At 55.9% G+C, this 288,358-nt stretch overlaps 2 protein-coding genes and 1 long non-coding RNA gene across 7 annotated transcripts; 2 read left to right on the top strand and 1 right to left on the bottom strand.

Moving 5' to 3' along the window:
* Window positions 1-68,105: 68,105 nt before the first annotated feature.
* On the top strand, window positions 68,106-194,862 carry LOC122365469 (serine/arginine repetitive matrix protein 2-like). Of its 5 annotated transcripts, XM_043336707.1 has the most exons (12): window positions 68,106-68,240; window positions 81,901-82,504; window positions 129,254-130,075; window positions 157,767-160,245; window positions 171,578-171,654; window positions 176,678-177,082; window positions 183,367-183,635; window positions 186,411-187,130; window positions 189,245-189,392; window positions 192,286-192,436; window positions 193,212-193,481; window positions 193,942-194,862. In XM_043336707.1, exons 2-12 carry the CDS (start codon window positions 82,452-82,454, stop codon window positions 194,185-194,187), a joined length of 5,640 nt encoding a protein of 1,879 aa, XP_043192642.1. In that variant the 5' UTR covers window positions 68,106-68,240; window positions 81,901-82,451; the 3' UTR covers window positions 194,188-194,862. The 5 variants fall into 5 exon arrangements, with proteins under 5 accessions (XP_043192642.1, XP_043192641.1, XP_043192643.1 ...); XM_043336706.1 differs by lacking the exons at window positions 68,106-68,240; window positions 81,901-82,504 and adding an exon at window positions 93,055-93,236; XM_043336708.1 differs by lacking the exons at window positions 68,106-68,240; window positions 81,901-82,504 and adding an exon at window positions 123,806-123,942.
* Window positions 194,863-224,318: 29,456 nt separating this feature from the next.
* LOC122365471 (translation initiation factor IF-2-like) lies at window positions 224,319-237,873 on the top strand. The gene is made up of 3 exons (XM_043336711.1): window positions 224,319-224,556; window positions 232,371-233,612; window positions 236,718-237,873. The coding sequence occupies exons 2-3, from the start codon at window positions 232,565-232,567 to the stop codon at window positions 237,296-237,298; spliced, it is 1,629 nt and encodes a 542-aa protein (XP_043192646.1). The 5' UTR covers window positions 224,319-224,556; window positions 232,371-232,564; the 3' UTR covers window positions 237,299-237,873.
* A 12,766-nt stretch (window positions 237,874-250,639) lies between these two features.
* On the bottom strand, window positions 250,640-252,115 carry LOC122365470. Its single transcript, XR_006253759.1, has 3 exons — window positions 252,062-252,115; window positions 251,744-251,840; window positions 250,640-250,678 (listed from the first exon to the last, which is right to left on the bottom strand). It is a non-coding gene; the product is annotated as an uncharacterized LOC122365470 (long non-coding RNA).
* Between the last annotated feature and the right edge of the window lie 36,243 nt (window positions 252,116-288,358).

The raw sequence follows: 288,358 nt of genomic DNA, 5'->3' as shown, positions 1-288,358 counted from the left end.
ACATTTCAGATGCTTTTTTAACTCCTCACCATGGCCATGTTTTTCAACCAATTTTGACGCGACTACTGCCGATCGATGCAGGATGAATCAGAATTTGACATGTATTACAAAAATAAGCATTTCGAAAATTAATAGCCGGATTCCTACAGGTTATGAAATTTGGAGGCACATGAAATACATAATCAATCGGATGTTTTGTTGGTGCTGTCACCAAAACGGGCTGGCAAATTAATAATCTCATTATGATACAAAAACGTGTGATAAAATGCCTAAATTAGATTGAATATTCATAGGCGGCATCAGGGCACCGAAGGTGGAAGGTAACATATATGTACCTTTTCTCCTTTTCCCTGGAACCGCCTACGATCCGTTTCTTGTTCACTTCTAAAGCTGTTATACCTACAAATAATGTTGATATACCTACATAATGAATAATTACAGTTATAATGCATCAGCATCGTGATCTTTAACTAAACGACTCGCTTCACGAATAGGACCTCCCGATTCCCCATGCCCTGGAACCGCCCCTGATAAAGATATCAACTTAAAATTTTCAGGAAAAGTGCCCAGCTTAGTTTTAAGAAAAGTCAGAAAATTTCGGCATCCTATAGCTCCAGTCGTTTTGAAGATATTTCCGAAAGCCTCAGGGATGGATGTTAACAGCCCCCCTTGCCACTAATATGGTCAGCGGAACATCCGCTCTTTACCAATCGTGCGGCAATCGGCGATAGGTCTTGAACAGATCTTCAGTCGTCAGCGGCCAGTCGTTACCTATCGCATGACGTACTCATGGCTGTCACCGAGTTTCGCACGTCATTCGTGCGACTCATGCCCCAATTTTTTCTTGGTTCGGCAAACTTCGTACGATGGTCTGCCACCGCTTGTGCGATTAGTCGTACGATGATTGACGACCCTTTATATATGTGACCGTAATTGCGATGGATCTGCAGCATTCGGTGATGGTCGGCGGTGGTCGGCAATGATTTGGGTCGTAGGCGGTCGTAAGTGGTCGCAACGCCTAGTGGGACCGGGGCTTTAGGGAATGATCGTAGTAGGTACCTAAAACCTGATGTTTTCGCTGCATCAAAAGTAGATGAACGAACAGGCTGTGTCATGAAATTATGTAATGTGCTCAGTGCTTAAACGTTAATGTTTGGGTGGACCATTTTACCTTGCACCGAAAAATGAAATAATAGGATTTCTGTGTCGAATTTTATAAAACAGTGTTTACGTTTTGAGCCAGCGAAACCTCTCTTTAGATCTATCGCCCTACTAAATCATTGTTCACCTGCTTGTCGTGGCGAGTGAAGGGGAGATTCGCACACGATTTTCCTTTTTGTCGGGATCCTCCCTGTTCTATGGCGTATCTCGTTTGACCCCAATAGGAGCTGCCACGGTCACTGCCGTCCACAGAGGTTGGGGCGACAGGGGACTGTGTTGGCTGGCGACGGGACCGGCGCGGCGCCCCGTCAAACCAGCGGTCCCGATAACACACGATTGATGAGGCCTGCACGCGCCGGTTATGTCACACTGGCGCCAGTTATGTCAGCCGTGCGCAGGGACACGTCCGGGTGTGTTGTGGATGTCTGACGGTCGCCTGTTTCTGTGTCTCTGTGTGGGGTTGTCAGGTCAGGCGTGCAGCTGACGTAGACTAGCATTTGTTTCCACTCTGTATGAGTGGGTGATCTTGTCGCGGGTGTTCTAATAGGGTGACCCCGGCCGGCGGTCGGGCTGGAAGATCGGCTAATCCGGACAATGTCGCAGCTAACCCCAAGAGATGGCTGTGGTTGTGTGTGACTTGTAGCGGTCACAGCCGGCTCCTTCTCTCGGGCTCCTGAAACAACCGAAGGTCAGGTAAATTAACTTTACAACCACCAGCAACCAAATGCAGATGCAGTTTGGCACTCTGAAGTACCATAAAACAGCTAACCGCTCCTGGAACTCAGACACATCCGTGAGTCCAGTCACCAGTGGCAGGGGGAGGGTGTTGCTGTCATATAAACGACCCCGCAATGCACCTATGAATGCGGAATCAGCCGACAGCGTCCGTCGCCCCTGTCGCCCGCCACCACTGGTCTCCCTTTCCCTTCTTCCTGTATGTACCGGGACCGGACCGTCCCCACACTCATCCGCGGTCAAACACATTACCAATTACCATTTAAACGCGTCAGGTCTGTAGGGAGAACGGGGCAAAGCGGCCACCATTCGTTTTAGCCCACCATTCGTTTTAGCCCAGCACAACTGGCGTCAGCTCCAGTTTGTGGTTGCGAATACTTCGCTTCAGCCCCTTCACGGTCGTTCGAATGAACATCAGTCCTGGAACCTGATTTTCGTGGGTCGCCGGCAATCATTTAGGATCATTAGCGATCAATTTGTACGTGAAAGGGTTAATCACATGTGATTGTCCCTCGCGTGCTTCTAACGGTCAGTGGGGAGACCCGATAGGAGGATATAACAAGATAGCGCGTGGAATTTCTCAGAAACCTCTCGTATAAATGTACCTATGTCAGAGGATCGAGGAAAAAAACGGAGCGTGGTTAATCAGAGCCATTTGTACGGCGGGCCAGCGCGTCTGCGGCTGCCCGCGTCAGTGGCGGCTAAATCGACCACGACGGCCGCCGTTTGGAAGTGGATGCCCGCGACGGCCGTCCTCCGACTGAGCTAAAGACGCGCTCCACCGGCGCCTCCGTCCTCGCCTGTCCCGGTAGTGGCCCTTAGGGACCGGCCTTTTCTTCTGTCTGACAGAGTGGGGCATGGTGGTGGACTGAGCCCGATGTTCGCTGGCAGAAGGGCGTCCAAATGCGTCCAACCGTGACCGAATGACCACACTCATCCGAGTCTAAAGTTTGAGCGTTGTACTAGCTGAAGAAAGCTTCCCACGACTCACGTGCACTGCCTGCTGCAAAGACGCTATTTCTACCCTGTGACCCCAGCCACGAAAAATCAAAACATTTATCTGCGACTGCCACATCCAGCTCGCCAGCTGCCGGAATTCGCAGAAATGACGAAATGCAAAAAGCCGGGCCCGTTGCTAATCACTCACGATTCCGGTGAATGTTGCTGCGCCGCCGCCAATCACTAGCTGACAGCATGTGACAGAGCCGCTGTGGCCTCGGCCATCACCGAATCGTGCATCCCTGAGACGGCGACGGCCATAGGATGTCGCCGGACGACAGCAGGCGTCATCAGCGTCAGCAGACGTCAGCGAACGACAGCAGACGTCATCCAGCGTCATCTGTCCGCTGGTACCGCAGAATGCGGAGATCTGTCTACAATGAATGGGAATTGTGAGGTAGAATTTGCATGGGCGAAATTGCAGAGCCAGAGTTAGGTTTTTGTAAAGGAGCGAAATGTGTGCTTTATCATAGTATGGACGAACTGGGGCGAACATTCAAAAGTTCCCGATTTCTGACTTTACCTTTTCAATGTTTTGCCGACATAGGCAATGTTTTAACTTTTCGGCCGGCACCCGGCGTTTTAGCTGTGTTATTTGGATATATATATATATTTCTACGGTGACAGCACATCGCATCACGCATAGATCTCCAAAACGTCTTTTTGCGTCGCTGTTTGTTTCGGCTGTCATTACGTCACTCAGGCTACCGACATGCGGCTTTGGAATGAGCAGACGTTGGCCTTTTGCATCATTGGCGTTGTAGGTACACTCAACGCTCAGGAATGTGGCGAACTCTACTCAACGAATAGAGCACAAAACGACCATAAACGAGACTCGAATGTTGCTGCTAGTCGACCTATAGCTCTTATGAATCTAGTCAATCTCGCGGATATAAGGTAGCATTGCTCATAGCAATAGCATGCTCATAATTGAGCATGCTATTGTAAATTTAATCAATCAAATCGGCCGTAAATTCAGTCAATCAATGGTCAGTGCTGCTTCAATTCAATGGTCCAATCATTGGCCTATGCGTAGTACTAAGTAGTACGTATGTACCTTTATAGGTCGATGAGTCCACCCATGACATTCTTGTTCATCTTTTTGCTATGGCCAGTTTGATTATCCAAGAGGTACGGGCACTTGGTATCATTGCCGTATTCGATTGGGCTAAAGCAGTTCCTTGTAGTAACTGAAACACCAGCTGAATATGTTGGATTGGATGGAATTGTCTTTGCGAATGCCTTGATGGTGTCGATAAGGACCATACCATTTATGAGATGGGAGAATTAAAATGTGACGTTTCCCCCAGGTACTAGTAGGCATGTCTCAATTTTGCATGGCTTTTGGGAAGGATTATCACTCAGGAACGCCATATTGCATTGTGATAAAAACTAACCGCTTCATTAACTTGAGGAAACAGTTTGACCTTGAGGGGATCAATTAAGCGCAGCATCGCCGGTGAAGATTTGTTCCCGTCCAAATCCAGCGAGACAGTATCAGCTAGTCAGAACTGGCCTTGGTTTCTGTCAATGAAGTCTGGGTATTTATCGGTCGTTAGTGCGATTCTAGTGCTCCACTCAAATTAAATATATTGCCTTGCAGATAATTACCAGCTGATAATTGACTGTCGCTGGCAGACGGGTGGGTTTCCCTGGCTAATGACGGAGCCGTCACGAACGGAATGGACCGCAGCGGTCCGGTCGGCGGTCGAGTGCAGCTCCCGTTTACAGCTCAGCTGTGATCCTCCTCGTTAAAGTATATCAGTCATGCGGGCCAGAGAATGCCGCTCCCACATCTGGCCGGCCATAGGTCATCAGTGCAATGTCAGCTGACCGCCCATGAGGGGCCTTAGGGCTGTGTACGCACAACAGCAGGCTCCTCACAGATACTTAGGACTCACTCGAGTGCCGCTTGTCACATGATGTCAGTAATGTGACACTGCTCTTCTAAGCTCTATATCAGTGAACCGTCAAGTTTTTTTTTTCTAGCAATGTATCTATCGGTGCTCGCCTTTATTTTTCGTGTAGATGAGGCCGAAATTAGCACGTCCTGAAGCAAGTATTGCCACTAAGCTCAGGTTCAAATGCCTAACAATGAAAGATATTGAGATAGATTATAATCAGTTGAGCATCATCGCCTATTCGGAATTTTGATTAGTTAGAATGACTATCATATGATGATAAAAAATAATCGAACCATCTTGTACTTGTCACCTGATTATCATCAAACTATCAAACAATGGGAGCGTAGCCATGCTCGTGATCTACGTATGCCATCTTTTGGGTTTGTTTGTTTGTTTGTTTGTTTGTTTTGTTGGGTTAAGCCCTTTCGGTCGACAAGACCATTGCAGAGCCGGAAGGATGATAGGAATTAGGGGGAGACATTGGTCTGGGCAGGCACCCTAGTGAGTCGCCGGGGCTGAGCCCGTCCAGAGGACAGGCCACCCAGCCCCAAGGCACTCACTGCACCCGGCTACGGGGTGCGCTCCCTCAGGAGCAGCGGTGCCGCTCCAAGGGAGCAGCCCGCATGAGATAAAGTTACCTGTCCAGCCCGGAGGGGGGTTGCGGCGTGGAGGAGAAGGATTTCAGTATCCTGAGGATAGAAGCACGGAACGGTGTTTTGGGTTTTAGTATCAGGAACTTCTATAATAAAGCGCTCAGTGTCTCTCATCAGTTATCATACCATGTTCCTCCGTCGATTGTTGTAGTTTGACCAGTCTCGACAAGCCTATGCATTCATGGGTAGCTCAAGGTAGTGGCCGGACTGCGCGCCAGTGACAGATAAGACGCGCCGCGGCGGAAGTGGCGCGGCGCGGCGCCGGTCCTCTGCGGCGCAATGCACAGTGGGGATTTTTCCGATCTAGCACGTATTTATTCGTAGAGGGCACACCATAGGTAGAATTGTAGCCAGATTGTGCACAGATGTTGGCTGGTGTGTCCTGGTGATAATTTTACCTGTAAATGTGCATAATCAGCATAGTAGGGGAAGGTGGGGTAAGACGGACCAGCTAAGGTTTGAGGCCGCATATCTTGCTACACTGCTCTCGTAATTCATATTATTAATAGTCTTCGGAATGCTCAATCCTTCCTCTGTTGATATGTGTAAAGACTAAATTTCAAATTAAAGACATCTAGGTGGTGGATGCTCTTAAAGAGGGACATGTCAAAAACTCAGACAAGAAAAAACGTGGGGTAAGACGGACCACCCAGCAGTGCCTGCTATCCGTTCATGTGTGTTACACTTCTGCTCTGTACTCTTGTAAGAAAAAGTAACCAGAATGGTAAAATAACAAAATGAGCCTTTATTCTTTACTCATGTGTGATGGAAGTGCAGCTAAAAGCTGGGAACATGTGTGTTGATTGTCGTTTGGCATGAATGCATGCTAACTGAGCACTTTCATGCATGGCTCACATCCAACAAAGACTCCTTCCTGAAAAATTAGCTTACTTAAATTTGCGTCAATGTTTTGGAAAAAAAAACTTTCCATATGCAGGGTACAATGGACCACCACAGGGTAAGATGGATCACAGTGGTCCGTCTTGCCCCAAATCTAAATTATGTCATTTTCATAACGTATATGTCAAATAGCCCAGCATTGCAAAACCTTGCCTTTCCTAAAGTTTGATTATAACTATGTTTATAACTTTGTTCTTCACAGTAAAGTGCAAAATAGAAACTAACCATGCAAGAAAGGCGCCGTAATTAAATCACCCGTAGACCTCTTATATTAGATCGGTTTGACGAAAAACAACATTTTTCTCAATAACTCAAAAGCTATGCGTCCTAGCAGCATGAGCTCAAGGTGGCCATTGTTACGAAGGAAAACAAACATAGTGAGTGCATAAAGCAGTAGATACCAGCAGCGGTTCAGCCGGGAGGGCTGGTGGTCCGTCTTGCCCCGCTGGGCCGTCTTACCCCACCTTCCCCTATAGGGGGTTCAATTGGACCCCCCGCTCAGCCGTTTGGCCCCTGATCAAGCTAGAGCTTCGCGGAAAAGTCAAGCGTGCTGCCTATGACGAAATTAGGCCGAATATATCCAATTTCAAAGTCCAAGGTCATAAGCTGACTTTCCAAGTCAGTTTAAGACCCAACTAAAGTTGGGAAATCGAGACCTCTTGAAACTTCGCAAAGTTAGGGTGTTACGGGGTATTTTGGGGTGCTGATCACGAAATTCATGTTAGTTTTGATCACAGACGATGTCTTTATGCATTTAGGCCAGGTCGGGTCAGGTCAGGTTAGAGCAATTAGTAGGCGTCCTGCCGGCCATCCATAGAAGTGTCACCTACTACTGATAGCTTCGTAACATGGAACGAAGGCACTAGAACTACTTCGTAAATATTCAAATGGCTGCTAAAATCGAAATCAGCACCAAAAACTACCCTAGAAACAAGTAAAACTCGAAAAAGTGAACCAAGGTCATCAAAAGGTCAATGACCTTGACTTGACCTTCACGTGACCTTGACACCCACCATTATGCATGGCACCAACATCATTTCACATATTTGAACGTTTAAAACCACAAAAAGACTGGAAACCGCGGATAATGTGAGCTGGCATACGCCGAATCGCAATTCCGGCCAAACATGGTCTCGAGAAATATGCCACAGGTCAAAGGTCAGTTGGGTCAGAGTCATGAAATTTTTAGGTTAGATGTAAAATTGATGATCTCGAGGGTACCGAAAGTTTCAGCGCGATCGGCCGCTTTTTGCGCGAGTAATTTGCGGAAAACCATGGGGTTTTATCCGACCCCTTCCCCCTCCCCCTCCCCACAAGTGCGATGGTTAATAAGGTTACGGTATGTATAATTTACGCTTGTCATCCTATTCCTAATGAATGTGTCTCAGAAAATATGCATCATATAAATCACGAAGTAAAATTATTCGCCTATGTCCGGAACATACCTATATCGTGCTGTTTGCCCTAGCGCTCCTCGAGTGGGGTGTTAAGATACTCTAATGTGAATATTCCGTGTTCAGGCAAGTTTCGGCAGCCAAACTAGGCGTTGTCTTGTGCAGAAGAAAGTGGCGAATTCGATAGGATATATTTCGGAGTGGAAAAGTGTGGAGAACATTGTTGATTTCCTACATTTATTTAGAATACCATTCCTTCAATATGGTGTCTGTAAGGGTTTTTTGTAAAGGCATTTTTGTGACCTTAGTAAGGTTGTGGCATACTTTCTGTTTGCAATTCCATTCCTAATAAAGGTGCCTTTCAGACGATATGCAACTTTAAGACCTCGCAAGATTAAAACCAACAGGACAGGACAATGAAATTGAGCTATACTTTCGGGCCTTGCTGAGCCCATTGAGTAATCACGCATGAGTGTGAACTTTGGGCGCATTTTTCCTAGTTTTGCTGTGGACATACAGATAAAACAATGCCATATATGAAAAATTCAGACATTTCTTAGCCCTACTGACACAAAAAATAAACAAAAATCCAAAAAATATTTTTTGAATTAATAGGCGCTAGATCGGAAAAATCCCCACTGTGCAATGGGGCGGAACTGGCGGACTGGAGAGGCCTGGAAGGAATCCGGCAGTGGAAGTGGTACAGGGGGCTGCAGACTTTGGACTATGCTGCAAAATTACTTGCATTCTATATCCTTATCAGCTGTTTAACGACGGGCTATCTGGCGAATGGACCTAAAATCTGCACCAAATCTCTCTTACAACAAATGTCTCATATCATAGCATGAACTTATTTCAGTGTTCTGATAAAAAATAACATCTGATATTTTGAAAAATGATGTCTATGAGCATCTTTGCAACCCAAGCAGACAGCTTTTAAGAAGCAAAATTAACCTAATTGAACCAAATATGCACCAAATATGCACCCAATCTGCACCAAATGTGTACCATGTGGCCGTCGGGAAAATGGCTATCATACATACTTTCCCGAGTATCTTTATATTGTAAATGACTAAGCTACATAGTACTTAAAGATAAGCTTTCTTAGTTAAATAATCATCTTTTTGTTTCTTTAATATCATGCCCGAAGGCTCACTTTTCTTTTTATAGCGAAGCCCGGCTCATGCGTCATTAATTATCCACTATCCAGTTTCGGTGCCGGAATCTCACATCTCAATCTCCGCACAACCTCAGTCCAACAGAGATCTCGAGAAGCGATCCACGACATCGTATGACACCCACGATGGCCTCTGGTGGTCTCAACTGCGCCTCACTCGTGCGTCGTGGCCGGCTTCCTGCCCCTTTTGTCTGCGCCCCGCGCACCTCGCACCCTTCCGTCCGTCGCCGCGCCGCCGCGGACGGTCACGGCTTGTCAGGCCGTCACGCTCTGTGACGCTCTGTGACGCCGATTTGTCAGGTGGACAGCCCCCGGATGTCGTCGCTCGTACCGTGGGATTGTCGCCTCCGCTCGCCCGAACCCCGGCTGTCGGCACATTCCGACAGCGAGCTGCCGTGCGCTGACGGCAGACGCGCCGAGCGGAGGTGGAAACAGTACTGAAGGAGGACGATTTCAATTATCCGTGCAGCTGCTTTCATAATGATCGACTTTGGTGCATTTGAAGGAGAACTCAATTGCAGAAAGGAATTGGCTTAGTGGATCAGTGGGGATGTCTCACCAGGATAAACATACGAGGAAGACATTGTGAAGTCCCTAGTGCTCTTCTGCATGCGTGTATACCGTGCATCGTCATCTTTGTGTACTTGTGGAGGAAGTCCGGTCCGCCCGGCCACGTGGAAGCCGTGCCACCACCAAAGTGGCCTCCTCTTCCTGCCATCGGCCGCTGCTCCAGTCGCGGGTCAATGCGGCTCAATAAGCCGCACAGCTCTGCCTCGGCCGCTGCTCCAGGCCTCACGCCAGCCCGTCGTCCGGGCCGTTTCTTTGGGCGTCTGTTGTGACGCTCCACCCCGTGACACGGCAGGTGGGGCGGCGGCGGGAACAAAAACGCAGACTGACAGGACGCGGGATGGTCCCAGATAGTGGCCAGTCGGCAGCCCCGTCCGTCACCGGCCGCAGGACGGGGCGAGTGGACACAGCACAGCGCCCGCGGCAGCGGGCGTGACTGCCCGACTGCGCACCGGCAGGCGCCCGCGACGGTATTGCTCATGGCTGTAGGATCATGGTGTAAAGGTTTAAAGGTAGTGTGCCACCTTCCAATTGTTTCATGCTTATAATTCTTTCACTAACTCATTATTCCTAAGTATGTATTCTGTAACTCTCTCGTTTCTGTCCCCCCAATCATGCACTCATAATTTTCTATTCAATGCACGTGACAAGTATGTAACGTGTTACACTACACTCGCTTCCAATAATAAGTCAGCCAACGTCACATCCTCCTTCCTCCGAGGACATTGAGGAGGATCTGACCTCCCCTTCGGTAGGTACAGAAACGATTCGGAAGAATAGTCCCTCTCTTAGGAGCTGGGTGGTTGTCTGCTGCTTTTTCTTAATAACTGCGTCAATGAGCTTAGCCACGTCACATGAGCCCTGCCTAGACAAGCCACATCTTCCCTCCTCTGGCATTACGGTAGCCTTGACCTGCTCCTCAGCTGATATGGAGACCGGCTCAGAGGAGGTGGCTTGGTCGACCGCTCCTCCCGAGTGCCCATGTGGGGCACTGGTATGTACAGGTAATCATCGTCAGATGATCCAGCTGCCGGGTGACTACAGGTCTCTCCAGGTGAGAAGAGGCGAAGGTGCCGCCTGTTGCGGCGATACGTCCCGGCACTATCCGTCCTCACCAGGTACGACCGGTTCCCGAGACAGCTTGTGATCACTCCGGGAATCCACTTGTGTTTCCCTGGCGCAGGCGCCATGTACACGTTGTCACCCACACTCAGCTGTTTCAGATCCTGAGCGGTCCTGTTGTAGTACGTCGCCTGTTTCTGTTGCCGGTCGACTAGCTTACTCGGGACCTGTCGAACAGTTTCCGGCACCAGCAGTCGTGATGACGTTGGAAGTAGGGTCTTCGTCCGACGACCGAAGAGTCGCTGTGCAGGTGAGCTCCCGATTCTCTCTGTCGGGGTGTTGCGCCAGTCCAGAAGTGCGAGATATGGATCGCGGCTATCTTCCTGAGCCTTGATCATCAGACTTTTTAGTATTTTGACAGCACTCTCTGCTTTTCCATTCGACTGTGGATAGCCTGGCGAGCTGGTGACGTGTTTAAACTCATACAGCTGAGAAAAGGATTTGAACTCTGCAGAGTTGAACGGAGGACCATTGTCACTCATCACCTTGTCAGGAATTCCGTGCCTTGCCATTTGAATCTTGAGTAGTCTCACGATATCACTTGCCCTCTTGCTGATGAGGCGATCAACTTCGATGAAGTCAGAGTAAACATCTACTGTTACTAGGTATGAGTGTCCTTGAAAATCCATTAAGTCACATGCTATGTTCTGCCACGGCCGTTCCGGTACTTCATGTGACTTCAACGTTTCTTTTCTTTGTTTGCTCCCGTGGGCCATGCATGTTGTGCACTTTGATATGTAGTTTTCGAGGTCTTGGTTCATCCCTGGCCAGAAAATGGCTTCTCGTGCTCTCCTGAGGCAGCCTTGAAGTTCTATATGAGAGGAGTGCACGCGTTCTTTGAGTTTCTGCTTCGCTGCCTCTGGAATGCAAAGCCTATCTCCTTTGAGAACGAGTCCGTCTCTCATCGTCAGTTCATCCTTGACATTATAATACTGCCTTAGATGTCCAGGCACTCTGTTCTTGTCAGCAGGCCATCCCTGTTTGATCATCAGCTGGACGTCTTGCAACGTCTTATCCTTCGAAGTGGCTTCTACAATCAGCTCTTTCGTCATCTTTGAGACAGGAAGCCACTCGATGATGTCCACGTCTCTCACTTCAAATTCATCAGCCGAAGCAGTCTCTCTGACGTGACACACATGTTCAGTGGGTGCGTCAGACTCGGTTGACTCTTCATGCGCGCGACTCAATGTATCCGCGAGATACATTTCTTGGCCTTTCTTGTACACCACTTGGAACTGAAATTTCTGTAATCCCAGCATCATTCTCTGTAGTCTCTTTGGTGCTTTTATCAGCTCTTTCTTGAGTATAGCTTCTAACGGCTTGTGATCCGATTCCACCGTGACTTCTTTCCCTTGAGTGTACCGCTCGAACTTGTTGAGACCGTATACTATCGCCAGCATCTCGTTCTCTATCTGTGCATAGTTTTTCTCTGTCTCAGTCAACGATCTCGACGCATACGCCACAGGCTGCTCGTTTTGCATGAGGCACGCGCCTAATCCATGGTGTGACGCGTCTACCTGTACTACAACATCTTCGTTTACATTGTAGTACTTGAGGACAGGGTCACGCGTGATGATCTGTTTGATTTCTGCCAGGGCACGTCCATGGACATTTTCTTCGTAGATGAAGAGATTTTCCTTCTTTAGAAGGGCTCTCAACGGGGCAGATACTTCAGCTAAGCGCGGTGAGAACCTTTGCAGATAGTTGACCAGACCAAGAATGCGCTGAACACCTTTTCGGTCCACTGGTGGAGGCATGTTGGTCACTGCACTGATCTTTTCCGGATCCGCTTTTAGGCCGTCTGCTGTGAACATGTGGCCCATGTATTTGACCTCGCTCTGTCTCAGTTTCAGTTTTTCGAAGTTCAGCTTTATTCCGACTTTTCTGCAGCGTTCCAGGAGGCAGATCAGCTTCTGATCGTGGTCTTTTGTCGCTTCATCACTGGTTGGTCCGACTCCATACACTAATATGTCGTCTGCGATGGGACGGACGCCATCAAGTCCCTCCAGAGCAAGATTCAACCTCCTCTGGAACTCTTCAGATGCTAGGCAGATGCCAAATGGCAGACGTTTCCAGCGGAACCGGCCCCACGGTGTCCCAAAGGTGGTCAGATAGCTGCTCTCCTCGTCGAGTTCCACGTGCCAATAACCGCTCTTGGCATCACATACCGTGAATACTTTGGCCTTTGTCAGCTCCGGTAAGATGTCTTCGATAGTTGGCAGAGGAAAGTGGTTGCGTTTTATCACTCGATTGAGTGGCTTCGGGTCTATGCAGATTCGTATTCCCTTGTTTGGCTTCTGCACCGCCACCATGCTCGAGATCCACTCTGTGGGCTCCGAGACGGGCTCAATAATCCCATCGCGTTCCATCCGTTCTAGCTCGGCTTTAACTTCTTCTTTCAGTGGTTCAGGGACAGGCCTCGTTGGTAACTGCTCTGACGGTTTAGTTTCGTCCGTTTGGATGTGCAGTTTTCCAGGCAGTCTGCCGATGCCTGTGAAGACGTCCTGGTATCTAGCATGTAGATCTTCTTTTGACTTTGGAATTCCATCTTCTTTTGATTGTGGAGCCTTATTCTCTTCCTGTGATTCCAGCGTTAAGATATTTTCTGTCCTCACGCTGATGAGGTGCATTTCCTGCAGCGTTTTTGATCCAATCAAGGGACTGAAGTCTTCACGCACGACGATGAACTCCACATTGTAGTTCAAGCCGTTCCTGGGGTTCATGACGTCCATCTTCACCTTTCCCACGGGCTTGGTGATGCTCTTGTTGAACATCACCAGTTCAGTGGTGCACGGTCTCAGTTTGCTCATCTTTTGATCACGACATGCCTTTTTGTACACATGTTGAGGTATGATGTTGGCTGTTGCACCGGTGTCCAGTTGGAACTTTTGTAGATGGTCGTTTTCCAGCAGCAGATGAGCGAAGATCTTGCCAGACACAGATCTATCTGAGATAGCCCCTACATCTAGGGACAGCACGCTTTCTGTTCCGCGACTCGTTTGGTTTTCAGTTTCGGCGAGTTCGACTGGTGCGGTCATATGCACTTCAGCCTGGTGACATCTGGAGGAGAAATGATTTTTCCGGCCGCAAGCTTGGCATGTTTGGCCCCATGCAGGACACAGCTCTTTTTTGAACATGTGTTCGCGGCCACAGAATTTGCATCTCCCATGGCGAGTACTTTGTGCTCGCTGAGACCGTCTTGGATCCGGCACCGTTGTTCGCTCCTCCTTGTATCGGAAGTCCCTCCTTTGTGTCTGAAGCTTGTGCACCTCCACACCCTCTCGATTTGTCATACTGTTCATTTGCTTTTGGGTAGCTTCATGTGCCTTCACAACCGCGGTAGCTTTGGCCAATGTCAGATCTGGTTCTTGGAGCAGGCGTCGCCGAACCGACTCATCTGGGATCCCCAATACTATCCTGTCTCGGATCAGGCTTTCTTCCAGATCTCTATAGTTGCACGACTTCGCTAGTTTTCTCAGCTCGGCCACATATAAATCGATACTCTCACTGCTTTCCTGATTACGCAGGTTGAACTTGTATCGTTCGAATGTCTCATTTGTTTTCCCGATGCAGAATTCTTCGAACTTTTGCAGAACCACGTCGACCTTCTTCTGTTCTCCCTCATCTGGACACAGTCCATCGAGAACGTTCAACGCTTCTGATCCCAGACATGTGAGCAAGGTAGCTGCTTGAACCTCCGCCGTTTTCTCATTCAGTCCTGTTGCGATGCTATAATTATTCCATTGGCGTCGCCATGTCTTCCATGTTGCAGTCAGCGCGTCTGTATCTGTCAGTGACAACGGCGGCGGAATGGGGAATCCGACAAACCCGTTACTTGCCATTCTTGCACAGTGAATAGGTAGTAAGATACTCAAAGCTCACAGCACCCTATTGTCTGAACATTACGTTAATATTATTCTTAGCGTGAGAGCTGGGTTACGTTCACTTCTGACACCATGTTTCATGCTTATAATTCTTTCACTAACTCATTATTCCAAAGTATGTATTCTGTAACTCTCTCGTTTCTGTCCCCCCAATCATGCACTCATAATTTTCTATTCAATGCACGTGACAAGTATGTAACGTGTTACACTACACTCGCTTCCAATAATAAGTCAGCCAACGTCACACCAATGATTTCCCATTTTATTTTTCCTAGGATAAGAAGCTTCTGTTTTTACCTAATATCGCAAAAATAAATCAAAAATGGGCCTAAAATAGTGCTTTTTTCGCCTAAAAGTTTATCGGTTTTTCGATATGCATAACAACTGTAGTGGGCTGACCTGCAAACAGGCGTCGGCAACAATCGCGAATGCGGCGCACATGTGACAATAAGCAAAGGTCATTATAGAGTTACGACGTACGGGAATGAGTTATCAGCTGTCTAATCGTAGACAACACAATGTCGAATTTAAACTGTAAGCCTGTATTGGTATTGTTTCTTTAATTTGGCTGTCGAACATTAACCCTCGCCGGCACAGGCCATTTTGCGTCCTTCGACGGCACAAGGGGGGGGGGGGTTGGTACGACCCCCCCTCGCGTTTGGCCCCTGATCGAGCTAGAGCTTCGCGGAAAAAACGAGCGTGTTGCCCGTCACGAGACGAAGCCGATGATACCCAATTTTAAGGTCCTAGGTCATCGGGTGACCTTCCAGGTCAGGTCAATGACCCGAAAACCGGGAAAATCGGGACCTGTTAGAAAGTCGTAAATTGTGGCTGCTATGTGGTTTTCCGGGGTGCTGATCACGAATATCGTGTTAGTTTTGATCAGAGATGATGTCTTTAAGCATTTAGACCAGGTCGGGTCAGGTCAGGTCAGGTCAACCGGTAGGGGTTGTGACGGGTACTCGTAATACGTGTCAACCGCCTCTGACAGCTTCGTAACATGTTACGGAAGCACCAAAACTACTTCGTAAATGTTCAAATGGTTGCCAAATTCGAATTCAGCTCCAAAAACTAGCCTAGAAACATGTAAAACTCGAAAAAGTGAACCGAGGTCACCCGAGGTCACCAAAGGTCAATGACCTGACCTGACCTTCAGGTGACCTTGACACCCACCCTAATGTATGGGAGCGACATCAAATCACATGTTTGAACGTTTGAAACCACAAAAAGCTTGCAAACGCGCGGCTAATGTTAGCCGACATACGCCGAATCGCGATTCCGGCCAAACATGGTCTCGGAAAAGAGGTCACAGGTCAAAGGTCATTGGGGTCAGGGTCATGAAATTTTCAGGGTAGGTGTAAAATTGATCAATGCGAGGGTACTGAAAGTTTCGTTGCGATCGGCCGCTTTTTACGTGAGTTATTCGCGAAAAACCTTAGGGGGGGTTGCATCAACCCCCCCCCCCCCCCTGTGCTGGCGAGGGTTAATTTATGGTTTGAAATATTATTTTATGTAACATAGTTGATATGAAACAGCCGTCTCTAAAGTTATGACCCCATCTCACCTCATGAAAGTGGCAGAAATGACAATGATCAGCTGACGCATTTTTCTTGGCCGAAGTCAGAGCGCGCGGCCCGAAGCACCACCACCGCACCACAAAGTATGAGCAAAAGCCGCGCCCAAAGCCAGGGCCCCGGTAACGTGAGGTAGCCGAGTCGGGGCAGCGTGCGCTGACCCAAGCCGGGGCCGCGGCTTTGGGCGCGGTCTACCGCATCCCCGCGGGCAGCCCCGGGCTATCACATGACACCGGGAGGACGCGCGGCCCCGGCTTGGGTCAGCGCACGCTGCCCCGACTCGGCTACCTCACGTTACCGGGGCCCTGACTTTGGGCGCGGTCTACCGCACCACCTAACAGGCGTGTTCGAAACCGCAGAAGATGATGATGAACGGGTTTATCGAAACTTGATTGGATGAGCCTATATCGGTAATAGCGATTTCAGTGTTATTGTTCACAGTGGTGTGAAATGTGGTTGGGGTACGACCGACTACCCGTCGGGGCGAATTTCGCACTGGGGTACTCAAAATTTGAAGAATTTAAGACGTTTCCATGAGTTTTGAGGGTATGGATAAGTTCTAAAAATCCGGTTCTCCTTATCTGGGCCATTAACTCCATACGGTCCAGGAAAGCTGGCACACTACCCTTAACGTTTATGATAGAGTCTTTGATAGCATATAGCTGAATAAAGACTCACCGGATTTAAATAAAATGTTCACTCGAGCGCTTTTGCTCAATATCAGATACTGTTAAAAACGCTCAATGGTCATAATTGTGCAGAAAATCAGTTATAATTCAAGCTTCCACAATCATATAAATTGCGGATATTTGATTAAAAAAACTGCTGATTTCCAGTTACCTAATTTCAAGTCGTATTTTGTACAACTCATAACATAAATGTGTACTGCCCCGTATGCAACACAGCACTAATTTAAGGCTTCTTTTCGCTGCTTAATTACAGGTCATCTTCAATGCTCCAACGGAGCTTTGTTGCCTGACACAATGCATGCTTGTTTCTGCACTCGTTCACCATTGTTCGGCGCTGGGATGTTGCGAAACCAGAGCGTTAATGTTGTTGACTACGAACGGACAGACTCTCACTGGGGTCTCGAGAAAGGTCGGCAGCGAGTGCTCTGTTAGGCGATGACCTGGATACGTCTGGTGGGTGCATTAAATCGATCCGGCCTGCGAGAGCTGTTACTCTCCGAGCCAGCTGATTGGCGCACGGGAGCCATCTCCTATCATCAGATGAGCCACTGAGCAGCGCTATAGGCGCGCTCCCGTTCGCTACTCCCCCGATATGGAACGCACTTAGTGGACACTGGTCGCGCATAATTTCGCAGCTCCCGTCTCCAATATAGCTACGAGTAGCAGCACTGCCTACACGACTCGGCTTTCCAGTTTCCATCAGTGTGGTCCAAACGTGGCTGCATTTCCACCACGGTTGTTAAGCATCAGGCGGAGTTTTCTGGGGCAATACGGCCAACCCGAGACACACGAGGGCATACATCAGCTGAGGATCCATTTGTTCGGAGAGCGTTGAAGGCTTATTTAGGCCAAATTCAACGCCCTCCTCTGGCGAGAACCGGGGCACACGACTGGCGTGGAGAGGCGGGTGCGTCGGGTCACTTTGGGCCGGCGCACTGCACGTAATGAGGCCACACGGCGGGCCGGCCAGAGACGGCCAGAGACGGCCGACGTCTCCATCGGCGGCGGCGCTCCATTCATTAGCGGCCGGTTTTTAGTCGGCGTGCCGCGGCGGCCGGCCGTGTCCAGCGCCCGGCGGCCCGGGGTGTGGACGGCCGCCGAGCAGCACCCCGGTACCGTACGGTGATCCCGCTGGGGTCAGGGGTCAGCCGCGCGGGCCGGCAGAGAGAGCGCCGCCGGCCGGCCGCCGCGCCGCCCGCGCCCACCCAGCACTGGCTTCAGGGACGCACCGCGCTTCCGCGTTCACTGCTCACAAATGACCATCCTAGCTGCCTACGCAACAGCCCCCGTGGACTCATGTTTCAAATGCGGCCCGGAGTTGATATGAGTCATCTCATCACTCGTCTCTAAATACTGCACATACCTATTTGTAGGACTTGGAACATTTGGCATCGTGTAGATCTACTCGTGCCAATATTATGTTGTCAAGTGCAATTCAGTAACTTTTTTCAAAGAAGATGCCGATATAATTGGCTAGTAACCTGATGTATAAAAGGAATGTTCACACACCTACATATCTCCCTGTGCGCTAAGATATGGGGAGGATATGCGAACATCTTTACTTTACTCCCCTTGGAATGTGACGTCTCACAGTGCTATTCTCACCTCTCAAAATGGATCCGAACTGCAGGGGACACTGCCCGAGTTCATTGGATGAACTCTGGGTCCCAGCTCCGAGTCCCGGGCACCCAAGCAGAACTCGTCTGACAGCTATGGGCGCCGTGAAAAGCGTCCGGCGGTGTCCAAGGTCCCCAGAAGGCCGCTCCAGAGGCGTTTGTCACTGGTGCCATTGTGGCCACGGCGCGGATAGAGCCGACTGCGGCGCGGATAGAGCCGACTCCGACCTGGGAATGTCACAGAGCGGCGCCGCGCTCTGCGCCGGGCGACAACCGCCGGTGACAGGGCCCGGCCGCCGTGGATCGGAGCCATTGACTCGCCCACAGAGCAGCGCGGCCACGGAGTTGTCCCGGGCTTCTCCACGGCCCCCGATATTGGTACTGAAGAGGAGGGCATGTGGTTTCGTGGTGATAAATGAGTGGACGTTGGGAAGAAGGTAAGAGGCATTCACTGCACAACGCTGTCAAAAAGACTAAGAAACTTGGTTCCATAGCCATAACGAGCTTCAGCAGCTTCACGTTATGGATAGATCCTACGAAAATTTTAGGGAAAAACAACTGAAATGAAGAAAGCGCTGACGGAACGCTAGGGATGATGTCATACGAAGCAAAGATATAGTAGAGTTGTCATAAGCGTTGAACGCAGAGCTGAAGGCAAGCACAAAATGAAAAGCATGCGTGGTGTGCATGGCTAGACATACCTTTCTAATGGTCCCGCAGATGTAATCATTTTGTCACACACTGAAAACAATTCAACCCGCGGATTGCGAGTTGGCCCGGGTATCGCGGGTATTTTGAAGAAATTACCCGCTCTGCGCGAGTTTTTGCTGCCGGGTAGGCTGACTACCCGTTTAGCTTCCCGCGTTTCGCAGAGCATCCCGTTATCATCGTAGCTTTCACCCGCTTCACGGGTGTCAACGCCCGCTATACTCGGGTAAAACAGCAACCCGTCATGCGCGGATACATGAAACCTCCTCTGGCGGGGTCAATCACTCGTCCGCAGCGGGTTGTGGCCGCAGGCGTTACTCGCGCCCACGGAGTAAGCGCATCACGCAGGTTTTGCATCGTGTAACTCGCTGCGCCAAGGTAGGTGACATGCTATACGCAGGTTGCCTTGATCACGCATGTGTCATGGCAGATATCCCACTGATGCACGGCATTGGTTTTGAAATTAATACTTTTGACTTCGACGCTCAAACGAGTGTTGAAATGTGACGCGCCACAATAGTCGCTTTTCGGCTCGGCTGCGTGCTTGTGCAGGCCTTGTGCAGGGGTAGAGATGTGCAAGGCAATTGTAATCGTAACTGTAGTCTGTAACAGCTGTGGGGCTGCGTTCTGTGAGTTAGGAGGGTACTTAACGGGCTTGGGACATTTGAATCATTGTTTGGATGACGTCACGTCTTGGCCGGCAGAATATTTCGCTGGAACGCTCAGCAGAATATTCTGCAGTCCGCGAATCTGGCGCATTGTGGTGAAGTTTGCAGACCGTTCTTAGCACATTTTATTGGTAAAAATAAGCCTGGATAAATAAATCTTTCCCGATGCAAATGAAATATTTGTCCAAACTATTCCTTAATATTTAAAACACTATAGGCGGATTCATGTCAATTGTCTAAGATAAGCCTTTTTACTTTCTGTATTGAGTCTGCCGTCAGTTCTTCATTTTAATCTGATATACACCGACATTTCAATCACTTTGCGTCAGGTCGCCTGTGGCGCAGTTGGTAGCGCATCGGTTTGTAATGTCAAAGATATCGGGTTCGAATCCCGGCGATGGCGGCGTTTTCCTCCTTGAACGCCGCCACTGGAGGGTACTTTACCCTCCAGCTGATTTGGACACCCTACCAGCGGATATTTGTACTCGCAGAAAGCGAGTTCCCAACCCACGCAGCGCAGGTAATACGCCATGTGCGGATTGTGTACCCGCTGCGAACGGGTAGGTTGCCTTCTGTGTGTGGGTTGAGTCCCCATCCTATGCGGGTTAGGTACACAATATACTCGGGTTCACAGCCTGCGATATGCGGGTAAACGCACCCGCTGGTAGAGTGTCAAATTAGGTGGTGGGTAGGTGTACCCGCCAGCAGCGGGTTTTACTCGCTGTACGCGGGTTGAATTGTTTTCAGTGCAGCACTTATTACGGAAGGGCTGAAATGTACGAGTCAGGCATTGCAAATATGGTTTTGATTGCATTTGAATGGCCGTCAAAACCTAATGAAAAGCCTCGATACAATGGAGTGAAGACTTTCTGATCTGCGGAACCTCCTATTCATTTGCTGCAGTCACTGGCGACTGCGCAGGGGCTTTGTCCACTGCTAATGAGCCTATTTAAGTGCGCACGCGCCGCACGGTCGGTGGGTCGCCGCATTGCCGCCATATTGATGTGACGGTCACCCGTCGAGGGAGAAGCTGATGGTGACGTTGAACCCCAACGACTGACGGCAAGCCGCCAGAGACTAACGGTATAGCAGCAGAGACTAACCTATGTAGGTATATCAGTAGACAGTAGAGTGTAATGCGTTCGTCCTTCATAAACATCCGATGCCGATTGCCTTACCAACGGAGCCATACGAGAGTACCTACCCCAACACAAACTTAATAAACCCACTCGTATTGCGGTAATTGCGTTTCAATGGCGCTTTCTCCCATCGCCACCCTATCGACTGTTCACAGACGACTGGAAATTACCGGCCATCGGGGCCGCCCCGCCTGCCGACCGTGCGCCGCTGCTGGCCTTTCGATGATCACCCCGAGAGAAAGTCCTAATGCGCGGCCCTGTTCAATGTGGCAGACCGGTGCCCAGTGCCGGTGACGCCACAAGACCTCTGCGTGGCCAGAGGGGCAGTCGTCGAGCCAGCGCCGTGGCTTATTGCTGGGGCAAGTCAGCAGCACTTCACAGAGGTTGAGGAGGTCTAGGCAGCGTTGGTAGCCTGAGAAACCAGCGACATTTCTTGGCATATTTAACGAAAGTCTTATGAAATAATGAAGACTTTTGGATGGGCATTTGCATCCATCTAAGAAAGAAGACATTCTTAATTTGAATTTTATTCCGAGGAAATTTCAATCCTCATCCAAGCTCTGTCGGATGTGAATCTCAATGCTCAAGATGCTTTCGAACGTAATCTGCACCGTAATTGCAATCGATTGCGTCGTGTGGTGATGCAGCAAGACACGTTCGCTGTTCGTTTATCTCTCCTTGGCATCATCCGTCTAAATACATCTGGACAGCTTCCGTCAGGGCCACGAGCCTGATCCCTATCTCCTCCCTTCTGACCCAGGCAAACATCAACATCTGTTGCGCGATGCTGGTCAGCCCATCAGTTGCTCAACATGTTGTAGCGAGGCGTAACTCGCAGCGGTCAGTAATTAAAGCCACGCCTGGCTGAGTATTTTATGCTAATCCGGAGCCGGTTGACTGATTGCTGAGGCCCGCTATTAGCACCTGGGCCTTGGCGAGGCTCATAACCGCCACTCACGCCAGGGGACGTGGTCGGCATTTTGTCGGGATAGCTGAGCAGTCCGACGCCGCGCTGACAGCACTGGAGCGGTGCCCTCAGCGGGAGGCGCTGTCACCCGACTCCCGGAGTGACGGAGGTGTCTCTCCCGATACCCGAGCTCCCGGAAGTGGGGGGACTCCGGCTCGGTCGCTGCCGCACTAAAAGCCCCGGCCGTGCCCGGACCAGGCGCTCCGGATCGTTGCAGCCCTTTCCGGGTGAGTGAGGCGTGGCTGGCCACCGGCCAAATCGGCTCAATAAAGCACCCGTGACGGGGCCGCTCGACGAGGTTGGACCTCTGGTCATTCCTGCCGCCCCCTGCCGCCGCCGGCACTGCTGCCCGTCTTTGCCATCCCTGCCGCTTCTGTCATTCCTGCCGCCCCCGCTGCTCCTGCCGAACCTGCCGCCCCGCCGACTCTGCTGACCCCGCTGCACCTGCCGAATCTGCCGCCCCGCCGACTCTTCCGGCTCCTGCTCCTGCCGAATCTGCCGCCCCGCCGACTCGGCCGGCTACTGCTCCTGCCGACTCTGCCGGCTACTGCACCTGCCGAATCTGCCGCCCCTGCACCCCTGCTGGCCCTGTCCCCACCAGCGTCAGTGGTCACCCCTAAACCGGTACCCCGTGGCCGTCGGCCTCCGATCAGGAGCAGCACACACCGCTCAGAAAGGACCGATTCGGCCGGTGGGCTGCGACGGAGCCCCCTCCGTCCATAGGAAGTGCCGGCGCGCCGCCATGAAAATATGACTCAGGGCCGTGTTGTGGGCCGTGACTTACCGATTATGGTCCCGGTCTTCCCTGTCGGTCGGTATATCACTGCACAGCCGGGCGGCGTCGAATTACCGGCCGCCAGTGTGACGTCCGACGGCTCTGATTTACGGTCGCGGCCGGTAAAAGTCTGTGCAGCGGCGATAAAAACCATCCTACACTGCCACCCAGTGTCTAAAGGGATAATCCGAGGCGTCAATGGCGCATTAAAAACCGGGGAAGTCACGGAAGGTGAACGAAGTGGGCGAAGTTGTCACACTGAAACCGCAGGAGCCTGCAGTGCATCGGTTCGACTGATAAACTAATGGAACCAGCGTCTCGCCTCTAACATTTTTTCAAATGAGACTTTGTTGCTGCATTTTGTTCAACAGCTCGATGGCGCACCATGTCAGTGTATGTTGTCTTTATATACTCACAATATTACAACGATCCATAGGATGGTCTATGGTTTGGCATCGGTCTCACTGCATCGTGTTCCGTCCCGCTCCGTCCGATTTCGTTCGACCCTTCTCGATCTGTCCTTTGTGTCGTCAAGTTGAACCCTGCAGCATCATTTCTTCTTGCCTGGTATCGTCTATTCTGATTTCGTCTGATCTCGTGTCATCTCATCTGATCCGTCTTGTCCCGCTTACTCTCGTCTCGTCTCATCCCGTCTGACTCGTCTCGTTTACTCTCGTCTCGCTCCATCCGCCCCTCGGCGTGCCGAGGGGCGCGTCCGGACCCGGTCCGTCCCTGACACCTCTCACGACGAGCGGCGCAGCAGGTCGGGGCCGACCATCCCACTCCGCACCACCCTGCCAAATCACCCGCTGCTGGCACCCAGCGCCCCGCGCTCCGACCAGCCACACAGAGTGCTGGTACGGGGCGGCACCGTACCGGGCCCTCCGCGCCGCTCCGGCTCCTGAGGCAGGGTCACTCTGGCCCTCCCAGATCAGGGCTGTATCAGACACGTTTCCATTCGGACCTCAGTCGGAGATATGTCGCACCGTCAGCACTGCGCCGGACCGGTGTCACCCCCTGACCCCTCCGCTGACCAGGTCACGACGGCAGGTCACGACCGGTGGAACTGACCCAGATCAATTGACATCCAGTGGCCAGATCATGGTTTTAGTAGTGACCAATGGGTGATAATTGGTGAAACAATTCTCCTGACTGTTGAGTGCAAACTAATGGGGCGAAAAACAAAAATAGCAGCAAATCGTCAGCTGATATATTTATTCCAAAGCATAAGCCACCGATGCCATTAGTCACGTTTTTACATTGCTATTGGTTTGCTAATGGTACTATTACTCGTTGTCATGTCCGTTGTGTAAGGTGTCAGACTAAAACACCGATCCATCCCGATGATCTCGAAAAAATATTCCTTAATTTCCAGATGCCGAATACAAGCAGTGTTTACGATCATCCAGGGAGCATACTGGGTGTCAGGGTCACATCACAGCCGGGGTACACGGAGGGAGGGGCTCATACTCTGGTTTTTGGACAGTCGTGGCCGGGAGAGAGTAGGCCTTTACACAGACCACCCAAGCTAACCAGCGCTGTACCAATGTATTGGCTGTCGAAAATGGAACGGTCACACTGGAGCAGACTGTGCGGCTGCTGGGACGGGACGTGAGGGTGGCGTTTCGGCAGCAAGAAAGAGAAAGAGCAAGAGAGGAGAGAGAAGTGATAGTGAGAGAAAGACGAGAAAGAACTAAAGGGAGAAAGAGAGAGGGAGAGAGATAGAGAGAGGGGGATAAAGGAATGGAGAGATAAAGGGGAGAGAGGCGAGAGAGAGGGAGAGAAAAAGAGAGAGAGAGAGAGAGAGAGAGAGAGAGAGAGAGAGAGAGAGAGAGAGAGAGAGAGAGAGAGAGAGAGAGAGAGAGTTGAGATCGTTAACCAGTTCACCCCCTGCTCCTGTGTCAGCCGCAGGAACGTCCAGGTGCACTCGCTGGTACTCTCCAAGGTTCCTTTTTAGGTGTGCTCCTTGCTCATTTTATTAGTCACGACAGTCATGAGCTTTCTGACGTGTTTCAGCCGAGCCAATAAACAGTCGGGACCAGCGCAGCAGTCTGCCATGATGCATGTGATGACGTCAATCTCAGGCAGGGTTTTTTTAGTGTGGATACCTACTGGGCTGAATTCCAGGTAGTGGGTATATTAAGACTATTTTTTGGTGTGATAAACTCGTAAGTCAGCAAGTCAATTAAGTTTAATTTAAGTGCACGATAAAAATACAATTTCGTGCTTATGATGTGTTTCTCCTTACTCTGTGGAATGTTGACTGATAGCGTGCTAGAACTCAAGTCGATGAGTAATTCGTTAAGTTAGAGTACGTTCTAAATTGTAGGTTTTTTTTTGACGTCCAGGCTCAGTGAAGGCCAAAGTATGGGACGGCGAAGCTTATAGTCCGCGCCTATGTTTTGAAGGAAAATATTGCGTGATATCACGTCAACAATGGATTAAATACATATCGTTCCTTATCGCCCCAGATTGTCCTACATACTTCTCATAGTTTGCTGCTCAAAGAATGCCTGAATTGTCGCATGCCATGCAAACATTGTCAGTATCGTGCAACAATGTCAGAATCAAATGGAAGCCATACACTCACAAATCTCTCAGTCCAATTATGCCGCAGTAAAACTGTCATCTGCGTACCTCGACGTGATAAAAAGAGAACCGTATTGGTTGCAAATGTCACAACAAAGATTCTCGGGGTTCAGCATGGTTCGCGGTCATTTTGACCTGTGTTCGTGTTACCCATGGTGAGGACCGGGGTGAGGACCTGATGGGGTGAGGACCTGACATGCTCTCTCGCCCTCTGGAGAGTGGAGATGTGCCCGGCGGTCGGCCCACGGCAGACAGTAGCCCACGCTGCCTCAGCAGAACAGCCGCGCACCCGCGCGGCGAATGATTTATGTTCCGTGGCACTGACTCCTCCAACCGTACCGACGCCACATAGACGGTGATTTTTCTTCATTTGCTGGACCCCAAAAGTGCTAGCTGCTGCACGCCCTTGACAGGACATGGTTTGTTGATCAGAAGTCAATGATGGAAATTTTATTAAATAGTAAAAGCAAAGATAGATAAGATACATTTATATTTGTATGCTCCATGGGCATAAGATTTAAGAGGCACATACGTTGAGCTATCCTAACGCAGCCAAATTGTCTACTGTTTCTACAGAGACTATAATTCTATGAAGTATTTCAATCCTTCTTGGCGTGTGCAGGGTCACGACGATAAACAGCATTCGCTTATCACGCCAAATGATTAACAACTTTGTCGTCGGTTTAGATTCTTACCCCGTCCTTGGGTCAAGGCGGGCCCGGTCCGGCGGCATGACCTGAATGCACGGTTTGGCACGCGTCGGGCACGTTCCCCGATATAAATCCTGTCCACGTGACTGACCTTCACCGCCGCACCTCTGTGTAGTGTGGACGGACAGACAGACCGTGCAATTATCACAAATGCCACGCCTCATTTGTGCCGGCTAAGGCAGCTGATTAGGTCAAGAGTCCAATGCGTCATGAAGCGTGCCATGCAATCAGAGGCACCACCCCCATCTGTTTCACTCGGCTGGCTCTCTGTCAACATTTGTAGCCTGTGATGCTCACCCTCGGCTTAGATTACACCTCGGCTCCCGATTGTGCATGCACTGAGCTCCAGCCGTGAGGCAGGGTAAATTAATGGTCTTGTGACTAAGGGGCACCGTAATGAAATGCTACGACACCATTTGTACGCCGGTAAACTGACCGCTGCGCCAAGCGCACCTGAGGGCGTTGGCGTGACTTACCGGCATTGCGCCGTAAAGATATTGCCTTCATTACTGATTAAATCGGCCCTGCCATAAAGTTTGATTTGGACCGGCCAATTACAGCTAGCGTGAGCTGTAATTACGTGGGCTGACGCAGCGATTGATATACACTATCTATCCAGCGATTGACATGCGATTGATGCCAGGCTCGGCACACTTACCTACTTGAGCTCTGAATATTTCGCTTTCATGCAGAAGAGAGTTGTACTCTGTTTGTAACTGTTTGTAACTGTGTTTGTGTAACTGCGTAACTGTTGTAACTGTTTGCATCTTACTAATGAGTGAGGATTGTAATAATTCCAAGAGATGACTGATAGTGATTGGCATGATCTTAGAAAGGTTATTTACATTATTTTCCTTCCTCCGCATGCATGTCTGGCTAAGAGCTAAGACGCCAATCCATCACACTATGTAAGCTTAAATCCTGTTGGATTAAAATTTAAAAAGTGTGTAACATTGAGGAAGGCCTGACACAAAATCGGCGCGATGAACCAGAATAGCGGGATGTCGGACTTGCATTTGACTCTTATCCCACAATAAAGTCTACTCTTACATATGTCTGTAATAGCCTATCTGAACCCATATGTTAGGTGCCTAGCGATTAGTTTGTGTTCACTCGGGTATGACTAACTAAATTGACGTTAGAGTAAAACTAGTTTGGTGCCCTTTCCTTTTCCGCTGGATTTTAAGTTGACGCCACCCTGAGGCCGTTAGATGCAGCGGTCACGAGAGGTGGCGTCTAAGCCGGCATTCCGCTGTCTAAAATACGACCGAAGAAAGATGGCGTCCGTTCATCTTGTAACCGTGTTTCCCAAAAACACGATGCATAGCTCTGTTTGGTCGACATGCGAAGCCGCTAACGGAAGGCCCCCGCCCGGGGCCGCGGTCATGAATGCTGAGTGTGTGGGTGCTGGGGCGGAGGGAGGCTGGAGGCTGGTGCCGCAGACGCCGCTGCTGTCGGCTGTAGGAGACGCATTTCTGGAGCAGGGGAATGCAGCCCCGGCCCTCCCGTAGACCACCGCCGGGCGCCCGCTTCAGAGCTCGTAAGCTGAACTTGTTTAGCAAAACAGTTGCGTTTCGAGCGTTCTGACCAAAATGTCATTGCTATAGGTAACCCTTGCACTTTTGCATATGCTTGAACGCCCCCTTGCACTCCTTATCAGAAACAAAAATGCAAACAAAATGACAAGCAAATGCAAAACAAAACAGTTACGCTTGGAGCGTTCTGACCAAAATGGCATTGCTATAGGTAACCCTTGCACTTTTGCATATGTTTGAACGCCCTCTTGCACTCTTTATCAAAAACAAAAATGCAAAAGCTTCAAAAGAAAAGTTTTGTCAACCTCCATATGGAAATACCGTTGTTATCTTTTCCAGGTAATAATTTGACACGATGGCATTTGTTTAGCGTGAATAACGCATAGTCTGCCCAGGTCTTCCTACAAGATTGAGCTTGCCTTTCTCATGCTTACGGGTCGCAGGGTCGCACCACTAGCTTCGAACTGAGCCCCAAAAGTAATACTGCACCGGTTACCAATTACCATGCACGAAGCAGGGAGTCGCCCTTTAGCAGGTCAGTCCGTACAGAAAATCCGACACCGTTTGACTCTTAGCCGTAAATCTGTACCTGTTCAGCTGAGATCGGCGGCTCAGCGTCCGTCTGCCCAGGTCAGCACTGATTTCCACATGAATCTAACGGCGAGTGGGGCAGACACTAACACTAACGCAGACACTAACCAAAACGCAAAATCCCCAGTCGAGCTGATATCCCCGAACCGATGGAAAACAGCTCTCACCGTGCCTGCCACAAAGACGGTGACTTTAGACGATGGTGAAGCTCTGGTCTGGACTGTTGGCCAGTCGCTCAGAGTCCGAAATACTGGGTATCAATAAGGATCATCACATGGAGGAAGTATGGCCTCACTTTCGGTCGTTGGGGCACTAATCCGCGGCTAACGACAGAGAAAGCACATTACTCTGACGGGCTGAGACGGATTGCGTATGGTCGAAGTCTCTGGTTTAAAACCAGGGCGCCATTCTGATTACTTTTAAAAGCAATACCGCATACGACCTTTTCGTCACGAGACGACGAGAGGAATGCTGCTAAATATAAATTGGCAACATACTTCTAGAGCTAACACAGGACTATCATCTTTTTAATATAGACACTCAGTGAAATTCCGCAATTGTACTAAACTGGCACAATAGCTATAGCCAGTGCTGCTCGTCTACTGCACGGACACCGCCCCCGGCCTCGGCGCCGCGGCTCACAATCGGGCTCCGTCTGAGGCGCGCCCGGAGCGTTCTCGAAACGTGAAATCTGTGCAATTTTTGTGACATGTCAAGAGTGCTCAGTGGACTAAACCGGTGTCGTATAATTGCCCTCTAGAGATCAAGCATAATTACCTATGGGGTTATGATGCCAACTGAGAAACTTTATTATAAAAAAGAGACACAGTAAGTGAGAGGCATCCAGGGGACGAGAGATGTCCAGCATGGTCATATAACAGGGTTACACTGAAAACAATTTAACCCAAGGCCGGCGAGTAAACCGGTGTTTCACGGGTACCCCTATCCGCAACCATTTTTAACCACCCTCCCAGGAGTAGGGCTAGGTCCCATTGCGGTGTAGTCGTACTTGCTCTGAGCGGATATAACCGCTGTCAGCGAACAAGTCCGCTGAGAACAGGGACGACTACACTGCAATCGGACCTTACTGTACTCTTGAGAGGGTGGTTAAAAATGGTTGCGGATAGGGGTACCCGCGAAACACTGGTTTACTCGCCGGCATTGGGTTAAATTGTTTTCAGTGTATCTCAGGGCATGGCGGCACAGAGCCCATCATCCTGTCGTCTCAGCTAAAACAGCGGGTGGGAGGACAGGAGAACAGCCACCACCGCTGACCAAACTTAGACCGAGCATCCAACCTATATGACACCACCGCAGCCAAAACACACACTCACAAACACACAAACACCAGCGCTCGGGAATTCGGCTCCGTTCGCTCACGTTTCCTTGCGTCGTTGCGGCCCCATGTTTTCTCATGATTAAACAGGAGATAATTACTGTGAGGGTCGATTAGCCATGGCAATGTGTAATTAGGAGCCGAGAAGTGGCCCTGCCGACCGGCCCCGCTGCCCTCCGGCTACTCGGCGGTGACAGGATCGGCGTGTTGGGAGACATGGACAACATGCAGCTCTGATGGATCGCAGTCGGTCCGCGGGACATCTGCGCCGGGCAGAAACCGCCGCCTGGGTGATACACTGGGCCTGGACACTGGGAAATGTGGCTGTGCTTTATTGCATTGAACCACACGCACTTTGGTCTCCGTTTTTACTGGACAGGTGAAATGATACTGCATATTGCGCCAGCATCCTGTCATGTCGGGATTATGTGGCTTAGTCAGGATTACACATTTTTGCAGGTTAATTAAGCGCGTTTATATTTGACATGAGTGACATCTGCTCTGATGGGGGTATCATGTCATGCGTCTGTCGCCCGTCTGCAGAGTGTTAACTGCATCAAGTGTTACCCCCTTACCCTCCCCCCCCCAACCAGTGAACCAGATTTAACATCACCAGGGCCAACCGGCATTCGTGATTGTTGTAATCGTTGTAATACATTATTATACCGTGATAAGTGTTCCGTGAGGTCTGTTTACAAGGGTTTGTGGTAGGCGGTGTCATATCGTCTGTCGTTATTATGGCGGTTACCACTACCAGCCCTGGCAAGATGAAAGCCAGGAATAAATCTGCTTCACATAATACCGAATTCATCAAGAGCGCTGAAGTGTTGAAGGGGTAACAGATAGAGAAAGGCAAATGATTTTGCGATAGCGAAGCGAAACCGAAAAATAATTTCACTGCAGACTACATCCTATTCGCTGCCAGATTATCCAAGTTTCACATATTGAGTTACGAGCTGTCACTTTAACCGTTCGATACACAGTAGATAAGGTTGAATCAACACAGCTGAAGCAGCTAATTTATTCTTAACCCGCGCCCCACTGGGGGGGGGCTATTTATAGCCCCCCTCCCGTTTTTCTGCAATAACTTCCAAACCGCTTGACGTATCGACGCCAAACTTTCAGTACCTTCGGCTGCATCAATTTGACACCTTGTGTCAAAATTTGAACTTCGTACCTACCATAGGTCGGCCGGAAATGACGTCAGAGTGACGTCATGTTCGGCCGATTTCGACGCAAAACATTGAACCACGGCAATCGCTCCCAAGAGCTCAGTTTTTAAGCTAGATCCAATTTCTTTGCATGACAGGACTCAGAATAGACTGCGCTATCAAACTGCTATCTCGGATTTTCAAAATTTTGAAAATGTCGAAAATTTTATATAATAAAATTCAAAATTTATATTTTTACATTTTTTTCAAAAACTTTTTGACTTTTCGAAAAAACCGGAATATATGTGATAGAACGCATTATTATGACTAACTCTAGCAAGTTTTAGCTAAATATCTTCAAAAATGGCCAAGTTATACGCATTATTGCAAAAAAGTATCAATTATTAATTTTTCAAATCAATTTTTCAGCACGAATTTGACATCGTACGCCAATATAAATAGCACCATCGTGCTCCTGAGCTCAAACTGCATCCAATAGACACCTTTTTTGTTGAAAAATTTTAACTTCAAAATTTGACCTTTTTTGACCTGAAAGTGACCTGACCTGAGCTAAATTTGACTCAAAATGACCTCGAATGACAAAGACGACATCAAATGCGAAATGTTTGGCCTAAATGGACCATAAAACATGTGTTACGTGACCGACGGATGATATACTATTTTCGTGACCTGTGATGACCTGACCTTGACCTGAAAATCAAAGTACAAGTTTGGTACCCTTAGAGTATCTAGAGCATCTGTTCACGAGTGTGTGAACCAAAAATGAGCCTGATCTGACTGGTAAGACGGCGGCCAGAGCCCAAAACGTGAAGAAGCCAAAATGCTAATAATTTTTACTTTGACCTGACCTGTGACGTCATCAGTGACCTCGAGGTCAATGAAATTAGGTTTCGCTCGACAGTTTTTCCGGGGCTATCAGACGCCGTTTGAATTTTGACGATCGGCCCAGTAGTTTCGGAGTTAGGAGGGGGGGCTATGAATAGCCCCCCCCCCCCCCCAGTAGGGCGTGTTATACGCAGACCCCAGTGGGGCGCGGGTTAATAGAATGACGCTGTGAAAAAAGCCATACTTTTCTACAGCGGTACTTTTCACTGTCTATTCAGATGACAGCATTCCTGGCCAATCCTGTGTTTTTACGGAGCAAAGATGCATCTTATCAGTGAGGCACATCGGACAATTTCCTTGAACAGGACGAAATTAATTATGGACTTGGTGTTTCCAAGCACCCAGGGCTCTGCGACGCGGAACGTAGACTTGGGTTATGGTGTTTTTATATCAGCAGAGGTATTAAAATATGAAGTAACGTATCCGGGGATAAAACTTAAACGGCGAAAAACGTCCTACAGCTGGACTTATTAAGCCTAGCCATTAAAATGGCAAGTAACCGATATGCTGTATCGATGGAATCGATGGAAGGTAATCCATCGATGGCAAGTAATCGATGGCTGGTATCGATGGAAGGCTATGTCTTACATTATTTATCGCTAGAAGTGGATACTTTAGACCCTGGCCTTCTTTCTGCAGTCTAATGCCCGTTACGCCATATACATGCCTCCTTTGGATCGTGACTCCTTCGGGTCCTGTGTATTGTATATCGTCAATACAGGATGTATGTGCGCAATGCGCATGTATGCAAATGGTGCCAATAGAACGGGTACACTGTTAGCACTTTGTCAAACGAACATTAGATCCTGAAATGTTTAATGACGCTATCTGCGGCTGCATCGCTAAGTTGCGTTTTGTACGGCCCGTTCAGTTTTCATCCAGGGGCGTGAACGTTTTCCATTCGACTAATAAATCTGCTTTCAGATGCCGCCGCCTATTAGCATGAAAAGGTGCTTGGCTTATGCATGTACTGGCCCATATTTCAAATTCATGCTTACATCGATCAACAGGTTACGGGAGACGCGGCGAAGAGCGTTTAGGACCGACGCTGCAGATCACGGGCCAATACTGTTGAAATATGCATTGGGCAATGAGCATGGCACCTGCGTGACAGGACATTTACAGCTTTTCAGCGGCGCACGACAGTGAATAGAGCCGTCTGGAACCGGGCACCTGGGAACGCTATCTGTGTTTTTCACGTTTCATTAGCTCGCCCCGAACCGCAGAGGCCTGCGCAGCGCTGTGGGCCACGCGCATGTAAAAGGCTACCGCGCTTACGCAACTCGGAGCCGAGTCTCATATTCACCGGTGACCCTATAGGTGAGCTACAGGCTCGTTTCTCAAATATACCGGGCGTTGCGGGCATGAACGCGATGTCGTGCGCACGAGGACGCTTATGCAGTGGCTATACCCCTCTCCCCTACTTTCCTCCATAACCCCTCATGTTATCTGGCTCTAACGAGGGCCACCATGGGTAGCACTATAGTACTACATAGTAACACTATGGTAGTTCTATAGTACGAGAGTACTGTTGTACTACTGCTTTTAATGTAGGTACCGGTACGTACACTCAACAACGCTGATTCAGTTTATTTTGCCGAACATCAAGAGGCAATACATTGGGAGTGAGTGTGTCGAATACCAGTTCTATGTCCGTAGCGCGAATTGGCATCTCTTGACCGAGGATATTGGTACTGGATGACATTATTATTATTATTATTATGTCAAACATCCACCAACCACAGAACAGTGGGCATTACGGTGGCATAGCACAAGCAGACGCACACATGCATACAATTACACACATATTCATATATGAACACTTAATGACTAACACAATATTCGGCGCAGTGTGAAGCAATCCATACGCGAAGATATAAATAACCATGTGTCCCATGTATGACATCACGGATCCCGTCTGCGGACGAGACGTTGCATGTCCCTGATGAGGGAGCCCGGGACGGAGCCGACGCGCCACTTTAATTAACCAGGCTAGATGGAGTATCTTGGCCCTTCGGAGCAACAATGACAGTGTTCCAGAGAATGATGATTGGAATTATAAGGACTGTTTAGAATGCCTAAGTCAGTTTGCAAAGTCGTTAGTGATTAAGTGGCCTCCAAGTCATGCATTTGTGTCGGCATTCCCTTGTAGGCCGGCCCATGTCTCAAGATAAAGCTTTTCATGTAAGACAAATAAAAACAGTAATCAGCGGCTTAACTGGAGGATATATCGATACAAACTGGCGGTTGTGTGGCACCACACGTGTCGGACACATGATCTACGGAGAACATCGCGTGCAAGACAACGAGATTAAATGCACGAGCTCAGAAGGCACATGCCAGCGACGCACGCCGTTCTCAAAAGACAAACGTTCTCATGTTGCAAGAGCTGTATGGCTAAACTGTGTCGTGTCTTGTGCGCATGTTATGCAAGGGCAAATATGAGAAGTTGTATTGTTATTCAGTATTCACTAACGCAATTGAACATCAATGAATCTCAAAATAACTATTGTCTGCCTTGATTAAGTGAATTGACCTCAAAAGTAAAAAAGGACAGCTTATCAATGCGTTGCCTATTACTTATTTTCACGCACCGCAATCCCCCTATTAACCATTCATGTCATTCTCGTAACTGTAATATTGTTTCCATTTTGCAGGTGCGAATAAACTTCTAGACATCTTTTGCAATTCTACGTTCTGTTTCCATTTTTGTTTTTCATAAAAGGATCCGTGAATTACACATCGAGTTATCTGGGACGCGCGGCGCAGTAACGTCCCCTCCCATGCGTTGTTGTTTGTGTTTGCGGGCGGGGGCGCGCGCTGCGTCGGCGCGCGCGCTGCGTCAGCTGATGGTTCCGGCGGCGGCGCGCCACGCCGGCAGTGGCGCGCCGACGCGGCTGGACGCAGTCGGCCGCCGCGTGTCCATGGTGCGTGTGTTGGCCGCGTATCTCGTCCACGTGCATCGTCCACGTCACACGGGTATATCGTCCACCGCCATCCGGAAGCGCAGCTGCCTGGCCGGCTGCCCTGCATCAGCGACAGGAGGCCCAACCACCCCACGGCTGCACACGGGAGCTGCAAAGAGGTGGGTGGACAGGTGTACTATTTATAGGCGAATGTATTTTATCCCGGGCTGATACGCATGTATGGCTTATACGGTGCGCAAGCAGCTTCAAGTGCAAAGTCTGGGTCCTGTCCTGCGACCTTGTCATGCAGAAAATGCATTAGATATGCAGATGTCCTTCAGCCTCCGTTGATTCTGTATGGTACGACATTTCGATCCGCGATAATGTCACAATTGCCGAATATCGATCTTCGTTCGGCTATCAACCGTCAACTATCAGGTATTTTTAACAAACAGTAGAATGCTTCAGATACTTATTGGACGATTTGGTATGTTTAAGTATCTAATATTTGAATTGGTATGTAGAAATCGAGAGTGGATCCATAAAGCCCCGGCCATCTCCAGGTTTTATGAGCGCGATTCACGACCAATAATGTTTTATTGCATTTTTTAGCTTTATGTAATGCCATACAAAAAGACCAGTTAATCAATGCCATGAAAGCATCTAAGTGTCTACTCTGCATTGCCTGCTCATTTTTGTGTCTATGCCTTTACGACACTTCTATCTAGTTGTCAGTTCGCTACTTGTCAGTTCAGTTCGCACACGAATGCTTTCCGGTCCATGAATGCATATTGTATCGCACCATCTATTCTCAAACGTCAAATCACCTGGGGTCGGATTTCGTGTTTGAGATGTTTGTGTCCCGAGCAGCAGAAGTTCTCCATGACATCACGTCGTCAATTGTCCGGTCCTTGCCCAGACAGACCGCTGGCTATTTCGGCCATAAGGTCCAGTGGCGCGATAGTGATCAGCTGGGCGGGCCAGGCTTTGGAACGGTATGCTCCCACCATCGGCTCATTGACGTCCTCTGAGAAACCGAGCCGCGCCGCAGACCAGGGGCAGGGAGCGCCCGTGCAGTGGCTCCGACAGACCACCGGGCTGCATCCTGCAGACCGGTAGCGGGGCCGTATCACCGCGCCCGTGTATCTCTGACAGACAAATAGGAGCGCGGTATCACAGCGCGCCCCGTACGTCTCCCGGCGGGCGGCTGTCGGCCAGGCTGCGAGTTATTCGCGGTCGGTGGCGTATATAACCGCTACCGACCGATGTGCTACGTGTGTCGCGTGCCGATGTTCACACCGAGGGGAACGCTACGACCGGGAGAGTGAAATGGTCTATCAGCTGACTGCTGCGCTCAGTGATCTTACGTGACCATGCAGCATTCATTACTATGTTTACTTTTGTGGCAAATGTGTGATTCGGTCGAACTGGGCTTCCAATATCAACAACAAATCGCAATGAAACAAAGCGTCCATTGCTTTCCTCGTCACTTTCCTGTGGGATTTCTTCCCCTTTCTTATCCCTCGACTTGCACCACCCACGCGTACCGCCGTCTCCAAAGACGTCGATCGGCCGGTTGGCGGGTGCAGTGTCACGCCGTTGCCTCCTTTCCAGATAGGCGTCCGAATTTCCTCAAGCCTGGAGTGGGTTATCTTCTTAGGCTCGGTCGGAATGATTTTATTTCATCATGCCTGGACTTTCCGCTCGTGAGAGACGCCCATGCTCCCAGGGCTGTCTGCTCCTCAGAGGCGTCCATGCTCCCCCCGACTGTGCGCCGCTTAGCCGACCCTCCCGGGGCGCGGGGCACAGAGCGCTGCTCCAGTTTCCAGTCGCATTCTGCCGCATCGCTTAGGTAGTGTGGTCCGGGCCGGACTCTGATGGTCAATCACAGGTGGGCTTCGACAGGTCGATGGAAACGACTCTTCCTGAACTCTGAGCTGAAAAAGTTTTTCTTTTTAGCGCGGTCGGAGGGATGCGCTGTGGGCGGCGATTGCTGTTCCTCACTATAGGGGGGAAGACTTGTCCCACCTGCTGCTCATAGCGCAGTGCAGACTGTTGTTCAAAATATAGTGAGGGACAGCCATCCTTCAGCACAACCGGGAAGGGCTCTTCCAAACCTGTTAGAGCGGAAGCAGATGAGACGGTCCGGTACGTTCAGAAATCAGAATGGTAGCCGACTGGGTCGGTCCATGGTAGGTAGCCGGCAGGGTTGGTCTTCGGTAGCCGGCTGGGGCGGTCAGCGGTTCCGGATGGGTCGGTCCGTGGTCCGTGGTTCCAGCTGCAGGCTGGTCCGTGGTGGCCGACTTGGTCGGTCCATGGTAGCCGGCTGGATTGTTCCGCGGTGGCCGGCTGGGTTGGTGCATGGTCCGCTGCTGGATCGGTCCGTGGTTCCAGCTGGGTCGGTCCGTGGTTCCAGCTGCTATAGGTCGGTTCGTTAGGGTAATGTGATGGCCAGCTCCCGTAGTGTGTTCACGCCCATGGTGCCGCCGATGTCGGTCGTCGTTCTCGGTCGGTAGCGCACGCGCCACGAGCTTCACGCCACGCCGCTGCACGCCACGCCGCTGCACGCCGCCGCCGCGCCGATCGCCGCCCGGTTATCGGTACACACATCTGCGGCGGGCGCGGCGTGTTTGTGTGAACGGGTGCCCAGCTCATCACGCATTCGGACGCGGGCGGGAGGCGGCGGCGGCGGCGCCCCGTCAGTGGGTCAGTGGCCTTTCAGCCGCGCCGGGACGCATTCTTCCGCCTGATCACCGCCGCCGCCGCCGTGGCCGCCGTTCAGAGGAGGAGGTGCGCGGTGTGGAGTCGCCATGCTCGACACTGCGGTCCACTGCCTGTTCTCCTGTCGGTTTGCGCGGGTGAGCAGCACACACCCTGGATCATCCATCAGCGGAGTTGTTTTTTCTCACTATCGGCGCATATCGGCGCGGTGAATACGGTTACCGAGGTCTGCTCTCATTGTATCGCGGTCCGCTCTCATTGTCATGCGCCGGCCCGTCTGCCGGCGAGCCAAGAAACTACATCATACCCGATCGGCTTTTGTTCGCAGGAATGTCATGAACTTTGCGGCTGGCGTGGCCCTTTATCCTCGAAAACACGTAATGTCTGAGTGGAGATCAGTGAACTGCTGGGTGTGTTCTTGTGTGTACGAAAGTTACACGCCTCTTTTGTTAAACCTTAACCCTCGCCCTGGCAGGGGGGGGGTCGATGCGACCCCCCCCCTAAGGTTTTTCGAAGATAGCGTAAAAACGGCGGCGCGCAGCGCCGCCAAATTTGGCACAGCCTATGGGGCAACCTTTTTACATATGACCTGAAAATTTCAGGTCCGGGTGACCTTGGGTCAGGTCACCAGGTCAGAAAAACCGGTACAAGGTCATGGTCAAATTTCAATTTTCTTCTTGCACCTGTCCAACTCACAGTTTTCGACTGATTTCCTTCAAACTTTCAGGATGTGCTAAGTTCACCGAGTTGTGTAACATATATTCCGGCTTTTTTGAGGTCACTGACCTGAGGTCAGTTAGAGGTCATTACGTCGTAATGTTAAGCCTATGGGAAAATACTAAATTCGGAAAATACTGGAGATATCCGCTTCGTTCTATCACTTTTGTGCTTTGAAACCACGGTACTTAACAACAGGTCACTTGGTGCTTCTTTGTTTGGTGTACTTATCCATGGGTCAGGTCAAATGAGGTCAACTGAGGTCAAATGACGATTTTGCCAATAACTTGGCACATAATGACGCTAGAGCTTAAAAAATGGTATCATTGTGTTCCTGGTGATCAGCCGAATCGAATGATATGCGATATGATGCAATTTGGTTAACTTGAACTTAATTTATTAATTTAAGTTTACTTAAAATTTAAGAAAAACTTTAAGTACACTTAAGCAAGCTAAAAAGTATATCATTCGACGCGCCTTGACGCGCTGAGTTCACTGGTGCTTTTCTTTTTGCTCTATCTTAATTAGATCAAAAGTTATAAGCGAAAAACTTTTGACCTGTTTTTAGCGAAATTTTTACATTTATACCCCCCAAAACCCCCCTAAATATTGACCCAGAGCAACCAAATTTGCACAGGGGTGAGAACTCCAGGGGGCCCACCTACCTACCAAATTTGGTGTTTCTAGGTGCCATAGGAGCCAGTCGCGAGGGGGGGGGTCGCATCGACCCCCCCCCCTGCCAGGCCGTGTTATGAAAAATGCCCTGCCAGGGCGAGGGTTAATGATCATCTCTTCAAAACGTTTCCCAAATCCATTGACGAACACCGATGTATGTACCTAATGTTTACTCTTAGATGCTGAATTCACTTGACTTGATAATGATATCGCATCATAAAATTAATGTCACAGAATTGGCTGGTGCGTTTGAATTTCCACCGCTAATACCTGCTATCACGATCCAGGAATCATTATGCCAGTTGTTTTCAATAGGGGGGCCGAGACGCTGGCTGTGTTGTGATACACAATGACCTGGCAGATACAATTCGCACGGTAAGTCGTCTACGGTGCATCGTCATTCAACTGTCATCAGATCCACTCATCCAACGCATTTTCATTTCACAGTTGTATCTTCATTGCTCGTAACAATTGCCAAATATAAGGCCTGTATGTTCTCCTTTCAAGCTGTTTACCCTTTAAATTTCCTGGTTAACGTCAGGACAAGACACGGTTACGGCTTTTATCCTTGTAGGAATCTGATCCAGTGATCATTTTACTGCAATATCATCTCGTGTGTCGCTGACATATGAGCTTGCATTGCAGTTTAGCCCTTCCGCCTTATTTACATCCAGCTCAAGTGTGAATGGGTCCGCCCACAAATTAGGCTCCAAGGCCGACTATCTCAGGCGGACCGATAAAGGCTGGCCTGCGCCCCGGCCGCGGAGGCCCCCCGCCGCGGTCCGACGCCCGAATTCGTCGCGCCAATTTGTTCTCGCACATTTGCAGCCGCTGGGATGGCCGGTCCCGCCAGGTACGGCTGAAGATGGAAGGGCAAAAACTCGCGACCGAGCTTTGGCATTGTTTAAACTCCACGTCTTGGTAGATTGTAAACTGCTAAAGGCTAGGTACTTAAAGTGACCGATGAGCGTCATTTACTTGTTCTACTAATTACATAGAAGATAAATAATTTGAGACATTCCCATCCTCATATTCCATTACATCATTATTTAGCCACTCCTATCTCCCCTTTTGTATCCTTGAATTCTGGCGCTTCCCTTGACGTATAGCCTCCATTCCGATCACTTCCGCTATGCTCCTCGGCTGCAGACGGGGTCAACGACACCCTAAATCAAAATGCAGCGATGCCGGCGTGGGCTATAGGATTCTCTGTCTTCCTCCCTTCCGTGTCTCTCGGTTCCACCCCTGGTCAACGTAGCCACTCATTGAAGAACAGAGACCCTCTCTCCTGTGCCACCCACACGGTCTGACCACGGGTCTCGGTCGGCGCTGTTTAGTTTCTGCCCTCTGTTTGGTCACGCTGAATGGTGCATCTGTACCCTCCTTTGTGACATTTCGAACTCGTAATTCACACATGGTAGACTTCGTGGTTCGGACAACTCGGACCCTCAACACGCGAAGACCCGCGGTACTGCGTGCTGTCGGCTCATTTCTGACAGTGCGCCAAGCCTGCTCCGCGTGCCGCCGTGCGCCACACATGCCGCGGTACCGTGCCGAGGGTCCCGTGCCGCGGCGGCTCACTCTCGGCAGCTGCTCGTCGATGGAAGCGTATGGGCTCGCTGGTGGCGGCGTTTTTGTGTGATAATAGTATAAGAGGCTAGGGGAGAGGCTTTCCGTTTCGTAAGCTGATCGTTCCATACAGCCCGTACACGGGACGCCAGCAAACGGGGCCGGAGGCTCGGGATAGCCGCCGACGGTGATCTGAGGGGGAGACTGTCTTACATTTGAGCGGTGAAAACCCACTGGGCTCGGTGGTCGTCGTCATCTACCCCATCTCTTTCCCTCGAGTTATGTGTCTCACGTCAAACACAAGGATAACAATGGGTCATTAGGCACAGTGTAAATGTCCTAACAGCCGATGTCACAAGCATGGTATTGAAATTTGTAAACATGCACTTATCATGCATCATGCACATTTAGAACTACCTGAATTGACTGCGTAGTGACTGAAATTTGCTCTTATGCATAGTTCGTATATGAATGGCCTACCCAGTAGTACTCACCGGTTTTATAGTCGAATGGATTGCATCTCATCCATCCGGCTTAGCCATGATGACGTCACACCCTGAGTACCGAGACAGTTGGCCATTTCTCTGCTCTTCTTTGTCAAAAGATACGTCAGATCTGGGGTGTGCAGTCACATTCGCTGCAGCACCGAACACCGCCGAGAAGACAGCGCGTGCATGACGGATCACGACCGTCGTTTCACCGTCACTTTCATTACTGCTCATTGCACGACCGGCGACATTCCTGGAAAAGTAGCTGCACACGCTGGAAAGAGAACACCTTCGCCCGACACCCAGTGTCACCTTGCAGGCCGATAATCGATGTAATGTCGGTTCATACCGATATTTTATCTAATCTTATCATCACGTTATTGCACGCGACACACCTAGTGCCTGCTCCTGACGACAAGCATTCTGGTCACTTTTTTTGGCCACGCGAGTCCCTGGAACTCCTGACATCATGTAGCTGCAGCCGTCTGTCCCCAACCAACTGCAGCCGGAGAATCGCCGACAGGGAAAGTTCCCGGCGGCGGGCGCAGGTGTGCCCGGACAAACATTGCCCCGTGCAGTGACGGGGACGGTCCTGACGTGCTCTCTTTGTCCCCGCGGGTGACCGAGCTGGCCACCCCGCCCTGGGATGGTCCGAACGGGACCGGTCCAGGTCCGTCCCACTCTCGGGCCATCATCATCACTGAGGGCGGGGCGGCGCTGCCGAGGAGGGTCGGCGCTGGCCGGACCCGCGCCAGAGCCGGCGACAATGCGACCTCACCTTTCACCTCTGACTGGCGACTCCGGCTCGGACTCAGCCATTGGACCGCCGAGACGTCCGCCGAGGTCAGCTCCGTGACCGATTGGTGGCCAGGAAAAGTGAACTGCCGCTGTCGCCGACGGCGACGTATGCGGCGCGACGCAGACGGTCGCAGCGCGTCACAATAGGTGACGGCCCGGTGTGTGATGATGTTTACAATCTCCGATCGTCACGGCGGAGCGTCACGGATGGGGCCTTTGTGGTGCCAACGGCCAATGAAACTGCCGTTCCGGGCCGTGTGTGCCGAGGCATTCGGCGACACATGCCGCGACAATCTCCCACAGATCTCTACGGCCTGCCACTATTGTCCTCATGACTGTTGAATGTAGTGTAACGCTGTAACTGCAGAGAACAGCTGTGAGCCGGTTCCGGCTTCACTCTGCGCATATATAGACGGCCCCGGCCTCTTACCGCGTTTGGCTGCAGCAACGAAATTGCTCTTTGCAGGTACACAAAGACTTGCAGTATCTTACGCAGAAAAGCGACAATGAACCGCTCAAAGCATGACGTCGTCAATGTTCGCTGGCGCAGAGATACGGCGCTGTCGGCGTCCGTGGCACGCCGGGTGTCCATTGTGGCCATTTAAGTGTTCCTTATGCGGACTAGCGGAGCCTTGGCCGCTGGTCGTTCACGGTCGCGGGAGGGTCGTGTTTCCTGCTGCATATACGGCCGGATAACAGCTCAAAGCTGATTCTTGCAGCGAGGATAGAGTAGGTAACTAGGGATCTATGCTGAGGAAGATATGGAGGAAGACCATCCCACGCGCCGTGTTGCCGCTTGCTACCAAACTTCTTGTTTCACGTCAATCTTACCCCATTCATTTCTGCATGCCATTCTGTGATATACGTATGTTGTATAATTATACCTACTTGACATCTTAAGAAAAGGCGCTACGTAATACCATAGTGTAATAAATAACAAGTGAAGACACTTCACCAATGTATAATGCAAACTCATGTAACAACTTTTCTTCAGCTGGGAGTGGGCTATCTAGCTACTCACGCTGCAGTATGACGTAATAAAACGTCATAAAACGTCACTCCCAAAATCATTGAACGTTATCCTCAGCCTACATCATCGTCTTCCATGCCCCGTCATGATGGATTTTTTAATTGACTTAGACATGAAAACCCACGTTTTTTATTCCACTAAATGAAGGTAAATAATCCCAGTCTCTTACAGAATGCCTTGGTACACAGTACACACCAAATCAGAGGACATCGATGTGTCACAGCCCGATGAAAGTCCCACTTATAGGGCCTTCGTCCTACTCGATCTAACTGCGCTCCAACATGCTGAACATCGTATCAGCATTCACTCTATTCCGTAACGTTACTCTCGAGAACCCACTGTTTTTATTGCATGTATGGTCGCTTACTGAATGCAATTTGACAGAACCGGTATGAAAATATTCAAAAACAGAGGACATCATAACACCACCGGCTCCTAAAAAGTGTAGGGTATTTTGACGACGTCTCTAAAACATAACCCATTTTGATCGGTCCTTTGATTGACATAGACTCGAGAACCCATGTTTTTTATTGCATTTAATGAAAGAAAATAATCGCATTTTATTATAAAATGCGTGAAAATATTCAAAATCAGAGGACATCGATGTGCCACAGCCCGATGAAAGTCCTACTCGATCTAACTGCGCTCCAACATGTTGAACATCGTATCAGCATTCACTCTATTCCGTAACGTTACTCTCGAGAACCCACTGTTTTTATTGCATGTATCGTCACTTACTGAATGCAATTTGACAGAATCGGTATGAAAATATTCAAAAACAGAGGACATCATAACACCACCGGCTCCTAGAAAGTGTAGGGTATTTTGACAACGTCTCTAAAACATAACCCATTTTGATCGGTCCTATGAATGACATAGACGCGAGAACCCATGTTTTTTATTGCATTTAATGAAAGAAAATAATCGCATTTTCTTATAAAATGCGTGAAAATATTCAAAATCAGAGGACATCGATGTGCCACAGCCCGATGAAAGTCCTACTCGATCTAACTGCGCTCCAACATGCTGAACATCGTATCAGCATTCACTCTATTCCGTAACGTTACTCTCGAGAACCCATTGTTTTTATTGCATGTATGGTCGCTTACTGAATGCAATTTGACAGAACCGGTATGAAAATATTCAAAAACAGAAGACATCATAAGACCACCGGCTCCTAAAAAGTGTAGGGTATTTTGACAACGTCTCTAAAACATGACCCATTTTGATCGGTCCTATGAATGACTTAGACTCGAGAACCCATGTTTTTTATTGCATTTAATGAAAGAAAATAGTCGCATTTTCTTATAAAATGCGTGAAAATATTCAAAATCAGAGGACATCGATGTGCCACAGCCCGATGAAAGTCCTACTCGATCTATCTGCGCTCCAATCATGCTGAACATCGTATCAGCATTCACTTTATTCCGTAACGTTACTCTCGAGAACCCACTGTTTTTATTGCATGTATGGTCGCTTACTGAATGCAATTTGACAGAACCGGTAAGAAAATATTCAAAAACAGAGGACATCATAAGACCACCAGCTCCTAAAAAGTGTAGGGTATTTTGACAACGTCTCTAAAACATGACCCATTTTGATCGGTCCTTTGATTGACATAGACTCGAGAACCCATGTTTCTTATTGCATTTAATGAAAGAAAATAATCGCATTTTATTATAAAATGCGTGAAAATATTCAAAATCAGAGGACATCGATGTGCCACAGCCCGATGAAAGTCCTACTCGATCTATCTGCGCTCCAATCATACTGAACATCGTATCAGCATTCACTCTATTCCGTAACGTTACTCTCGAGAACCCACTGTTTTTATTGCATGTATGGTCGCTTACTGAATGCAATTTGACAGAACCGGTATGAAAATATTCAAAAACAGAGGACATCATAAGACCACCAGCTCCTAAAAAGTGTAGGGTATTTTGACAAGGTCTCTAAAACATAACCCATTTTGATTGGTCCTATGAATGAGATAGACTGGAGAACCCATGTTTTTTATTGCATTTAATGAAAGAAAATAGTCGCATTTTCTTATAAAATGCGTGAAAATATTCAAAATCAGAGGACATCGATGTGCCACAGCCCGATGAAAGTCCTACTCGATCTATCTGCGCTCCAATCATGCTGAACATCGTATCAGCATTCACTCTATTCCGTAACGTTACTCTCGAGAACCCACTGTTTTTATTGCATGTATGGTCGCTTACTGAATGCAATTTGACAGAACCGGTAAGAAAATATTCAAAAACAGAGGACATCATAAGACCACCAGCTCCTAAAAAGTGTAGGGTATTTTGACAACGTCTCTAAAACATGACCCATTTTGATCGGTCCTTTGATTGACATAGACTCGAGAACCCATGTTTCTTATTGCATTTAACCCGCGACCTGGTGGGGGGGGGGGGGCTATTTTTTGCCCCCCCTTCAGACTTTTCGATATATCTCCAGAACCACTGCGCCGATCGTCACCAAACTTTCAGTACCCTCCCGGACATCAATTTTACACATTGTGACCAACAATTTTTCCAAAGGCTATGATAGGTTGGCCGGAAATGACGTCAGAGTGACGTCATGTTCTGCCGTTTTCGACCCAAAAAAGGGTTTCGCGGGAAGAGCTGTCAGGCCTATAGCTTTGCAAATACAGAAAAATGATACGGACATAAAAGCTGTAGAATGAACAGGGCTACAAAACTGCTATCTCGGATTTTTGAAACTTTTGGATTTTGACCCCCAAAAATCAAAAAATAGATTTTTTGAATATAATAGCCAAAAAATCCAAAAAGTTTTTTGAATTTCGAAAAAAAACCGGAATATATGTGATAGTCATTACCGCCTTCTATCTACATACCAAATTTGAGATCGATACCTCTTTTTTTGGCCAAGTTATAGCGAAAAAACTGTTCAAAATTGATGACGTCAAATTTTCAAACTCAATTTTCAGCAATTCTAGACCTCGTAGCGCAAAACAAAGACCACCATTAGACTCCCCGTGACAAGCTGCATCGAATCAATACCCATTTTATGCAAAAATATCAACTTTGAAATTTGACCTTTTTTGACCTGACCTTGACCTGACCTCCACCAGAAAGTGACCTAAACCGTACCTGATGGTCTTATACCCAACACCATTGAGTTGGAAATGAAAAACTGGCCATAAAACATGCATCGCATAACCTTAGTAAAGTTGGGTTCATGTGGTGACCCTTGGTGACCTTTGGTGACCTGACCTGTGACCTGACCTGGTATGACCAGTGACCTCTAACAGCAACATATCTACTAGGCAACTGACGCCCTATCGCTGATTCCCGACAAAATGCGTTTTTCTCGGTGTTATAGCGCATTCCCTAGAAGACCCGTGAACGGTGAAACATTTCATCTTTGACCTGACCTGTGACGTCGTCGGTGACCCCGAGGTCAATAAAATTTGGTTTCCCTCGACAAATTTGACAGGCCTTTCGAACGCCGTTTGAATTTTTCGGATCCGTCCAGTAGTTTCGGAGATACGAGGGGGGGCAAAAAATAGCCCCCCCCCCACCAGGTCGCGTTATAAACAGACCCCACCAGGGCGCGGGTTAATGAAAGAAAATAATCGCATTTTATTATAAAATGCGTGAAAATATTCAAAATCAGAGGACATCGATGTGCCACAGCCCGATGAAAGTCCTACTCGATCTAACTGCGCTCCAACATGCTGAACATCGTATCAGCATTCACTCTATTCCGTAACGTTACTCTCGAGAACCCACTGTTTTTATTGCATGTATGGTCGCTTACTGAATGCAATTTGACAGAACCGGTATGAAAATATTCAAAAACAGAGGACATCATAAGACCACCAGCTCCTAAAAAGTGTAGGGTATTTTGACAACGTCTCTAAAACATGACCCATTTTGATCGGTCCTTTGATTGACATAGACTCGAGAACCCATGTTTCTTATTGCATTTAATGAAGGAAAATAATCGCATTTTATTATAAAATGCGTGAAAATATTCAAAATCAGAGGACATCGATGTGCCACAGCCCGATGAAAGTCCTACTCGATCTATCTGCGCTCCAATCATACTGAACATCGTATCAGCATTCACTCTATTCCGTAACGTTACTCTCGAGAACCCACTGTTTTTATTGCATGTATGGTCGCTTACTGAATGCAATTTGACAGAACCGGTATGAAAATATTCAAAAACAGAGGACATCATAAGACCACCAGCTCCTAAAAAGTGTAGGGTATTTTGACAAGGTCTCTAAAACATAACCCATTTTGATTGGTCCTATGAATGAGATAGACTGGAGAACCCATGTTTTTTATTGCATTTAATGAAAGAAAATAATCGCATTTTCTTATAAAATGCGTGAAAATATTCAAAATCAGAGGACATCGATGTGCCACAGCCCGATGAAAGTCCTACTCGATCTATCTGCGCTCCAATCATGCTGAACATCGTATCAACATTCACTCTATTCCGTAACGTTACTCTCGAGAACCCACTGTTTTTCTTGCATGTATGGTCGCTTACTGAATGCAATTTGACAGAACCGGTATGAAAATATTCAAAAACAGAGGACATCATAAGACCACCAGCTCCTAAAAAGTGTAGGGTATTTTGACAACGTCTCTAAAACATGACCCATTTTGATCGGTCCTTTGATTGACATAGACTCGAGAACCCATGTTTCTTATTGCATTTAATGAAAGAAAATAAACGCATTTTCTTATAAAATGCGTGAAAATATTCAAAATCAGAGGACATCGATGTGTCACAGCCCGATGAAAGTCCTACTCGATCTATCTGCGCTCCAACATGTTGAACATCGTATCAGCATTCACTCTATTCTGTAACTTTACTCTCGAGAACCCACTGTTTTTTTTTGCATGTATGATCGCTAACTGAATGCAATGTGACAGAACCGGTATGAAAATATTCAAAAGTAGAGGACATCATAACAGTACCAGCCCCTAAAAGTGTAGAGTATTTAAACAAAGTCTGTATTATACGAGTCATTTTGATCGGTCTTTTCTTTCACTTTGACTTGAGAACCTATGCTTTTTATTGCGCGAAATGAATGAGAGTCATCGCATGTTCATTGTTCCTATTGAATGCATTATTATATGCAAAATCAGGGGACATCGATGCGTTTCAGCCCGGTGAAATGCCCAGTTGATGAATTGCTGTTTGGCTCATTTTAACACTGCGTCGGCATTTACACAGCTTCCGAACGATATGCCTGATAAGAGAACATGAATTCTTAGGTATTGCGAGCTGTGGGGCCTGTCCCTGTGTTCATACGCTATACCCATTCTGGCATAAAGAAGACATTCTTACTTTGTAAAGATGTGTAGTAAGAATAGGTTTTTGGTCTTCTCATTATGTTTAAGTGATATTTCATTTCAAGTTGCGTGTAGAGGGATTTATTTTCAGTGTTTTGTAGAAAATAAGGGTGAATTAGCTGTTAAAACCAACACTTATATAACTACAAGCTTGGATAGTAGTTTCTTGGGTTAGAAGTTTTCACTACAGGGATGAAACTTTTGCACTACAATGACGAAAACGTCATCAATCGTCATCAGATATCGTTGATTTTCTGAGAGAGCACTTCCGGCAGAAGAAAACGCATTACACAAAATAATCGAAGTGTCTTCACTTGTTATTTATTACACTATGGTAATACGTTGGACGGAGCAAAAGTAATGCCACCTTTCCGTGATATTTTTTTCATGCCATATGTAGGAGAGCTGACCCTTTCAGCGTTCTCTCAGCGTCTCGTCCGACTCTCCTGGTCTGACCCCGTTGTACGGCCTCGGAACTGGCCTCGGGCGCTGCCTCGGAACTGGCCTCGGATGCTGCCCCAGAACTGGCCGCGGGCGCTGTTCCCGGCCAGGTCGACCCACCCAGCCGCGCCCCGAAGCTCACCAAGTGTTCACTAATAATCGATGGGGAGCGGTGCAGCTGCCTTCTGACGCGGGATACTCGCCGTCCCTCAGAGTCGACTGAACAAAAAGCCGAGGCATCAGTGAAAACCACGTCCGGTGCCGTAGCTCAGACGAAAATGGCTCAGCGGAAGTTACGCGGCGACCGAGGCTCAATTTAGCGATTATTGTGGTGTGAGCGCAGCGATTTACGCAGCTGCTGGCGTGGCTTTGTGCTGGTCATTCATTGTGCTGGTGTTTGGAGATGAATAGTGAGAGTAAGTTATCGTCTCCCGACTAATTGGTGTGAAGAAATGGTTTCATTCTTGTTTCCTTTCTGGAAACGTTGAAAAGTGAATGGAGCTTTAGATGAGCGGATCGAGTTACAGTTACAGCACCTAATTGAGCAGTGAAACTGAGTAACGACCTGTGGGACATGTTCACGACACCTGCCACCGCTGACACGGCTCATTTCCCGCGTGCAATGCGAGTTTCACATTCCTCCCGCCGTGTATCTCCGCTGCTGCTCTCTCTTACCGGCACCGACACGTGCAGAGGTAACACGACAGTTGAACTCTATTCAAATGTGACACGGGTCGTCCCCATTACAGTTGTTAATACCCTGTCAAAGTGCCACTGGAATTCGCGCGGCCGTATATCTGCCACTGCTGCTGCTTACAGAAGCTGACACTCGAACATCATCGTTCACTTCACCTTCAGGTCAACATGACGCCAGGTACCTCAACTGAATTTTAAAAACATTTGTTTGTAAGTACAGGTTTGTTAGTTGCCAATAGCTTGATCATTAGCTTTCCCTTGCAGTCACTCTGTATCCAGTAATGGAAAAATAAATCTTTCAGAATCGTCGAATCATCGATCTCGGGTCGTTATCTATGTATGGGTGACAGGGCGCCAGCCGCCGTCGAGTTTTCGGCCCAGAGACACGGATCACGACCGTATCGCACCCACGGCGCCGGCTAATCTGTGGACGGTCACGTTTCCATCGGCCATTTTTGGCTACCGTTACAGTTACGACACGTATATCGATCGAACTCGACCAGCATCATCCGAGAAAAAGAACAATAAGCCAAGTCGCGACAATCTGCCGGCGCCCAGCCGAAAGTCGTGCTACTGGACGGTACAAATCTGGGACAAATATGCTGAAAAATCGCTGCAGACTGGCCCTGTGTCGCCGCGTCTCGGCTGGGCCCTCTGCATCGGCTGACCGTGTCGCTCGTATACATACGTCCGGCCGGGACTGGCCGTCACGGGCCAGCGCCGGCCGGCCGTAGCACGCGCTCGGCCGACGTCACTCGGCCGTGACGCGTCACGGGCGGGCCGCGTCACGGCGTGACTCATCCGTCACTGTCGGCAGGCGGCCGGTAACAGGTGACGGCTCGCCGTGACAGATGTCGGTGGCGTTTGGTTAGGTATTTGACACGGTCGGTTAGTCGGGTGGGAACAGGGCCTCGCGTGTCGGGGAACGGTAGTGTCATTACTGAATACTGACGCCACGAATGTGGGCAACCGATTTAAACTGTTTACTGAATGCTCTAGCGAGGGAAGACAGTTATGTTAGTGAAAATATATCGATTACCTAGTATCGATGCAAAGAAATAAATGCGCGTCCCATATCAATTGCTGCTTTATTAGGCTCCGGCTTAGCTCACAAGCGGCTGAATCATTAATCTTCCCATTTTATTTTGAGCTTAAGGTGTATCACTTTTAAAAGACCGCTCAAATGTCAGACCGCACAATATAAATTACAAACACATCATCTAAATGGTGCGGCTGCTTATCAGCAGCAACGATCTCAGAACATCACTCAATCCTTCTCCATTTCTTGCCCTCTTGTATCAGAGAGCCGCATGTAAGTGCGAGTATTTTTGAGTGTCTTTACTATCCTTGCAGTCTTTATCACTGCATGTTCCCTGCGCCATCCACCAAATATCATTCGTATAATTGGACCAATATTATACTGACAGATACAGAACGTGACATTGGAGACCGCGATGCGGCATGTTTCCGAAAACCGTTCTCCAATTTTCAAAACGTAAGCCAGAATTCGCATCACTATGGGTTGTTGTGCAATTCAAAGAAAACTTTTCCAATAAAACTTGTTCAGTGTTGTTGCTACGTGAAGAAAATGCCAAAAGTTCGTCAATTTTGACCACTGCACTGCGGGAAGAGCGAATGCTCCGAATACCCTATTAGATCGGCCAGTGGCATCGATGTGGCTGAGCTGATTATGTACGAGTATTTTCCGTCGTGACGGTGAGCATGTTCTGGCTTCTGGTGCCTATCGTGGCAAGAATTTGTCAATCCTAACAGTCCGGTCATCACCCCTATAACTGAGCGGGGTCACCTTTCACGTGCGGGGGGAGTGACTTTTCACACGCGCTCCTTTCCAGGGCTCACCCTATTAGACCTCCGCCTTTCCCCGCTTCATATACAGCACCCAGTGATGGCTCCGATCGCACCGGGCACTCAGTGGTTTTCACTTCTCGATTTCGGTTATCATATCCCTTTGTTCAGACATTACCGCGGTGGGGATAGAAGAAATAGGGCAATGGGATCACACGTGTGCTGTGAACATTGCACTGACACGCTGAAATGGATCCCGATGCAGAGCTAAGTGCCGACTCATGCATCCATCATGCATGCTCATTGTATCAGCTGCAATAAAAACATGCGATATGATTCGCCGAATGGCTGCTGTGCCGCTGCGTCCACTAAGTGTGTTACTGCGCTGGATGTTACCGCGTCAGCCCCGAGTGGTGCATTGTTCCGCCTCTGCCGCCGCACTGATAAGTGTAGTGTCCAATCATACTGTGGTGGAACATCTCACAGCCAGCACGGTATATCTCCACATAGACGGGCCACAGTCTACGAAGGCGGTATTGGCCAACTGCCGGCCCCATATCCCGAACTGCATTATAGGCCAACTACCGGTCCCATCCCGGGAGCAGTACTTTTGGATAGCAGGCTGGTCTTGGTGTATGCTCTTGACCTCTATAAATCCAGTCGATGTGACATTTATCTTGTCGCTTCTTGGTCGCTGAGAACAGCGTGTGGGCGCCGGTCAATACTGACATCGCTGGGTCGCCGGACACTGGACGGACAGCTCCCGGTCGCGTCCGTCGCGACTCTGCCCCCGTGTCCGGCGTCCCTGCACGGCGCGCCGCTGTCCCCGGCGAGCGGGTCCCTCCGCGGACACGACAGGCCGGTGGGGCGGCCACTTTTTGTCCGCCTTGTTTGTCCGCTTCGTGCCGGAGGATTCATCTTGGCCGCTCGGCGTTGTGACATTAATTGTTAGATACGGCCGAACAAACGGGCAGAACTCATGACGCACTGATCATTAGTTTGCCGTTTAATCGCCTTAGTTCCATTTGAAACAATTATGTTTCGTGATGTCTGCTTTATGCTGATGATTCTGCTTTTTACTCGTGCATAGGCTGGGACATGAATCATTGCTATATTTGCTACGTGACAGCAGGGAAGTTATTGGTGATATTATGCACATTACAATCGTCAGATCTACGTTCCACGATCATCAGGCAAGTATTTATAAAACTACATTACAGTGTTTGTCCACTTCATTATGCAGCTGCATGCATCGCGTGACAACGAATCTCGTGATCACATTTGCTAAATGTCCGATGTTCTTGCTTGAAGAAGTCATGCGATGATTACCTACTTCCCTGATAATTGCATCTTGTTTACTAACAATAGCAATTTGCTGCTGCTACTAGACACGGGGATTGCATGAATAAACAACCCTGCAATGGACAAAAACCACCAGGCATGAACGCAAATATGCTGAGACTTTATAATAGCATAGCATAGTCACCAAAACGTTTTCAATTGTAACTCAATGGCGAGTATTGTGTCCTGCAACTCATAGATTTAATCATTTTTTCGTCAATAGCTTTGCAATTGCTTCGTCATTTATGTACTTTTTGGATTGAACTAGTGGTGCAGTGTTTTGCTGTAAGTAATGTTCGGCTTTGACCACGAATGTTAGGTACTGTCTCCCCAATCCATAACCCGCGTGCCCTTTGTTCGTGTAACTTCACGGCAGGGATGCGGAGTCGTGGAAATTTCAGACGGCTCCGGCTCCGGCTCCGGCTCCGGAGAAAAAAAATCGGCTCCGGCTCCGGCTCCGGATGAAATGTCATGGCGGCTCCGGCTCCGGCTCCGAGTTAAATGATCCGGCTCCGGCGGCTCCGGCTCCGGCTTCTACTCAGTACATCCCCTATGCGATCACTTAAAGGGACTCTCCCACCTTCAAAAAAGTTAATGAATTGGCATGAAAGTGATGTCGCTCGGTTCAGAAAGAGCAAAAACGAATATCAACCAAATTTCATCGGAAAATATTCACCGGTTTTCAAGATATTAGACTTTTACTTTTGTTTACTTTTTGGGATCTCCGCTGTTCCTATAGCGACTTTATTTGAAAGTGCGGCATTTGTTGCGCGCAAAGCAGCATATACCACCGCGTGCTACAAAACGTTTTAGTCAAACATTTAAAAATCGTTAGATATCTGCGCTGACGTCACACATTCAGAGGGGTATTCCTATGCATTAGCCCCTCTGAATCAAAATGCTGCAATTTTGAAATTCAATATTTCAGATTTAAGGCATTTCTCGATGTTGTGAGTGCCGAAACCGGTAATTGTGAGCCAGGGACCCCATTTTGGCTATCTCAACTCAAATCTAATGATAAGGTGGGAGGGTCCCTTTAAATACGGGTGGAAGAAAAAAGGCAATAGGATTGGTACACGTTGCTTCTGTATTTGTATAACAAGGCTATTTTGAATACCACATTGTTTTACGCCTTGTACTGTCAAGCCGAACTAGGTAAATAATTGTTTCCTCTTAAGAAAAGGAGCCGGAGTTGCCCCCTTTTTTGACGGCTCCGGCTCCGGCTCCGGCTCCGGGCTATATTGTTTCACGGCTCCGGCTCCGGCTCCGGCTCCGGGCAAAATATGCCGGCTCCGGCGGCTCCGGCTCCGGCTCCGGCTCCGCATCCCTGCTTCACGGCCTATGGTCGGTTGGAATTTGTTCTGATTCTATCTCCTGACGCCATCTGTGGAGATCTGTCGACTTCCCGTCCGCCTTCCTTTTGTTGTTGGCCAGCCGATAATCAGTGCTGAATGCAGCGTTCCGTGTTGACTGCTTAGTGGGTCAGTGTGGCATCGATTTGAGTCGCGCGACCGACCGGACAGAATCCGCGGCAAAATCAACAGCTCGCGACCCCGCCATTGACATGGGACGCGCTCATTTGACCCCATTTAGGCGGAAGATGGATGGCACATTGATCCTCTGTCGTGGTGAGGTGATGGGTGAGAAGTGCTGCAGCGTCAGCGTTATGTGGCCCCGTGGGTGATCGGGGACGGGCGCACGCGCTCGTAACCACAGCATTATTATTGCTTATACGCAAGGGAAAGAGAGAGCGAGAGAGAGAGAGAGAGAGAGAGAGGGAGAAAGAGAGAGAGAGAGAGAGAGAGAGAGAGAGAGAGAGAGAGAGAGAGAGAGAGAGAGAGAGAGAGAGAGAGAGAGAGAGAGAGAGAGAGAGAGAGAGAGAGAGAGAGAGAGAGAGAGAGAGAGAGAGAGAGAGAGACGTAAGAAAATCAAGTTGAACAGAGGTTTCTTCTAACAACGTTAAAAAATTGTTCGATGAAATGAAGCTTTGATACCCATATAGCTAAAGTGCCATTAAAAATAGTACATTATATATTATATAAATGTTTCCTAGCACTGACTTCGCCACATCACTATATATGCCTCAACAATCGAACATGCGGACGTCAGGTCCGGATGTTCTCTACTGCTATAGGAAAATCTAGGACGGTAGAAGCAAGCTCGTGGCACTCGTGGCAGCTCCAGCTTCTAAGAAGTCCTGACGATCACATTATACAATGATTCAAGGTAAAGGTTCTTAAGCTTATTATCGTTATGAATGAACACATTTCCTTGTCCAGTCAATCAGCACTTAGTCCTCGATTGATCGATTGGTGCCTTTAAGTTTGATCGGTATCAGCTGCGTACTTCTGCGGTAAAACCGTTTGAAAAGTGAGGCTGTCACTGCCGCTGCACGAATCTCACTTCCGTCCGGCGGAACTGCGTCGGCCTTTGTCAAGAGTTCGGCGCTTTTGGCCGTGAAGCCGCTATGCCGAGATCACGCCGACCGTATACACATGCCGCCATATGTCCCTGTCATTTGCGTTGCACGAATATTGCACGTGCCCTGCGTATCCGCGTGATCCTTTGAGCACGCACAGTTCCCCGTGAAATCCGCAGGTCGTGCGCGGCTCATGCTTATCGGGCCATCATCGTCGCTACGGATTTCAGCTCTGTCTGTTGCACAATACGCGGCCCAGGACCGCGACATGGGGGCCCTGGTGGCTGATGACTCGCAGACCGCAGCGTCTAGCTGTTCTAGCGGGGCTCAGCCCCAACCACCTGTGGCTCATTTTCGGGACCGCTGCTGGCTGCATGGACGCTCAACCGGGCCACCCACAGCGGTTACTAGCCGGCCCGGTCTGACCGAGCCGCGGACAGTACTCCAGGACAACACCCGGCCAGCAGCCGAGCCGCGTGCAGCGCTGGACTCGGTGCGGGGTATCACCGCGGCGCCGTGCACTGCCGGAGGTGCACCGACCCGGCCCACGACCCGTCCGGCGACTTCATTAGACATTTATTGAGGGCCCCACGAGCCGGCCGCCGCACTTCCCACGCTCTGGTCAGCGCGCGCTGGCGGCCGTAATCGCGTCTGGCGCCTTCCTGTGCAGCTCGACTGACCTTGGGCGGGTGGTGTAATTGTTGTTTGGCGCACCCTGAGCTAATCAGAGCCGGCCGCGAGGTGTTGGCCGGTCGGGTGGGCCGGGGTCACGAGCGGTCCAACACGGTCCCACGGCACGGAGGCGGAGGCACGAGCGGCGTCAAACGGCGCTCCAAGTTCGACGAACGTGGCGTCTAACAATGTCGACCGTTTAGACGAACCCACGTTAGTTAGCGGTGAACATCTGTTTACACCTTCATGAGATAAGGATTCGTGTTTTGTGCTCCGGTAACTCCGCTACGTTACAACTTACAGGTGTACTATTAGTTGTTACCATCGTGAGACAAAACGCTCGCCAGCTATCAAATCAAAGCTGTTGACATCACTTCATGTTCCTCTGGTCCGTGCTCGATTCTATGTTTTAACAACTTGTCTTACCTTGGAAACTTGTTGATCACAAGGACCCAGACATAACAAGAAAATCAACTTTCTGTCGTCATTTTCGTCGAAATGTTGCAAAGCGCCAATAAACACCAATAAACCCCTCGAGCGGCTTCTTTCATTTGAAGTTGATCAGTGTGATCGAATCCCGAACGTTGTGCAAGGTGCAATCCACCGCGCCGTCAAACTGACGCGACCTTGAGTCTTTTGGTATAGGGTGACAAGCTTGCCCATCTGATCTCACCGGGGCAGTGACTGCAGGATACCATCTTAACCCGGCCGGGCCCGGGGGGTAATCCCAACCACCGCAGCCCGGGGGGGGGGGGGGCGTTTTTCGCCCCCCACTGTCTAACTCCGTAAATAAGGGAGCTACGGAAACAAAAGCGATACCAAACGAAAGGTCCTTACGAGACGATTCTAATGCACCTAAAATTTTTGACCTCAGGTCAATTTTCAAGGTCAGAGGTCAAGGTCAAAGGCAAAAACCGCCACATGTGTAGTGATCTCAAAGTAAGCCTTCTAGAGGACGGCAGGCTGCATCAAACCGGCAAAATTGGCTGTCAAACGAAAGAAGAGAATCTGAGGATTCTGAAAATGTGCTCAAAGTGAAAGGTCAAGGTCAAGGTCATGCTCAAAATTGACCTCAAACTTGGCACTTTTTCGCATATCTTGCGTGCTAACTTCCAAGATGTTTTGAAATGTTTTGAGGCTTATCAGTTCCCTATTTATGGTTCATCTTACGATACAAGGCTGCTCAAAGGTCAAGGTCACAGAAGAGTATCCCTGCTAGAGGCTATTTCACTGATTCAAGTTAGTAATAATAAATAAGACAATTTTGCACACCGGAAGCTCTAAATGAAGGCTTAGAGGAAAATAGATGCCAGATTCATGATCAGCGGGTACAAATCCATCATAAATGACCTTTCATGTGTCAAGGTCAACCAGAGGTCATTCGAGGTCACATGAGGTCAACATAAAATTTGACCTTTTCCGAACAAAATATATATCATTCGACGCGGCTTGACAAGGCGAATGCGATGGTACCACTGCCGTAGCTCTAGGACCATTTTTGTCGAAGTTATTTGCGAAAAACTAAAAGCACATTTCGGGGTCGTTGACCTGACCTCTGACCTCAGGTCACCAAAACTATTTTTCTATTTTTCTCTAGGTCAAACGCTACACAACCGTGCTCGTAATTTGTCTTTATCTCTAAAACTCTATTTTTAGCAGCTATTTGAAGTTTGCGTCTGTGACGCCGAAGTTTGCCGTGCAGGGGTCTAGAAAAATGGACCTTGTGACGTCATCAAGGGGGCTAGGTCCAAATTTTTTACTTCAGAAGATGTCAAATTGATGGGAGAAAAGGTACTGAAAGTTTCGCCTTCCTATCCCTAAGCGTTCGGGAGCTATCGCAAATATTCGCCAGGGGGGGGGGGGCGAAAAACGCCCCCCCGGGCCCGCGAGGGTTAAATCACCGATTTCTGGAAGAAACCGCGGTTAATTTTCAATCGCTCATTTGACCATCTCACTGGTATAGACGACTGGAAATTCTGGCCGTAATTTTACATTAGCAAGGCGGCATCTTTGCCTTAATAATGAACTGTACGCGTTCCATAACTTATAGATAATGGGCTTAAGCAACGGACATCTTGACCCAGAGCTTAAACTGCTCCAAAGTCTGTGCTTTGCGTGAGCGTTTGACAATGGTAATTGCTCCGGTATCTTAACAAACTATGTGCGACTTGCGGTGCTGTCCTCGTTTCAGATAAGGTGATTTTGAAACAAAATCATTCCAAAGTCATTTCAAATCGAGTGTCAGAGGCTTGAGTAACCCATTAATCATGTGTTATAGGTACATACCTACTGCCTATATGTGTCCCGCCGGTGTGGTGCCCGTCTGGGCGCCAGGCCAGCTCAGCGGCGGGTGACGGGTCACGTTGCGCTCGTGCCAGCCCTTTAGCCCCGTCTGGCCGCCCTGACCCGGCGCCCCGCTGACCCGGCCGACCTCGGCGCCCCTCGGCCGGCCCTCTGTGACTGACCGGCCACGACAGGGACCGACACGTGCCAGTGACAGCGCGCGGCGACTCCCCGCCTCGGCGGTGGTCCGCGCTCAGCCCCTGTCGACCGGCCGACCCCCCGAGCGGCCGGTCACGACCCAGCGTCTGACCCAGATCGACGGCCGGTGGGCGCGCCGCCGCGCCGCCCGCTGCCGGGGTGAGCTGACACAGGACGGAGATGACCGCGCCCGCCGGTACCGGGCAGGGCCGCCGCGGCCGTCATGCATTGCACCATGTGCACGACACGGAGGGCGGCGCGACTGGACGCGGCACAATGGCGGCCGTGATTGGCGTCAGGGCGGCGCTCGTTAGTGATGACGGCGGTATGCACGCCGCCCGGTGTCCAGTGTCCCGCCATGCGCTGGTCGAGCGGGGCGGCGAACTGGAGCACGGCGGGGCAGGCGGGACGGGGCAGGGCGGACCACGACTGCCACGCCGAGTGCATGCAGTGACGCGGGGATTGTTACGTTTCTCTTGCATCCCACTCTCGGCTCTGCGGAGGCCCCAGTCGCTTTGTCAGGGTGTGTTTGATTGGGCGCCTGTCAGACGGAGCGTTCGCTGTGTAAGCTGCGGCGGCCCGGTGCACATGTTGATGATGTGCGAAATGACCAGAGACGGTGAGCGCCGAATACCGCCCGCACCAAACAACCGGCCCTAACAATGGCCGACCGATGAAGTGCAGATGATTTCGGGCCACGGTCTCTGCATTAGTTGCTAATGGGCACAATCTGCAGCCTTTCAGCGGCTGTTATTTACGAACATTGACCGCTTCTCTCTGCCTTTGTTTTCAGTACGTATTTCTTATTCAGTGACTGACGTGACTAATTTTAACATATGGGCTCACGCGTGAGTTGCGTCAGTGGTGACCTGATTACCTGCGTCCCTCCAAAGCCCAGTTTCATACTCGATGCGCCCACACCGGTCCCCATGAGCGGCCGTGCAGCTCTGACGCGGTGACGATCCATTTATCAGGAGTTACTCAATCGTCGCCGCCGAGATGGTTTCCCAGCGGGACACGTCCGCGGGTCCGCGGGTCCGGCGGGGTCCGGTGGGGACGCCAGTGTTCGAGAGTGGCAGCCGAGGTGTCCGGCCCAGGCCACAGAGTGTCATTCATCATCGGTTTCCTAATCGATTAGCGCCGGTTGGATTATCTCGGTATAATGACCATGGACTGACAGAGGTCAACGGGAGGGCCGGACCGGAGGAGGGCTGCTCTGGAACCGAACTGGAGGTGCTGCCGGCTGTCTGCTCATGCTGAAACCCACAATCATCTCAAATAATTTCTGTATTCAGAGAAAGGAGATGTAGGATGCTGCAGAGACGTATTGCATGGAATACATTATACAATTATGTAATCCACCATTATTCATTATAGGTATACGCAACTTAGCGATAGAAGTGAGTCTGTTTCTGCCAATGTGTGGTCAAGATGGTCGGAGAATTCCAGCGTCAGGTGGATGCTTATGCGGTATTGATAATCCTTTTAAGGTCATTCGGCATGAATTCGGCTTTGATTGTTTTACCCAAGACGTAGAAAAGCGCCAAATCTGTACAATATGTATTCAATAATTCGTAATTCAACTCAGTTGAGTGATAACTGGCTGAGCGCAATCTGCCATTGCCAGCCCCCATTACCTGGCCCCATGCCAAGATGGAGCGGCACGCTTGATGTGGTCGGCTTCTGGTTTAGGTCATCCATGCAAAGCCTGTCATCAACAAACAAATGGAAAAAATTTTCCTCGTATAGCTGAAATGTATGCGAAATTCGCGGACCTTTACAGCGGTCGGCTGGACTGACGACGATGGCTCATTCGGAGGCCGTATATCCGCACTGCGGCGTCGCTATGATCCGTGTGGTGGTCCGACAATGCGCAACCCTTCAGTTCTCTGGCTGTGGTATGCTACGGTCTGGCTACAAAAAGAATGCGCTGCCCAATTAGGGGGTTATGTCTTTCGATTATCGAATAATATGAATTCTTTAGGCTGTTATGCTCTATAATTGATGGTTGGTCGGGCTATCAAATTGAATTTATAGTTGGACTGAATACAAAGTGCCTTATAAAATGTGTCGTCAAATCGTACCCACATCGAAAGATAGCATTTCTCGCGCCTTTTTATAACCACAGTCCCGTCAATTTCCTTTCGTTTCAGACTCAGGGTAAAATAACACTATATTGATAGACGCAATTTCCTAGCGCAAATGTGGATTTAGCAAAACACAAAAATGTGCCTTTGCATGTGTTCGAAGCACATTAAGATACTTAAAAGCAAAGTCACCTTTTCTTCAGAAACTTGATGGCTCGGTATCCCTAAGCCCTAAAGTGTTGAGTCTATCGCGACTGCCAGCTAATCACCCCCACTCCGCCTCTGATCGGCGACAACTGACCGGTCTGATCGGCTCTGATTGGACCATGCCGACCCCTGCTAACGGTCCCCTTAACCTCTGTTCCGGCGGCCTCTGACCGCCTCCGACCCCCGTCGACTGTCGCCGCGTGGGAGCCGGGCAGATGTCAGCCACAGGTCAGCCAGAAGTCCGCGGAGCAGCGACAAAAACGCACGGGCGGCAGCATGTCCGAGCGCCGCTCTCAGGGTCTGTCTGCCGACTGTGGCATTAGTTCTCACGTGCTGTTCACTGACTTTGGAGCCTTCATACACTGAAAACAATTTAACCCAAGGCTGGCGAGTAAACCGGTGTTTTACGGGTACCCCTATCCGCAACCATTTTTAACCACCCTCCCAGGAGTAGTGCTAGGTCCCATTGCGGTGTAGTCGTAGTTGCTCTGAGCGGATATATCCGCTGTCAGCGAACAAGTCCGCTGAGAGCAGGGACGACTACACTGCAATGGGACCTTACTGTACTCATGGGAGGGTGGTTAAAAATGGTTGCGGATAGGGGTACCCGCAAAACACCGGTTTACTCGCGGGCCTTGGGTTAAATTGTTTTCAGTGTACTGTTTTTGGTCTGCCCTCAGACTGCGGTGCCGACTCGCATGGATGGTTTTCCGTCTCTGGCGCCGCCGTCGCCGCGTAACTGGGGTGTATTACACGATGGCGGCATGTTCCGGCTCCCTCACACCGCGTCTCAAAGGCGCTTCGGCAGCCGCTATCTGATGATAAATGCTAATCAATGGCTCCTCGCCAGTCGGCGCGGGTCCGATGCCCTGCCTGAGAGGTGCGCGGTCGGTAAACCGCCTCAAGGCTGCCGGCGGCGCCTTGGTGCAGGTCTGTGGAGTGGCGCCGGCGGCCTCCGCCGTCCGCCCCCGAGTGCACGCACCGGCGCGCGGCGTGGCGTGTTGTTGGCACAGTCACAGGGCGTGACTACACTCAGAGTGACACGGCGAGGGCAATCCTGTCTGGAGGGCGAGAACCAGACAACATAATCACCCCGCCGCCCAGCGTGCAGCTCAACAGCGGCAGCATTAGCGTGAGTAGCAGCAGCAGCAGCGGCGGCAGTATCTCTTTTAACCACAACTGTCCGCCACCGCTGTCCGAGTTGATTGGCGTGGTTTGGCCGGTGTGATTTGGCCAGGTTCAGTGCACCACTCTCCTCTGGCGGCCCCTGTTCAGCGCCCTCCCCAGCTCAGTCACGACCAGGGAGAGCCCTGTGACCGACCGAGGGCGCCAAGTGACCGGCCCTGATGACCGGCCGAGGGCTCTCCGGTGCCGGACGCTGGGGACGGCAGGCGGGCAATCCCGACCGAGAGGCTCTCAGAGTGGCGGCACCTCGCAGCCCGGCAGACGGGCCCGCAGAGAGAGCGACTGCATGGGTGATAACTCAGCCGTGACCAAGTGGCTACCGTCGACTTCCGGGCGCGGGAGCCGCCGTTTATCGTCTGGTGGCGGCGCCTGACGCTGCTGTTTCGGCCGGCTCTGCTCGGTCAGCTCAGTCTCAGTCGGCTCGCTCGTCTCGTTTGTAATCACTCCGGGTTTGCGCAGTAAACGTCCCTGCCAGCCGGCGCGGGCCGTTTGATTGGTGACCTGACATGGAGGCGGCGCGTGCCGGCGCGGGACGCCGCACCTCGCCTTGACACGCGGCGACCCGGCCTGACCCGGACCGGTTACGCCATGAGCGCGGCGCCGCTGCATGGCGAACCTTTCTCCTCTCGAGCGGCGCCGCGCGGCCGACACTTCCCGGGAACCATCTGCACAGACGCGGCTGAAAGGGAGCGGGCTCGGGCAGGCCCGCTGAAGTGGTGGTTAGGGAACGGGCACAACTCCACGCGAGTGCCTAATACGGAGCTACGAGCAGTTGAAAGGAACGGGCTAAACTGGAGGGCTTGACCCGGGTGAGCTGAGCTCAGCCAGCTCCGGGGGCTGAGCGCCAGGCTAAGGCGATCTCGGCAACTGCTGGTAACTGTCGACAGATTAGAGAGCATCCAAGGAAGTGGAGTAAGCAGACAAACTAATCTCAGATACAGTTGTTAGGCCTTGTTATTGGTCAGTGGGCGTTGACGCCTTGTTTGGATTGGATCTCTCGTGTAGCTATGCGCCGAGCCATTGTATATTGGGGTGGAACCCCTGACATCCACTAATAACCCGTTAATCTTCCAGCTTGTTCAGCTGCCCACGCCCTCCTGCTCCCTCCTCTGCCTGTTCAGCAGGCTCTCCCTCCTCCGAGACTACAGGTCGGCGCCACCCACCCCTCTCCACCCCTCGGACTCACGCTGACCTGACGACAGCCTGCCTTCCGCCCACTCACAATCTCTGCCTGGATCTGCAGTCCCGCGGGCACAGAGAGCCATCCACCTAATATAGGTACTAACGATCTAACGATCTACGTGCACACGGCCCGAGTGGAGCGCGGATCAAATGTCCGTCCCGGGGCGCTCTGGGAGCGGTGATGGGATTTACGGTACCATGTCCAGTCGGCGGATCCCTATCTCGATGGAGCTCTCGTGGTACCGACGTGCTGACCCTGAGGCGCGTCTGGCCTCGCTGTGACGCGCCGGGCGGGTGGAACGCCCTCGGTGTAAGGCGGTACGCCGCCGTCGGTCCCCGCCCGCGCCGTCCCCGGGTCGGTGGAGGGTTGCGGCAGGGAGCGGGCGGAGAGCCGCTCGGTGACGCCGCACCTCCCGCTCTGATGACGCCGCCGCCGCGCTGATGACGCTGATGACGCCGGTACGTTATGCGACCGTCACGCTGGCGGCGCCGCTCTAATCACGTCACATGTTACCACAGAGGCGATTAAAGCCCGCGGAGTGGTCGAGTTGACCCCACGCCCCCGTCAGGACGGCTCCTGAAATCGCTACTCCTTTCACCACCCCTCTTCAGCGTCGCCGTCACTCAGCCGCCTGCGGTCGACCCCGGGCCAACCCAGGTCAACTGAGGGTCACAGCGGATCGCAGCGGGTCGCAGGGGGTCGCAGGGGGTCGCAGGGGTCGCAGACATGAGCCGTGACCTCGGGCTGGTGCCACCGCGGCCCTGACCGCTCGCCGGACCACCGCAGTGGTCTCCCTGACACACTGGGTTGATACCGGCTTATCGCTGATAACGTCTGACAAGGGCGACACCCCGGATCAGTCTCATAAAGCAGATTAGAACGGGGCATGAACAGGCCGAGTTCTTAGCGCCGAGATATAAACAAACAGAGAGCACAGTCGTACTGTCGTGGGACATTGGTGGGCTGTTGCGGCTTCTCCATAAATTCAGCTATCGATCGGTGGTATGCCTTATCCCTCGCCCGCACATGCCATTTTCCCATCCTAGAACGCACATGGGGGGGGGGGGGTGGTTGCCACCCCCCCCCCCCGCGCCATTTCGTTCCTGTTGGAGATAGAGCTTAGCAGTAAAGACCAAAAAAATTATTTGGGAAGAGACGAATCCAATGATACCCAGTTTTACCTTCTCAGGTCAGTCATTGACCTTCCAGGTCAGGTCAAACTAAAAAATGTTGCTGTTTTGGGTCACCGTTGGATATCAAGTGCGCTGCTTATCAAATACCGATGACGATGCTGTTTTCTGGTGCCAAGCAAGCTAGAACCTCTTTGTCACACTATCCGACCAGAATTTTGCTGCTGAGGTCATTTCAGGTCAAGTTAGGTCAAGGTCAATTACATGTGTTTGTATGTCTGTGTGTGTCTGTGTGTATACTGATGTGTGCACCGATTGTTTTTGGGTCCATATCACATGAAATCATGATCTGAGAAGCTTTTACCAAAAATGCAGTCAAAAAACTTCACAAAAAGTAAATTCAGCTTGCCTAAAACGCAATTATCTTAGATGACCTAGGTTGACCTTGACCCTGACCTTGACCCCTGTACATCGTCGAACAACATGTTCCATGATAGGTGGGAGGTAAGACTGGCAAAAAAGGCCGAAATCAGGGTGTCAAAAGCTTACAAGGCCCATGGCAAACGCAAGATGTTGAGAATTGGCCATTTGGGTCATGACATGACCTGAAAAACAAGGTCATATCTCCGAAACCAAAAATCACAGAAACTCGAAATTTTCAGTGGACATCAAGAAAGGATAGACAAGCAGCTATACGAAAAATAAGCCTTCTAGCTCTAAAAATGTTGAGTGCAGAGCAGAAAGACTGCCTGGGGGGGTGGCAACCACCCCCCCCCCCCCCATGTGCGGGCGAGGGTTATGATATGACAGGGGTTTGCTCTGTATTTGGTGCGTGCTCATATTCAATTGACACATGGCTGGAGCGGCGGCTGCCGAGGACACCGCCCCAACCACTCAGCTCCGGCCATAACCGGGCTGTCATGTCGCTGTCATATGACATCACGCAGGGGTGGAGTGGCCACCGAGTCCGGTCGGGGCGCCGAACGACGCCCGTCTGGCCAAGGACCGCGGGAGCAGGGCTCGTCTGCGGGCAGAGCGGGGTGGACGACGCTTATTTAGCCACCCGGGCGCAGCGGTAGGGGCCCTAGTGGCCAGTGGAACGCCATCGCGCTCAGTCTCAGTTGTGGAACCGGCTGGTTGCAGCTGTCATGCATACCTTGCTGCGTTTGTTATCGTTGTTATCGACGAGCCCTGCCCATACCCTTCCTTACTCACCCACCCAAATCTTCTGATTGGGGATCTATAGTTACCAGTAACCGGTGGAGGTAAGTCCAATAGTATAAGCTGCCATTGGGTTCACCGTTAGCACGACTCGGTGTCCTGCCTCTCGGGACGGGCTGACCTGCGGCGGTGCGCCAACTGCCAGGTAATGTGCGGCAGGCTGGCTCTATTCTGACAGCAGACGAAATTTCGGACACCTTTCCACAGCCATTCCCATTCACGCACACACTGCCGTCAGCCCTCCCTGCTGTCCCTCCGATCAGCCTCGGTGTCACACCGGGCACCGCCCATTCCGGCCGCTCAGCGGCCGGCTCAGCGGCCTCCTTCCTCCTTCAGATTCGGCTGGACGCGCGCCGGCCGCACATTACCATAATCCACCGGGCCGACCTGGAGGCGCGTCCAATCGCGCGTGCACTCCTTCTGGAAGGCGACGAATAAAGTGCGCCGGCCGCTTTTCACCGGCCGGCTTTCGTCTCAGTCGCCGGTGCCTTTGAGCCGCGCCGGCCGGCCGTCCGGACACAAAGGGCGCTGGGGCCACGGGGTCAGCTGTCCCGTGCCGGTGCCGTCCCGGCGGACACTGGCCCCAGCCATGGTTACGACGGCTGCCTTCCTGTCCAGTGACGTTCACGCTTTCTAGCCGCGGCGCTACGAGCGGCCGACAAACATACCCGGGACTCGGTAAAGGGAGATTCTTTTGGTAATCATAGCGGATGAACCTATAGAGTATAGAGTGCACCCATGCCTCTAAGAAGCTGCTCAAGCTAAATTATCTCGTAGCCATTAGATGCATGCGCTCGATGAAAAAAGTGAAAATGCACTATAGCTTATCCTCCGTGAAGAAAATCGTAACTTCATCTACCCAGCACTATGAGACTGACCACGAGGCCGTCGGAGGCGGCGCAGCAGATCAGCATAGGGTGCTTTGTCAGACTCACGTCCTGCACATGGTAATGCGACCCCAGTGGCCGCCGGCGGCCGGCCGGCCGCTCGCGCTGCGTCATTTGTCCCGGGGAGGTATTCGCCCGTCTGACTGGCCGACTGGTCGGTGGCCCTGCAGCAGCACAGCTCTCCCTGGAAAGCCTCCTCCGGCTTCAGGAACCGGCAGAACTCGATGCACGACCAGAGAGCGGCTACATTGTAGAGAGGCCGTCGGGCCAGGACAGGGCTAGTATTGGTGCAAGAGGGCGTCCTCTGTTCCTTTCGAAGGTCCCATCGCCTGGATGATACGAGCTGTCTCGATGAGCGCCATTCCGTGCCATCTCCTCTCTCAGATTGTAAAGTGCTTTGTTCAGTCTCTCCGCTATGTTATGTGACAACTCCTGTCTCTCGACTGTGTTATGTGGCTATGCGCCCTCTCCAGTCTCTCCGCTGTTATTTTCCCCCTCCTGTCCTTCCGCTGTGTGATGCACCCTCTCTAATCTCTTCGCTGTGTTATGTGCCCTCTCCGGTGCCCCACAACCTGCATACTGCATATGTGATCTCCAGGGACTGACCTTGCTGTCGCCTCCCGTGCTCCGTGCTGCCGGTGGTCCTGCGTCACTGCATCCATCTCGATCCTCCCAGCCGTGCAGGAGGTGGGTGGGCCGACTGAGTCCGCCGACGGCGTTTTTATACCACCCCGGAACAACTGCCGCTCGGTGACGGCTACCTGCCCGGGCAGTCCCGGATAGTTACAGGGCAGCACACCCTCAGCAGAGGGACCTGGAGGCTGGCCGGTGACCAGTGGACCCGGCGGACCCCCGGCTGACCCTCGGCGACAGGGGCGTGGGCGCTGCGGAGGGGACAGGTGTCCTCGGGCCGGGGCGGGGGCGGGGCGGCGGATGACTGGCGCCGTGCACCTCTGCAGCGTCGCGCCGCCGAAGGCCGCCACACGGCGCAGTGCAGAGCCGGTCCGCCGCCTCGGCTGTCGGCCTCCCTGGGCGGGCCTCCGGAGCGAGGAGCGGCGCCCTCAGGGTCTCCGGGGAGCGCCGGCTGTATGTACAGGGGTCTCCGGGGAGCGCCGACCGGGCGGCACCGCGCGGCGGAAGGGACCGGTAACCCGACCTTCCCCACGGGTTTCCGGCGGGGGCAGCTGCCGGTGCCGCATACGGACGGATGTGAGGCCGACTTTCCGAACCCGACACCGTGCAGGTGAGGTGTCTGTGGCGGCGGCCTTTCGCTGGCGGACCGCCGGCTCAGGTCAGTCTGCTGACCCGGCCGGCTCCCACCTGGTGCAGGTCCGGCTGATGATGGTTCGATATCCGCTCCCGCACTGGGCCGTCTGGAAAAGGCGGCTGGTGGTCTGCTTTCGGTTCTTCATGGCATGCCGCTTACGATACCCCAAAAGAGCACATGTTTCGAACGAGCACCTGTCTGACATACATATTGTGATTATCACAAATGGTCCTGCAGTGGAACAACAAAACATCAGTTTTGTGCATGCAGCGCATGAAAATGTGGCATTCTATGACCAGCTCGTCGCTCATGCACCCACATTTATTCAGTAGCCCGTCTCCGAATGTGCCATACATGCAGAGTCGGCCCACTGAAGCCGCTCACTCACTGTACCCGGATTGCCGAGTAAATAAACTCAATCTCCTCCGCTGATAGGGAGCGACTGCCTCACATTTCCCTCCACGACGTGACGGCGCCGGCGACAAAAAGTCTCTATTGAATTTATAGGACACTTCTGTGCCGGTCGGAGCGGCGCTTCTTATGGCTTGCCATTGGCCGTTAGTTTTCCCGGAGATGAAATCTGGGATGATCCGCCCAGCCCATCGTCAGATATGCAATTTATATTGACGTTAGGGTCGATTAGTGCTTACAATCGGCGATAGTATCGCAGTATTGGCAGCGTGCATCGTAATTGCGCGGCCGAATTGCATCGATAATCAGGTAAATGTGCATTGTAGTAGCGGCGCATATGACACACGGTTGTCTGAGGGTCTGCGATACCTTTACCAGGAATCGCTAACACACCCCTTCCATTAATCAATTGCATAAATCACCACTGAGCCCGTCCCAGCTGACAAAGCCGCGTCTCGTGACGGGAGGATTTCGTCATGATCGGGTAATGTGAACGGTTTGCCGGGCGGAGGGGGCTTCTGTTGGGAGCTGACGTGTTGATCAGCGATAGAGGACGCGGCCAGCCGAGTGCCGATACACCGTCATTGGACAAATATTTTCCTTACATCATCTCACAACCTATCCAGTTGACACACCACCACCAAACTGGTCGGTAACAAGTCGCGCCGGTCGTCGCTGTATTCTAAACACGCTTTGACCCGATCACGGCTCGATTTCGACGCGGGGCTGGCGCACCGGGTGCCCAGCTCGCGTGATTCGGCGCCGCCCGAGCCGTCCCAGACCGGCGGACCACCCTGCTCCCGTCAGTGACGCTCCGCACGGCGGTCGACCTCTGACCTTTGCGCCGGCGGCGCCGCCCCGCCGGTGACCTGGCGCGGCGCGGCCGACGAGAGCAGCGCTCCGGCGACACCTGGCGGCGCGGCGGCGGCGGCCGCGGCGCGGCCCACTGCAGCCTTCCGGCGGCGCTGGCACCGGACGCACGTGGCCAGACGAGGTGCGCGGTGCGTGACGCTGGTGCGGGCGGTGCGTGCGAGCGCGGCCGGCCGCCGCTGATCGAGAGACGCTGAGAGAGCGGCACAGACCCACTGGAGTTCCCGCTGAAAGGTGAGGTGGCCACCGACCAACGGGGCGACAGGAAAACACCAGCGACCTGCAGTTTCCCCCTCTTGGGCTGATTAACGATGTGGTGTTCCTGGTTCAGTTTGTCTTCCGTTATTTCCAAGGGAAACTAGGGCTCGGGGTTGAACTGAAGTGTGTTGTGTAGCGTGGTAATGGTTTTAATGATGGTCGTTTGTGCGAAGTGCAGAATGCAGCGTTCGATTTCTCGTTGGAGGTTTTCCTTCGCCGACAAAAACTTGTGGAGAACACCTGAGTCCAGCTCCATCTCAGTGACCATTGTAGTGCGGCAATGTGCGTGCAGCGAAGAATGTTAATCAGACAAGAAGGGCTCCATCAAACCCGCGCACGGAAAATACGAGAGAGGGGGAACCGGTGCAGACGGATGCCGTTTGAAATACACCCTGTGGAGACGGACCTCGGTGGGCCTGCAGATGAGGTCAGTGGGCGGACTGTCTCCTATGTCACCCCTTCCTCTTCGTGGCTCCGTCTCACTGGCGTATTACATACACAAGTGAAAGTCTTATCCAGCAGGCCGCCGCATCCGACTCGGCGGGGCGCTCTGTAACGACCCACCGAATACTGTTACACCGGCCAGCCGGAATGCGCGGAATGTGTGCGTGTGCGATGGCCCAGAAACTGTCGGTGGTGTGCAGGCGCCGTCCCTGGGGCGCGGCACTGCGCTCCGGTGCTGTATGGTCGGCCACCGGTACGGCAGAGTAGTTAGTATTCCGGCCAGGCGGCGCTCCCATAGTGGTCTTACGGCCGCGCCCGGCCGTCCGTCCGACGGGCGTGGGTGGACCTTCGACCGGCGCCCGCGGCAGACCGGTCCGGGGAGCCTCCGCGGCGTCAGCCACCTCCGGGCAGCACCTGCCGACAGTGCAATAAACTGCCCTGCACACCAGCCGCCGCCTGTCCACCGGTTTGGCGAGCCGTCCCCGCCGCACCTGTGTCGGGGCGCGTCCCACACCGGTACGGCGCCCGCCGGCTCAGATCAGCGACCGATCTGACAGCGCTCCAACGGCTCCGGCGTCTCCACATCCACAGATACAGCCTACATGACATAATGCCCTGTACGACGGTCAAAACGCTAACCCATCTCAAATCGTAGTCCATCTCAGAACATGCCGGAACCAGCGCGGGCTAAGCGTGTGATCTGTCCATCTCCTCGGGTACTGGCCGTCACCCAGTCACGTTTTGTCGTATCTCTCTCGTGCTGCGTTCCGCTGACTATCAGGGACACTCGGCGTGCTCTCGCAGCACTCCCCGTGCCCCGGACACTCCGCGCGCGGCAGCACTCCCGGGCGCTCCGCGCGGCCCTCTCGCTGGCCGATGCCGCTGTCGCGCGCGCTGCACTCGATCGTGATGGGCGGATTTGCGGCTGCTGCTTACGAAATGCGCCGCAGCTCTGCGATCGATCGCCATCTGTCTTCTTCTGATACGGTCGACCGGCCACTCTGCAGACGGACTCTGGAGTGGACAATGATTATTGTTTTAGAGGCTGATTCCTGCGGCACGAGGCACCGTCCACTCGTTATCTCGGGCGGCGGCTGTTGTTAGCCCATCTAGCGGCTGCTGTTTGTGTGTGCAGTGTCAGCGGTGCTTCTAACCAGACTCTGAGAGCTCAGTGTGGGTGTATAGTCGCGTCACGGAGACATGTGGCCGGGGTCGCCACTCTGCCACTGAGGGGAGACGGACCAGTCCGGTCACCATCCACCAGTCCCCACCCCGCCATCCGAGCTGTGAGCCGCCGAGCTGGCGCCGCCTGCTGCCGGCGTCCTTTCACTGTCACCCATCACGGGAGGGAGTGCTCTCCGTCGGTGCCGGGACACGCCCGCCCTGACCGGCCGCTCACAGCTACCCTCGGCCCTCCCCGCCCCCGTTCATCGCTCAGCTGTCACCCCAGTGTCCCTTCACTGCACCGGTTGCACCATCCACTCGATGTTATTCCCCTCTGCTCTGCTTCTCTCCGCTTCTCTGCTCTACTCTGATCTGATCTCTCTGCACCTCAACCTCCTCTCCCTTCCTCTCCTCTCCTTTCCTTTCCTCTCCTCTCCTTTCCTCTCCACTCCTCTGCTTTGCTCCGTTCTGCTCTCCGCTCGCTCTGCTCTCCTCTGCTCTCCTCTCCTCTCCTCTCCTCTCCTCTCCTCTCCTCTCCTCTCCTCTCCTCTCCTCTCCTCTCCTCTCCTCTCCTCTCCTCTCCTCTCCTCTCCTCTCCTCTCCTCTCCTCTCCTCTCCTCTCCACTCTTCTCCCCGGTTGCATGACTCGCGGCGTTTGGTCCGGCAGACCTTGAGAGCTGAGTTGCCAAACGTGGTACTTGAGTGGTGGACCGGTCGTCTCGGAGAGTTGGGTCCGTCGGAGCGAGGGGCTGAGAGTGCGCCACGTCACAGCTCTCAGAGAAGCTCACGAGATTACTCACTACAGACCTGGCACCCGGAAGATGTTTGGGCAGCGTCATCTAGAGTTGATGCCGAGTGATGCCGGTCCAGCTTTTTTTTGTCGAACTCCAAACATCCGTTTTATGCTGTAAAAAGTTATTACTTGCTAAGCTCTTGATTTCAAGTACCGTTTATTACTCGTAGATCGAACATTCCGTTTTATTTTAATCTTCAGGAGTACCTACAAACAGCCTTGCGCAGTAACCCTCTACCGGCCACACCGGCTACAATGGCTCCTCTACATTCTTTTGAACTGGGAAGGCGGCCGCGGTGATGGGAACGGGTGGGCCTCTCCGACCTCCGGACGACGCGGCCCGCTCCAACGGCCTCCGGTCCGGGACGGCGCGCCGAGACCGTATTTATTGGAGCCGCCGAAAGGGACCGGCTTTTTGTTTGCAGTGCCGCGACGGCTGCGGCCGGCGACGTATTTATGAGTGGACCGCGCCCGTCGCGGCTGGGGTTACATGCCGTGGCGCCGTGCCTCTGCGCCTATACGCACAACGCGGCCCGTAAAAACCCGGCGCACCGCCGGACCACGGCGACACGAGGAATCCTAGCCGTGCGCACACAAAGCGCTCGCCGATGGAGCGGCACGTCGGCGCCGCGCTCCAGAGCCGTTCCTGGCGGCTCCTGGCGACTCCCGTCCCAGCGGGCCGGCACGGAGCCGGGAGCACCAGCCGCTGGGCCGGCCCAACGAGCCCACGGAGCGGACCCGGGCCTGATGGACCCCGAGTCGAGCGGACCCCGATCCTGACGGACCCCGAATCGAACGGACCCCGAGCCGAGCCGGGCCGGCGCCGGAACCGTGCGCGTGTGTGCCGCGGCACGGCCTCATGAGAATTCAACGTTACCGCTGCCGTTAGCATGTTCAGCCCTTTGGGATTACCATATGGATTCACGGCACCCATTAGGCGGGCCTGGCACGGAAACCTACAAAGGCGAGGCCGGGCGGAATGCGCCCGGCGTGCGAGCTGGTCGGGTTGGGAGGTATGCTGAGTTCTGTGAGGTGACGAGATGACACGGACTGAGGCGCTCAGAGACTCGGCTCAGATGTCTCGGGGACGGATCTTGGGAGTGGCGGGATTCGTCCCGCTATGCCCTAATCGCAAAGTGCCGGGATTTCCTACAATTCGTTAACAGCACATGCGAGGCGAGATGCGCTCCGTTAGCGCGGATAGATGCACCGGTCAGCTCATTCGGTCGGAGAATAACCTGACCTAAATCGGATGAACCAGATCGACAAACAAAGCCGGGCGACTATTCTGTTCGCTCACTATCCATCGTGCGTTTCTCTATTCTCCGCGGCACAATGCTACGGTCCGCCGTTTCGCTCGCCACCCACACAATTTAGTGTCTCGACCGACTAAGCCAGCTTCGACAGTTCTTCACTACTTTAGCGGTACCTGTCAGCTGAGGTGAATCGGCGACCGCATTGCGGACAAAAAGCAATATTTTCTCAGTTGCCTGCAAAACCACTCAAGACGTGACGGAGGCTACCCAGGGATGCTTGAAAGTTTATGACGACATAAATTTTTGCTGCCGTTTCTTTACATGCATTAGCTGATGGTTTGTTCGTGGCCGGTCAGTTGCGTCAGGGTTTCCCGCTGCTGACCCCGGTCACTGTCATATGGTCTCTCTGGCAGTTCTGTCAGCATATTAGTGTCTGACCGGGCCACTGACCCGCTGGTGCGGATGGACTGTCCTCGGCGCTGTCTGCTACTGGCACCGGACTGACCCGCTACTGTCCGCCAGCGATCCGGACTGACCCGCTACTGTCTGTCTGCTACTGGCACCGGACTGACCCGCTACTGTCTGCTACTGGCACCGGACTGACCCGCTACTGTCTGTCAGCGACCCGGACTGACCCGCTACTGTTCTGCTACTGGCACCGGACTGACCCGCTACTGTCTGCTACTGGCACCGGACTGACCCGCTACTGTCTGTCAGCGCCCCGGACTGACCCGCTACTGACTGTCAGCGACCCGGACTGACCCGCTACTGTCTGTCAGAGACCCGGACTGACCCGCTACTGTCTGTCAGCGACCCGGACTGACCCGCTACTGTCTGTCAGAGACCCGGACTGACCCGCTGCTGTCTGTCAGCGACCCGGACTGACCCGCTACTGGCTGCTACTGGCACCGGACTGACCCGCTACTGTCTGTCAGAGACCCGCACTGACCCGCTACTGTCTGTCAGCGACCCGGACTGACCCGCTACTGTCTGTCAGCGACCCGCACTGACCGCCTCTGTCTCTGTATGGTCCGGCTGCCAGATCTGGGCAGCGCCGACTGTCAGACTCGGGAGCAGCGCCGGCTGTCTGTCTGCCCGACCTGTCCGTCTCCGTCCCCGGAGTCATCAGTCGACTCTGGCCGCCGCAGAGCTCCCGTTCGGCCCGCGCGGGACATCTGCCGCGCCGCCGATGGTCGTTCACCCTGCGGCGTCGATCGGAAGCCGCCGTCTGCCGACCAGGGATTCGCGCCGCCGCCGCCGCACCTGACACACAGGGACCGCACGCTGGGCCGGCGGACCGGAAAAGCGCTAGAAATACCCCCAAGAGTGACTTTCCACAATATGAACAAAATATGTATCATTCGATCCCAAATTGATCAAAGCATACGATTCTGATGCCATTTTTGCCCTAAGGTCGAAATTGAGGTGGTCACTTGTCACCAAACACAAGACTATTTAGACCCGCTAGTGGCCACCACATTCGCCGATTTTAATGCCAATCTTTAGTTGATATTTATTAGTTGACCAGTTGTCGTTTTGAACGCAATTTTCTGTCAGACTAGTTCAGGGCACTGTTGTTCACTGTACCAACAACATTCTTACATATTGCATCGCTTTTCTGCAAGATAAGCTAGCTTTTTGCAAGCAGCTGCAAGATCTAAATAAAAATCATATCTAAATTTTTAAATAGACTTTTATAAAAACGTTATTTCGAGCGGCTAAAAATGAACATCTTATACTAGCCTCTGATTACTCATCTTTCGTTCCATATAGGTGCTTTGCTGCTTTTCCCTGCTACTTTTCGAGATATGCGCCAGTCAACCACATGATGTAGGGGCAATTGTCACTTCGCCGCTCTACTGACGGCCCGGCGCTCTTTAAAGCGCTGAAATTTATGAAAAACGAATGGTTATAATCTGAATAAAATATATGTCCCTGAGCTCAGAATTGATCAACGCACACAATGCTGTCAAAATTTTTGGGCCAAAGTCAATAATTAAGTCATTATGAACCCCCAAACACAAGTCAGTGATAATCAACAACAACTTGCTCTTTAGTTAGACTTTTTGAGAAATGTTATTTCGAGCCGCTATAGATGAGCATGTCATGCAAACAACTAGTCAATTGTCTGCCATGCCCTATTGACGATTATTGCCTATAACTGCTACTTTTCGAGATATTGTCTGCTTAGTCACCTGAAATAGCTGCTATGCCGCGGTAGGGTGGCATAGCAGCTATTTCAGGTGACTAAGCAGACGATATCTCGAAAAGTAGCAGTAATAGGCAATAATCGTCAATAGGGCATGGCAGACAATTGACTAGTTGTTTGCATGACATGCTCATCTATAGCGGCTCGAAATAACATTTCTCAAAAAGTCTAACTAAAGAGCAAGTTGTTGTTGATTATCACTGACTTGTGTTTGGGGGTTCATAATGACTTAATTATTGACTTTGGCCCAAAAATTTTGACAGCATTGTGTGCGTTGATCAATTCTGAGCTCAGGGACATATATTTTATTCAGATTATAACCATTCGTTTTTCATAAATTTCAGCGCTTTAAAGAGCGCCGGGCCGTCAGTAGAGCGGCGAAGTGACAATTGCCCCTACATCATGTGGTTGACTAGCGCATATCTCGAAAAGTAGCAGGGAAAAGCAGCAAAGCACCTATATGGAACGAAAGATGAGTAATCAGAGGCTAGTATAAGATGTTCATTTTTAGCCGCTCGAAATAACGTTTTTATAAAAGTCTATTTAAAAATTTAGATATGATATTTATTTAGATCTTGCAGCTGCTTGCAAAAAGCTAGCTTATCTTGCAGAAAAGCGATGCAATATGTAAGAATGTTGTTGGTACAGTGAACAACAGTGCCCTGAACTAGTCTGACAGAAAATTGCGTTCAAAACGACAACTGGTCAACTAATAAATATCAACTAAAGATTGGCATTAAAATCGGCGAATGTGGTGGCCACTAGCGGGTCTAAATAGTCTTGTGTTTGGTGACAAGTGACCACCTCAATTTCGACCTTAGGGCAAAAATGGCATCAGAATCGTATGCTTTGATCAATTTGGGATCGAATGATACATATTTTGTTCATAATGTGGAAAGTCACTCTTGGGGGTATTTCTAGCGCTTTTCCGGTCCGCCGGCCCAGCGTGGACCGGCCGCAGCGTCCGCACCTGACAGACAGGCACAGGGCCGCAGCGTCCGGTCGGCGAGACGAGACCGACACCGCACGGCGGCGGGAGGAGGCTAACGTGCAGAGTGAGGCAGATCATCGCCCGACACAGGATGAGAGAGAGAGAGAGAGAGAGAGAGAGAGAGAGAGAGAGACGACAGGATGAGAGAGAGAGAGAGAGAGAGAGAGAGAGAGAGAGAGAGAGAGAGAGAGAGAGAGAGAGAGAGAGAGAGAGAGAGAGAGAGAGAGAGAGAGAGAGAGAGAGAGAGAGAGAGAGAGAGAGAGAGAGAGAGAGAGAGAGGCACAACTGATTTTGCAATCTGATGAAGCATCTCTCCTGCGATCATAAAGTTGGAAGTAATGTGGCAGGAATGTTGTGCATGACCTCAGCGCAAACATTTATCTCATGGCTATTTTCACTATGCATCAGCACATTGGATTGATGCTGGATGGTCGACACTTCAAGAATGAATAATGGCTTCTTTACATGTTGATGCCTACTGCTTCAAGTAGAAGTGCATTATATGCTGAGAAACGGTCGCCGCTTGTCTCAGCAGCAGACTGTGGCTATTGTTCCTGTTGGTAATGTTTACCCACAATGGTTCATTCGGTGATTTACTGCGTGGTTACGAGGTAGCGAGCAGCATTGTGCTCTCTTCAGCAGGCTTGTTGAGTCCTGGCGCTTAGCGCATCAGACATTCCTCGAGAACAGCCCTGGGAACTGGGGCGTTGGGTGCAGGGGTCTCCCTGGATGAGGAATAGCGTGTCGCCCTTCCAGCGTGGCCGGTGGTGGCGAAGACACGCTCGGGTCCTTCACACCCCTTCCGCTAACGGCCCGCTCGCAACCCGACCGCGGAGACAACAATACTGCGCCGCTGCTGCCGCCGCCGCGCCATTGTTCGCCACACGGGAGACGGTCCCCGCGCCTCCGTCTCAGTAGTGCACCTGCTGGGTCATCCACAGTTCTCTTACGCTACGGCTAACCCGGTGAAGCGGGCCAAGCCCTAGTTCCTTCCGTGGACGTCAGTTTTCTTTCTGAGAGACCACGGCCTGCACTCTGTCCCTCCCCGGTCCACCGAACACGGCCGGTCAGTGTAGCAGTGGCTGTCGTACTGCTGCACCTCCTGACCGGTCGACCAGTCGACGTCCAGGGGTCACGCTCTACTGGGTGACATTCCACCCGTGCCACCGCCGTGCCACTGACAATGGCCGCCACTGTCACACGGTCCGGGTCACACTGACCGGACGGTGGGGCACGGACGGTAGAGTTACAGTGACCGGACGGCGGGGCACGGACGGCCGAGTCACAGTTACCGAACGGAAGAGTCACAATTATCGGACGGCAGATTCAGTGACCGGACGGCAGACTCACAGTGACCGGACGGCTGAGTCACAGTGGCCGGACGGCAGAGTCACAGTGACCTGACGGCAGAGTCACAGTGCGGGAGGACGGGGCACGCGGACGGCAGAGCACGGCCCAGCACAGAGACCACGACCTCTAACGGCTCTATAAGTCTATAGGCTCCAACGGCTGTGCTGTGCTTTGGCAGAGGCCCATTCGAGCCAGGCTGATCTGCGAAAGGGTGTCGATTAGCTAGCTTCCCGCAGCTCTGGAGCGGGAAATAAGCTCACACAGCGCGGTGAGCTTGGAACCTGCCCAGCGCGGTCAGCTCGCACAACTTAGCCCAGTCAGTTAGCCCTGTGCGGGGAGCTGGCTCGACGCGGTGAACTGATCCGGCGCGCGTGCTGAGTCCGTGGGTCGCCGGTCGGCTCCGTGCGAGCTCCTGCGGCGCTGTCGAGGTCACGGTGCCGCCGCAGCCCGCAGGTCGGCTGTCATGGAGCCCGCCACGGCGGCACGGCGGCGGGGATTGAGACGGCTCGTGGCGGAGCCTTTCTGCCACCCGGCACCCGCTACCCACCGGTGCCCGGCGCACGGACTGGGTCAGGGGCGGTTTTTGCGCTGGCGGACGCGCCGCTGGAGGTTTGCCGGGCGCCGGCAGCTACCCGACTGCTCAAAGGCGGGCTCCCGCTAACCGCCAGTTCAGGAGTACAAGATGGCGGGCGATGGTTCGGAATCACCTGTTACCGGCCTACCGATGCATTATTCATGTAATTACTCAATTGGCGGCGAATTACAATGCGACACATGCTGATGGCGACTGCTGCAGCTCATTTATATGAGCAAATGGATAATGTTTGGGAAACTCATAAAAACGGTGTAAGCGATTACTCACAACCGACGCAAATGGGATCCCCGGTTATGGATCACCTTTCCGACTGGGATCTGCGTTTCTGATGACAATCAGGTAACGGATGTTCTGCTTCTGGGCACACCGACGGCGGAAGAGTAGGTTGTGACGAGCATTAGTTTTTTTTTTTGTCTACAGAACAGGTTGTGAAACGTAAACGGTTAGCAGTATTTTCTCTTGTGAATAACAACAGTATGAGGCAAGTACTTGGTATATAGGTTTTATATCAAACGAATCGACGCCATGTCGCTGGCTGCACCCACGAAAGAACATTTGTTTGTTAAATTTATCCAAAAGCAAGTAGCTTTTTAAAGAAAAACAAATGTTAATCATGGTATTTGTAAAAAAAAGCAGCAAGTAGGCATTGTCCGACTTTCAGCTTCTGTAACATTTTGGGATACTGCAGGAGATTCGAAGCGGCGATATTGGCCTGGAAGTCCATCTTTATTCAGCGTCTGAGCTCGCTCCGGGGCCTGAGAGTGAACCTGCGGGTTTCCGTGTGTCAGAAACGGACGCTGGCCCATCTTTTTAGCGGTACTTGTCGGGTAATTAACTCTGGTTGGTATGTAAATGCTCGCCACCGCCGGTCTGACAAATATCCGACCGTGTCCCAGATTAAACAAAATCACCGGCGCTCCCATAACCCTCCAGGCATCAGCAGTCTGTGCAGGAGATAAATAGAACGAAACTGGCAATAGCGACTGCTGACAATGCCTAGACAGGGGTTTTGTCAAAAATCACTTTACTTGCCTACATATAAGTGCTGATTTTTTCCAAATGAGCCATCATCCCCGAAGAGCTGTTCCTTTCACACCCCGCCAGTCCCGCGGACTGTATGCTCGTCTGCTGCGGGTGGACGGCCGGCCGGGTCGTGACCTGCAGCTGTCGGTGGCGCCGCCGGCCCCGGTCGGGGTCGTTAGCCAGTCGACCGGTCAGACGGAGCTCGTCAGGCGGAGCGCCGGCGGCCAGTCTGGCTGTCCGGTCGGGATGCAGTCTGCAGCCGGCGGCGTCATCTGCAGCCCACCAGCGCCGCCGGATTATTCAGCGGGCTTCAGCGGCGGCTGGGCCACGTGGCCAGAGCCCATGGCAACGGTGGCCGGTGACGGCTGCTGCTGGTGTGGCCGGCAGACGGCGACGTCCCGCCGACAATGGACTCGGTCTGACGGGAGACAGCCGGCCGTCGAGATGTCGCCGGAGCGGCCGGTGCGCCGGCGGTCGGCCGTCAGATCTGATCGTCTCGCCGGTCCGGTCCGCTGCAGAGCGTCCGCTGTCGGACGCCCATGACCCGTGCCGGCCGCCCTCCCGGCAGCGGGGGAGGGCGGGATCCGCCGCCTCCCCGGCCGCCAGTCGTGAGCGCTGGGAATCGTTGGCAGCTTATCGGGGCTCCCTGCAGCGGCGGCAATCACGGGCGGCGTGCGGTCCGCTCGGCTCCCTCCCCCGGCCGACCTCGGCGCGCCCCTGGCCATTGAGATCGATCGCTGCGAGCGCGATTATTGCAGAAGATAGGACGCCCGCCGAGCCGCGGTTATTAATTACACCTGCTCCCACTATGTAGCTCAGCGCCATGGATGTGAAACGAGTAGTGTCGGGTATACCTGAGACGAGCCTGTAATGGACGAGGGTGAGGCGCCATATGAAATCATGGGCTTCAGCAGTTGTATATTTTGCTGTATAATATAACAATGCAACTTCAATTCCTTTTAGGTATAATTTTTTGCTTTTATCCCAATGTTCTCACAACGCATGCGATCTGGATCTGGCTTCTGAGAGAACCATGAAACCCATTAACCCATCCTCAAGCCGGGATTCCCTTATCACAGAAAAATGCGGATTACCCTTCAGACTATAGATTATCGGCTAGTTCAAAGGAGCAAGGCAAAACCACCGAACATTTTTCCGCCTATGAAACCTTTACGTGACTGGATCCTTCATTATACGGAGGGGCAGCGAAAGAAAGAAGGAGACGGATTTGTTTCGCGGCGATCCATCACCGATACAATACTGACGCTCATTCCACACCCCGGGATGGGAATGGAGCACCAAAATATTCGCCGCTTAGCGTTTCGTTGGAAGTGATCCGTTACAAAATGGAGGCCAAAATGCTCCCATTTCTACTGCTAATGTGCTAGACGGTGATGGTCTATATGAATTGCAGTGGTATATACAGTCGCGATTCGATGTGTATCCAATAAACTGCCGGTGGCTGTAGCGAAGCAGATCGCATAGAAAACGGGCAGGTTTACGGCGACCGTCGCCTTGAATCGCCTCTTCATTCACCTGAACGCCACTTCTTTTTCGGCCGGGAGATGAGGATCAAATTTATGCGGCAAATCCCGCCGCCAGTCCATTGTTAAGTGGAGCTCGACGTTCTTTGTTGTGACATAGATTGTGCGCCGACGGCCGGCTGTCGGCCGGACCGCGTGTCTCGGCGAGTGCACTGTCCGGTTAGTTCGAGCTGCCGGTGTGCAGTCTATCATCAATCCGGGGTTTATCTGGGGCTGGGCGCGCTTTGCGGCCTTGCGGGGAGCCGTCCCAGTCACTGCTGCACCGCCACCACTGCTCACTGGAGAGACTTCCGGACAAACACTCACGTGACGCCTTCCGCGGCCGGCTTTTTCTGCGCTGTTGTGAGCATACCGACAGCTTAATGCCGACGATGAATACAACAAAGCGATGCCGATGGACCGGCGAGATAGCCATCATCTGTGCGGCCATTGATGACTGCGTTCCCAGGCAGTGACTGGTGCGCACGCCAAAACGACCCACCGCATTTGCGTTAAACGGGCCCACGCCAGATTCTGTCCGATCTGGGCTAGCACCCACGAGCGTCTGTGGTGATTTATTGAGCCGTTGGACGCGTGAAATGTTCATTGCTTGCCACCATTAACTCCGAAGGCCCGGGCGGTAATGGAAACGTCCTGCCGTGTTTGGATGCAGATTTTCATCGACCGTAGAACTCTGTTGACTTTCCTGAAGTGTGCAGAATTTGATGACATGCAATTCTTTTTCTCACCAATGTTTACTAGCCCATTCATCAACAGAGTCGCACCGGTCGGGGGCCCGGAAACGAACCGGGCTCGTTTTACGAGCACCATTTTTCTTACGTGAAAGGTATGGCTCAGGAAACCATTAAGCCGAGTCTGACGCGGAAAAGATCATGGAATACCATCCAGGTCAGCATCAGCATACCACATTTCATGTTGATAGATGCGCTTAAAAGTATTTGGGCTCACGCACGTGCCGGTATTTCATTTAGCGGCACTGATCCGGGCGCGCCCGACGGCACGGTTTTCCTGCTGACACGGGCGGCGCCGGCCGGTCCGGACGAGCTGACGAGCTGCTGCGGGCGGCCCAGCCCGGCCCCGGCTCCCGATCGGCCCGGCTCGGCCCCTGATCGGCCCGGCGTGGCTCCCCGATCGGCCCGGCTCGGCCCCCGATCGGCCCGCTCCTTCCGTGTCCGGACCGATACCGCCCCCGTCTCCGCCGAGCGTCGCGTGCTGAGTGCTGACCCGTCGGCAGCTGAGGCGCGGCCGGCCCAGGTGACAGGGTGGCATGCGATCGGCCGGCGCGGTTCAAGGTGAAGCGGCTGGATCCGCCGCGGGCCGGGCTGCAGCCATGCGACTGGAATGCAGTCGGGCTGCTGCAGCGCCGCCGCCGGCGTATCACCGCCTCTGCCGGCCCGGCCCTCTAAGGGCCCTCAGCGCCCTCCACGGACCGGCGCTGACCACGGACCAGGGCAGGTGCAGATGAACCCGAGTGCTGAGGTGCTGTGGAATGCACTGTGCACTTTGCCAGTTGTCAAGTGACATGCAACTCTCAACAACAGGGTTATAACTAGTGCGGAGAGGTCATTTGGCAGATGCTCCACTCAGACCACTAAGAGCCGCTGAGCACTTTGCCCGGGTAGCTGCGGTTCCATCGCACCCGGCACCTGTCGCGTCTAATATAGACGGACTTCTCGGGTTTGCGCCCGGTGCGGTGTACAGTTATTTTGTCCGATCCGGCCGCCCGCGGCTGCGATCGGTCGTTTTAGAGCGTTCCGGTTGTGAACTGATCCAGCTCCGCCTAAATGTGCGTGCACTCTGTTACCTGAGAACTTTTCGTGGCGCCGCTGGCTGAGTTACTCAAGAGCGGTTTCAGGGCCACATTTTACCGATGGACAAAAACAAATGACCCGGGCATTGCTCAAGTGAGCCGCGCCTGAGAATATCGATGCATTATGTGACCTACGCTGCATAATGAGTCACGCAAAGCGCTTGCCTGTTGCCTTTGTTTTTCACATATTAATGCGCGGCTCGCTCCTAAAAAGTCGTCTGAAATATTTCTACTGTTCTGATATCACCAGTACCGCCCCTACATTTCTCATTTGTGCAGAGCGTTCTCGGTAATTCCAGCCCCGGGGTGGCCATCCTGCACGTGCAGCCCGTCCGAATAGCTGGCCGGTGAAGTGTCCCCCTGCGGTGACGGTGCCGCAGGGCCGGCGGAATGCCGCTCTCGCGTGACTGGCCGCGTTAGAGGGTCTAATCTGGCCCCTCTCCCTCTCTGTCCACAGCCAGCGGTGCCCGGAGACCCGGAGAGACCCGGAGAGACCCGGAGAGCGGCGCGCCGGGAGCAGCGAGCGGACCTGACGGCCGGACCGGCAGCGACAGGTGACAGCTGACACTGCTCTGGCAGGTGACAGCTGACAGCGCCACCGAGCGGCAACGGACGGACGCCGGTCGGCGACAGGCGGCCTGCAGTGCGGTCGGCACGTCACCCTCTGCGAGCCAGAGTTTCCGCTCAGAGCCGAGGCTCTCCACCGCGGTGAAAAACTCAGTGTGTGAGCCGCACACTCAGCTGTGGCGAACTCAAACTGAGCACGGGACTCCGAGCCACCCGGTGGACTCGGTGAAACTGTGCGGTCCAAGGGACGCAAATTGTGGTGAGCGGCTGATCTGTCGTGATCACGGATCAGACTCAGTGAACACAGTGACTCAACGGACCAGACTCAGCGACCGCAGTGACTGTGGATAAGGACCCAGTGACCTCACTCGGTCCGCGAACAGTGAGCTGGGCCGGTGACGTCATGTCGAAACGGTCCTAAGGTCTCCCTACTCAAGAAACATGCGAGGATTTCTGCACGAGGCGGCGCGGATCCTGCGGAAGCCCTCCAAAAGGTGAGTCGCCTGTGGTCCGCGACCCCTGCGTCATAGGGTGATCTTATTATCGCGGGACCCAATTGACATACATAATATTCATTTTGATTGAGCAACGATGCCTAACTTATACATCAGTGTAGAGTTAGACTGTAGGTTTTGAGTGCACCTACAATTATAACGGTTGAGGATTACATCCTGTCACGCCCACATACAAAAGCCCGGCCACTCTGAAAATTGTGCGAGCGCGCGCTTCCTGTCATTGTTTGGAATTAGTCCTCACCACAAGGACACGGAGAGTCGCCGAAGGGTTCGGCGACTTCTGTAATAACCCGTTTTTATTTGGAGCTCATGGCTGCGGAGCAACTCAGACGGGCTTAATTACCTAGTTTATTCCTGACGTGATCCGAATCGCGTCAGTCATATGTCCTTCAGCTATTCTTAGTAGCGTACTTTTTATAAAACAGTTAACAGGGGAGTATAATTCATCATTCGTTCATGTAGCAATTTCGCCTATCTTTTATCACTATAACATAACCACATCAAGGCTGTCGCAGTAAAACCAAGCGTGAGTGCTTGCGTGGAATTTCGGTCGAACAATGCTGGCACTGAGCAACAAAACGTTATGACCTTGTCATCGTTAACTCGACAACATTTATGTAATGCCTGCCGGAGTCTTTTCGCTGTCCACTGCATATGTGAGCATCCACCCCGCGGCCGAACCGCCTTTGAAGTCGCGTGCTCGGCGCGGACCCCGTCCGTGGTGCCGGGCCCGCGCAGCCCTGCCTCGCTTCGACAGCGGGGACTCCCTGGCATGAGGTGGCGCTTTTTATCCGCTTCTTTCATGTTCATCGTTCACGCAGATGCTCTGCCCGATTCCTCAGTAATGGCCACAAATTCCAGAGCTCAACGCAGCCACTCTTAAACCATAGAAAAGAGTTCGACCACTGTTTTTCCTTTCTCCAGAAATGTTTGTTTGTCCTTGATGTAACCAAAACATTTTGTTGTAATGTGTCCGTGTACCACGAACGCGATTGCATTCAATGAACGTAGATCGATGCGACCGAATACGGGCCCGATGAGGATTTAGCCGTCTTCCATTCAGCATTAGCGTTTGGGCAGAAGCAGGTGTGGTGTCTGCGGTGGCGCCAGTCGCCTTCGGTTCCCCTTCCTGTGCACGGACCGCTCACAGAAATACGGAGACCCAGACCGGCTGAAGGGAGAGACGGCCGAGTGTCTCAGCGGGCAGCCGCGGAACTAGTTCATTCCCGCTGGGTGGGCGCGGGCGGCGGCCGGCCGGCGGCGCTCTCTGCCGGCCCGCGCGGCTGACCCCTGACCCCAGCGGGATCACCGTACGGTACCGGGGTGCTGCTCGGCGGCCGTCCACACCCCGGGCCGCCGGGCGCCGGACGCGGCCGGTCGCCACGGCACGCCGACTAAAAACCGGCCGCTAATGAATGGAGCGCCGCCGCCGATGGAGACGTCGGCCGTCTCCGGCCGTCTCTGGCCGTCTCTGGCCGTCTCTGGCTGTCTGTCTCTCTGTACCCGCCCGGTCCGCAGCGGCTCCATTTGTGCCCCGCGCCGCCTTCACACGCCGGGTCACGCCCACGTAACTCATGAGCAGCAAACAATGGCGGGGATGCCACGACCCGGCCGCCTAGCCACGACCGAGAAGGCCGCAACGTGCACGGCCTGGGAGCGGCGCGCCGGCGAATTTGCATTCTACTCCACTCGCAATGGGTATTTTCACCTGTATCATGCAGCTGATGGATTCAGGCATGCCACACCACGAGGATCACTCGCGTCGGTAATGGAAATTCCACGAGTACTCATCGCAATTGCTGTCTTTGGTTCGTTCCGAAATGGGCAGAAATACCGCTACTGATCCCTATACCCGCGCGGCGGGCGCTCTATTGTGCCCGATGCCATTGTTAACCGCCGACCGAATCTGGACGGGACGGCCGCGCGGACCAGGTCACGTGGCCCGGCCGACGGGAACGGCCCCGGGTCACGTGACCTGGCCGACGTGACCCGGCGTGGTGTCGGCGGATTGGGCTCTCGGAGACGGCGCGCCGCCGAGCGGGCCATAATTTAACGCTAACGACGCGCCGCCGGGATAGGCGATGATGTCACCGTATGGGGTTCGCCACGGCGCGCTGCCTGGTAGGACTGCCGGCGACTGAGTCTGCTCGCTCAGTCATCCCTGTGTCTGTGCGGCTCTAAAGGTGGACTGCACTTGCCCCCTCAGTCACCGATGTGTGCACTGCGCGCCACACTGGGCCGGGGGCCCGGAAAAGTGCTAGAAATTATTTGTGATTGAGTTGTTGATCTCAGCGACAAGCAAACATGCTAAAAACGAAGTGAGGCTGCTTAACCCTCACCGGACCTGTTGTCGGACCCCCCACCCCCTCGGCCGGCCGAGGGGGGAGGGTTGGTACGACCCCTTTTCGCCGTTTCGCCCCTAATGGAGCTAGAGCCTCGCGGAAAAAACAAGCGTGTGCGCCGTTTCAAGACGGAACGATTGATACCCGATTTTAAGGTCCCATGTCAACCGGTAACCTCTGAGGTGAGGTCAAAAAGCCCAAAGTAGGGTTTGGTTTTTGGTAAATAATTTCGCATAAAATGGTCGCAGAGCAGCGATTTTGGCACCATCGTGTTTGCCTGGCTCAGGCGCGTCGAATGGTATACTTTTTGTTCGGGTGAGGTCAACTTAAGGTGTTGACCTCAGGTCAAGGTCAGGTCAGCACCCCCAGGTCACGAAGTTGGTCGAAAGAGGTCATGTCGCATATCATTCGATTCGGGAGGTCTTCCCGAGTCCATTGGTGGCTTTCCCGAGTCGCTGGCTCAATTTGATCATGAGTTATTGACAAGAAACTCCTATAACCGTAGTGACGTCATAAATGACGTCAGGGAGGGTCAAAAATGCAAAAGTAAAGCATCGGATCTTGCAAGGAGTGCATGAAATCACGATTCCGTGTGCTTGAGATAGTTTGAGATCATTCCATGCGCAAAAACAACAGTTTCCTTATCTCCCCATTTACTTTTAATGGTGATGTCACGTGACCCCGAAGAGTAGCAGGCATTAGCAAAAATTGCGAGTAGGGCATGACAGAAAGATGATTAGTGGTTTGTATGGCACGGTCATTTTTAGCGGCTCGAAATAACATTTCTCAAAAAGTCTAACTTAAGAGCAAGTTGTTGTTGATTATCACTTACTTGTGTTTGGGGGTTAATAATGATTGAATTTTTTAGTTTGGCCCAAAAATTTTGACAGCATTGTGTGCGTTGATCAATTCTGAGCTCAGGGACATATATTTTATTCAGATTATAAGCCTTAGTTTTTCACAACTTCCAGCGCTATACATAAAGAGCGCCGGGCATTCAGTAGAGCGGCGAGGTGACAATTGCCCCTACATCATGTGGTTTACTGGCGCATATCTCGAAAAGTAGCAGGGAAAAGCAGCAAAGTACCTATATGGAACGAAAGATGAGTAATCAACGGCTAGTATAAGATGTTTATTTTTAGCCGCTCGAAATAACGTTTTTTTAAAAGTCTATTTAAAAATTTAGATATGATTTTTATTTAGGTCTTGCAGCTGCTTGCAAAAAGCTAGCTCATCTTGCAGAAAAGCGATGCAATATGTAAGAATGTTGTTGGTACAGTGAACAACAGTGCCCTGAACTAGTCTGACAGAAAATTGCGTTCAAAACGACAACTGGTCAACTAATAAATATCAACTAAAGATTAGCATTAAAATCGGCAAATGTGGTGGCCACTAGCGAGTCTAAATAGTCTTGTGTTTGGTGACAACTGACCACCTCAATTTCGACCTTAGGGCAAAAATGGCATCGGAATCGTATTCTTCGATCAATTTGGGATTAAATGATATCTATTTTGTTCATATTGCGGACAGTCAGTTTGGGGGAATTTCTAGCGCTTTTTCGGGCTGCCGGCCTACAGTGCGCGCTGCTGTGAGGTCTGGTGGTGCCCAAGCATGGCTTCCTCGCCAACCCTACATGTTTGTGGTGCCTCCGGTCACTGCAGTGACTTGCAGGCGAGATTCGGGTGGTTCCTGATCATGTCTCTAATGGCAGTGTGGGCTGGGTCTCTCACACCATGAAGTTTTTACACGAAATATTTCGGATGGCGCCGGGTCTTGTTATCACTGATTAGCGCATATTTGTCGGCAGGTATAAATTCCTCTTTCCCTCCAAACCAAAAGACTGGGACGTGATCTGACTCATTGGCCCAATCTTATAAACGCCGTGAAATGGATATGGCAGCACTCTAAGGCTGGATATATAGTACGCAATCTTATAAAGCTCTGTGAAATCGAAAACACGGCACGCTCTTTACGGTTTTGGTAACCGCCAGTTTTGGATGTGCCGTAGAATGATTTCAGCCGTGAGCAGCTGTGCACATCTCAAAACACAAACAATAATCAGCTGATTGCGGCATCGTCGGCACCTATTTCACGCCAGAATTTGTGGCGTACTTTGACGAGCTTCTCAGACAGTTTAATTCATTTAAGATAAATTCAATGTTTTTATGATATAAGTATACAATATTTTACGTTATGATATTTTTAAGATTAAAACATCCTCCACATATTAACTCAGGTTCATTATAATGATGCTTATTATACAGACAACGATCAATTTCAAAATACGTATTTTCAGGAACTAAATGCACACTAAAACACATAAAAACGAGTGTTCATCGTTATATGGATTTATTTTTCAAATTAAAAGGGGATTTTTAAGAGGATTTTAGCACCAGTAACCATCATAGATTTTCGGCAGCCACTGCATTATAGAATCGGTATGGGTCTTTAGCCTATTTTCACGTCTCACGTATGACACAAATAAACGGGCACTTCATGGCTTCTGATTAGATATTTAAATTAATGATGATATACCTTAGTTTGTCAAAAAATTGTTAATTCCTATCCTACTCACTATTCGTATCTCCTCACTTTCTGTCTGGCACAGTTACAGATCAATGTGTTGTTTCTCTTCCTGCATCTCGATCTGACTTCTGAGCCGAGTATTTTTCTTGATATGCTTTGATATGTAGACTGGGTTCTTCAATCTTTTGAGGAATTGCTTTTAGCTTTAGGTTAGGTAACAGGTAGGTACCTATGCTTGAATAAGAAGGAAAATAAGCTGTAACTTGACCTAATTCAGTTCATGTACGTAGTCTTCGAATTTTAGTAGTTTATCTTCAAGAAGGAAAATGTCAAGACTGCTTATGACAAGAAGGAAAATAAGCTATATCTTGAATTGATCCAGTTAATGTACGTATCCTGATGCTCAAATTGTAGGAGCTTCATTGTCAACGGCATTACTTAAATTACTGAAACAGTAGCCGAGCTATAATTAAATGACTATTTAAATAATTCTTTAACAAATTTATTGCAATGCCTTAACAGCAAATAAATGCAAATGATAAGTAGAAGAAACACTTTATTCACTCGAATTTCTGAGCGCGAGAATGTCCTCGCTGAAATTTATTTGGCCGGCAATCCACTTTTCAGGAGAATTCTTCAAGCATGTTTGTGTTTTCCATAGTTTGCTATTACGTTTTCCATAAATAACTTATTCATTACACATATGTGTGTCTCTAAAAGAAATAAATGCCCCATAAAAATTAAAACACATAACTTTTGCTGTTCGCAAACAGTACGCATAATTTCCAATAGCGACGGCGACAAGACATTGACCAATCACGTTGCGTGTTTCCTGCTGGCGTTGATTTGTACTGTGGGCAAAATGGCGTGAATAGAAATACCATACTATTCTCTTTATAAGATTGCGTGAATAGGGTGCCGTAAATAGAGTGGGGTGGAATGATAGTACGCCATTTGGTAGCACAACCTTTATAAGATTGGGCCATTAAGTGGCTACTAGCTGCGGAGACTCATAGCATGCAAGGTTGCCTGTCAATTTCTCAGCGATATGAGTGAAACAGAAAATAAATTAATCCTACTTTGGGTTATGTGCATCAGTTATCGGTTGCATGTATCATGCTTTGAACTGTTCTTTAATTATATGTTTTGAATGGCTCAAGTATTACGTATAAAAGTTGTGCAGTGCTGCAACAATGGACATTCATATATAAACCACAAAGATGACGATAATATCCGTGAAAGTATCCCAAAGAAGCATGAAACTGGCCGCATTAGACTGGATCGTGATTCACAGAGGCTTCAAAAACTGGAAACTGAAGGATCGCCCCTGCTTCCCAACCAACACAAAAAATGTTGACATTTGAAAAGCTCTAGCCACAGTGACTCACCTTCCTTCGGGCCCTATTCAGGAAAGTTTGCGATAGTGGCTATTTTTATCCTACTGACCACTTTCCCTCATTCTTACTTATCTAGATGCAGATAGCGCGAGGTACGGCCTTGTGTCATCTCCCCCATATCGTTATCTTTCGGCCGCGGTGGTTTAATTCTGTGTACAGAGACCCTCTGGCCGTCTGTGGCCGGTCAGATACGGTCTGTGGCCGGTCAGATACTGGCCGTCTGTGGCTGGTCAGATACTGGCCGAGCGGTCGGCAGGGTCCGGCCCGATAACCGGGCCACCTCACACCTCAGCCGGCCGGCGCGTAAACAGATCCCTTATCCGTGCGCGCGCGGCACTGCTCGGCGCGCCGCGCTGACCCCATTCGGCGGCGTCGATGAATGATGCGTGCGCCCGGCACCGTCGCTCGTGACCCGCTGCCGCCGCGCGCAGAGGAGCGGCCCACGGACGACACTGCGCGCGACGGTAAAACGACGGCACGACGGGGCCATGACGACCGCGCCAGGCGGACACGACTTTCCCCGCCCCACAGCCAGCGAGCTACAACTTCCGCTAGACGCCGGGTCGGCGGACTGTGTTTGTGATGGAGGTGATGTATGTGGGGTGCCAGTGGTGAGCTGATGTCTGGGGCATTGAATGAGGGCAACACAATGCATCGGTATGTAAGTCAATCATGAACCCCTCGTGAGCCCCTCGTATCTCGCCCGTATAGTGTGGCTTATAAGTACTATACCTACCTAATCAATTGCAAGTCAAACTCGCCAATTAATGGTCAATATCATATGCGAGTAATAAAGCAAACGGCAAAGGGACATTATTATTAGAATTCATATTTCAGCTGACTGTAGACTGATAGAACCAGTAGGCGGGCATGTAGACTGATACAATCAGTCTATACCTACATGCCCGCCGAACGGAAGAGCATCTTGCCGTTTCTGTTCCATGTGATCCGATGACGGCCGGCACTAGTTAGTGTGCTGCTCTTCAATGCAGTCTCCGAGAAGCCGGCATTTAGCTTACAGCGGATACCTTCTTGTTGCTACGATGCAGTCTCTGAGATATCTTGTGTGCGTTGAAGTCTCCCCTGTTTCAGCCTCACCCTTGGTTAGCTTCTTGTTCATTTAATGCAGTTCTCAAGATGCTTCACACTACATACCTATGCTTTGCTTTGCGTTACCCGTTGATACATTTTTCCCGACTCCGGCCTCCAAAAATTAGCTTCGACTCCGACCCCGAGCCCGCCCAGCACCGCCGACTCCGCGACCGACTCCGATTCCAACTCCGCAACCCTGGCAGTTCCGTGCAGTCGATGAAGTTTGGTGATTCCGATTCCAACTCCGACTCCGGATTCCAAAATTGACTCTGACTCTGATTTCGACTCCGGTCAGAGCTGTCGACTCCGACTCCAAGTTTCGGCCAGTTTCCGATGGCGGCTTGTTTATATCCTCTCAATTTTTTTTTTTTCGCCGGATGACTGACGCCCGGTCTCATTCCTACATCATTGCCCGAACCAGCATTTCTGTAGGTTCACGGCACCCTGCGGCACCGGCCGCGGCTCGTCTCCCCGATCGGCTCCTCTCTGTCCCCGCCGGTCCCGATGTAGGTTTATCCGCGCCGCTCTCACGCACTCTGCGCCATAATAGCCTCGTTAGGGAGACGACCACCTCTCGAAACCGACCGCCGACATACGATTTGGTGTTTTACGGCGTCGTCCGATGCCGGGGTTTATTTCCATCGCTATCGGTAATGACAGCGGCGGAGCGCCGGTCGCCAGCCTCGTCTTCCGCCTCCCGTGCGCCGCGGTCGTCAAAGAATCCGGCCAAAGCGAGCGCGGCGTTTATAGGGCCGACCCGCCGCCCTGTGTGCCGACTCAATGGCGGCCTCTGAGCGCCTCGTGAGCGCTGCTCGGTCCCCAGCGACCCGCCGAGCTCACGGGTCGTCGGCCGAGAGAGACGCGGCAGCGCGGTCAGCCCAGAGCCTAATCCGCCATCGACCGCAATGGCATGAGGTGTTTGAGGCCGGCCGGCTCGGACTGGAGCCGGGGACCGCCACTGGTCAGTTCGTGGACACCACACGCCGGTGCTGTATACCGGCTGGAGACAGTGGCCAGTGGATGACGCTCTCGAGTTGTGACGATGATTCATTGGAGATTACGGATCAGCATGCATGTTCAGCCTGCGACTGAGTTTTTAGCTGAACTCGAACACAGAAACTATACTGAAGCAGGCTCACACGATCAGGCACAAATGTGGTTCGCCGTTGTTTGGTGCTGTGTCTTCCTGCGCCTCTTGTCTTCGCTGTGCTCTCGTCGCTCCCACGACCCACCGGGTGGCAGGTCCGTCAGCCCGCCTGACCTGTCCCATCCTCCCCCTGCTTCCATCCCCCCTCCTCCTCTCCCGCCCTGTTTACTCACGGCGCCGAAACTCGGGTCGAGCGGCGCCGCCCGGCCACAATGCGGCGAGCGTGGTGTGCTAGTAAAAACACGCCGACGATTCAGCCGCCGCCGCCGCCTTGCCGCGGGCGCCGCCGGCGGCGGCCGCTGAGAGCGCGGGGTAACGGTCGGCCGGCACGGAGGGACGCCGCGCCCGTACACAGGTGTCGGCCGCGTGTTTTCCACTGAGAGGTGCCCGCACTTCATTCCGCAGGCATTCTTTCCTCGCCGCCTTCGCGGAAGATCAACTGCTAATCACCGTTCTTTCTTCTGCCTGTCATAGACGGGTGGACATCATCAATCTTCTGATTAGCCTATTATGCTGGTAGTTTTTCACATTTTAGACACATGTTCACGTTCATCCTCGTTTCAGTTTCAAGGGAATCAAGGAAGAGGTAGATAGGTTGCCTGGATCGGATTTGAGGAATCGACCCCGGTCCATCTATGCGCCGGTCGGTCAGCTGCGCTGCTCTCCCGCTAACGTATCCTCATTCGTCACAGATCGATCTGATGATGACGCACCTTATCGTCAACAATCACCCTCTTCCGCCCCCCAGGACGGGGGGGGGGCACGTGACCTGACCAGTCTGCCGCATACAAGGCCCGTCAGACCGGTCCGTGCAGGTATTGCTTCACTTTTGCGGTGAGATAATGCTTTATTTGAGATCTTCGAACGATAGGGCTTCAGGGCACTTCCTTGAACTTGAAAGTCGTGCATTTGGGAGTCCGGTTTTCTCTTGTGGTGCTGTGCTATAGGCACTTTTGATAAGTTTGTGTCTCGCATGATTCATACACTACTTGCCTCTTTGTTGGATTGAGACGTTGAGCGCGAGGCTATCATGATCAAGCTAGCCATATTTTTGTTGGATTAACTTTCCCTGAGTGTGCGTCATGCTTACGCTCGCTGTTGCGTGGTAACATGAACTATGAACGAAAGAGAGTTGCCCAGCCGAGCCAGTAATCCATGCTATTTGAAAGTTTTAATTGTAACCTATATGTAAAGATGTGCAAAATGTTTTCATTGATAGCGAATTGTCCGCATGAGCGGTGTGTTTTTATTATTTTGATAGCGCTCGCTCTGCAACAGTGCGTCACGAATGTTCTAAAACCAATTTGGCCTGCCGTGGAGTTTTTAGTGTCGGGTCACCGACCACATAGCTCTAATTCATTGATGCGTTATTCAGATCGCAAGGGCAGATAATCGTTTCATACAGCATTCACTGCACCTTCGTTAAAATGGCCAGCGCAGTTAGCCATGAACTTGCTGTGTTTACGACCCCTGGCGGTGGACCTGTATCACCCACTGTAGCGTGCACGGCTGCTGAGCAGAGCCAGCGCGGCGCACCCCTCCTCTCAGCCGAGCACAAACAGCGACCCATCTCAGCTTATACCACACAATCACAGTTTATGTCCACTTATGTTTGCATAACGTAGTGTCCTAAAGCCACTGAGTACGCAGGCGAGCCAGTGGAGTGGTCGCGAAAATAAGACGCCGCCAATCGTGCGCTGGGCGCTGGGCAGCCGCCTGCCAAGAACTCTGAACCTCCGGGCGCTGCTGGCAAGGCTGCCGCTCCCAGGCGCCAGCCTTGTGCACCGCGACAACGTCCACCAGTGTTTTATGTTGCCAAATGTCGGCAAATGTTTTCCAAAATACCTCGACACGTCGTTCGAGCATGTATATGAGGCTCATGCTGTTTGAAGCATTTCCCAAAGCCGGTGCAGCCGGTGCTCCGGGGTCATGGTCTCGGTGCACAATGCCGGCGCAGCTGATCGTAAGGGTCCGCGGCCCGTGTTGTTGGGGAGGAGCGCGCTCGGCGCATGTCGGTGTCGGCGGCCGGCGCAGTCCAGCCGGCGCGCGGCCGCCACTGCCGGCGTTTTTGCACGCGGCTCCTCCCGCGGCAGTGACACAACAGAGGCGGTTTTTGTGGGGTCATGTCGACCGCCGACGACCAGGTGTGACATGGCCGGCCGCGATAGCACGTTTCTCACCCGACTCAGAGGACACGTGGCGAAACGGTGAGTGGCCGTGCGCGCCCGCGCCGCCTCTTTATCTATGTTTACGGCTCTGTAACTCTGTTCACAGGGCCTGTTAAAAGCCTCTTAAATCTGACGTTAGCTGCTACATTCAGTGCCATTTAGCTTGTTGAAACGGCTGAACGTTTTGGCAGGTGTTCGTCTGTGTGTTTGTCTATTCTGTGGGTGGTCTAGAGCACCGTATTGCGATGCGCTTAATGGCTGTGATTTAGGATCGCACGGTTTTTGAAATGCGCTTATCAGCGACTAAACTTCAATTTACCGCTTTTCAAAATATTTCTTCCTGTTTAAAAGATAAGAAATTATGTTCAAATTGCTGATCAATATCCTACAAATATAAGCAGCGAGATTGAAATCGACCTTATGCTCCTAGCATAAGATCAATTTAAATCTTACTGTTTACTTCTTGCTCGTGTATACAACTTATTCCATCGGTCGTCATTTATCGAAGCAAACGCTCCAATCAGCTTCCAGCTCTGCTCTGCTATCCGGGCGGTCGCTAGAGACCCCAAACACCCTCTTGTAATTCTGTCCGTCCGCGCTGTGTCTCGCTGTTCTGCTGCACCACTTTGTTGGCGTTTCGCCGCGCCGCTCGCCCGCCTGTCGCCACAACAGCGCATATGCGACAGTTGCGCAACGCGCCCGCGCAGCCGGTGGCCTGTTTGTTTCGACATCGGCCCTGTTAACACCGAGAACTGCTTAATTAAAGGCGATGACTTTGGATGGAGACAGCGCATAAATCACAGGACGCTGTGCGCGGCTCACTATCCGGAAACCGGCCGGTCGGTCGGGGTGGTGGTAGGTCGTCGTCCTTACGAAACAACTCCCCAATCGGCAACAGCTCATTAGCTTCCGTAGTAATGTTTCTCGGCCGATTGATAGCTTGCATTCAGAGTACTGCCACCCACTCGTTTTCAGGCCGCGATACTGCGGCTCTGTTGTGTCCTGTTCAGCTCGCGGCGGCGGTCGATCGTTGACCACTGATCAGCCAATCAGCGTTCTCGGTTCGGACGATCCATCTACCTCTCCGTGTGTGCGCGACTCGGTGGGAGTTGCGAAACGGCCGTGCGTCGCTGTGAGGTCCGATAGATACCGATCACCGGTAGACGGTCGGTCGGTCCCGCCGGGCGGTCACAGCAGGACCGGCCGGTCGGAGCAGTGTGTCCGGCGTCTCCCTGCCGTCCTCCCGACAGTCCCCTCCCGTGACTCAGGGCTGAGACAGGGACCGGCCGCAGCCAAGGCAGTCCGGTGGCCGCGCGGCACGTCCGCCCTCCGTCTCCCTCCCAGCGTCCGTCTCGTCTCCCAGAGACGGCGCCGTCCGTCCGTCCGAGCCGTAATGCGTCATCGTCACCGTCTCGACGGGCGGCTGACCTTGGGCCGCTCGCTGGGTCAACGGTCACGACTGACTGAGCGAGACATTCCTCTCCGGTGTCGGCCGTTCCGCCCCGACTGACACCGGGCGGCGGCGGCGCTGACACTGACACAGCGGACAGCGACGGCGCTGACACTGACACTGCGGCGGCGGCGACACCCGCCGGGATAAGTGCCGCATCCACCGCACATTGTCCGGGCGACCTCCTCGGCGACCGGTGTGTGGAGAGGCCCTCAGGAGCCGGCGGAGGAGCGGGGGCGGTGTTCTGACCTCCGCTCGAGCGCCGGCCGCGCTGCAGAGGCCGTGTGCCCCCGGGCACGGCCACTCCGGCCAGGGCGAGACTGCCGCGCTGCACCAACCGGTTCCATTCCGCCAGTTCCGGCTCGGACTGAGATAACCGAGCCCCGTCCGTCCGTCTGTCTGCCTGTTCGTCCGCCCGTCCGTCCGTCCGTCTATCCGTCCGTCCGTCCGTCCGTCCGTCCGTCTGTCTGTACCTGCCGACTGCCGTCCGTCCGTCCGTCCATCCGTCTTTCCGTCCATCCATCCGTCCATCCGTCCGTCCGTCTGTCCGTCTGTCCGTCTGTCCGTCCGTCCGTCTGTCCGTCTGTCCGTCTGTCCGTCTTTCCGTCTGTCCGTCTGTCCGTCTGTCCGTCCGTCCGTCTGCCTTCTATCCGTCCGTCCGTCCGCCTTTCCGTCCGTTCGCGTCTGTTCGTCTATCCGTCCGCGTCCTTCCGTCCTACCGTCCGTCCGTCCATCCGTCTGTCCGTCTGTTCCCGTCTTTCCGTCGGTCCGTCCGTCCATCCGTCATTCCGTCCGTCCGTCCGTCCACCCTCATCCATCCATCCACCTGTTCACCCGCTCACCCGTCCTTCCGTTCGCTTATTCGTCCGAAATAATGCATGGGCATCTGATGTATGTGGGTTTTATCCCAATTCAGGTGCAGCGCCTTGGGATAAAACCCATCACCTAATTGTTACACGGAAAGTGTTACACTAAGTACAGTACACTGAATGTATCTCAGCAATGGGGAAGAGTATGCTGCGGCCACCAGTCTTCTTGCTAATTAACAGTTTCCCTACAATTTTCCTCCTCTATGACCCAGAATACGGCAGCATGTGACAAACAGCATAAATGGGTCCACGTCCCACGCTACAAGAGATCATAACATAGTGATAACATACACACGTTCCACATTTTTTATTTAGCCCTCTGCTTATGCTAGTTCGGATGCTAAAACACTTAACATGGACATTTTTTTTTTTTAGATGAATTCAGCGCACAAATCGGGTGGATTCTACGTGCGACCCTCCAAATCGTCCCCACCACGCTCGGGAGACTCTCCGGGCTCACGGCTGACATTGGCATTAACCAAACGGATTAGAGTTTCAACAGTAATTAGTGGAACGAGAGACTGGGTGGAGAGCCAGTGTCCTAAAAATATCCAGCCATCTCTAGGCTCATAGAAATTACGTGAATGTTTGTTTCTCTGCAAAAGCCCGGTAGTCCATGCTGGCGCCGTGAGCCGGGAACCCACTAGCGGGTGAACTTCAATGAATCCAAACACAAACCAATAAAAATGCGAGGGACTGTTCGAAGGCAGTAAAACCCCCTTTCCTGTGTTCGATGCAGGCTTGAATGCACTTCACATGTTTCATGGTTGGCTGCAGTTCCGCCTCATGCGGATGCCATGTAAATGTATCGACGCGGCAGCGGTTAGAGCTCGCCAGTCATTTTTGGTGTGCCTGTATATCTAACCACGCTATCACGATTAGTTGCTTTTGTGACGTTGTTTTTATTATTGCGGAGTGATAGGTAGTTATTATTTCCTGAATGGTGAAACCCTCTTGCGGTAGTTAAGGTTTGACGCATATAGACAATCGGTTTAAAATCTATTCATTCACACAAACAGCAACAAGCTTAGCTTTTCTATAGGTACTCAGTTTTATTGGGAGAAAGTTTAAAGCTGTTGTTTAGGTTAGGTACGGTTGTGGAGTGCGGTACCCAGGGTTGTCTATCCCCGATGTATGCAGGCGATACAAACGAATCCTGCGCGCCCAGACGTGTGATACACGTGATACACCGGCGGGCGTGTGATACATGTTCCGCGGACCACTTATGCATGTCCCCAATGTCACTGAACACGCCGATAGCCATCTATTCAATTATTCATGCAAGTAGTCTTTGTCATGAGACCGAGCAGCGCCGGGAGGTTTGGTGACGCCGAGGTGTCTAAAGTCGATAACAATGCAATGTTTGTTACCCCTGAATCATCTTCGTGTCTGTACAACTGGCGCAGAGTAGTGACATTTTCGTTTTTAATGATGTACAGGGGAATTATGAACAAAGTCCTCTTTCTTGATTTTGGGAAACAAGATATTCTTGAAGTATTTGCAATGCATTGTAGGTAAACTTATGAGGCTGATGTCTATTGCCATGCCATACACCAATCCCACAATAGTTTTTGTTGCTTAGCGGCTGTTCTTGCATGTATCTCTTTGCAATACATTAAATATATCACGCTAAGTCCGCATGACTTATCCTCATGGATAACGAAGAGATGTTCTTTACGAAATGTATGTGAAGGCCAACAGTCCATTTTTGCGCTGCGCTATGTGGAAACAAGACAACAGAACTCCTTCTCACACGGTATCGAGCTATTTCTCAACATAACAACACTGTAGCAGGGCTGGCTAAAAACGCCCGAAATCCTGCCGCTCCTGTTCCCCGCTATCTGGGACCGGTCGCCACTCGCCGGCTGGGGTGGCGTGGGAGTCCGTTCGATCGTCAAACGGAGACCGGCGTACCGTGCCTGCCGCCCGTGTAAACCTCACTGTCCGTGCGCCAACGGGAGCCACTCGGAGCGGCGCCGGCGGCGTCTCCCCCCCCCCCCCGCGAGCCGGCGGCCGATGCGGCGTAGACACGGTTGCAGCTCCCGAGACGAACCCCTACCCACCCCCCAACCCCACCCCCACCCGCAGCGCCGCAGAAGCCAGGTGCGCCGCCCAGCAGAAACAATCGACGATAGATAGCCCGTCGGACCGAACTTGGGCATTTTTGCAGGCGTAGTAGAAACAACAACATATCGTTGGCGTATATTTGCTTATCATTGCTTCTTAAGCCCTGGCAATCCGCCGAAGGTTTCGATATCCAAATGCGCCCAAAGCTGCTGATTTTCTTGGCACGAATGCTGACTTTCCGCGCTCGTGTGGCAAGTTCGAATCATTTTTATCGATGCTGCGGCGCCCGGTTGGCGCCCACCCAGCAGTATTTAGGGTGACCTTCGAGTATAGGATGACCTTGGGACCGTGTTGGGATGACCACCCACGATCGGTCGGCGCGGCGGCCCGGTCTGGTCCGGCGGTGGTCCGGTGGTGGTCCTGTGGTGGTCTCGAGCCGCGGGCGCTTTTTACGAGGTCCGGCGCCCGGCAGACGCCCGCGGCCGCCGCTGTGGTTCAGCCGCCCTATCCTGTCAGGACGGCGCCGGATAATCAGCGAGTCATTAGCGGCCGTCACTGGTCCGGCTGTCTGCTCGGTGTTCACCGTCTGCTCAACAGTACACCACTGGCATTTCAGCTCCGCCTCGCACCCTCAGCCGAGCGCACTGTCTTATCCTCCGCTCCTCCCGGTTCCAGCCGAACCCTTCCGGTTCTCTTACACCGTGGCCGGCGGCGTTTTCAGATTAGACGGGCGAGGCGTCGGGCACGGTATGAAAGAACTCCGGAGCTCGAGAAGGGCTGGAGGCGTTATCGAAATCGCAAGAATAGTTTAATATCAAAGCATCACGGATTCGCCAGACCGTGCGGAATAAAGACATTTATGGGGGATTTGGGTGTCTGAGGAATACGAAGGACACTGTTTGAAGAAAAGGATCAGGCCAGGAAATGTAATACGACGAAGGATGAAGGCACAAACAGCAGGTGATCAAATCCAGCCGTTTCTCGGAAGGGCGGCTATGGGGGGATTTAGACTGTTATCGGGGCTTTCAGTATTCATTGGCCGGTGCCGGTATATTGTGTGCAGTGCCGATAGCCGGCTGATAAGGAACACGTGTCGGCCGCGAGCCGATCGGCGGCGGCGTTCGTGCACATGCCGGGCGCGTTCGGCATCTGCCGGTGCATCGGCCCCTCAGTATGCAGGGCTGGCCGTGACCGCCGGCCGCCGCTCGGTACCTATACCGGGGGCGCCGACTGGGGCGGCCCGAGGAGCAGTGGTGCAGTCTCCACCCCTGTCGCCTCCTCTATCCGGGCTGACATCTCCCCGACTCTCCCTCCCACTCACCCGTGTGTGCCTCTGCCGGCGGCCGAGCGGCGCTGCCGACGGGTCACCGTGCTCTCTCTCTCTCTCTCTCTCCCTCTCTCTCTCTCTCTCTCTCTCTCTCTCTCTCTCTCTCCTCTCCTCTCCTCTCTCTCTCTCTCGGAGCAGCTCCGGTGGTCAGCCGGCCGGCCAGGACGACTGGCAAGGTCACGGCAATGACTGGCCGGCCGGGGGCGCCGCTCCGAATTACACCGGCGGCCATTGGCCACGCCGCGGCCACCACTGAAGACGCCGCCGGGCGGAAGCAAGACAGCGGCGGCCCGGCGCGTCATCCAGCCCTGCCGAGTTGTTATGTGATCTCCCCGGCGCCGCCTGGACGGCGCGGGAGGCTGCGCCAGGTGCCCCGACTGCACGGGAAGAAACAATTACCTGCCAGATGCATGGCCTGCTTAGCTGAAACAATTATCCTGCTATAAATCTCTGTAAGTGCCGAGCAATTTAAAATCCGCGAATGCAAATGCGTGTGCATGATATTACACTTCCTTGATCATGCATCATAGCTGGAACTGGTACATTTCGACGAGATAGCGGACCCTATCAAGGAGGAAATTGAACATTGACAAACGGCCACGACGACCGTCTCGATCCTTTGTCGGGGAGGGAAATGCCTACCCCGTCTCAGAACGACGAACGGAAGCCATTTCTCTTCTCCCATTACCGCGTCTATGGATAATTTGGAGGGCACGTTTTTCCAATCAGCACACCTAGCGTCGCTCCTGTGGCACGGCAGTCACGAGGTCCATTTGTGGTTCGCGGCGCGAGGGTCGCCGGTGCCGAGGTCCGCTGGCCGGCTGTCGCCAGTCCGTGCCGTCCCACCCTCGGTTCCCTGTCCCCGGCCCACATCCCCGAGTCACATAAAGTGTGCTCGGCTTTAGTGCTGGTGTCCGGGCGCTGTCGGGGGTCGGTCCGAACGTGCCCCCGAACAGAAGTCCGCGAGCGGGCGGCCCGGGAGGCGGCCCGGCGCCGAATTTACGGCAGGGAGGCCCGCCCGTCGCCGGGCCGGGCGCAACCCTTCCCCAGCGCCGACGCCTCCCTGAATCGGACAGAAAGCTGAGGTGCTGAGCCGCTCCAGATTACGGCCATAAACGACTGTAATGCTGCGCGATGTGCGCCCTCCGCAGGCCGAGGGACGGCCAGTCCGACTGTTTGACATCTATAGTGTCACCGTGTCGGTCAATGGAATAAAGGAATTCCTCGGAGGGAGCCAGCGGAACGGGACACCGGGAGGGCCGCCTGCTCATGGTCCTGGTGGCGTGGACTGGTTGCCAGGTAGAGGTGTTTTTACTGCGGCCCGCTGGGTAGGGCTGAATGGCTCTCAGTGGAGGATGGCGGGCCCGGTCCATCCGGCTTTGGTATACAGACATTGCATGTGAACTAGAAACCATGTCGAGGTCACTCATGGACGCCGAATAGGTAAGCTGGAGGATTTATTCGAGCTTAGGTTTGGACGTGATTGACGTAGGAACTTCGAACTTTGGCCAAAACTGCATGGGATGCATTAAACGATATGTTATTATGAGAAGCATCCGAGCACCGGAATGTGGAAACATCGAATTATTAATTCTTGCTATGCTAAAGCATCGTGTTGGGACAGTTTTATGGCTGTATGGAACAATACGCCCGTCCCAAGACTCTAAGCTCTCCAGAGGACTGGCCGTCGAGGGACGGGGAGGTCAAACAAGACCTCTGTGTCGCCAGCACCGGCCGCTAGAACCGGCCGGCGCGCCGTCTGCAGGACAGGTGTTGGCGCAGCGCGCTGGTCGACGGCGCCTGTCGGCCGCTATCCGCCGCAATCTACACCCAGGAGTTTGCATGCAGCCGGCTCTGTACGCTATGGCGTTATGACAGGCCTCGTGTTTTCCACTAAGCCCAGTTGTTAAGCATTGCATTCTGTCAGTGAGTTCTTATCACGAATGCTTTCGTCCATAATTCACTCATTGTTGGTTTAACGACTCACTGGCGACCGCATATCTTCTCATAGTCATTGTATGATGCCACGCCAACCTCACCGGTTGTTAAGACGTCTTTTCTCGCTGACATTTTTCAGCACTAAAATCCTGAATTGGTCAAATGCATGACTACCGTTTGAACCGTTAGCGAATATTTCAGTTTCGGAAGTTCCATAAACATGAAAGTACCTACACGAATCACGCTAGATTGCCGTCTGTAAAACACGGCGGTCAGCGGCGCGCCGCGGAAGTCAAGGTTATCTGATAATTTGTCACTCTGACCGCGCTACTCGGCGCCAGTGATGTATTTGTTGCTCTATTCGCGCACCGGTAACCGCATGCTAATTCATTCATCATCACCGTGCTGCATAGATGTCGGGATGTACATATAGCGCCGCTGTGGTGCTTCGCATCACGCTACGGTCATTTTTCTTGTGTCCAGAGCTGTCATATTTTCCTTACGGACGAAATATTTGCTCTATCTATCCCGGTGTTGACATTGGTAAATGATGACGCGGGAAAAGAACGGTACACGTTGGTCGTCGTTACTGATGATGTTTCAATAACACGTGATCCCACGCTGTAATGGCTTCCATGAAAGGTTCGATCTGTTCCGGAAGGTGGATGTCACGCGGGCTGGTTTGCTACACCAACGTAGTACCTACACGACAGCTCACAGCCTCGCTATGACCGTCCATCTTCCCAGTAAATAAACGACAGTTTGATGCTGCTCCAAGCGACTGTTCCACCACTGCTGATCTCCGCCAGACGTCGTTCCTAAAACACTTCCTCGTGCCGTGGGGCTGCGTCCGCACTCATACCTCCCCTCTCCTGCACGGCGTCTTGCACGGAGTACTGTCCGCCGCCGCCGCCCCTGCTGACCTCTGCTGACCCCTATTGACCCAACTGACCTCCGGTGGCCGGCGATCGGAGATAAATCGGACGCCAGCCGGCCGCCTAATCCCACAGCTCCGCCACAATTAGTCCGCCGAGCGGCCGGCGACGGCCATTTGAATAATATCGGCCGACAGCGCGCGGCTGCGGCGGCGTGACCCATCGCTTATCGAGCTGCCTGGGACCGCCGGTGGCCGGCCCAGTGTGCAACTGACCGGCAGACGTTGATTGGAGAGCCTTTCGTTTCTCCGATTAGTCCGATGATGATCCTGAGAGTTTCTCCGATGGCTGGGACGGTCGCCGGGCCCGGCCGCGCATCTGTTCCTGTCAATGCGAGACGCCGACGGTTTGAGGATGCCTGTCGGCTCGCCTCGATAGAGACGCTGGCGAAGTCGAGGGCGGAATGTCTACCGTCGCTGACTGAGGAAGTTGTAGAGGTCTTTAGCCGACAGGTCCGCTCAAAATATCTGCTCACAAGCCGGCCGGCCTGTCCGTCGGCTTGGCTTGGCCCCGGGACCTTGGGATGACCTCATCGGATTATATTCAGACAGTGGAATGTCTGGTTCGGGCGGCTCAGTACATTTATCCCTCGGTATTTTTGCAGTACTTGACAGTAAATAATCAACACGTGATTATCGTGTATAATGTCTCTCATCACATTTCTTATATACTCTGGAGGAAGCGCTTCTTAATAAAGTCAATAGTGTGGCGCTAGGCGCCCAAAGACTCGGTTCATGTAGACGTAGATGCACGTAGTTCGTCATGTTTTATTTATGCATGACGGTCTACGTTTAGCCATGTCTTCCAGCGTCCACCCGCTTCATCCGCCTATTTCGTCCACTTCCCCATCTGTCTCATCCACCTCCCACCCACCTCCCGTCCACCTTCCACCCACCTCACGTCCACCACTTAGGGCTCTCCCGTCCACCTCTCCAGCCTCTCCCGTCCAGCTCTCCCGCCTCTACCGTCCAGCTCTCCCGCCTCTCCCGTCCACCACTCTGGCCTCTCCCGTCCACCTCTCCCGCATCTACCGTCTCGGCCGCGGTGTGACAGGGAGAGTGATGGCGCGGCCGGCGGCACAGCGTCCACCCCATGGCCGGCAGATTGCATCGGCCCGTGAGAAGGACGGCGGCCGTTGACCCACCCCTCCTCCCTCGCCACCGAGCAGAGCCCAACGCCTACCAGCGACCGTCGCAAATGGTGCATGGCGAATCAGGCGGCGCGCCGGGCCGACCGTGTGGCGCGTTTGGGAGGGCGGGATCAGCCTAATGTCCCGTCGGGATATGGGAGGAGGGGGCAGCGAAAATACGATCGTTTCACTCACAATGGTGGAGTGTAGGGTGCGGAGTAACGTCATCTTTGAGGGTTTTCCGCGGGACTGTCCGTGATTAGCGCCTGGATTGATTCACAGCGGTCGTTTAGGAAAAGTTGTCCTTTTAAATGTCCTCAGTCGACCGGATGTTGGGGCTGACCGCGAAAAATCCTGTCGTCGCCACTGGGTGTGCCTCCGCCTGGATGGCGCGTGATGCAAGGCTGAAATATCGGCCGGCGTGGAATGTTTCCTCTGTTCAAGGTTAGATACGCTGGCTGACATGACGATTGAACAGCTATGATATGTAATTCTTTGTAGTCCATGTTGCATGTCGATGTTCGTTTTTATTGGTGCGCCGGACAGGGGCGCTTCGAGACCGAAAACTGAGAACGCCTGTAACACGGTGGATATCCGTGTTTTTAATCATACGGCTGGCTGCCCCAACGGGTATTTACGGACATTCTTCGGACCATATAGGACGGCCGCTTGGCTCGAAGGCTCGCCAGAGCTTAGCGCCGCGGCACGGCGACAAGGCATGGCTGTTATCCAGGCGTCACATTCCGGTACGGCTCTGGCGTCACTAGCACGCCCGTCACAGAGCTGACAGGTCCGTCAACGGGGTGACACGTCCGTCCGTATACCGTCAGGTCACGTTCGACCCTCCGGGTCCCGCCAGTGCCGCCAGGCCACTCTGCATCCCGGTGTGTTACAAAAGTTCACGGTGCCCGAATCTCAGGAACTCCGCCGCAGAGTTTCGACCGGCCCGTTGTTCCTGGCCAACTTTCATCGAGTCCCACGCGAACGTGCGTGAACAGTCTGGGCCTGATGCAGGTCACCGCGCGCCAAACGGCTGCCAGACAGCTGTGTGACGGGAAAAAGGCGGAAATCGGCCACTGGAGATCGGCACTGAGCGCACGCGGCCCGTGCCGCCGCGCTCTGCGCTGCACGCGAAACGCCGCGTTCGGGTCTACTGGGTGCAGCGACCTGACCATGTCACCGCGCCGAGTAGAGCCTCTCGGGGGCTCGTATCTCCGAATCTCCACCTGAGCGGTCCGTGACCTGCCGGGAGGGAGACTCTGCCCAGCCGGCGCTAATTAAACCGAGCCGCGTCGTGACGCGCTCCTCTGCAGGACCGCGGGTAAAAACAGCACGGAGCGGCCGGCAGAGTGGCCACCCGCGGGACCTCCGGCCGGGAACCGAGCCGGGCCGGGCCGGGCTGCGGGCAGATTCCGCAGATAGGGGTGTCCCGCGGCGGACCTCCCTCCACGCCGCGGCGTAGAGGTAACTCCCCTACCCGGCAGAGTCGGAATGGAGCGAGCCCGCGCCTCCCTGCAGTGTGGCCGACCCTCCCAGCGCTCCCAGACCACATGAACACCCGCCGGCCGCCTCTCCTCAGTCTGCTCTCCAGTCCAGTTGGCCGGTCCTCGGCGGCCTTGCGGTCGGAGGCCGGCCCCGGGGCGGTGCCGCCGGCCGTGCGTGCCGCCGTCGGAGCGCGCCTCGCTGGCTCACCGTTACACGGGTTCGGCCGCGCGAGGGGACGTGGTCCGCCGGGTCGGGAGGCCGCACTACGGGCAGTCAGATGGGAGGGCCCGGAGGACCTCAGCACACACTGCCGGCTGTCGCTGGGCAGGAGCGATCCGGTGATCAGTCGTCTGACGTGGGTGTCAGGTCACTGCCACCAGCCCACGGTTATGTCCGAAACATCACACAGCTGCCTAATTTAGATTGTTTCCCGATGTCGGACGCGGCGTCAGGGCATTGTCTACATCTCATCCATCCGTAATCGGCCGTCTTTGGCGCCGCTCCCTTTCATCCCGGGCGCAGTCGGCTCTTTTTCACGGCCAATAGCTTAGTCATCGTTTCGCGGGCCGCATACATGACACGAGTCCGGCAGACTACTGATCAGGAGCAGCGTTACTCAACAGCTCTGTGGCGCGCGGCATGCCCGGATGATATATTTCCTCCCGGAGTCGAGCTCACGGGCTGCCCGTGACGTCCATTGGCCCCGGTTTTGCGGCCGCATCGTGCGGTTTTTGCACCGGTAGAATTCAAATGATTATGGCTGCAGCCAACCAAACAAGCTATGGCCATTAGTGGAGCATTATCTCAAATTACATGCGGCGTTCGGATTCGCCAGTGGCTCGTAACGAAAGACCGTCTCTCTCCGGTCCGATGATGCGGCCGGCGGAACTGCCATCTAGGGAGCGATCCGAGAATCTGAGGTTCGCTGTCCAACCGCCACGCGTAGCGCTGCTTGTGGACGGAAGGAGAAGAGGGTATATAGGGCCTTGGAGAAGAGCTAAATGCTGCCAAAATGCTGCTGTGTGCTACCCAGTATGTGTGACACATAGTCATAGACATAAACGATCATAGGCGGCGGAACGGGGAGGGCACCGGGGCACCGTGCCCCCCTTTGATTTTGGTATTTTAACTTTAGCTCTATGGGTGTTGCATGGAAAGAATGGGACCAAAAGTCGGCAGTGCCCCCCCCCCCCTTAATTGAAGGTGTTCCGCCGCTACTGTAAACGATAAACATCACTTGCGGCAAACTACTGAGACCAGGCTGAAAGAGAACCATAGGACATTGGCATAGGCGTAGGAACAGGGGGGGCCGGGGGGGCCATGGCCCCCCCACTTTCGGAGGTGGGGGGGCCAGCAATGTTAACTGGCCCCCCCACTTTTTGCTGGCTTAAGTGTCTATCTGTACCTACCAACCGGTACCCTAAACACCAGAACTTGACAACTATTCAGCTTGCCCTTTAGTAAAGATTCCCTTTTGTTTCTACAGCGTTATTGACCGCAATTTCCTTCACTCAATGAAGAAAACCATATCAGAGACAAGACTGTGAGTCCTGGTGCCGCAGCATTTTGTTGATTACGATGCACGGGACAGCGAGCACTGAAAAGGTATAGGTAAGACAATACTAGCACGGTGCAGGAGAATGCGTATACAAACGACCAACGTTTGACCAGATCTGCTTCATGGGGTCGGCATAGTTCGTCAAAGGCGTACTAGCTGGGGGCCAGGGTGACCGTGCCCCCGCCTCGGTTCAAACAGGCTGGGGGCTAGCAATGTCTGTATCTGCCCCTCCATTTGCCCCCCCCCCCCCAAACAAACAATGGACCCCCATGGGCGTATGGGGCTCTGGCACTTATTCGATTGTCACGAGGCTCAAGAATCCCACGCCAGCTATTAACAGCTTCCAAACCAGTCTTTGAGGGTCCTACACTGATCTCGGAGGGCCCTTCAATGGCGGTCAAGCGCCCACATTGACCACTGAGAACCCACATTGACCTCTGAGGGTCCTCCACTGGCATTTGAGTGCCCCTAAACCGGCCTCAAGGGCCCAGCCGACGTCTGAGGGCCTCACACCGGCCTCTGGTGGCCTCATTTCTGTCTCTGGGGTCCCAAGACTAGCCTTTAGGTGCCTCTGAGGGCCCCGCACTGAATTCTGGAGACCCGATGCCGGCCTCTAAGGGTCTGCATCGGCCTCTGAGGGTCCATCTTGGCCTTAGGGGTCCAACGCCGGCCCATGCCGGTCTGTTACGGTCCCACACTGACCTCTAAGGGCCCATGCTGGCCTGTAAGGACCCACATTAGCCTGTGAGGGCCTTGCACTGGATTCTGAAGACCGATGCTGGCCTCAGAGGCCCATCTTGGTTTTTGAGGGCCTTCTGCTGGCCTCTGGGGTCCAACGCCGGCCCATGCCGGCATTTTAGGGTCCCACACTGACCTCTGAGGGCCCATGCTGGCCTGTAAGGACCCACATTAGCCTCTGATGGCCCAAGTCGGCATCTTAAGGTCTCAAACTGCTCTTTGCAGGCCCTGTACTGGTCTCTGAGGGCCTTAACCCTCGCCGGCCGAGGGGGGAGCCGCCCCTCCATATAGTTTTTTTTTTCGCGATAGCTCCGAACACGCCGGTGATAGAGAGCTGAAGCTTGATATACCTGACCTTTGAATCAAGCCGGATCTTTTGACACCAACCGCATTTTCGGGTCAGATCAGATCACTGACCTATGAGGTCATAAGTGAACCTCTGCACGGTGTTCAGATGTCGCAACTTCGCCCTCACTGCCAGAGGAGATTTCACAGGGAAATGAACCTTGCAGGACCTAGTATCCATTAGGAGTCTCACAACTTGTACATCTCGGATTTTCTTAAGGTCATATGAGGTCAGGTCATTTTCGTGACCTCACCATTAGGTATAAGTCAATGGGGATAAACTGAAAACTTTTTCTGGTGCCGGGAACGATCTTCAACTATCTCAAGCACACCGAATCGTGATTTCATGCACTCCTTGCAAGGTTCGATGCGTCACTTTTGCAATGTTGACCTTGCGCGACGTCATTTATGACGTTATGAGGGTCATTTTAGTTTTTCGTCAATAACTACCGATCAAATTGAGCTAGCGAGTCGGGAAAGCCACCAATGGACTCAGGAAGACCTTCCGAATCGAAGGATATGAGACATGACCTCATTCGACCAATTTCGTGACCTGGGGGCGCTGACCTGACCGTGACCCGAGGTCAACACTCTAAGTTTATCTCACCCAAACAAAAAGTATATCATTCGACACGCCTGAGAGAGGCTAACACGATGCTGGCAAAATCGCGGCTCTGTGGCCGTTTTTTGCGAAGTAATTCACCAAAAATGGAACTGTGCCTTGAGGCACTTGACTTGACCTCAGGTCAACGGTTGACCTAGGACCTTAAAATCGGGTATCGCCTGAGCCTCGGGTATCTCTGCGTCTCTTAACGGCGCACACGCTCGTTTTTTTCCGCGACGCGCTAGCTCCACCTGGGGCGAAACGGCGAGGGGGGTCGTACTTGCTCCCCGCCCCCTCGGCCGTCGCGTATGTAGAAAACTTATAGGTCCGGGCCGGCGAGTGTTAAACGGCCTCAGAGGGCCCAGACCGGCCTCTAAAAGTCCCACACCGGCCTCTGACAGTCAATCAGCCCAGTTGCAGTGGTCGCTAATATAAAACCTCTTAAAAACGTTACAGGCCTGGCTGAGCCTAACTGGGTCGTTCATGCTGATTTTTATAGGTATATTGAAAAGACTCGCTTTGCACATTTCACGCTTGCTCTTAATGAAAAAGCTGCTGGATGCCTCTGGAATTTACATGGGTGCCAACGGCTGCGGAGGACAGGTATGGACGGGACTCTCCCTGAAATTTAACTACTTTTATTTTTGGTTTTGTCTCGATTTTTTTTTTTACCTCTGAGCATGTTTGCGAAAACAAAGTGGCCGAAATCCGAGGAGAAATTGGATTTTGGGGGTAGGTTAGGTTTTAGACCTCTGGGAGCCTGGCCCCCCCACTTTCGAAAACGTTCCTACGCCTATGGACATTGGTGAGTGAACTGACCACGTAAATCAAGCCTAAATCTGTACTTAAGACGCTTTCAGGGATGCTGCATGTGTGTATTTTAGGTGGGATTAACCTTCGCCCCAGTGCAGTGGGGGGGGGGCATATGCTACCACCCTGTCGCGTTTTTTGCGTGTGAATAAAAAACCGCGGCGCGCAGCGCCGCGCCACTTGGGATAGCTTTTGGGTAGGTACATCAATTTTGAACAATGTGTGAAATTTTTGACCCCAGGTCATGTCAGGTCAGGTCACCAGGTCAAGTTAACTGACCAAGCCTAAAAAAGTTTGCAATCATGTCCAGCCTGCAGTGTTTGTCAGAAAGGTTTTAAACTTGGTGGATTGCATTTGAGACGCATCGACTGATATGCCACATGACCTTTTCCGGTCAGGTCATGACCTTGACCTGAGGTGAAATTTTCAAGTTGACCTTTCAAGGTCAAATTATAGTTCATTTGACGCGTCTCGGCGAGAGCAACACGATTCTGGCAATAGCAATGTCGTGGCTTTTTCATTTTGTAGTCGAAAGTTATTGTCGAAAAAACACTTTTCGTAAAAACAGCTATTTTTGGAGTTTTTGGCCTCTGGAGGCTAAACCGTTGACCTGAGGTCAATTTTGATAATGATTTTATCAAAAGAAGAGTTCAAAAGCTATCGATTGCTTTTCCATGCGTTTTTCTAGCTACCATAGTTCCTAAGATAACGGCATGTTTTCTGAAAAATATAATGACCATTGGCAAATCTTGACCTTTGATGACCTCTGGGGACCCCAATATTGCTCTAAGGTGAAAAATGACTGAAATACTTTCTAACGTACGCACTGAGAGCTATCGACTGCTTTTTACCGCGTCTTTCTAGCCCTCTTAGTTTTTGAGTTAGAGGTGGGTGGTAACATATGCCCCCCCCCCCCCCCCCCACTAGGGCGAAGTTGGCTGGGACCGCCACTGGGGCGCGGGTTTAAGACGATCATTTCATTTTTTAGCAAGTTATTTACGAGTGATACGAGGACAAGAGGACAATGATTTGAGCCATGCAATACCAATTATTATTGGAAAAAGTGAGGAAATTCCGGATTAAGAAAAAAAAAACAATGGTTGATGAGACACATTGCGAGGCGAGAGAAATAAACGGTGAAATAGAAATAAAAGTCGAATCATTCGGTCTCAAACTCTGTTCGAAACTGCAACATTTGTAATGATAACGAGAGAAGATGGTATCTACCTACTTGGTAGAAACCATTTTTAGCACATTGTTTCTAAATCACAACAAAACATGTAAATTATTGATTAAACACTGATATGTTAAACGCTCTTTGAGTTTGCTTGTTTGTGTAGGAATTTATATTAAATAAATACCCATTCACCTAATTAGTGATTATTAATCATAGGTACCCACAGAATTAGGTTTACCTACATGTGATGTAACAGGAACGTTCAAGACGTTTAAAATGTTAGGCACAATTAGATTTAGGTAGGTACCTACTGTGTGAAACGTTAATTACAATGATTAACCCGCGCCCCGCTGGGCTATTCAGCCATACGCGCCCTGCTGGGGGGGCAGATTCTGCCCCCCCCCTGTCTAACTTCCGAACCGATGGTCGTAGAAAGACGGGGAAAACGGCAATCGAAAGCTCTCAACAAGGCGGATCTTAAGAGCCCAATTTTTTTTGCTTAAAAAGGTCAGAGGTCAGGTCAAGGTCAGGTCAAGGGTACAAAATGCAAGTTTCTACAGTATCGGCCTTGCACCGTAGTTGCCGAAGAATGGACTGAGACTGATTGCCCAAAACGTGTTCTTAGACTACCAAAACAATATTTGTTGCACACAATGTCATTCAAAGGTCAAGGTCAAGGTCAGGTCAGGTCACCAAAAACAAAATATAGAAAAGGGCATGTGCGACACATGTTTTATGGGTCATTTTGCTCATGGAATTCAATAGGCACACTCAATAAGTGATATGGAACACCTCTGGATGAATTTCAGGTCGAGGTCAGGTCAACGTCAGGTCAAGTGAGGTCAAATTTTGAAGTTGGTTGTTAAGGCCTAAAAAGGTGTCTATCCGATGCAGTTTTTCACGGCGAATCGAATGGTGCTATTTTGGTTTCTGTACGAGGTCTAGAACTTCCAAAAAAAATCATTTTTCAAAATTTTTGTGTGTCGTGACGTCATAAAATTTTGAATAACTCCCACATTTTTGAACCGATTCTTCTAAAAATTGGTATGTAGGTGCACATAGACCACTTCTTTGACATATATTCCGGTTTTTTCGATAAACTCAAAATTTTGGATTTTATAAATGTTTTCCCAAAAAAGTCAGTTTTTTGGAAAAATTTTGGCTAAAATCCAAAATTTTCAAAAAACCGAGATAGCCATTTGATAGACAAAGTAAAATCACGTATAACATTTTTTGTTACGTCTTGATTCCTTTAAAAATGAAGATGTTAGCGGCGTTTGAAATTTTGCCGTTTTTGAGGCGAAAATGGCGAACATGACGTCACTAAAACGTCAATTTCTCAAAAAATTTCCGACGGATTTCGCTCAAATTTTCAGGGAACGTGTCAAATTGATGTATGATAAGGTACTTAAAGTTTGACGTCGCTGGCGTAACGCGTTTAGAAGTTATTGGCGAAAAACGGGAGGGGGCAGATTCTGCCCCCCCCCCCCCCCAGCGGGGCGCGGGTTAATGAAACTTCTCGTACGCCGATGGAACTATGAGCGCCTCTAGTGAATGCGCCATGCGGTCTGGCGGGACGGATCCTTCCATGACAGAGTACTGACGCCTGCGAGACCGGTGACCCCGGCCGGTGCACGCACTGCCGCTGCGTGCGCCGTGTGAGCCCGCAGAATTAATGCTGAACCAGATAACACGACGGCCGGACAGCGTCCATACGTGCACCGGGGGCGGATGAGGCACGGCCGGTGGCCGGGACACCATGAATGCCCGGCGTGGGACGCGACTCAGGGTGGGGACGATGGATGGCACGCACAGCAGCATTGCTCGGGTGTGCGTGTAACTGGACAGCTGTACTTAAAGGGTAAGACTGCGTGAGAGTGGCAGTCAGCGCTCGATCAAACCGGGCGGCGCCTTGTCGCACGCATGACGGCGATGCACGCTCACCGCCGTAATGTTCAGCATTAGGTTACGTCATGTTTTTACAATTTCTTCTAATTATTAAAGCATATGAATGACAATAACTATAGTTCATTTCATACCCCACATAAAGCAGCAGCGCTGTGCGTGGAGAACAAAAGGCTTTGAACGCTGAATATTCCTCTAAATGATTAACTTGTTGACATTCCAGTTTGACGGGTATGGTGTGCACTGGGTCCAGTTTATTTTAATTGGGCTGCGACCGCGTGTCGCCCGGCATGCAAGTCAAACGAGCAAACAGGACTGGAATCTCTTCATCAATTCCCAAGCCAGTCATGAATTGCACAGTTCCCAGAAGGCCGAACGGAACGGCTCCTACTCAACTTGTTCTTGTGTATTGCATTAATGAACATCGCCGACATATATGTGACAGCTGCAAAATGCTCAGCATGGTCCAAGTAGCACATGATAAATGAGCTACATGGCTCGTAAATGCCCGATTTTTTACCGGCCCGGACGTGGGCCTTATTTCGATGCTAATGTGGCGCCGTTCCGATGTCTCGTGCTCGATGAAGGCGCTATTGAAGTGCATGTAGTAGAGCAGCGCGCCACACTTACGAGCGGGCACGCGCGCAGCTTTGGACGGGTTATACGCACGGACGGGGGCCCGGGAATGTTGGACAGGTGGACACCCAGTCAGCAGGGCAGCAGTGATAACGCCCGACTGGTGCATTCGTTATCCGAATCGAGCAATGTTTGACGGCCCGGCCGGCCCGGCAGCCAACATTACACCTACCCGACGTGTCGGGTTGGCAGTGCAGGGACCGCCCCGACCCCTCCTCGGCCCTCACCTGGCCAGCTGCACCCTCCCTCGCGTCCCACGACAGCTCCCCGACGTCCACGTCAGCAGTGCGCCATTTCCGCCGCCGTTTTTCGCGTCCGGAGTTTTTGTGCTCAGGGTCGCAATCGGAAACCGTGTTAGTGGGCGGTGAAATGAGCCCGTATGGTCGCGGCGCGAACTAACGAGCCGGCGAGTGGGCAAATAAACACCCGCGCGCATGTGTACACAAACACACACACTTCTTGTGGCCGAGCGGCGGCACCTCGGCGCTGCAGCGCGCCCACTGCCGCGTCGGCGACCCGAAGGACACGGAGAGTCGCCAAGGCCGCGATAGTCTCGGCAGAACAGCTGTCGATGGAGGGGAGGGGTGCTGCCGGCTCCGGGCTCCGGACGGCCGTTGGCGGACACCCTGGGTGGTCCGGCCGTGTGACCGGCCCGCCCGCGGACAGGACCGGCGGCCGACCTGGGACGGAGGCGCCCACCGGCCGGTAGCCGCCGGCGCTGCAATCACGCCTGTATCTCCGCGCCGTCAGCGGAGGGCGGCGCTCGCGTGGGAGCGGCGATTTGGGAGCGTGATCGGCGGCCGCCGCGGGCCGCGGGCCTTCCGCCGCTGCTCCTGCCCTGCACGGACCGCGCGGGGCATGAACCCTGGCCGCCGCGCGGCTGCAGCGCAATTGCAGGCCGTCTGTAGCGCGGCGCGGCGCGGCGCGGTGCCTCTCGCGGGAGGAGGAGGAGGAGGGTCCAGCAGCCGGTCCGGCCGGCCGGGGGAACGGCCGCGCGCCCCGCGCCGCTCCGCCGCGACCTTGGCGGAGCGGACGGCCGGGCAAGGTCGTGGACTGCGCTCACATCCCGGGCCGCATCATTACAAAAAGTGACTGGCTGTCGTGGCGCGCCGGTCGCGGTGACGGTCGGCCGGCCGGCCGGAGGGGTAAGACGCCCGGTGACCAGCTGGCACCAGCCGAGCGGAGGTCTCTCCAGGTCAGCGGCGACCCACCGCGGCGCCAGTCTCCCCGGGAAAACCGGAGAACTGCCAACTGCGGACGCTTTACGGTACACGGCGGAAAAACGGCGGAGGTCGACATTTTTGCGGGAAAGGAGAATACGATCAGCTGCGACGATCTGTAGGAGGGAAAGTGAAAACGATGCCGAGCGGGACAACAGCGTCAACTGTCCGCCGGCCCTGGGACGCTCACCCGTGACAGCCTGTCTCGTCCCGTCACGTCACAATCAGCCCTCCCCCTCGTCACATTCGGCCCTCCCCTCGGTGCCAGTCCAGCTGTGACGGTTCGGGCCGGACCGGGGCAGGGACGCCGCGTGATTACTCCACCTCGTCCCGCTCAGACACAGGTGTACGCACACGGACCGACCGGTCGATACTCCCCCGAGTGGAGTCATGACTCGACCGTGACGTCACCGGTGACGTGACGGCGACCAGGAACGTCCGACCAGTCCGCCGCGGAGTGTCCGTGTCGCCGCCGCGCTGTGTGCGGTGGTGTGCCGGTGCGGTGCCGAGTTTCCTCTGTGGCCGCGGACCCGGAGAGGGCGGCCGGTCGGCAGTGTGGCGCTGGACGGCCGGTGGTTGCAGGTGTGCGCGGGGCTCAGGGGCCGCTGCGGCCGCCGCTCAGTGCCGCGAGGGCGGCGGAGGGGCGAGTGCCGTGTGTCAGAGCCATGGTGCGCCGCATCGGCTCCGTGTCGCGCACGGACAGCGGTGTCGGGGAGCACGTGCGACGACTGGTATTTGACGGAGCCAGCCGGCCGGCCGAGCCGCCGCGGACGCCCGAGACACACCGCCGTGGCGCCACGTGAGTCCGCAGCCCCGAGGTCGTGGGACGGGGGGGGGGGGGAGACGCTCTACTGCAGAGGTCTCACGGTATGGTTGTAAAATTCCGCTATAACTTCCGTCTGTTTGTTTTGTGGGTTAAACCGAGCGAATAAAACAATGATATTATATTGGAGAAACCGGACATTGTCACACGGATGCATGGATCTGTGCATGAATATACGAGTGGGCACGGGACCATTGTATGCTTATGATGTGCTTTCCGTTTCACTATCGGCTCATGCTGGCCGTGTGCCGCCGCCTGTGATCAGACCGCATGTAACCGTGTCGCGATGATCCCCGGCCTGTGTCCGATCCAAACACGGTGACAGCCGCCGCGTGCATTGCCACTGGTTCTGTGGAAATGTCGCCAGACAATCCCGCCGCGCTAACATCGCGTTATCACACGGCGGCCGACACGGCGAACCAAACGCTACTCACCGCCTGTCTGGGGGCCGCCGGCTGGGGTCGGCTCGTCATCACCTGTGTGCCGACTGCTGTGTTCAGCGTGCATCGTGGCGTGCATCGCGCATCGCTGGACATCGCCGGAGCGCCGCGATTATTCAGACGGCCGTGTAAGGAAAGCCCTCGCCGTGTCCCGTCCGCCTCCCTCGCGCGGCGGTCCCGGCTGGTCCAGCGGTGTGGTCCAGCGGTGTGGTCCAGCGGCCGGTCCAGTGGCGTGGTCAGCGGACACCGGTCCTGTCCCAGACGGCCTGTTTCGCCTCCACAGAAAGTAACGGCTCGGCGGCTGAAACGCTGCATTCCGGCGAAACGTGGCATTGTGTGCATATCGCGCCTCCATCTGCGTCCACATAACGCACGGCAGACTGGGTCTCAGCCTCGTGTCTTCCCTGGGAATCGAGCGCCTGTCTGTTGCAGACGGTCCCCAGAATCACCATCCCCTCCTCCGCGGGTGACTCAGTGCCAGCGCGGCGGTCCGATGGCACAATGGCTCGGGTGCGGCAAGGACGCGGCCCACCGGGAATAACTTCGGAACAGAGCGGCGGTGCAGCGCGCAGCAGAAGCCGCAGAGACATACCTGCGACAGTGGCCACCGCCACCAAGGTGACCCCGCCGCCGACGGAATTCGGTATGGAACGCTCATCATTGTCTGACAGAATCGGTGGCATTTACGGTTTTGACATCTTCGCGAGCTGTCGCTCTCCGCCGCAATTGCACTGAATGCTGGGGGTCAAGGTTGCAATAATTGCCGTGCATTGAATTCATACCTGTCATTCAGGATGGGCGGCGTACAAGGGAGAACAATGCTTTTGGAAGGTCATCAGGAAGATTGCAAGATCGCCACTTTCGATCGCAGGTGAAACCGATTCAGGGACTCGGAACTTTTAGGAGTTCGTGCCGCTGGGGTTTGTCATATGGGCTGTTCCAGCCGCATCGAGCGGGCTGTCAACAGATTTCATGAAGGTCAGCAGCGATCCGGCTTGTCTGGCAGATTCTTATCTCCCCGTGCCGTCACGAATATCTCATAAAATCCGACTGGCCGTCCAGGATGCCCTGTCGCCGGCATGCAACACCCACCGACGACTCCTGGACGCTGCATGACCCCCTCCCCCGAGCTGAGGGCCGTCGCCTTGCGGGACCCGTAGGCCTCGGGTTATGTCGATTCGCCTCCAGTTTCTCCACATCCCTCACAGCCATGGTCCACCCAGCCCTCTGCCCTCGGGTCTCGGAGTCCGGACCTGTCGGGCCGCCCCTCTGCCGCTGACTCGGCAGGCCTCGGGCACACACGCTAACCGCAGTTCGGATCGGCAAATGACTCTCCGGATAAGCAGCCTTCCGGTACGTGACCGGTGCCTGTCGGAGGCGCGGGCACGTTCTGCTATTCCTTCTGTGCCTCCCCCACTCCTTCTCTGTCGCTCTGCTCCCTCCCACTCTCCCATTCCTCCGCATCCGTCTCTGTCGGGCTGCGGCTGACTCTCAAATGCCTTCCTTTATTGTTGCTGTCCTTTTGCTCTATAAGTCTCATGAATCTTTGGCGGCTGTCTGTGCCTGTTTTCTTATGCAGTTTCGCCGCCAGGACTGCCCGTTCTGATACCCCGAAAGGTGTGATTTATTTTACCATGAGGTGTTGGTATAAGATGAAGAGGACTGTGCAGCTTGCCGAAAGGCGCCCCGAGTGTTTATACACTGATGAACGGAGGGGCATGGACAGGGGCATAATCCTCTCGTAAACCCCACCGGCCTTTTCAGCGGCCGAACGATGGCATTTAAAACAGTTTCGCTTTCATCGCCGAGCCTTTGAAGATGGCTCGGATTTATCGAAAGCGTTCATGCGCGCCGAACGTCATAAAACTGCGGCTCTGGCCGGCGCTGAATGGCAGGGCTGTCGGCATCGGAGCGTCGGCACAGCGGCATCCCGAGCCACAAAAACGGCGGCACTGCGCCGCCTCTGGCGCCGCCGGGCCGGCGGGCTCACCGGCGGCGGCGGCGGAGGAATCTGGACGGACGGCGCGGCGGCGGCCACTCCGGGCCCCGCTCCTCGCCGCCGCCTCCAGTCGAAGTGGTACCGTGCTGCTCACTGTCCCGGCGTCCTCAGGCGCCCGCTGCTCGCAGTAGAGCCGAAAAAGTCACGGAAACTGAATACCAGGCTGCAGAAACTTGGCAGCTCCTCCTGAGAAAGTTATTTGTGACAGGTAAATGCATGGGAAGTTTGCGAAAATGACACTGAACAACAGAACTTTCGATGGATGATAATTTATCAGCATTAGTTCAAACGCTGCCGCGAATCCAGGAATGAGTTTGATTATTTTTCCCTGACGAGGTCTGATCTAAGACCCGTGAGTTCACCATCACAACTATTTCAAGGTCGCATCACAATGCTTTCCCGGTACGGTCCGCTGGCGGCGGCCTCCGGGGACCGGCCGATCACTGGCAAACTGGTCGGGGGAGGTGTCCAAACATCCCCGCCGTCGCCTTTTATGGGCGCCGTGATACCATCTCCGCCTCGGAGGACGGATTAGAGGTCTGCCGATTGGCGTTTCGACCGGCCGTGGACTCTGCAGCGGCTTACCCCGGCGGGAGACCCGGCAGCGGCGGCGGACGGCGCGCTCTGCGGTTACCGCCGGTGTCTGCTGGTCAGCTCGGACGTCCCTCATTCCGTCACCGGGAGCTGGCCGCCGGCCGGACGGACCGTCACCGGCCGCGTCTGACGCCGACGTCACCGGAAGCGCCGCAGTTCCCACGGTCCGGAGGGCGGCTCGGCCGTCTCCGCCGGCCGCTATCGGAGCATCACTGACGGCAGGACTTACCTCAGCGCGCCGCGGGGGCGCGACCGCCGACCCAGGACAAACCGCTCTTCCTGGCGCCGTACTGCAAGTCAGCCGGCCGTGCCAGCGCCGGCTCCCAGATCACCGGGAGATGTCGGTACAATGGGAGACGGCCGGACGTCGCTGCGGCTTATGCAGATCTGCCGGCCATGGGCTGGTCATCATGGTCACTGGTCAGACGGCACCACGCCGTCGGAGCTATAGGGCCTTGTCGAGCTTTACTGCAGTGACCGGGAGGGGTTGCAGCGGACTGAGTACCGAGCTCTCATGGTGAGTGTCTGTGTCGGTAGACGTGGGGGTGCTCTTTGAGTGCCCAGGTGAGGTCACCAGACTGGTATGTTTTCAAAGCGACAAGGCGAGGAGCGCTCTGCACATTATGATGCAGATCCCCGCACTGACGCAATGCACAGCGACGGCCTGAAGTGCTCCAGAAAAGGGCGGGCATGATTCACATCCGTCCAGGTCACGTATTTGTGACGTCATCGGACGCGATATCGCGGGGTGAGTCGGAGCCCTCCAGGTCAGTTCCGTTACCTTGCATCCGAAGAGCCTGCGGTACCTTCAGGACATACCACCCGGCCTCCCATGGGGCAACCGTACGACCTTAAGCCGCATCTCAGCGCCATTGGTCACCGACATTGGGCAAGAGAGTGGCCCGGCCGGGCGTTGGTCACGCGGCGATATCTGGGCCGTCCATCGGCTGACCCCCGCCCCTGCACCTGAACCAGGTCACCGAGGAGAGCTGGGCGCGGTGCGGCGTGCCACCGCTCGGCGGCCACAAAGACGGCCGTGCTTTACTGGCCAAATGAACCGCAACTCACCGGCGCCGACCTCGACACGCTAAATCGATGCAAGGCCGGCCCGTTGTGGATCAGATGGCTATCGGAGCATTAGCGTTTATCAGACTCATCGCTCCAGGATGGACACATGGCAAGGCGTTGCTGATGTTATCAAATACGTGAAGCAATGCGCGCAATATTCCTTATCACAGGTCCTGTTACTTGAGGTGCATCAGCAATCCACACTGACCTTCAGTGGCGCCCGCCGCTGCATCGCTGTTACTCCTTCTCATGGCTGTGTTTATTGTCGAGCTGCACTGCGGCCGAGGCTCGTTGAACCCGCCGGGGCCGTCCGCCCCGGTCAGGCCGTAATGAGGTGTGTGCCGTGACGGCTGGGCACGATCCGCCGCCCAGAGGTCGGCCGCCGCTCTCCGCACCGCTCAGTGAGCCCGCTCGGCCGTGATGCGGTCACTCGGCACGTACCGGGCAGCCGAAATGGATCGGGACGCTGCCTGCTCGGAAAACCCGGGCCACTGACCGGCCGGCCGGCGGTCCGCGACCGCGCCCCGCCCGGCAAGGGGTGCACAACGGGTGCAGAGATCACGGCACCAGCGGTACCGGAACGGTGGAACGGCAAGGAGGCTGCCGAGGTCTTCATATTCATGAGAAGCTTCGGAGGTCCATGCAGTTTTACTTGCTTGTTTGTATGTTTCGGGCGAGCTGCAAGCGATATGGTGGTTGCCAAAATGGTGGTTTGAGGACAAAAGGGTGTTTGAAAAGGTCACTGTTGTGTTAGTCGATGCTATTTTGATTAAAATGCTACAAAAGGGCATGAGTAAAATCAATATTTATCGACGTGACGTGCCCCATCAAGGACACGGATGAGCTGATGTCATTTTCCGCTGATCGATGCCGGGCGCGCCTCTGGAACTAGGCACACCGATCGTACGGCGCAGTATTGATTCCGTCATGATGTCTTAATCTCGACTTATGCAGCAGTGCATGACTTACTCAGGAGCCGGGTACGCGGCCGCCCTACACAACTAACGAGAAGCAGCGGCCTTACCGCTTCGTGATTGATAGCCAAATCGTGGGGTTTTAGGTCCCCTCCATGACCGGTGGCATTTTATCTCGGCAAGAAATCACACAATAATGGATTTTTAATAAGACACGGGCTTTCCAGCTAGACTCTACCCTGGCATAAATAATATGTCTTTCCGGACGGTTGCTCATACTTCTTCTGTGTTCCGTAATGACTTCTGGCATCATTTTTGTGGGTTAATTGCACACGGTCAAAAATTGACCGCGGACATGATGAGAGTCTGGTCAGCTCGTTTCCTATTTCCCCGTTCCACGGCGGCTGCGGTGCCTACCACGCGACTGCAGGCTCAGTGAGCTCAGTGAGCACACATCCTCCGAGCGCGCTGTTAGCCGCTGTTTTCCGGGAGCATCAGCCTGCGGTCGACCGCAGCACACCCGTCTCCGTGACTCTGAGGTCGAGCTTCCGTCATCGCACAGGTCGGGACCTGCGCCCTGCCCCATGGCAAGGGCCGGAGTAGAACACCGTGCGGTGGATGTATGCCTGGATGGCGATGAGTATGGACGGCTGTCGCCCAGAGCGTAGTGTCGCCAGCGACAGAGATGCAGTCCGTTCGACCGCCACTACCACACGCCGTGCCCCGAGGCGGACCGGACCCGATTAACGCGGCGTCATGCCCGCTTCCGTGCGCTCGGGGCCGGGTCACGGTCACGTGCCGCCGTCCCCCCACTCTGCCGTGGTCTCCCCTCCCCCCTGCCGGCGCCGCCCGGTCGCCGCCGGGGCCTCTGCAGTGACCGTCGGAGGTCACCCGGCCCGCCCTGACGGCCCACAGAGGTCACTGGGGTGTGTCCCAGCCTGTGACAGCCGAGGCCCGAGCTGTCCGGTCGGCCGGGAGGGACGGCAAAAACTGGCCCGAGAACTGACACTTTCCGTGACTGGTGGGGGGGGGGGGGGGGGGACTGATCGGTACAGGCACCGGGGCGGGGAGTTGCACTCTTGTCAGAAGGGTTTGGTGTCTCATCAGCTGGTGTACTCCGACGTACGACAACGACAAACGTCACGTGCCCAGCGGCAATCACGAGGGATTTAACTCGACCGTTGCCGGCGGCTATGATTCCGTAGTGTCACTCTGTGTAGTGAGAGCGAACGGCGACTGCGCGCTCGGTGAATGGCCTCACCGGGCGTCCCTACTCACGCCAGTCCGCACGCCGGTCGGACGCTCACGCCACGCCACCGCAGGCAACGCCGGCTGAGAATCTGCAACGTAACAGACGCTGCTCGGGGCTGACCGTCGCGTCGCCTCCGCTGCTGCTTCTGTCGCCGCCGCCGCCGTGCCGTGGAGCCGGGATCTGTGCTGTGGCAGTTTGTGGAACCGACTCGCACTCGCCGCCACCTCCGTGGCGGTCTTCTGTCACCGCGAGCCCTCCGTGGCCGTCTTTGGCCGCCGCTAATGAGGCCGTTGCATGCGCCCGGTGTTTCTGGTATGTGATGCCGTGCTGTGGACAGACGCGGACACAGGACAGTACACGTAGCCGGGCCGGTCGGCTGGTGAGGTGGTACACGGGTGAACTGAGGCCGGGCGCCCGGTGCGCTCTTTGTTCGTCGCGGCTCGGGTGCGGTGCGGTGTGCGGTTATTGGTTGGAGGGAAGGGTAGCGGGGGCAGGGGCGGGGGCGGGCGGCCGTCGTGACGACCTCCGCCGCCGGCCGACGGCGCCCTGACAGCGGGGCGGACACCCCGGCGCACAGCTGGCCAGCCCAGCAGGACAGGAGCAGGTGCCGCCGCCGCCGCCCGGGCAGGTCACCATCCATTGGCGCGGGGCGGGCCCTGTCCCCATGTCGGCCCATAGCCGGGCAGCCGAGCGACGGCCAGATCTCAGCCTGCATCAGCAATCTGCCCCTGGTGGGACCGCGCCTTCTAGTCGATTCTTTGTCTGTCGCATTTGAATTCCAGAAAGCCAGCATCTAAATATGTAGCCAGCCTTACCTGGGCACGGACTGAGGGATTACGGTGCCCCGCTACTGTCTATTTCACTATATCCAAACCGTAGGGCCTCCGAGCTCTGAGCTGTCACGGCGCGATCTGAGTCATAAACACCACTTCTTTCTCGGTACATACGAACGGTGAGAACCAGATAAGGTCTGTGCAGCGCCGTTCTGGTAGCGGCGACAGTCCGGTCGAGGTCGGGGCGCAGCTACCGGACACCCTATCCGCTCAGCCGAGCGGCCGGTCGGGAACGTTCCGAAAAAACTCCGCTCACGAGACAACGATCTGAATTCCAAGGTATGGATCGGATTACACTGCACCATAAAAACGGTCCTTATCAATTGAGGCCCTTTTCGGCCGGCCTGTGTCGCGCTGTCGGACATTTTTCCGAGCAACGCTACATGGGAGATTTGGGAAGAAACATGGCACGTGACATTTTCTGGCGGATTCCCGGCAAACTGCCATCGCTGGCCAATGGCCATATACACGGGCCGCTGCAGCCGGGGTCTGATGAGCCTGCATAGCAGCGGTCACGGCCGCTCGCGGCTGCACGGGCGGACGGGGCGATAGCGGCCGATTCGGTCCGCGTTCCCGGCGCGCCAGAGCCAGCGGCCCCGCGGGGGACTGAGAGACTGGGGGTGGGTGGAGACTGCCACTGGACTGCAGACTGCAGCTTTAGTCCGGTGCCGGACCTCTGCCGCACCGCCGTCACCGGCGTGCAGAAATATACCGACTGTCGAAAAGCATAAGTGCCTCCAGTCTATCATACCCATACACCAAAACGATGATCCACTGTTGACCCCGCTCTCTCTCTCCCATCACTGAGCCGACGTTGACCCAGAGTTGACCGAGGATGGCATGCCCTTCAACTCACTCGGCTCCGGCCAGGCGCGTCAGCCACGGCTTTATATGCTCGTGCGATGTCCCGGTCCGGCCAGCCGCCAGCGCTCAAACGCCAATCTGTGTATGCACGCTTCCATTGGGAACAACGTGCCATCTCAGGACCGGCAGCATCGGTGGAAGAACATGTCCGCGGTCACAGCCGGCCTACTCGGCGGCCGTGTAGGTCTCGGAAAGTGACGTGCCGTGGTGTCTGGGAATTGAGTGACGTCCCGGAGAGTGACGGCCGGCCTCACTCTCGGCGTCAGACTCTGGCCGCAGACACGAACCACACAGCCGGCGCAGACACGGACCACACCGGCCGCTTTGCAGCACAGGACGGCAGTTTTTCCCAGCGGCGGGTGGCCTGGCGCTCGAGCCGAGCTAGAAGGATAGCCGTGGGGATTTTATAGCGTGTATTTGGGACTGCGTTAGCTGAGCGGCTTAGGACGATATGATTGATTCGTGGCTCAAACGGTCGTGGTTGACGCTCGGCACGTCCAGTATGACCACAACTATGACCACTTCATCAAACTTCCGTCTTTTGTTCTGGCTTCCGATCATCTATCTATTCCTGATTACTCCAGGCTCCACCCCGATCACTTCTGACCAGCCCCCTACACCGGTCACTCTCGGTCACGTGACCGCCCTGCCCGCGGCCGCCAGAGCTGTTGTGGCCGTCTCCGGTTACGCAACTGACGCGCGTGAGTCACTCACGGCGCGGTACACGGGTGTGGACTGTGTAGACGGAGGCTGCACCCCGCGCCACTGAGTCATACGGCGCCGGAAGAACAGGAACCTCGGAACACCGCCGACCTCGGCTGGCGACGCACATCTGTTCACCGAGAGGGCAGGGGGGGGGGGGCGGCGACCTTGACCGGCTGTTTGTCGCGCCGGCCTGGAAACCGGAGCCGGCCGCTCCGGACAGAGTGGATGACCACCGGCCGACGGGAGGCCGCCGTCATCCGTCACCGCGCCGGCGTGTTTGGGTGGCCGAGAGGGGCCGTGACGTCACTCACAGGTGGCTTGCGTCACTGAAGGACGCTGACCGATCGCCGCCGTCACTGGACATTGTGGAGACATCGGCAGAGATCGCCGGCTGATCGCAGAGATCGCGGGGATGATTGGGCCCGCTGCGAGACACGCGAGCTCGGACGTGCCGCCGGTCGCACACGGGGGAAGGGGCGGCTGTGCGCGGCCGGTGTCAGCGAACCGGCGCGGCGGTTACCCCGGCCGGTGACCCGCCGGCCGTGCGCTGTGGTAACCGAGTCATGGGCGCGATAGGCGCGCTACCGACCGCCGGATGACGGCAGCGGGATTTCTGTGACGAAAACGGATCCATTGTGTGTCGCACGCAGCGAGGTCGACTCTGTAGACCTTCTGTGGCCTCCGATCTGATTCAGACCGTTCGGATAGGAGGACGTATACGAACATTCCCGCCCGGCCGTTGCGCGTACCTTCGCGCGGACGGTCCGGCTCGCCTCTAATGCCGGTGTTCACAGGGGCGCGATTCGCGTGCGCTGCCGCCGGCTGACGCTGGCCGGTGAGCCGTACGGCCGGCGCGGCGGCGGCGCCGAGGTGCGCCGGCTGCCGCTGCCGCCGCGCGCCGCTCCAGTCGAAGTCGCGTGAGCGCAGCGTGCTGACCGGGCGCCGCGCGCGTGTAGAAATTGGTGACAGCAAGGAGAGCGCAGTGACCGCCGTGGTAACCTCAGGGGTCATGCGAGACCATGCAGCGTCTGTGGAAGTCTGAGGTGACGCTCTGGATTGGGTACGTATGTTCGACTGAGGCCGGCAGCGCGTGGCGTGTCTGTGGCCGCACCCTCGCCGGTTCGCGGCTCCGTCCCGGGGTCAGCCCATTGTCTGGGAGCGTTACCCAGGGATTTCGGGGATCTCAGGTGGAATGTGGCGCCTGTTGAGAGCGTTATTATGCGAGTAACCTCACCTGCCGTGGTCGTGTATACATTGTGGTCTACCAGACGAGTATCCGAATAACTCGCGGGATTAGCACATGTAATGCCATGCTATATAACTTTTAGCAAGTACAATTTCAGTGTTAGTACGATGGCTTGCATGCTCTGACGCCCCCGTAATCTCGCTTGTCCCCTTCACTTTCTGATGCTTTCTCCTTCGTTTGCCGCCGCCATATTTGCGATGGGTCTCCGATTCGTTCGCGCTGTACCTACCGGCGGTGGCCGCCATATCGATGACAATAATCTGTTTTTAATTGAATCGCGCAGCGGCCCGTGAAACATATTGTCCGATAGGCCCTCGGGTCGGCGCCAATCGCGCGCTGATCTCGTTTCACAATGCGGTAATCGATTTGAAATCGGCTCGGGCGGCACTGTGTCGGGTATATGTCGGACAGGGATCAGAGGGCTTAGAGGGGCGGCTGTTAGGATTCGTTGGGTTGGCCGGTGGGGGTTGGCCAAGGGTTCGGGTCGGGCCGGCCTGCTATCCCCCGCCGGTCTGTTTCATCCCAATACCCCGTCCGTCCCAGCCGCTCGACTCAGCTCCCGTTGGTCCAGTGCGGTCCACCCCGTTCGGTCCAGCCCTCCCTGGTCCGGCGTGGTCCACTGCTCTGGTCCGGTCCGTGGCGTGTGTGCCGGCTGTGCCGCTCCCACCCTGCTCGGAGTTCACACTCGGCCGCCGCCTGCCGAGGTCGGATTTCCCTCGCCGCTCGGTAGGATAATGCACTGGAAGGACACGGCGTGGCCGGCGGTCGGCCTTCCATTCGGTGTGAACTGTGAACGGCACGGCGGCTGTTTTGTCCTCGCCCGTCGGCCGCTGGAAAAGTGCACCGATGCACCGATAGCGGCCCAGGACGGCACAGCAGTTGCGTGCTGCCCCATCTACATGGTTCTGTGGAAGCCTCGGCGTCGGCTAAACCGGTCGGCCGTTCGCCGGCCCTGCCATGAACGGAGCCCGGTTACCATGTGTGTTCGTCCTCGGCTGCTTTCTACTGGCTGCAGTTTAGACTTTAGTTATGATGCAGCCTTCCGGTAGACCACCCAGGTAGCTGAGCTTTCATGGGCCATGGCATGCTCGGCATGACCCACACCTTGATACGTCCATATAGCCGGCCATTTCGGCCGCGGCATTCCGGCACGGCAATTGAGTGGACCACAACAGTGCCCTCAGCTGTCAGGGTCCTCATGACCGGCCGGCCACCCAGGCGGCGACGGACCGACACCGGCTGGCCGGCACAGGGCGTGATATCAGCTTCCACCGTGCGTCAGCGCGCCTGTGCCGCCTGCACGGCACGGCACGGCACTGCACGGCGCCCTTGAGCGCCGGTCATCCGACCTCCGGCGGCCCGCGGCGACCGGGCGAGGAATGCGTGCCCCCCCCCCCCCTCCCCCGACCGGCGGCGGCCGGTGGGTCCCGGCGGCGCCGGATGTGCGCCAGCGGCGTCATCCGGCCGTCATCCGGCCGTCATCCGGCCGTCATCCGGCCGCCATCGGCCGCCTCCGCCGGCGAAACCCCGCCCGTGCACTCGGAAGTACGCCATGGCACCCACCGACCGGGGGCCATCGGAAGGGGCCGTAATTAAATGGCGTCTCCATAACCAACTCCGCTCCCACAGGGTCAGCGAAAGGATTGCCCTCTAATTCCATCGCGGAAAAACAGGAACTCCAGCCAGGATATACGGGCGTATTTGGTAATGGAATCCAACTCCATGTAACAAGTTGTGCCAAACCTTGGGCTGGGCGAATAGCTCTGTTATCGTCTCATCCAAACCGGGCGCAACCGACCGTAGGCCTGGAAAAATCCAAACGATTGGCTGCTTGTCGGCCGGTTAAGGCAGCTTTCATCAGTGATACGATGACGTGATGCGGTGGCTGGCCTTGGCTGGCGCGTCCGAACAGACGGGCGACTTTTACCCGGGCCGGCGGCGCTGTCGCACCCGTCAGTGTGTGTTCCGTGTCGGCGATCGGAGGGGCGTCTCCCGCGGATTACGGCCGTTACGGCTGTCTGACCTGCACGCCGTCCGAGAGAGTTGTGAACTCTGAAGGCCATACCCCGCTGGGGTCGAACGGGGCACATCTGGAGCGAGGAACGCTACTTATCGGCCCAAGGATGACCTTAGAATAGTGACCTGACCCAAGCCAGGCTTAAAATGGTGAAACGTTGCGCATTTGGTTTGATTTAAAAGTTTCGCTTTCATATGGTTGCTGCAGTTTTCTCCCGCTGTCGGCTGTGCCGTTTCAGCTCACCATTTCCTCGGACGCGTCAGTTTGGCTGTGTATGTAGATGTCGGGACCGGTGGGCGTTGGCCGGCGGAGCCGCGGTACGTCAGACGGTACAGGCCCCCGGGGACGCCGCCGGTCGGTCCGGTACACCTCCCCGGAGACGCCGCCGGTCCGGTGCACTTCTCTAGGGACTCCGCTGGTCGGTCGGGCCAGGCAGTTATACCCGGAAGGTGCACCGGGCCGGCGCCAGTGCCGACCGCGGCCGCCGCTGGGCCGGGTCATAAACGGCCGTGCACGGGAGGTGCGCCCCGGGAGAGTCTGGCCGGCCGGTCGGCCTCCTCTCCGCCCGCCGTAAACCAGCCGAGAGGTGCAGCGCCGCTCGCTGCCGCCGCGCCATGACCGTCTACATCTGCGGCTCAGCCGTCATTAGCGAACCTCCCCGCTAAGTCTCCGTGATGCTGGATTTGGCGCCCCTATGATCCAATCTTCTATTATTAGATGTTGACGGCAAGCGGCGCGGATCTGAGCTACAGAATCTGTCCCGATATTGTTGATATTTGCCGCGTCCAAACGGGTTTCGTTGAGACCAGTGCCGGTGCCGCCGTTTGGGGGAGGCTGGTGCCGTCTGCAACTGACCTTCAGAGGTCGGCACTGCCGTCAGCAGCGGCGCAGACTCAGCAGTCAGCAGCCAGTGGTCAGCGGCCAGGAGCGGTCGGTCGGGGGCGTCCCGTCACGACCGACCACGGCCGCTCGTCACGGACCGCCTCCATCCCGGAGCGGTCTCACGAGCCGCGCGGCCGCTGTCGAAGGAGGTGACAGCCGCGAGAGACCCAGTCGCCCGTCTTATTGTCCTATTGTTGCTGAGAAGCGGAGGTGCGGCGGTGGCAGACGGGCCGCTGTGAGTTGGCTCCGGTCGGCCACGGCCGGCTGGGTGGGTGTGATGTTCTCCAGCAGCCTCCATCGGCCGGTTAGCAGCTGCCGCGGGCTGCGTCTGAGGTCACGAGCCGCGTCAGATCCGAGGACCCGCCCACCCTCCCCCCCCGGGCCGAGGGCCGCGCCTAAGGTCCGAGGACCGGCGGGAGACCATCGCGCCGCGACGAACCGGGCGGCTTCCTCGCGACGAACCGGGCGGCTTCCTCGCGACGCGGCCAAATGAAGCCGCTCTGCTTCTCAAATGGCAAGCGGCGATCATTTTTCAGCCTTTGTCAGATTTTGTGCGAAATAAGAAAGGGGGCCAGGTTAGTTCGAATGCGGATTCCGCTCGGTCGGAATCTGTGCCGCCATGGACCGACAGCCTTAATTGTACGGTGACTGCACGAACGCTCTGTCCCAAACACGAGAACCGCCGGACAGGCCGGCACGATAGGCGCATTGCAAAGCCGGCCACTTTCCAGCGCTCCTTGTAAAATGGAATGTTGACATCGCGTCTCGGGAATGTCGGCGCTGATCCGGCCGCGCTGCTGCACGGTAGTGTATGGTAATCGCGCTTTGTTCGGCGGGCGCCGGGAGGCGGGCTCAGTGTGCACCGGGCCTGCGGCTCTTTACAGCTTGTTTGCCTTGCTGTTCCAAACGAGCATGACCGTCGGAGCAAGGCCACCGCGATTGTCATCTTTATCGCCGCGATGGGCCGGCGATAGGGCGGCGACACGCCGGTCCACCTGCAGCGGATCGATCATGGCCACCGGCCGGCCGATCGGCACTGGTCGCTGCTGACGTCACCGCGCGCCTCCCCCGGAGCTCCGGACGGACGGGGAGCTGAACCGGACCGGCTCCGGACGGACGGGGAGCTGAACCGGACCGGCTCCGTACGGACGGGGAGCTGCTCCGGACCGGCTCCGGACGGACTGAACCGGACCGGCTCCGTACGGACGGGGAGCTGCTCCGGACCGGCTCCGGACGGACTGAACCGGACCGGCTCCGTACGGACGGGGAGCTGCTCCGGACCGGCTCCGGACGGAGCTGAACCGGACCGGCTCCGGACGGACGGGGAGCTGAACCGGACCGGCTCCGGACGGACTGAACCGGACCGGCTCCGTACGGACGGGGAGCTGAACCGGACCGGCTCCGTACGGACGGGGAGCTGAACCGGACCGGCTCCGGACGGACTGAACCGGACCGGCTCCGTACGGACGGGGAGCTGAACCGGACCGGCTCCGTACGGACGGGGAGCTGCTCCGGACCGGCTCCGGACGGACGGGGAGCTGAACCGGACCGGCTCCGGATGGACGGGGAGCTGAACCGGCCGCAGGACATGCTGACTGCTGCATGTGATGTGCCTGCCCCACGGAGGTATTGTTTAGTGCTCACCCGGGGTCACTGCAGCCTCTGCCGGGGTACACCGACCCACCTGGGCGGTTGGAACCTCTATCGGGGCTGTCCAGCACACCTGGGCGGCTGCAGCCTCTGCCGGGTTGTCCTGCCCACCTGGGCGGCTGCAGCCTCAGCTGGGGTGTCGGTGGACCCCGCGTCTGACCGTGGGCGGAACAGGCGGCATGTGCTGACCTTGCCGGCCCGATTTCCCGTGTCGGCGCTAATGGCCATATCCCATTCGGCGCCGGCGTGTGTTCGCTGACCGTGGGTGGCGCCGGCGGCGTCAGCACTCGCTCCCGAGAACCGCACCCCGGCACACCGTGACTTATCGCCTCCTCCGTGACGGAGGGCCGGCGGCACAGCGGCGTGCTCTCCCGGGCTCCCTCCGTGGGAGGACCTCTGACCGTCCTTCGTGAACCCTAAACCACCCCTCCTCGTGACTGCACAGCCGACACGGCCTACACAGCAGATACAGCAGATACAGCCACTGGCCCTGACGCAACACGAACATTTCACGGAACGTGTCCGCGCCGAGTGACCCGTCCGCCGTCTCTGACCGCTTATCTTCTCTCTCCACAGGGGCTCGCAGGACCTGCAGCAGCCGTGTGAGGTGGTGGACGACGAGGTGGCCGAGCCTGTGACCGAGGTCAGTCCCAGCCGCCGGCGGCCGCCGCAGCGGCGCGAGTCCACCAAACTGCAGTCGGCCACCAAATTTCTGCGGGCCCTGCGCGCCGGCAAGGGCGACGTGGCCGGCGATGGCGCGTCCCCTCCGGACCGCTCCAACCCGCACTATCACAGCGAGGGCAAGGCGAACCGGCGGCGCGCCAAACAGGCCAAGGCGCGCGCCGAGCAGACGGAGCGCTCGCACAGCTTCCATGACAAGGTCAGCAAGCGCAGCGTCGCGTCGGACGACGCGCGGCGGCGCGACAGCCTCGACAGCGACGCGCTGCCGACGGACCTGAGCGGTGACCCGCCGCCGACCTACGAGAACGTCGTCAACGGCTCCGGCGGCGGCGGCGGCGGCGTCATCACGGCCAGCGGCAGCGGGGGCCGGGACGAGCCCGGCCGGCCCCTGCAGCGGGATAAGGAGCGTCGCTCGGCGCGCAAACTCACCAAGGACTCGGGCTACGAGACGTCGCCCTACTCGGAGGCCGACTACGCCAGCCTGTCGCTGCGCAGTGAGAGCGCCGAGACGCTGACGGAGCGTCGGGCGGAGCCGCCCGGCCGGCCGGCGCTGCAGCAGTACCTCACCGAGGAGTACCTGATCGGCGTGGACACCAGCCGGCTGGGCGGCGAGCCGGCGCGGCGCGCCTCCGTCTCCGAGGCCTCTGAGCCAGGCTCTGTCCACTCCGGCAGCACCCTGGTGCCGGAGCGGAGCGGCGACGACGGCCGGTCCAGCAGGTGGGTTCCGCGGGGTCATGTCAGGTCACGGAGGGGTCATGTCAGGTCACGGAGGGGCCATGTCAGGTCACAGAGGGTCTCTGAGGGTCCCTGGGTCTCCCTAAAAGGAGCGTGGTCATTGTCTGCCCCCTGTTGTGTCTGAGTGTTAAAGGCGTGTGCTTTACGTGGCGTTTATGTCTGTGCGTGTGGGTGTGAATGTGACTAGACCTGACCAGCACTAACCAGGCCAGAATCGTAACACTTGACCGGTCCTTTAGCGTCTCTCGGCCGGGCGCCGCCCCTCCCACCGCTGTAGGCTCCGCCGGTAGAGCGCCCCTACTGTTTGTCTTTGTGGGCCGCACCCGGACAGAGCGGCCGCTATGCTAATTCGGTGATTTCATACGCCGCCCGTGGCCGCCTGATAGCGCCGGCCGCGCTCGCGTGGAGTTTTTTTTTTGTGACGCGGCCATGCTCACTCGCCGATGTGAGCGGACCGGCCGGCCGGACTGCGGGAGGCGTCACCAAACGCCACCAGTTGACATCACGCGGCGGGGGCACGTGACTCGTGAGGCTCGTGAGGTTCGTGAGCTCCGGGAGATTCGGTAAGGGACGGCCGTCCACGCCCCCCGGTGACCTCCGCCAGGGTCGCTGCGCTGCGCCGCAGAGGCGGCCAGGGGCTGTCCCGGAGGGCACAGGCAGTGCCGGGCCTCAGCCGGGTCAGAGTGGACCAAACTGTGGTGGGGGAGGAACCGGACGGCCACGCCGCGCCACGGCCGCTCCCATGTCCAAATTAACGGCGGCCCGCGGCCGTCACGACCTGGCCGGCGCTCCGTGTGAATGGCCTCTGCAGAGCACTGCCATCTGTCGGCCGGCCGGGGAGGCTGCGCTTCTCGCTGCCGCCGCCGCCATGGCGGGCCCATTTCACGGCCGGTCGGTGTGTCGTAATAGGGTGTGTTCCAGCCGGTGATTCACGCACCTGATGAGCAGAACGCATGACGCCCGCGGTGCGCCGGCGGCAGGCCGGACGTCGGGGAGCACCCTGGCTCGCCGGCCGGTCCGCCCCCGCCCCCGGCCGGCCCCGGCTGATCGGTCGGTCCGCCGGCTCGTCAGTCACTGGGCCGGCTGCCGGGAGGCCGCGGTTTCCCGTGTGAGTCAGTCCGCTGCTCACACATACACACCGGCTCCGAGTCTCTGAATCACCGGCCTGGCCTCGGCGTCGGAAACACGGCCAGGGTTTCCGCCGGCCGGCGGCCCGTTATGGCGCGGCATTAGCGCCAGCGAGCCGCCGCGGCGCGCGGTTTTCCTCCTTTTCCCGGCCCGCCGCCGAGTTCCAGAAATGTCGCCCGCCGGCCGGAGTGGAGGAGGACCCCGCCGGGCTGGAATGTCGCCTGATTGTCCCCGCGTGCGGCGCGCGGTCGTAAACAATACCGTTTCGGACAATATCGGGTCAGCGGGACCACCCGGCTCGGCTGCCTTTGCGGAGAGAGCTGGGGCGCCTCTGATGTGGCGCTCTGTCTCAGCTGATCGTTTCACAGGATGTCGGCTCCGGCGACCTGCATCAGCGCCGCTCGGTGTGTGATACGGACACGCGTGATCCGGGCAGTGGAGCATTTAGTCCGCCCCGCGGCGGCCGGTGGCGCGTGACAACTGGTGCAGCGCGAGCGGCGTGTCGGCGCATACGGCGCCTATTCCGGCGCGGCGTGCGGCTATTCTAACGCACAGTCCATCTGCGCCGAGCGCAGCGCCGCCTGAGACCGTATGCGTGACGGGACGCCTGTCGAACGGCGGCTCTGGACAGATCCGGAGCATCTGCGGCGATCGGCGCGCGATCGGCGCGGCTCGGCCGGCCCACTTCGGGCGCGCCGCGCGCCGCCCGGTGCCCTATGGCCGTGTACCGCGCTCAGTAATGGTGGTAATTGCGCGCACGTCCCGGCCGACACTGGGTCAGGTGCGGCTCTGCGCGGGCCGGCCGCGCACCGTTACCGGTGGAGGAGGAGCGGCCTTCACTCACCGCCCGCCGGCCGGCGTACAAAGGCGGCCGTACGAGATCGATCAACGCCGCACAATGGAGACACGTGCGCGGCCCGGCCCGGCGCGGCACAGTTCGGCAGGCACGGCTCGGACTCCGGGCCGGACCGACAACACGCGGGTATCGGCACATGGTACGTTGCGGGACGCTCCGGTCATGCCGCCCAACTCCGGGTCAGACTGTGGATCTGTGACCCGGACCGCAGTTCGCCAGGTCACCGCCAGGCGGCTTTGTACACGTCTGTACTCGGCTGCCCGAGCGATGCTCGCCTGTGCTACGTCAGCGGCTGATACCGAGGACCGCCTGGGGAGAGCGCTATGAATCGGCCGCGCCCTCTGCTCGGCAGACGATCGGCGCCGCTGAGCTCCGCTCTGCGGCCGGTCAGGTCCGCCGACCCCGGGTCAGCCGCACCCGGCGCACGTGAGGCGGCGGCTGACCGGACTGCCGAGTCGGCACCGTTGGCTGGCGGCGCTGGACAACACCGTCAATGGAGGGCGCTCAGCGGCGCCGGCGAAAGCGGCTGCCTCTGTCCGGCGTCAGCAGAGTGGTGCCGTCTTTCAGCGGCGGCGCGCGGCGTGAAATACATTCTGCCGACGCCATCAAACTGTTCCCGCCCGGTGAGCGTCACGGAGCCTCCATCAGCGGATTGCCTCCATGTCGTGTCCGCCGGAGGAGGTCATCGGCCCCGAGCACTTACGCAGCCCGGCCGCGCTCCGAGCGTGTGTGCGTGAACGCACGCGGACGTGTGAAGTGCGCTGCTCGTGCGGTGCCGTTTTATCCGCGTCTCATCTGGTGGGACGTATCGGTAAGCCTCTTAGAGAGGCGACGCGCTGTTACTGCGGCGGCCGCCTCAGAGGCGCCGCAATTACTCTGGTCGGCGGTAAGCCGCGATTGGTACCATTGTCGGTAAATGTGGAGCGGCGCTAACAGAAGGCCCATGACCGGACGCGGTCGGGACCGGCCACCTGAGCTGGCGCGGACCAGACTGCCGTGTAATGCTCCCGAGACACGGCAGCACTGGTGCTATGGTCGAGGTATGCTTAGGACAGGCCAGTGTCGGGCGGTGCCTGATCCGGCGATGGATGGCCGCGGCTGCAGAGGGCCGCGTCGGACCGACTCGGACCCGCCGACCGGGTGTCCGAGCCGCCGGCTCTCCAGCCAGCTCCGCCGCCGGCCGTCTGCAGTCTGCAGACGGCGGCGGCGGATTGCAAATGAGCGCTCCGTGCCGGGTTTATACGGCGCGCTGCCGGCTCGGGAGGCGGGCAGGTGCGCCCCAGAGCGTCTCAATGGCCACGGGTCAACGAACGACCCCGGCCGCCGGCGCCGCCTCCGCTGCCGTGTCGTCCCAGTCCGTGTGACATGTGCTGTGTCATACCCTCCCACCAGCACGCCCTCCGCCTCCCGAGCCCGGAGATTTTCCACCAGTCGAGAGCTCCGGCGCAGGGTCGAGGCTGTTCCGGATCGCGGCCGCATTGGGGAGAAGTTATGTCCAGAGCGGGCCGATCGGGGTTTGTTGTGGCGCGGCACTCGGCCTTTTGGCCGCGTGTTTTATGTTTGTTTGTTTACCAATCAGAGGGCTGTAAACCGAGCCGCATCAGGCGCGGCCGGCACCTCGGGCCGATGGATATGCTAACGCGGTTTCTCCGGGACCGTTTAGGGCTCGGGACGGGTCTGAGCGCGGTATGCGCTGATGAGCCGTTCGGCTCAGAAATGCCGGGAAGCCGAGCACACGGCGGTCTGTACCAGGATCCTCACGGTCGGGACGAGCCGAACATCTCGAGCACGGAGTCGGGGAGAGGAGTGAGCCGGTCCGGAGGGATTTCCGGGTGTTCTGCCGAGAGGAGCAGCGCCGGCCGCCGTGGACGAACCGCTCCCTAATGCCGAGAGATTACCAGAGGGAGGCCCGCCGACGGCCGGCGGACGGCGGCTGCCGGCGGGTGCGGCTCCTCCTCCTCCTCTGCCGGCCGACGGGGTGACCTTGGCGGGGTAGCCGACCGACCCGCGCCGGCCGCCGGTGACCCGGGAGTGGCCCGGCGGCAGACGTCGGTCTGCCCCTCTCTGGGCCGGGTCAGCCCGCCGTGGACGTGGTTAGCGTTCGATCAGCTCCACCGGCCGCTCTAACAGTGGGTTATGAATGATCGTGCGGCGTGGCCCACAGCCATGAGAGGAGCGGGACGCCGCCGGGCCAACCCATTCTCAGATGCAGCTCGTGTCGCCGCTCCGCCCCGAAGCCGCGGCGCGCTGCCTTCTGCGGCAGGTCAGCGGCGCGGGCGGGCGGGCAGCGTCCGGACAGACTGCCACCTCCGCCCGGCGCCCGCCCGCCGCCGCGCCGGCGCGGCTGTTACCGGGCGTCAGGTGTTGCAGAGCATGCAGTGCAGCGCGGCGTGGCTGGCACACCGTTACTCCTGGCGAAATTAATCGCCTCCCCGCGCAGCGCCGGCCAGGATTTAGACGTCTGGCGCGCGGCGGTGGACGCTGTGGGCGCAGCGGGCGGCCATGTCCCGCCGGGGGTGTCCGCGGCCGGCGCCTCGGCTCGGAGTGGCCGGGCACGACAGGTCATCGCGCCCATCGATATCCAGTGGGAGTCTGGCCGGCCGCCAAAGGTCGCCGGCGATGTATCGGCGGCGTCCGCGGGTCTGCCGGGCCGGCCTGCGGTCGGAGCCGGATGCAGATGTCTAATTGGAAGTGGCGCGAGGCCGCGATTGCGATCGGCTCTGGCGGCCGCTCGGGCTGGCTGGCTGGTCGGGCGTCTGGCTGACTAACTGGCCGGTCCGCCTGCTCGGCCCGCCGCCGGTGCAGAGGCTGTTGACCGTCTGCCCGCCGGCCGGTCGGCGAGCTGCACGTCATGACCGGTGTGTTCGATCTCAGAGGCCGGACCGGGACCAGCCTCTGCCTCCCGTCCGGTCCGTTCGTCGGCCGACCAGCCAGCCGCCCTCTGAAGGCCGGCGGAGCGCCGCAGTGACACAGCCTCCGCTTTATGGTAGCAGGAGCCGCCCGCCGCCGAACCACGATATACGACCGCTTCTGTTTGAATCGGACTCACCCGGAACCGTTAAATCGCCGTGTTTGACACTCCAAGGCTGCATTCCGCGCCACATCTGTACGTTTCAAGGAGAGAGCGCTGCAGGCCACGCGCGGACCACCTGTGCGCCAGCCGCCGCGCCCCGGCAGTAACGAGTCTGTCCGAGCCGTGCACGCTCTCTCAGTCTGCCCAGATCTGTGCACTCGGAGCCGATTACCAGCCACCAAGGAAAAGTCGACAACCGTGGCTAATTTCACGGCTAGCGTAACGGCACCGGACGCCGGAGTGTTTCCCGTCTCCGGCGGCAGGACCACTTTCCGATGTGGTCGGCGCTGTGTCGAGATCCCTGGCCACGATCTGATCCGATCAGCCGGTCGGTGATCCGCAGATCTCCGCCGGCCGCGCACTGAGAGCCGCGTGTACCGTACCGGGCCGGAACTGAACGAAACGGTCTGCCGCGGCACGGCAGTCGGGCGGGCACAAAACGACTGGGAAACGTGGTCCTGGGATTCGGATGGGTCGGGTACCGATTCATCTTCTCATAGGGAGCAATGCGCGAGTTGGACCGGTGAAGGGAAACTGAAAGTCTATTGATCGGTTCCTCCGATAGCAACCTGTCCTATTGCGGTGTGACCTGTTTCCCTCTGCGGCAGCGTGTATTCCTGTGGGCTGGGAGGCGCTCCCTGGGCTCCAGAGCTCAAGCTGATGTACCGGGCTGATACATGCCTCTGATTTACTATTCTTAAAATCCAGAGGTCTCAGAATCTTAGAATCTCTGGGTCCGCGAGTCCCAGAGCCGAAAGGATTGTAGTGCAGACCGCAAACTTGAGACGTCTGAGCGCTGGAATGTGTGACGCTGGCCGCTGCGCGCTGGCATCTGAGACGGGCTGAGCTCGGCCGCTGCGGGCCGCGCTGCGCTGAGCCGATACGGCAGGATCTGGGGAGCAGCTGGGAACGGAGGCGGCTGAGCTGGTCTAGGAGCTGGCCGCCGTGAGAAGCTGCCGCACCGTTAGCGTTCTGCAGCCGCCGCCGTCGCCATGAGAGGCGCCTAATCGCCCCCTGGGCCGCGGCGGATCGCCGGCCGTGGCGCGCGGATGACGGACGCGCCGCGCGCCGCTGGTGCTGACGGCGCTCTCACGCGAGCGGGCGGCATCAGCATTCAGCCGGCGTCCGGCGAGCTGATGGTGCACCTCTGGACGGGCGGGGCACCTGCGAACACCGCGTCACGTGCACTCCAGCCCCCAAATACCTGGGCTATTTTTGATCAGCAGTTTTGCGGTGATCGGGCCCAGGAATGGCTCGCCCGGGGACCGGTCACGCTCTCAGCAGCGATTCTTTTTACCGCGACTGGATTGTGTGCTAATGTTAAAACTGGTTGTGTCAGGATGCATTTCGAGAGCTCTTTGTCTGGCGAGCGTGATGCCGAGCAGGGAATTTAAAATGTTCCGCTTTTGTATCTCATATGCAGTACGAGGACTTACTTTTCCTATTTCCTTAAGATGCTCGATTCGTCCTTGGTTTGATCAGGCTTAGTCGGGGCGATAAGGCTGGTGGGTCGGTGATCAGCGGTACCGATCTGGCCCGGTCACGTCTCCAACGGACACCAGCCGGGCACGACCGACGGCTTTCGGCCAAAACCGATGGCAATGTCGATAAAATCCGCCAAATACCGACCGGCTGATGTCACGGAGCCACTCTATTTAAAGTGTTCTTACCCGGCTGATCAGTTTGACGCTCGCGCCGCCCGCATCCTGTGTCCGCGCCGCCCGCTGCCGTCCGCTGTAGATGATCAGGAATTCCGCCGGGGGGCGGGCAGATGGAGGGTCATCTCGGTCCGTCACCGGCCGGCGTCATCTGATGTCCTTCAGAACTGATAGCCGCCCTCGGCCGCTCGCCGCCGCGCCGCTCCGCCCCTAGAGTGTGTGCACCGAGCGGGGTGCCCGTGCACAGTGCACACACTGCGCACACGCCGCCCTCCTCTGTCTGTGTGTCTGTCTGTGTGTCTGCTGGTCGGCGCGAGCGAGTGGTGTTAGCTTGTCATGCGCTGCTGCAGTCTCCGGCGGCCGGCCGGTCCCTGTGCTGGGGACGCCGCCGGCGGTCTGTGGCGCCGAGCTGTGGTCCGCCCCGTCTCCGGGCCGCCGGTCAGTCTGTCTGTCCGCGCTGCTCGGACCGTGACCGGTCAGCCGTGTCGGCCGCCGGCCGGTATTTATGACGCCGCTCCTGTTTGGTCGCCGCCGTGTGTCGACTGGGCCCGGCCGCGCATTTACAAACTGTATACACGCCTTCGGAGCGCCAATCATATTGCACCAGCCGCTGGCGTGACGTCGGCCATGACGTCAGAGAAGGGGCGGAGCGAAGTTGGTTAGCCAGCTGTTTTCACAGCGCGGCGGGCGGCGCAGTGCGGCGAGCGCGCGATTTTGTTTGTAAACAATCGTTGCCAAGGCCGTATTGGTATAGATGGTTGCAGCGTGATTGATTTTGATTGTTTGATTGATGTGATGCGACGAGTATCATGGATGAGGATACTTACGATAGCATAATTGGTAAACACAGTTGCCTGCAAATTTTGAATGTCAATCAGACCGATCGTCCACCGATCGCTTGTGGCAATGTGGCTATGATCCTCGTATATCACCTGGAGGAGCCGAGTTCGTTTCTCGGGGCGGCGAGTTTTTCTCATGAGCTCCGACGTCTAATTGAACGGTTTTACGTAAGCCTATAAGTAATATAAAGCAAACCCCTCTTATTGACGAACGCGGTTGGCGGCTCACACGCATGTTGCAGGTCAGAGTGGGTGGTATGAAACGACGCGTCTCGACCGTCTCCGTGTTGTTTGCTAGGTGTGCACGCTGTCAGTGCACGGGTTTTGTGCATTTCGCCGAAAATCATTCTGGATTCTAATGAAATCGGACGTCTAAATAGGCTGACTCGGCGGCGCTCTGAACGGCAGACGGCTTAAAAGATCAACTTGAAACTTATACGCCCGTCTAGCGGCATCGACTTTGGCGAGGCACTTTTCGGATCTCTAACTATGCTCCAAAATGCCGAAGATCTCTAACTATGCTCCAAAATGCCGAAGATCCGAAAAGTGCCTCGCCAAAATCGATGCTGCTAGACGGGCGTATAAGTTTCAAGTTGATCTTTTAACCCTATTAGTGGCAGGCTCCTGGCTACCCCATATTAGTGGCAGGGGGGGGGGGGCTGTTTACGACCCCCCCTTGATATCTCGAGATCTAACCGGCCGATTTTCAAAATTCAAACGGCATTCGATTTGGCTCAACGAGATCTACATTTCTAAAAAAAAATAAAATTAAAAAATGTCAATAGGGGGGGTAGAGGGGGGTAAAAACGGGCAAATTGCAGATACATTTTAGACTGTTTATCACGGCCAGGTTTCTGAACCAATCTTAACGCAACTTTTGCCGATCGATAGAGAATGAACCAGGAATTCACATGGATCCTAAAAATATGCATTTTCAAAAATCATAGGCGGATACAGATCATTGAGATTGGGGGTACACAAAAAGTATAGTAAAGAAGGTTTTTGTTGGTACTGTTTCTAAAAAAGGGGGCAATGGTCTTGTTATGTTACAATTTTCTTATGAGAGAACGACTAAAATTGTATTGGTCATGCATAGGCGGTGTCAGGGCACCTATGTTGGGAGGTAAAAAATAACCCCCCTTTTTGGACGCCTGGATCCGCCTATTATAGCAAAAAGTGTCAAAAGAGGATGCACAATAACTTTGTATATGTTATCACATGATACCTTTCATTCACTGTTCGTAAAACTGGTGCAGCATCGTGATCTTCGCCCAAATGACTCGCTTTACGAATAGGACCCCCCAATTTCCAGTGCTCTGGAGCCGCCCCTGGTAAAGTTATGAACTTGAAATTTTCAGGGAATGTGCCCAATTTAGTTTTAGGAAAAGTCAGAAAATTTCAGCATCGTAGCTTCAGCGGTTTCGGAGATATTCCCGAAAAACCTGAGGGGTGGATAAAAACAACCCCCCCCCCCCTCTGCCACTAATAGGGTTAAGCCGTCTGCCGTTCAGAGCGCCGCCGAGTCGGCCTATTTAGACGTCCGATTTCATTAGAATCCAGAATGATTTTCGGCGAAATGCACAAAACCCGTGCACTGACAGCGTGCACCCCTAGCAAACAACAAGGAGACGGTCGAGACGCGTCGTTTCATACCACCCACTCTGACCTGCAACATGCGTGTGAGCCGCCAACCGCGTTCGTCAATAAGAGGGGTTTGCTTTATATTACTTATAGGCTTACGTAAAACCGTTCAAATAGACGTCGGAGCTCATGAGAAAAACTCGCCGCCCCGAGAATCGAACTCGGCTACTCTAGGTGATATGCGAAGATCATAGCCGCTTGGCCACAGGCGCTTAATGGACAATCGGTCTGATTGACATTCAAACTTTGCAGGCAACTGTGTTTAACAATTATGCTATCGTATTTCGTAAGTATAACTTGGTCTTTCGGATGAACTATTTTCCCAAACAAGATCAGGGGTTTTAGCTAGTTGTAAATATTCAACACAACATTACAATTTCTCATCGAGTAGGTAAGCTCCACGATCCGCGAGTCTTCCGCTCCGCCCCTGCACTTGACGTCACCTGCCAAGCGCCGCTACAGCCTTTCACTCCGCCCATTTGGCATGACGTCACGGCTCGGTCTCCGAAGACGTGTATATGTTGCAGGCACTTTAGAAAATCAGTCATTTTGTAAAATGCCTAGGCATTTTACAAAAAGACGGCTGTTTGAAAAATGACTGAACGCAACCAGGCTTTTTTCAAAATGGCTAGCCATTTTACAAAATGACTAGGCATTTTGCAAAATGCCTGACCAGCATGGAACGTAGATCCCACTACAGATACTATGGCCAACAGTTTTTGGACGTCTTCCTATACCCTATACCCTAGGTACGTGTTCAGCCTGTAGCTGATCGATTTGAAGCTCTGTGATGACGACAATGCTGAGTAGTAACGACCAGGTTGAGTTGCAGACTCGGCTGTAGCATAAAGCATTGTTTAGTTAACGCTGTAAAAACTCCCAAGTACATCAACGCCGTTCATGTTCTGCCTGAAACTAAACCTAACAAAACCAGCCAGAGACCGGCCCTAGTCAATAGGCAGGCCCGGTTGATGTACAATTACATGTAAACGAATGAGTGTAGTCTTTGTTTGATTGTGTCTTTGTTTGACAGCTTTGAGTACCTACTTGCATGATCCCAGTTACAAGCTCCACATCGGGAGAATCATCAGGTCGCTTGGCGTAGGACGAGAGCGTTGGTTTCAGAAGACACTAACGCCTAAGTGTGTGGGATCGAGTCCTCGCGACCTCTAATAGTTTTACAGATACAGGCCGGCATAGGGCCAGTCGTTTGTTGACGCTCCAGATCGATCATTTTAAATCCAGCAGCGTCGCTGACGTGGGGGTTGGAAATGTCGCGGGCCTGCACTTCTCAAAATAGAGGTAGGTATGGACTTCCCACTGCTGGACTCCTCTGGTCATAATGCTGGACTGCTCGGTCCACCTCCACGCTACCAATACATATATAATTATGTACTCGTATCTACAACACGCTGCTCAGTCATTTTGTAAAATGGCTAGGTATTTTGTAAAATGCCTAGGCATTTTGCAAAATGACTGGAGAGTCAGTCATTTTGTAAAATGTCTAGGCTTTTTGCAAAAAGCCTGGAAAATCAGGCATTTTGCAAAATGCCTAGGCATTTTACAAAATGACTGATTTTCTAAAGTGCCTGCAACATATACAGTTTGTAAATTTGCGGCCCGGCCGGTGTTCCGGCCACCGCCGGATGGGTGCGGGCGCCGGCGGGGCAGCTGGGTATCCCCGCGATCGTCCCTTCCTCTCGGACAGGCACTGGCGCCATCGGTACAGTGCCCACGGCCCGGCGACTGCGGAGTCGGCGCCGTGACACGGTTCCTGCGCGATTAGCGGCGATTTGGTCACGGCGAATCTGTGCTAATGCAGCGCCGTGACGGCAGAGAAGGCTGACCCCGCGCTGACCCGCACCACAAAATGGCGTGCGCCACTTTTGCATCGGCTGCCGGCGGCCGGTAAAGGATGCCTGCTCATTTCCTCCGGCCGGTTACCGGCTGGCACACAGAGAGCGGCAGGCAAGCCCATACCACCGTGATCGCTTTAATCAATCTCGGCAAGTGGGCGCTCCACTAAGTAGGTTTCACCGGTCGCCGCCGAGTTATTAGCTGTACGCCATTCGTCATGCAATAGATGATCGCCGAGATTTCCGGCATACCTGAGCGGCCGGTGCAGACTGCGGGGGCTTACGTAAAACCCGGCAGAATTCGTGGGCACAGTGGAACGCCCGAACCCTTCCGCAGCCTCTCTTTCTGCTGTGGCCGTCTCTGACTCCTTTCACGGTCTCGGCGGCGGGGTGACGCCCATCTGGCGTTTTAAGCGGTATGCTAAAACGGTCGGCGCCGCGCGGCGGTAATCGTCGCCGGCGGCGGCGGCGTTAATGTCGCCGGAGATCGGCCGTTAGACGACCGTTTGCCGCCGCTGACAGAACCGAGACAACCCACAGTCCAACCGTCAACCGATCCAACCGAGCCACTTAGCTCACCGACCGGCCGACCGGCACCAACCGGCCTACCGAGCGAGCGTGCGACTATGGCGGAGCGCGCGCCGCTCTGCACCGTGGAGCTGTTTCAAACCGAACCGGATGAGCGTGGCTGCTCGTGTGAACGGGGGGCGGGTCCGGGGCCAGTGTCACATTCCAGGGTGGAGCAGGGTCGCCGGCGACCGCCAGATCGCTGCGCATTGCGCACCGCCGCACAGTGGGCGCCATTTGCGGCGCAGTGCGGCGTGTCGTGACGCTCGGCCGTCCGCCCACAACACGCACGGGGAAAGGTGTCAGCTGCGGCGGCGAAAGTGTCTCCGCTCGGACCGCTATCTGATGACGTACGGTGACGGTGATGACGCCACGCCTGGCGACCATCAGTCACTGCTGACGGGAGGCGTCAGCGGTGACCGTCAGCGCGGTTCTGATGCTCAGGCCGTAGACTGTCGGAACAACAGCCCACCCGGTCCTCAGTCTGTCTCCACGGTCCACCCTGACCGCGGCCTGCCGAGCTCCTTCCCCTAATTGCCATCACGTCGTTACCAGGTGTCACTGTCACGCGGTCGTCACCCTTGGAATCCAGCGAGCGCGCGCCCGATACCAACCACGACGCGGCTGATACCAACCCACGTTCCTAGCGAGCCGCGATGACAGCCCGTTGACGATCAACACGATTGCCACCCAACGGTACAATGCAGTGATTATCAGCATGTTAATGCTAATCACTCTGCGGTGTGGTACTTTTACCTTTGTTCGTGACTGTCGACTCCAGAGCAGGGAGCGCGTGTCGCTCGCGTGCCGACCGGCTGTGCGTCGGTGGCTGCGTCGGACCGAAATGAGCGCTCCGCTACTGCATGGTGCTCACTCCTGGGCCAAACAACTCTCGCCGGCGCGCGGAGGGCGGCCGGGCCGACCTTCTGCGCGTGCCGCCGCTGACCGGCGCCGTGGCCCGCGGCGGCCGTGCGTGTGTGCGGCTCGTTACGGCAGCCGCTCGGCGCGACGGCCGCCGCCCCGGGCCCGCCGACACAGACTGGTCTGTTGCAGACCGTCCTCCTGCCGCGGAGATTACTCCGAGAACAATACGGACAGACGCGCATCGTCGGTCTTTTGTGCGCAGCCCGGAGCTGTCGCCGCCGGCCAGAGCTGGCCGCTCGCTCGCAGCAGCTCAGGGTCTAACCGGGCCGGCGTAATTACTGCCGGGCCGGCCGTCGGTGGTCGTCCTCTGCTCCGCCGGCGGAGGAGCGGCGGTGGGTGGGTGCTCGGGTCGGCGCCCGGCCGGCGGCGACGGCCCGCTGCCGTAATGGCCGCCGTCATCAGCCGGTGGCGGGTCGTCATCAGCCGATGACGCGCCGGGGGCGGCGCCGGCGGCCCGTCACCCGTCTCTCCGCCGGAGCGCCGGGCGGTGTCGGACGGTGGCGGCGCGGGTATAAGGGCGGCTTGTGTCGGTGACAGCGCCGCGGTGGACGGTCTGTCTCGGTGACACGCGCTGGACGTGATTACCGGCCGCGAGGTGTCATCTCGGCGCGGAGATTGGTTTGGAGCTGACGGCGGCCGGTGCCCGTCATCGTCCCGGCGCCTCGTGTCCCGGCCCCGTGCGACGCGGACCGCCCGACCGACGGCGGCGGCGGAGACAACTTCCGGCGGTGACCGGGGCGGTCTCGAGATTCCGTCGGCGCATTCTGGCGCACACGGTGGGAGGCCGGCGCACCGCCGCGCTCGGCCGCATTCCCCGTAAAAAGTACGCCACGTGACGGACGGTCCGGCGGAATCGGGAGCGACCCGGCCGCCCGCCGCGGACGTCGTGAGCTCCCATTAATCGACTGATGCGGGCGGCGGCCGTCCGGGCTGTTTGTACCGGGCGCCGTGGGAATCGGCTGATGGCGGGGCCTGCGCGTGAACTGCCGGGCACCCGCCGCCACCGCCCACAACACCGCCGCTCCAGCGGACTCGGCCGTCAGCCGCCCGGAGTTCACCTCAGCATCGTTAGTTGAGAGGCGCTCACGGAAGCCTCGTTAGGGTGTGCGGTGGCGTCCGACGCTCGATGAACCACGCGGCTGCACCCCACGGACCACGGACCCTAGACCCAGCGCCTGCCTCACTCCAGTGTATTATAGCCGTCCGCCCCGCTCATCGGTGGCCGCGAGTTATCGGGAAATTATTGAAATCATAACGAGGCCCGCGGGCTGCGCAGTGCGCACCTTACCCACAGGGCCGGCGGCGGGCCGCGGAGGTGTGGGACCGGTCAGCGGGTCGGGCGGTCCGTCCGCGCCCGGGTGGCAAATCGGCGGACGCACGGCGACTCTCAATTACCTACGGAGGCGTTAATTGGTGGTACCGGTAACGGGAGGCAACAGCGGCAACGGGTGATAACTCCGAGTTTGGTTTCCCGGCTGGCTGCGCGCCAGGGTCGCGCGGTACTTGATGGGCTAATGCCAGGCATTCCCGGCCGCATGGCGCCCAAATTACCGGCTTCGAGGAGCTGCGCTTCGTCTCAATTAATGCACGAAGGGATGCCGGCGGCAGGACAGCCGGTTGTCAGCTATCGCGGCGCTGTCCGCCGGCCACAAAAACGTCGCTTTTGCCGGCTATCGGCCGGGTATCGGCCGGTGACGTGCAACTCGGGTCGGCCGCCGCCCCTCCCCCGCAGCCGATCGCCTTATCCGTCCGAGGGCCCCGCCGAAAACAGCCAAATTAATTCAGCCTGAAAGCTCCTTTGTTGTTAAGCCTCGATGAGGGGCAAATAACAGGGTAAAGCATGCCTTTGTGTATCCACAAGGACATCATGGTCGGAGGAATGTGAACGTTGCTACACGGCTCCAGCCGTCCGTTTTGGTGCAGTCACGGCGGACACTCGACCGGCGGAAATTCCCCTCGGATTATTTACCTGCACTTGAACTGCGTCTGCTCTAATGCTGCATGCTCTCGTTTCACAGTCATAGCCTTCAGCTTATCCTGACGTAAGTTACTGCACGGGAAAATGGCGTCGACAGTCCTAGAACGTCACTGGCTCGCGTTATCTGAATGCTCGCTAAACACGTGATCAGGGATTTGGCATGCTCGGCTAAATTTTAGGTGTTTCAATTAAGCAGCTTTATGGCCTTAGTGCCAGCCAATGTCTGGCCAAATATCCGCCATCTACGGAGCAGTGATAATACGAGCGGGGCAAAAATGTGCGCTCCGTCCCGCTGGTATGGTGCTATGAGACGTTTTCCGGTCGGATTAGCTCGTGCTGACAGCGCCATCAAAGCCGGCGGTCATCCGAGACGCGCATTAGCCAGAGGATTGCATCGGACACGCTCTGATAAAGCCGGGATGCATGATATCACACGCCAATCACAGGGAACATGGTCGACTAAGCCAACAAGTTGTGCGGAAAGTATTTCGTAAATGCCAAGAGGACACCGTCTTAGCGTCATGTTGAGATATGTCACGCCGGTTCGTTCGGTGTCCCGGGGGACGGGTGGTGTCACTCGGGTCAGAGTCGACAGGGAAGGGACCGCTGAGGTGAGCGGCCTTGCGATGTCGCGTTCGTCGGAAGTGTCAACCAAACAAACGGCGCGAGCTACCGAATCGACCGCAAAAACCGCCGATCGTCAGCCGCAGCACAAGGTCGATCGGATATCGGCGCGAACAGCGACATCGCGCTGTCCCGCGCCCGGCGACAAACAGCCATCTCAGTGACCTGGCTGGGAGGGTGACCGCGCGCCGCGCCAGGTCACGCCAGGTCACAGGCCAGCAATCAGAGGCCACCGAGCAGCGACGACCCGCGGCGCTCGCGTTGCGCGCCGCACCGCCACTTTCGCCGCGGCAGGGGAGGTGCTAACGCTGCGGGGGTCGCGCCGCTATTTGTCGCCTGCGCGCCGCGATTGGAGCCGTGCCCGATCGGCTGAGTTGTTTGCGCGGCGCGCGCGCTGTTTACGACGCTGACCCACTGGCCGAGCGGGGTGACAAACGCGCCGTGAGCGCGGCCACCCTTCCTTGTGGCGGCGGCCACCGACCCTCCGGGAGACGCGGCCCCATCGGCACCGTGACACGTAACGTGCTGGAGTCGGGGGTATGAGGACTTGCGACACCCGAAGTCAGGAGCCGCAGCGGTTTATGGTCGGGACAGGCTTGGTGTCTGAAATATAGAACGGGTTGGATTTGGTTGCAATCCCCGCCGATGTCTGTTCGAGTGGCTGACGGAAGCGAAGGAGCGGAAAGCCGGCGGTGTGGTCTGAGGTGACGCAGAGCCGTCAAACTGACGCGGCCTTGGCGACCTCCGGACGCTTACGAAAGTTTGGGGTGAAAGCAGGGATTTCTGCAGTGGACGGGCAGGGCTACCGCGACACCACGACTTCGGTGGCGAATTCCGGACGGCTGCTCGGCGATTGGATTTTGCGCTCGGCCTTATCGGACTCGGCTGTAGCCGCCGCACGATCTGGTGCCGTTTCGCAAAACACCGGTGTCTTCTGCAGTTTGTTTGTTCGGTCGGCGGCTACATTTCCGTCTTGCCCAATTTTGCGGTGGCGATTTTTCCGCCACGCCACCGTAATCCTTGTGCTGGCGCGATATTTTATGGGGCCGACCATTCACCGAGATGCGGCCACTCTGTTGCTGTCGTTCACATATCGGAAAGTTCCGCCCCTATCATTGTTGCTAATGATACATGTTATAGCTGTGGTACTGATTTTTATCACGGCCGAATGCACTCCGCCTTGTTCGAAGAACAAGTTGTAGCAAAACGTGGCTATCAAGGACAGGTCCGATACACGAACCATCGCTCGCCTGCGCTGCGCTGTTCCGATGCATCTTTGATTTATGTTGCAGCATGTAAATCCTGCCATATATTTCAATCTGACTTTAGTTCTCTGCCTCCAACAGGATAGGCCATGACAGAAACGACATAATGTCTATAAAACGTGCGGCATTGCTTCCAGCTTTACCCGGGCACATTGACTGCCATGCACAATGCACATGTCACTGCCTAGCGACTGGGGCCGGCCGGCCAGGACCGGAGCTTTTCATAGCTAATATACCTGCCCGGCCGGCCGGCTGAGCGGAAAAACCGGAGGACGAGGACGGGTGACACGGCGCGCGGCGCGTCCACCTCTCCTCTCCGGCAGACCGGCGGGGATGGATCAGTGACCGTTAGTGTGTCCTCCCGTTAGTCGATGGGCCGAACACCCTCAGGTATTGTAATACGACGCCGGCAGTGACAGATGCGGCTCGCGGCCCGTTTGCGCCGATTGTCCACCGCGCTGCGGGCGCCAATCCGCGCGCCGCGTTTCGTCACCGATGCGCCTCTTTGGGGGACGCGATTGCGCGGTCTTCGTGTCGCGTGGACCGCGACCGGTGTGCCAACAGAGCGGTGCGGTCGTGTTGTAAAGCCGCGGCCGAGCGCGTCTTTTTGCGATTTTATCCGGGCTAATGGTCGCCGGATTTTTGTGTGACCGGCGGTGCTGCGCCCGGTCGAGGCCACCTTCGCGGTCAGCCGGCGGCGCGCCGGCGTGGGATCACGCTCCGGCTCGTGACTTGGTCACCGCTCGGCCAACCGCGCCGACCGGCCGGCCAGGCGGCCCAGAGGACCTTGGCGAGGGCTCAGCCCCGATGATGCTGTTCCATTTCATTCTTGCATAGCTGAGTGGATTTCGAGGCGGATGCGGAAAGCTCCGCTCCGCTCTGAGTGATCTCCGGAGGCCCGGCCGGCCGGCCGCGGCGGGCGGCGCGCCATGCACCCCGTCCCTGGCTGTGGTCCGGCCCGTCACGGGATCAGCTCAGATCACGGACCGCCTCTCACGGACAGCCCGCCAGTATAACACGCCTGCCGTGGAATGGCGCAGCGGCGCTTCTCAGAGCCGACAAACACTTTCCACCCGAGGGACCAGAAAAGAGGCGGGATTCCACTCAGCTCGGCGAGGCGAGCCCGGTAAATCTCCCCATTTTGCAAGATCATTGTTCAAGTATAAGACAGCAGGTCTCGGAAAGCGTTCCTCCGGAAACGTTAAGGCGATTGGTGGTCACAACACATTTCGGCGCGTGTACGAGGCGTTCCCGGAATCTGTTGTAGCGACCTTGGTGTAGCTGTGCCTTCTTCGGTCGCTGCCGGGTTTAGCGCGCGGTCGGTGCTCGCCGAGCCTCCCGCCGCCGCCGGAGAGCCCGCTCGGCTGCAGTTTATGACGCCGGCCGCGTGCACTGGTGCAGCCGGCGCCGCTCTTCATGAGGTCAAAACTCGTCCGACCCGACGTCTGGCGGCGCGCCGACCTTGGACTGACCCCTGCCGCGGTCGGAGAGCTGCCGACCGCAGCCGCAGCTCGGCGGCTGGGCCCGCAGCTGGGCCCGCAGCTGCCGCAGCTCGATCCGCTGGCTGACGGCTGGGGAGCCACGGTGGAGCGGAGCAGCGGCTAGGCCGGCCCGCCCTGCCGATCAAGGCGACGCCGACGATAACATCGCAATCATCGCGCGCCGCCGATCAGACCAAACAGCCGCCGACAACAGCCCGATTGAATTCTACCGGGAGCGGCTGCCAAGAACGATGCTAAACGCTTAGCTGGCTGGTCACACTACGTGCCGTGCATTACAGCAATCCCGGAGCAGCGACCGTCCCTCGCTCTCCGGCGCCATGGCTCAGACGAACGGAAATGCCTCGGCTCTGGGGAGTGGTGTCGATAAACAAAGAGCGCTGGGGTGAGCGGAGGCGCAGCTAGGTGGCCGCAGCCCGTCCGGTGACACTGGCCTCACGTGCCGCGCCGTGTCCCGTCGGCCTGTTGCCGGCGATGACGCTACTGTCGCGGTACGTTGCTGCCGCCGCGCCGGCGGCGCGGATTCCTGTGGGTCTGTGAGGCCGCGGGCGGCGGGTGCCGTGCGGCTCTGCGGTGCGCTGCAGAGTGCAGGGGTCGTGGCCCGGCCCGGGGCGACGCCCACGGCCCGCCGTATACATGGGGCATCGTGACCTTGGGCTGCTGGGACCGCCGGCGGCCGCTGGAGGTGTCCGGGGCGGGCGGAGCCGTCCGGAAGACGACCGGAGCCTCCCGGCGGTGGCCAGGTGGTGGAGCCCGCCGACCGCTACCCTTCCAGCTCGTCTCCGGAGGCTTTATTTGTCCTGGGACCGGCCGCATTCCTACCACATTCCTCCGCCAACGACAGCCGCGCCGGCAGTTTTCAAATCGGCTGCGCGCGGCCCGGACCGGGACCGGAGCCCAGGTGCGCCACTTCAGTCACAGCGCGCCGGGAGTGCCGCCGGTGACACCGTCGCCAGGACCTGATTCTGGCGCGGCCGCGGATAGACGACAGACGTGTCATGGTTGCCCAACAGCGGTCACACTCCGCCGCCGATCCTCCCGGCGGGGCGGTGGTGATATAACGTGCGGGATGAGTCCAGGGCTAATCTGTTACCGCGCTACTCTCACTTTCCTGTGACGCGACTCTTTTTGTCTTCCTGTCACCCCTGCAGGGCGTATTTTTGTCACCATGCCTCCTTTCTCCTTTCGTTGTCATATTCGAGTGACTTTGATGTCTGTATTTTCTCTTCACCTATAGGTGCCAGTCCCTCCTTTCCTTGCCTACGCCCTGCTTATCTTCCTCCCTCTTTCTTTGTCTTCTTTCATTCCTTTCTGCGCATTTTCCGCCTGCGCTCCTCCATTTAGTTCGGTTTGTTCCGCCGCGGCTCACACCCTAGTCTGCGCCGCGCGGCCCGCGCCAGGCTCGTCGCCGACGCGCTGTCATCGCGCCGGGGACAGGGACCGTGTGACGGCCGGCTTTTGATCCCGCCAGGGCCGTGTTCAGGTGTCGCCGGTCGGTGTCAGCGGCCGGCGGCGCTCGGCGCGCCGTTTCGGCCGCGTCATCCGTCACGCCGCCGGGCTGTGAGTGTCCGCCGGTGACCGCGCGGCTTGGCGGGAGCGGTCCCGGCGCGGCAGAGGACGGCAAAGTCCCGGGACCGGGACGGCCTGCTTTGTGTCTCCGTAACGCCGGCGTAACACGGGTGTAATGCTGCTGGAATGCTGCAGCGTGACGCCGTGTGACGCTCCGTCACGCTGCGCGTCCCGTCACGCTGCGCGTCCCGTCACGCTGCCCGGCCGGTGGCGGCGCTCTGCAGTCTGCGCCGGCGATGACGTCCGTTCTGCACGCCGGACCCGGACAGAGCAGCCACTAACGAGACGGACTATTTTTCCGCGTCTGAATGAAAGTCCGCTGCGGCCGCCGGACCTGCCGCGGTGCTTCTGCAACGCAGGCGGCTACCGGGATTAGCTCTCCAGCTGGAGGTCGGTTTGGACAGTTCTGGGTACCGCGGGTTTGCGGCACTCCTGCTGGACTCGGACAGGGAGGCTCTCGTTGGACCCGTCGGCAGCTGACGAGCCGGGCCGGGTGGTGTCGCATCTCCATCGGGCTCTGTTCTCCGTAGCTCGGGCGCGCGCCCGTGCAGCCGCCGGGCTCGGTTCGCGGAAGGGCCGGCGGAGGCCGTCTGCCGTAGGGGGCTGATTGCGGACCTGACGGCGGCCCACGCCCGCGCACCTTCGTATTCATGTTCTTGGGCCGTCGGACAGCGGGACTACATGGAGAGCCGCGGCGAGAGGCGAGAGCTGCGGCCTCCGGGCCGGCCCGGCTGAGTTGTGAGCTCCGCAGAGCTGAGTTGTGAGCTCCGCGGCGCTGAGTTGTGAGCTCCGCGGCGCTGAGTTGTGAGGCGGCTGAGCAGGGAGCCGCAGTCGCTCGACCCGTCCATCCCTTTCTGGCCCCAGCCGGAGCCGCCCCAGGCCTCCTTCCCCCGTTCCGCCGATAAGGCTGACTTGCGGCCGGGGTTCTGAGAGCATCAGGGTTTGGTCCGCATTCCTTACCGGCCAGCGAGGATTGCTGAGATCAGACGATCTGTCCGCATATCGTTCGCCGCTTCTGTCTGGCCCTGCAGTGGTAAGTTGCTCGATTTGCTCGTTGCCCAAGCTCTGCGGTCGGCTTGCACCATGATGCGACTGAAGAGATCTCGACATTCCGACAGTTTCGCTGAAATTAACTGTTCTCAGTGGATAGCGTCTCGGTTGACCTTCACCGGGCTACATTCATCTGTGTAAGACTGTGGAACACCACGCGAGCCGGCGGTGTTACAGCGCCGCCATGAGCCGGGCTTTACACGGGCGCGCTCACGAAGCGGGGCTCACGGTCTTGCCGTGTCGCCGCGCCCGTGAGCGGGTGTCGGCCGTCACGGACCGGTCACGCTGTCGATCGGCCGATACGGGGCCGATACGGGACGGCAGCCGGACCCGTCCTGCAGCCGACAGCCACGGACGGGGCCGGACGCGTGGCGCCGGACTGGCGGCGAGCGTAATCGAACATAATCATAATCGAACATAATCGAGCGTGTCTTTTTTTCACAAGACTCGGACTTGGTCGAGTGGTACACGGCTCGCCCAACGTTATCTTTCTGCGATGTGAGCTTGATACAAAACGATAGCTGTTCCTTGTTTCGTATTCTGGGGCCTTACGACCGTTCTATGTTAATGGCATTCGCTGTTTATGTTCGTATGCGCTCTAAGTGAAGTTCATTCGTTGGTCAGACCATTAAACTACATGAGCCGGGCCGTGGTTTATACGCTCATCTCTCAGCCGACCCATGCTCCGGGCCGAGGGCGGCGGTGCAGTGGCAGCGCCTCCGTTGGTAGCATGAATATTTATCAGGTCGAGAGGCTGGTAATTGCTCGCCGCCGCGCCGACGGCCGGGCTAAGCCGGAGTGGCGTCGGATCCATCTATCGCCGTCTGATCCGACGGTAGCGGTCGGTCGGAGGAGACTTGCCGCGACGGCGCCGATGTCGGTCGAGCGTGCTGACATCGACGGGGAGTCGGGCTGCCGGCAGGAACACATCAGTTAGCGCTTTGGGGCGGCCGTGTCCGTCCGGTCACGGGGAGGGTAGACGAGGAGTGTGGGACGCTCAGCACTAAGGAAAACGGGCGGCGAACAAGCCGTGAACAGGCGAGGTTCTGCCGGTGCGCTCCCTGCCCACATTCCTATCAAGGGTGGTACGGTCTCCGACAGACCGGCGTCGCCGCGGCCGGCTTGGCGGGCTGAGCTGGGGCTGCGACAGCCACACCGAGGGGCTTTTCTGAGAGATGGAACACCCTCCCCGTGCAATCACTCCATGACGTCAGCTCCTCGGGCTGCGGCGGAGGCTCCTCTGAGGCTCTGACCGGGCTCCGTCCGAGCTCCGGCGGCTCTCTGGACTGCCTCCGCTCGCGGCGCGCTGCCCGAGAGTGTACCGGCCGCCGGAGCCGGTCCGGCCGGACACCGCCTCCACTGGGTACCTGTCGGCTCGGACGGACAGTCGACTGGCGACCGGCGGCGGCGGCGCGCGCGTCCCGGCGCTCTCTCGGCCGAGCGGTGCACGGACAAAGGTGCTCCCACTCCGTGAACATATAGTCGGTGTGTGACAGGACGGCCCACAGTGACCCGAACAGTGACAGAAAGACGTGAGGGTGCGTGTGATACAGAAAGGGACGCTGGCGTGGCGAGCACCTGCGAGTGAACGCGCCCAGGTCAGGTCTGGTGTTTGTGACAGAACGAGTGGTGAGCGCAGAATCGAAGGCGACTTGGACTTGGAAGGTGGAGCGCCCCCGCTGCCGGCCAGATCAATGTGAGTTCGCTTTCGGTGGCGGCTGCCGCCGGTGATCCCTGCCGAATGCCGATGCATTATTTATGTTCCGTGGGAGTCGTGAGTCGGTGGTTTCCCTGTGACAGCGCAAAGGTCACTGTCTATACGGTCCCATCCGTTCCCAGTCGGCCGCACCCCTACCCTCCGCACGGTGACCTCGTCTGCACCGCCTTCTCTTTGTGTACTGTTGAGCGTGAGACCGGGCCACCTGACGCTCCTCTCGGGCCGTCGCAGATTGCGCCTGTGACGGTGGCAGATGCGCCGGTGATGACAGATTGACAGATGGTCCCTGCCGACACCATCGCCGGGCCGTCGGTGTCCGCGACACCCCGTCCTCGCAGCTCGGACGCCGGGTGGCTGCTGATTTGTGGTGCTCGTCTGGCTCGGGAGTCGGGACACAGCCGCTGTGTCCCTCCGCTCAGGGTCGCCGCCGCGCCCCCGGCCGCGACACGAGGTTCTCATGGAGCGTGTCTGGCGGCGGGGCCGGCCGGTCGCACCGCGCCTGCATACCTACCTGCATTGACAACCGGTCGTGACCCGGGGACTCGCTGATCGGTGACAGAGACCGCAGACCTGGCGAGCACGTTCGAACCGCGCGGCTCGGTACGGTTCAGTTCAGCACGGCGTGCTTTGGCTCGTCTCGATTCGGGTCCACTTGGTAGGCTTGGTACGTATACGATTCTGTTCGACCTGGGATGATCGGGCGTTACGCGAAGACCGCCGGTGCGGCCGAACCCGATGCATCATCGGTCTGTCCGGCGCGCCGCGCGGCGTCCCGCGGCCCTCGGCTGTTTGGGGCGCGGCGGTGGGTCGGGTATCCCGATCGCAGAACGGCAGGTGGGCGGGAGGACGCCCCGGACTCGGCAGGAAAGAGGGCGCTCCGAGGAGCAGACCACTTCCTGCGCATCACCTGTCCTCGGCCCTCCGCCCCGCGCGCCGCCCCGTCCCGTTCTGTCCGGCCCGTTCCGCCCCCTTCCGCCACCTCCTGGTGCCGTGGGAGGCTGCCGGTCTCCACACCCGCGGTCCTCGGATGCCCTCCATAGCGCCCCGGTGCCCTCTGCCCCCGTCATGGCCCCGTCCGCCTTTCGCCGCTGTGGGCCACCTCAGAAGCGACCCGAGATGGCGGGTGGCTGGCCCGAATCTCGGTCGCCGTGGGCCCGGGCGCGCGCTGCGGGTTTTAACGGCGCGCCCTGGTCCGCGAGCGGTGCGCCCGCGCCGCCGCCGGCGCCGCTGCCGGTGGTCTGCGGCGGCGGCGATGACGCGCTAACGGCGCCGATGATGGCGGCGATGGCGTGCCTGTTGGGTCGTGTCAGGCCGGTCACACGGCCTGGTGCCGGCGCACCACCGCACCACCACACCGCCGTCACCACGGCCGCGGAGCCTCCGTCGGCCGCACATTAGTGGATTAGCGGCCCGCGCCGCGACGGAAGCGGCCGCGGACTCAAAGGCGGCTCTCAAATGACGCTCAAACTCGGCTCAAAGGACCGCCGAGCCGGCCACCGTGGGCTGCTAATTTGAATACCCTCCCCGAGGATCAACTTTCCCGTAGGTGACACCTCTGGGCTAATCCGGGGCGCTATTTGCGGTATTCGGGCGGCGTGTTGGGGCGCTGCCGGAAGTGCCGGGGACGTGGGAGGCGCCCGGGGCCGGCCGGCGCCGGGTCTAGGCCGGGGCGGCGCCCCCTGGGCCGAGCGTGCCGCGCCGCCCGCCCCTGCGGCCTATCAATGCGGGCCCGGCGCACGATCGGGAGCTGGGAGCCGCCGGCGCACCGGGCAGCTGTTTACCGGCCTCGCCGCGCCGTGCCGTGTCTGCATTGGTCAGAACGCGGCCAATCAGCCGGACAGAGAGCGGAGCAGGCAACATACTGCCGGCCGCAGAGAGCAGGGCATACCGCCTCAGAGAGCTGGGGTGTCCGCCGACCACTGCATGATCATCGGGCGTGTCGGCGGCCTCAGCGCGCTCGTGAGATGGCCGCTCGGAGCGGGCCGGCGGATCTCCCGGCCGTGAGATGACCGAGCAGGCCGGCGGGGCTGCAGCCCGCTCGCTGGATGGGCCGACATTCCGCCGCGCCCGGGGCCGGCGCGGCAGCTGCCAGTGCCTCTCGGGCGGCTCTGTCTCAATGCTGCTCTACAGCTGGCGTTTGCCGCGCAGACAATGAGATGACACGGTCAGTCGGCCAGCGGGCCACGGCCCAGTGCCGATCTCGGCTCGCCGTGCGCCATCTGATGCGCGGCCTGGACGGGCCGCCACGGGCCGGTGGACGCGCGTGCGGCGGGCGCGGCGGCTTCTGCAGCTCGTCGGGGTGGTCACCGGCTCCCAGCGGCGTCACCAGACCGACCGGCCGGCGCCAGGGCACTCTGCCGACCGTCCAATCCTGCCGGCCATCGAACGGCAGCGCTGCCCGCACGGGAATGGACTTGCCAGTCTGCAGCGACCGCCAGAATGGGTTCGAACGGATCCTATCATGTTTGGCTGACTTAAATTAGCGGTGATTCGGTGTGTGGTGTATTTATCATGCTCGGAATGCACACTGACTGAGTGCAGCTCAGGGAATGCAGTATGGAGGTATGTGGAGCGGAGCAGCTCACAGTGTGTTCCCGGCAGCGGTCGTACTGGCTCCACCACCCGCTGCCGCCGGGGCGCCCATACCCGGCCGGGCTGGTATCGGTGTTTGTCGGGGCCGGCGAGGGTCGTGATCGGAGATCTCGGCACCCCGTCGGCCGCGCCGTCCCGTCCCATTCGGGCCCGCCGCACGCCCGGTGACACTCAAATATGTGTCAGTTGGGCCCATTTGCATATGCCGGCCGGCCGGCCGGGCGGGGCGCGTCCGTCCGTTTTCTCCTCGGCGCGCCGCCGGCCATGCGTGCCTGCGTGGCCGTTCAGAGCTGGCGCAGCCGCCAGGTGCCAGATGGATCCTGTCGAATGGGCCAGGGACGGCACACGATCGCGTTATTCACGCGCCTCTCCCGGACACTCTGGAAATGGGCACTCGCATTCGTCGAGAAGCGGCATAACTTATCACTTTGGCAGGGAGAAACGTCACAGTGCCAGATGTGTTTGTTTTTGCTGAAGCTGTTTTTGGTCAAACTGAATTCCAAATGTTTGCGAAATATGCGGTGAGTTTTTGTGTCGTGTTCTTTGCGCGCCGTCCTGTCGGCCGGGGCCGCGCCCACACCGCCCACGGTCGGTCGGTCTCGGCTGTCTCTGCCTGGAACCCACCGACTCTGACTCTACCTCCGACTCTTCGTCTCGTCCGACTCTGCCTCCGCCTTCCGTGGGCTCAGAGAGCGATGAAGGCCTTGGACTCCGCCGGCTCTGCGATTGAGTCCATGGACTCTGGGTTCCTCTGAGCGCGCGATGGACGGCGGGTCGGCGGTGTGGGGTCAGCGGGCGATTTCTCGCCGGTGGTTTACGGCGCGCTGAGAGGTGACGAGGAGGAGCGGCCGGGCCGGCTCGCCGGGCGCAGCTCCGCCAGGAATGCGGCCTCTCAATGCGGCCGCTCTATACCGCCCCTGAATTGTTGACTTTCCACCTCATCCCTCACGCGTTTTTGTCGGCAACGGTCGACCGTAACTCTCCCCCGTTCATTATTTTCCATTGTTGTTGGGCGCATCGGTTAATTCATAAATTCATGCGGCCGGGAGTTCCGCAATTAGGCTGGGCTGCCCTCGTGCGTCACGCTCGCTCTCCTCCCACTCTTGGCGGCTCAGTGGCCCTCTCAGCGCGGCCAGCGTTGCATCATGAGCATCTCGCGTGCGCAAATGCCGGCTTAACCCTGTCAGCGGCGCGCACGTGAGTGTGGCCTACCCTCCGACCGGCGCGCGGTGCGGATCGTACCGCGCGCTCCGCCGAGGCCATGACCGGCGGCGACTGATCCGGATCGCCCGGACCGCAGGTGCACGCGCTGGGCCGCGCTGGGCTGGGTTTGCGGTCCACAGCTGCTCGCTGGTCGGTGTCGGTTTGTCCGACCGGGAGACTCGTCCGGGTCCGTGGTCATCAGCGGCCATGGCTCACGCGTAAAAACTCGCCGCCGCCGCCCGCGGGCGCGCGCGATTATCATTTTTTTTTACCGGTGCCGTGCGCCGGCTGGTGGCTGACCGTGAGGGGCGGGCGCCGCGCGCGGCCTCTAGGTGTCGATAGGCGCGGTCTCCCGTGGTTAGGGTTTATTTATGGTGGCGTTTTTTGACGCTCGGACGGGCGGCTGGGATGCGTTGTGTGGAGAGCGGTCGGGCCCGCCGCTGAGCGGACCCGGTACGGCTGCCGACACTCGTCACCCGCCCGCCGCTCAGCTGCTCCGCTGACTGGCTGTCGTGCCGCCGCCGCCGATCTGAGTTCACCCAGTCCCGGAGTACGGACACGTGGGACCGGGCGGCGCCGGCCGTTCCCACAGCGCGTGGCCGCAAACCGAGTATACGGTGCAGTCCGCACGGCAGCGGTATGCTCATTATATCGAGATGCCTGCCCGCTCCCGGCCCGATCGGGGAAAAGGCGCGAATACCAGCAGTCTTTTATCGCACAGCCATCTGGCTAACCCGTCTGACTGCCGGCCGGGCGCTGAGGGAACGTGTTGGGTCCTGCTCAGACCTCGCTGTCAGTGCGCCCCCTCACCAGCTGATAGAGATCGACCGGAGGTCCCCCTCTCTCCCACACCTGTGCGCGGCACCTGTCCGTCGTTAACCCGTCTGCGGCGGTCGTTTGCGCAGATGAGCGTGCAGCGCGCGCCTGGCCTCCAATGCCGTGTTGCCTCACGTCGTTCACGGCCCGGCTGCCCGTCACGTGGACGTTCTTTGTTGTGCGCCGTGACCTCCGGCAGCCGCGCCGGTGCCAGCCGCCGCTCGCCGGCCGCTCGCCGGGCGCCCTGACTCACACCCTGCCAGCGCGCCCGGCCGGCGGAATAATTTGTACTAACCATGGGATTCTCCCGCGGTCCCTGACCTGTACTTCGTTACGATGTCGCTAACGGAGGCGCTCTCCCATACCCAATTGAGCTGAGCCGGTGCAGTGCTGGTCGGGTCATACAGTGCGACTTTGTGTATGACGTGTGTGTGTCGGTGTCAGTGTGTTTTACGGTGTCTAATTGTCCCGAGTGCTGGCGGTGTTCCCCACAGTTCCGGTCGGTCGCCTGGGTGCGGTACCAGTCCCGGTCCATCCGCCATGTAACGCTGACGGTATCTGTGCTCCGACCTGCCCCGTGGGCGGCTGTCACGCCAGTCGGCCATCGCGGCTAATCGGGCGGCCGACGGGCGCTCCGCCGTCGGTACCGATGATTTATGGCTGCCGGCGCGGCCCCGTGACCCGGCGGCTAATCCTGCCGACCCGGCGTGCCGGCTGCCGTCGCGCCGGCCGCTCATTTGAATGCGCTAATGACCGACGGCGGCCGGCGATGCGGCGATAGTGTCTGACCCAGATCGTCTCTGTGTGTGTTGCAGCAGCAGCAGCGGCGGCGGCGGACGGGTGCGCTCGCCTCCGGTCGGCGCGCCGCGCTCCGACCTGGCGCTGGCCTGCTCCCAGTCGACACCGTCGCTGGCGCAGCATGCGCTGACTCCCGGCGTCGGCATGGTGTACAACTACGCGGCGGACGCGGCGCCGGCCGGCTGGGACGAGGAGCGCGAGCGGCAGGCGTACGCCGCCCACCTGCGCTCCTCCTCGTACCAGCTGCACTCTCGGCAGCGCTCGGCGCTCACCGGCGGCTCGTCAGAGGCGGCGCTGCACGCGCGCCAGCCGTCCGGCCACTCGGCGCACTCGGGGGACGACGACACACACTCGCACGCCTCCTTCCACTCGACCCACTCGCTGTACGGCAAGGAGGCGGCCCGCGCCGCCGCCGTCAGTGCCGGGGTCGGGATCGGCGTGCCGGCCTACCCGACGGACGGCCGGCGGGCGTCGCACGACGCGCTGCCCATCGAGCCGCCCCCGCCGCCGCCCCCACCCCCGCCGATGTCAGACGCTGCCTCGGACGTCACCAGCCTGCACGACGGCGAGTCGCTGACGTACGACCTGGACGACATCGACCGGGCGCTGGCCTCGGACGTCCCCGAGCGGGACCCGGCCAGTCTGACGCACATCCGGTACGGACCTGGCCACGAAAAGTACCCGTCGTGGCCGGTGCCGGCGGCCGCCGAGCCCGAGTCGGGCCCCCTCTCCGGCGGCAGCTTCCGCTCCAAGTCGTGGACGGACAACAGCGAGCTGCCCAAGGACCGCGCGCCGGCCGGCGGCTACACCCGGCCGCACGCCAAAAAGTCTTTCAGCGCCACGTTTCAGCAGCAGCTGAACACGGTCATGGAGAAGTGTGAGCGGATAGGACCCGAGTCGTTCCTGGCGCCCGCCGAGCGCGAGAGCCGGGTCGTCGAGCGCGACAAGTCCGAGTCGCCGCGCGACGACAAGTTCCCCGTCATCGACCGGGACGGCCGCGGCCCGGGCGACAAGGACTACAACATCCCCAGCCCGCCGGAGCGTGACTATGACGACAAGTTCTGCCGGCCGGAGCCGACCTTCTCGGAGGAGCTTGGCGGCCCGCGCGGCCTGTCCACGCCCTTTCTGGACCAGCTGCGGCGCGACATCGTCATGTCGCCCGTGGAGGACGGAGACGGCGGAGAGGGAGCCGAACAGTCGTGGAGCGGCGAGCGTACCGAGGCCGAGAGCCAGCCGCGCTCGGGCCGCGACAGCGTGGCCACCGTAGTCACCTACAGCAGCAGCAACAGCTCCAACGAGCCGATGCGGCTGTACGGCTCGTTCAGCGACATCAGCGTGGTGAGCTCAGCCACCAGCCGCTCGGACCCGCACCCGGACCACCAGATCGCGCACAGCTCGCGCGTCAAGCCGCCGCAGCGGCTGCTCTCCGAGAACGTAACGACCGCGCCGCCGCCCGTCCGGCACCGGCCAGAGTTCAAACTGGCCAAGAGCGTGGACGAGACGCTGATCACTGGACGGGAGTCGGACGCGCCCGACGGCGGCAGGGACTCGCGGGACAGCCTGGGCGCGCGGGACAGCCGCGAGCGCAACTCGCCCAAGTCGTCCCGCTCGCCGGCCATCGACTACAGCAAGCCGCCGTCGGTCACCGACCGGATCAAGGCGCTGGAATCGCAGTCGCGCGAGTCGCGCCGCGACCTGCACTCCAAGTCGGTGCCCAACCTGCTGGCCGACAAGTGGTCGTGGCGCGGCGCCGGCCGGCTCGACGCCGACGCGTCGCTGCCGACGGCCGACGAGGGCCGCGGCGGCGCCACGCGCAGCGGCCGCAGCCTGGACCAGACGCCGTCGGACCGGGCGCGACCGGCCGACGCGCGGACCCGCGGCACCGACCGCCGCCCGCCGGCCCGGTCCGTCAGCTCCGACCGGTGCCGCGCCGCCCTGCCGGCCGAGACGGAGCGGCGGCGCTCCTCGCAGCCGGGGCCGCAGAAACCCCAACACCTGTCCCAGCTGTCCCAGCCGTCCCAGCCGTCCCAGCAGCCGGCCGCACAGAAGTCTTCCCAGCATTCTCAGCAGCAGCCGCAGCAGCACGACTCGTCCACGCTGAAGGCGATCCAGAAGCAGGCGGTGATGTCCTACTACGAACGGCACATGAGCCGTGCAGCCGCGCCGCAGACGCAGGCCGACCCCAAGGTGCCGGAGAAGCACGAGCGTGGCTACCGGGCCGGGCCGACGCTGTGGCGGGTGCCGGAGAGCCTGCAGCCGGACTCTGCGGCTGCGGCGCGGCCGGCGCGCGGCTCGCCGCCCAGCGCCGGACGCAGCCGCGGCCCGTCGCGACGTTCCTCGTCAGCCTCCGACCGAACCACGGCCAGCAGCAGCACCAGCTCCAGCCACAGCTCGGGGCGCAGCTCCAGCTCCAGCACCAGCCACCTGAGCGGGCTCGGCCACAGCCGCGGCTCCAGCCACGGCTCCATCGGCGAGCAGAGCCTCGTGCACGCCAGAAAGGTGAGTTCTCAGCCGGGGAGCGGTCGGGGAGGGTTGGGAGACGTGTCACCGCGGTCCCAGAGGCATACAAAGGCAATTAGCAGCCGGGCGGCCGTTAAAACTGTCGTTTGTCGGGGCCACGTTACGACACTCGCTCACGATCTCCAGCATTCAGGGGCAGAGCGTGGCTCATCGGGCCGTCCGAACCCGTTGCGCCATCTCCGTAAACGTGAAATGAAGACGCCGTCGTCGCCTTCCGCGCCGCCGCTCCCACTAATGAGACCGTGTGTCGAAACGATCTCATCGCGCCCGCACGCCGCGGCTCGCGCGCGCACGTAAACAGCCGGCCGATGGGGTAAAAACGCCGGACGGTGGCCGCTGCGGGGACCACGGGGACGTCTCTATGGTCAGCTCGGTGGCCGGCGGTTCACGTATCTATGGTCAGCTCGGCGGCCGGCGGTTCACGTCTCTATGGTCACCGGCCAGAGGCGCCGTGCATGCAGCTGGCGCGCGCGGCCGCTTCAGATGCTACCCCCGTCCGCTGGAGATTGTATCGCGGCGGGCGCCGCGCGGTAGAACTCTGCCACCGTCGCCGGTCCTGGCCCTGTCGTCAGTGGCCTTTGTGTGGGCCGTTGGCGACCCACATGTGTCGGCGCGGTGGCCTTCGGTCGGCGGGTACTGGCGAACCTGGCCGCCGGCGCCGGTCGCCGTCCCAGTCCCCGCCGGACCGCCGGCGGTTGTCGGGTTTCCGCGATCCGTGGGAGGCGCCGCACTCGCTCGGACGGAGCTGGCCTCCACGGTGCCGGCCTGGGAGCGCGCTCTGCACGTGCGTGCCGCGGCCGCAGCTCCCTTCCGGTGGACTTCGCGGCGACAAATTGACCGCGGGAGGGGCGCTCTGCCGTGTTGGGACAATCAGGAGCGCGCAGGGGGCACTTGGCAATCCACGAGCGGGGTTTCTCCTTTCTAAATAATGGAGCTGCCGCTGCGCCTCCGACCAGAGGTGAGCTGCACAGCGCCGAAAAACAGACGGACGCTTTCTAGCCGGGGATATCTGTATTTGGTCCGGCCTGCTGTATGTTGATTACAGCCGCTGCGAGCAATCAGAGCACTGGGGTCTGCGCGGCCTGGTGCAGTAGCGAGCGGAGAGAAATTTTGAAGTCTGACCGGGAGTCAACCCAACCGAGTGTGACTGACCTGCACCGATTGGCTGCTCACTGAATCTTGCATGGATTCCGACATATTCTGAAACTCTGAGGGTCTCGGTGCCGGTCTCTTCTCTGACCGTGACTCGCAATCGGACTCTGGCGTTGACCGTGACTCGATGGGGAGCTCTCACTCTGACCGTGACTCTGCGGGGGCTGGCTCGCTGGCGCCCCCTCTGGCGATGCGGCGCCGCCTGATTATATCATGGGAACAGGACCGGGCTGAACACGGTGTTTACGCGTCCGTCTGGGAAACTGACGACAACCGGCGGCCGCCGGGTCAGTCCGACTCTGTAGTTTTGCCTCAATTTGGCCCGGTTTGGAAGCAATTCACCCTTATCTCATCAGGGCCAGTTCCGCTCCCAGATAGCTTTAATGGATTTTTCATTAGACGAGCTGGGGCCATATTTCATGTCATGTGACTATATTAGCACCGGTCTCAGTCATAGGAAGGTTCCGCCGCTTCCTGTTTCATTAAAGGACCATTGTCTTTAAATCCCAAACGTAGTTTGAGGCCCAGACTTCCTGGCAAATAGTGGAAACTGCCATTTAAAATTGGATATACCTATGTTGACCTTTCCCAAAGCACTGCATTGCGCTTTAACCCGCGCCGTGCTGGTGGCCTGAACTTTCCGCCGAGTGCTGGGGGGGGGGGGCGTTTTCACGCCCCCCCGTCTAACTCGGCTCCTGGGCCACGTAGCGACACGCGGTAAGCGGCAATCGAAAGAGTGTCAAAAATAAGGACGAAAACACTTCGGTCATTTTTTGGGTCAGGTCAAAGGTCAGGTCACCAGAGGTCACCAAAGGTAAAATGTTGACTATTTCAACATTTTGGAAACTGCCAACGGCTATCTCGGGAACCGATAGAGCTACAGCGCCGCGGAAAAGCGCATTCGATAGCCCTTTTACAGACCTTTCTGAGTAATGTTCTCAGATTTGACCTCAGGCCAACGGTTTAGCCTCCAGAGGGCAAAAACTCCAAAAATAGCCGTTTTTACGAAAAACGTTTTTTCGTCAATAACTTTTGACTCATAAGCGCCATGACATTACTTTTGCCAGCATCGTGTTCCTCTCGTCGAGACGCGTCGAATGAACTATTTGTTGACCTTGAAAGGTCATTTTGAAAATTTGACCTCAGGTCAAGGTCATGACCTGACCGAAAAGGGTCATGTTGCATATCAGTCGATCCCTATCGTCGAGCTGAACACATCTGACGTGTTTTCACCGCTCTAGCACGTCTCTATCAAAAGTTATAGCCAAAAAACTGCTGGCGACCGTTCATGACCTGAGATGACCTCAGGGGCACACAGAGGGGTCACAGGTGCATTTTTCCTATTCAGTGTGTCATGTTTACCTATGAACCGATGTTTGAGAGCGTTTTGAACGATATTCGTCCAAAAGAGGCGCATTTCAATTTTCTCCCATTGACTTATAATGGAGAGGTCGCAAAATTGACCTGACCTTAGGTCACAGATATCAAAAATCCGAGATATACATTTTATACATACTGTTATTCATATCAATCGCTGAAAGTTTCAAAGTGATCGTTCAGTCGGTGTAGCTATAGCGAGCCTTTGAACTTTTTCTGAGGTAAGGTCACTTGACGTGACCTGGTGACCTGACCTTGAACGGCCTAGGTCTGAAATTTTCACAACATGTGCGGAAATGATGTAGGAACACGTGTACCAAAAACGGCGGCGCTGCGCGCCGCCGTTTTTGAGATATTCGCGAAAAACCTGAGGGGGGGGGGCGTAAAAACGCCCCCCCCCAGCACGGCGCGGGTTAAATGCTTCCCTCGCCGTTGGGTGAAAGACTCTTGAATTTGTTACAGGTAAATTAGCATGTTCGCTTTTGTGTCGCTCATATTTAACGACTGAAATTGTTCACACTTTTTTCTAATATTGCACAAAGTGCGCAATTAGCGTTTCCTGGTCGTCTCTGCGCTGTTGTGTGCGTTTCACACGGTGCGGATATCACCGTCAACCGCTGCCTCTAGCCGAACCTCTCACGTCTGCGACCGCAGCTGCGCCGCGCGGTGGGTTTCGTGACGGCTCCGCGCCCGCAGTCACGGTCACGGGCGCGCGCTGCCGCTCTGGCCGTTTATCACTCGTGGGGAGCCGCTCCGACACCACCTAACTGTCCCCAGATGGGCGGCAGCTGCGCGCGCTGCCGCCGCCGCCGGAAGGGCGGCCCAGAGATCAGAGGCCGGCGGGCAGAGACCCTGACCGAGCTGGCGTAGTGTCTCCGTGATGTCACACGCCGTGGGTGTGAAACAGCGGGCGTGGTAATGAATGAGGCGGTGTGGCCGGCCGGCCCAGGAGCTGGCCTGGTGCCAGGGACAGGAGAGCAGTCAATCAGGGGGATTTCCGCGTCCGTGTCCCTGCTGCTCTATTTTTGTGGTAGTGAGGGTCACCCACCGGTGATTAACAAGGCTCCTCCCATCGCGGCATGTATGGTGTCCCAGTCCATCTCTCGATGATTCGAGTTCTGAGTCAGCCCTGTGAGCAGCTCTCGGCGTACACGTCTCACTCGGCTCGGGGTGGCCGTCGGCGCGCCCCCGTAAAAATAGCGCGGACCGGCTGCGGCGTCATCGTCGGGTCCGACGCAGCCGGCGGGCTCAGACCGACGGCGGCGGTCGGCCGGCGCGGCGGCTCCGATGGCGGCGGCGGCGGTCACGCTGGCATCAGTGGTGTACTGGTACTGGCCGGAGCTGGAGGGTGCGCTGGCCCGCTACCGGCCGCGCCTGCCCGCCATGGAGGCGCCCGACCGATGCCGCTGCCGACGCGCGCTGGCCCCTCTGCGCCGCGCCGCCGCCGCCGCCGCCCAGACGCTGCACCTGACCGCCCTGATGGTGCTCCTGGAGAGGTACAGCCGCGCCGCCGCCGCGCTGGTTATCGCCGCCCGCGCCGCCGCTGTCGAGCGCGCGCGACACGTGCTGGATTGGATGCTGGTGGTGAGGACGGCGCTGGTGACGGCGGCCGTCACCGTGAGGACGGCGCTGGTGACGGCAGCCGTCACCGTGAGGACGGCAGCGGCGGCGGTGCTGGCGCGCGGGCAGGCCGGCTGGACGGGCGCTCCGTGGCGTCGCGCCGACCGCCGCCGGACCCGCACCCGCTGCGTGCAGACCGAGGAGGAGCTGATCTACGAATACTGGGAGGGCCCGCCGCTCGTCCACGTACAGGTAGGACGGAGGGAATTCCAGCACGGTCGTGACGCGTCCAACGCCCACCTCGGCTGCTGTTCCTGTTCGTGGGCGCTACCTTTTGCTCTGACGAGTACCGAGCGTTTTGTAAGTGGTCCAAGTGTTTTCAAGTGTTCGAGTGCTCTTGGAGGCACACGGGATGACTGGTACCGGTCTCTGAAGCGTCCCAGTTCTCAGTCCGTCGCTGCCGAGACGCTCGTTCTCTTTTGACAAACGCGCTGCTGACGGCTGCGTCTGGTGTCGAAGTGTCTGTACACGGATTCGGCGGCGGATGAGGCGCGATGACGCGTGAATGCCGCGTTACGCCGCGCCGCGCCGCGTCGAAGCCCGGCGTCTGTGAACTCATCAGACGCCGTAATAAATGACCGCGGTGCGGGTCTGAGCGCGGGGCGGCTGGTCACGCCACACGCGTACCGTCCGGACCGGCCGCCGGCAGCGGGGCCGGCCGCGGCGCGCCGCTGCTCGTACCGCTCTGTTCGTGTCGACACATACCTGCGTCACTGTTCGCCGCAGACGTGCCAGAGACACGTCGCCCGTACGACGGGAACTGATATTGAACGGCGCGCGGCGGCCAAAGCACAGCCTCTGCCGTGTATCGGATAGAGCCGCGCGCTGGGCGCCGGCCAAACGACACACGCACATTCCAGAGTGCGCCGGCCGTTCCAGAAGCTCTGCTCGAGGCGTGAGAGGTCGATTGGTGTCTCTCTCTCCCCTCTCGCGTGCCAGGAGAGCGGGCTGGTGGCGTCCGCTCGCCGCGGCCCCGATTTGTTTGATCAGAGATGATCAATGTAGATCGCGGCGGCTCTCGCTGTTATAGGAGGATTCGCAGACTCGAGCGGTGTTTGGCTCTCGTGTAAATGATTAGCGGGCGGCAGGGATCTCATAATCTGAAGCTCAGGGTCATAATTCATGGCGTCACATCCGGTGTTCAAAGCTTTTTTTCGACACCGATCTTGTTTTTAGTCATCACATTGAGTGCTCTAAGATGAGATGGCTGATAGGTTTATTGCGCAGCTAATTTATCTGTCTGTAGTTAGGGCTGGGAAACATGCTTCCCTATGATTCATAGAGCATCAATGGTAATGAATACCCCATAATTGCGGAAACTAATTGCCATAGTTCCCATTACACCAGCTCTGGAGCAACGGAACAATGGTGTGGATTAGCTGCCAAGTGACGTTTACATCTCTTGGCACTGCGGTGACTGCAGAACGACATTGCCATCGGCTGACCGGAGCACCGTTTTAACCGCGGCTGGCGCCCAGTTTTGCCTGTCGGGCGTTTTTACCGTGTCGGTGAACCCGAAGGCCGTCTCGGCCGCCTGCCAGCCGGCGCCGGCCGCGGGCCGGGGCCTGACTCTGTCGGCCTCTGTCGGTCTCCGCTCCGGCCGAGAGGACGGGTTCTGATCGCCTCTCCGGCCGCCTTATACCTCCGCGGGATGACGCGGCCGGCCAGTCGCCGCCAGAGCTCCATAGGCCGACATTCCGACCGGTCCGTTCACATCGACGCATGATGTGCGGCCCGTTTTTCGGCGGCGACACGGCTTTTTGCCGGCGCTAAACCGACGGAGGGCGGCCTGTCGGCACGTCTCGTCGACCCGAGAGCGGCTGACTCCGTCAGCACCTCCGGGAGGCCGCTACCGGTCCGTGTGCGAGTCCCCGCCGACAGACGGAGATCTCACAGCGCGGCGGCACTGTAAACTAGTCGGCTTCGGCTGTTGGTTAGCTGCCGGTAAGGCCCTGGTGGTTCTGTGAGAGGCGGATTGGTCTCGGCTCGTTAGTACATTGACGCGCGATGTGGCGGCCGCGGCTGTCGGTGTCGCTCTGTACCGGTACCTGCCGGCCCTGAATGGACCGCCGGCCGCCGGCTGTCGCTGTCTCAGTGTGGGCCGATTGGGAGCCGATCGGCCGTCCATCCGTCCTCCGTCTGCCGGCCTACGGCTGACGGCTGACGGACGGACGGACGGACGGACGGACGGACGGACGGGCCCCGCCGCCAGTCCAGCCCACTCGGTCCGTAATGAGTGTCAGTGTGCGTGTCGCTCTGTCTTCCGGTGTCATTTAATGTGCAAGTTAGGACTTAAAAGCCCACTCAATGACTACTTATAGCAGCCACATTTTTGTTTCCTTCGCTTCTATTAACCTTACATAATCGCCTGTCCTGCCACTGGAACCTGGCACAGTGACAGACAGCCCTCTCTGGCAGTTGCTCCGCCGCTCTGCCCGCCGCTCCCGTTGGGCGCCGCTCTGTCCGTCCGTCGGTCCCTGAGTGGTTCGTGACGGGCGCCGATACGGGGCCGTCGGCTGCCGCTGCCGCTCGTCTCCCGACGATAACAGGCCGGCCGCGGTACCAATGACCCGTCGCTGACCCCGCCCGGTATACCGAGCCGGACCGGGCCGGACCGGACGCCGGCCCGCGTGCAATGCCGCGCTAAACGACTGGCATCGCTCGTAAACGTGCCGCCGCTGTCGCGTCGTGCACGACTCGGCGGCGTCACCAATCAGGCGGGCAGTTGGGGTGATACGGCGAGGTACGGGTGCGGCGGCTACCGGCCGCGGGCCGGACGTGCCGGCGACGGTGCAGTGATGGCCGTCCCGTACCGTGTCCAATGCTGCTGGCGTGCCCGGCGAGACTGCGGCGTCTGGGCAGTGGCACCGCGGGCCGTTCATGGTGACCGCAGAAGTTAGTGCGGACGGTAGCGCGGATCGTGTTACCGGGAAGATTGGTGTGTCGGCGCTCGGTCGTTCAGCAACCTGCCCTGATTGGTTAGGCGGTGTGGTGAGGTGGCGCTGGAAGTTATATGGTAAGATGCATTTTCAAGTATTCTGAGTAAGCGGCGGGCAGTTAGGCTGGATTGGTTTGCGGGGTAAATGCCACCGAATATCTGGTGCATTATCACCGCGCGTGAAGTTCCCAGCCGTTACAATGGCTAGTAAAGCACCCTCGTTGAGTATATCCGCGTAGCGATAGCGCCCATCGCCGGCGTGGCTCTCGGCCCGGCCATTTGTCAGCTCGTGATGACCGGTCATCAGAGCGGTAATGGTCACCCTGCCGGTCATTGCCGAGCTTCCGGTGTTCCTCGGCGCCTCGTCCGTCACGCCTGTTTAGTTTTGAGATTGCTGCAGTTGGCTGGAGTTGTTGGGTCACCGCTCGGTCAGCGGTCGGTCATCGTTTGGTCAGCGGTCGGTCAGCGGTCCGTCAGCGGTCGGTCAGCGGTCGGTCAGCGGCTCCAGCGGCTCACACGATGTCCGTATCACCACGCGGCGCGCGGCGGCGGCAGCTCGCACGCGGATGCGGCTGCCACCCGCACCTCTCCCCGCCGAGTCGCCACCTCCGCCGCCCCCGCTCGCCTGACCTAGTGAGCCGAGCAGTTAGTAGCGGCCGGCACGCAGGCGACCTCTTTTCTCCGGCTCCAGCTGGATTGTAAATCACGGTCGTGCAACAAGGGCCGGCGCGGCGCGGCGCATCGCAGCTGCTCGTGTCGGCGCCGCGCCTGCCCCGCCCCGCCCGGCGCCGTTCACAGGCGGCTCACGACCTCTCTGAGGTACTCAGGGCGGCCACATCCGGCTCGGCGACCTTCCCGCGGGACGGCCATGCGTGCGCGTGTCCGGTCCCGGTTGCGTCACGTCTTGCAGAGCCGCTGTCAGTCTGCAGGCCGGCTGCCTCCCGCTGCGCGCTCTCTCCGCTCTCTATTCGGCCGGTGCGTTACGGCACGCTCAGCTGAACCGGAAACGCGCCGATCGGGGCCGTCCGGCGGCGGACGGGGACCGGCGCGCTGGGCGGAGGGCGGCGCCGGGTGTGAGGAGCCCGCCGGGGGTCCGCTCACCGTGACATCGCCGCCGCGTGCGTTGCCGGCGGGTCCGGACTGCGTGCCGCTGACGGACGGCGGCCCCCGCTGGCGGCGGTGCCCGCCCGACCGGCCGGTCGTGACTGGACTGACCCGGAGCGGCGCAGCTGGGTCAGACGCTGCGTGCCGGGAGGAGCCGGTGGGCCGCCGGGAGGCGGGAGACGTCACGACCGGCCGGCGTGAGTTGTGGGCCGGCCGACCTCCTTCTGGCGCCGTCAGCGGGTCCGTGAGAGGCGCGCCGCCCGCCCAACCGGGGTACATCAGCCGGGGTTTGAGTAATGGAGCGTCGCACCCCCCCCCGGGAGACTCAGTGAGCGCTCTGCGGTACTGTGGACAGCTCTGATGACCCAACTCCTGCCAGACACCAGCAGCGGCCGGCTCCGGACCGAATTATCGGAGGAATGTCCAGCTGTGGGCTCCGTGGCGCGTCTCGTGACTCGGGGCAGCTCCAGCTGTGGCTCGGCTGTGAGTCTCGTGACTCGGGGCGGCCGGCGCGTGCCGGTACCGGGCTGGATGGCGTCACGGGACTGACTGCCGCTGCTGGATGGCGCGCTGACCGTGACGGCTCGGCCGGACTGCTGCCGCCCGTCGGAAAGATGCAGTTGAAGCGTTTCGTTTGATACGGTCCGCCCCTCAGAGCCGACTCAGTTGTGACTGGAAGGGTGCCGTTTTCATTACGGCTGCTGCTCTGCTGACGTCGGTCCGACCTTGGTTAGGGAATTTATATAGCTACAGGTGACATGCCTGATAAATAGCCCTCAAAGGTTATTCGCGACGACTTGGACTCCTTCGCTCTGGCAAAGCGGTTGATTTTGCTGAAAAATGGTAGAACAAACACTGTAATTGCTCAATGTTTAGCAGAACCACCTAACCGTTTTCACAAGGATTGCATTGGCCATTGTTATTCGGTACCATTTTGTGCATTGTGCTTTGCACGTATTTTAAAATTCCGTGGGCACGCTATTTACTCCGCATTGAGTCATTGTGGTCGCTCAGCATTCCGACGGGACTTTTCTGTGCTTTGTTCACTCAGAAAGCTGACACAGTTTCGCTCTCGGACGCGGAGCGCCATTAGCAGTGGGCGGCCTTGTCTGCCCCTGTTTGGTGCCATGGGAGCGGCGGAGTTTTACGGCATCTGTCGGGGTGCGGGCGTCTGCACGGCGACCGCCGTCCCACGGAGGGCAGCGGGCCGTTCCCACGCCGCCCTCTATCTCCACCGTCCGCCGGCGCGTCCCGACGACCGCATCTTTTCCTCGGCGTCCTGCAGTCAGCTCGGCTCGCCCAGAAGTGGTCTGTTCTCTGCGCTGGACTTATCCGGGCTTCACGACTGGCCTGGGCCGCACCTGCAGGCTGTCTGTGCCCGCCGCCCCCGCCCCCGCCGCGGCTGCATCCGCGCCCGTTCCGGGGCCGCCCGCGCCAGAGCCGCCGCCCTGAGTCGGCGCTGCTCCGGTTCAGTCTCGGCGGTGTGACCGTGCTCCCACACTGCTCCCAGACCCAGTGAATGGACAATTGAAACGCTTTGTCCAGCGGCGCTGCTGTTTCCCGGTGTACGGCCGTTCTCGGCCGGTGCCATTACCGCCCGACGCCGCGCTCACACGGTCTCTGCGCCGGGCACACCGCGGAGCCGTTTTTGGGCCCGGCGCGGCGGCTTTCCGGGCCTGGGAGCGGTCAGCGCCGCACAGCAGCGCCTTCCGCTGCCCCGCCGGTCCATTGGTCGCTGCGCTGGAGCTGAGCCGACCCGTACTGAGTCGGAGCTGAGCTGCGGAGCTGAGCGCTGAGCTCGGCACAGCAGCGTCTCGGCTCTCCCCGGCACCGCCGCCCTCGCACTGCCCACGGCCGTTTTTGTTCTCCCGCACTGAGAACCACGAGATTTTCCGCTCTCCCAGGCGATTGGCCACAGGCGCTGTTCAGGTGGCGTCTCAATTTTCGGCTGTCCCGGCGGTGACCGTCCGCTCTCAGCCTCCTCCTGTGCGCGCGGCTGGCTACCGAGCCGTCCAGCCGACCGATCGGCCGCTGCGGCGCGCGTCCGCGGACGATGGAAAACAATCAGAGGCCGTCTCTCGTCTGTCGGTCGGGAGTTGGGTTTCAATTTAGCTGCAGCCGGACCGCACAGGAGGCTAGCTGCGTCCCTCCTCTATGATGGATCACCGCCCGGCTCCCGCGGAGAGCAGCCCACAAACAGTGGACACCGCCGGCCGCCGGACCTCGCGGCATTTATCACCGAGCCGCCCGTCAATGATTCGATTTGCCAGTGCCATTAATAACGCAGCCGGACGCAGCGCGGCGCTTATTAGGGAATTAAAGGTCGCCGGGACGAGTGGACGGGAAATCAGCCGAGCCACTGTGTAATAGCCGGCGGCGGTTTGGTCGGTGCTGCACCGACACTGTTGATGGAGACGACGGGTAGCTCATTTGGTGGTCAGCCGGGCGGTGGCCGTGACTGGCCGGCGGGGGTGGGCCGCCGTGCCCCCGGGCGGCCCCGCCGACAATGGGGAGGTATTGGAGCGGGGCGGGGAGCGGGGCCGCCCGCCGCCCCCAGCGGGGGTCGCTGTGTTACCTTAGGCCGCCCCAGCCAGATGGGATCCGTCGGCGCCGCTGAAAACAAGCACAGAGTGTGTTTATTCGCCGGGCCCGGATTCAGAGTGGCTGGGCAATTCCTGAAAGTCGTCCGTCCCGCCGCTCCTAAGAGCTCGCCTCGCCCCCTGTCGTGTCTGTTTGGCCCGCGCCTGTGTTTCTGTTTGAGAAACTATTCAGGTGGTGGCGTTGCAGGGGTCAGGACGTCCCCGCTGCCAGGAAGAGATGGTTTTAAATGGTTCTCACTAAATCTGTTTCCTCGCTCGGACAAAAATACCAGCTCTCTGGTTCGACCGTATTTATTTTGGAACAACTCTGCGGGAGAGGTGCCCGTCCTCAGCAGCGCCGCCTACTGGCAGTTTCGAGAAACTGTAGTAGGGGGCGCTCACATCGCGCGCTACACCGTATCTTCGTTACGATCAAAGCGTTGCCTGTGCACTGTGCAGTGACATGCCGTCGCTGAACGCTTACTGTGTGTCGTTGTTGGACCGGATGTTTTTACTGCACGGTTTCGGTGTGTCGTTTCAGATCACGGAGCTGCCCGGCTCCGACTCGGTCTGCTCGTCCCTGCCGGCGGTGCCGACGGTCGACGGCGACCACTCCAGGTGAGTTGACACGGGCTCCTCCGGGGGGCAGAGGGGGAGGGGAGGGGTCACGGTGACCTCTGGCTCCCGAGCCGGCTGGTGCACGTCGTGCCGAGAATGCGTGGCACGCCGCCAGGCGGAAACACAGACTTCCTGCGGCGGCCCGTGACTGGTGCCGGGCCGTGTGTCGGCAGTGAACAGCGCCCACCTGGATCTGATTATACCACCGCCGCCGCCGGCTCATGAGAGACAGAGAGCCGCCGGGCCACTCTGGCGGCGGTCTGACAGCCAGCCAGCGCCACCCGCGACCCGGCAGTAGCGCGCCCTCCAACAAAAACACGACAGCAGCGCGGCCGGTCCTGTCCGGCGCCGTGAAAATAGAGACAGCTGAAATAAATCCGACCGCCGGGCAACAATAGGCGGCGCTGACACTGTTTTAGTGGGACTGTTCTGGTCCGTGTCGCCGCCGCCGTGTAGCCTACTTCTGATCCGGCCCGGAATTAAACGGCTGTGTATTAGCGGGCCGACTGGGGCCCGGGTACCCGCGATTGGGCCGATCCGGGAGGCGGCGGCAGTTTAAAGCCGGCGGACCCTCGGATCTGTCTCGTGGAGGCGCTCCTGCCTATTGTTCCCCAGCCGGCTGATAAATGCCGTCTGCTGTGTCTGACCCGAATCCACGTAAAAGGTGAGCCAAACAGAGTGGAAACATCCGACCGGCGGAGAGGAGGGGGGAGAGGTGGGGAGGAGAGGCCGGTGGCGGTCGTCTCCGCGGCGGGTCGCCCCGTCCCGCCGCCACCCTCCGCCGCGCCGGCCACGCCGTGCTCCTAATTGCGCGGTGCTTTTGTTGTGGTCGGCCGTCGAGCGGCGCCGTGAAAAACGCGGAATTTCTCATTAGACGTCCTTGGCTCAGCCTCCGCGCGTGCGTTCGGCCCCCGCTCGGCCACGTTGCGTGCGAAGGAGCAGGCAGGAGTGCAGGGACACGGCGCTCGTAAAAAGGCCAGTGCGCGCGACACTGTGCCGTCTGGGCCATTAGACTCATTATGCGATCATGAGTCGACTTTCACCCCTTTTGTTGGCGGTCGGCGGCCGGCGGGGTACATTGTCTGCCGCCAGTGTTTTGGCCGCCGGCCGGAGCGGGGTCGTGTTCATTTTGTCGTTAGCGCCGTCATAATAGGTATAGTTAGCGGCGCTGCGGCGACCACCCGCCGATGGGACGCCGCCAGCTCCTCACACCCTAATGGATCTGTTTGGGGTAAATTGTCCCCCTGACGCGCTCGCTGTTGGTTTTCGGACGTTGACGGGGTGTTTTGGGCCTGTGATCGGCTCCAGATCGTTCCCAGGCGTGTCGCGCCCGGCGCCGGACGGCACGGAGCGCACACTGGCACGCCAGATGCCCCGATAACGCACAGGGGCATTCCGGGACACACATATCGTCCGTCCGGTCCCGGCGCGCCGCTCTAATTGTGGGACGCGGGCTGCTGGGGATCGCAGGGGCGCCGCATGACGCCGAAGTCGTCCGACCATGTAAATGGTTTGGTCCTCCCCCTGGGGGACTGGTCCTGCGGAGCCGCGTCGGACCGCGGGTGATGGGTGGTGGGAGCTGGGAGCACGCCCGCCTGGGCTGGGGCTGCCTCCGGAGCTCACCGCTCTCTGCCCGAGCCGGGAGCCTCCTCCGAGCTCTGCGCTCGCCACCCTGCCGGCGCCTCCGTCCTACCCCAGCTCCTCCGGCCGAACAAAGACGGCGAGCGCATGCATTGCGCACCACCCGGCCGGAGAAAGGGGCTTTTTGCACGCGCTGTGTCTCACCTATTGACAAAGGCAGCTGAGAAGGCCGCGCGCCGCTCTGCTGGAATGCGACCCGGTCCGGCCCGGCCCGGTGCCGGGTGCAGAAACAGGAAGCGCCAGGCAGGCGGTACGGCAGCGAAGGGCCGGCGGCGCCGACTCTCATTACTCGGATAGGCGCCGGACCCTGCCGCGGTCAGCACCTGCCCCCCTGTTCACGGCACATCAGCAGACATGAATTTTCATCGCCCGAGTAATCAGCCGGACGCGGCTCGGGACGGATGCTCTCTCATTTTATCACATCATACTGATGAGCTGAGCGGCTGGGCGGCGCAATTTTTCGGGTGATTACGACCCTCCGGTGCGCGCCGGCCGTATTTCGGGGCTGGTAATGGTCGGGGCACGGGCCGGCGGCAGGGGACGACACCTGGACGGCAGCTGGGAGGGTGCCGGGGGGACGGGGAGCGTGTGCCGCTGCCGGCCGCCACCTGCTCCCCGGCTCCCCGGCTGGCGGCGCCACGGGCCGGCCGGCCGGCCGCCGGGCGGCGCCACCGTCTCCTGAGGGGCAAGGTCGTCCAGCGCCGGCCGGTGCCGCTGCCAGGTGTCCGGTGACGGTCCCGGCAGCGGGCGCGTGCCTCCACTCGCTGTGTGCGCCGGCTCGGGGCAGTATTTCGGGCGCTGCTGTCGCGGGTACCCGGTGAAGAGGCGGAGGAGTGTGGAGTGGAGTTAGCTGGTCGGAGGAGCCCTCTGCGCGGCTGGTTGGACCGTCATACAGCTGGGACTCGCCGCTGGGAGGTGCCCCGAGCAGGAGACAGCGCCGCGGCAGCTGGGGATGGAACTGGTGCGCTCCCGGACCGGAATGGAGCGCTGTGACTGCATGTGTTGTATCCGGTGAGTGGCGGGCGCCGAGTCCCTGCAGTAATGGCGCGGTGGCTTACCGAGGCTGCCGGCCGATAGCGTGCAGTGGCGGGGCGGTACCGGGCTGAGCCTGCCAATAGGCCCGGCGTGCTGACCCTGAACCGTGCCCTGCTGGGCGGACCGGGTCCGTTCAGGCTGTGGCGGGGTGCCGTCAGACGGGCACTGCTTTCATGTGGTGGACGGAGAGGTGTTTTCCTGGCACATTACCGGCTGGTATGTGTGCATTAGGATGGAATGCCAGAGGAGCGGGCCTGGTCTGATTGCTTGATCCGGAAGATTGTTTCGCCTGACTGCGGCTGGGGTGGGCCGGACGGACCGAGACAGCATTCCTGGGGCTTCATTCATCATGGAGGCTGAAAAAACTGTTCATTACAGCGAGTGAAAGTAACTAATCCTGCTCTGTGTACTTAACCTTCAACACCGCTTATCTTACTTTTGCAAGTAGACCGTATCTCAGCCCCGCGGTGGAACACTGGCCGTCGGCGGAAGTGGCCGTCACAGCACAAAGGCTGACGGCGCACCACGGCCGGGATTTCAGGGGAAACATTCCTGCGGACCGGCCGGCGGCACTGACGTGGCCTTTGAGTCGCAGTCCGGACGGACAAGTTCGTCACTGGACGATATTCCTGCCTGTCACACCCGCAGTATGTTGTGTGAATAATGCTCTGACTGTCCGGCGGCCGTCCGGTGTGTGTGAGCGCTAGAGTCGGTGGTCTGACTCTGACAGTCGCACTGGGCCCATCTCCCCGCTTTGTGATGCGGTGTCACAGGCCGTGACGCCGGGTCACGACCCCGGCGGACAGCGCCCGAGTCTCAGACCGTTCCCCCACTCCTGTCAGTCACATCGGTCACATCAGTGTCGGTGTGATATAACCGGGTCATGGTACGTCTCCCCGCACCCCTGTCACAGTCCCATCGGTCACATCAGTGTCTATTTAACATGGCTCGGGTCATGGTCCGATTCCCTTCACTCCTGTCACAGTCACATCGGTCACATCAGTGTCTGTGTGATATAACCCGAGTCATGGTCCGCCTCCTGCACCCCTGTCACAGTCACATCAGTCACATCAGTGACCGCATGATATAACCCGGGTCACAGTATGTTTCCCTCGCCCCTATCACACCGTCACATCGGCCACATCAGTGACGATGTAACATGGCCTGAGTCACGGTCCGTTCCCCTCGTCATTGCCACATCAGTTAGCATCTTCTGATGAGATGCCAACCGGACACGGGCAGACCGGAAGGCAGTGACCGGACTGACAGGAAAGCTGCACCCATGACTCAGCGGTGAGCGCTCAAAGCTCCGCACTCGCAACCGTGTCACTCCTCACGAGGCACTCAGCGGGGAGATGCGATATTCAGGGTCGCAACTTCCGCGAACCGCTGTGCCCCGAGCCGCTGGCTCCCAGGCGCCGCGTGGCCGCCGCAGTTTCTGTTGGCACTCAGCGTGGAGTCGTTGATCTCGCGTTGTGCAGCCTGCCAGCGGGTGTCAGCTCATCGCGCCACAAACTGCGTCCCGATGACGTCACTACCCTGGCCATGACCGCAGCGGCTCGCACGTTCGGCCGAAATAGCCTCAGGCGGACCGGCCGGCCAACCTGGGCGTGTCTTGCCTCCCCCGCCGGAGTCCGCTATCACAACTCACGACTGCCGGTCTCGGTCACGGGCTGAGGGCTGCAGATATGTCGGACCATGCACGGTTCCACCGCAACAGTACAATATCAGTCGATCGGTACAATCAGGGCTGTAATCTCAACTTAGTCTGACGAGGGGTAAAGTCAGCGGACCGGAAGTCGGGGTCGCGACAACCTATAACCCAGAGGTGGTCCCCAGACCTCGCCGGAATGCGCCTGGCTCACCCAACCGCGAGGTCAACCCAGCCCGGTCAGCCTAGGACAGTCCCAGCGGCTCTGACCGCGGCACACGACGACAATGAGACTCTGGGGAGTTCATCGCCCGCCGTTGCGCGCACTGAGTGATGTCGTGGCGCGTCTGGAATGCAGCGGCGGGCGTGGCCGCGCGGCGGACCGCACGCGGGCGGCGGTGGGCGGCGGGCTGCCTTTTGTGTCAATGATGTGCCGGAAAGGCTGCCGCCGCCGCCCGGCGGACGGCCCGCTCCTCGGCCGGGGACGGACGGCGGCGGCGCGGACCGGATGCGCCGCACAAAGGGTCGCCGGCCACCGGGCCTCGTTAGCCAGGTGTGGACACCGCCGGGGCGGGCGCCGCTCCAGAGTGCTGGGTGTTTTGGTGGGCGGCTCATGCGGCGCCACCTCACGGTGCGGCAGGTGAAGGGTGAAATCGTGCAAAAACTGACCCGTGTGTGTTTTTGTGTCTGTCACAGCATCCGTGCGTCCAAGGCGAGCCAGCACGTGCGGTCCAGCTCGCGCGATGACCAGCCTCCGGAGCGGCCGCCCAAGAAGCCTCACCTGCGCGCGCTCAGTAGCGGCGCGCTGCCGCCGCCGCCGGCCGACGAGCCGCCCTCGTCGCCCCCCTCCCGGCCGCCCAAGAGCCCCTGCATCCGGAAGCCGGCGCTGCCGGAGCCGGCGCGCAGCGGGTCTCCGGACCTGCCGCCGCCGCCGCCGCCACCCGTGGACGAGTCGCTGACCATCAGCGACGAGCCGCTGCCGCCGCCGCCGCCCTCCATGCTGGAGGTGCAGGTGGCGCCGCACGGGGGAGCCACCGGCGCGGTGCGCTCGCCCTCGTCGGCGCAGAGGGCGCCACCGCTGTCACCGTCCGGCCAGCCAGCGTGAGTACCGACAGGGAACCGAGTACCGACACCGGGTGCTGCGCCGTAAGGGCTCCCGTGCCGACTGTCTCACATGCTAAGTCAATTTCCTCCGCACATGGGGATACTCCTGCGGTTTTAAGCTCTTTTTCTGTTCCATTTTTCTGAGATAACGTGACTAGCTTGCATTTTATGTTTATTGGAGGTGTTTACTTCCGTGATGTTTTTGTGGAATCCCTATAAGACTCACATGTTTTGCAAATTGCATTCCTGTTTGGCAGTGAAGTGGTTTTCAAGCTCACCTTTCCAACCCGGAACACTGTGGTTTCCAGAGGCGCGGACTGACGCTTGGTGTGACCGCGCCTTTTGAGCCGACATGTAACTATTTGGGGCGCGGGCGCTCAGCCCGATAATGCCCGACACGGTCAGCTTTGTTCCTCTGTCCGCCTCTTCCTGGTTCACGTCTCAATTCGTGCCGCCGCCGGCTGGCGTGGGAACCCGCGCGCCGAGCGGCTATTGAGTGCGGTGTGCTGTCTCCGCCCTCCTCTGCCCTCCCCTCGCCTCCCCACCCCTCCCCTCGCCTCCCCCTCCCCGCCTAGCCTCGGTCGGTCGGCGTCGACCGCCCAGCTCCAGCTCCGACGATCTCGGTCGGTCCGGGGTGGCTTTGTGCGCCCCGGCGCCGGGTGAGTTTCTGACGACTAATCCACCAGACGGTGGCGCGGTGTCTCGCGGTCCGGCGCCACGTTTTCCAGGAGCCTATTTGGGGCAGCACAAGTGACAAAGACGGTCGCTGAATGGTGACGGCGAGGTGGTGGGGACGCCAAGGACGGCCGCCGTGCCACATCCACCACCCGGTTGGAGTTGTGTGCGCCGCCCCCGCCCCTGCCCGGCCGGAGCAGCGTGCCGCCCCCGCCCAGTCCACGGTATGTCCAAAGGTGCAGCGTCATGTAGCCCGCGGCGCCGGACGGCTGCGTGTGTGAACAGTTCCGGCCCGCCTCGGCGGTCGGCACTCACGACTGCCCGGACTGAGTGCCGGCCAGTGCTTACCTTCGCTCTGCGGCCTGTGTTTAGCGCCCGGTCGACTCTGCACGCGCCCACTGCGCTTAGAAGCGCGTGAAGGGCGTGATCGGCACGTGCGCCCTCCTATCGGCTGCGTGAGCCCCCATCACGGAGACGCCCTCGATAGTGACTCGGGTTACGGCACGGTCGAGGCCGCTATCGGAGAGCTGTCTTCTCTGAGTGTTGTTTATTAGTTAGCTAAACGGTCCACCAGAGCGCCGGGCGAAGGGCTGTAGAGACATTCACTGGAGACTGCAACGCGCGAGTGTGACAGTATCGGCGACTGCAGGGCGGCACAGGAGGGTAACACCAGGCGGGCGCCGGGCTGCGCAGTGCGTATCGCGCCATTAGCGTTTTATCGGCGAGATTACTCGAGTTTGCCGGGCTATAACCATTCAGTACAGGCCTGATCTATGTCAGATAGGCGGTTTTTAGTGCATTTACGGTGTGCGAAGAGTCTTGTTGCGCTGCATGATTTCTCAATGCGCTTCTTGCACCGGGGTATAGTATCGTGTTGCGGTTCGCCTTAGTGAAGATTGAATCTCTGCATTTCGAGTTATTGCCTTCATCGCAATCCTTTGTTGCTCAAACAGTTCCCGTAGTGTTAAAACGGTGTCGCGCGGATTTCCTTGCGTCTTATTTCGGGATTTAAATCAGCTTACTGTGTAATCGTCGCGGGACGGTTTGTTGTTGGAACCGGACTGGCTCCACTGAGCCTGAGGCTGAGCCACTCGCACGCAACCAATGTCATCGCACTGCGGCGTGCACTGAGCGGGCAAGGCCGCCTCGTTGGAACCGGCAGGCTCCAGTCGGTGCAGTGAAAGCAGCCACTGTCCCGGTCTCAGACAAAGAACGCCACCTGCGGGTGCCATATCTCCGCAATACTAAACATTTTCACGAGGGATCAGCAGGTGACATGAACTCTCTGGGAAAATTGGCGGCGGAGATGTTATCGTTTTAGCAATTTCCTTTGTGTTCTCCCAGTCGCTTGTGTCGCTTTGCACGGCGTCGCGTAAGCTGCTGGCTTAAATACTTACATAGTCACGATCAGGCCTCAGAAAAAAAATAACGATCGGTGATAACGCAAGTTCAAGAACCTCGACGTCAGTGAGTGTTCAGGCTTTAGGTGGGTAGGTATTTCAAGTTAGTCATTTTAACGAGTATAAGACAGTCAATTCAAACGGAATGACTGACCACGGAAAACCGCAGCGTCCTTTAGAGCCGCCGAGCGTTGGTTCCCATGACCGTGACCGGCCGGGCGGGTGCGGTCTGCCGGTCGGTCGGCTCGCTCGACCGTTGTCCTGTCTCTATCCAGCCGTGTCTGTTTCGAGCTCGGTGCTGCGCCGAGCTGGATCGACCGGCCACCGGATGTCCAGCGGCCTGTCTGCCCCCCCCCCCATGGACGCCGCCGTGACGTGCCGCGCCGACCGTTGGCGGTGAGGGACACTCCTCGCTCGTCACGGGCCAAGACGCCGCCGGGTTTGAATGTAAGCCGGCCCGAGTGGCGGTGATCGAGTGTCGTGTCTGAGGGACTCACGGACAGCGGCGTCAGCCGGCGCTCACTGACGGAGGATGACGTCTGCTGATGTCGCTGACGTGGCGACACTGTGGGCAGCCAGGTCAGGTTTCACATCCGACCGAGCGCCGGTGACCCCGTGTCGGCTGCCGCCGCCGCCAGCGTTCGGTCCATTTGCAGCCGCCGTTGCAGCGGGCTCCTAAAACGCCGCTGCCGGCCGGTACTCAGCGCAGCGCGGCGGCCGGTCGCGCGGCTGTGGCGGGCGGCGGGCGGCGGCGCTGCGCTGCGCTGAGGGCCGGCCCCGCTGCCGGCGGCCCGGCCAGCAGTAAGAGCCGTAGACCGTTACTGGAGTCGGTCGGGCCTGGACGACGCGTCGACGGCGGCGGAGCGAGACGCCCCTGGGTCGGACAGTCGGCGGTACAGTGCAGTGGGAGTGACCGTGTCACTGATCATGGAGGGGGTGCGCGTCCCCCTGTCGATTGGAACGCCGCCCAGACGACGCCGCAGGATGACCATGGACAAGATCAAGATGATGGTGCTCCAGTGAGTAGTCGCGCAACCTTTTTCATGTTATTTGTGTAGAAGTGGCCTGGCTGTCAAATTATAGTTCACATAGGCCTGTGTGTATCAGCATGAACACTGAGCCGTCATCTATGTAGAACAGTTTTCTTCGCGATCCTTATGGTTCAGTTGGCAGCGCGCTCGGTAGTGTTCAGTTTCTCCGGACACAGAAGTCGGTTAATATGAACCACATCCCGCTGGAGGGTGGTCTGCAGCCCGGCCGGGCCCGGTACGCCGCCACTCCCCGTGCTGGCGATGCGGGTCGTTCAGTCGGTCGGGGTTCTGGCAGCGGTCCCATGTCCGGCCCGCTCGACCGGCCGGCCGCCGCGGCGGGTCGCCTGCTCCGTGACCTATCGGCCGGCCGCCGCCGCGCCGGTTTCTCCAGTCACGTGTCGGCACGGACCATTTCCGGCCTCTGATGCCTTCGTTCCGCCTTACCGATGCATTGTTCTGAACTGTCAAGGCCGGTCACGTGACTGTTCCGGAGCTGGGCGCTGTGCTGGGTCTGCGGTCACGTGATTGGTTTGGGGGCCGTGACCGCAGTGACGCCAAAATGTGGTTATGATCGAACACAGCCGACCGCCGAAGTGTTCGACAATCGAAACTCTACCGGGATTCGCCTTCCGCTTAATTACCGGGAATTGTTCTGGTCGTGCCGTAGATCGTTCGGCTTCACAGGTCACAGTTCTGTCATTTCCTGTCTGTCTAACTGCCCGTCGTCCTCAATTAGCCATGAGCCTATGCTAGCCCCGCTGTCTGTCACGAACCGCTCTGACTCGTGTTGTCCTTTCCATCGCTCCAGCCTCCCTGGCCTCGCTATATTGCACAACTATAACATTTGCTCCAATGTACACATCGTCTCGAAGCGCCCATGGCTGCCTGGGTCGCCCATGAGACACCTCCAGGACCGCGCGGCGGGCGCTCAGTTTCCCCGGCACGACAGACATCCACGCAGCGTCCTCGCCTGTCATCATACGCTCGGCCGGAGCTTCTGTGACGTGTCCCGATGTGGTGTAACTCGGTGGACAGAGACAGGGTGCGGCACGTCATCGCTGACCTCCCTCCCTCCCTCCCTCCCCCTCCCAACGGCGGGCGGACCGGCGGCGCCCAGAGTTGTGTCATCGGACCGAACCCACCGAGCGCCGCTGGTAATCCTGCCCGGTATACCCGGCCTGGACAGCTCGCCGGTCGGGCCGGTCCGATCATGACTCGGAGCTCGGCCGCGCCGCCCGGCCGGCCGCTCAGGTGCCGAGGTCAACAAACAGACTGGGAACGCAGCCGATGGGCCGCGACGGACGACCTCGCCGCTAGTCGGACGGAGGGCTTCATTTGCCGCCCGTCTGTCATTGCACTTTGGAATACTAATGCGGGCGTCAATGGGGGACCGGAGGCAAACCGTTACGGTAAAGACGGCCATTAGCGCCGCCAGTAGCGGGTGCCGCCGCCGCCCGGCCGTGGTCACGGTCACGGAATTCACTGCGAGTTCACTGCGCTCGGCCGGTGCTCCGCGGTCGGCGGTCGGCGGGCGGCGGGCGGCGGGCGGTGGTCGGGCGGCAGATGTTCCTGGAGTTGTGGTGATGCTGGAATTTGGAGTATGTGGTGGGTTGGTTTGCATCCATGGGTGACTGTGGCCCGGACGGCCGGACCTGGCTGACCTCATGGCTCTGCAGCGGATGTCTCTGGGGTCCTGGTGTCACTCTGTATAAACACCACCCCTTCGGCACGCGCCCGCTATCTGCCCCCGATGCCTGGAATGATGTCACCCCTATCTGCGCCTGCAATCTGCCGTGGCTGGCCCTGTCCGTCGACCAGTCGTCGACGAGCGGTCGTCGTGCTATCGGCACTGCAGCTGGTTTGTTTGGACTCTGTCGCTCTCGGCACGTGCAGGGTGTGGCGGCGCGGCGCGGCGGGACCTCGAGACAGTCCTGCCAAGGGCACGGCGGCCAAATCAGGCACCAGTCTGTCTCCGTGCTGCCCCAGACACAGTTTGTCACCGTCGCCGACAGGGTCGTCTGCCGTCTGCCGTGTGTCGTCTGGAGGTCCCCGTCTCATGTTCCTCTCCGTCCCTCCATGGACAGTCGAGGCTGCCTGCTGTCTGACAGCTCCTCCCCGGCCGGGCCGGCCGCACCTGATCTGACCTCAGTGCGCGTTGCGCCATTGTGGTCGGCCTCCGAGTGCCTCCGCCGCCGGCCGGCTGCTGGAGTCGGCTCGTCAGCCCGGTCCGGTCGGTCCTGTTTGGAACGACCGGCACTCGAACCCCGGGCACTGGCGCGGCGCACTCCCATGGCGTCCTTGTGCCATCGACAGCTGTGACTGAGCTGATGGCGGTCACCGCGGCTGTCGGCGGCGCGAATCGCCACCGGAGGTAGAAGTCACGCCCGCCCGCCGCTGCCATTGTAACGCCGGGCGGCGGCCCTGTGTCGGCCGGAGCTGCTCGGGCTGCGGGCAGATGCCGGGTCACGTTCACTGCTGGCGGACAGCGATTGTGTCCTCCCCGCGCGGCGCTGCGGTGTTGACGGGTTGCGCCACGGGCGGACGGCAGCTCGCCGGGTCCTGGCCTCCGGCTGCGAACGTGACCTGGACCGGCCCCGCCACCGGACGGCGACCTTCGGGTGCGGGCCAACCCGCCGAACGACCGGCGGGCCGGCCGGCCCATCGGAGCCGCCCGCGGACCGGCCCAGCGCCGCCCGGAATGTCACGGAGCGGGCGTTTTTGCCGCGCGGACGGCGGCAATCCGTCGCCGGTCGGCGACTGCACGTCGGCAGGGTGACCTCTGGCAGCCGCACCGCCCTCCTGACCGCCGCCCGCCGCGCCGGCCAGATGGCCGCGCATTGTGCCCGCGAGCCTCCCGCCGCGCCGACCTCAGAGCCCTGCACGGCGACCGCGGCGCATTGAGACAAATGTGCCGCTCGTTGGGCTGTTGTCGCGGCGATGGCGGCGTTTTTCAGCGCTGACAGCGGCGCTGTTGACGCCGGGTTGCTGATTGATGCGTGGGCGGGATGACGCGGCGGTGTGCGCCGCACCTCGTAATCAACCGACTATCTCATTCGCACTTCCCCAGTCCCCTCCCCGCCGCACGTCCCGGCCGCGGTCAACACACACGGTGACATCACGGACCAGTCACCTGATCAATGTAACTGCGATCTGACCTCACCCTTCTCTCCGGCAGGACCTACCACAAGGACTCCTACATGGCGCACCGCCGGGACTGGAAGTTCGGCTACGAGGGCCGCTACCGGCGCACCATGTCGCCGTCTCCACCGGCGCGCGCCGCCGAACCCAGCTCTCCGTCACCTCCGCCGCCGCCGCCTCCCGTGGCTCCGACCCCGGCCATTGGTCGGAGCGTGTCGTACGCGGCTCCGCGCTGTGAGGAGGCGACCACGCCGCGCCTGGAGGCGGCCACCAGCGCCGGACGGCTCACCGAGGGTGGCAGCAAAGGTGAGGAGTGGGCGCCCGACGGGACGGGGAAGGGACGGGAAGGAATGCACAGGACAGGACAGGACATGACATGACAGGCTGGTTGGTTTAGGAGGTCGCTGGACAGGACACGACAGGGCGCCGTGGGACGAGACGGACTGTTTTACTGGGGCAATGGGCGGAGCAGCGGCGAGATGAGGTGTCGGCGGCTGGGGGCGACAATGGCCGCTGTCTTGGGCTCCGGCCCGGAACAGGGGCCGCCCGTGGGCGGAGCTGCCGACGCCGGCAGGTGGTGATCGCTGAGGGTACGCGCAGGTGGCGGACGGACGCGCGTGCTGCTAACCAGCGGCGGTGGGGCGGGGGCGGAGGCAGATGTGGGTCGGGCCGCCCCCACCGGAGACGTCCGGCACCGGACCGCAGCTGCCGGCCGGCCGCTGCACGCGCGTCCATGGGGTGTCGGCGGCCAGCAGGTGGCTCCTGGAGCCGGTGAACCGTCTGCCGCGCCGGCCACTCACGCGTCTGCGGCGGCTCTACGGAACTTGCGGTGATGCCGCGGCCTTCCGGGTCGGAGGCCGTTCGATGCCCGGCCGGCGCTGATCCCTCGGACCGCTCTAACGGAAGGGCGGGCTCCGCGCCGATGCCGTGACTGTCTGAGGAAGTCGGCAGATAAATTGGCCGCCCAGAGCGGGCTGTCCGCTAGGTGAGCCGCCGTGGGAACGGCCGGCCCCCTTTGCCTCCCGCGTGCCAAGCCGCCCGCCGAACCCGTGTCGCTCTGTTCAGTGCCAGATCACCGGGGACTCGGCGCAGGCCGGCCGCCGGGACAGAGCGACCGTTTTCCCGTGCCCTGTCGTGTCTCGTCTTGCACTGCACTCGGCTCTATCTGTCTGACAAAGGTCGAATGGGCACACACACTTGGAGCGCGTGTTCTCGGTGTGGCCGTTTTCCTGTCGGCTCCCTCCGTCGCGTCGGTCGGGGCCGCCGGACGATCGGCCAGGGCTATTATTCTGTAATGGGCGGCGCCGTCACGCCCGGTTAGGAGCGATTGTCTGCGCCGGCACCCCTGACCCAGCCTTGTCTGTATCCCGGTCGGCCGGGACAACCGGTCGGCCGGCGATTAATCACAATCCACAAATTAATCAGTCCGGTCTCAGGGCGCCCGCTTTGCCGCCGGATAATCCTACCGCGTGGTTTAGGATTTCGGCCCTAGTTTTCACCCGTCTTTGTCTCTATTGTGCAAGCGGCACCGTCACGCGGTTTGTTTCCCTTACTCTGCAGGCGCTCGTGTGCACAGGATTAATTTTCTGTAATCAGTATGTCAGTCATTCTGCGATGATATATGGTTCTGCTGTGCGAGACATATAACTCTAAATCCTCGCACATTATCGGGAAAATTGTCATAAAGTAATTGACAGTGGCCACCGTATCTGTAATTGCCCGAGCGTTTCACGTAAAATTTCGATTTAGTTATCGGTCGTGGTCTATTTCGATCGAGCCCTATCTCTCTCTCTCTTGGTATGTGACCGGCGGGACGGTCTCAAAGCGTCCCTGTCCGGTCGGTAGAGCTGACAGTACCAGGCGCCAGGTGTGGTGAGTCGCGGACGGGACCGGGGAGCTCGGGACGGGACCGGCCGCCGCGGCGGACCGGGCGGCCGGGGATGTGGGTCAGACCCACAGAGGGGCGGCCGCTCCCGGCCCGCTCCCGGACCCACTCCGCTCCCGGCCCGGTGTCTACGGTCGCCGCTCACCGCCAGCCGTGCTGCTCCGTCCCCGGGCTGTGTCACTGCAGCTAGTGCGTAACACTCCATCCGGGACCTACCTGTGACGCACTCTCCGCGTCCGTCTGATCTACGGAGCCGGATCGCCCCGGGGGTCCGGACCGCCCCCTCCTCCCCCACCCCTCCCAATGCCGCTGCACGGAGAGTATTCATATTTCATGACGCAACGGCGCCGCTCTGACCACACGGCAGCGTCTGATCTGGGCTGAGGCCAACGCGGGGTCAGTGCGGAGCTACATACAGACCGGCCCAACCCGACCGACCCGAGCGGGGGGCTCAGGGGCGGCCGCCTCACGAAGCGTGAAGCCGTGTCATGGCGGTGGATGGGATTCGGGCGGGGCGTGCCGCGGCCCTTTGTTCGATAGGGAGGTCACGGCTCCGGGCCCCCTCTCGGCGGTCAGCGCGGCCGTGCAGCAGACGCCGCCTGTTGTGCAGCCGGTCAGACGGCCTTGGCGTGGCATCTGTCGCCTCCCAGCGGCTCGTTACGGCCGGCCGCTCGCTCTCATTTGTCATCTGACGCGCCGGTCATCCCCCGGTCCCGCCCAATCGGAGCCGATAGCTGCTCACCCTCCTGCAGCCGTCAGGGTCGCAGGCTGACTTCATCCCGCGAATAAAAACATCCGCCGACCGGACCGCCGAAACGGCACGGCGGCGACTTTTCCCCTTCCGGCGCACGGATTTAATTAGAAAGTCTCACGGCGGCCTGCGTGGCCCACCGGCTGACTGCCTCTGACTGACCACCGACGCGAGGAGACATCACTGGTCCGAAACAGTGCCGCCACCGGCCCGAGACAGCACGGCCGTTGACTGGGGGGGGGGGAGGCGTTCGCTGACGTGCTGACATCACATCACTGCGTCCTCTGGCTTTAATACGCCGCGTGCCTTCAGCCTCGTGTTGTGCCCGTATGCCCGTATGTTGTCGCTCATTGAGCGACGATTCGCTGTCGTCTAGCTGGCGGTTTGATGTGTATCTGTGGGACGCTATCCCAGTCTGACCATGTGTCTGTATGTCTGTCCGCAGTGGCGCGCCAGCCGAGCACCACGGTCGTGTTCACAGACGCCGAGCTGCGGGCGTTCCGCGCGCGCGAGCAGCGCTCCAAAGAGCTGCGCGCCGCCGAGGATAGCGGAGAGGATAAGGAGAACGTCCGAGAGCAGAACGGCGCCGTGGTCGAGCCGGTCAGCCACCCGCGTCGCCAGTACAGCCTGGAGCTGCTCGGCCGGCCGGCCGCCCCCGCCCCCGCCCCCACCCCCGCCGCGGCGACACCCGTCAGCCAGGAGTCGCCGCCGCCGCCGCTGCAGCCGGCACCCACCGCCTACCGGAGTCCCATCGCCGAGGCCAGGAACGAACGGTTCGCCGCCTACAAGAAGTACAGCGAGATCAAGTCGAGCGGCAAGGCGCCGGCGGCTCCGCCCGCGGAGACGGCCGTTCCGGCACTGGTGACGGACTCGTTCCCGGAGTCGGAGCGGACCGAGCTGCCGGAGCCGGCCGCCGCTCCCGCCGGGAGCTCCTCCCGGTCCGTGGAGCCGGTCGAGACGGCGCGGCTGAACGGGGAGCCGGCGCGGCCCTCGTCCCCGTCGGCCCGCCACTCGTCCCCGCCGCAGTCCCCGCCGCGGCCGCCGCGCTCCCAGCCGCCGGCCCAGATCGGCCGCAGGAAACTGCCCGAGGAGATCGAGTGCGAACAGCTGTCCCGGGCGTTCGTCTCACAGGCGCCGGTCGACAACAAACTGCAGAACCTGCTCGGTGAGTGGCGCCGGGCCGCGCGGGTGGGGCAGAGGGGGATGGATGGAGGGAGGGAGAGTGACTGTTAGGTGTCGTGGTGGCATGTTGAGTGTGAACACGAACGTGTCTAGATTTTTACTCCTCTCTGAATACCCACTTTGCCGACAACCACTAGCATTTTATGAAGCCTCCAAAGAATGCATGGCTCATGGGCTATTGATGAACGCGTGTCGCCTGTCGTTTTTGTGGCAGCGCCTCAGTCAGCTTCCGGGACACGGCTGCCGGTTTTTGTCTCATTCTGTCACCGTTGCCGGCACGGACAGGCCGTGCCGAGCGGCCCGGTCGTGCCTGTGGTCCGTGGGCCGATCGGTGGACTCCCTCGCGCCGTCCGCTCACCGTTAGTAGCGACAGCGGGCGTGTCCGACCTTGCAGCCGGCGTCCGTCCGATTAGCGACACGATGTGGACCAGTTTTTGGCCACTCTCTGATTGCCGTCTTTAGACTGCGATAGCGGCGGACGGAGGGGACGTTTTTGCACGCTGCTCGGCCGTCCATTGCTGTGCAGTGTGCAGTGCGTGTTTGCGGAGAGGTTTTTAGCGGCCGGTCGGTGGCACAGCGCTTTGAGTAATGGTGTGCCCCGAAGGCCGCAGATATACACAGAGATAAAGGGCGGAGGAGCACTGGAGACGCTGTGCTGGGGGCGTACCCACCACAGTGGCGGAACACAACACACAGAGCGGCTCATTTGGCGAGCCACGCCCGAGAAAGCCGACGTGAGAAGTGATAAAATGTGATGGTTTCTAATTCAATTCATTAAAGTTTGCAATTGCCAAGCCTTGTGAAAGCGGGCCATGGAAACTGAGTGCCTGCTTTATAATATCTGCAGTCGACCTTCCAGGACCGCAGCGGGTAGGATGTCGGGGCCGTGAAACTGGGCGCGGATGTGCGGCCTCACGTCTCGGGCAGGATGTTGGGCCGGCGGCGGCGGATGCGCCGCGCCGCGATCGTGCCCTGCGCGCCGCGATCGTGCCGCGGCGCGGAGGTCGCGACCTTCTGCCCATCGGCTAATGGCCGGCTGGCGTGACGCCGGCCGGCCGGAGCGGCAGGATCGCGCCGTCCGTCCGGCCGGCCGGCCGCGCCGCCACCGTTTTCTCCGCGTGTTTCTCCGGCCGCACGGCTGACCGGGTCATCACCGACCCGCCGCCGATTCGGCCCGGCCCAGCGGACGGCAAAGGGCTTTCGCTGCAGCGCGCCGGCCGCGCTGACGGCTGTGAAATGGCCGTAACTCGTCCGTGGGCCGTCAACAGAGCGGGAGACGGCGGCCGGACCGTGGGTGGGTGGGCCGCTCCGCCGCTGCCGGCGCGACCTTGGCGATGATCAACGGGTTCCATTATCCGCCGCCGGCCGAGCGGTCATTTGTGCGCCGGCCAGCAGGAAAACAGGAGCACGTCTCTGCGGCCGGTCGCGGCTCTGTGCGCCGCCGTGGCCTCGGCGCAGGCCGCGGGGCGGGGTCGCCGGCCGTGAGCCCCCTCCTACCGGTCACGTCCCACTGAGATAGGCGCCGGCGGCCGCGGCACGCAGACGCGCCGACACGCACCTCTGCCCGGCCCGGCCGGGCGGCGAGGTCGCACCGCCGGACCTAGACGGCATCCGGGCAGAGCGGTGGGATCCTTCCCTTCACGGAGGTGGGGGTTAGGTGGGACAACACATGGAGATGAGGGGTATCCCCGACGCAGAGGTGGGGTCAGCCCGAGCGTTCTCTCCGTGATCGTCCGAAGACACGTGACGCTGACATCTCGGGTAGCTCGCCAGCTGCGCGATCTGTTCGGATCTGAGGGAGGGAGAAGTGTGGGGTGGGCAGTGAAACTGCTGCTGTGTGAGCGGCTCTGTGAGAGACCGTCTCCGGCTGGCGCTGACAGCAGTTTGTCGTCAGATCATCAGCCGATGACGCCGCGCCAGTCCGCGCCTCCGGCTCTCGACAGCGAGCTAACCGGAACGGCAGATGTGGGTGAAAACTGCACTCTTCCCAGCTCAGTCATGTATTACGCCGCGCGCCGTGTGACGCCGTGTAACGCCGTGTGACGGTGTGTGACGGTGTGTGACGGTGTGTGACGGTGCGTTCTCTCTGTGTTGCAGTGCCCGGCCCCGACCACCGGACGAGCGCGCACTACATCCAGGGCCTGTTCGACCTTCAGCTGACTCGAACGGCGCCTCGGAAGGCCGCTCCAGCCTGTGCCGCCAGCGCGGCGCCGGCGCGCTCACCAGCAGGGTCGCCGGATAAACCGTGAGTGGCCTCCCCCGCCCCCGCCCCGCCCCCGCCCACACGACTCCTCACCGACACACTCTGATGCGGGAAGACGGAGAAAAGACGTGCTCCAGATATCGGCCGGAGCTGGGAGTGGGCTCTGTTCCGGCGTGTTGAGTAACTGCCCAGTGGGCTCCGCTCGGCCGCCTGCCGCGCGGCTGTTTGACCACGCTCGGAGTGGGATGGATGGCCGGTTGTAGAGCACTGACGCAGTGGGGGTGGCACACACTTTGGGCGCACGGGAGAGTCGGTGTGTGCAGCGTCACGGCCAATGGTCGGCACACAGACTCGGCCTTCGGGCTGGTCAGCGGGGCTCACTGAGACTCTGCGGCGGCTTACGGCGTGTCTCTGTCGGTCCAAAGTTCGTACCTGCGCTGGTAGACGGCTCCCTCCACTGTTCACGTGGCTTCCTCTGCACTTTCCACTCTGCCTATGCGGCAATTCACTATTTCTTTTCGCTTTCCTCGACAAGCCTTACCCGTGAATCAGTGCGAAATTTAGTGCACCGCCTCTGTAATCTGTCACCGCCGCTGTGTATGCCCAGCCCGCAAATTCCTGGCCGTTCCAGTTCATCCTTGCAGCGTCTCTGACTCATGGTCATTGGTCAGTCCTCGGTACGGCTGGACAAGTCCGTCTCCATGCTGTCTGCAGTACTCAGTCTCGGCAGACCGCGCGGTCCCATTGTTCGGTAAACAGTGGCTCTGTCGCCGGCCGCTGTCGGTCCGCCCGCGGCGGTCTCTTGGTCTCTGTGGTCCCGACTGGTGGTCCGTGTGGTCCAGCTGGCGACAGTCACGGTCCGCCGCTACCCCGCCGCCGTGTATCGATTTCCCGTGCCGCAATACACACAGCTGCAGCACATGGCCCCCGCCGCCCCCGCCGCCGCCCCGGCCAGGCGCTGGGGGTCCGCGGGTCACATACCGTGCACTGACGGTGCACAGTGGCCCATGCACGGTGCACTCACAGAGGCGCCGAGCCGACTCCAGTTGCAGCGGCTCGCGGTGACATCAGCGTCCCCGCCCGCCGCTGATGAGCGCTCTGACTGGGCAGAAGCCGACTGAGGTCACCCATATGGATCCTGACACTGGCCAGAAGCCGCCGGGGTCACCCATGGAGCCGCCGCTGACTACCGACTGCCACTGCGCTGCTGCAAACCCGCGGCCTGTTATTAGATAACAACAGACCAGGCTCGCTGCCAGCAGTGGGTGATTTGGCACTGCTATTACAGTAACGGTATGCAAGTCGTTAGTATTGAAAGGCTCGCTATTTATATGTCAAGGAATGATTTAAATGACGCCGGTCAATATCCGTGCCACATTTGAACAGTAGCTCTTCTGTAACGGTCAGAGTATGTGTCCCTGACCCAGGGGAGGTTCAGATCAGTTAATGGGACCACTACTGAACTGAGATAGACTGGGTGAGAGGTGATGGCAGGTGACCCAAAAGGGGTGAGGGGACGCTACCAGTCGCCGAGAATCTTATGCTTTCTGGACTGGCACAATCGCTATCGACACAAACAATAATATCGACACAAACAGAGCATACAGAGCCGGCCCGCCGTACCCGCTCCTCGCCCCCCCCCCCCCTCGGCCGGCTGTGGGTCCGTCCGACCGGGCCACCCACCCCGCTAATGGCCTGACAGCCACCACCTGTGCTAACCGGGGGAGTGAGAGCGGCACGCGGCCCGGCCGGGATGGCGGCGCTCGATATACGGGGAGCGGGCGGCAGCGGCGGCGCCAGGGAACCTGGGCGGGGCTGCGTCGGCACATACTGAGTGGCGAACTTCCGAGCTAATTATCAAACTCTCCCTGCCTTATATCGATCCGCTTCTGTATCGACATAACATCCTCCCCGCCGCCGTCGACTCGCTACTCTGGATACGCCCGTGGCAGGTGTGTATTGTGCGCCCCTTCCCTCCCGGGCCAGTCGGGTGCCGCTGCCGGGACCTGTTGACGAGTGCGGGCGGCGGGGAGGGCCGGCGGACCGACCGGGAGAGGACGGCAGAGGACGGCAGTCTGTGCTGGTGTAGGGGTGGTGAGGCTGTGCCAGTAGTCCTGGCGGTGCCAGTGGTGGGGCTGTGGAGTAAATATGCAGCGATACGGGTGAGTGGTAGCGCCAAATGCTGTTTAGAAAACAGTATGCCTGTGTGAGAAGGCGAGATCGAAGCCTGACGCACTACTGCGGGTACAGCGCATTCTCAGACGTTTGTTTGAAGTTTGCTGTCAAACTCAGCTACTGTGTTTTGGTGGCTGGCTGGGGTGATTGCCCCGGCCTTAATGCTTTTCACATGCTGATACCGGCGCTATGCGTCATAGTTTATCGGTGCTTCCTAGACACATTAAATCAACATATTCATAGCCGTATTGCAGCGCGTTTTGGCGTGATCAGTCAAGTCAATACGCTGTGACTCAGAGCGTATTCATGTACTCATGAATGAGTCATGGTTCGGTGGAGTTGGAACAAAGGTTGAGATCGGTCCCGCGGCGGTCCACCAACGGGTCTCCCTGCGTGACCGGCTCTTCTCGACCCGCAGGCAGCGCCGCCGCCGCTCTGCACGTTTTCCCCATCGGTCGAGTCCCCGCCCACCGCTCGCAATCACTCGCAATCCTATTGAAATCGTTATATTGCAGTATTGCGTCGGCAGTTGTCATTTTGCAATTCATAGTAGACTACGATCCAGAGCAGTTATGCATATTGCCTTTAGTAATCGTTTACGAAACGTCGCGCAATCGATATCGTCCCTGTAATGGTCTCCAATATATCTGAAACTGAAGGCAGCGGGAGTACGAGTATTTTCTGACTGTTGTTGGGTCTCCCTGTCGTGTGTCTGACTGCTGCTGCCGTGTCTCTGACCGTCTCCACTTTGTCTCGGCAGGTCTCCCGAGACATCTCCGTTGCGACCCGATTCGGCCTACTTCACCACGTCGGCGTCCAAGGCCAAGTTCCTGACGCAGTACGGACGCGACGTCTCTGCCGACCAGAGCCTCAAGAACGTACACAACGTCGAGGAGGTCAAACGGCAAAAGGTACGGGCTCGAGCAAGGGTTACTAGGGAGGGGATGGATGACGCGACTACTCACGCCTGACTGCCAGAGCGTGATGTTTTACTGGAGTGTTGATAAACGGCAATAGAAAATTGTGGCTTTAACCGAAATTTACGTGAGTAACTCCTTTCACTCAATATTGCGATGCTGGCAAAATATGTGTCTTCTTTGTATGCATCCCACGTGGAGCTCGGAGCAGCTGCTACGCGGAATGCCTCTCAATGTGGGACCCGCTGTCTTTCAGTGATTTAGTGCGTTCATTTTTTGTTCTAATCCTGATTAATTGGATAATTAGTCTCTGGGTGATTTTACAATTCCACGGTGGCTGACGTTAAAAACGATCATTTGCCGGCTTACTGGATCGGCGAAGCTGTTTGTATCTCGACTGGAACGCACGGGGTGACTGCAAACTTGCGTCAGAGTTCCACGGAAAAGCGGGTGCGTTTCGGTAGAGCACGCCCCATCAATAATGTTCCGAGCTGCTCGGGAGCGGCGCGTGGGGACGGGCGGCTGCTGACGGCGGCCTTCGCTGCTGCCGCCCCCAGTCCGATCACTGGTCAATGCCCCCGCGAAACGACCCCTCATTGTGTGCGCGCACTCCAGCGTTAAAGCCGCACAGCGCGGCCCGTCTCACGGCCCACGGTCTGGAGACGCGTGAACGCCCCCAGCTGAACCGTAAAAACTGCTACATATCCCCGCCGTGTCTGCGCTGTACGTGCCCTCCCCGTGCTAACGCTGACCGTCTTCCTCCCGACAGGAGGAGCTGGCTGCGCGCATTTCGCGGAAGCTGGACATCCTGCGTGCCGAGCAGCAGGCCGTGCGGCAGGAGATTGAGACGAACGTGACGCTGGGCGCGGCCGTCTGGGCGCGCGTCGAGCAGCTGGCGCAGCCGGCAGAGGCCGACAAGTACTCGACCTACGTGGAGCAGATCGGCACAATCACCAGCCTGCTGCTGGGCCTCAGCGGCCGGCTGGCGCGCGCCGAGAACGCGCTCGGCTCGCTCGGCGAACAGGACGTCGACGAGCGGGTGAGTGGTGTGACGTCACTGTGACGTCACAACCGTGTTTGTCGGCCGGCGAGCCGGCGCCCCTCCCTCCCTGACGGATCGAGGGTGATCCGGCGCCGGGCGGCAGGATTAGCCGTGTCCAGGCTGTCGTCACCGGACCGGCCCCGCGTCCTCTCACCTCCGCTCCCGTCCTCTCTCCTCCGCTCCCGTCCTCTCACCTCACCTCCGCTCCCGTCCTCTCTCGTCAGCTCCGGTCCTCGGCTCCGTAACCCCGCCCCGCTCTGCAGCAGAGGGTTGTTTTGAAAGTGGAGCAGTGCTTTGGTGAAAGGAGTGGGGCTAAACAATGCGTCGTAAGTCGGGCTGAAGTGTGTAGTCCGTTCGGCTTGTGCCTGTGGTCTGTTTGTTCGTTTTAGCAGTCATACTGTTGTGCTGCCGAAATGTTAAACTGGATCACCGACTGACTTTTTCCTGTGCCTTTCAGGCGAACCTGACCAGCAAGCGGGACAAGCTGTCGGAGCAGCTGGAGGAGGCGCGGAAGCTGAAGCTGAACATCGACCGTCGCAGTCAGCAGGTGAACGTGTTCCTGCAGCACTACCTGAGCTCGGACGAGTACGCCGACTACCAGCACTTCATCCAGATGAAGGCCAAGCTGATCATGGACTCGCGAGAGATCGACGACAAGCTGCGGCTGGGTGAGGAGCAGCTGGCCGCGCTCAGCCAGACGTGACTGGCGGCGCCGGCCGCGGCACGACGCCAGTGCCACCTACCGAGTGATACCGCAACTGCTGCTGCGCCGGCCCGCCGGCAGCTGTCGCGCTGTGTGTGATACGCCGCCCGGCCCGGCCCGGGTCGGCACCGGCCCCACAACGACGGACGACTATTTAACTGTCCACCCATACCTAGTGAGGCATTTATTTCCAGAGACCTTTTTATCCCTGAATGACTTGTCTCTCCTGTGCGCGTGTTTGTGTGCGTGGCTGTGTGAGTGCGCGAGTGCGCCATTCTGCGTCAGGTGAATCTCTATGAGCTCTGTCCGCGATATATGTCGGCGAAGAGGGCCCGATGACTGGCCAAGCCACTGTGTACTTTGCAATATGTCCGCCGTTCGGCCCGCCCGATGTAAGACGATCATTGTGTGTTGTACATAGAACACATGTTCGCTAATGCTGTGCTTCCAGTGCCCGTGCTGCATATAGGAAGGATATGTGCCAGAATGTACTGTTGTTATACCTAGCCTAGGTCAATGAGCTTTCCAATCGTGCGCGTGCGCGTAATTTGGCCTTATCGGAGACGGCCGGGGTGGGGGCGGGCTGCCGGGCGAGTGCTGGGGTCCCGTTCCCCGTGGTCAGAATATCAGTATATTGTACCAGGTGTAAATTGTTAATAAACTATTGCCATGCAATCCATTTATCTGCTGTGGGATTCCGGGGAACGGACTCGTGGGTATGTGACTGGCGACTGGACCACGCACGATCAGGCAAGCAGACGCTCCCCCCGAACTTCATTTGTTCTAAGGCATCACTGCACTCTATCGCTGGTTCCGCCGGGCTCTAGCGCTCAAAGACCTGCAGCATTGCACGTGCACAACTCCGCACTCCTACAGACAGTCCAGCACACAAGACTGCACTTCTCACCCATACACTAGGCCGCAAGTGCGCATCATGTAGAGCACATTTGCGCGGAGCTTTGGTCAGCTTCCTTACGGCTATCCACCGGTACCCGGTCCGGCTGCTGGTGACACTGGCGATCTCCCCGACTGGAGCCAATCACTGCTGCCGAGCAGCTACCATCTGGCCGCCGCGGTGGTCACGGTGGGGACCGCTCCGGGACGCCGCCCCGTGTACCGCCGTGACCCGTGACCGTGCCGCTGCCGGTCACCGCGTCACGTGACCTCACTGACCACTGACCAGTCAGTCACCTCCCCCTCTCGTTGGGACAGGCGCTTGCTGGCGGCAGCAGGCTCTCTGGAGTCTGGACTTTATTCTGCTGTGTAAACGTTCAAAGGCCCAAGTTCAGTGCTGAAAAGCCTCTCAGGTCTGTGTTGAGGGGCTGGAACTTATTGTTATTAGGAACTGACACTGCTTAATGATAAGGTACGTAATAATTAGGCAATTTGGTAATAATAATTAGGTAGCTGACTCTACTACTACCGAGAGGGGGCCGCAGTTCTTGTAACCAGGCGAATGCAAAAATATTGCCAGTGCCGGTGAACGTTGGAACTATATTCCGTTTACTGCATCTCGTAATGCTGAATGTGCCCTTGACATAAAAATAAGCGTCAACATGAAACAGCGGTTCAGCGGTGCAGCACATTCACAAAATGCATTCTCTTGTCCCTTTTATGCTCACAAATCTGAACTAAAATGAGAAGTAAAGAAAGAGGGAAAATAATGATGCTTTTTCGTGTCATATTTCATCACTAAAGGTAGGAGTCTCAGATGTAGCTGGGGAGGCCACGAATCACTTATCACTGACACGCTGGTGTGATCTTGCGTCATCGTTTCACCACGTGTGGTCCTCTGAGACTGGCGGACAGCGAACACGACTATGGTCGGGCTGACACGCGCTATACGCTCTCCGACTCAGGACACATCTGTCCAAAAAAGCCGACCGAGAAACGAGCGTCACTTTCGCGGAACGAACGCACTCGGTGATAACCGCCTACCGGTCCCTATCGCGCTGTGATCTCAAACGAGCTGCAGTGTAAACGTGATTTACGTGTTCCGGATCATCTGTGGAGTGAGATTGATCATATCTCGACGCTCAATCTTGACCGTTTTAGAGCCAGGCTTTATGTCTCAGCTCTAATCGTGTCACCAAATAACAAGTTTTGCAATGCCTTTTACTTTTAGGATGATGCAACTCATTACTAAATATGTCCTGGGTGAAATCTGAAAGACATGGGTCGGGTTGACACTGCCGCCCATTAATTAGGATTATCATATTTCATCTTATGTGTTCGGTAATGTTATATTGGACTATTGCTATTTTACGTTGCAAATGGACGAACTATTAGTTTGGCCCATATCCGCCAGATGTCGTCTACGTCTGGCAGCGCCGCACCTGGGAAGTATGAGCCCGTGGGACATGGTCCGAATGGAGTCGATGAACCGATCGACCGGTAGGTAGGTATGCACTACACATCAGGCTACCAGCCCGCCGCCCGCGTCAGTAAGGTACAATCGATCGTATAGTCCTAGAACGAAATTAATAGTTTGTCGAACGACCTGGAGCACTGAGCATTTACAGCTAGGTAGGTCCCCGTCAGTTCAGTAAAATGTTCAGTGATCAGTGATCATTTCCATAGCCTGAATGCTAATGATGGTTGCCGATTAAACTACTATTTGCAATAGAGCATGTTATGTTTTAAACAAAAATCCTGTACCTATTTAATCGGCAGTTAGTCACTGCAGGCCTACCTCTACCAAAAAGAACACATGGATATCAACAGTTCAGAGCTGCCGCCCTCTGACCTACAAAGCATGCGTTTTCAGTGCGATGGTCTGCACCTCAGACCAATCGACACCTCCATCCGCGAAAACAGATGGCCATTACGAACACATCCTCAGCCGCCGTGTTCGAACGGCGGGATTACGCTTGTAAACAAAGCGTTATGGCCGGCTGAATGCAGTATGACGTCACGCGCATAATGTGACCGTCCATCAGATCCGGTCGTCACGACCCGTGTCTGCACTCGTGACCAGCGGGACTCGGCTCGTTACGGTACGAGTCAAAGAGAGGCTAGCCGGGGTCTCGGTACGGAACGAGTCCAACAGAGGTTACGGGACGATTCCAACAAACGATAGCCGGGGACTCGGCTCGGGAAGAGTCCAACAGAGGTTAGCAAATGGACTCGGTGCCGTGCCGAGTCCAACAGAGGCTACCCGGGGTCTCTACGGCACCTATATTCCTACCAGTCCACTGTACGGTTTCATGGCACCTGGGTGATCCCAGACACCTGCCGAGTCTCTGCACGGTTCTGATGACTTTCTTCAGGAGGCGCCCGGTCTGATAGGATCTGTGTCTAATTGGTCCATCACAGGAGGGGCAGTCTGCAGAGATTGTATCGTGAACCGCGCTCGGCAGCGCCACTACAGCACTGTAATACAGGAATACGGACGACATGGAGCCTGCACTGCATCCTAACGGCGAATCTAGGCTGGGCCGTACTGCTGGTCGTTAGCCTCCCGAGGCCCTGATCACTTTAATATTCGAATTTCCCCGACTGGACGCTCTACCATACACCATTAGATCTGCGGCCACAAAATCTGCATAATACCGGCTGAACAAAAATGTCGCTTTATGGCTGCCAGTGACGGTTAGGCTAAATGAATGATGTTTCTCAAATCGGAGACCACCTGAACCTAATTTCTTAATGAATATGCAAAAGTTATTATGTCATTAAAATGCTTCTCTGTTCAGCGCCTAAACTGCTCAGACACTAAAACGCAAACAATATCTACAAAAGCTTAAGCAACCATTACTTGGTTTTGTCATTTAAAGGGACCCTCCCACCTTAACATAAGTTTTGAGTTGAGATAGCCAAGTTTGCGGCCAGGCTCAGAAACCACCATTTATCCTGGTCGCAACCCCCGCAGCTTTATGGTGTTCAAGAAATTTCTTCCCTTTACTTGCAGGGTGGGACCAGCGTGGTCCCTATCTCTTAACCATTACGGGAATCTGATGACGTCATCAGGCTTTCGAACGTCCCTTAAATGTTTGACTAAAACGTTTTGTAGCACGCGGTGGTATATGCTGCTTTGCGCGCAACAAATGCCGCACTTTCAAATAAAGTCGCTAGGAACAGCGGAGATCCCAAAAAGTAAACAAAAGTAAAAGTCTAATATCTTGAAAACCGGTGAATATTTTTCGATGAAATTTGGTAGATATTCGTTTTTGCTCTTTCTGAACCGAGCGGCATCACTTTCATGCCAATTCATTAACTTTTTTGAAGGTGGGAGGGTCCCTTTAACCCTATTAGTGGCAGGGCAAAAACACCCAAGGGGGTGTTTTTATCCACCCCTCAGGTTTTTCGGGAATATCTCCGAAACCGCTGAAGCTACGATGCTGAAATTTTCTGACTTTTCCTAAAACTAAATTGGGCACATTCCCTGAAAATTTCAAGTTCATAACTTTACCAGGGGCGGCTCCAGAGCACTGGGAATTGGGGGGTCCTATTCGTGAAGCGAGTCATTTGGGCGAAGATCACGATGCTGCACCAGTTTTACGAACAGTGAATGAGAGGTATCATGTGATAACATATACAAAGTTATTGTGCATCCTCTTTTGACACGTTTTTGCTATAATAGGCGGATCCAGGCGTCCAAAAAGGGGGGTTATTTTTACCTCCCAACATAGGTGCCCTGACACCGCCTATGCATGACCAATACAATTTTAGTCGTTCTCTCATAAGAAAATTGTAACATAACAAGACCATTGCCACCCTTTTTAGAAACAGTACCAACAAAAACCTTATTTACTATACTTTTTGTGTACCCCCAATCTCAATGATCTGTATCCGCCTATGATTTTTGAAAATGCATATTTTTAGGATCCATGTGAATTCCTGGTTCATTCTCTATCGATCGGCAAAAGTTGCGTTAAGATTGGTTCAGAAACCTGGCCGTGATAAACAGTCTAAAATGTATCTGCAATTTGCCCGTTTTTACCCCCCTCTACCCCCCTAATGACATTTTTTTATTTTATTTTTTTTAGAAATGTAGATCTCGTTGAGCCAAATCGAATGCCGTTTGGATTTTGAAAATGTGCCGGTTAGATCTCGAGATATCAAGGGGGGGGGTCGTAAACAGCCCCCCCTGCCACTAATATGGGGTAGCCAGGAGCCTGCCACTAATAGGGTTAACTCTTACAAATGCAACAATAAACTTATAGCAGTAGCCCACCGAAGCTATCGGGTAGTAAGCCGACCCAGGCCCCGCTGACCCAGGCAGGTGGCGCACGCTACTCAAATCCCCTGAGGTCACGGACCTCGTCAGATTCAAGTCTGAGGTCAAGGTGGTCTTTCGTTCATTCCACAATTACCTTGCAGTTGACGTCTCTGCTCAAAGTGGTCCTTGGTCTGTAGTTGTGCGTCTGTCACCCCTCCACCCGCCTTCCACCGACTTTAGGATCACACAAGTGAGGACCAGGTGACCATTTTGCTTCTTCCCTGACCCCCTATATTGGGACGCGGTGACCGTTACGCCTCTCTGACCCCCGATGGTGACGGAGACACCGTTACTTACGCCTCTCCCCTGACCCGGCTCGTTAAACACCTCGTTATAGCTCCCGCCCTCGGCTGCGGCCTGCGGCTGCGACTCGGTTCGGTTTATTGGCTCCTGTGTAGACCAACTTCTCACCACTGGGAGCTAACCGCCTCTGCGGCGGTTTTCTTCCAGCCACATATTAACATATTTTTCTAATTAACGTCGCTTATCAGAGACCCCGAGAAACAAAATACATCAAGTTCATCGCTGTGTAGCTGTCGCATTCAAATATCACCATTTAATTTGAATAAACGAACAGAAGCAGACAGGCGTTTCTACATCGACACATGTCAATTGGTGCTGTATATAAAAGCTTTTTAATAGCCGTAGTCACGACGGGCTAACTGGCGAATGCACGTAATTTGACGAAATCGGCACGAAATCGCTTATAGGTACAACAAATATCTTCATATCATGATTTTTTTTTAGTGCTACAATCGAAAAATGTCTGATAATTTCAATAAATGAGGCATATTAGCAATCTTCCACGGTGCAACCAAAGCTGATAACTTTAAAGAACACAATGAACCTCACTTGACCAAATTTGCACCAAATATGCACCCACTCTGCACCAAATGTGTACCAGATGACCGTCGCACGCTTGTCTCCACAGACTTTGATGTAGATCACAAAGCTAGCACGCTCAATAGTTAATACAAAGCACCCTATTTTGGCAGTTTTGTACGGCACTTTTGTTTTGAGAGTGTTGTTTTTAAATAGGCCCGTAAGAAGTGCCTCACCAGGCACCTACCTCCGCCCCCTCCTCCAGCGGCCGTCTGGTGTCGTGGCGCCGCCGAATCTGGGCTAACGGCCGCGGCGTGTGCCGGTGATAATGTGTCCCGACACCGTTCCCCGAGCGGCGGTCGGCGCCGGAGACAGCTGAGGGAGATGTGGGGATCCTGGTGTGGACCCGCCTGTCTCCTATGTGGCCCACTATCCCTCGGAGCGGCGGAAGAGACACCCGGACTGGGACAGCAGCAGTGACGGGAGAGGGACTGTGAAGGATACACAGTAGCCAGGGTGGGGTGCCGGGTGGGACCGATGCTGACGAGCCCTCACTGGTGACTCGGCGACTGTGCTCCTCAGGGTCGTCCTCTGGTCGGCGGTCTGTGCAGGGCGGGAGGCGGCACTGGTCGCCGGTCAGCGCTGACAGGCGAGGAGAGAGCAGGGGAGGGGAGGAGAGAGGGCGGTGACGGAGGAGGACGCCCGGATGGTATCTGGCGCTGATGAGACCGGCCGGCCGGCCGAGATTTCCCGATGGGCGTCGGTGGTCCGGGAGACGGGACGACGCCACGCGGCACTCCGGCGAGTCTCTGTGTTCGGGGGCTCAGACGACACCAAGCGGCACTCGTCGAGCGTCTGTTCGGGAGACGGGACGCGGCACGCGGCACTCCGAGGAGCCTCTGTGTCCGGAGTTACAGACGACGATACGTAACACTCCGCCGAGAGAGTGTCTCTGTACGGGAGGCAGGCGGCGACTGGGGACCACGCCAGGTCGCACTCCGTCGAGTCGTGTCCACCGAGTCGGCGGTGACGGGGTCTGGGGAGGGGACCACGTGCTCAGTCTGTTCATGCTCAACTCCTTGAACAGACTCCTCTAAGTCTGTTCATGCTCGAAGAGTTGACTGAATGTAAACACCACGTGGGCTATCTGCATGCATTTGCTATACACGCTATATCAACCTGGTCCAAATTCCTGGAAATACCTCACAAAGCTCAGCATCGGTCAGCGGCATCAGACGGCCATCAGCGGTCATCCTCCGTTCATCCGTTACATCTCATCTTTTCCTTGGTTTATCTCCCCGATACCGACCGTTCAGATTTTGCTGAGAGATGCTGCATCTTCCTCCCCACGCTTTACTCAACCGCTGCTTTCTGCCAACCGTGCGGTGTACGGTATGCACGCCCGTTATCTTTCACTGTTCTTGAAGCACGACCGCTACTTTTGGCCGATCCAGTCAAACACCCGCCACCTTCCGTCTGCGGTATATACCCGCTATCTGAAGCCGGTGCACCGTTCACCGCTCCCATCCCCGCTGCCGTTTGATCCCTGATCTGATCCCCATACCGCTGCCGCAGCCCTGTACCGAACCTACCCCGGTGCGTCGGGCGCTGCCTCAACTCCAGCCCGCTGCCGTCCGGCCACCTGAGCGGCCCTGTGGGGCCGAGGTCAGCGGACAGTCGCCGGCCGCGCTGCACCGCCGCAGGTGGCCCACTAACCGGCCGGCCAGCACGGATATTTGTTTGTTTGTTTTTACAGCGCCTGACAGCTACATGTTCCGACCAAAGGGCCGCAACACTGCGCGGCCGAAAAGTGAGCCCATTACGGACACGCTATGAGGACAGGCGCGCCACGTGACTGCGGGGCCGGCCGGTCTGACTCGTTCCGCGACACGACTCCTGCATAGGCCACATTGCTGCGGCGCTTCCCATCCTCAGCGCGCGCGGCGGGACCCGCCGGCTCAGCGGCCGTGTCAGGAAGTGCCCTCGTCTGCCCGGGGAGCCGGTCAGCGGCCTCCGAGCCCGGCGCGGTCACCCAGCCCTCCCTCACCCGGCCGTTAAAATAGCCACAACATCGGCTTAGCAGCGGCAGCTGACGTTCACAGCTCTCCCAGACAGCGTATTTCAATCAGAGCGATTTTTGCATTTGCCGTTTGACGGCGGTTTTACGGCTTCCAATGATCGCTGGCACCCGGTGTGAGCGTTTAGCCGGCGAGCTCTCAGGTGCGACGTAAACGGTGATCGTAGAAATAATCCGCACGTAGGCCGCTGATCTATCCTTTCAAATGACAAAACACGGGCAAATGTTACGGAGCGTCAGACGGTTGCACGGCAACTCTGACGCTCTGACGATAAGCGAGAGTGAATTGTCCTGATATGCGGGGATAAGGGCCGCCGTTAACTCTTTTTGTGGTGGGCTTACTTGCAGGAAGTCGGTCGTGAACTGTTGAAAAGGATATGCAGATGGCAAATGGTTAAACTGTAGCCAACTCGCACAACCTCAGCCTAAGTTCGCTCGATGCTGCAGGAGATAATGACATTATAGATTACATACATATATAAAACCCATTATAGTTCTGCTCACTATTTGTGATGCAAATACTAAGTGTCTTTGCAAATTGAGGGCTCCCAAGAATCCCGAAACAGAAAATTAAATAAAATGTGAAATAGAGGCTGATACAATGTGTTCCTTATCACGATTGCATCATATATTTTCAGGGAAGGATTTGAGAATATGAAAGGTGACGCGGTGAAATCCCAAAACATTGGAACTGATAAATCTACGCGGTCTCGTGCTACTGATTTGAGTTGATATTTTACAATCTTGCTTACTTCGGTCGACAATCAAACATGAAATCATATTTCAGCGTGGGATCCGTCGACTCGATAGACGTGCATTTATTACACGAGGTCTGGCATTTGAAGCCCTGACACGAGTATTTGGTATCACTATCGACATCAAAACAGTTTCTACAACGCTGCCGTAGGAATCGATACTCGCCATTGATATTCGGTTGTTAGTTACGCTGGAGATCGACTGGTGAAGCCATGGCACATATTGCGCAGACGAGACCGGGTTCGGTGACATCTATCGCTAGTGAGGTGAGAGCGGGATGACGGAAAGAAGGGGATGGGGGCTAGCTCGGACAAAATTATATTGACCGCACCAAAAGGGGAAGGGGAGTTAGACCGAACCACGGAGAAGGAAAGGTAAACCGGACTACTAGGGGAAGGGGGATAGACCGGGCCAGGACGGGAAGAAAAGGAGCCAAGCCCAAGGTGAGGGGCGCAAATTAGAGCGGCTGAATACGAAAAACAAGGTGAGGCAGAGGTGAACCATCCATTCAACTAATCACCTGCGACACGAGGCTTGCCTTACGTCATTGTCGTCGACCCGATGCTTGGATGCTTTCTCAGCATTCGATAAAATAGTAATAGGAGCTCTCAGCCAACAGCGCCTTCAGAGACGAGTGACCAAAGAATGTGCCATTTTGGGTCACAAAACGGCGCCATCCAGGGGTGGGCGTGATCTATCGGCAATTTTATGCAAATATATAGGCATTCCCGTGTAATGGCGACGATCTGATGGATTATGGAGAAATAGCTATCGATTAGATCACCCTACTGAATTTATTCATGCTCTGCGAGAAGCGTTGATACACAGAGCTTATACGCAACATGGTTTGTTTCCATTGCCATTCTCATTGCTCAATGCCTACATAGGTACGGCAAAAAAGCGCCGCGCGCAAATGGTTGCCTTGACAACGACATTTCAAAGAGCATTCATCAGCTATCCCCAGCTCCTAATTGCAGCGCATGCACCCCGAACAATATCTGTTCACCCAATGACCCAATGGTGGCGTGCAGTTCTCTCAATTTCACTTTGCCGCGGTCGGCGGCGGCCCGACCGCATCCCGGTGTAGTACTTGCTGTGTGCCGCTCTATTCTACGTATACCTACAGCCGTATCCGGGGCGGCGGAACCTACAGCGGAGCAGCCCTCGGGCCGGGCCGGGCGACCTCTGCTCTCGCCTCTCCGTGGGCCGCCGCCCGCCCCCGGTTCCCACGCCCACACGCCGCCGCCGGCGCACAAAGCCTTGGCGCTAATTGTGCCGATCGAGTGTCTGTCGGCCGCGCCCGCCCGACACGCCCCACGCGCCTGTTTTCGCGCGCTTTTTACAATTGGCGCGCCGCCCCCGCCGGCGATCATCTCGGCTGATGGACTGCGAGATGGGGTGCCGCCGAGACGAGCCGGATTGTTTGCCGCCGACTGATTGCCGCCAAATGACCGGTGACGAATTAATGACGTCTTGGAGAGGCCAAGTCATCAGCTGAGCGCCGAGAAGGCGTCATCACAGCGGGTCAAAGGTTCCGGCCAGCCTAATGTCCAATCAACATTCATTAGCTCGTCGCTTATGCGGGAAATATACGAAATATACATACAGGCTGACACAATGCATACCGACTCAGACGGTAAATCAGTTCATGACTCTAAAACCAGACCCAAAGATGGTGGGCCCTAGTGGAGAAATGATCACATTTGACCGCATCCTTTGGAACTTTGTCAGAGAAAGTTACCACCCGACGTGCGTTTTCAGGTCGTAGTCAATTCAGGTCAAATATGCCGCGAACTAATGAAGCATCGCCTTGCAATGGCACAGTGTGGGACCGGGGAAGCCGCGCGCTCTGCAGTGCCGAGTTTCACTTCCCAGCTCTGTCATTGAGGCGGCGAGGTTCGTTTGTGATGACGGGGTCTGCAGATGGGTAAGGCCCGACCGGTAGCTGAGACGGATCAAACCCATATAATCAAACGGCCGGGAAAATCGGATCTCGTGCACAGGTCATTCAGACGCGAAAGGCGTCGCTGTGCGCCCGAGTAGCTGAAGCCTGGGTTTATATGACGTTGTCCCGGCTACTGCCCCCTCCCGGTCGACGTAGCCTCTCTCTGTCACCAACACCCCCCCCTCTCGGGTGACGTCACTGCTCTGTCCGGCGGCGGCCGGCTCCAAAGGAGCTTTCCGTGTCGATGTGTCGCGATAGCGAGTGTGCGGCGTGTGAAGCAGCTCCGGCAGCGGCGCGCAGGGAGCTCAGCGTGCCGCCGTCGGGTCAGGCCGGTGCCCCCGCCGCCGCCGGTGGCCGCTGGCCGGGCGGGTCGTCACGCCGCCCCCGACAGCGGAGAGACAGCTCGGCCCTTGTCGGCTGTCGGCCACGCTGAGTGCGTGTCGGGGAGGCCCGGCAGCAGCAGCCGAGCACACGTGCGGGCCGGCCGGCCGCCGGGAGGGCCATATCGCGCGTGATGTGATGGCTCTGACCGTTGAGTTGACTGTGCAGTGTGCACTGACCGCCGAATGATCACTAAGTGACCTATAAGTGCGACCGCTGGCTCTGATCCCGGATCACTGTCTGACCACTGCACTCTGCAGTCACTGCCGGACCGAGAAAGGTGAAACTCAGTCGGGCACCCTGGGACGCCGTTAGGACGCTCGTTATGCTAGCTGCTGACTGGTCGGAGCAGTCCGCACTCCGTATTTCGTAGTCGTCTCACTGCGCCGCTGCTCGTCTCATTGCGCCGCTGCTCGTTTGCGCGCCACTAACGCCGCCCAGATGCTGTCCGCGCCACATTTGTCGGCCGTTAACGCGTCGTTGAGCCGGTCTGACATGCCATTGCGCGCCTTTCTCGGTCATTCAATCTCGTCCGTCCGCAGCGCTACCGGGCGAGCCTGGGGTGCGGCGTTTGTTACTCGTCAGCAGAGCGGGGACGTGACACGCCTCACCGGCCGGCAGTCACGGGCTGAGTGTCGCGTGTGCGCACCACCAATTAAATGGGCCTTTGAATTTTGAGCGGCCTCATCTCGGGCTCATTACGATGCGGCTGGGGCTCGTTACGATGCGGCTCGAGCCGTCTCATCAGCCATTCGTCATGGTGTTCAGTCGGCGAGCACACCTTCGGCACCAATTAATGGCGACAGTGACAATTATTGACACGGGTTGAGTGGTCCCCACGCGCCGGCAGCTGCCGCAGACGGTCGACATTCCTGGCCGGCGGTTGGGCGGTCGGATATAACGTCGGACAGCTGGGGTACGGCAGGTCGCCCGTCCCCGCCCCGCCCAGAGTGGACAGGCGACAGCAGAGAGAAGACGGATGGCCGAGATTTAACAGAGCCTGACGTCATGGGTTTTTAAGGGTGTTTGAAATCTCCGCAGAAGGTCACGGTGAGATTGCATAAATCCACCGCAATAGCGTAAAGCCATAGCACAGCGAGCGACAGAGAAGATTACTCAAAGAAAGTAAGGATACTGTGCGAGCGCAGCTTTCGTGAAGATCCAGGACTGAGCCGGCAGGTCAAGGTCTGGAATCAGTGAGACCTCTTCAACTTGGAGGAAAGGGTGGTATCGAAACGACACTAATTGATACGGATGGACACGGATGGTCACGGCTGGACGCGGAAAGACACCGGTGGACGCGGAAAGACACGGGTGGGCGCAGCAGGACACGGCTGGATGCATCAGGACACGGCTGGACACTCCACGCAGGACTGCGCGCGGGAACGCAGATGGTCACGGCTGGGCGCGCCCGTCACGGCTGGCTTCACGGCGATCGGGTGCGTCGGGCGTGATTGGTGTGCGTGGCCCGCAGGTCACGGCTGGTCCCGGGAGGGGCGGACCGCCGGCGCGCCCTCCCCCTGACCTCTGCCCGCCCTCCCCTCTGACCCTGTCCCGCCCCGAGGTCGTTACGCGGCCGTCACGTCGTCACGCGGATTGGTCGCGTGACGACCCTGGCGTGCGGCTGCGCCCGTTCCCTTCTGACCGGGCCCGGGGCAGGGGACACAGCCGCCATGCGGACGTGACTCTCACGGCCGATCGGGGCCGGCCGCCGCCAAGTGTGGCAGTCTGGTCGAGTTGTGATTATGGTGCATGAGTGGCGGAGCCGGCAGACCTTGGTCGGGCGTGTCGGCACGCGTGGGGCGCCTCGGGTGGCGCGGCACCGGCAGGTGACAGCTCCGAGCCGCAGAAGCCGCAGAAGCCACAGAAGTCCATGGCTACGGCAGTGAGTCCCGGCCTGCAGACCCGGGCCGGTATACCGACGAAAAGTTTGGCTGAAACAACTGATGGAGCCGATCATGACGGATAAAAAATCGAAAGGTCACCGCTCCAGACTCCCGTCCCGTAAAACCAGACCACATTCCTCCCAAATGAGCGGTGACTTGTCCGGCGGGGAGACGCTCTGCCCCGTCCTCAGCCTGGGAAAGGCGGTGCCCTCCGACCCTGTCGATACCCCACCTGCCGGCGGCGGTGCGTCTCCGTACTATTAGCCGAGCGGCGGCCGCGTCCTCGTGGGTGGCGCGCCGGCCGACGGACGGCCAATTACCGGCTAATGACGGGTCCGGTAACGCGCCGGACACTGTCGGTTTGTTTTCTCACGACGACTCGGCTCGGCGACGGATGTGGAGCGGCGCGGCGGCTCGCCGCCCGGCGCCGGGCGCCCGGCAGCAGGTCGACAGCTGCGGGACGCGCCGCTCCGGCCGGCTCGGCTGGGTCTCGCTGATCCGTGATGGCTCCTTTAGCGGGCGCGGCCGGTGACGCGGCGGTTTGCCGTTCGCGCCGGTGCAGAGCGGGCCGGTCGGTCGGCTCTGTCGGCGCCGCCGTGCCGCCGCTCGGAGCGCGCTGAATGGGCCCGTGCAGCGGTGAGAGCACGGCTCTGTCGAATGTAGAACGGTCTGCAGTGGGACGGACAGATGCCGCGCTGCCGGCGCCGGTCGACGCGCGCTCCGGTTCTGCCGTCCACCCGCCTCCGTCCGCTGCGGCCGTGGGAACCGGCCTGCGTGCCGGACATCGCGCGGCCGGCCGCGGGCGCGCGTGCAGCCCACGGAGCGCCACGCGAGCCACGCGATCGGCCGTCCGCGCTGCACTGCCGGCGGCCCATGCAGCACCGCCGGCGGCCGGGGGGCGGTCGGACAGGTCGCGCTCGGCGCCGCTGTCGGCCGCTCGCCGCGCGGCAGTGGACGCGCCACGGGCGCCGTCGGCCCTCCATAAACGCAGTGCAGCCGGTCCGGCCGCCGGCTACGGCATTGTTGCATGGGAGCTGGGTGCGGGCCGGCCGAACGGCAGCGCAGCAGCGCCCACCGGTTCCCAGGCGGCCAGGAATGCCAGCACTCGGCCACGGCGGCATAAATAACCCGGCCGGCCCGGCTAATTGCCCAGCATGTGCGGATCGCGCCGCCGCAGCGGCCGGCGCCGCGTGGGGACAGCGGCTCAGAAATCGGCAGCGCGCTCGAGCAAATGCAGAGTATGCTGGATTGGGTGGCGGGCGCTCGGGGGTCAACTCTGCGCCCAGGAATGTCAGACGAGCGAGCAGCGGAGTCATTGGATATGGTCCAGGGGCGCGCCGGCACGAAACGACCAGAATGCCCTCAGCCGCTAAGAGGAACGCAATTACCGTGCTTCTGTTTAGTATTCATCACGATCCCGTGTTTCTCGAATGGGAGGAGCAGTGTGAAGGAAACAAAACACCAGCGTTGTTTACATTTCCCTTTCTCAGAGAAGCTGAGCCGATGTCTAAATTTAGCTCTTGCATGCCCGCTGAAATTGTGTAATAGTGGGCGGGAATGTGCAAGATGAATACATACATCCGGGTTATAAATAACCTGTAACGGGCAATTAAGCAGCAAACGAGGTCAACAGATTCAATAAAAGCAAACCATCTATCACCTATGGAGTGCAACCAAAGCGGCTGCATTGGCGAGAAGAAATATGTCGGGGAAGTTTTCGGCTGAAGTCAGAACAAATGACTGCTGGAAGTCTCTGACCCGGATATTGGGAGGGAGACCGAGTCTGGCGTATTAGCGGCATACTATCGGCCTAACGGTAAGACGGCGCTGGGTGGAGCTCTTTGGCAACGGTCACGGCAAATTTATGGAGAGGATGAAAAGGAATTTAGATGGAATGAGCGCGGTCGCAAACCAGCAGGAGCTTATTCTGTCGTTTATTTATGGCACATTGTAAACATTATGACATCTTCTTCATTGCTAGCCCCGCCTATAAGACTCATGATTTTTGTTTCTTTAACTACAACATGCAGAGAAGGCATGATAAGGGAGATCAAACAAGTTTTTTTTAGCGGATTACGAAGTAACTTGACATGTGCCTAATGTTTCCATCAGCGTGATGCTTCATCAAGTGTAGCTCATCAAGGCGATAACATTGCGATCAATAGACTCTCACGTCTCATTACGGAGCGAGCGAAGCGAGCGTAGTCTTTCCTTAGATTAACGGAAATTTCTGAGTATGAGCGGCCGGCCGGCCGTGGTCACGCTTTTGCGAGGCTTATATCTCAGCAACCACTTGACCGATTTATGTACATGCGGTAATTTTTGTAGGGTAGCTCCATTCCTTCTACCAAGTATTGCACTATTCCCGATGCATGTGGGTGACCCCTTATGCACGTGCCACGTGCAAAACGAAGAGGTGTCACTTTTGTAATTGTTGCAATATCTCGGTAACTACTGGGCCGATTGCGCTGAGAGTTGGCATGTAGGTAGGCACCCACTAGGCAATGCATATCCATGTGCCAGAGTTGGGGTGCTGCTGCACGTGCGCACGTGCAGGGGTCGTTTCCAGATCTCGAGAACGGCTGGACCGATTGCGCTCAAATTTGGTACACGGTTACGGAGCAGTTAGTAGGGTGCCGTGCACAAGTCAGTTGGGACCCATTTTGCACGTGCGCACGTGCAGGGTGCCGCTTCCAGATCTCGAGAACGGCTGGGCCGATTGTGCTCAAATTTGGCACATCGCTAGAGACCGGTTAGTAAGGTGCCGTGCACAAGTCAGTTGGAGGTACCCCCTCGCAATTTCGCACGTGCAAGGCCCACCCTCTCGCTCGCTCCGTTAGTCGCCACAAAAGGCGTTATACTGGTAAATAAAGAGGCTCTGCTTGATAATATGAGAGCAGACACAAAGTTCAACTCGGCTGTATGTAGTGTATATTGGCTCAGCTGGAACCGGTATTATTCCACCAGGCGTCCCTACGTACCGGTAATATCGTGGTACCTATACGAGTATCCTAACGCTATCGGCTTAGCGGGCCTCCGTGTTCGCTGTGGGTGAACACGGAAACATGCGAAAAGATCAAACAATAAAAACCGTATTTTTGCTACCCAATTTGTTATTCGTGTCTACATCTGCTCGATTGGATCTGCTGATCGGATCGGCCGGGTCACGTGACTGCCGTCCGGTGCGATCCCATCTGACAGGGTGACCGGTGCACGACGCGACGGCACCTCACTGAGCTCCTCGAGCCGCCGTCTGACTCTGCACACCGCCGGAGACCGACGCCGCCGCAGACCGCTGCGAGCCGCACGCCTGCCGCCCGGCCCTTTGTTCACCTGTGTAGTGCGGAATCGACGACAATGCATATATAAAAACCCTATCGCTGATCTGTTCTCGTCGCCGTCAGGAATCTGTGTTTGCCTTTAGTCGAGCCAGGTTCAACACCGCCCCGATCACACGTGCACGATCGGCGCCGCAAAAATCCGCCGCTCACTTGTAAGCACCCCGATCCGGTCGGCCGACAGCGCTGCCAGCGCCAATACGATCGAAAAGATCTGCTCAATCCGCAATACTAAAAATCCGCGCTGACACATTCCTGCATTAAGCATACACCTGGACGGGGCTGGCGCTGGCCGGACGGCGCGCTGCGGCGCGGCCGTGGCGAACAGGACTGAACGAGGACAGATAGGTACTGTCTCTGGACAGACACAAAACCGGAACGGGGACCAGGACCGGACCATGGACCAGGAGCGGACAATGCACTACGGGCGGACCATGGATCCGGACCGGGCATGGACAACGGGGACCAGCCCGGGACCGTTTCTGTCACCGCAGTCGTCTTCCGCCCCGCTCACTGCGCCACACAGCCTGCGTGCCGAGGTCATATTAATCACACTTACGCCGCCTGCATGTTTCAAAAATTAGCCGGCGCGCAGTTCTGTCGTACAATGTCCTGGCGGTGTCGTTCGACGGCCGTTTCGCGGCGCTCCTGCTGCGTGTGTGGAGCTGATCGCCCGGAGTGGGGCCGGTGTCCGCTCAGAGCGCCCGTACCAGCGCGTCTGGCCGGCGGCGCCGGAAGGGTGACCCATATGTGGCCTCCGCAGACGCCGAATGGCTCCCCTGACCGCCATACCAGCCACTGCCCGTTCTCGGCAAACCGTTCGGACGTTTCATGAGCAGCATTTCACGAGCAGAGTGGCCAGCCGAGAGGCCCCTGCATCAGTGTCCGTATGGGTGAGGCCCATACGGGTCACCTCTGAGGCCGGCACCGGTCATGACCCGGAGATTTCGGAGCAGACCCGACGGTCTGCAGGTTCCAGGAGCTCGCGGAGAGGCGCGCGCGCCGCGCCGCTCCATTTTGGCGCGGTTCGCCGGAGATGAACGAGCGCCGTCGGATCCTCACTAACCGCCCGGCTTCCCGGAGCGACCGGCACGGACGCCCAGCGCCGCGCCAGGCCGACCCAGATCGGCGGCAGTTTTTCGGAAGTCCGTCAGGGCACCCGTGCAGCGGCCCTGTGCAGACGCCGTACATCACCAGCCGAGTATCGGCGCCGGGATTTCCGAACTGCCGCGGCTCCGATATGTGTACCGGGGAGGCGCGGCCGCGACCCGTGAGAGAGCACCGTCCGCAGGGCGGTCCGAGGAATCCTTTCACCCCCCGCCGGGACAATTACATCGTAACGCATTAGCCGCCTCGCTCGGCACTCACAGAGCCGGTGAATACAGCGACCCCGCCGACTGGTCGTCCGGGCTCGGCGGGGACCCTCGACTGACAGACCCGCCGACACCCCGGGTACTGTGACGCTCCCCGGGCGAACCGTAACCCGCCGACACACCTCTGCGCTGCGCCGGTAAACACAAACAGCCATAGAGCGTGCTCCCGGGCGACCCGTGACAGACGGCGCTGTTGTGAGGTGGAGCCTCCATCGGGACGACCGCGGCGGGTTCAGGAAGGTGAAGGGCGCCAGCTAATGTGACCCAGAGTGCCAGCAACACATCACGGACCGGGCAGGTGCGGTGGCCGGCCGTGGCAGTTGCGCAGCCTTGCGGCCGACGCGACGGCCGGGCGCAGTCCCTGACCTTCACTGACCTGCTGGTGACCTGTGCGCGCCCGTGTGCGACCCAAGTGGCCACCGTGACCCCGGGCGGTGTTTCAATAGAGCGCCGGTAACCGGAACCGGCGGACGGACACGCCACGCGGTTATAACCTCCGTCCGGCGCACCCACACTGCAGCACGCACCGGGCCGCGCCGGCCGTGATTGGAGCCGCTCGAATTGTTCAGCAATGCATAAAGATGAACCGGAGAAAGCTCTCTCGGTTGGTGAAAGTGTGCTGTGCAGTGGCGGCTCTCGGGTCGGCGCGGATGGCCGCCGCGGTGAGTGGTTGTTGGTCTGAGTGGCGCGGTGGCGGCGATTTGAGACGGCATTGTGGCCGGAGTGGTGCGTGCGTCGCCGCCGGCCGCGCCGTCCGTTGGCCGGTCGGTGGCCGCAGAGACGGCTAATAACACGCAGATGGCCGTGTGAGCGGTGCGGACCTCCACTCGGCCTCTCAGTACGGATCAGCGCCGCTCCGCTGACCGTCAGCATACCTGCTGCGTGTCCTCGCCGAGCCGGGAGTTGGGCCGGTGGCCGCCACCGGAGCCCGCTAATCGGCCGCTGATATTGTCCGAATCTCACCGCCCTCCACCGATCGACATCTCGGGCCGATAGGACACGGCCGCAGCTCGAATTCCTCTTCACACCCGGCCGTATTATCATTCACAAGTCCATTACCGCCGCGGGATTATAAGCTTATCGGGCCGGGTATCAGCGCAAATTGTGGGATGCTGGGGCGCCGCGGGGAGAGGAGAAAGGGTGGCAGGTGGGCGATCAGATCCTAACGGACGGGCTCCGCGCCAGAATTTCGATCACAAGTCACAACGGACTTGAAACGTCTTCACGAATATTGGCGCACAATTATACACTACCACAAAAAAAAAAACGAATAAAAAAGAATCGGTGGTTAGCCGCTTAGTAATAAATATCATTTTTAAATGTAAATTCTAAGGGATCGTGCGACCGTAAATAAGTCGGGAAGTAATCCAATGAGATACAGGGACGCCCAGTATTTGTCTACTGGTTTTAATTGCATGTTTTATGCAGATGCGTATCACCCCGCTACCGGATTGTCTGGGTTCCTTGACACATTTTCGATTCATTAGACGGCAGCTGGCGGCTGGCCGGCCGGCCGCGGCGCTGGGGCGTTTTTGCACGGGTTAGTATCGGCGCCAGTCGCCGGTTAGCATGCTATCGCAGTCCGGGCGGAGATCGGACAGCGTCCTCTCTGAATAGGAACGCCTTCTCCATGCAGCGCGCACACAAATACATCAATCACACCCGGGACACTGCTTGTCCCGGACAGCGGAACACCGCCTCTATTCCAAATGAGCCCACTAATTTAGCATCGCGGAGTGGAAATCTACAATGGAAACGACGTGCCACCGGCTCATTGCATCAGCTGCACAGGTCGTGGTTCGACCGCCGACGGCCGGACGCCTCAGACCGCCGCGCCGGCCCGTCTCCTGCGCCCATCTCACACTCCGGCCGCTCCGTGCCGAGCTCGTGACTTACGGCCCGCGACGGACAAAGGGCAAACATTGCCGACCATCACGGCGCATTGTCTCGCCGCGCCGCAAAGGGCGCAGGCATCAGCTGGCCGCCGACGGCCGCATTCTCTCCCTCTGATGCAGCTCACGGCAGAGGGTGGGTGTCGGCTGATGCAGGGTCGCGGGCGCGGAGACCGCCGGCAAGGGCCCGTCATCGGGCAGTGGCAGTGCGGGCCTTCTCGGCCTCGGCTCAGCCCACGCTGGTCCCTGCCCGGCCCACCACCTGTTTACAAGTCGGACAAAAACAATCGGTCGGACCGAGTCGGCCTGGAATGCGAGTCGGCCGCGGCGGCCACTACCCTCCGCGTGAGCCTCGAGAGGCGGCCGCCGCGCTGGTCCGACGGTCCGCTGGTCCGACGGTCCGGCTGGTCCGACGGTCCGCCTGGTCCGATCGGACGGACGACCTGAGGTGATCGCACCAGTGTGGAAGACCACGTGGGACAAGGGACCACGTGTGCTCCCCACGGGAAACAGGTAATCCAGGTGGGGCTTGGGTCGCTAAGGCTGAGGATGGCATGCATGTGCAAACTGGGAATGATGTGATGTTGTTACAGTTGAGTGCTGATTAAATAGTTGTTTCTTATCATACGTGCTGGATGATATCACCGCTGAAGCGCTCAAAACCGCGGCAACATTGGAAACTCAGTCATCCTCGTCAGTATGATGTCGATTTTCTCTGTATGTACTAAGGTTCGTGCAGTCTCTCGTTCACACGAGACACGGTTTGTTTGTTTGACAGGTCCATGGTAATCGGAATGTGCAGGTTTGTTGACTGTCAATGTACCTACTGTCCGTGGGTGAACACATCAGCCCGCGGCCACGTCACCGTGCATCACAACTCCCACGGCGCGGTGTGGAGCGGTGCAGCGATACAAGCGCCGGGACCTAAACGAAGCCCAGCGAGGTGGATATAGCCGACACGACAACACGGCAATGCACTTACGTAAATAAGGAAATACATTGCCGGAGACAGCATCACAGCAAATCGTGTCGGGACGGAACTGCCGCGGCCAAACGGTCACAGATGGAGCGGTCTTCGACGACAGGTCGTGCACTGCACCATCGGACACGGGCCGGTACACCGCAGACGGATCGGTGTCAAAAGACGGGGATTGCTGACGGGAAGTCGGGTATAGGATCGGGGTAGCCCACTCCGGTACATACGTCCCGATTGGAGCGGCCCCCTCCCCCTGCAATCTGCAGACCGACCGAGCAAAACGTGTCAGTCGGTCGGCAGTGCAAACTGTGCTCGTCATCTGCAGCCCGGTCCCTCTGTGTGCCCGTGTGCCCGACTTTGCCGGCCGCCTGTCGCCGCTGTGACGTCACTCTGCAATGACGTCAGAGGCGGTGACTAAATGGAACAGAGACCAAACTGGTCCACAGCGCTAGATGCGCAGTGACACACCAAAGGCGGAAGGATATCGCTTAATTGACGATACCAGTGGGGCGCCAAAAGAGATTGATTGCTCGGTAGATAACAGTCCATCATTGGCGACGGCAGTGGTCGATTTATGAGCGAAAGGATGGGATGTCGGACAGATTTAGCGCACATACTTTATCTATTAATAGTGCATTGTTTGACAATTTAGGTCACACAAGACAGGTTGGGGTTCACACAAGACAAGATTGTGGTTCCAATTGTTCCCTTCAGAGCCTTTGACTGCAAACTAGAAAGTTATTCCAAAGCTACACGATGCGCTGTTTACAAGATTTACATTTCGTGCAGCCTCTGAATAAGGTGTTAGTCAGAATTAATACATAGGAGGCATGAGGATTATGAGGAGCATTATTTGGTGTCATATGCAGATCGCCGATAGGAAAAGCCGTCATGTCATGGATGCTCTCTGCCTGTCCATCATACGTTATGAAGCTATACGTCAGCACTCACATCATGTCAGCCTTCTGCCTTTGAGTGTGACCGAGCAGACAGACTGGAAAACAGGGTGTAAATAAGCGGCCATCGGATGCGGCAGCGATCGAATACATATCCATTTGCGGCTCTCAATGAGCGCTGCTGCATTGTAGATGGCGGCCGGGCGCCGTTCCCGGCGCTGGCGCTGACAGTTGGACCCGGCTGGACCCGGTGACCGGATCGGGGTCGGACGGGCACACCGGTGACACGCCGCGGCCCCGCCGGGATCAGATGGCCGGCCGGCGAGACGGCGCCAGACGATGACGGCTCCGGCGGCTCCCCAGTGCATGACACGTCGTCCCGAGCGGCTGCCGGTGCCGAGCTTCCCGCCAGACGAATGCATTGCGGAGGATTATACGGCGCGAGTGTGCTGTTTTGAGTAATCGCCGGCCCCGGTCAGTGCCGTATGAGGCCGCGGCCTGACCGGCCGGCGGTCAGCGGTCAGCGGCCAGTGGTCAGCGGTCAGCAGTCAGTGGTGAGCGGTCAGCCGCCGGTCGCACGGCGGCCGGACGGCGACTGACCTACTGCCGTCCGGCACCCGCCGGCAGCCGGGCCAACACTTCAACACCAGTAGCGCGGCGGCCGCGGCCAGATTAGATCAGCTCGCGGCGCGCCGGGCCGGGCCGGGCCGCTCTGCCGCTGACCCAGCGGGCCCGAGCGGCCCCGACCGCGGAGAACCAATCGACAAATTGAAACACTCCGGGCGGCCGACGCAGCGTGAACGCCGGCACGCGAGGGACGCGGCCGACGGTGGTGCGTGCGGCGCGACGTTTTGTTCCCGCTTTGTGCCGGTGGCTGGGGCGTGAACTGCTCCCCTGCCGGCCTCTGTATTCAGGTCACAGTGAGGTCGACAGAGGTAGACGATAACATGCCTCCGTTCATGACAAGTGTCACTATAAAACGCACGTCTCTTCCTGGCCAAGCCGCTCAGGTATGGTTGGTTGGATCATTAAAAGGGTCGTAATGATTAGGAAGCATTCAGTAGTCTCGGAGGTAGCGTCTGGAATTTGTCCAATTCCATGCTTATTAATGTGAAGAATGCTCTCTTTTATGAAACGGTTACCGCGGAATGATAACTACATGTGTTCAGAATTCTGAAATATGTCAAATCCCTAGCCGTGACTGTTTCGCTTGAGCCATAAAATCCAGCGTGGCTGAAACGGTAGTCTCCGTTACGAAACGTTATACCGTGAGATTATTACTCATCTCGACATAATAAGCCTGGAGGGAGCCGCGTGGAAAACCAATCAGCTCGACACCGAATCGTCCCGACCAAAACAGAACGGTAGAGCCGTCAGCCGAGCATTTTACCGCGGACGATTAAGCCGGACCATCTCGTTAGTGGGGAGAGAAATGGGCGCCGAGCGCGGCGTGCGTCGGAGGCTGTGGTGGGCGCCGGCTGCCGGGCGCAGGGCAGCTCCATATGATGGGTTCCCGAGCCAGGAATGCGCCGAGGGCGGCGCCGGCCGACTCGCAGTGCGCCATCATCCTTGACCTCCGCCTGACCCGGCCCGGCCCCGCGCGCAGTGCCGGGCGCCCGATGGCCGCCAATGGCTGCCGCACAGCTATCCGAACGGTCTGCTAAACGGCCCGTGGCTGGCTACTCACGAGCCGCAGCCATTTCGCCGCGGTTATCGATTACATACTGGTCGGTGATCGGACCAGGCACGAACTGGTCCAGCTCGGATATGGCTCGAATGAATGGAGACGCGGTACGCCGCACAGGGCGGCGTTTTCACTGTTATGGAGATGCTGAGGTAGCAGACATTTTCCGAGCTGATGTGGCTCGTTACGCTGCCGAGACTCGGCCCATGAGCCGAGCCGTGCGACATCGCCCATTAAACCCGAAACCCAATATATCGCCTGTCTCCAGCCCGGTGTTTAGCCACCCGAGAAATATGCCCGCGCAACTCTCATCAATAGCGCGGATGACTTTCCCACAGTTAGCACGCCCACTGGCGAGTTTTGCAATATTTCTGAGCCATAAATCGCGGCGGCACAGCACGTGACGGCTCCACCCTTCATTAAACCGACCTGCTGGCCGTCGTAAAGGCCGACCAGCCGGCCCCCGGTCAGCCTCCGCACACCATACAGTGCACGCCTGCCAGTCATTGATAAAACGGAAATTCCCCGACATTATGGCCGGTATAATCGCTTCCCGCACCTCGGCGATGTGGGTCCGCCGAGCGTCGATCTGCGCTCAGGAAAGCGGCGGCCGGTTCCCCGAATCCGGTCCGGTCGGCACCGGTGATCGGGCCGTGAGAGCGGGCCGGTGTCGGCAGTTCACTGCACGCAGCTCTGCCGAGAGCGGCGTGTTCACCGCGGATTAACACCATTGGTATCATTTGTCACGCTAACAGCGTCAGCGGGGATCCGGCCACATTCACTGCGCAGCCAATACCCGACAGCGAACAGCTCCGTCTTATTTTTTGGCCGCGTGGACGTGTAATATGCGATCCATAATTACACGTCTGCCGCTCGTACGTCCACCAATCACGGCCGCTATTGTCTGACATGCGAGCATCATTTCACATTCACCCTTGCCTGCCTCCCGCGGCGCGCCGACCGGCCCGGCCGCGCGAGGCCTTGATTGTGTGCAAATACTCGGGCCCGCCCCCACCAATGTATTCGTGACTGGCCGCTTGTTTTGTGTCCGCGAAGTAAACCTAATGAATTCAATTAGTAAGTCAGTCGGCGGCGCTGCCCGGCGGAGCGGAGCGGCTCACCGCCCGGCCCCGGTGCAGACATACAGAGCGCAGACAGCTGAAGGACCTTGCTCGGCCTGCCAACCGTGGAGGTCATTTGAAAACTTGGCTGACACATGACAGGGGAAAATTCTAAGCAAGATTAGATATGTACCGTCAAAGTCGGCACCGCCGCGCCGGTAAGAATGTGGCGAAATTCCGAGCCGGTGCTATCGCGGGCTGGCTTCGCTGACTGATGACTCACCACCGACTCATATCACTCCTGTGAGTTGAGCTAACGTCTCAGGTGACGGAGGAGCTGAGTCTGAGTGACGTGCCGTCAGTCTGACAGCTAACCGAATCTAATGTTTCGAGATTGCCGGGATTGAAGCAGGTTACGGTTGATTCGTGAGGTGGCTTTACAATTAATCGGTGTCGATAGAATAATATGGTAGCTAGCAGCCCGTTATCTTCTTGAACACTGGATGTAAGCACTAGGCTAACAGATCAGACAGACGCTTCATGGCATCAGTGAAAGGAGACTCCTGCTAAGCATGAAACGATTCCTTCACAGTTTTCAGACAGCGATTTCCAATAAACTAATTCAGGCAAATCTCTGAAGCTAGTGAAGCATATGGGAAAACCGGAAAAGCATGCACGAGAATGGCCTTTTTTGTGCTAAACGTCACTAAACATAGCAAAAACATCGTTAAATAATGATTAGCTGCAAAGGTATGTAGCACATAAGAACTAGTGTCTTAAGATCATGCTCCGTTCTCTCACGGAAGGTGATCTAATCTCTTTCTAAGAACCGGACGCTCAGAATGCTTTGCCGTGTAATCCGTGCACCTGGATCAAATCGGGATCATGTCATTCAGCATTTTGCTGTTGCCCAAGATGCCCAGACTGGATTCCCATCCGGATGGTGGTGCAAGCTTTCCGACAACTGCTACAGCGCTGGACTTACGTATGAGAAGGAGCTGGGCTCAGGTTTTCGAGCGCTAACCCAGATGGGCGCATACTCGAGGTTGTAGGGGAAGCGGGGGGAGCACCGCCACCTTAAGCATTTCTGCTCACCGAGCTGATATGCGTAGTAAAAACGAAGCTCTTTTGCATTCATGTGAAAGTAGGAATGTTTTCCTACATGTTGGCATAGTTGCCAGCGCTCCATTATAAAATTTCGCTACTTTACAGACGTCGAAAACAAGTCCTGCATTTTTCGTCCTCCAAAAAATGTGCGGGTAGCACCACCACTGATGGCGATGTTATCCACAGATCGGCCTTACGGTGACAGCCACCCTTGGAAGCGTTACTGCTGTCTGAAATAGTAACTCAAACTCATATAAGACACACAAGAGTTGGTTGTTAGTTTGTCACAGATCAGACTGTTTGTTGCGGACAATATGCATACAAAGCATGACAAATTCACGTTTATTTCGAAACATCCAGTGAAGTCAAACGTGAGGTTAAAAACCAGACGACGTTTGCGGCCTAACTAAAGCTCTTCTCCGAGCTGAGTGAATCATCATTGCGGCTTTATCCATTTTGCCACCCCTTGGGGTAGCACCGCCGAGCATGGCGGTGTTACCCCACTCACAGTCATGGACCGACAACCTCGGTCCAAACCGACAGCAAAACAAGACGGGACGCGATTCTTCTGTAATTCCTTTCTCAACAAAGAGCACTTAATGCCCTCAAATTTAACGTAAAAATCAAGGCATTTTGACTTGAAATGACCACTTACTTGCTGCTCAAACATGCCAAATGATTACAACGATGGTTTGAAATTCACAAAATGGGCAATTGCGATCTCAAAATCAAATAAATCTTAGCGAAACCTACCTCACGCGGCGTCCCGCTTCCGTTCGGACACCGAAATGGCGGGTGTTTACATTTACAATTCAGAGTTTTGCCGATAGAGAGGATGGCGGTGTTTCCCACATGGCGGTGCTACCCCCGCTTCCCCTATTGCATATAAAACGCAGCATACGAGCATATGGCTTACTTGTCTGGCTATCGGCGTACAAATGGAACTTGGCTGACCGAGCGCAGCATCACTCCAAAGCGCCGTTATTTAACGCAGACGCATCCCGGAGCTGCCGCTGACCGACTCTGTGTGCCCCTCGTGTAAAGTGTTACGGCGCTCGACGGAGGCGCTGCACGCCGGTCCTGGCGGTGTCGGTTACGGTGTGGCCCCATCGGGCCGGGCCGGTCCGCTGGCCGGTCTGCTGAGCCGTCATCGCCGCTGCATTCCGGCGAGTATTTACGAACCGCCGTCCGGCCGGCCGCACCCCGCCTGACGCCGGACCGGCCACGGCGCGATACGGCGTGGCACGGGGCGACTGAGTACGGCGCGGTACGGCCCAACAGCGGAACGCTGCAACTGGGCCGGCGTCCAGCGGTCAGTGGGACATCAGCCAGGAGTCAACAGTCAACAGGTAAAGGGGAACGACCAAATAGCCAGGGCGCAGATTTCAGAAGGTATGCCTGCGGTCAGAACCAGCAACTAACTAGTTAACGACAATCGATAGCTTCCACAGCCTGTCGTATAGATAGACGAAATATGTTTAAGTATGGCAAAGGAAGTCTAGTCATTATAGTCAGTAGTCAGTACAATAGAGAAGGGAACGGAAGCTGAAAGCCACCGTCGCGGCTGGCATGTACCAAAAAAGGTATAGGCGTAATACAATACCATCGGCGTTATTTTCGCCCGATGAATAGGCACAAAAGACTGGTCGGATCATCACAGAATAATGTGATTTTGAAATTTGAGTGGTGTTTAAAGGGACTATCCCACCTTCTAAAATGTTGTTAAAACCAGTTAAATTGTGCCCGACTTTATAGATTGGATGACCAGGAACACGGTTCTGGAATTTATTTTTCATTAAACATCTTAGGCTTCCCATATTCCAAACACAAACTTTCAAATATGTGACGTCACAGCCCAAAATTACCTCCTTCCCCAAGCCACATTACTGTCATAAAGCTGATTCTTTTTACTCTGTAGGCACCACAACAAAGTTCAGACCAAGTTTTAAGCGATTTTTCAACGAACAAACCCATTTAAATCAGAATGACTAAACGAGGTGACGTCACACTAACGGTCGCTCCATGTTGAAGATAGGGCCTTGTACAAGGCCCATTTTCAAATGAAGGGAACGAATTTCTTCAACACCAAGAGGCCGCGGGGGTTGCAACCTAGATAGATAGTGGTTTCTGAACCTCGCCGCAAACTTGGCTATCTCAACTCAAACCCCATGTTAAAGGTGGGATAGTCCCTTTAAAGGAAAAGGGCCACCTTCGTGAAATATGAAGATATCGTTGTTTTTCATTTTGACATTATTATTTTTCATTTTCTTTTTAAAACTGGTGCCAGAAGTGCACAATTCGCGAAAAAGTATTTAAAACTATTTAACATATTGGTACTATATGTTGATACTCTCTACGGCACCTACTGTATGATGGCATAGCGATGACGTCACACTCAAGCCAATCAGCGTTCAGAAGACAGACTCGTCGGATTGTGTCAGATAAGCTGAATGGTTAAAGCTGAGCTGATTGGAGCTGATTGGTAAAAAACCAAAGCCTCGCCGCGGGTGGCTGTATTACAGGGTAAGGAGAAGGACGCATTCCTGGGATAAGGACGCATTCCTCTTTTAAAATTGCCGATACCTACGAATGGAAGCCGAAATCGGCCGTAAGGAGATAGACTGGAGGGTTTTCGGACACGGGCAACAAGATGGCTATCTCAGTTTCAATCCCCATGTTAAAGGTGGCCCTTTTCCTTTAACAGAGATTAGGCAGGCGCTGAAGCGAGGAAATGCTTAGCATGCTTGCGGAGTATTTGTGTAAATGGTATTAGCATCTACGAAACGGACTTGAAACATGTGCAGCTGCAAAATAATGCTTAAAACTGTCCTGAGCGTTTTAAGAGAAGACCAAAAGCATTTAAAATGGCAAAATGGCATGGGTTGCATCGAATATCTTAGCGTCGTACCCAACTTTAACTCGGCGCATAACAGGCAATAGGCGTCTATCTGGGTGTCAAGAGGTCTAGAGTCCTGAGACATTCATCCCCGTCGGATCGGGATTGAAGCTTTCCAGGATGCTGGCCGCCTTTCTGCGATAACACCCGATAACACCCGCTGCGCCTTTTCCGGAACATGCAACTTCGCCGCTCTTTTATCGCCAGGTATGCCGCTTTTTAGCCATCTTGATGGACGTCGGTATGCACTGGCACGAGGATTAATGCCAGCTTGTTCTTCCTTCCAGGCTCACTTTCAGCTGCGGCCGAGTAGTTAAGCGCTGTTTCCTCTGCGCAAAGAGAGGCGGCTCCGCACCGGCATCCCGTGTATTATATTCACATTAGCCTAGGTTTAATCACCAGGCGTTCGCATCCATAATTTACCGACATCTGCGCCTGGCTGTGCGCACCCGATCGCTGTCAGAGCACGGCGCACGCAGGCGCCTGTCGAGTGCCCCGCCTCGATTTATGATCCCGCGACCGACTGCAATGTAGATGCAGTAACGACGGCGCGCCTCGCTGCCGCTATTTTAACGAATCTCCGCTAGCAGCCATCGCTGGTCCGGCACGCATCGAGTGAGCCGCCACAAGGTGCAGCAACTCATCCGAGCCAGCTCTGGCGGGGTGGGCGCAGCGGGCCGCACCGGCGCAGTGCGCTGCCATGTCGCGCGTGACTTGCCACATGGGGCGCTGCTGGCTGGCACCGATGGGAATCTGGCGAGTGATGAGTCGGCCGGTGACATAACTCGAGTTTCCAGCCGGACAGAGAACCCGACTCCCAGCCGTGATCAGCGCGATACCCGGCGGTGAAACGCGCCGGGCCGGGGCGGACACCTCCGGACGTGGGCGGCCTCCTCCTCCTCCGGACAGCCAGCCGAGCTGTGTCGGCCTGCGTGTGAGGGATTATCGCCGGACGCACGCACACGCCCGGATCCGACAGCTGCCCGTCAGACCGTCTGACACGGCGCGTGGCTGTATCCGGTCAGTTCACGCCAAGTCGTCGTGCGCCTTCCGCAGAAGAGTTGCGGCAAGCAGAGGCCGATCCGGTGGTCAGACAGGGTCCAGGCGAGTCCCGGGACGCCGCTGACGGCTGGGAGGGATCCTCACGTGGCCGCCCCTCCCTGTCAGTGACCCTGCTCGGGCCAAAACTGGACCGACTAACGACCAGCCGAGCGGCAGAGAGCGGCTCCCAGCTCCGGCAGACCGGGCAGCTGGGCAGCTGCACCGTCAGATCGCGGTCCCTCCATGCCTATATTGCGGCAGACTGACCCGCTCCCGCCCCGCCCCGCCCCGGCTCGGTCCGGTCCGCTCCAGCGAGCACGGCGCCGGCGACACGCCACCAGACGCCGCCGCGCGGCCAGTTACACGCGCCAGCTGCGGGCGACTAATGCATCTCACGCCGGCCGTTAGCGTGAATCGGCGCCGAATTATGACCACTGCACGCCCGCAGAGGTGTGCAAATTCGCGCGCGGGCGCAATTAGAGCTGGTTTATTTTCCGGCCTGCGTGACGCCCCAGTCAGAGGCCAGCTCAATAAACTGATCACGTGCCTCCCTCCGCTAGTGTTTTATCACCGCGCTGCGCTTGGTGATCAGACCAATCTAATGACGACCATTATGTGTTTTTATGACGACTCTGCGAATTTATTCATTGTTTTCTTTCGTCGGCAAAAAGCGTGGATCGATGGCCGGCGGAGCGCGGTTGGCCGGTGGGCGCCCGGGCCGGCCGAGGAGCGGCCGGGTTGCCGCGGGCGGCGCGGCGGCTCGGCGGCGCTGGCTCGCCGGAGCGCCGCGCCGGCCCGCTCAGTATCGTACGGGAGCGCCGCGCGCACGGAGCGACGCTGGTGTTAGAGCCCGACTCGGACCGCTGCCGCTGCGGTCTCTGGTGTTAGTGACTGGGCGCAGTGCTGCAGTCTCCAGTGTACTGTGCCACGCCACTGAGGCTGTCCGGCACTGACAGGACCTGCCATCGGCGTTACTGGAAATACGACCGAATCGTCCCTTTAGATCGTCTTTGGAAGGTAAGGATCGAGCCTTGTGCAACTGTTGGAGCGTGCAGTTTAGATAGTTTTAGGATGTTTTTATTTCTAACATATGTTTAGACATATGTTTCTGTCAACATATGTTTACCTAGCGGTTTAACTCGCAAGCATAAAAATAATGCTTTGGAGAGCAGGCTACTTAAAAGCAGCACTTTTTAACTTTCGGACTCGAAGGTTTCATTGAAACTTGTATAAGTCAAATCGTACATTTTGAAGAGAGAAATCTTATCCCTTTAGAACATTGCTGTTCCCTTCTATTTGTAAAATAGTGCGGAAATTTAAACATGTTTCGCAGATTCGCTGAACAATCGTCATCCAAGATTTTTAGTGTGACATGGAGCAGATAACTACACAAGTACGCACTCAGTCTAAGGCAAATTCACCTATTTCTTTTTCACAAAATCAAAAATGCAAAACAAGCATACCATCCAAAACTACAAGTTACTCGTCACCAGGTTGTAGCGTTTATCGACAACATCGCTGGGGTTCGCCGGCGAACGAAGCTCATTGCATTACAGTGCCGATAATCGCACTGCTGAACGTTACATCAATTGAATAACAACTTTTATTGCGTCCATCAATTAGTCTAGCAGATCATTAGCGGTAGTGGCGCGTTGCAGCCGACGCTGGGCGTCGAACGTGAGCGATGTGCCGGCCGTCGAGCGGCGGTGATTCACCCCGCACCGCCGCGCCGCGCCGGTCACAGCGCGCGCCCATCAGATAGCCAGTGGAGCGGTGATAATTTCCCTTAACCCTTCAGCGGCATCGACGGGGCCGCAGACAGTCGATCGGACGATCTATGCGTGGGGATAGGACGCCCTCCTGCGCGCCTGAGCACAGGTAGACAGAGAGGCGCGAGTGAGTTGTGGCGAGGAGCCGTCGCCAGGTGGGAAAAAGGAGCCCGCGCGGAGCACCTACTGCACGTATTGCACAAGCTCGTCGTGTGACCGTGACATCGCCGACTGGAGCACTTCACCGGTATCTCAGAGATAAATCGATAAGATGGACAGTCGGGCTGACTCGGCAGCACATGGGTGACATTGAGGCTGCAGACTGATTAGGCAAATACCGTTTTCTCAATGTCCAAGTTGCAAAGCACGGACCGAAACTTGCTCAGCTAGACAAAGTGGTAAGGACCCTTGTTCCCTCATTCATGCTTCCAAGACAGTGCACCTGATCTTTAAGCAGTGCCTTCGACCTTGCAATTTCCATAAATTTGGCATGGTAAAACATGCATCAGCATTCAGCGTGCTCCAGCCTCTATCGTGCAGCGAATTCCGATATCCGTAATATCTCCGAGAGCTACATGTATGGCCGCCATGCTCTGCCGCTAGCTGGCTGGTCTGTGCCAGAGCACTCTGCTCTCTGCTCTCAGCAGTACCACTCTGCACTCGGGCCGACGCTGGTCTCGGGTGCGCCGTTTTTGCCCGAGTCCCCGGCGGCGGGCGGCGCTCGGCGAATCATTGTTTACTGCTCGCCGTTGAGCGGCCGGTCGGCGCGGCACATTCCTGCTGCCCGGGCTGATCGGGCGCCGGCGGCGGCCGCGGGCATTTGTTCCGGTGCGCGCCGGCCGTGCTCTCAGTGGGAATACCGAGCAGGCTCGTGACAGCGGCGGCAGCGGGCCGGGTGCCGCTCAATGGGGGCGTGCGGCCGCTCCGGGGCCGGACGGGGTTCGAGGAACACCGACAGAGGAGGGCAGTAATGACACCGCCACCGCCACCGCCGCCACCGGAGCAGTCCCACCGCCGCCCTTCAGGGCTTTCAATGGCCCGGCACCCTGCTACGGCTCCCCACCGCGACCCCACAGGGGGAGCTCTTGGTGGCCTGTCCGCAGTCATCAGCAAACCGCGCCACCATGCCAGCCTGTTTCACAGCGCACCCAACTGTGCAGGGCTGCGGAGGACACGAACAGGCGTCTCACCGGTGTACCGTCGGCCCTTCCACCTGGACGGCAGCGCGGCGCTGCGCCACTATGTGGGGGCGTGCAGGAAACCTGAGAAGGCGGGCGTCCAGAATGGTGTCGCGCTTATCGGTGTCATTCGGGCCATCAGCACCTAATGCGGCGACAGCGCCTAATGGAGCGACACAGGGCCGGCCCCGCCCATCCGGCGGCCGCAGAGGTGGCGCCCGACCGCCGGGGTCAGGCCAGGTCACCGCTACATCCCGGTGCCGCGGCTGCCCGCGGATTACACCCCCGAGTCGTCGTGAAAGCGCGCTCGGTCCGCCCCGGTCGGTCCGTCTGTCAGTGACCTACCTGACTGGCCGCTGAGGCAGCGCTGACCGCTGACGGCTGACGGCTGACCGCTGACCGCCGGCCGTCCCATCCATCCATCAGCGGTGCTCGATGGCAGCCGAATCGTCACCGCGCTGCGCCGTGACCCGCCCACCGAGTCATTATCCCGAGCGGCCTCTGCGGGGTAATTCGGCGGCGCTGCATAATTTGCCGCCGCCTAATTGCAACCCGCGGCGCCCGGTGGCCGGCCGCCGGGGCAGAGGTGTATGCGGGTCGCGCCGGGAGACGGAAGACGGCCGCTCCCGAGTGCCGACCCGGGTGACGGATGACCTCTGTGATGACCGCTGCCGACGCCGCCCACAGCCGAGACCGACCGGCGAACGGCAGCGGAGCGTCGGGGCGTATAACGACCGAACGCATTATCAACGGACACACAGCGCGGCAGAATGTTTTAACAGCGGGCGCCGGGCGCATTAACTGCTCAAATCTCGAAGGGAAGTCCATCATCACTGAAGAATGCGGCGGTTTCGGAGGAAGCCAAATATGCAAATAGAGTACCTCCGGTGTTTGACCGTTAGGCCAGCGCTAAGCGATGGCGTCACCATTACAAAGGCCTGCCGCTGACCAGGTGTTGCGGCCTGTGGTCGCACATTTTAAACCGGGAAACCACCACTGGCGCCAATCAATCAGCGGTCAACATCCAAGCACGGCCTGTGTTGATAGACATGGAGAGCAGCTCTCAGACATGTCACGTGGCTTTCCATGGCGGTGTACTCACCCCAAGTAGCAGAAGTTTTGCAACTCACTCCATGTCACCCACTCGCTTCCGTTTTTGCCTGGCAACGAGCCGACCGAGACGCCGGCCGCCACTGCGCCGACATGCTCCCCGACCCGTGTATTGTCCAGAGATCTGATAGGGGATCTTTATGGGCCACTCCCCGTGCCGCCGCTGATGAAGGTGACGTCACCCGACAGAGCACTGCGCCGCGCCGTGCCGCCGCGTCTCACGAGCCGCGGCGCGCCGCTCCGCTGTTTTCGCATTCCTGTGAAGGAGCGCATCGAATCGCCCGGCGTGCGCGGAGGGTCGACGGTGAGCGGGGAGGCGCGCGTGCATCACCTGGTGGTTACAGGAGGCCGGGAGTGGGTGCTCCCAGCCCGCGGCGGGGCGGCGTGCACACTGCACAGCGGCCGGCGGCGCAGGGTCGCCGGGGTCAGATGCCGCGCTCGGTGGCGGACCGTGGCTGGCCGCTGCCCAGCTGGAGGGACCGCCGCCGGCCGCGGTGGAAATGGCGCAGCTGCAGGTCGGAATGCCCGCGCGGCGCCGTACCGCGCCGAGCCGACTGCACGACAGTCGACAGCGATCGACGGCGGGCGGCTCCGCGCTGCATTCCGCCGCCGCAGCGCCCGGGGCTGTTTGGTAGTGGACGGTAGTGCGGCCGACGCAGCCGGCGGGCGGGCCTTGAACGAAGCGCAGCGCTGTGTCATAGCTGTCGGCCGGCCCGTCCGAGACACATAATTAGGCTGGGCGCAGTCATGCCAAGGAGGGCCGGCGACGTGACTCCCGCAGGGTTTCCTGCCGCCGTTTTTGCTGGCATCTGGGCTCGTGAAATGTGAAACTCACCGCCGCACAATTTTCCGGTCATCACCGACATGACGATACCCTCGCTACCTCTCTTTGGCGCATTGACCATTCGCCACGCATGCCCCGCCCGGCATGCTGACCGCCACTCGCTAGCTGAGCTATATTGGAGCGGGCCGCCGATAAGCCCTCGGAATGCGACCCCGGCGGCCAACTTTACAGCGTTCAACCCTGTCCTGCCGGGCGGCGATCCACGTCGGCTTAGGGCAGCTTACGCCGAGGCCGGCTCAGCGGTAATGCCTCTCCTCAATTTCAACCCGTTTACGGTCGATTACCGATGTTTTCTGCGGCGAGGCGGGGTGGGACGCGGGCCGACCACCAGAGCGGCGTTTCGTGGCAAGCACGTCCGTCTGGCCTGGATCGGCGCTCTCGGGTGACCCCGAGACACTGGGCGCCGCCGGGGGCGCCCGGGCGCCGGAGAGCATTCCTGGCAGCGCTCCATTACCGCTCTGGGCCACTAAAAACAGCAGAGGAGCGCTCTTTGTCCGCCGCCGTCCATTGTGGTGATCTAATATGGGAGGCCGCCGGGGTCACAGCGGCGGAGCGAGCGTCATCACCGCACCCAAATCAGCTCCGCGGCCACAGACGAGCCTGCAGCGCTGCCCAGAGCAGCCAGACCGTCTCTAGACGGCGCTCAGACAACCAGAGGACCAGACGAGTCGGACAGACGGCCAGACGACCCGACAGAGTCGGACCGGAGACGGCGAGATATCGCCCGCCCCGAGACCGCGGCCATCGCCAGACGCCACCCGGGCTTTGTGCTGGGCTCAGCGCCGACGTCCCCCATTTTTCAGCCCGGCCGAGCGGTCGGAGGAGGGTGCGGACAAAGCGTTCACCCGTCCGAGACCTGTGTTTGGAGCCAATCCTTTATGCGGCTGAGCGGCCGCGCCGGCCAGAAAACCTCGCTAATGGAGAGATAATTGGTATGCGTGTGTGTTTGGCGGGGCCGCCGCCGAGAGGTCTGGCGCGGCTGTGGTCCGTCCAAAGGTGGTGGCACATACCGGACGGTGGTCCTGCGAGACACGCGGCCGCTCTGACAGCTGCCCCCGCTCGTCTGGTGGCCCCGCCAGCTGCCCCTCCCGTCCGTCCGTCCGTCCGGATGGGTCCCGCCCGGGCTCAGGTGAGGCCGCGCCGGTCCGCGGTCCGCGCGGCCCAGCATAACAGGTGCGCCGCATTTCTCAGGGACGGGGGGCGGAGATTTTTCTGAAGGGGGTGGACGGCTCGGCCGGTGGAAAAGGAAGCGCGGCAGGATGAGAAATGGTTTAATTACAGGGTCAGTCGGCGGACGCGCAGCGTGTGTCATAACTTACAGGAAGGGCCAGCGGCGCGTCCGACTGCGAGCGGAGGGGCGAGGGAGGGCGGGCAGGGACCAGGAGAGCGGCGCAGACCTCAGACACGGCTTCCCTAGGGAGACGGGTGGCCTTCGTGCGGCCGTCTGTGCTTCGAGGCGGGGAAACGGCACCGGAAAAAGGAGAAAAAATGTTCTACGATTTGCATTGAACAATGCTCTAATGGGCGTCATCAATACAATGTGTCAAACGTTATGGCAAGGCCGGCATCTTTTATTCATATCTCTCTAAGCCTGAAGTGCAAAGGGAAATATACTCGATATGGCACACTACCTATTCTGCTCAAAACACCGCAGCGTTGACAATGGAATGTCGAAAAATCGCCTTATCAAATATTCATGCTTGTAGGCATACTAATCGCGATGCCACTTTCCTGTCCCCCAGCGGGGAACACTGGCCGTGTGTGACGCCATCATATATCAGTCAGCGGCGGCCCGACCTAGTCCACTGCTGTCGGACAGCTTCATTGGCAATTCTTCCCCCTTTCGGCGGGTTCGGCGCGCTGCCGCCGGCCGGTCTGTGACTCAGGACCGGGACGCGCCGGTCGGATTCCTGGCGCGCAGGGAGTGTCCGCGCTCTGCAGTATTCCAGCCCCGGCCGATGGTCGGCTAACGTACGGCGCCCATCAAATTACATTCGCGATGAAATATGACACAGCCGGCTAACCAGTTGCGCCGGAGAGCGCGCCACGAGGGCCGGCTGCAGCGCGCATGCTCCGCCCAGCGGCGGTCACAAATTCTGTTAGCCGTTGTGCCGGCACTTATCTGGGCTGGGATCACGGCGCGTCGCTGGCAGCCCCGCCACCGCCCGGCCCGCGATGGCGACATTAGGTCTATTCAATCTCGTGTCGACCTGACCCATATTCCGCGGCGCCGGAGTGATCGCTGCTGCTCAGCAGTAGACGCTGATGCTCAGTGATGATAACTCGGCGCCGTGGTGAAACAATAACACCATTCCGTTCCACCGGCGCGGCTCTCTGCTGCAGGAGAGTTAGGGGCCGGCCTCTGTCCGGAGTGGTCAGCCGGACCGGCGCTGGCGTTTTTCTCACTCCACGCCGGATCAATGCGAGTGGAGTTTCACAAGGCTGCGGCCTGTCGCCCGCGCCCTTTGTCCCGTCATCTGGAGACGGAGAAGGTGCGGTGTACGGGGACCGCAGGGTGCCCTCTCTACCCGTGCCGTCACCGTTATACGCAGATTTATCTTGCCGCCGCAGATGGACCAGTGTTTTTGCGCCGGATTCCTGGTGCATTATCGTTTTTTAGAGCCACGCAGAGCGCGACACCGTTGGGTTTTTGTGTCGCACCGTCTCGTCGTATCGCCGGCCGTGCCGTGCTGCGCAACTGAAAGGCGTCCTGTTTTCCTAGCCATTAGTCCTTATAAGATAGCGGCCGCGGAGCAAACAGTACGGCTCCGTCCACGCCCGGTCTGTGTTAAGCCGCGTTCCCCGGTAAAAACACCGCGTCCCGACCCAGGCCGGGGCACGGCGTCCGCCAGACACCACTCGACCAACGCCAGCTGAGTGACAGGTGACAGAACGGACTGTGAGTGTGCTCCGTCACCGCCCTCACCGCCCGGCTATCCCCTCCGCCACTTTCCTCCCCGAGCTGCAGCGCCTGACGCGCTCAGAACCCGTCCCGGCCGGTGTCGGCGCCGCCCCCGCCGCCCTAACCCCGATGTTGAACAGCGGTACACCATCACGCACTCAGTGGCGCGGCCCAACCAGCCTCTCTGACACCCCCGGCACTATAAATATACCTGACCTGAAAAGCCAAAAAGCTTGGCGCGCGCTGCGGGCGGTGCTGCCGCTGCCGTGGCAGGTAACTGCCATGTTACTACCGTCGGAGCAGAGTTATGTGAGCGGCGTGTTGGCCGGCGCGGCCCGGGGCCCGCCGGGCCGGCTCAGGCTCCTGCGGTGGCAGACTCAGACCGGCACGGCCGCACCCGGCCGCCGGGGCCCCGCGGCGCGGCGGCGGCAGTGCGGTCGGCCGACTCTGGCCAAACCGGCGGCCTGACCATCGTCAGACGGCCGGCCGGGGCTTAGCGGTGACCGACCTCGTGTGCCGGGCCGGCGGCACGTGCAGCGGCCGGCGCCGCGCCGCACAGGAGCCGGCTGCTGACCCCACGCTGACTTCATCCGGCCCCTGAGTCCAAAGATATCCAATATGCACTTACCAGGCATCGCTAACATCCTGTTTTAAAGCTATCCAGCCACCGAACTTCCTCAGAGACTCCTGGGAAGACCGTTGTCAGATTGCCAATCACTGCTCAGTGGTCTCTCACGGACGTAACTCGTTAGTGCGGGATGCCTCAATGGAGCGGGCTGCGGTATAACTCAGCAGCTGGGTCCGGTCCAGTGGCTGGCCCGTGCACGGCCCGCGGCCGTCCGATCGCGCCGCGGTGCCATGGTGCGGCCTGATATGCAGCTGTAAACGGCGGCGCTCGCCCGTCAATGGCCGCTGCTCGCCTGAATGGCCCTCAGCAGAGATTCGGCCGGCGTCCTGTGGCTGCTGGGCCGTGTCGACGCCGCGCGCCACCGACCGTATAGCTGACACACGTGTTTGGTCTGTTACAGGTCGAATCGCCAGAGCCGGAGAGAGTGAGGAGAACCGGCTGAAGAGATCGTCCGGAGGAGCCGGAGCACAGACTGACAGCAGATTGGAGAACATGGTGCCCAAAGGAGTGATCTAGTGAGCCGGCAGTGTGACGCAGATCGCAGTGTGTTTCCGAGGGAGCAGTGTGGTGTGTGGGACAGAACTGGTGAGCGGTATGGAGTGTCAGACGGAGGTGCGCGGACAGTGTCAGCCGCCGGTGCCGGTGGAGACCGGCAGCGCCGCCACAGACTATGACCAGGAGCGGCCGCTGATGGACAGCCCGCCGCGGCCGCGCGCGCACAGCCGCCGTCAGCGGCGCCGCGTGCTCTCCAACCCGCTACTCGACACCATCAGCGCCATCGAGGACGACGACAGCGACGAGCTCGGCCTGCCCGAGCGCAAGGGCGCCGACGGCGAGACGTACACGGCCGGCTACGTGGGCGGCAGCTCCATCGACAGCGGCTACAAGAGCTCGTGTCCCACGCCGGAGATGGTCGACATTGCCTACTACACCACCACCCTGTCGCCGGCCGAGCAGGCCAAGCGGCTCTCCGTGGCCAGCCAGACCAGCCAGGACAGCGCCAGCAGCCTGCCCGGCAGTCTCGGCGTGGCACAAAAGCCGCGCATCGCCATGGGCACCAAGGTGATGAGCCGGCAGGCGGCCAGCGCCTCCAGCGTGGAGCAGCCGCGCCGGCGACACGACTCCGGCTTCAGCGACGCCACACTCTGCCACCTGACCGTGGTGCGGGACAACCTGCTGCGGATGGAGCGCAGGAGCCGCGAGCCGAGCGCCGCCGCGCCGCCGCCGCGGCCGGAGGCGCGCGGCCAGGGGGTGCCGGCGGTACGTCCCCGCAGCGCCAGCATGGGCTCCGTGTCGGCCGTCAGCCCGCGGCCCCTGCGCCGCTCCGGCTCGCCCGTGCCGCCGCCCAGAGCCGCGCCCCGCGCCGCCGTGCCGGCCCCGGCTGCGGCGCCCGGTCGGCCAGCATCGCCTCCCCCGCCGTCTGTCCACCCGCGGCGCCGCAGCCCGTCACCGGGCGCACCGCGGCCCCCGGCGCGACCGGAGCTGACAGCGGCCTGCCGGCGGCCGCGGCCACCGCCCGCCCGGCCGGCGCCGCGGGACGCCGCCGTCCGGCCGGCCGTGGCCGAGCGCGCCCAGCGCGGCACACGAGAGGAGGACATCGACGGCCTGATGTACGGCCGCCGCGCCGCGCCGCACTCCACGGGTGAGTCTCAGCACCGCGCCGCGTCCATTGCTATGCACCGGGCAGCGCCGCGCGCCGGCCCCACACGGCGGCACGCAGGCGCGCCGCCCGCCGCCGCGCTCAGCCACACACCGGCAATCAGCGGCGCTCGCGAGCCGATCTTAATTCAATGGAGCTGCTGACGGCGATAACCAGCCGCTGCCACTGATAGTCTGGCGGCGGTGACGGCGACCCCGGGTCAGCCGGCCGCCTCACGTCTCGTAAACACCTCCATAAGACAGGTTAATGCCGCTCGACGGCGCGTCGGACTCGTAAACTTCGGTCGCTAAGCCGCCGGACGGCCGGCCAGGCACGCGCATGGACGTCGGCGGTAAACAAGGCGGCGACTGTCGGAAACCTGACCGGGCCGGGCCAATGGGCGTCTCAACACGCACCGAGTGGGAGTACCGGCGTGTCGTCCGGTCACATTATACGGCCTGATGGCCGAGACGACCGGCCCATCCATATGCGATGCCGGCCCGGCGCGGCGTCGGCCAGCCCGGCCGGCACGCCGCCGGCTGCCGAGCCCATTTTGGGCCGCGTCGGTCAGACAGACGTGCGGGGGAGGCCGGGGGAGGGCGGGGAGGGTGGCCGAGAGCCGGCTGTGCACCGTCCACCGGCCGGCAGTGTCTCTGCTCCGCCCCGCCGGTTGTGTGCCGCTGCCAGCCGTCACTGCAGCTGACGCCGCGCGGCCCGAGTGGACACCGCCCTCCGACAGCGGCCCGGACTCACTGTCAGCTCTCCCGCTCTCTATTCTAGCCGGCTGCGGCGCCGTCATCGGCACTCCGCCCCCGGCCGCCGCCGCCGGCCCCTGCCGTCATTAGCCGGCCGCGAGCCGGCAGTCCGGCGAGCGGCCGGCTAATGCCTGTGGTCGTTACCGAGCTCCGCGGTCCGACCAGCAGCCCCGAACCGGACGACAGCACAGAGGCCGCGGTCCGCCGGGTCTACCGGGGCGGGCAGGCCCCGTCCTGGCTCAGTTACCGGGCGTCCGGCAGCCCGGGCGCCCGGACGATTTGTCACCGACTATCGACACGTAATGAGCGTCTGATACGGGCTGCTGCGGCCGCGTCATTTTTTGTCGCTCCGGACCGCGGCGCCGGCCATTGCCGGGTCCGAGGAAGGAGGACGGTGCCCGCCGGACTCGGGACTCTCGCTGCTGACGAGATGTGCCGCGCGGTCCGCTGGCTGGGCTGGTCAGAAGTCCGGTCACGCTGACACGGTGGAACCAGCCGCAGATGTGTAGGAGTCCGCGGTCCGCCGGCCGTGGGCACTCATTTGGAGCTCGTGCAGGCGCGCGATGATTGCATGGTGCGATTCTGAGTAATTTGGCCCGTCATGATATGTAATGGAGAACACCTGTTGGGCATGGCGTCAGACATTACATTTTTACCGGCTTAATTTGGGGATACACCGAAAATTACTCACGGCAATGACACTGGTTTGGTAGTCATCAATCAAGCCGCAAACAGCCGCACCATATGCAGAGCTCAGGAGCTCCCAGTTGGGGTCATCGCGTATGCGGGGTCCGAGGCCCTGTCGCTGCTGTTTCTCCGAGTATGGAGACGGAAGTTGGAGCTCTCAGTCTCGTTTGAGATGTCCATCGGGACGCCGGGCGCGGCCGTCTCGATGGCGGCTAAACCCGCCGTCTGCCCGCCGGCGCGACCCGGACCACCATCTTTACAGCCGCAGACAGACCGAGGCGGATCCGGTGAAAGCCGCCGGCCGCTGTCGGCCTTTTCATGAATTACCACTGTCACTTTACTGGTCTAATTGGGCGGCGGCCGGCCGGTCCTCGCGCCCGGAGGAGGCCGAGGAATTTCTGGGCGGCTCTATCTGATCGACGACGTCTGACGAGCTGCCCTCCGTCCGGCCGTCGGGGCGGACGCCGGACGACGCGCCGCTCAGACCCCGTGCAGCCAGTCCAGCCCTTTATCCCGGCCATAAAATGCATCTGATTTGGGGCCGGGTATACGGTCGCGGCCGATGGAGGAATGCAGCTGACATTCTTCACGGAGAAGCTGAGCTCAGCGGCACAGCTCCGACGACACAAACTGATACGATCAGCCACCCAATGTCGATGACTTGTGCGGCCTGGGAAAAACGGCCCCTGCCGCATTGCTGCAATACTGATTGGATCGCGGTTATGTGTGGATAGGCCAAGCTGTCCACCCACAGCCTATAACTATGTTACACCGGATTAGCCTGTCAGCGGATGAGCCGTACCGCACAAAAATGCGACACAATGAACCGCGACAATGCCATAACCGTGACCTGACGCCATACACGCTGAGCTGTTGTGATGCAGTTTACTTATAAGGTTTGCATTCATGCAAGCTCTCATGCTGAAATTTGGAAGTGCCACAGCTGGTTAAACTATTTGACGCTTAGCCTGACAAATCCGGAAGGCGGAATGCGATGATGGAATACCTTTGCTAAGGAGTTAGAATTAGTGACACTTGACACATTGCTAGCTTCACCAAATCCATCTCGTGACAGGCTCAATAAGGGGATTAATTTATCGACTATTAATCTCGGAGGAGTGGTGTTTGGGCGTGGATCGTCCTTGAAGTTTTACCGCCTGCCTGCCCAGACCGAGGGGAGCTATGCACTGTTGTGTTTGTGTGCCGGGCTGAACGCACTGCAGCCCTCTGTCTGTCCGGGGGCTGCAGCCCTGCGGGTCGGCCCGGGCGGACCGTGGCTATCGGCCCGGACCGTGGCTATCAGCCCGCACCGCCTGATCGTATCATCATCACGAACTGCCATGTTTTGCTGTGTTCCTGACTCGAATTCCATACGCCTTAGTTGAGTCAAGAGCGATGCTTTCACCCGTGCAGTTGGAATTCCGGCTAGCCCTTGGAGTGTCCTTGTGCGTTCGTGCCCGTACGCCCCGGCGCCGACATGTCCGCGAGTCGTCAGGCCATGTCGGAAAATGTCGACTGAGTCAAACTGTCGTGCCCTGTCCCTGGAATGCGACACGTTTTGATGCGATGACGTCCCTCCGAACACCAGCCGCCACGTTCCGAGTGTGTCCGACACGAGTTCGGCGGGTCCGACAGCCGGCTGACACTGCCTCCCTCTGTGTTTCAGATCTGCTGGCACCCAGCCGGAGAGCAGACGTGCTGATGCCTCGCGGGCCCGTCGGAGCCCGGGTGGGCGTGCCGCACGAGCCGGTCGGCCCGGCGTCGGACGGCCTGTCTGCGAGGCCCACCGCCGGACGGCCCGTGCACGGCATCCGCTCCAAGTTCTCGCACATGGCGCAGTGCATGCTGGACATCATCGACGAGCTGCACAGCAAGGGCCGCGTTCAGCGGCCGGCCGACTCTCCCAGTCCAACGCCGTCCGACTACCACACCTACGAGGAGGTCATGTACGGCCTGATCGGCCGGGAGCGGATCGCCGAGGCGGCGCCGTCACCGGAGCCGCCGCCGCTGCCGCTGCGCCCGTCGGTCCTGTTCAGCTCCGCGCGCGAGGTCGCCCCGGCCGTCCCCGTGCTGCCGCCGCCGACTGACTGCGCGCCGCGCCGGCCCGACGCCCCCAAACAGCGCAACAACCTGTACTCACTGTTCAGCAGCGCCCGCGAGCGCCGCTCCCTGTCGCACAATCTGGAGCAGGAGGTGGCCGGCGCCGGCTCGGACGGCGACGAGTACGGCTTCGCCGTGAGGAAGTAGACGAGCCGGTGTGCATGGGGTGGGGAGGGGCGGCCCATGGCGCCGTGTGGGGACCGTCCGCTACCAGCGCCGTGTCGGAGGTCCGTGGCGCGGGTCTCTGCCGCCACTGATCAGTCTGGCGGCGCCGGTACACGCGCTGACAGCTCCCGGTGCGCCGGAGGGCGGGAGCGACACGTGTCGGGGCGCGGTCAGCCGTCGGGTCGGGTGCCGATGTGCTGATCTCAGGCACCGCAGCATACACGGCTAGGGTCGGACGGCGGCGGCGGCGCAACCGGGGCGCGACCAGGACCGCGCGCAGTCGTGGACGCGCTCGTTAAGAAGTGCTAGTTTTTCCTATCGGTGGCCTTTCCAGTTTTTGTTAGCGAGGCCACTGGCGGGGAGGTACGAGATAGAGACTCGAGACTATTTGTGAGCTGTATCCCATGTTGCCAAACCTACGCACCTCACAACTGTGTCTATGTTGGCTTTGGTGAAGCCTGTTGCCGTATTTGTGTAATTGCATTCAGTATGGTGCACATTTTGTATAGCGAGTTATTTGTTGGTAAAGAAATATACTACCTATGCTGCCAATAGCGTCTGCTGTGTGGTCAAATGTTGAGATACGCAACCCACAATTTATTATAATTCGATTCTCTATCCAAATTAATGGTCATGCTGTCGAAAATATAACAATAGCACCGAAACCCCATCGAACGAGCCACACGAGGGGGTGATGGGGGGGGGGGGCACGAGCATTGTCCTTTTAAATGCCGACTCCAGCAGTTTACTTAGAAAGGCTACAAGTATGTACAAGCTATAAGACGGTGTTTCAAGATTAAAGCTGACACCTAATTAGAACGCTAACAAGAACAGAGCTCAGAGGCTTTAAACCAACCCGTTAACGACCCATTTCTGTTCAAGCGAGTGTTAGCGTCGACAGGGCGATCAAATTAATGTATCGACTGGGTATTAGATGGTGTCGAAGGGTGTCGAGGCCGGCAGGACCTAAATATCCACCGAGATTAAAATAGTACCGCGCAGACAAAGGTCGTCACAGAGGAGCTCGCGGACTCCTGCCTTGCTGAAAAAGGAACTGCGGGATTGTCTCTGGCAGCCGATATTCTTTCTCTCCGGATGCGTATTTGTCAACCTGCCTTCCAAAGCAGTAATTATTTTTGGGTTCCGAATTCCGATTTGAAAGCATTTAACCCTCGCATGTGTGCGGCGTTTGCCAGCTTCTAATGTGTAGGGGGGGGGGGGGGGTCGGTTGGACCACCCCCTTGCCGTTTGGCCCCTGATCGAGCTAGAGCTTCGCGGAAAAAACGAGCGTGTTGCCCGTGACGAGAGAAAGCCGATGATACCCAATTTTAAGGTCCTAGGTCATTGGTTGACCTTCCAGGTCAGGTCAATGACCCAAAGTCGGGAAAATCGGGACCTGTTAGAAAGTCGTAAAGTGTGGCTGCTAAGGGGTTTTTCGGGGTGCTGATCACGAATATTGTGTTAGTTTTGATCACAGATGATGTCTTTAAGCATTTAGACCAGGTCGGGTCAGGTCAGGTCAGGTCAACCAGTAGGCGTCGTGACGGGTATTCGTAGTACGTGTCAACCGCCTCTGACAGCTTTGTAACATGTTACGAAGGCACCAAAACTACTTCGTAAATGTTCAAATGGTTGCTAAATTCGAATTCAGCTCCAAAAACTAGCCTAGAAACATGTACAGCTCGAAAAAGTGAACCGAGGTCACCCGAGGTCACCAAAGGTCAATGACCTGACCTGACCTTCAGGTGACCTTGACACCCACCCTAATGCATGGAAGCAACATCAAATCACATGTTTGAACGTTTGAAACCACGAAAAGCTCGCAAACGCGCGGCTAATGCAAGCCGACATACGCAGAATCGCGATTCCGGCCAAACATGGTCTCGGAAAAGAGGTCACAGGTCAAAGGTCATTTGGGTCAGGGTCATGAAATTTTCAGAGTAGGTGTAAAATTGATCAATGTGAGGGTACTGAAAGTTTCGTCGCGATCGGCCGCTTTTTACGCGAGTTATTCGCGAAAAACCATGGGGGGGGGTCCATCCGACCCCCCCCTACACATGCGAGGGTTAACCCGCGACCTGGTGGGGGGGGGGGGCTATTTTTTGCCCCCCCTCCAGACTTTTCAATATATCTCCAGAACCGCTGCGCCGATCGTCACCAAACTTTCAGTACCCTCCCGGACATCAATTTTACACATGGTGACCAAAATTTTTTTCCAAAGGCTATGATAGGTTGGCCGGAAATGACGTCAGAGTGACGTCATGTTCTGCCGTTTTCGACCCAAAAAAGGGTTTCGCGGGAAGAGCTGTGAGGCCTATAGCTTTGCAAATACAGAAAAATGATAAAGACATGAAAGCTGTAGATTGGACAGGGCTACAACACTGCTATCTCGGATTTTTGAAATTTTTGGATTTTGACCCCCAAAAATCAAAAAATAGAATGTTTGGATATAATAATCGAAAAATCCAAAAAGTTTTTTGAATTTCGCAAAAACCGGAATATATGTGATAGTCCTTACCGCCTTCCATCCACATACCAAATTTGAGATTGATACCTCTTTTTTTGGCGAAGTTATAGCGAAAAAACTGTTCAAATTTGATGACGTCAAATTTTCAAACTCAATTGTTAGCAATTCTAGACCCCGTAGCGCAAAACAGAGACCACCATTAGACTCCCCGTGACGAGCTGCATCGAATCAATACCCATTTTATGCAAAACTATCAACTTTAAAATTTGACCTTTTTTGGCCTGACCTTGACCTGACCTTGACCTGAACTTCACCAGAAAGTGACCTAAGCCGTACCTGATAGTCTTATAACCAACACCATTGAGTTGGAAATGAAAAATTGGCCATAAAACATGTATCACACAACCTTAGTAAAGTTGGGCTCATGTGACCTGACCTGTGACCCTTGGTGACCTGACCTGTGACCTGACCTGGTATTGCCAGTGACCTCTAATAGCAACATATCTACTAGGCAACTGACGCCCTACCGCTGATTCTCGACAAAATGCGTTTTCCTCGGTGTTATAGCGCATTCCCTAGAAGACCCGTGAACGGTGAAACATTTCATCTTTGACCTGACCTGTGACGTCATCGGTGACCCCGAGGTCAATGAAATTTGGTTTCCATCGACAAATTTGACAGGCCTTTCGAAAGCCGTTTGAATTTTGCGGATCCGTCCAGTAGTTTCGGAGATACGAGGGGGGGGGGCAAAAAATAGCCCCCCCCCCCCCACCAGGTCGCGTTATAAACAGACCCCACCAGGGCGCGGGTTAAGTTAGTATCATTGTGCTCTCTCGCTCTTTGTAATGGTAAGGTAAAGACTTATATTAATCAATTAGGTACCTATTTGCATGTCACGTACTGATTTAACCTTCGCCCCAGTGGGGGGGGGGGGGGCATATGTAACCACCCTGTCGCGTTTTTCGCGTGTGAATAAAAAACCGCGGCGCGTAGCGCCGCGCCGCTTGAGGTAGCTTTTGGTACATCAATTTTGGACAATGTGTGAAATTTTTTGACCCCAGGTCATGTCAGGTCAGGTCACCAGGTCAAGTTAACTGACCAAGCCTTAAAAAAAGTTTGCAATCATGTCCAGCCTGCAGTGTTTGTCAGAAAGGTTTTAAACTTGGTGGATTGCATGCTGTTATGGGAGCCTTCAATTTGTATATCTCGGATTTTTTTGTATCCGTGACCTAAGGTGAGGTCAGTGGCATGACCTTTCCATTACAAGTCAATGGAGAAAAACGAAAATGCCTCTAGATCCGTGTGTACGCATAGGAACAGTCCAAATATTTCAGAATGACAATGATTTAGTCTACTCGTGATGACCAAGGTGTCATTTTTGCTGATAGCCTCTAGAAAGGTCATCAGAGGTCATTTGAGGCTACAAACAGTTTTTTTGCCAATAACTCGCGATTGGAAAGAGATAGAACGCTGGGGATGGTCTCATTGTGTTTGTCTTGTTGAGACGCATCGACTGATATGCAACATGACCTTTTCCGGTCAGGTCATGACCTTGACCTGAGGTCAAATTTTTAAGTTGATCTTTCAAGGTCAACTTATAGTTCATTCGACGCGTCTCGGTGAGGGGAACACGATTCTGGCAATAGAAATATCGTGGCTTTTTGTAGTCGAAAGTTATTGTCGAAAAACACTTTTCGTAAAAACAGCTATTTTTGGAGTTTTTGCCCTCTGGAGACTAAACCGTTGAACTGAGGACAATATTGACAATGGCCTTTTCAAAAGAAGAGTTCAAAAGCTATCGATTGCTTTTCCATGCATTTTTCTAGCTACCATAGTTCCTTAGATAGCGGCATGTTTTCTGAAAAATATAATGACAATTGGCAAATTTTGACCTTTGATGACCTCTGGTGACCCCAATATTGCTCTAAGGTGAAAAATGACCGAAATACTTTCAACCGTACGTATTGAGAGCTATCGACTGCTTTTTACCGCGTCTTTCTAGCCCTCTTAGTTTTTGAGTTAGAGGTGGGTTGTAACATATGCCCCCCCCTCACTAGGGCGAAGTTGGCCGAGACCGCCACTGGGGCGCGGGTTAAGACATAAGGCTATGTCTATAAACTGTGTAGTAAGTGAGCCAAAGGTACATACTTAACCCTCGCCCGCACATGCCATTTTCCCATCCTAGAACGCACATGGGGGGGGGGGGTGGTTGCCACCCCCCCCCCCGCGCCATTTCGTTCCTGTTGGAGATAGAGCTTAGCAGTAGAGACCAAAAAGATTCTTTGGGAAGAGACAAATCCAATGATACCCAGATTTACCTTCTCAGGTCAGTCATTGACCTTCCAGGTCAGGTCAAACTAAAAAATGTTGCTGTTTTGGGTCACCGTTGGATATCAAGTGCGCTGCTTATCATTTACCGATGACGATGCCGTTTTCTGGTGCCAAGCCAGCTAGAACTTCTTTCTCACACTACCCGACCAGGTTTTGCTGCTGAGGTCATTTCAGGTCAAGTTAGGTCAAGGTCAATGACATGACATGTGTTTGTATGTCTGTGTGTGTCTGTGTGTATGCTGATGTGTGCACCGATTGTTTTTGGGTCCATACCACATGAAATCATGATCTGAGAAGCTTTTACCAAAAATGCAGTCAAAAAACTTCACAAAAAGTAAATTCAGCTTGCCTAAAACGCAATTATCTTAGATGACCTAGGTTGACCTTGACCCTGACCTTGACCCCTGTACATCGTCGAACAACATGTTCCATGATAGGTGGGAGGTAAGACTGGCAAAAAAGGCCGAAATCAGGGTGTCAAAAGCTCACAAGGCCCATGGCAAACGCAAGATGTTGAGAATTGGCTATTTGGGTCATGACATGACCTGAAAAACAAGGTCATATCTCCGAAACCAAAAATCACAGAAACTAGAAATTTTCAGTGGACATCAAGAAAGGATAGACAAGCAGCTATACGAAAAATCAGCCTTCTAGCTCTAAAAATGTTGAGTGCAGAGCAGAAAGACTGCCTGGGGGGGGGGGGGGTGGCAACCACCCCCCCCATGTGCGGGCGAGGGTTAATTCATTAACTATCATCGGCAAAATCAACGTTTTAAAACAACATGGTATTGCACATTGCACATATGTAAGTGATTTAGAAGTGGAAGAACTCACAGTTGAGGTTCAGTGTGCTTTCTGACAAACACCTATAGTGACTGTAACAGCGTTGTGTCAAAGCTTGCTTACTCTTACTACCAGAACAAGAGTCCAGCATTTGACGAGCGTGATTGCGGAACTGAAATGTGACCCCACTCGGCCACCCACCGCTGAGTCGTAAAAATGTGAAACAAAGAGACACAGTGCACTCTGACGTCACCGGTCGCAGTGGTATTAACATGTGTTCAATTTGCGGCTCGGAGATTGTTAGACAGCTCTGGAGAGTGTCCAATCATCTGTAGGCGCACTCGTAGGTTTGCTTCTTTATCTCGGTAATACCAAACTGACATTGCATTGTGGCGCATCAGGAGGGTGCTCGTGTGCTGCTCCCCCCCCCCCTCCCCCAGTGGGGTGCGTTACAGGGCATACCTCAATGAGACGCGGGCTAATTGTGCTTAAATATGTACAACCATGCTGCCATCTTCAACTTCAAGAAACGCGAAAGTGTTTTTTATTGCAACCACTAACCAGCAATGGTAACCTACATAACAATGCGGCGCGCATGTACATTACTGCATTATAATCGTTACAAACCAGAATGGTGAATATTAGCCGTTTTCACGACGGGTCAGCTAGCGAACGCACCAAATTTGACCCGAGATATAGCAGCAAATCTGCACCAAATCTCTTCTACAACAATTGTCTTCATAAAAATACTACCTGATAACTTGAAAAATCAGGTATATAAGCAACAAGAGCAGCCCTATAGCTGATTACTAAGACACACAATCAATCTATTTTGACCAAATCTGCACCAAATCTACACCAAACGTGAACCAAATGTGTACCAGATAGCTGCTGTGAAAACGGCTATTGTTTTGCACGGCATCACGAAGTATATGATAGAACAAAACTTGCGGCATATCATTTCTATAAGAGGGACAAATCCATTAGTACGGGTGAACCATCAACGCTTTAGTCCCTCGCCATGTCATTCATTTGTCCTTTCTTCAGTTTCCAGTTTTGTGGCACTTCGTCTGACATCAGCCTGGCGCGAATAGTTGTGGTCGCCATTTTTAATCGGCAAGGATCGTACTTTGTCTAATTCCCAACGACTTACATAAATTCAACTATGCAGTCAGAAACGTGTGAAAATCTTGTGAGAGTCACAGAAAACGGGACCTACATTACACGTCACAATTTCTAAGCCGGATGCCACTTACCGTCAGTCCACACAGGATCGCTGCACGCCCATACTTTGTGTTATCGGTATACAACTGAGTGAGCTCCACATCCTATACTGCCACATGTTAATGTAGTGCCACTCCGCAGCTAAACAACGAGGCGCGTGATAATGTAGCGGGAGGCTGTAGTCCGGCGATATTAGGCGGATAGAGATGATAATGAGTGTCGCTGAGCTCTCCCTCCCTCCCTCTCTCTCTCTCTCTCTCTCTCTCTCTCTCTCTCTCTCTTTCTCTACCCAGTAACCGGATCTTGCTGGGCGTATTTACTCTCCCGAGCCGAGCATTTGTGCTCCAACATACAGGATGCGCAGAGGGCTAAGCAGATAGGCTAGTCCTTCAAGGAATTACATCAGTCACATGCCTCTGGATTCCTCTGGATCCTACGTGATTATAACATTGTTAGTCGAGTGCCGTAACCTTACCCATACCAAGCTAAACAAACAAAAAATCAAATCAAACAAGATGTTTTATCATCGGCCAGTGATCACAGCTGAAAAGAAAGTCAAGCGCTCTTTAGGTGGCGGCACTAAGGCTGACCTGACCAATGGCCAGCGCTGTACAGTAGGGTAGCGAGAGGTGGGACAGGCTACAACTGAAGACGTCCTCCGCCAGACGACGAGCCATGGTAATTTTGTAATTTGTAAGTGTCGGCTATTATGAATACAATACATTACAAAACAATTCATCTGGACGCTCAGAGGACGCCACTCGGCGCCGGGCACGGGGCAGGTGTCACCCAGTCGTCTAGTGTCACCCAGTCATCTGGTGTCACCCAGTCGTCTAGTGTTACCCAGTCGTCTAGTGTCACCCAGTCGTCTAGTGTCACCCAGTCGTCTAGTGTCACCCAGTCGTCTAGTGTCACCCAGTCGTCTAGTGTCACCCAGTCGTCCGGTGTCACCCAGCCGTCCGGTATCACCCTGTCGTCTGGTGTCAGTCACCCTGCCGTTGGACGGGTTCCAGACGAGCCGGGGCGGGTCAGCAGGGAGTTCCGCGGTAAGAGTCAGGTACAGGGCTCGTTTCCGCTGTCCGCCGAACACCGCCGGTCCGGACACTGTCCGCAGTCGGCTCCAGTGCCCCGGCGCGGCGGCCCGTTTGGTCTCTACGGAGAGCCGGCTCAGAGGGAACAGACCGCTGATTTGCACAGGGTTTTCTCCGATGCTGCCCTTGATATCGGTATTGTCTATGACGAACTGCATGCCTCGGCCGCGTCTGATGCGGCGGGCTCTCTCGGGTTACCTCACCTCTCCGCGAACCGGGCGGGGACGATCTGGCAATGTCGCCAAGATGAAGGCGATATACTCTCTGTCCGGCACAGCGCGGTTACCGCACGCATCCGGCCGAGACGATCCGGAGAGCTCCGCTCGAGCCGGGAGCCTCACCGCAGGCCTCAAGCCTGGGTCTGACCGCAGGCGTCCAGTCTGTGCTTGACCGCAGGGAGTGTCCATCCAGCCCGCATTAGGCCACAGACAGGGTCCGCCTTGTGTCCAGTCCTTGTTCTACTACAGGGTGTCTCAAAAGTTCGTTCACACATTTCCCATGCCAATAAAGCATATAAGAACCGGCCAAAAGTATAATGTTTTGGTGTCTGTGTGTACACTAGACAAATATGCATGCTTTGACAACTGATTAAGAAGGTTGGAAACCAACCCCTTTGCTGTATCTCTAAAAATATTTGCCCATACCGATTTTTGTTGCTCCGTCAGCTGCCGGAGGCTGATAAAAGGTTACCAGCTTTCAAGCTCTTGCAGGGGAATCCCCTGCAGTTTCTGCGTCGGATTTAGTTTTGACTAGCTCCCAGGCAACATCTGATTTTCCCTGAAAGCCGACAGCTTGCATCGACACCATCCTTGAGTATTTTGTAGACATTCTCTGGCGCTAACTCCTTCATGAATGACTGGCGCCGACATCCCAAGCGCCATTTTCCTTTTCAAAACGACCCCAGTCCTGAACAAACGGGAAGTGCCAGGAGTAAATTTTTCGCATCATATGGTAGCAGAATGTGTCGGACGTCTGTTTCTCAGACACATTGTGCAAATTTTGCAAATTCCAAGCGCTCGTCATTCCCCATGCCAAGACCTTCGCTCGGTTGCGGAGTGTTTTCCTCGGGAGATGTTCTGCTTTGTAAACGGCCCAAACCTGTTCATCGTGTGGTTTTATCGGGATTTTGTGTTTAAAAGAAAATTATTCGCTGCAGATCTGCCTCTTGAAACTTCGTTAGATAAAATTTTACAATAGCTGACACTTTTGGAGGGTCAGGTGTCCTTGGCATTGACGATTTTTGTGTTATTGTCCCCAAAAATTAGCGTTATAGATATTATAAATAATTTTAAATTATAATTTGTCTTTATTTTACGATGATCTGCACTTTTTGAAAATGGGTAACCTCTGTCTGTGACCTTCTTGCCAATTTCAATAGTTATGACCGCATTTTCAGCTGCTTTCCGGAACACGAGTCTGCTGTCGTGCGAGGGTCGTTCAAAACGCCGTTAGTCTCGCATGGTTTCGTCCTTCAAAAATTTTAGCCACCGTTTTTATGAGATGATCATCATTTTGCACTCATCCTCGCCGACACTTAGCCATGTGTCATTTCCGACTTAACCATTCCCATTACTCCTGAAACAGAGAGTTTCACAACATACCCGACTTTGCAACCTACATTTTCGTGCCTGACCCATGGTCAGAGGTGAACCCTTTTTGTGAGCTCATGAAGGGTCGAATGCACTTGAAAACAATGAGACTGCTTGAGGAAGGTTGTCACCAATGCCCATGCAAAATTTCGATTGTTAATTTCTTGTTGATTCAGAATTATTGACAAAAAAGCATGGCTGGTACCTGTGAACGAACTTTTGAGACACCCTGTAGGAAGGAGGATCCATCCCAAGATGCTATCCGTGCCTGTATCCGTGCCTGTCACCGCATGCGATCGTAGACAGTATTCGAGTGCAGACGTCCAGCCGCCAGGCCGACTGAGTATAGGTATGTATGTAGTCACCGCCAAGGGATGAAGGCCTCGGGCGAATAAAGTGAAGTAATCGCATTGCTTATGTGGCTTCAAATAATCACCTAAAAAGTGATGAAAATGGCAAATTGTGCATGATTTTCCAGGGCCACTAATAATGAGTCAACTGCTGCCGATAAAAACTGAACAACTGTAGGCAATGTGGTACGAAGCGCCACATTCAATGATGTAAGCTGTTAGTGAGATGAATTACGCGTTCGCGCAGTTTCTGCGTATTGGTGTTGTTGTGCTATGCGCGATTGCGGTCTCCGTTATCCCGTTATTGTGGTGTGCGTGATTGAAGTCTCCGCCGTCGCGTTGCTGCGGTGTGCACTGTGCGCGATTGGAGTCTCCCGTCCGGCTGTTGCGGTGCGCGAGGTTTCCATGAAATGGTGCTGTTGTTCTGTGCGTTATTGGAGTCTCCCACTCGCCGTTGTTGCGGTAGAGGCAGTTTCTGTGGTGCTGCCGTGTGGTGTGTACCTATACATTTTCCGTTAGTTTTGTAGTACACTGAAAACAAAATTACCCATGGGTGATGAGTAAACTCATGAACCGGCGGTAATTTTAAACAACCTATTTGACTGCTCGAGGCGCCGGTAATGTAACTAGGCCTGCACCGGTCATTGCACCTCTCAATTGTGCGTTAACTCATGTCTCTTCACTCGTGTATTATGAGTTAACCGATTGTGAAAAACTCATGTACTCTTGGTAACTCATTTTGATTACTCATCATATGCGAGTATAGTCTTACTCATATTACACCGTTAATGAAGACACCACACGTTTGACTACATGAGGCGCTAGTAAATGTTACTAGCCCTGTAGCGGTCACATCACCAATGAGTTGCGGGTTAACTCTCGTTCCCTCACTCATACCACATGAGTTTACCGTTTGTGACGAATTCAAGCATTGCTAGTAACTCATGCCATGCAACGATTGATACGCGAGTTAAATGTAACTCATAACATGATGGTCAAGTGAACACACCTATTAGATCGCTCTGCCGCCGGTTTTTCCACTCTGTCGACTCATCCCCTGGCGGTCAGCCTCACCCATGAGATGAGAGTCATAACATTAAAACATAAGGAAGGTTTATTAAAACAATGCATAGCATGCAGATAAACCACGACTATTACATCATTGATCATATGAACAAGGGTGATGAACACAGCACGACGCTCATGCCCTTCCAGACATGAACTTGGCCTACACGCATGAAAAAGCGTTAACGCCATTTCTTTGCAAAACTACCCGGCAGAAACACAAACACAAAAAGAGACAGAAAGTCCCTAAAGCGCTGCCTCATGTCCCTCCCCGTGCACTCCTAAACGCAGCCGGTCATCGCCGCCCACTGCTTTGGGGGCGGCGACACATCGGTCTTCAGGATCACGGCACACATCAGGTAGCCGGCCAGACGGATGGCTGGGCGGTTGAACGACTGCGCAAACACTGTGAACGCGGCCCCCCACGTCAGCAGCTTGTTCACCTTTGCCGTTAGAGCTCCTTAAACTGCACTGCTGGCACGCCCTCTATGGCGTGGAAGTCGTCCGCCACATGAGGCCGTGGCTGCGGCGCCGATGTGAACACAACTTGGTGCTCTTTAGCACGGTGCAGAGAAGATGGTCGATCGCATCGTCTGCGACGGAAAAATTTACCTTCAGAAATCAAGGCCACGAACTGCAAACTTTAATTTGGTACAGTATGCCTCTCGCAATTTTAACCGCACGTCTTGCTGGGGGAGAGGGAGGGTGTTTGAACACCCCTTCTGTGGATTTTCACAAATATCTAAAAAAAAAAAACGGCGGCGCTCCGTGTCACCTAAAGTCAGGTCGCCAGGTCAAGCCAAGTGACCTCACTACTTAAAAAGTTATAAAGCCTACCATAGCTACACCCTAGTGACCGATTGCTTTGAAACTTGCAGCGATTGATAAGAGCAACAGTTTGTACAAAATGTATATCTTAGCATTTTGATGTCGATGGCCTAAGGTCAGGTGAATTTTGCGACCTCTCAGTTAAAGGTAAGTAAATTGGAGACAATCGAAAGGCGCCTCTTTTGGACGTAAGTCATATTGGCCGTAAGTCATATTGGCCGTTTTCGCGACGGGCTACCCGGCGAGTGCACCTAATTTGACCAAATCTGCACCTAATCTCTTTTACAGCAAATATCTGTATTTTATGAATTTATTTCATTGTTTTCATCGAAGATACTCTCTGATAATATGGTAAAGCAGGCATATAAGCAATTAGTGCAACCACACTTAACATGAAAATGGCACCCGTGACCCCGTTTTATGCCCCTGATGACATCTCAGGTCACAAATGGTATCTGACAGTTTTTCGCGAAGAACTTTTGATAGAGGCATAGAACGATGAAAACACCTTCGTTGTGTTCATCTCGACGAACGGATCAACTGATATGCAACCTGACCCTTATCGGTCAGGTCATGACCTTGAACTGAGGTCAAATTTTTAAGTTAACCTTTCAAGGTCACATAATAGTTTATTCAATGCGTCTTGCCGAGAGAAACACGATTCCGGTAAAATAAAGTACGTGAAAGGCTTAAGTCAAAAGTTTTTGCTGAAAAACTTTCAGAAAAAATATATCTATTTTGGCAGTTTTTACCCCTCCCTCGCATGCAAAACCACTGACGGCAGGTCAAATCTGAGAGAGTTAATCAGAAAGAGCGTTAATGGGCTATCAAAGGCGCTTTTCTGTGGTTTTGTAGCTCTATTAGTTTCCGAGCTATGCGTTGATCTGATCGAAATTTGAATGTTGTCAAAAATTGAAAATTATCAAAATTTAACCTGGAAATCGGTGAACTTTTGCATTCAATGACCTCTGGTGACCTGACCTTTGACCTGAACAAAAAAGTGACCGAAATAATTTCTTCCTTATTTTTGACGTCCTTTCGAACGCCGCCTTCGCCGTATCGCTACATGGCCCAGGAGCTAAGCTAAAAGGGGGGTTCAAACGTTTCCCCTCCCCCCCCCAGCAGGGCCTAGAAATCCAGGAACTCCCGCGGGGTGCGGGTTAGAAGATGCTTGTGAGCATAACATTAAAATATGTTTAGAGTAAATAGTGCTCGCATATATTACTTTGAAATTGACGATAAAAATGTGTTAATCATACTCAATGCCTATAGGTATTGAGTATCCACTATAGTAAACTACAGTGGATATAACGATGAACTTCTATGATCTCTTATAAGAAGCACGAATGAAATTTCACATTTTTATGCTCCTTTTTTAAATACTTTCCGTGTAAGTGTATACGAGTATATCAAACTTAACAGGACGTTCATAAATACATGAGCTTTTGGTACCTATTCGGTTACGGTTCCAACATTCCCGGGTAAAATGTTGTTAACTTACCATCTGTGAGGCATCCAGCTGCTCTTTCACCTTCGCCATTGGCCACAATCGGGGTCATGGCTTCCCGGGAGAGTTCCAACTCGTTGGTGTCCAACAAGTCGGCATTTTTTATCCGACTCAGCTCTTTCCAGACCTGAAAACAAAGGATTAATGACGCGTGCTGAAGGACGACTATACCAGTAAGACGCCATCGATATTCACATGGCCGGCTTAAATTCTTCTACTTCTTACTGCAGCGTCTGAAAATTAACTGCCAATCCAGTTCCGTTATCGGTGGTCATGCAAATGCGATGTCACACAAGCACATCTGTTTTACAGTAGCATTAGTAACTCTCGTAATCCCTACCGTGCGGCGGACATGACCCTGGGGTTATGCATGCATTGTCAGTATAAGTACAGACTTGTGCCTCAGCCAAAAATCAAGATCCAAGATCCGCAAGATCCCATGCAATGCCAGGATTTCAGAATACTGGATCTCCTTGATCTCATTGAAAAATATAATATAATTTTAGGATCCAAGATCCCCTGGATCGCACGTATAAATAACACTTTAGGATTCCGGACCCCACGCGAGAACGAAATGCCAGAGTTCAAATTTCCTGGATCCAACGTAAATGTCATGTCTGTAGACATAAAATTAAGCGTTAAGTTGTGAACTTTAGGGCCAGCGAAGCAGGTTGTGCACAAAGACTTCTTAAACAACCTTGTACGCCTCGCTAATGCAAAGCATTTTGAAATTTAGCAAGAAAAATGTGTTCTCAGAGTCTAAATGTAGGATACAAGATCCCCAGAAATCAGAATCAATCCACAGAGCAAAATGTAAGATTCAAGATCGCCGGTATTCATCGACAAAAGAAACATGTTGGATCAAGGACCAGCAGGGTCTCCAAAAAGTATTGATGAATTTATAATCAGATAGAAGAACTGCGCTCTTGGATCCTGTGGATCGAATCATTTTCGGATATTGGCCCTAGTCTGTCGGTAACAAAGGCAAGGGAAACAAAATACACATGAGGGCGGGTGCAAAATAACTCAAGATGAGCTTCAGAAAGAAAACTGACTCTGAGAGCCGGTGAAGGCGCGTCTGCAGTTGCACGCACCAAACCACCTGACTCTGACTGCATTGGATCGCTAATTTACAACGCATCAGACCATGTATGTACAATGATTCACATGTTATCTATGACAATGTACATACTTTGTTTTCATCGACGACGGATGGTGGCCATCGGGATTTTCCTCTTGACGATGAGGTGTCGCCTCTCTGAGAAAGTGGCCTCCATGGCACCGTCCAGCTGAGGAGATGAGAACATCACGATAGAATCAATTCGACCATGCCTGGTATCTAGATCTCACTCTTGGGGGGTGCAGGGGTGGGCTTTTAGAGGAAGCACTTGGGGTGCTCGTTTTTAGAAGGATTCGGCCAAATGATTCAATTACAAGTCGTTTATTACAAAAATACTAGATAAACTACGAGGAAGATGAAAAACATGATGAAAAGCTGACCTAGCCTTACCTTATAACCTACTAACTAGACCTTACAACCTAAATAGGTACCTACAATCTACCAGCCTACATCTTACAACATAGGTACAACCTTCCACATGCCTACCACTCGAACTTCATTTACACATATACCACCTATCCTAACCTATAGATGTTTGCACCAGGGTTTGAGCATTAGGGGCTGGCAGAAATAGATGCTATAGGCAAAGGCTTAAAGAAAATACTTGATGTTTAATTATTCTGTTAGGCTTCACGCTGGCAAAGCTGCCCGTAGAATAACAGGTTAGGTTTCACTGTAGGGGCATGTTGAGCATGACTGATATGATATTCCACATTTTGATGGATATTATGAACCCCTCAAAAAGGCTTTCATGTTATAGACAATACATAACTAGGAGGGTCAACCAACCCATAGGACAACCCAAGGTATCAGTAGTGTTGTGTGAGTGCACATGTAGGTACATTTTCAATGAAAATATGCATTTTGCACTTAAACATACCTACAGGCAATAAAATACGTAACATTTAACACTCACCAGTCACTCCAGCCTCCAATTCACTGCGTCCGCCGCGTCCCGTGCTGCACTTACAGCACAAACATGCAAGATGGCGTCACGGCGGTTATATTAACGCGTAAGGCTTGTGTAAAGCAGCTCATGGATAATTCACGGTTGATCATATTTACCGGCGCATCATTGGTTTCCTTAAGCTGCGTTTGAAGAGTTAATGATTTCAAACTGGTTTTTGATCTCATTACTCACGAACAATGAGTTAGCAAGAATCCCTGTCCTCTTTTTCATGAGTTCTTAAACCCAAACGTTCAGTTTCACTAACTCACGGGTCGTGAGTACATTCCTTACTCGCCTTACATGAGTTTGCGAGACTCAACAGGGAGTTTTGATACCAATGTTTTGTGCGTCATGAGTCAGGCAACTCATAGGGAGAAGGTCATGCATTTGGGCAATTGAGTTTTCAAAACGAGTAAACTTTTACTCTTGAGTGTTAACGCTCCGCGCGTGAGTTACTCATCCAAATATACTCATGAATGGCGAGTCAAATATGAATTACTCTCCCCTCATGAGTAGATTTGTTTTCAGTGTAGTGTGCGCAGTTTATGTGCAGTGGTGGTGTTGTGTTGTGCGCTGCTGGAATGCCCAGTCCACGCCTCTGATCTATATGCATACCGATTGCCGGAGCATGGCGACATCTGAGGCCAGTTTTACCAACAGAAAAATGGCCGCCTGTCGAATTTTTTTGCCTAAAGGGCCATTTCACATTGGGCGATTTCACACTTCACATTTCTAGCGGCGACTCCGAGCCCAACCGAAAAGCTTTATCCGCTTACGTGCCCTTCGCGTTTACGCTCCGCATGTAAAACGGCCTTTAGGCAAAAAATCCGGCAGGCGGCTATTTCTCTGTTGGTAAAACTGGCCTCTGATTTCGATGTAGTGTTCACCAAATTTGTGTCCGGCCGCCCATCCCCCACGGGCGCAGCTGGCGGTGGGTTGGTCGAGACGGTAGCCGCAGCAACCGCTTCAACCGCCGCATCAACCATCGCAAATGATTCGCATCAACCGCCGCAAATGATTCACCCGGTGTTCTTATAGTTTGTTGTTATGTTCGTTTTCATAAGCAGTGCGCACTATCCGTGCGGGCGCCGGCGGCTCTTCTCTGGGATGTAAGTCCGCGCCTGCAGGGACAGCGCACCCCGGCGGGCAGGGACAGCGCACCCCGGGCAGGGACAGCGCACCCCGGTAATGTCGCCGACAGCCCGCCACTACTGGTTCTCCGCGGCCGCCGCGCCGGCCATTGTTGCACCGGGCCGCCTCGTCCGTCAGTATGACAGCGGCTCCGAGGGCTCCGAGGGCCGAGCCCAGCCCCGACGTGAATATTGATCGCTGTTTTGCGGCTACCGGTCGCCGCTGCCCCGCTGCCAGCTGACAGTCATTGCATTGTTCCAGGCATCGATGCAGCGTAAACAAGCGGGCCGATCGCAGCGTACTCCTACTCAGAAATCGTATGATTTGTTTGCCGGCCGACGCCGAGCGACCCAAGCCGACTCGTCGGTGCCCGCTGCTAAAAGTCAAACAAGGTTCACCTGTCTGTAGACCGCACCGTCCCCGCCCCCCCCCGCGGATACGGGGTAGGTATCGCGCGCAGATGGTATGTACATCCCGCAACGGCACTGTTCTGTGGATCGTATCGCGGTCTTCTGGGCCATATGCTAAAACCATTCATGCATACTTGATTTCACGTGATTTGTATCAAATGTCGTGGTTTCAAACTCAAAATGATCTTTCGAGATCGCCTCTGTACTCTGTAGGCTGAACGGAGCCAAGTTTGCACGGATGACAGCAATTGTAGTTGCGCATGTCAGTTTAAAATAAGTAGGTAGGTACTTATACATATTAATAAAATGTTTATGCGTCTGCGTTCTTGCCGTACAAAGATTGACAGCAATTACTATCAATTTTGCATCCAGGCGTCCCTGTTTAACTCAACCGGTAATATTTTATATGACGAATATATAACATAACATGTATGCTACTGCTAACCCTAGCCTTCATAATTAAAAATGTATGGATATAATGTGCATTTTGCACGGCAGCTGAGATCATTAGCACACAGAATCATTCATCCAGTACCGCAGTAGATCGCCAATTATATTGGATAGTCACGTATGCATGTAAGTACATACGTGCTGAATTTTCTTGGTGCAGCCCATGTCTTCCGGTCAGTGACATGGCACCAAGTATCGTGTCTCATGATATGACGGTCAATGCTCTGAAAAAGCAGGTCAGCATTGACAAATGGTTCGCTTCAACGAACCAAAAATTCAGTCCAACATTTATAAACAACGAACTGATCTCATCCATACGCAAAAACTGGCCGTGCCTATGCGCAGTGTGTCAGCTGACAGGTGGGGTCGATATTCGGAGGTGCGCCGGTCCTTCGGAGTGGCGTGGGTCGCCGGTGCAGGTATGCGTGCCGCCCAGTCCGCGGCACCGGACCGGTTCGACATGAGATCAGTTCCCGGTATACGGCAGTATCAACATCAGCGCCGGCAGAGCAGTCGCCGGTCTGCGCAGCGCTGCTCGGAACGGGTTCTGGGCGACTCACTGCCGGTCAGCGCTGCATCGGACGGCGCTGACTGCCGCACAGTCGGTACCGCGGTCACAGATAGATACCGACGGTCGGCGGCCACAGATAGATACCGACACGGCGCCGCGGTCACAGATAGATATCGGCGGTCGGTGCCACGGCCACAGACCGGCGGTCGGCCTGAGCACCGGGGACAGATCACCGATCACCATGAGTTTTGGCTGAATACATGCAACAGGTCTTTATAATAAAACAGGGGAAAATATATTAAAATAATGCAAAAATGGTTTGTAAAATAAAAATGGTTTGTAAAAATGGTTTGTAAAATAATGCAGCAAAAAAACGAGTGTTCAGCACATTTACTGACATCACTATTGAGGGTATGGATATGAAGCGTTGAATATGTGTCTATTTCTAATGTGTTCTTAAAGCGTTGCTCAAACACATCACAAAACCAACAAACCTTTAACCAGCAGCCGATAGATCCATGACATCTGTAGAGACCACATGACAAGAGAATATCCACCTCAAATGGCACTCCCCTCAGCTCCAGACACAGAGTCGTCCGCTACCCCAGGTGTTGGCGCGCCCCGTTTTTACTCCGACAGAGTTTGAGAGTGTGAGATGTTTTTGTCCGTCCACGCACCCCAGTGCACTCAAGTTTTATTACGGTACGAGTAGGTTCCTCCTCTGTTTCTTGCTGCCTCCGCGGGAAACGACAGGTACCGGAGAAGGACGGCCGAAAACGGGCCCACTTTTTGCTGCCGTCCGTACAATTGCGGTGTGGACAGACTGATAAGAAATATAGGGCGACATGAACTCCGCGAGAGGCCGTGAGAGGGTGGTGGAAAAATAGCAGCGCACATATGCCTCATCTTCTATCATTCTTAGATAAACAATTTTGACATGTGCTTGTTTGTCTCAAAAGTTATACAAATGCATTTGACTAGACATATGCACATGTAAATATTCAGTTTGCAACGCTGCATCTTTTTCTGTTACAGCGCTATGTACGATTGGGATTGTGGGAACACATGTAAACACTGCAAAAGGCATGCCTGTTGCCTTGCTTCTTATAGGCTGTATCGTCACAATTTTAAACCCTTCCACTTAAATTATAAACAAATATGCCACTTGGCTATAGATGGCCCTATTATCAACAAGCCATTGCATACATTACGTAGCTGAAAGAATAACTAGGACACTAAGAAACCTGTCCATTATTTGCTGCTTGCATTGTCATAACTACAGGGACTTTTCTGGTCTACTGAATCGCTCAAGCATCAGTTTTTCACAGTGAATGAGCACTGAACTGCAAGCGGCTGCACTTTGATCCTCTGCAAACACGTCCAAAAGTAGGATATGCCGAGCAGAGAGCACCAGAGCGAGCTAAGTCGTGTGCAGCACAACGGTCTGTTGGCATTCCTGTGCTGCTAGTCGCCCGTGTCCAGGTTTGCCGTCATAGTTAGACGCAGTCGGCTAATCGGGGAACACGCTCGGGCCGTCCGCGGCCGTTATATTTATCAGCGTCGCCCGCGCCTATGTCATGCCTCCCCGCAACTGGTCCGGATCTGTACGCCGCCACGCCGTCTCCAGGGATTTACCGATGCTATCGGTGTGCCGCCCGACCAAAACTCGACTGTCGATTTCCGCCCCGGAGGAAAACAAACCCACGATAAGGGCGCTTCATCGAAAAGGCTGCGAAACTACGTCCGATTTTTCGCAGCACTAGATGCTTAACAGGGCTGTGAAGCACGCTAGCATCGGGTTTTGCTATGGCGCCGAACACGCCCTCACCAAAAAGCCGGAGCCTGTTCAAACATGCCCTTTCCGCACAGTTCAGTCCATCACCTGGCGAAAATACCACAGTGCATGGCGCGCCTGCCGCGAGGACCCTTCCTCCGCCACCCGCCGCCGCGCCGCCCTGGGCCTCCGGGGCTTCTGCACCCGGCGGCCGACAGCTGCTGAACACAGCACGTGCGTCCTTTGTCCTCGCCCACTGCACACCCCTACTTAGCGACGATCCCATTATTACCATCTGCTGTGCGCCCGAGTGGGCGCGGACAGAGGCGCGGCACGTGGAACCGGCGACCGAGGCTCAGCCGCGCCGCATTCCTCTGTGGTCCTTCAGTCGACCCTGCTGGCCCGGTCTCTGGTCACTGCTCCCCAGCTGTCTCGACTGTCCCGGCGGTCCCGGCGGTCTGCACGCGGTCCCTCTGGGTCTCTCCCAGTTCCGGCGGACCCCGGGGCAGAGCTCTCGCCGACCGGCCGCGGCGGCTGAATGTCACCGAGACGGCCGGTCGGCGGAGCCACCCTGCGCCGGTAATAACCCCCTGTAGGTCATTCCGGCGGTCGGAGCCGGGCATTAGGGAGGCCCGAGGAGCCGCGGTCGTGCCCGAGCGCGGCTCAGACGCCGGATGCGCCGCTCCGCCCCCGGCGCGGGCCGTCGGGTCGCGCTCCGGCCGATCATGACACTCTGTCATGACATCGAGCTGTCAGCGAGACAGAGCCGGCGATTTGCTGAGCTGGCCGCGGCCGGCGCGGCGCCCGCCCTCACTGGCAGAGATTGAGGACTACATTCCTGGACTCGCAAAACCGGCGCCCACTGCGACCGCTGACCCCTTCTCGACTGCACGGACGCCGGAAAAGGTGGCGAGGTGACATATATCCCCTGTGTAGGTAGGGGAAGGTGGGGTAAGACGGACCAGCTAAGGTTTGAGGCCGCATATCTTGCTACACTGCTCTCGCAATTCATATTATTTATAGTCTTCGGAATGCTCAATCCTTCCTCTGTTGATATGTGTAAAGACTAAATTTCAAATTAAAGACATCTAGGTGGTGGATGCTCTTAAAGAGGGACATGTCAAAAACCCAGACAAGAAAAAACGTGGGGTAAGACGGACCACCCAGCAGTGCCTGCTATCCGTTCATGTGTGTTACACTTCTGCTCTGTACTCTTGTAAGAAAAAGTAACCAGAATGGTAAAATAACAAAATGAGCCTTTATTCTTTACTCATGTGTGATGGAAGTGCAGCTAAAAGCTGGGAACATGTGTGTTGATTGTCGTTTGGCATGAATGCATGCTAACTGAGCACTTGCATGCATGGCTCACATGCAACAAAGACTCCTTCCTGAAAAATTAGCTTACTTAAACTTGTGTCAATGTTTTGGAAAAGAACTTTCCATGTGCAGGGTACAATGGACCACCACAGGGTAAGATGGGCCACAGTGGTCCGTCTTGCCCCAAATCTAAATTCTGTCATTATCATGACGTATGTGTCAAATAACCCAACATTGCAAAACCTTGCCATTCCTAAAGTGTGACTATAACTAAGTTTATAACTTTGTTCTTCACAGTAAAGTGCAAAATAGAAACTAATCATGCAAGAAAGGCGCCGTAATTGAATCACCCGTAGACCTCTTATATTAGATCGGTTTGACGAAAAACAACATTTTTCTCAATAACTCAAAAGCCATGCATCCTAGCAGCATGAGCTCAAAGTGGCCATTGTTACGAAGGAAAACAAACATAGTGAGTGCATAAAGCAGTAGATACCAGCAGCGGTTCAGCCGGGAGGGCTGGTGGTCCGTCTTGCCCCGCTGGGCCGTCTTATCCCACCTTCCCCTACTGCAGTGTAGACCATTTTCGTCAAGAGAGCACGTGGTGGGCGCTGAAGCAGCTCGAATCAGCATCCAACCACCGCGCCCTTCTACTCGATGAAATGGGCAGTAATCGCCACGCCATGTGTGGATCGCCCATGATCTCAAATACATACATACATATTATACATACATAGCCGCTTTCAAGACGGTTACGTGACAGACACTTGGCTCATATTTGGTGTGATTCGGTCGAATTATGTTCACATTTGATTTTAAGTAGTTTTTCAGCTTATGCTGAACTACTTGCTTAGTTTCCTGATTTATCAAATTACTGAACATCATTTTTGATAATAATATTGAAGTAAATCCATAACCTAAAAATATATCAAATTGATTCTGCGCATTATGCTGTGAGATTTAGAATTGGTGCGAAACCGGGACCCGATCCTCCCAGTTTTCTGATTTTACAGTAAAATTTGTGAAATTCCACTTGAAATTCCACAAAGGTGAGCATTTATACTGAAAGGACACCACTTAGAAAAAAAAGAACTCAATTTTGTACCTCTGGTATAGCTTTTGCATTGTATTGTTCCGGTGCTCATACCTTCCCCATACGTTCCCCTCCGCCCACCTGTGCGACTGTTGTCATATGAGGAGACCTGTACCACAGCTTGTAGTTCACGGTCAACACTGGTGACCTCGCAAAATGTCAGGCCTCCTCACATCACCCATCATAGCGGAACAGCAGTTCCCGCCGGCGTCACGAGTCTGGGATTAACAATTCGCCACTCAGTTTACCGTGAAACCGATAACAGAACGGACCTGATTGTGTGCACCCCGCTATTGTTACAAGCACGCAAGCATGTATATCGCACGTTATGAGCCTCACCAGGATAGATGGAGGCATGCATATGCTGAGAGTGCAGCCATGTATGACCTCCTGAGAAAGACCGACGACATTGCCACAAAACAAAGATAGACAGACAGACAGGCACCCAAACAGAAACACAGACAAGCGATAAGCATGCAGCTGGATAGAGCACTTCACGGATAGGCTTTTTAGGATCCGGCCCGGCCCATATCCGGCAAGTAATATCCAGATCCGCCCATTATCCGCCTTTCTTTGAATATCAGAATCCGGCCCACCCATGGCCCGTATTGCAGCCAAACTTCCAAAAAATATCCGTAATAATCCGTTTCACCAATAACTGGATTCACCCAAAACTGGACTAACAAATTCAATCTAAGGGACCAGACAGCCATACATCTCACAGACCATCATGGTTCCAAAAACCATGCTTATAAACCTAAAACCACATGAAAATCACCACATTGGTAAACTAGGTATCATCCTGCCGCTTAACCCTCGCCGGACCTATTGGTTTTCTACATACGCGCCGGCCGAGGGGGGGGGGGCGGGTACGACCCCCCCCCTCGCCGTTTCGCCCCTGGTGGAGCTAGCGCGTCGCGGAAAAAACGAGCGTGTGCGCCGTTACGAGACGCAGAGATTGGTACCCGATTTTAAGGTCCTAGGTCAACCGGTGACCTCTGAGGTCAGGTCAAGTGCCCCAAGGTACGGTTCAGTTTTTGGTGAATAACTTCGCAAAAAACGGCCGCAGAGCGCCGATTTTGGCAGCATCGTGTTCGTCTCGCTCAGGCGCGTCGAATGATATACTTTTTGTCCGGGTCAGGTCAACTTGGGGTGTTGACCTCAGGTCAAGGTCAGGTCAGCACCCCCAGGTCACGAAGTTGGTCGAAAGAGGTCATGTCGCATATCATTCGATTCGGCAGGTCTTTCTGAGTCCATTGGTGACTTTCCCGACTCGCTAACTCAATTTGATCAAGAGTTATTGACGAAAAACTAATATGACCTTGATGACGTCATAAATGACGTCACGCAAGGTCAACATTGCAAAAGTGACGCATCTAACCTTGCAAGGAGTGCATAAAATCACGATTCTGTGTGCTTGAGATAGTTGGAGATCGTTCCCGGCGCCAGAATAGCAGTTTTCATTTTTCCCCATTGACTTATAATGGTGAGGTCACGAAAATGACCTGACCTCATATGACCTTTAGGAAAAATCCGAGATATACAAGTTGCGGGACTCATAATGGATACTAGATCCTGCGAGTTTCATTTCCCTGTGACATCTCCTCTGGCAGTGAGAGCGTTGCGAAGTTGCGACATCTGAAGACCGTGCAGAGGTTCACTTATGACGTCATAGGTCAGTGACCTGACCTGACGAAAAAATGCGGTTGGTGTCAAAAGATGCGGCTTGGATCAAAGGTCAGGTATGCCAAGTTTCAGCTCTCTATCGCCAGCGTGTTCGGAGCTATCGCGAAAAAACCCTATGGGGGGGCGGCACCCGCCCCCCCCCCTCGGCCGGCGAGGGTTAACACATTAGGCTAATTTTTAACTTCAATGTTGAATGTTAAAATTTTGATCCGTTTTGATCCGGGTTCAACCTTCAATTCCCAAATCCGGCCCGCCCATATCCGTTCTTTTTTAACAAATTTAGAATTCAATCCTATCCGGTCCGCGGATTTATCCGTGGGTAACGGATTTATCCGGCCCATGAAGTGCTCTACAGCTGGACACGAACAGTCAGATATCCATATACTACCTATTAGACAAATTGGCTCAAAATGGTGCACGAAAGGGCGGAGCAGGAATAGTTGATTGATTCAACTTAAAAAGCAATATCCTTAAGACATCGAGTCGATAATCAGCAATAAATGGAAAGGGTCCCAGTGCAGCCACCGTTTGTGATTAGCTACTTAAATTCATGAGCTGGGCTGCTGCAATTTTGCAGCTGTTCAGTGTGCAATTTTGCATAACTGCAAGTTTGTCTTTTAAGACAAACTTGCAGTTATGCACGTCTAACGTCAAATTATAGTTTTAGTGTTTCTTCAAGCATAGCTCTCGCCATATTGCCGAAAATAAGTGGCCACTGAAGGGATAGACGGACGATGTCACTTCTCACCAGCTATCCCTCACGCATCGATCGGTTCTCACCTGGCTGGGCTGTCACTGAATGTGATGAGCTTTGACAAAGTCGATATTGGTTTTACGCATTGCGGAGCGTTTGGCAACCTTTCAGGTAGACCCAAGGGAGCTGCAGAAGCCGCTTCTAGAAACTGCCTTAGCCGTGTGTTTCGACTCAGATAAGGTACAGCGTGGGCAATAAAAGCATTACATACTATCTATGAAGCGGCGAATCACCTGCATAAAGCGGTTTTAGTATCAGTAATAACACCGTATTAGGTGGAGGCTCGTCTCACACTTTCTCCTGATTACCTGCCTCTGAGCTATGGCCGAGACAGCCTTCAAACGGCTTGACAAGTGGCTCGAGAATGCGGACTCGACGCGTCTAAATCAGCTCGGGCCGACCGCTTTAAATACTTTGAAACCTGGCAGCATGTTCTGACTTGGCCATAAATCACCCCAGCTGTGACTTTGAGGCTCAGAAACCAGTTGGTCTCGCCCAGCGAAATTCCGCTGCATTCTCAGAGCTATTTCCTGATCGTTCGCGTGAGAAGGGCTGGCAGCAGAGGTCAGCATTCAGATGATGTCAGCCCCGGTGATCAGCGCTGACGACGGGACGCTGACGATAACATGACTGCTGGGCTAGACGACTGCAGGTCTTACAAGTAATGTGACAGCCATTCATATGATAACACCGATGTACAGTTATACGTGCCTTTAGCTATGTCCAAGGGAACAAGAGTCGCGCACGCAGCGAAATTCTCTCATGGTGTTATGAAGGAGTAACGTCCTCCCGTTTTTAATCACCGGCCAACTACATATAAAAGCGTTTGTTGGGCTCCTGACACCGTTATTACGCTATCGTAGATCCTCGTTTTGCGTGGTGTGGCGAGCTGGCTGCAGGCCATTGCGGCTGGCATGCCAGTCTTGATTCAATGGTTCATTACTGCACAACCTTGCTCTAGATAAATACTGCAGAGTGTGCAAAATAAATCACTTCAATGGGAATAGCACTCACCTCTCAAAGCGTAAATCAGTTCCTGCACGTATACAGATCACGCAATAGCACGGGGAGTCGAGTGATTGTGCGACCTCCAGCTGCTGCGAGGGGCGGGGGCGGTGCAAGTTTGAACTGCTAACAGCCCACTAACCAGCCAGTATGTAAGTACCTACGTATTCTTGGCGTTCCGGGAGGCACGCCATAACACAATGCCTCACGAAAGGATTTCCTGTCTGAAAATGAATTTCAACGGACACCACATCCGCTGAACGTTTGCACGCGCTCTCCCCTCTCTCCCACCCTCTCTCACCCTCTCTCTTGCTCTCTCTATCTTGCTCTCTTTCTTTCTCTCTCTCGCTCTCTCTCTCGCTTTCTCTCGCTCTCTTCTCTCGCTCTCTGTCTGTCTGTTTTGTCTCTGTCTCTGTCTCTGTCTCTGTCTCTGTCTCTGTCTCTGTCTCTGTCTCTGTCTCTGTCTCTGTCTCTGTCTCTGTCTCTGTCTCTGTCTCTGTCTCTGTCTCTGTCTCTGTCACTGTCACTGTCTGTCTGTCTGTCTGTCTGTCTGTCTGTCTGTCTGTCTGTCTGTCTGTCTGTCTGTCTGTCTGTCTGTCTGTCTGTCTGTCTCTATCTCTCTTTCTCTCTCTCTCTTTCTCTCTCTCTCTCTCTCTCTCTCTCTCTCTTTCTCTCTCTCTCTCTCTCTCTCTCTCTCTCTCTCTCTCTCTCTCTCTCTCTCTCTCTCTCTCTCTCTCTCTCTCTCTCATCTTCACATAACAGCTGCAGTTGTACCGCACCATAAAAATTAACTGTTCGTCAGGTTCCAGTTGGTTTCCTCGCGCTCCTCCCTGTGCCCCGCTCTCGTCACCCCGCGGGGGTTCTCTGTTCCTTCGTTCTGGGTCACATCCCGCGAACGGCAGTGCCCAGCCGTTCTGCTCTGCACGTCCGAGCACCGCCTCTGGCCCTCCCTGGAATCCGCAGCCGCTCCTGCTGCTGCCATACCGCGGAGTTTCTGCTCGGCGCTCCACTCTGCTCCTGTTATGGGTCGGTGTGACCTTTCGGACCGTCTCGGGATCAGACCCGGTCACCGCGACCGGCGCGGCGGCCGGCCGTCGGCAGATGCCCGGAATACCATCACCGCGCGGTGCGCGCCGAGGCCAATTCATCGCGCCGGACTGGACGGCGGCGTTCAACTGTTCGTGGGCACGCGAGCGGCACACGGCGGTCACCTCTTCTCAGAGCGCCAGATCACCACTGACCGGGGGACCGAGTGTGCCACTGGGGGTGACCGATGGGGTCGGTAGTATCAGAGGGAGTTAGCACACGTCAGCCGGAGAGGACAGGACACTCGACCGTCGGCGGTGACGCCTGGTATCCTCAGCTCATGTCGCTGTCTGTAAGTCCGACGTGGTCTGTTCAGTGCACGGCGGTCCGGATTCAGTGTGCGGTGACGCACGGCCTGTTCAGTGTGCGGTGACGCACGGCCTGTTCGGTGTGCGGTGACGCACGGCCTGTTCAATGCGCGCTGGCCGGCTAAGTTCGACGCCCGGTGACATGGCCGGTTCAGTGCGCGGTGCCACTGTCACTTGTGCCCGTTAGGAGCGGCCGCTCCGTCCGACCGTGCGCCGGACGGCAGATGGGCCAGCGGTGCTCCAAAGGCCTACTATCACCAGCGCAGCTGCACGAATTTATTTAAATGGCCGCTTTGCAGGGCGGCGATATGGACGCACGAAAAACAGGACCACGCTGCAAACTATTGTCCGTGGCATAATGCATCGAGCCGTTGGAGTACGTCGGCAAATGGCCGACTCGTGAAGTCGGACGGATGGCCGGACGAGTGGATCGGGCCGATAGTGGTTCATTTACACAGGCAATATGTTAGCGGCTAATGTGAGGCGCCGCACCAATGGCGCCGATGTATTCCGCCGATTGCCGAATAGTTACAACCGATGGAGACACAGCGTAGAACAGACCTTATGCAATGGAGCCTGCAGGCTGCAAGTGAGCTAGCAGCAGCTAGCAGCAACATTCAAATAAGAAAATAAATGCCTAGCTCAGAGGTGAATAGATGCATTGACATAACAGTGCCCAGTTGGCCTAAAATTAACAGATTGAGGCATTGGGGATTAAAGGGACTATCCCACCTTTAACATGGGGTTTGAGTTGAGATAGCCAAGTTTGCGGCGAGGTTCAGAAACCACTATCTATCTAGGTTGCAACCCCCGCGGCCTCTTGGTGTTCAAGAAATTTGTTCCCTTCATTTGAAAATGGGCCTTGTACAAGGCCCTATCTTCAACATGGAGCGACCGTTAGTGTGACGTCACCTCGTTTAGTCATTCTGATTTAAATGGGTTTGTTCGTTGAAAAATCGCTTAAAACTTGGTCTGAACTTTGTTGTGGTGCCTACAGAGTAAAACGAATCAGCTTTATGACAGTAATGTGGTCTGGGGAAGGAGGTAATTTTGGGCTGTGACGTCACATATTTGAAAGTTTGTGTTTGGAATATGGGAAGCCTAAGATGTTTAATGAAAAATAAATGCCAGAACCGTGTTCCTGGTCATCCAATCTATAAAGTCGGGCACAATTTAACTGGTTTTAACAACATTTTAGAAGGTGGGATAGTCCCTTTAAAGCTGCATTGAGCTGTAATGCCACTGAGAGAGGCATCATCATAAAGAAAGGTGATGCTATAGTAAGGAAAATAACTCAGTTTCGTGTCGGTGGTCATCAAAAATAGTTATTTATCTTCCACATTGTGATGTATTCTGCCTACATACACGTCCGTCGTCCCGTGAGTTGTCTACTGTACCAATCGAGCCACTGCGAGTGAGTGCCATCTGCCACTGCGAGTGAGTGTCCGTGTATCGGCGAGTGTCCGCGTGGCAGGCCGGTCAGATGAGTTTCCGTCCGTGTGTCGCGCGCGGCACGTTCGACTGATATCAGGGCGGGGGACCACTAGGTTCGCTGTCTCTGCTTGCCGGGGACAGATCGGGACGGAGGGTCCACCCAGGTCCGCTGTCCCGGCGCGCCTGGAAGAGATCGCAGCGCGGCGGGAAGAGATGGCAGCGAGGCGGGAACACACCGCAGCGCGGCAGACAGGAAACACGCACGCCACTACATCAGCCGCCGTACAGTCGGCCGGACAGTGAGCAGAGAGCAGAGGACAGCCAACAGCGCGTCCCTCGGACAGTGGACAGTGGTGGACAGCGGACAGCCGGCCGAGCAGCGGACAGCGGGTGGGACAGCGGACAGCAGACAGCGGACAGCGAGCAGCGGGCAGCGGGTGGGACAGCGGACAGCAGACAGCAGACAGCGGACAGCGGGTCAGGCAGCCGGCCGAGCAGCGGACAGCGGGTGGGACAGCAGACAGCAGACAGCGGACAGCGGACAGCAGACAGCAGACAGCGAGCAGCGGACTCGGGGCAGTGACCGGCCGGCTCCAGATGAGCCGACAGGCGGCGGCCGTCCCCAGCCGACAGGCGGCGGTCGTCCCCAGCCGACAGGCGGCGGTCGTCCCCAGCCGACACGGCCCGATGCGTGGACGGCGGCCATCGCAGCCGGCCATCAGACAATAAACCGATATCGGGACGAGTGGCGCCGCCGCCATCAGCTGGATCTCAGTCGGCGGCCTCCGAGACGGAAGGGTTTCTCCTCCAGCCAGAGCCGGCGCCCGGATGTGTTTCAGTGCTCCAGTAGCGGCTAGAAATGTTTCTGCGAACCTCTAGCCGGCTCTGTTCGGCAGCAGCAGTGGCCATTCGGCGGCGCTGGCCGCGTTTCTCCAGTGTCTCTGCCCCGGGGCGGTATCAACGGCCTTGCAGCCAAACAGCCTCGCTCGCCCCGACTGCAGTCTATGGCTCCTCACGGCTCTCTCCTCTACTCTCTATTTCCCTCTCCCTCTCTTTCTGTCTTCATAAGCTGAGAGAGAGGGAGGAGTGATACTGGTGGTAGCCCGACTGGAGCCCGCGACTTCTGCACCCAGAAACAGGCGACGTGAACAGTCCGCCTGAACTTAATTCCACCCTGGGTCATTTGGACGCCCGTTTTTAGACTCAGCGTTTTCTATACCACAGCAGAGCATGAGATATGAGCCTCGTACTATGCAGTAGGCTCACATACATAGAGCTTCTCAACAGATTCCTTAGAGTGAAACTAGCGGTTCATTGCACGGAATCTGGGTAGTGAGCAGATGCTATTGCTAAATGCAAAGTAGTTTTATTTATTTGATAAAATAATTATTTGCAAGATAACGATAGATATCGGCTTTGAAGTAGATGCATACGTTTGCATATTAACGCGCTGCTTATACCATATTAGATAAAGAACACAATTTGAATCTTGAGCATGGAAAGAAAATAAATAGATATAATAAGCATTGATCAACATAACTAAGAAACGTATACTATCGGAGCAGCTTAATGCTGGAATCACACAGTACATACAGCGATTTGATATATAAGACTTATGCAACTATGTAGGCAAGTACGAATTATACTTACCATAGCAGGGGAAGCGTGACAGCAACAGAGAGATGTTACAGGGCGCGTGAGCAGTTGGCAATGTGCCGGCCTTGGCCAGTGTCCTCGGCGTATGGACTCTGGGCCGAGCGCTGACCTCTGCACTTGTTTGTGCGCTTTATAATCACATAAGTGAGTAAGTCTTGTACAGCACGGCGGGAAATTAATAGCACCGAAACACGCCACGGCCCTATAGCGATGCTAATGGTGAAGAGAGTAGCTCCAATAGGCTCATACAATCAGCGGTTGTAGTCGGGACGGGACGGTGCCCTCGGGCGGCGCGCGCTCGGTGTGCAGGCCTCTCTCTCTTGATTTCTAGTTAGGGCTGGTGCCGGCTGTTCCGGCTAAATGGCACGGATGTTCTGCACGGCAGCGGCCCGAATGGCCGATAAAGTACCGCTGATATGACGCCCAGCGCTCCCGTAACTAAGGACAGAGCTGCGCCATGCAACGCTTCAGATAAGACACGAGCTTACGTCCAGATAAGGAAAATATTTACAGTGTTGTAGTTCATGTAAAATGGCCCTGGATGCAGCTAATTGCCTTGCTCGTCTTACTCCCTAAATCGTTAGCTTTGGGTACGTGAGATGATTTATCAGTCGCAATATAATGAGAATAATTCTTAAATAACATTAAGTAGCACATGCCATCAGTTAAGATCGCTTCTAAAAAGATAATTATGTAAGTTGGTTGAGACTTGTCTATCATCCAAAATCTTCCTAGATTATAAAAAATCATTTCATAAATTCATGAAGTACCAAGCTGGCTTTATGATTTCAGCAGAGCCGTATTTTCCACTGGCAGATACATCATTATCGTGTTTCATGTAACTCACCACAGTCATATTTTCTCTCTAGTGTCCATCTGCACCCAGCCATCACGAGAGCGGTGCATGCCGTGTCTCCGCTGGTCCCTCCACCGCCATCTCTCTCTCTCTCACCGGCCGGTCCCGAACATATCACCGGCACATTCCTGTACGGCGCTCCGAATTACAGATATTGGCGCACCGGCCGCGCACAAACCCGTAATCTGGTGCCATTGGAGCTTTCCGCTCGATTTCGACGGCGCACGGGCCGGCGCGGCCGCGCCTCCCGCGGCCGTGTAATTTCCCACTGCGAAATGACCGCACCGGGTCCCAACAGAGCGGCCGGACCGGGCGGCGACCGCGGGCCGCCGCCACGCCTTTCGGCCGCTCGTAAACTGGCCACGCGGCTATTGATTTAAACTGCGTCCTAACAGCCACAATAACTCAGGCTGAGAAAGAAATTCTCGCCGTTCGAAAAGGCCATGTCGATGGAAGGCCGCGTAAAATGCCGCTCGGCGGCGGGCCGTCTTTTAATCAGAGACTCCGGCCTTGATGGAGCGGAGTTCTATAGCCTTGGATGGAGCCCTGTAATACGGAGCGTGCTCGCATCACTTTTATCTAGTGTAAAACTGTAAAAGGGGCTTTACCGTTTTAGAAAATTGGTGTTTTATGATAGCGCCAGCCATGTTTAAATCGTGTGAACTTGTACCCATGTGATAAAACGTTTACTGTTTTTTTAAAGCTATACCTACGTTATTACAAGGAAATGTACCGAAACTCACTCTAACACTTCCGTACCATTTTATTCATATTTAACTTCAGTTCTTTTGCAATAATTTCAACTGGCTAGAGTGCTGCGGGGCCACTCTCACAGCGGTGTTTGCTTCTAAAAAAGGTAAAACCAGTATAACGCCTTTTGGGGCGACTAACGGAGCGAGCGAGAGGGTGGGCCTTGCACGTGCGAAATTTCGAGGGGGTACCTCCAGCTGACTTGTGCACGGCACCCTACTAACCGGTCTCTAGCGATGTGCCAAATTTGAGCACAATCGGCCGAGCCGTTCTCGAGATCTGGAAGCGGCACCCTGCACGTGCGCACGTGCAAAATGGGTCCCAACTGACTTTTGCACGGCACCCTACTAACCGGTCCCTAACCATGTGCCAAATTTGAGCGCCATCGGTCCAGCCGTTCTCGAGATCTGGAATCGACCCCTGCACGTGCGCACGTGCAGCAGCACCCCAACTCTGGCACATGGATATGCATTGCCTAGTGGGTGCCTACCTGCATGCCAACTTTCAGCGCAATCGGCCAAGTAGTTACCGAGATATCGCAACAATTACAAAAGTGACACCTCTTCGTTTTGCACGTGGCACGTGCATAAGGGGTCACCGACATGCATCGGGAATAGTCCAATACTTGGTAGAAGGAATGAAGCTACCCTACAAAAATTACCGCGTGTAAATCGGTCAAGTGGTTGCTGAGATATAAGCCTCGCAAAAGCGTGACCACGGCCGGCCGGCCGGCCGGCCGCTCATACTCAGAAATTTCCGTTAATCTAAGGAAAGACTACGCTCGCTTCGCTCGCTCCGTAAATAGCTCGATAAATGGTTAATGTTGTGAAATTTGCTTGTTCAGATCACAAAAATAACTAGGTAATGAGTGAATAATTATCGTTGACGATGAACATGTAAAAGAACAAAGTTTTACTTTTCTCTGCCGTTGGTCCGTCGGTCCGTCTAGCTGCAGTCTGTCCGTCCGTCCATCTGCCGTCCGTCCGCTTACCGTCCAGCTGACGACCTTCTGTCCATCCGCCCCGTCTGTCCGTCTGTCCATCCGCCCGCCGTCCGTCTGTCCGTCTGTCCATCCATCGTGCCGTCCGTCTGTCTGCCCGTCCTGCCGTCTGTCTGTCCGTCTGTCCATCCGACTTCTGTCCGTTTTCTAACTGGCGTCTATCTGCCGTCCTGCCGCCCTGCCATCCATTTGCAGTCTATCCGCTGTCTTGCCGTCAGTCTGCAATCTATCAGTTATCTATCTGCCGTCTATCTGCCGTCTTTCTGCCGTCCTACTTGCCCTCCGTGTGCCGTCTATCTGCTGTTCGTCCTCTGTTCGTCTGCCGTCTATCTGTCGCCTGCCCTCTATCCGTCTACTCGTCTTCCTGCCATGTTACCGTCCCCGCTTGTCCGGTTCCTCTGCAGCTGGGGAGGAATGGAGCGGGAAGGGATGAGACACCGATCGTCTCTGCGGCCTGACCCGTCCGTCCGTCCGTCCGTCCGTCCGTCCGTCCGTCCGTCCGTCCGTCCGGGAGGGATGGGGTCCCGAGCCGTCCGTCCGACCCAGCGCTCACGTAAACACGCGCCACCCGATGTTTGTTGTTCGGGCGGCCGTGTTTGTTTCTGCGTGGCCTCCGGGCGGCCTGAGGTGACCAATCGTCCCATCAGAGGACCCGCCCCCGCCCCCGCCCCCGCCCCCGCCATGACGCGTAGACGGACGGGGGAGGGTCACGGGACGGTACGCAGGGTGGATCCCGCACTGATCTGAGCTCGCGCTCTGTATCTGAGTTTCAGCGCTGCGTGCTCAATCAAAAGTAGCTGTAGCAAGTGGATACTGCAATCTGAACTTGTATCATTCCCGTGTATTGAAAATAATGCATCGAAAAGGATCGAAAAATGACATAATAGTCTGAAGTCAGTCAATGATTAGATGTGATGCTTACACGCACATTTACCTAAAATGTAACAAGCCACATATATTTGTGTAAGCCCGAAAAGTTCGCGGTAGGTATTCAATACGCATTACGATGATTTAAGTCCAAGCACGCTCCCTATGACTATGAGCTGAGATTTGCAATCGTCGCTCAAAGCTCAGGTCCTCAAACCTTGCGCGTGACTTTGACGTTAGCCATTGACGTGACGGGGTCCTCTGACGTTCTGTGACGTTATTGGTACACTGTGACGTCAGTCACTGACGTGGCGCGGTCCTCTGACGTTCTGTGACGTTATTGGTACACTGTGACGTCAGTCACTGACGTGGCGCGGTCCTCTGACGTTCTGTGACGTCATTGGCACAGTGTGACGTCAGATGCTGACGTGGCGTAGTCATCTGACGTAATGTGATGTCACTTGGCACGATGTGACGTCAGCCACTGACGTGGCGCGCTCCACTGACGTTATGTAACGTCACCCGACATGGTGTGACGTCAGGTGACGGCGGGGCGCGGTCAGCCGGAGCACGACATGACAGGCCATGGGCACAGGCAGCGATTGATCGACCAATCAAGGAGCGGCAACACCGTCCGATAATCGGAGGGGAGACACGCAGGGGCGGATCGCCGCGACCGGGGCTGGTCGCACAGTGATTGATAGGGTGGTGGTAGCAGAGATGGACGGAGGGCGTGGGGCCAGGAGTATTGGGTGATACGGGCGTTTGTGAGATAGACTCTCTAGTTGATGAATAGTTGGCGATTAAAACGCCCGATGGGTGATACCTTATGGTAAAACATTCGACCAGCAGCTCTCAGACGCTCATTACACTCTTTGTTTTCCTGACACTTGCCTCTGTTCGACAAATACCAGCTAATTGTGGCACTGACAGGACATGCCACTCAGTTGGTAAGTGCTGGGTGTCGGCTTCGTCTCGGAGGTCCGCCCTTGTCCGTCTCATCACATGAGACTAGGTGATGGAGCGCCTCAGTTATCGGCAATAACTCGCCCATACATCGCGGCCCACGCACCTGCCAGCCCGAAATGAGTTATCAACGCCCAGCGCATGCTCCCTGCCAAACCCGTACAATTCGTCATCATTTACTTTGAATATGCCCACAACTATAATCAGCTTCCACTTTCGTTTTCTGTCTAAGCTGCAACGTCCAAGCAGCGCTGGGAAATACGTAAAATACCTACGCTCATTACGTTTTAGGAAATGAGCCTCACCAGATTGCTTCGTTGAATTTTTAACAATTTTCAAACGCAGACTTTTTAGGGGACAACTGTTAAAATGCTTCATATTTGACATGCACTGTAACAGACGCAATACGGAAACTTGATAATTGAGTTTGAGAAATCGTCGTCGCCGCGCACTCCAATACAATCCTAATCATGTATCAGCCGTTGTTCATATTACCTCCCACGTTCACATGTTTTTATGTTGTCCATTCAAACAAAACTTCAGCCGTATCGGGTCATCCCTTGCCTTATATTTTCAACCATATGGCTCATCGGTCACCCCTTTAGTTATATTTTGTGCTTTGCCGCATTGTTGTTTTGTCTCTACTGTTCTCCAACGAATATATTATTCTTTAAATCCCACCATGCACCTCTCCGAGTCACTCCCTGTCCTCCATCCCCCACTCTCTCACCCTCCCATCCTCCCATCCTCCCACCCTCCCGTACACCCGTCCTCCCTCTCGTCCTCCCATCCCCCCACTCTCCCACTCTCCCGTCCTCCCGTCCTCCCACTCTCCCGTCCTCCCATCCTCCCACTCTCCCGTCCTCCCGTACACTCGTCCTCCCGTCCTCCCGTCCTCCCCAGTCCGTGAGAGCGGAGGGAGGGAGAGTCGCCGCCGCCGAGCCGCGGGGCCAGCTCAGACCAAGATGTGCCTGTGTTTCGGCGCGGTCTACGGCACCGGGAGAGGCTTCGCGGACCTCTAATGACGGTGCTGCACCGAGCGGGGTATACCGGGAGGCGCCGAACGGGCCTGGGAACGGCGCGGACCAGTCATGAGCCAGCCCGTGCGCGGAACGGCGCCACTTCCTGTGAACGGGACTTTATCCCGCTCTACACCGCTCACTGCGGTATAGCGTGATACAGCCGACCGTATCCTGTGATAGAAAGGAAACTGGGAAACGGTTCAATGGTTTTACGAGAGGATGTTGTGTTATGAAATTCTAGGATTCGGATTATATATGGAAAGAGGATGATTTCCTATTTCAGGCCTTCATACTGTTGCCGGCCTTCATGGCACATACGGCTCATGGATGGAATCAATGCACTGTTAATGAAGTCCATTGCATGAGATAAAATGTGTACATACCTATGCATCATGCATGACTATTCCTTTATGCATCCTTTAGCTCATCCATTTCGCTAGTTACAAGCTAATCCCTCCTCCCTCCCTCTCTCTCTCTCTCTCTCTCTCTCTCTCTCTCTCTCTCCCTCTCTCTCTCTCTCTCTCTCTCTCTCTCTCTCTCTCTCTCTCTCTCTCTCTCTCTCTCTCTATGTCTCTTCATTTCAGCATTTCCTTCAATCCCATTGGACGGTAAAACTGCTCATATGCATGTATACCTATCAAAAATAAATAATTAATGACTAAGAAACAGTGTTCGCCACGGGCCGCAAAATACTAGTCCAGCCCAGCCCAGGCCCATGGGTTCACAGCCCGGCCCAGCCCGAGCCCATTCATGGTAAAAGCGTCAAAGCCCAGCCCAGCCCAGCCCGTCAAAAATGAATGGGTTAAAAATTATTGACACAGCACAGGTACCCAAAGGTAGCAAAGAAACAATATTTTGCGAGCCGCATGCATAATGCACATTGCATGCGTGCTTTATTGACTCATTTTTTAGTCTTGCGCAGTAATAAGCTATGTACTAGCTGGTGCCAACTCTGGTGCTGGTGATGGGCGCCACGGCAGAACTAGGTCGTTCAATAAGTAAGGTAAAATGTACCATAGTTCATTTATATGAGGAATTCAAGCAAAATCAAATATGCCATCTGAATCTTTGAACAATTTTCTACACAACCATCCAAACTGTTTTTGGGAGTTTGGCTCATTGTCCGAACACGGTAGGTGTGAAAACATTGATGCAGCAGAGTTCCGTTCTAAAAATCCCCGGTTTGTCACGCGAGCCAAAATTCACCTCAAAATGAGTGAGTTGACCCTGATGACGCTATTGCCATTAGCAATGCTTGCTGGTGAACAGCTGGTACGATTTCAACAAGAACACAGCAGTGTAAGAGACAAAGTTCTAGAGCAGGTAGACTTGTGCCCGCAGGGCTCTCTGGACTTGGCACAGCACAATCTGTAAAGTCGGGGAGCTGATTATGGAGACCCGAAGCATCTGCGTGACTGCTAACAGGGTGAAGTGTGTATGTCGAAACATTTCTAGGCATCATCAGATATGCTTGATATTTACAAGGTCATCACGAGGTTAATACAGAAAGAGCTCGCTGAACAACAGAAGGACGCCCAGCGAGGCATCAGTGTGAGATCGGCTTTGCTTTAGCAGTACAGGAAAGCTGAAGTACAGCCGTGATCTGGCGCCGTCCCTTTTGAATCTGTTTGGACCACCGGAAAACCTGCTGTGTACGTTGGAATCTCAACTGATCAGGCAATCAATAAAATAATCAAGACATGGCTTTGGAGTAGCAATAAGGAGTTTTCCAAGCAGGATTTCAACGCCGGGTGGAGTGCTAGGATAAGCGCGTGCGCCTGAACGGCGATTGGATGTAGATGCCAGTTCCGAAGGCTGGGAAGGCTGGCCGAAGAGACCTGCTTACAAATGCTTATAGCCAATTTGTAGACGATATTTCAATGAACATATGTTGCTAGTTTTGTGTCGTTGCACCAAATGTGGACTGAAATACGTGTGATTTTACCTTACTTATTGAACGACCTAGTAGTTATTTGTCTAAGTTGCGAACCCCTGACTCCACTTAACAGTTCCTGGCCCAGCCCATCCACAGCCCATCGATCCTTTACATTTGAGGGCCCAGCCCAGCCCGTAGCCCAGCCCAGCCCATGGCCCATTGCATTGGGCTGGCCCGGCCCATGGCGAACACTGCTAAGAAATATGATTAAATTGCCAACTTAAGTCAAATTTCAAAATTTTGTTAATACAATCACCAATACGATTTAAAGATTATAATCAGGGTCTCATCTCGCTATAGCTTCATGAACGCGGATAATTTTGGTAGAGCCCACCGGATAGGCGGCATCCGGATAGGCGGCATCCCACCGGATAAGCGGCATCTAAGAGGAGATCCCAACCCCAGCAGGTGAGCTCGCAGTTCGTATGGCTGAGTATCAATTAACCTGGTCCGTCCGCCAATTGGACAGATCGCATACCTTGATAGCGCAGAGGTCGGCGTCAATCAAACGGGATAAAAGGAATGATAAGTGCTGTTTTGCCGATAAATTGCTGATAAACCCATAAAAGATCGCGGCCGCCTGACTAGCATTTTGGGCGGGTGAGAAAACTCTAGGGAAGCACAATGATGAAGGCGAGTGTGTTGTAGCAGTCTAATAAACAATACATCACATTATTACAGACATATTGTAAAATGTCGAATAATTCATTTGTCACCTTTCTGACCAATATATATTTAGATTGTTAGGTTGTAGTTAAAATGAGGAGCACAGATCATAGTGTTAAATTTGACGTCCAGTCGTCCACACCAAAACACACCACAGCCGCACGAGAAGGTACTTATCTGGCGGTCTAAAAGGCTAATGGATGATGTTTGAGCGAGCCGACCAGCCCTCTCAGTCGCCTTTGTTCCAGTACGCCACCAATAAATGTGCATTTAAACTGATTGAGAGTGGCAAAAAGGACAGGTATTGCCTTTTTTACCTGGCGACCCTCTCGGCGCTGCGGCAGAGTCAGCCACCCCATTTGTTCATCGGTCGGACCCCGGGCGGCTCCCCGGGCCGACAGCCGAGAACAACAAATACACATTCTGGCCGGCCGTCCGCCGCCCACGGTCCCACGGCCACTTATTACTGCCAATTCCTCGCAGCTGGAGAACATCGTTTATGGCCCGGGTAAAAACGTGCCCGGACAGGTGCAGTGCGGTGCGGTGCCGGGTGGTGCGGTACGGGTTCAGGCTGCGGAGAGCGGCGGGTGGCTGGGGGCCGGCCCACGCACGCGCCCTCTGCGGTGCCCGCTGCGGCCCGGCCGGCCGGCCTCCTCTACCTGTCCTGGCCGCGGGCCACCGCCGCCGGCCGGGGCCTGCGTAATTACCCGGGCCGAGTGATAGATGCGCGTTACGGCGACGCGCTGCATAATCAGCGATCGGCGGGGCGCGTGGCGGCCGCCGTCCGCTGGCCGGCCCGGCAGCAATGAACTCGATCGGCGCGGCGGGCGAGGGGAAGGGCGCTGATAACGGACTGTGACCGCTGCCGGCACCGGGCGGCCCTCCTTCGCACAGTCCGCCGCCCCCGCCCCCGCCCCCACCGCCACCCGGTCGCCAGGTCGCCAGGTTGCCCCAGTTGGCGAGTCGGTCCCCGCCGCTGCCGCAGTCCCCGCCCGGTCCCCGCCGCGCTGCCGCCGCCCGGCACGTTTCTCCAGTTGGTCCGCACGCCGCTCACCTCCGTGAACCCGAGAAGGGACGCCGGCGGCGGCCGGGCCGGACCATTTTCCGCGTGTTTGACCACACAGCCGTCCTCTCCTGTCACGGAGATGAGCCGATTCACCCGGACAGACAGACAGATGGCCCGAAATAGACAGACGAAAATCAGCCGCTCATCCAACGGAGCGCCAACGGAAAACGGCGGGCGCATTCAGCCGCCGAGCGGAACAGGACGGCCGGGCGATCAGACGCAGTTCAAACGGAGCTTAGCGGATAATTAACAGCAATGTCGGGACATATTTGGGTAGATATACCTATATTTGAATACCATACTCTGTCACGATTCGTTGCGAAAGGAGCCTTCTTCGAGCCACCCGACAGTAGGTATCATTGCATCGATGTCCTCGGGTTTGTTCTCGGCTGCCGCGTGCTTTCAATGATATCCATTTTGTCATCCGTATTTCACGTGGCCATATAGCCTCGTTGCTGGTGCGCCCTAAAACACCAAATCACTTCACGTGCTTCATCTAATGTGCTTTATCCGAGACACTTTGTTATTCGAAGTCTGTTATAATTCATCTGTATAGCTCTGTCCACACTTAAACATCATTGCTGCATAATCTTCGGTAAATGTTGCATAAATGAGGACCGCTGTCGATAGGCTCTACCTATGCGTGACTTTTAAAAAAGAAGACTACATATAATAGCTGTGGGTTATCGCATAAGTGTATACCGCAAACGGTGAAATATGACGAGAATGAAGTAAAACAGTAAAACTGGGCTGATTACCAGTAAAACATGTGGACATCATTGCTGATAGTTACATTCCTATAAGCAGGAAAATGCAAAGAAAGAGTACTTAGTACTTATTTGTAAAGAGCGGGTTGTCGAAAGCTGCAAAACACCAGAACATGTCCAAACCTGTGAGGCACCAACACACGTCAGGGGGTTTAATGGGTAGGTCCAATGGCCATAATCCTGATTGAAGCGCGTTCCTGCCATTTGCCGCGTCTCTGAACGACCTCTCTGGTAAACTCTCCGGCGGGTTATACCACCCCTGGCGCCGTACAATACCGCTCCCAATTGGCCGTAACAATGGTACGCCAGTCGTGTTTTTGCTCGGCCGGGTGACAGCTATTGCGGCGGTGGACGGCAGCGTCCCGGCCGGCACAATCCCATTCTCCGGGGGCGCTTAACACGCGTCACTCGCGGCGGGCGGCGGTCCCTCCGCGCGCGCCGGCCCGACCGTCCCCTCACCGCCGCGCCGGCGTGTTTTCCGACCCCTACCGCCGGTCAGACTCGGACAGACTGGTCCGTGTGACAGAAACTGGGCCAATCCGGCGCGCCACCACCAGCCGCCGACGGACAGACTGACGGCGTGTTTATCGCGCGGCGGCCAACCCGGCGCAGCGCGACGCGCTGCCGCTGTTTGTTCGTCTCCCTGTGCGCCGTGAACGCCGCGACAGCGCCGCGCCATGTCCGAGTCATTGGCTTTACGCTGACGGGAGCCGTCAAACGAGACAAGCGCCGTCAAGTAATGCTGCGGGTTCGTCGTGTGTGTGTGGGGGGGGGGGGTGAGGGAAGGGACGGGGGAGGCGCTCACGGTCGGCCGTGTTTGCGATCGGTGAGCGGCCCCGACTCGGGGGCTGTGGGAGTATGCATTATGCACCGCCGGCGCACCGCCGTCTGAGCGGTAATCAGCCCGATATGGAGCGGTTTGGAGCGGTTTGGTGGCGGCCAGCCCTCCGCACACGCCACGCACAGTCTCCTCTCACAACTGTACTGTGACAGGTGCGTGTGCAATCCGACAGCACCCATGTGGCCGCGCCACACACCGGTCGGTGTAGCTGGTAATGGTGCTGATGTAGGTAGTATACCAGTGGACTATGCAGATCTGTTGAGTGTTGAGACTTATGTTTTTTTTTTTGAAGCAGCATATCAAAAACTGTCTAGCATCGGCCAGGCGGACAATAGCAGTTTTCACGACGGCTATCTGGCGAATGCACCTAATTTGACAAAAATGTAACAATTCTCTTTTACAACGAATATCTTCATATCATGAATTTATTTCAGTGTTTTAATCGACAATAATGTTTGATAATTTGAAACATGGGTCTATAAGCATCTGTGCAAGCCAAACTGACAACTTTTAAGAAATGCAATAAACCTAAATTGACCAAATCTGCACCAAATCGGCACCAAATGTGACCAAATGTGTACCAGATGGCCGTCGTGAAAACGGCTAATATGGCCTCAGCAACAGAAGACAGCCTCTCTTGGACCCTTTGCGACTGCCACAGACACTGAATATATCGGGAAGGTTACAATACAAACCCCGAGTTATTTTCTATGAATAGGATTGTTTTGACAAATTTGCAATTTCTGAAATATTTGGAGTGTTCCTATGCGTACACACGGATCTAGTTTTCAATAGTTCAGCGCATTTTCACGCATTTTCAATAGTTCAAACTTCTTCAAACTTCTCAATGCAACTTTTTGTCCTAAAACGGAGAACTCAACACCCATTCAGTCTATTATGGCATATTTGTAACAACACAGCGACAGAACGGTACTTACTTGTTCTATAACCAGGCCTTTTAACAGCTCGCGGAATCTTACGACATCTCCAGACAAACACATTCCAGATTTCCCGACATCTCCCGACATCTTCCGACATTTTGCGATATCTCTCGACATCTCTGTTGGGATTTCATTTGCCAACGGGCGAAAGTAACCCATTGGCCGCCACGGAAGACGGCCTGGGTCGGGACTGGTGTGGTGTTAGCGTCGAGCCGACAGCTTATCACACGCCTGTCTCGCCCGCCATGGGCCGCGGTCGGACTCCCGACAGTGACGACCGTTGACCCCAAACACACGGCTGTTATCCCGGTTTATGGCTCTCATGACGAGAAATCGTGTCAAACAGACACCACCGCTACCGGCAATAAGAATGTCAACGACTCGAGGGCACTTGTCGGCCGGCTTCCGTCGCCTACCGGTATCAGTGTTTGCCGTAAAAAACGTGACTTTTGTGTCGGGTAGTTTGGCGGCTGGCGGGTCTCGACATGGTGGCAAAACCCACTATCGGAGTGGCTGCAAGGGTGTCTCCATTCGCAAGTCACTCGACACGGGCGAGTCTGGCGGACTTCCCGCTCCATCTCCGAGCCGCCAGCAGTCATCGGAGCCTATAACGTAGCGGGCAGAGAGGTTCCGGCGCGTCTGATCACACCCGTGCACGGGCCTTGGAGCACTAATGTCGTCCCTTATAACTGAGCTCACTGTAATTCATACACTCGGCGATTTAACTAGTTCAAGGCGTCCGTACTGCAAAGCCGCTGATCAATCACAAACATTCATGTGATGCTACCGGTCACCGCAGTCTGTCCAGTGCGACTCTGTGTTAATTTCGCATGCAGTGATGTAGGTGACCACCTGCACCGACTGAGACATTAGCCAAACAGGAGGCGTTCGTTCAGCCATTCTCGAAATTTGAATAATCATCCGTGATTTAGAACGCAAAATATCTAAGAGTTCTTGGATTCAGTTTTAAACAATCACGTTAGTGTTCAGTGCCCATGCATTTTCATGAAAATGAGTAGAAAATGTTTCTTGTTCAACGTCAAAACGGATGAGTGATGCGCTAGCCGACATTTGGAAAGCATTTCGTCAGGCTGCACGATATAAAAAAAGATTAAAGACATAAAGACATAAATTTGCAGTACAACAAAGAGCCACTGGGGCCCATACTTGGTTGCACATTTGCACAGTCTGTCAAAATGCGTGCCACCTTTCCGCTTTTCTCCCTAACTTATGTGTGTGAAGTCGGCACAAAACAGCGACACATTGCAGGCATAAAGCATACCTACACCACATTACACAACATTTTGCCACTTCATCACTTCATCAATCATTTCGTCACAACTCTTCCCTGCCCCCCCCCCCGGCCACGCACTATCATCGCCAAATGTCTCACAAGTCCACTGCCATGCAAGGCATCTCCAAACAATTCGCATGTAAGCTCAACGGAACAGCATCAAACACCCGCAACAACATTCTGCAGACATATTGCAACCTAATACCAGGCATAATTTTTACTATGAATTCACGCACATCTTACATTGATCACATGCACACATTAGTTGGCTAGTCCCACCTATATCTGTATACTATATCCCGCTCTGTAAAGTATTTGTCGAGGCTATGTTTAGATGTTTCGAGGGAGGTTGCACTTATTACGCTAGTTGGTAAACTGTTCCAAAGACCTACCACTCTTCTACTGAAAAACGACTGCCTTAACTTTGTCCTGCTACGTTTAATGGCAAGCTTATATTGATGGCCCCTGCTTCTGCCCTCCAAATTGAAATCAAACATATCCTTAAGGTATCCTGTGGCTTGGCCATTTACGAATTTAAACACCTCGATCAAGTCTCCCCTAAGCCTTCTGTATTTGAGAGAAAATAGCTTAACCCGCGCGGGGCTGGGGTCTCCAGCCGAACGCGCGGGGCTGGGGGGGGGGGTAAATTTTACCCCCCTGTTATCTCCCAAACTAATGGTCCGATTTGGAAAATTCAAACGCCAATCGAAAGCTCTCATCACGAGCTACTAAAAACATGTACTTAATTTTAAGTTTGAGGTCAAGGTCAAGGTCAGGTCAAGGGTACAAATTGCAAGTTCCTACAGTATCGGCCTTGCACCGTAGTTGCCGAAGAATGGAGTCATGGACTGAGACTGATCGCCCAAAACGTGTTCTTAGGCTACCAAGACAATATTCGTTGCATACAATATCATTCAGAGGTCAAGGTCAAGGTCAGGTCAGGTCAGGTCAGGTTACCAAAAAACAAAATATAGAAAAGGGCATGTGCGACACATGTTTTATGGGTCATTTTACTCATAGAATTCAATAGGCACACTCAATAAGTGATATGGACCACCTCTGGATGAATTTCAGGTCGAGGTCAGGTCAAGGTCAGGTCAAGTTAGGTCAAATTTTGAAGTTGGTTGTTAAGGCCTAAAAAGGTGTCTATCTGATGCAGTTTTTCACGGCAAATCGAATGGTGCTATTTTTGTTTCCGTACGAGGTCTAGAACTTCCAAAAAAGTCATTTTTCAAAAAATTTGTGTGTCGTGACGTCATAAAATTTTGAATAACTCCCACATTTTTGAACCGATTCTTCTAAAATTTGGTATGTAGGTGCACATAGACCACTTCTCTGACATATATTCCGGTTTTTTCGATAGACTCAAAATTTTGGATTGTATAATGATTTTCCCAAAAAAGTCAGTTTTTTGAAAAAATTTAGGCCAAAATCCAAAATTTTCAAAAAACCGAGATAGCCATTTGATAGAAAAGGTAAAATTACGTATAACCTTTTTATTACGTCTTGATTCCTTTAAAAATGAAGATGTTAGCGGCATTTGAACTTTTGCTGTTTTTTAGGCGAAAATGGCGAACATGACGTCACTAAAACGTCAATATCTCAAAAATTTTCCGACGGATTTCGCTCAAATTTTCAGGTAAGGTGTCAAATTGATGTAAGAAAAGGTACTGAAAGTTTGGCGGCGCTGCGCGCCGCCGTTTGTGAGATATCGCAAAAATTCGCGAGGGGGGGTAAAATTTACCCCCCCCCAGCCCCGCGCGGGTTAAACGATTTTAATCTATCCTCATAATGCAGATCTTTCATACCATTTACCATCTTTGTCGCCCTTTTTTGCACTCTTTCCAAAAGCAAGCTATCTTTTTCATGCATTGGAGACCATGACTGAACGCAATATTCCAAATGAGGCCTAACGTATGCACAATAAAGCGTAAGCAAAACCTCTGCACTTTTGTACGAAACATTCCTGTTTATTGCTCCAAGCATCCGAAGGGCCTTTTTTCTGGCTGCTTGTACTTGTTCAGTTGAAGAAAGCTTCTTATTAATAATCACGCCCAAGTCCTTTTCACTGTCTATATTACATAATGTTTGTCCCCCCATTGTGTATGAAGTGTCATAATGTTCTCTACCAATATGCATGACCTTGCACTTTTTAAAATTAAACTTCATTTGCCACTGCTCTGACCATTTTACGAGCCTATCAAGATCTGATTGGAGCTCATTATGATCCTTATCGTCCCCTATAACCCACTTATCGTCCCCTATAACACTTATCGTCCCCTGAGATTAGGCAGACAAGAGAGTTTCAAGGGTAGCAATATACAATTTTGCCTTTTGATTGGACATAGGTAAAATGCTGATTTGCCTAATCAATGTTTTCCTGACGCTTCTGGTGAGCCTGTTTGTATAGTTCAACGTCATCACTATTCCAATGGTCAAATAACACAAGATTCTGTGCAGGGATAGCCTGTGGAGAGAAGCCGGCAATGAATGTAAGCATTATAACAACACAAGATACATCTCAAAGTTTTCCAACATTATAAGCAGCCTAACCAGCAGCGGAGCTGACTATGAGCGTTTTTTCCGTCCAGCTCCCACGGCCGTGCCCCATGAAGCCGTGATAGTCACATGGACCGCCGGCCGGGTATACAGCCCGCGATCCTGGCCCGTTACCTGGGCAGCGAGACCGGCTCACTCCCTCTCAAACAGGGTTGGATTGGCCCTCTCACGGTCAGGCCCAGCTCTTTCACACCGTTGACGGACCGGTCGGTGGCCGCGGACGGCACAGGTGCACGCGCCGCCCGCCCGGTCCGCGACCCGGCTCCGGCTGATTAATATTCATTCGGGGCCGATTCCGCGCGAGCGTCCCTCATCAGGTGCCGCCGGCGGGCTGCTCCCGGGGCGGCGGCCGAGCCGATACGGCACCCCGGCCCGGCCGACCCCTGACCCACACTATGGTAATGGCGCGCTCTCAGGCCGTATTATTATAGCGCTGCCGGCGGCCGCGGCCCGCCCCCTGCGCCCGGCGGCCGGCCGGCGGGTCGTCCCGCCGCTGCCCACAGGGGCCCGGGGCGACTGCGTGACCACGGCCACCGCCCGCGGCACAGCCGGCCCGTAACGAGCCACTATCGGCGACGATCTCCGCACATTGGCCGGCGGCGGCGACCGGAGACGGCGTCTGGTCAGGGCGGGACGCGGCGCCCCTCTGAGGGCTGTCAGCGCAGCTCAGACCACGCCACCACTGCACACCGCAGCTGGGACAATACCAACACCACGGGACGATACCAGCAGCCCCTGCAGTCCATTACAGGACCACTCCGGCACTGGAGCGATTCAGGGGCCCCTTCTCCACAAATCGTGGACGAACCAAGACGATACCACAGTCAACACGGGGACCACCACGATACCGCATTCTAATGCGGGAACGCTACCACACTTTACCACGCGGGGACAATACCACTGTTCATCATAGGGACAATGCCACAGTTCACCGCAGGGACGATATTATAGTCTAATGCAGAGACGATAGTCGATACCACAGTCAATCACAGGGACGATACCACAGTCAATCACAGGGACAGTTTAATACAGGGACGACTCCACAGTGTAATACAGGGACGATACCAGTCCACCAAAGGGACGATACCACGGTACCGTCGAGGCTGAGCCCGTCTTCACAGACAGGCCACCTCCGTCCTGCACAGCCTCGCAGATGGTCACCTCGCCTCACCGCACGAGAGCAATGGGAGCATGCCCCTGGCTTTCTGAGGGGCTACTCACACGTCAGATGAAGGTGACCGTCCAACGCGGGACAGGAAGGGGGTCGGGTGTTGAGAATAGTTTGTGCATCCTGTGGATATAGATCCTGAGGAACTGGGGATTAGAGGATGTGGAGAAGGAATGTGTCGGAATGAGGAGGAAGAGAGGCGGCTGCCAGTGGTGAGCATTTGACGGCAATATAGTCGACGCCAGCGACATCTATTAGTCAGCACGGTAGCGCGCTCTCTCAGCGAGCCGACCAATGCTCACATGGCAAATGTAAGCACCTACATACGTCAGCACTCAGCACATGATGTTACGTAGAACAAAAGTGCGGGTCGCAAATGTTCGTATGATATTAGGGACAAAAGCATAACGTATGTTATGTCAGGTATCTAACGCTATGTTTGATTAACTTAGCTTAGATTAGGGCTGGGTGGGCTGCCTAGACGGGTTAGGTCGATTCAGCTTAGGCTGGGTGTATTGGAGATACAAACTAGTGTAATGTGACAAACTTTATCACTTACGTATACTTGCGCAAGAGCATTTCCGTGCGCATTTTTCTTGCGTTCGTGACATGAACTTTTGTACTCAAATCGTGTAATCTGCCCAACAGACTTACCTATCGTTGGTTCATAAGCTCTATTCCAATCACCATATTCGCGGGCTCACTGAAGAAAATAATTGATGTCCACGGAATCGCTAAGAACTCCACGGACCCCCGCAACGTAACGGCGAGGGTTAACCCTCGCTGGCACAGGCACATTTAGCGTCCTTTAACGGCACAAGGGGGAGGGTACGAGTTGACCCCCCTCGCGTTTGGCCCCTGATCGAGCTAGAGCTTCGCGGAAAAAACGAGCGTGTTTCCCGTCACGAGAGGTAGCCGATGATACCCAATTTTAAGGTCCTAGGTCATCGGTTGACCTTCCAGGTCAGGTCAATTACCCAAAAGAAAAATCGGGACCTGTTAGAAAGTCGTAGTGTGGCTGTTATGGGATTTTTGGGGTGCTGATCACAAATATTGTGTTAGTTTTGATCACAAATGATGTCTTTAAGCATTTAGACCAGGTTGAGTCAGGTCAGGTCAGGTTAAAAAGTAGGGGTCGTGAAGGGTACTCGTAGTACGTTTCAACCACCTCTGACAGCTTCGTAACATGTTACGAAGGCAGCACAACTACTTCGTAAATGTTCAAATGGTTGCCAAATTCGAATTCAGCTCCAAAAACTAGCCTAGAAACATGTATAGCTCGAAGAAATGAACCGAGGTCACCAAATGTCAATGACCTGACCTCACCTTCAGGTGACCTTGACATCCACTCTACTGCATGGGAGCAACATCAAATCACATGTTAGAACGTATGAAACCACTAAAAGCTTGCAAACGCGCGGCTAATGCGAGCCGACATACGCCGAATCGCGATTCCGTCCAAACATGGTCTCGGAAAGTTGGCCACAGGTCAAAGGTCGTATGGGTCAGGATCATGAAGTATTCATGGTAGGTGTATAATTGATTGATGCGAGGGTACTGAAAGTTTTGTCGCGATCGGCCGCTTTTTACGCAAGTTATTCGCGAAAAAAACCTTAGGAGGTTGCATCACTCCCCTCCCCCCTGTGCCGGCGAGGGTTAAAGGTAAGCGTTTGACGTTTTCGGGGAACATGTTTTTCTGCAATTGTTTTGACCCAAAACTCGCAAGACATTATAAAAATAGCACCATTTGATTCGTCGTGCAAACCCACATCAGGTACACGCCTTTTTGGTCTTACAAACCAATTATATATAGGTATTGACCTCACTAGACCTGACATTGGCCTGACCTTGACCTGAAATTCATCCTAATATAGTCCATATTACTTATTGAGTATGCCCGTTCATTCATACATATGTAATGTAGTGGGCAAAATATTAACCCACGCACCGACGGGGGTCTGCGCCACGGAGAGAGTTTTTCTCGAATAACTTTCAAATACGTCAAGATATGAACAACTAAGGGCATAATCGTGATCCTCTCATCAATCCGCATCGAATGATATATAAGTTGACCTCGAAAGGCCAAGGTCAAAGGTTGACCTCAGGTCACGTGACCTCGAGGTCATCATGTATATCATTCGATGCACCTTGACGAGCTGAACACAATGAGACCATCCGCGCGGCTGTATCTTGTTCCTGTACGGAGTTATTGACAAAAAACCTTTGGTGACCTTTGATGACGTCACATGACCTTACAACTGCCCACCAGCAAAACAGACCTCAAGGTAGTGAAGGTTGATCGTATATGAAGTCATGCATGGTATATGGGGCCATTCCGAACCGTTTTAGTGGTAAAAACAGGGAGTTGATTTTTCCCCATTGACTTATAATGGGAAGTCGAGAAAATGACCTGACCTTAGGTCATCGATATCAAAATTCCGGGATATACGAATTGTAGCTACTAAGGACCTCATAACCTACTGCGACTTTCAAAGACCTCCGACATCTACTCTAGCTCTGGCACGGTGACAAAGTTGCAAACAAGTGACTTAAGGTTGGGTCATTCAAAGTGACCTGGTGACCTGGCCTTAAAAGTTAGGAGGTTCAAACTTGCACTCAATGTGTAAAACTGATTAGAGAATGGTCGTACTAACTTTTGCAGCGCTACGCACCGCAGTTTTCCCGCTATCCACGAAAAACCTCAGGGGGTGGATAACCGCCCCCCCGTCGGTGCGCGGGTTAACTTTATTACTGGTGTGTGTAAGGGGGTGAATCGGCCCCCACGTGAAGTTGTTTTTTTTTTGCTATCGACCGAAAACCACTTAGGCTAGGGGCTCGAAATTTTGTGACATTTCCTTGCTATTCATTGGGCACATCGTGTCAAGTTTCTTAGTTTCTAGCTTGCGCAGAGGTGTCTCTAGGACGAGTTTCTCGGGGGTAGTTTTGGTCCAGCTCTGACTGTTCCGACGTTTGCCGCTAAGCAGCGTCTTGCTTAGGTTTGTATTGGTGATCAGTGGCACCCCCCGTCATATGTATGCAATGCACCTAGGCTATGTGATATCATTTTACAATGAAAATATTGGAATAGGCGGATCCAGGTACCTGAGAATAGGGGGTAATATCAATGTACTGCCCCCCTTCTTAGCGTGCCTGAATCCGTCTATACTTAACGACAGCGTGTATTTTGTGCTCACTTTGCATATTTTACATATATATGACATGTCATAAGACACATGACATATCATGATTAAAACTCAAAATATTATCCTATATTAGATTACTTGAATCCGCCTATATTTTTTAAATGCCCAAAATACCAGAATATATATGAAAGCCCAGTTCATGTAGAAAAGTCTTTTAAAATTTCATTATATTCGATCGAAAAAGAAAGAAGTTAACCTGCGCGGGGCTGGGGTCTCCAGCCGAACGCGCGGGGCTGGGGGGGGGGGGTAAATTTTACCCCCTCCCTGTTATCTCCCGAACTAATGGTCCGATTTGGAAAATTCAAACGCCAATCGAAAGATCTCATCACGAACAACTAAAAACATGTACTTAATTTTAAGTTTGAGGTCAAGGTCAAGGTGCGGTCAAGGGTACAAATTGCAAGTTCCTACAGTATCGGCCTTGCACCGTAGTTGCCGAAGAATGGAGTCATGGACTGAGACTGATCGCCCAAAACGTGTTCTTAGGCTACCAAGACAATATTCGTTGCATACAATATCATTCAGAGTTCAAGGTCAAGGTCAGGTCAGGTCAGGTCAGGTCACCAAAAACAAAATATAGAAAAGGGCATGTGCAACACATATTTTATGGGTCATTTTACTCATAGAATTCAATAGGCACACTCAATAAGTGATATGGACCACCTCTGGATGAATTTCAGGTCGAGGTCAGGTCAAGGTCAGGTCAAGTGAGGTCAAATTTTGAAGTTGGTTGTTAGGGCCTAAAAAGGTGTCTATCTGATGCAGTTTTTCACGGCGAATCGAATGGTGCTATTTTTGTTTCCGTACGAGGTCTAGAACTTCCCAAAAAGTCATTTTTCAAAAAATTTGTGTGGCGTGACGTCATAAAATTTTGAATAACTCCCACATTTTTGAACCGATTCTTCTAAAACTTGGTATGTAGGTGCACATAGACCACTTTTCTGACATATATTCCGTGTTTTTATACACTCAAAATTTTTGATTTGATAATTATTTTCCCAAAAAAGTCAGTTTTTTTTAAGAAAAAAAATTGGGCCAAAATCCAAAATTTTCAAAAAACGGAGATAGCCATTTGATAGACAAAGTAAAATTACGTATATCCTTTTTTGTTACGTCTTGATTCATTAAAAAATTAAGATGTTAGCGGCGTTTGAACTTTTGCCGTTTTTGAGGTGAAAATGGCGAACATGACGTCACTAAAACGTCAATTTCTCAAAAATT

The sequence above is a fragment of the Amphibalanus amphitrite genome, unplaced genomic scaffold, assembly GCF_019059575.1.
Source record: "Amphibalanus amphitrite isolate SeventyFive unplaced genomic scaffold, NRLGWU_Aamphi_draft 000741F_arrow, whole genome shotgun sequence".
In the NCBI taxonomy this organism is placed as follows: Eukaryota; Metazoa; Arthropoda; class Thecostraca; order Balanomorpha; family Balanidae; genus Amphibalanus; species Amphibalanus amphitrite.
This window is presented reverse-complemented; position numbering and strand designations above follow the sequence as displayed.

Coding starts and splice junctions, on each gene's coding strand:
- LOC122365471 (XM_043336711.1), top strand. CDS start 232,565: ATGGAGTGTCAGACGGAGGTGCGCGGACAGTGTCAGCCGCCGGTGCCG. Junction 233,613..236,717: donor CGCCGCGCCGCACTCCACGG/GTGAGTCTCAGC, acceptor TCTGTGTTTCAG/ATCTGCTGGCACCCAGCCGG.
- LOC122365469 (XM_043336706.1), top strand. CDS start 93,181: ATGGCCGGCCGCGATAGCACGTTTCTCACCCGACTCAGAGGACACGTG. Junction 130,076..157,766: donor GACGACGGCCGGTCCAGCAG/GTGGGTTCCGCG, acceptor GTGTTGCAGCAG/CAGCAGCGGCGGCGGCGGAC. Junction 183,636..186,410: donor CACCGAGGGTGGCAGCAAAG/GTGAGGAGTGGG, acceptor GTCTGTCCGCAG/TGGCGCGCCAGCCGAGCACC.